General features: G+C 40.1%; 1 protein-coding gene and 1 long non-coding RNA gene across 2 annotated transcripts; one reads left to right on the forward strand and one right to left on the reverse strand.

Annotated features, from left to right (window-relative positions):
• Positions 1-21,211: 21,211 nt before the first annotated feature.
• Mlip (muscular LMNA interacting protein) lies at positions 21,212-147,447 on the reverse strand. Its single transcript, XM_063253822.1, is given in 14 exon segments — positions 21,212-23,725; positions 27,204-27,257; positions 46,141-46,344; positions 65,058-65,189; positions 83,285-83,329; positions 90,641-90,685; positions 100,028-100,090; positions 100,212-100,295; positions 100,375-100,440; positions 109,143-109,214; positions 136,805-137,194; positions 140,359-140,514; positions 147,336-147,398; positions 147,400-147,447. Coding segments are annotated over 14 exon segments (1,419 nt in total). The 5' UTR covers positions 147,433-147,447; the 3' UTR covers positions 21,212-23,713.
• Positions 21,903-32,758, forward strand: LOC106025526 (uncharacterized). Its single transcript, XR_001199113.2, has 3 exons — positions 21,903-21,982; positions 27,155-27,286; positions 28,113-32,758. It is a non-coding gene; the product is annotated as an uncharacterized LOC106025526 (long non-coding RNA).
• Positions 147,448-271,431: the final 123,984 nt, after the last annotated feature.

The raw sequence follows: 271,431 nt of genomic DNA on the forward strand, positions 1-271,431 counted from the left end.
TCGCAGTGACAGGCAATAATCTGTCAGTTTATTTCACCTTTGTGTAACCAAAGGGCTTCCTCGGACAGTTTTCAATTGTATGGGCTCCTACTTTGAGCTTGAGACATCACTTCAAAAGAAACTGTTTTCAAATTTTTAATGATAATTCTTTGGTTTTTCTTTTGCGAGGTTGTAGCTGGCCCCCATATTATCCAAGCAGGGCACTCTGATGTCCTGCTGTATTAGGAGGGAGCTTTAAACTACATGGTGACACTGGAACTGACCTGACAGTAGGTATGATTTGAAAGCAGAGGGTAAAACTGACCAGAATTCCGTTGCTTTCCAAAAATGCTAAAAACAAATCATTACCAGGAAATCAGTGTTCTCAGATCACTCTTTAAATATCATTAGTGTTTAGGAACTGTGCTTCTCATGAGTCATGGTTAATGAATATGATACTTATTTATACCTACTCATTAGCTGTGTTATCTTTCAAAATCTATATCCTTAGTCTAGATCCGTGATGGCAAACATTTTAGAACCCGATACCAAACTGGAACTCAAAACGTGATTTGTCTCAAAGTGCCAAAACTGCAATTAAAGCTGAATACTGAGGTTTTAGTTTAGATAAAACAACTCTATATGAATGTCTTTTGTCTTAAAAGAAACAAAACCATACATGCCATTGGTTTGCCATCACTGCTTTAGATTTTGCTTCAAGTCCTTTATACATATTTTTACCTGAATACTGGCTGTGTTTGCTTCAGTGTTGTTCAGTTGTCTGAAGCTTGATCTTCCTAAAACTAAATTCATGTTTTGTTCCTTCACCTCTTTCTGTCCCGGACCACCTGCCACAGGCACACACATGACTCACACAGCACCAGACTTTCAAAAGCACAGCATGCAAAGCTTACTCTGCTCCCTTGAGGTCCCCTCTGACTGGACAGTGCCTCAGAGCAGCTGTCCTCCAGAGGGGACTCGGCACTCCCAACCATTTGTGTTGGGAGCAACACAGGCCTCCCTGCTTCCTGCAAGAGGAAGGAGAAATGGATAGCACAGTGCAGGTTCTCTGTGCATCACCTCAGAGGTGTCATGCATCATTTCCCTTCATACTTCGTCAGTCAGAGAGGGTACAAGCCATCCTGACTGCAAGCACACGGCCATATGCGCCTTTCCAAGTGGCAGAAAAAAAGAACAGGAAACGGAGCCCACAGCACACTGCCTTTAGCCCAATTCCCTACTTCAAATTCCCATGTCAAAAACAAACTTTGCCCTTGGCTCTCCTCCACCCAACATCTCCTTCATTGGTAAGTGAATACCACGAATTCTAATTTGCTTGTATCTTCTCAACTGATTTATGTTTCTTCATTCCCTCCTCCACTTAAGAAATTCAGACTTTCAAGTCGGGCGTGGTGGCTCACACCTGTAATCCCAGCACTCAGGAGGCTGAGGCAGGAGGATCGTTGTGAGTTTGAGACCAGCCTGGGCTACAAAAGTGAGCTCAAGGCCAGCCTGAACTGCACAGTGAGACCCTGTCTAAAAAAAAAAAGAAATTCAGACTTCCATTATTTCTCTTTTGATGCCTGAAACAAAACTCCTCAAGGGGCTCCTTGCCTACAATATTCATTCTCAAACCAGATATGCACAAAGCAGCCATGGTGAACTTTTAAAGATATAAACATGATTATATTAAATTAACTTGCTGCTAAAAACCCCCTAATAGCTCCATTACTTTAAAAAAAATACCCAAGCCTGTAAACGGACTGAGGAAGCCCAAGTCCCGTGTAATTTACTATGTGATTGCTTCTTGATCTTGTGCAAGTTCATACCTTGCAGTGGATATGGTGATGGTCTCGCAGGGTCCCCTTTTAGCCAAGTCCCTCACTCCTCTGCCTCCTGAAAGCTCCGTATTTGTGTGTTCACAGGAGCTGGAAGCCCAGTCCTGTCTCCCAGGCTGTTCTGGAGTAGTCCTGCTCCTCCTTTCAGTCTAGGACTGAAGTCAAAGTTGGGGAGAAAGTGGAGAGGGCAAGGGAAGGTACAGGGATTTAAGACATGCTGTGTCCGTGCACCAAATACCCACAGTGAATATAAACATATGTCATAAACATGACCTAAAGATGATAATAACAATGATAATGAAAATAGGGAAAGGGGATGGAAGAGGAAGGCGGGTGGGTAGGGGAGGGGATTAAAAAGGAACCAAGATGTGGTATGTACATGGACCTCCTCCCTAGGATGAACATAAACTTCACGTACTGCAAATATGCACTGATAAAATAAAATTTTAAATCACAGTACAGCACAGCCAAGGTGTCTCCCACCAACCCCAGATCAGGCACTGCACATGTGCACTCCTGGCCCTCCTCACTCCCGTGCAGACTCATTCTTCCTGTCAATTAGCAACACGAGGGCCTGAGGAGTGGCGTCCTGGGAATCTTCAGATTCAGAGTGAAGATGCCTTCACAGAGACACCACATACCCAGTAGCCATCGTTAAAGTCTGTGATCCCACTTGTGCAACTCAACCCTGAAGCTCAGCAGACACAGGGCTGTGCTTGCTGGCTGGATGCACCAGAATCTGACTGACGGCTGCTGGGTCACCTCCTCTCTGATCCTGGTCTTTGGTAGACAGAGGATGACTTGGTTTCCTCATGAAACCATCCTGACCACCGGGACACAGCAATACCCTGAGGACAAGCCTCCTTCCCAGAGCCCCTCGGCATCTTTCCCAGGGTACATCTTCTCTCCTCTTCACTACCCCCCTCAGCCGGCAGCTGGCTGTCATGCCCCGCCCTATCATAGCATCTCTCTATGCCTGCCACTTATCACTTGATACCTAAAGAATGTAAAGTAATCCAGCCTTTTATCATGACTTCTTCCAATGCTGCTGAATTCCTAAAAAATTCAAGGAAGTAAGTTTTAAATTTAAGACTATATTTGTAGCTATTTTCTGTACAACGTCTTCTTCCTCCTTTCTAGGGAAAGAAGCCTGAGCCAACAATCACACAATTGAGTATCTGCTGTAAGGAAGATGACTCAATCCCTGAACAGGTGGTAAACACACTATTATTGCTAGAATCAACTTGACTTGTGATATACCTTCTGTATTTCTTCTTCTCGTTCTCCTCCCCTTCTTTCTCCTCCTTTTTCTCCTCCTTTTTCTCCTTCTCCTCCATTTTCGTCAACCATTACCACAAATGTTCCATCAGATCTTAAATTTCTGAAGATAGAAAGTGATATATTTTCTTTTCTGTTACCTGTCTGCCCACTATAAAAATTTCTACGCATAATTTTTAAAATAATTTTACATAGCATGCAACAATATATAAGAAAAAGAATCAGATTTTGGAATTATACATATTACAGGACATTGGCTCCAATTATGGATTGAATTTTTAAGTTAGGCTAGGGCTACATAGCTGTAATGATAAAATAATTGCTAGCATTTGTTAAGCTGTTACACTAAGTAAGGAAATTTAATGAGAACCACATGTGTACTGTCTCTTTTATATTCATAGTATCTTGGAGATTTGACACTGAAGCTCAAGGGGTGCAAATAACTTGCCAAAGTCATAGAGCTGCCAAGTAAGCTAAGTGCACACTAAATGTAATGTAGAATTCATGCTTTTGCTCACAGCCACTTCCTACTTTCTGCATGACAAGGGGAACTTTGGCTTCTCACTGTTGAGCACTCCACGTACACCACAGTTTTCTGAGGTGCTGCAAGGGTTACAGTTTTACACACTCAGGTTGCATGAACTGACCCTAAGTGTCCAGTGCTGAACCTCGTTGGATATGTTCTACTCTAAAGACAGCCAAACTCTTCTTAGGATAGGATTTCACACAAGTTCCCACCAAATGATCCACTTGATTCTGGGACCCACACTCCATACCATGTCTACACTAAGCTAAAGGTGTACTGGAAAGCCCATCTATGAGCATGATTAGAACAGGAACAGACTTCCTGGGAGTCAGGAATGCTGCAGCAAACACATACGCAAGGGACTCCTGGGAGAGAATTCACCATGACTAAGCCCTGAGGTGCTGCCTCTTGGGTCTCCCACCACACCCCACAGCCCGCTGTCAGACTGTGTTTGAATACCACCCACAGTTGGCCAAACTTCCTGGGATTATGTGCAAAAAACCAGCTTGAACTAGTTTGAGCAGAACTGGGAATGCTCATGGAGGGAAGGATGTAGGGTGCACACAGGCAGGGCAGTCAGGGGGCAGAGGCTGGGAGACCACAAAGGCATCAGCACAGCCCTTGACCTCTGCTCCCGTCTGCATTCCTGTATTTTTCTCTCGTTGCAAGCCATATTTCTCAGAATTCAAGCTCAGAGAAATTTTAGTGGCAAAATATAAAGTATAAATAATATGGTAAGTTATACTGATGAAGAAAAAATTATTGGTATCTAAGCCAAGGAAAATAAAGGAAGATCTAGCTAGTGAACCTTACAAGGATGGAGGTCAGCAGTAGGATTCACCTCCTGCGATAGGCTCTGTAGGACACTTGCCCTCACAGATTCCATCGTGTACTCTCTAGGAAGCCGGCATCACAGGGCAGGATGAGGGGATCCTGGCTAACTTGTAGAACTCTAACCGTAGCTCTCTGTTCTGTGGCCTTGGGTTAACACCTCCCTCCTTTTCTGTGCTTGGTGCATATTAACCAGAGAATCTTAGAGTACCAAAGCTAGGAGGATGCTGCTATGTCACTGCATAAAGACTAGGCAAAAGCTTCATTTCATAAATGAGGAAACTGAAGCTCAAGGAAGGACAGTGACAGTGAGAGCAGGGAACAAGTGTCAAGTGTTGGTCAATGAGCCCAGGCAAGACTGGCCCCAGGACTGGGCCAGTGTGGCTTCAGGGGAGGCCGAGGCCAATGCCAGCAGCCAGCATGTCCTGTAGCCATGCGCCTTCCTGTGGTCAGAAGAGATTCTTCCCAGGTCAGCCTCTCAGAGATTAAGACAGGGATCAAAACTGCTCCAAGCATCCAAGTGTTCTCAGACAGAATGAAACAGTCACACTGGTGGTTATTCAATTCTGAGAACTGTTTCATGCTCTTGTTGTAAGGGAAAAAACCCACAGTTACGAAGAAACTTTAAATTCACCAGTGGCGATCTTGGCAACGCAGGGTCACTGCCGTATAATGACTTAGTCTCACGGACTCTTCCTGCGATGAAAACTTAATGCCTCTGTTTATGAAACTTTAATAATGCTATAAAACATCGCGCCATGAGCTCTCTCATGCTGGCACTAATTCAGCCCTCAGTTCCACACTGAATGAGCCTGCATATGCTTTAATTTTGGTTTGAATTGTTTCAAAACCACCAGCCTTCTCTCTTCTCTTCCCTATATTGACTGACTCTGTATAATTAAAATGAGAGAGACAGAGACAGGCAGACAATTGACTTTTGCTTATTGTAAGCTCAGTTCATTTATTCTGTGTTCACTTTGGATGCACATATTTGGATTTAGTTGGGTTTGGCTTGGTTTTTCCAATGGAGGAACTTGAGGCTTAAATATTAGGAAAGCCCACAACATTTTCCATATTCCTAGCAGGTCCCCTCCTGGTCTGTCTCCTCAAAACCTTTACGCCACCATTCGTTCTCTGCTAAAGCCTCCAATCTCCTTGAGTTGGTGAATTGTTATTCTCCTTTGGTCTCCAGGAAACCTCCGTTCTGGGATAAAGCCAGGGCCATCTCCCTGACTGATGCAGGTGGACCTGCTGTCTCAGCAGTGTGAAAGCAGAGTGACCCTGTATGCCACTGCAGCCCAGCTCCTGGCCCAGAACAGATGCTCTTTAATGATGAAAAATTGTGGAATAACTGACTGAACCAATCAATTAATAGACCCAAATGCATTGTCTGCATCACTCCCAAAGGTCACTCTTGTCGGTCAGGGATCAGTTACGATAAAGGGTCCCCACAGCAAGAGAAGGAACCAGTCTAAGTGTTGGCAAAGGTCTAAAGAGCTGGGCAAACGTTGCCATTTGTGCCTCAGTGTTCTCACCAGCAAAATGAAAACAGCAATAATGAATAATGTCATACCATCAGGAAATAACTTAGAGTAAAGTTTCACACTTTGTAGGAAAGCAACTGGCTTGACCTACAATTGGTTATGGTATTGTGGCAGCAGTGTTATTACTTTTACAGATGTGCAATAAACAGTATTTGCAAATACATGCTTCGTGTTCCCTTTTTTCCCAGTTGATTAAATTACTACTGCAGGACTCAAGCACTTAGAAATACCTAGATTAAAAATCTGGGCTTTATGGGCCAACCAGAGCTCCCTCCACGCACCCCCTCCCTGTCACAGCCTCCCCTCTCCTCCAGGGGTAACTGGACTACCACAGGCCTGGCTCCTTGCATCTTTCATGTTCTTATCATGCAAATTTTCATCATTGTCTCTTGTCTTACCTTGTTTTTAAAGCCTATTTTAATCCACAGATTCCTGCACTATCTTTCTTTGGTTTTTGTTTACACAAGACATCTGCTGAAGGCTCAGTTGCTGCCCTGTGCTCTTTGCCACCACAGTATCTCCTCAGCTATTTCCTTACAGAGCAACTCAACTTCAAGGCTTTGCTCTGTCCTCACTGTGATCTGGAATCAGAGCAGGATGCAAAGACTTTATCAGACTCAGATTCATCCTAATCAGGCAGACTCCAGGTATGTGGTATGTGCTTCAACCAGAAGGCATAAAATCCCTAAGGTTTCTACCTTTGATGTTTACAGCCAGCTCTCGTTTCTTGATGTGTTAAATCACTGAGGATCGCAAAGTGGTAATTGTCTATTATTTTCTTTTCATTTATTACCTGGAAGGATTTTTTAAGGAGATGTTTCCTTTAAACTACAATTTAATTAGGCATGTCACAATTCATGTAAAATCAGGATAAAGTTTAGATTCTTATCTTTTATTTATTCAGTTTTCAGGATATTGGATTAGTTTTCTATCACCTGCTGACACTACGAATTCACTTTTTAGTATGGTTATAACTGCCTGGTCTCAAGCCACAGTGGTGCCTTGATTCAGACACTTGATTCTCACCATGCTTCTGGTCTCGGACTGCATTGGACAACAATAAAATAAATCTCCCCATAAGCTCAGCATTGGACCTAACCATTGAATTCGATGCAGTTCTCACCCCATTCGGTTTGCAAACAGACGATGGAAAGAATTGAGTTTCTGAACTGAGGTATCACTGCATTTCAGTTTCGATCTCTATTGAAACTGTAATTATTCCACCTTTGGCCAGCAAGAGCCTCTTCAAGGGTACTCCTGAGTCTTCACATGACTATGGCAGCTTCCTGCTTGTACATTGTCTGCCTTAGAATGAAAATCAGCTATTTGTCTAAGAAACTCTGGTCTCTTTTAATGAGATATAGTAATTAGAAATCATAATCATGTGCTAGACATGCTTACAGAAATCAAGTTAGACATTGGTTTCCAGGCATTCTCAGTGAATGTAGCTGGGACTGGGTATACTTGTGTCAATTTAAACTCAGTACTGCCCACTGTTCAGTTTCCTATATTACATTTACACTGTATTTTATTTCTTTCCAGATTACAGTGCATGGGTCGGGAAAACTGTTAATAATGAGGAAGACCTTTGTTTTCCTTAGGAGAGGACAGAACAGTCTAACAGTAATTAACAACCCCTGTTAGCTTATTTTAGCACCACATCTGTTATTTGTAGAGGGCAACAATGGTTAACATATCAATTAGTAAGATTTTACAATTCTTTACAGAGGAAAGCATTGATTAACATATCAATTAGGTCACTCAGAGGGGGAAAGAAAACATATATGCAGTAAGGCCAACTTACAGGTATTTTGGTGTAATATAAATATAATAAAGCTCTTTTTTCTAGTGTACAACATCATGCATGTGCTTGGTTTTCTTGTGCCTTACATCGTATGCATGTTTCAAAGGTGTAAGAGTCACTTTGTGGGATTTACCAACGTATCCTAGTTACAAATACTTCCCAAAACAGAACTCTTGAGTAACTCAGGGACTTGCTGTATATGTTGAATAAGAGTTAGGAGCGTAGGTGTCCTGACCCTGATCTGAGGAAAAAACCCTATTCCTGAGCTAAGGAGAACAATTTTTTTTCCCTTTTAAAGATTCCATTTAGTATGATATTAGTTTCCTGATTTTCACTAAGAAAATTGGTATATGTATTGCCAAATCAATATTCCATGCAAGAACGAAGAATATGGGCTTTCCTGGTTCATCACCTTGTTGACATGATGCTCCTAGGTCTTTTTAGGAAGTCATAATCCTACTGTTAGATCTCCGTAAACAGACTTCTTGGCCATAGTTGGGCCCCTGTGCCTTGCAGAGCTCATCAATGGCAGTTCCCAGCGCACAGGGACCAGGATGAGCGAGTTTTAATTTTGCCAATATTACAAAAATATTTATGTATTGTGTGAAATAAGAGACACAGGGTTTTGAGAAATTAGCAGAAGGGAAATATGAGTGGCTTATGAATGCTGCCAACATACAGGAAGCCTTCTTTGTAGAGCTCCTGTTTCATAAGCAATTTGAGTCAGCAAAAATTGGTCGGTCAGGAACAGGTGGAGGCCCAGTCTGCTAAGAGTTGGTGAAATAAATAACATAACGTGGCTGGAAGCGTCTACTGAGCAGACCACCATCTTAGCCTGGTGTCTAGACTTGGGAAGCCCCTTACGATGTGTGTGTCTGAGCAGCTCTGAGAATCCAGCTGACCCAGGCAAAGAACCAAAGTCTCATGCTTTATCAGATTCTTGCAGTTCCTTGCCAAGATTTGGAGTGCCCCATTTCAGGGATATTGCAAATACTGGTTCACTCCAGTAATAAAAGGTCATGGTAGACACCTTTGAGGAACATGTTCCAAACTGCAGGGACATCCAGAGCCAGAGCCTGATGATAAAGAGATCTGACAAGAGGATCTGAGTAGTTACGGACAGTCAGAGTGAACTGTCCTGGGGGGAAGAGAGAGAAGAGCACAGAGAGGAAAGAGGTATCAGAGCGCTAATTTGCAACACTAGGGTAGAATGTTTCATCTTAAACATACAGGATAACCATTTGATCGAGGTTACTTGGAATGGATACTAAAACCAAACTGAGAGCTCATAGTTCTCAAGACCATGATCAGGAAAGGATTCCGCATTATTGCAAGGAAGAGGAAGGCCTCTGCTGGGGCAGATGAAAGAGGAAGGAGGTTGATGTCAGAGGCTTGTTATACCAGCTGAAGTGGGTTTTCTCAAGCCCTCACCTTGGGCTTACTGTCCATCACATGCGTGTCCATGAGTCTGTGTTGGAAGTTTACATTATTCTTGCACCAGGATGACAAAATAATGCTTATAATTAGGTGGTAGGGAACTGTACACAGGTTTTCCTATTTGTGTGAGTGTATGAGGTCAGTGTGTGTGTGTGTGTGTGTGTGTGTGTGTGTGTGTGCGTGTGCATGTGCGTGCATGCGTAGGGTATGTACTAGAAGTAAGATGTTTAGCTCAGCAGTGGGACAAATGAACTGGACCAAAGTGAAAGACTGAACTGAGGACCCACCTGTTTCCCTCCTGCGTCCAACCGTCCCAGGACCTTGGCTCTAGGAGGCCGCCACGCCAGAGCGTGGATGAGGAGGCACTGGCCAGGAAGGCCTTCCGAGAAGCTGCATCTGGGCTGGCTCTGAACAGCAAAAGGGAGTTATCTCTGGAGGAGCGATCTGCAGCTCCCTCCCCAGGACTGAGTTTTGCAGAGGTATAAAGCGCACTTCCTCAGTTCAGTTCTGGCCCGAGGCAGTGTGGGTGTCAAATCACAATGCAGCCAACTGCCAGCTTCCATTTTCATCTTTTATTAATTGTACAGATAAATCTCTCATTTAGGAACTAGCCTGGTGTGCCAGGTTTAAGACACCTAAAAAGGTGTCTTGTATAACAGAAACTGGCTTTGGGTTTCAGAGGTGATATGAAGTCCAAGCCTCATACCTTCCTGTCTTTTAAGGAAACTAAAGTGTATAGAATTCTCACACAGCCGATCAATAGAAACCTAGAGGTTTTTGAGAATCTTTTCCAGAAAACAAAATGCTGTCTTCACAAAGTCCATACTGTTAGTATTGCTCCCAGTGTCACTGCCTACTTCTAAGGGAGGAAAGCATAGGTCACCTCCACCAAAGCTTGTTAATTAGTACTGACCCAGCAGCTGACATTCACACTGGGCTCCAGTCTGGAGGAAGCCCTCGCCTACCCCAATAAACTGGCCCTAGAGATAGAGACTTCACACACACACACACACACACACACACACACACACACACACACCCGCACCAGCCTCACGCAGGATAGAAGACTGTGAGACTCAGGGACCCGCCCCCCTGAGAAGTCCACGAGAGGCCGCACAGGCAGAAGGCGCTGGAGAGCAGCTGCTGGGCAGCTCTGTGTCCAGCTGGTTACCCCCAGCTTGGGCAGAATGTCCCAGACCCTGCAATTCTGAAGCAGGCAGACACCACAGAGTTTGTATCTTGTTTTAGGGATTTTGCATTTTGCTTTGTTTTGCATAAAGATTTCCTTTTGTTCAAGTTTTTGTGTTATTTTTACTTTCTATGAAATTAAAAAAATACCTCTGGTTGATTTTTAGTTGAAATATTTGGGTATTATTTTCTGAGAAGACTAGCATACCATTTATTTTATTTATTGTTTTACTTCTTGGCATCCTGTAGAGAGAAATCATTATTTAGGAAGGTCAGTAATTCACTTGGCTGGATAGGAGGAAGATCTGAGAAAGAGATGTTAAAATGCTTGCATAAAAATGAAGAAGCAATCTCTCGATGCAGTGGGACCAAGGAAAATGCAGGAAAGAATCCAAGCCCAAGGACACAACCTGCCATGATGCCTCGCTCCTGTTCAGAGCAGCTAAACGCCAGTGTAAGTGATCTTCATGCAGTAACGTGGTACAGGCCTCTCCTGGCTATTACTCTCATCTCTCCGCTGAAGGAGAGGGCACTAGGGGGAGATGATCAGGTCGAGGAGTCATGACCACGCTGAGAACACCAAAGAATGCAGCAGCAGGAAGCAAAGAAAAACACCAATGTTCCTTTGAAGCTGGGAATTTGGTCTTGAGGAGATTAAGAGCAATCTAAGTCTTCGGGAATTCACGAAATCTTGGCGAAGACACTGGATTTCTCTTATACCCTGAAGCCAGTGCTAACTAGAGGTAGCTTTCTCTATAAGCTAGTGAAGATTGTTTAGTAAGTGTGAGCCAACCACATTAAGCCTTCCTGGTGCTTCCCATGCATTCCCATGTCCAACTATCCCATGCTGTGACGGAGCAGCAGCTTTCAATTTTGGAGCAGGAAGGCACAAGCATGCCCAAGCAGTGTGAGGACAGTGGGCACATAACCCCTAAATCCTGACCTGTGGTGATGGAGCCCCAAGTAACGCCAGGTTTCTCAAAAGAGACTACGTCTGTACTTTGGGAAGTGAGTCCCTTGAAGCAATTTTTGTTAATTTGAGAATTGCTTTAGTAGTATGTTGTCTGTCAAGATGGGTGGGGCTGCAGGGACTTGGTTCCCCAAAAGGAACGCTGGACTCGGACAACCGCAATATGATGTCAAGGCAGGTCAGCCAGCATTTCTGCTCTCAGGGCAGGTGGAGGCTTGAACCATCATTCTGACAAGTTCTGGGCTCAAAGCTACGCAGCCAGCTCTGTGGCGTGATTCCTGCCTGCCTGGCCACCTTAGGAGCTCTCAGCATTGACCTTAGCGAAGGACATGTGCTTTCCAAGGGAGTGTGATCCCCACTATACGGAGCAATAATGAAAACAGAACCTGCGACATAAGACTGGGAACTCAGCAGAAGACATCTTTTCATTTTTCCTCACTTCAGGAAAACAAAACATGTTTTGTGTAAAATGAAGCAGAAATTTAACCAGGCAGGCTAACACATGCTTCTAATCCCAGCACTTAAGAAGCTGAGACAGAAAGATCACAAGTTTAACCTTGCCTGGAAATTTATCGAGACTGTCTCAAAACAAAAAATTAAACCAGGGCTGGGAATCCTGCTCACTGTGAAGCCGCTGGGTACAGTCCCCGGTACAGCTGGCACAGAGTGGGTGGATTTCCAAAGAAAGAGAAGGGAGCTCCCCAGGCTTGCTAAGGGAGCATGTAATAACTGCTAAAAAGTGTATTTCCTGAGCGCTGAGCTTTCCCAGATTCTACTGAATTGCCTAAAGCCTCTGAAACTGACTTAAGAAAATCCAGAGCACAGCCTAGGGCGTAGTCTTCAAAGTGTACCACTTTCTCAAAAACTTTAACTCAAAAGTTTAACACAAGCCTAATGTGTTCATCATAAAAGGACTTAAGATACTAATTTTAATTTCTTCATAATGTACACTGTCTTTACCTAAACTAATGATTAAAAAAAAAACTCAACCTTGACCAAAGAGCACAGCTGTCAAAATCTCTAGAGTCCTTCTTTCCATGAATGTTTAACTCAGTTCAGATTTAAAAACACTTCGAGAGCCTGCTGAGGAGGATTTTCTAGTTCTATCCACATCTTATCCGGACCTTTCGCCCTTGGAAGTTCCTCCACAAAAATGTGCTCTTGCCTCAGTGATTTCTTTCTCCTTTTTAACTGAAGCTTCCACTATTTTTATTTTAGAGATTCTGTTCAGTATTTCTGACTCACAATCTTTAGCCCCCTGGAAAATTTTGTCTGTTTTCTTTTTTTCATGTCATTATTTATGAAGCTCCACTGCCTGCTGTGTAGAATCATTTTTTTAAAAAATTTATCCCAAGAGTTTTTACTGAAGGAAGATCTGGGCTCAGGTGTTTAAGAGATGCTGAGAAATTGCAGTAAATCAATAAATAACAAAACTTTTAGAGAAATATAGTGTGCTCATTGATGAGGGATAAAATAAAGAAATCTGATTTCTATTCAAATAATCGAGAACAATATATTTTCAGACCATCTAAAGAACATAACATTTAAATTTGTAACATACCATAGGAAAAAGTGGAGAGTTCCCACAATGTAATATATATTTTAAACATGTTCTGAAATATTTCCTAATTACTAATTGGTTATTCTAAGGCCTCTGGTGTTCATTTGAGCAAAGCAATCTTTTCTTCTTACAAATCAAGTTAGCCTTTTATACAATTGATTTAATTTCTAATAGATAAAGTTTTCAAATGTGGAAACCCACAGCAATCTGGTCTGTTCCCATTCATAATTGCAGGATTTTTGCTTGCATAGCAAATAAAATTCTGAGAAATACCCTATCTTTTACTTCTTGCACTTTACATCAGACTCTGTAAAGAACAATATTTAATGGAATACTTATTTTTCCCATATTTAAATTTTTCAATAAAATAATGAGTCTCATTAGTCTTGCATCATGAATTTTGTTGTGCTTGTTGTTGTTAAAAAGCTTTATAAAAAGGGAAAGGAGTTCAGAACAATGTAAAGCTTTAAATAACTAGCAGTTTTAAAGTAAGTAGCAGTTGCACTTGAATGAACTCTGATGCATGTTCATTCCATGTGTGTTCCCAGATCTCCTTCCAGTTCTCCACTTCAGTAAGTGGCTTTATGAAGACTTTTTAGTGATTCATTTCCTTTCCTGGTCTCCATCCTTACTCTTATCAGTGTTTTCTCTGGGATCACTTCCTAAATAACATACATACAGTAAATCCTTTTATTAGAGTTGGCTCCCTGCAGAACTCAGACACGCTGTGCAGTATCTGTGTGTTCCATACTAGCTTTTTTTTGCCCACCTCTTGCTGCTGAGAACCATTCTTGTGTTTCAGCCTCAGATCCCTGATTGCTAGGCTCACCAACCCCAGTGCACCTGATTGGCCGTGGTCCCTGTTCTGTGCACAACCAACACTTGCTCCTCCTGTCTTCACGTTCCTATGGCTCTGATTTTGCTGAGATGATTAAAACATGACATTTGGATACAACTTAGTATTCTTTACAAACAACACAGTGGAGGTCAAACGAGACCTTGTTTTATTCATTATTAAAGAATCCTTTAGGCTCATGGGTTTCATCAATACAATGAAGGCAATAACAACTCGACTCATAACTGCAGTGAATTAAAAGGTATAAAAAGCCTTTAAGAATTTGAAATTTTAGGATGAATAGGACCACAAACAATGATCGTATCTTAAGAGTTGTCTCCAGGGCAGTACAAAAGTTAACCAAAATACATGGCGAATGTTTAAATTTAAAAGCATTTGTTATAGTAAAAGATATGTTGCCATTAGTGCTCCTCAAAATACTCCCCATTGTTCTGAACAAATTTACTCCATCGTTCTTGGCACTTTCTGAGCAGTTCTTCAAGGTCTCTTCAGTGTCTTTCCCAGGTGTAATAAAAAATATTGCAGTTCCAGACTGCATTATACTGCAAAGCCATAGTGCTTTTTAAAAACCCATCAAAATACTGGCATAAAAACAGACACGCAGACCAATGAACAGGATAGAGGGTGCAGAAACAACCCCAGGCACACTCAGCCATCTGATCTTTGAAAACAGAGCCAAAAACGTACACTGGAGGAAAGATTGTCTCTTTAACAACCTGATTACATACCATCAAAAGACGGGACCTTAAAGCTGCACATCTTATCCTGTACTAAATTACAATCAAAATGGATCAGAGAGCAAAAATATTAAAATGAAACACTTAATCTGCCAGAAAATAAAATAGATGAAACTCTTGAAGACATAGGCACAGGCAAAAACCTTCTGAACAGAAATCCAACTGCACAAGAAATAGCATCAAAAATCAACAACTGGAACTGTAACAAATTAGAAAGCTTCTACACAGCAAAAGAAGCAACCAGAAGAATAAAGAGACGACCTACAGAATGGGAAATGTATTTTGCTAGCTACTCCTAGAACAGAGGACTAATAGCTAGAAAATATAATGAATTCAAAAAAATTAGACACCTTCCCCCAAATAAAAGACCCAGTCCAAAAGTGGGCAAACAAAATGAATAGACACTTCTCAGAATGGACATTAAGTATATGGAAAAATGATCACCATATCTGCCTATTCAAAAATAAAAAATAAAACAACAAAATAAAACAACACTCAGATTCCATCTTACTCCAGAAACAATGACCATCTGCAAAAAATCAACTAATCATAAATGCTGGTAAGGCTGTAAGGAAACAGGAATTCTTCTACAAAAGTTGGTAGGAGTGTAAACTGGTACAACCACTATGGAAAACAGTATAGAGATTTCTCAACCAACTAAAACTAGAAATTTATTTGATCCAACTATTCCTCTTCTAGGTATCTGAGTTAAAAACATTGTATTAAATGATATACACTCACCCATGTGTGTAGCAGCACAAATCGTAGTAGCTAAATCTCAGAACTGATGACAGATAATGTGTGGTATTTATACACAGCAGAGTACCACTCTGCCACAGAAAAGGGTGGACTTGTGTCCTTTGTAGGAAAATGGATGCACCTTGAGACAGTGTCAACTGAAATAAATCATGCACATATGCTTAAATGTGACATGGCTTCTCTTACATGAGAAATCCAAAATATAAATAAAGATCAAATAATAAACAATAGGAAATAGGAAGATAGATCTTTTACAAAAGGGAAGAGGACCAAGTGATAGAGGCAGGAGAGAGGGAGCAAAAGAGGAAGGAAAAGGGATGTGTTACATAATGTGTGAATTCCTCATGAGGAGTGTAAATATTACATACTGCAAACACATACTGACAAAAACAAACATTTCAAAAGTATGCTGAGTGCTGCAGCCCACTATCATCCAAAGGCTTTGTAAAAGCATTATAGCATGTCCCAGTCATGCCTGGCACCCTCTGGTTTCTGGCTCTTCCCCAAATCAAAATGACCACACAGGGCAAACATCTGCAATTGTTTCAGGATATCGAGGCAGCCAGGAGAGCACAACTGGAGACACTCAGGAGAGAGGACTTGAAGAACTGCTTCAGAAAGTGGCAAGGGAGTGGGTCAAGTGCCTTCAAGGCAAGGGAATATTTTGAAGGGAAGTCATAGTAACACATTTTCACTGTAATACATTTCATAAAATGTAAATATTCACTCTTACCAGATCTTGTATCGCGTACCTAATGTTGCAGTGTTCAGATATTCAAAGGTAGCAAGGGTCTCGAGGACATGAGCCCCGTGCATTTGTGGTGGGAACAAGAATGAGTCACCTCTAGGAGACCCAGAACTCCTGAGATCCGGCCATGGTGGGACTCAGGCAGCTTATTTACCTGTCCTCTTGGTAAGTGCCTGCAGCATGGAGAAGAACCATTACCTGTGAGCCTACTGCCACGTGGGCTGAAAATTAAGCACCCTTCCCCACCTGCCTCCTTCCCCCATAGCTACTAGGGATTGATGTCTCAGCATTTCTTGGGAGGATGACCATATGCAGTATAGCAAATATGGGGGATTTCCTTCTATCTTCTGTTTGAAGGCAAAGGTTGTTTTCACTGTTTTGTTATGTTTCTTTTGCTCTATTCAGTATTCTCAATTGGTTTTATAATGTTCTGTGTTTGGTTTTATTTTGCTATACCTAATTGACTGGATGACTATTGTGAAGTTAAGCAGATATACCATAGTACCTATTACTAGTATCCCAGTATCCTGCTGTGAAATCCCGTACCAATTTCACTGCATTGTCTCGATTGGCTTTGTTCTGTCTTGTGCTGTTGCATTTTTACTACTTTCAAAATTGAAAAAAAAAAAAAGAATAGGTTGCCTGTTCTAGACAGCGGTGGAGGAGGAGTCAATGAAATTAAATACACGCACATTTGAGGAGCAAGAATTTCTAGATATATGTTTCAGAGAAATTCTAACAGAGATTCACACAGGCGTATAAGAACACACACACATAGAGATATGCACCATACCGCTTCATGGATAGGGAGAAAACCTGGTCGCCTGAGGCTGGGATGGAGGGTAGTGAAACGTGAGAAGACTGCAGTGTGAGGAAACAGTGTCCTGGGATGCAATGGGGATGGTGCTTTAAACACACAGCACTGAGTGAGAAACACGCACAATCCATTTATTAGATAAATGTATGTAGACAAAATTAATGCATGTCTTTAAAATAAATATAAGCAAAAGATAAGTATTAAACATATGAGAATATATGTGGACAGCAGGAGAAAGGAGGATAGAAATTCTAATAAAAATAATCATCACGCAACACATATGCACAAGAGGGGCTTTACTCAACATCGGCCATGAGCTGAGAGTGGGATAAACTCGCAAGAATTTGAATGAAGAGTGTGAACCAGTGAATGGATGGGCAGATGATCAGTCTTAGATTACCCGTGTTCCAATTCTGCTTTTGCCCTTTACTAGCATGTTTTAATCACTGGGAAGACTGTTTTGTAAATTAACAAATTTACACTAGGGATGATAGTAGGACCCACCTCACAAAATCACCGGGAAGGTCAAGTTAAATTCACCCACAGCACTTGCTGGGGTGTCTGGCGCAGAACGAAACGAATGCACAATGGATGTTAGAGATCCTTTCTGGTGATGTAAGGGGATTCTCCAAACAATTTAGCAGGTTGGAGGAGACACAGTAGGTGCTTGAAGGAAGAGAAATGACCAGGGAGTCCTGCTGAGGCTCTTTTGCTTCCTAACATCAGTGGAGAAGATGAAGGGTACATTGGTTTTCCAGGTGCCACACGATGGCTGATAATGGAACAGTGCAAAACCCATTCTGGACGATGAAGGAGCCCAGCAGCTCTTCTGACAGATCTCCTGAATGGGATAACTGAGGTGCTGAAACCAGCATATGAGGGAGCCCCAGCTCAGAGCTGGCTCCACAGGGAACCGGGGCCTTATGCAAAGGCAGCAGATTCAAATTCACAGAGACTGATGTACTACCAGGGATCTCTGCTCAGGGCTGCTGTGAGTTCCTCTCCAGAAAGTGTGGTCCCAGATGGGCAGAAGACAGTCACCAGAGGAGACTGAGACTGACTGTTGGGAATGACTATGGGGAGACAACAGGGACGTGGCCAATGCGGCAGGCAACGTTAAGGTCACTGCCCGGGATGTCCCTGCTACATGGCCCATCCCAGCTGTCCAGAAGCCCAAAGTCGCAGAGAAGTAGCCTGTGTCTGCACAACACCAGAGCTGTCCTATTCTCAAGCTTCCCCAGTGCATCCCTAAGGCCTCATGCACACTGACAGCTAGGAGAAACTCTTAAAAAGTAACTTCTTTCTTAGCATGCAAGGGAGACAAGAAATGAAGGCTGATTCCCTTAGCAATATGTGCATTAAATAAAGGCAGTTTTGACAAACACTCACAGCCATTCTCATGTGTACCCACGGATCTTCTTTATTTGGCTGCTGAAGGCAGGGGCACGTTAGTATTGCTGTCAGCGTAACAGAAGGCGTGAAAGGCTTGGACAGTGGAGTGAGAAGCTGTAGGTAAATCTCTCCTGTGCTGGGTTTAGTGGAGTGCTGTAATGCTTTATGCTGCAGGAAACGTTTTTCAGTCCCTTTGTTTCCCTGCAGTTCATAAAAGCAGCACTCATTCCGAAAAAAATAAAAGTTAAATCTACCAAGTGATTAGCACCAGCATTTCAAAAACACTTCAGCAGCCAGCTTTCATGTCTTCTCCAACTTCACTGCTGCAAAATAAGAAAAAACAACAGGTTGATGGAGATGAATCCCCTGAGAAATAAATGAAACTGCAGTTTATACATTCATATGCGGGCATAGTGTCTCATATAAGAAATAGTTTATATCAAGAAAAATTCTTAGTTTTAGCTGCATTTTTGTTTTTTTATTAATAGCAGAATTAAAACCATGATATATTCCTGCATATCCCATTCTGATCTCTTAGGAACTTGCAGAGCAAGTCTGCCCTCCTGCCAAGGGCCATGAGAGTTTGGGGAGACGGGTGCAGTTTTAAACAATATTTCGCATACCACCCACAGCCCTCATCTTTAGCTACACGACTATTGCCTTACCTTTCCTTGAGCAGAGACTACATCATTCCCTGAGATGTAACATCTCAAACAAGGATGGAAAGTGAACGGGAATTGGATTAAATCCCCACATTTGCAAACTGGAACATTCCAAAAGACAGAGACCAAAGAACAGCATGCTTTGTGTCGATGCGTTGATTTTTTTGTTTTGTTTTGTTTTTTGTTTTTCGGCTTTACAATGATGCCATGTGGTAAGGGAGAGATCTTTTATTCTCTATTCTCCTTTATTTCTTTATTCATGTAGTCTCTGTGTGCTCCTATTTGATAGGGTTGGACTGTCTGGAACAGGTAAGGTCAACTTAATGGACTGCAGATGGGTATTTGAAATTATGAAGTCAAACTATTTTTTAAAAGTATCAAAGAAAGCATCAGATTTAAGTTGAGAAGAGAACTTATTTCTAAAACACAGCTCTGATGGAACACTGTCATAGCACACCCTGGAGGAGGAATGGCCCACACTTTTATGGATAGGTGTCAGTCCGTGGCTAATGATGGGATGTTCCAGAATATGAGTGCCTTTTGCATGGGCATCTCTGCCTTCTACTGGGAAAGGTCTTAGAGGAAGATGGGGTGGTCCAGTAGGCCTGTGCCCGGGAGCTGGCTGCACAGGGGAATTGGTCCATCTGCAGGAAGCCAGACAGGAGGAACCCCAAGAGCATCATGGCCATGAGGCAGGGCAGCCTTTGAAACAGGAATGCATTATGCCCAGTTCAGGACAAACGTCCTTAATTTTTAAACCAGGAAGAGGAGATGGAAAAACTGCACTAAAACCAGGACACATCTCCATTCCTGCCCTGACTCGTTCTGGCCACAGAAAATTATCAGTCATGAAGTAAATGAGAGGTCATTATCATCGTTTGGGGATCTCTGCAGTTTTAGAACAAAAAGAGGCAGTAACTGAGTTACATCTCCTGCTTCGCTTTTCTAACCAATAAAAAATACTGTTCGTTTCATTTTCCTGAAAGAACCAACAGATAGTAGTTAACATGACAGCAGACTTCTGGAAATCGTCCTCATTTGGGGAACCCTGAAGGACTCCATGTCTGATGCACTAGCACTGTGCATACACGCAGGTCAGCATCATAGCCTCCAATTCCATTTTATAGGCAGTGAAATCAGCACACAGGACTACAGAGCCTACAATGCTGACGACTAAGCCTGAGTTCATTCAGTGTTTTCTGTCTGTTTTATTGCTTGTGTAGTGATCAGCTGTCTTAGTCACCCAAAGGAGGGCATACTGGATCTAGCTTGAGAGATGCTAAATTCTCTCTGGCCCTCAGACAAACTAAGGCAGGACGTGTGTGAGTGTATACATGGTAGACAGGATTAGCCTGCTAAATAAAATATTGGACTAATGCCCTCTGAGTTCCCTTTAAAAATAGCATTTTTATGGTGTCTGAGTAATTAAATCACACTGAACCTGAGCAAGGAGCCCATCCTCGGCTACCAACGGTGCTGGCAAACTCAGCCCCACTCTCAGCTCTCTCTGGGCCAGTGGGGTGGGTCAAAGTTGTGCTTGGCACCGTGACTGAGCAGCTGGGTAGCGATTATTTATCATGCTATGAGAAGTAAAGTCATCATTTGTACATTTTATGAAGACTTTATTTTCTTTCGTCAATTACAATACAAAAAGAGATACTTTGAAGGAAACAAAGGTAACCATTAACAAAGATGAAGAGCATGAAATAAGTCAACAAGCCCTGATAGTCATCAGGCTCCAGTACTTCAATGCCAACCGAACAAGTCATTTATGTGGGTTTTAAGGAAACACAAATAAGAAAAAACTTAAACACTTAGAAAAGTCACAATTCTGAAGAGTCAAACTCCAAATATCCTTCTTGGTGTTTAGCATTAACTTGGGTTAATAAGTGAGTACATGCCGGTGAAATATTAAGCCAATCACACAAAAAGCATTCTTGATGGGAGTGTGCAGTGTGAACTGGCTTTTCATTCCTGGTTAACAAAATATCAAACATGCAGAGTTTTTACTACCAAAGAAAAACTAAACCATTTACATACATGCTATGTTCTTGCAAACGTCACACCAGATGCCATATACCCACAGCAAAAAGCCATATATATATACATATATATATATATATACATATATATATATATATATATATATATATATAGTACTCCATTGCCCATAGTGCTCCAAATGCCCATCACCTAATGAATGCACAGAGTGCTTTTCATACAATGGAGTAATTATATATATCATACCATTAGCAATGCTTTACTCTGAAAGATTTTAAATGTATTTGTCTCGTGTGTAACTATTAATTTTGATATAAAAACATAGGTCAGGCACTGGAATTTATTGAGTTGATTATGTATAAAATGCTCAGTAGCTAACATGCTGTAAAGGCAGCATGACAGAACTGGAGGTGTGTGACCCCCGGATCGCGCACCATTGCGTCCGGAGTCAGAGCCACCCCTTTGTAGAAGACCTGAGTTTCAAAGAGTTAGTAACTTCCCTCTAACCACTCATTTTCAGTTGAAAAGTCTAGAAATCGTCTTCTGAAGGCTCCAGACAGAGGGCTTGTAAGTCCGTCTATGTCTAATGATTGCTCAGTGTTAGTACTTACTAAATACCAACTCTAACTTGAACCTACTGAGATGAATTTCAAGGAGAAACTGCAATTGTCAGACTCCCATCTAGCCTGTAGTAAACTTGAATTCCCAGAAGAGAAAAATAAGACATGTTTCCTTTTTTCTAGTGGTTGCTTTCAGTCAGAATCTTTCAGTTTCAGGATGAAGTTGAAATGAAGATGAAATGAAGTTCTCTCCTCTTCCTCTCTCTGGGAGACTTGCCATTCTAAGTACTTTATTCCCTTCCTTAAGGGGCAATAAAAACCTTAGAGAACCAGATGGGACCAGGCAGGTGACAGGCTAAAGGAGGAAGCTGGAGCTCAGCCTGTGCAACATAGCAGTTTCACAAGACAGTGTCTCCAGATTTAAAAAGGGGTTGAGGGTGTAGCTCTGCGCAAATGCCCTGGATTCAATCACCAGAAATAAGGACGGAAGGAAGGTAGGAAGGGAAGGAGGGAGGGGGGAGGAAGCTAAGGGGAAGAGGGGGGACAGGAGGGAAGGGGGAAGGGGGGAAGGGGAAGGAGAGAAGAAAACAGGGAGGGCGGAGGAAGGCAGGAAGGCAGGAAGGCAGGAAGGCAGGAAGGCAGGAAGGCAGGAAGGCAGGAAGGAAGGAAGGAAGGAAGGAAAGGGGAAGGGAGGAAGGAAGGGAGGGGAACAGAAGGCAGGGACAGGGGAGTAGAAAAAACTGGATTGGTCCTTTTGTAAAACCCAGGAAAGTCTTTCCCAAGGGCTGTGAACCATCTTCTGGGAGCCTGGCAATCACAAGTTTGAGCACAGTCTAAGCAACTTAGCCACTTAGTGAGACCAAGTTGCAAAACAAAACAAAGAAGCCCACTTAAATGGCTGGGAGTGTAGGTCATTGTGCAGACCCTGATTGCCAGCCCCGTACTGGGGGCCGGAGCTGGGGGCACACCCTTGGAACCTTAACACCTAAAGAACACAGTCTCCCTGTCTCCTCATCCCAAGCAAGGTGAGACCACTAAATCTGGCTGGTACCTAGGTCTAAGTTGTTAAACTACCTCTGGCTCCAAGAACAGGGTTTGTTTTGCTGTGTGTAAAAGTCAAATTATCAGGTGAAGTTGTCCTTTAAGTGGTAAAGCATTTCCTCTTAGTTGAGACTGAACTGAATTATTTTATCATTATATATGTGTACAATGGATCATGTCATTTCGGTTTTGTGGAGAGTGAGTGTTCTTCCTATATTTACAACCCCTTAGATTCTTATAATATACATCACAGTCTGGTTTCCTGCTTAGTGAATTATAAAATGCTTCATATATTAGCTTTTAATGATTATTATTATTTCTGTATTTCTCCAAAACAGGCTAGAGACACAGGACAAGAATAAATGACAGAAAAATCATTTTGATGGTCCATTTTTTGTCAAATCTGGAGCCATCTAGATGCCTGGAAAAAATGGCTATTTCTTGAGTTGCCTGCATTAAGTGGATTTATTTTTGTAAGAAATTTTTCTGGTCCTTTGGTCAGTTGTCTTGTTAAAGTATGTGAACTTTCTTCTAATCATCAGGCAATAATCCAGATTCCAAGTTCTTGCCTGAGATCAAGACTTTGAACTCAGCAACATGATTTACTAAGCCGCTATTCTGAGAAATCATATTTTTTGGAAACTTCCCCAAGAAAATAAAGTGAGTGAGTCTAGTCTTCTTGATAACTGCATCTTCACCTTTGAATTAAACCAGAGTGCGAGGGTGGCTCCCTGAACAAGTTGCTGAGTTTCTCTATGTTCATCTAAAGAATGCAGGAAGAGAAATAGACTTATTTTATAAAAACCTTAGACATAAGCAGAGGTTCTGAAATTCAAAATAAAGTGAATGGGAAAACCTTATATACCACAAAGTGGCAAATAAGTCATAGTCTGGTGGTAATTCACAGTCACCTTCCTGTCTGAATTGTAATCATGATCACCCTTAAATATTTATCAAAATCTGCAAAGATAAGGAGTAAGAAAACCAGAGAACAATCTGCCAGGTATGTGTTTTATCAGCAGCTAGTCGTGTTAATAACAAGTAAATCTGAGAGATCAGAATCAAATGCATCTGATCCTGTTTTTGGAAATTAATTGACCTTCATGTTGAAAAGAATATAGTCCTGGGCTTCAGGCAGCAGGTGATTGGAAGAGGTGTTTGTATCTCACTCTCTACTATGACTTTTAGAACTCAGCCTGTAAAAGAGAAGGATGTTTCAGAGCAGTTGTAGATCAAAGAACCACGTCCATGCTGAACTCACGAGACATGGTACATTGAATCAGAAATCATTGTTATGAATTGCATTTCATTTTTTTCTAAGTAACTCAAGTCAAAAGTAATCTTTCTGAGGCAGGAAATACACTAGTCTTGAGTGGCATTGAATGGTCACCTATTTAGACAGCACTGCATTGGTGTGAACAAGGGAAGTCTAAGAAAGCAACGTTCTTTCAAAATTGCCCAGTGAGCAGACACAGGGGCCAGATCAGTCATTCAGGAGCACATCTATCCACATGAGGCTGCCAGAATTTTTGCATGTGTTGTAAAAATAAAACTAAAGCATTGCTTGGAATGTGCTAAGTCCTGGACAGTTTGCATAAATGCTGTGTGTCAGCCCCGGCTGCTCCCAATCTTTGTGTAGGATGCCAAGGAAAACCAGAAGAGTTAGATTTGTGATTAAAGTGATATCAACAGATTTCTCAAAATTAACATAACACAAGTTAAAGTACATGCTGTGAATTTATGCCACTGGGCAGGAATGCGTGACCCAAATATTTAGCAACTGAAAGTGTTCGCGATAACAAATTTGTGAATGAGCCTCTTGCTCTCCCTTTCTTTCTTTCTTAAAAAACAAAAAGGTTAAACAGCTGACTTTATTGACCCTAAACAGCCAGGGGAAGAAGTATACATTCAGGTGAGCCACACTGAACCTCCTGGGTGTCTTCACAGTCTGCCAAGGCTCCACTAGTGGGGCAAACCCTGAACGAGGTGGGAAATAAAACTGCTCCTTTGAGCTATTTCTTTAAAAATCATGAGAGCTATAAGAGCGATGAGTCACACTAGGTAAACCTAACATCTATTTGTATTTAAGTGGATTGAGTTGATTTTAAAAGCTGATTATCCACAAATCACATCGCTGGATGCAAGAAATGAGACCTTGATAGTAAAGAAGGCAAACTGCTAGAAAATGAAAGAAAAACCAAGGGAGAAATTCTGAGCGCCAGCCGCGGCTCTTCACAGCTCTCCATGTGCACAGCCACTAGGGGGACGATTCAGTCCGCTACATCGTACACCATAAGAGCAGAATCACTCTTCCAGGAAAGGTATCTTTTTCTTGGGTGAAGTTTTGTAGCGTGCATAAGGGGAAAGGATTTGGAACATAAAGGTCAGCATTCTAGTTTGATCGTGTGTCAAAGTGAGTTGCACAAGGTTGTAAATTGCTTCAAAATGTGCCAGTTTTACTAAGAAATAAAACAGAGCATGGCAAAAGAATTTTTAAAAAGCCCTCCTGGAATTTTTTTTTTTTTTTTTTTTTTTTTTTGTAATACTAACAGTTCCTGTCTATCACAAATGTAAACTTTAGCTCCTTTTATCCAGCATTTTTCATATATTCCAGACAGATTGAAAATCATTTTCTGGCAGTATTATCCATTCACTTAATTTTAAGTTTTGTCTACAAGGTTTCAATAATGTGAAAAAAACCTGAATTCTACATCTACCTTATTCTCTCAGGTAAACAAGAAGTTTTTTGTATCTCTTAACATTCAGAAGTTCCTCCATTCAGCATTTATCATCTGAGCTGAAAGGTTTTGTTATTTAAATAACAACCGATTTTCTCTTATTCTGTAAAAGCACTGCTATTGTATAGACATAGCCTACAAACTTAACCGAAATTGTTGTTTAAAATAAACACATTTGATTATTATTTTTATATTCATCTGAAAAGAGGTGTTTTCACAGGTCCAACAAGTGTTCAACCATTTTCTTATTTTGGGATACGTATCTGCCAATTTTTTCCACTTTTATATAACTTGCCAAAGAGGTAGCACGTTTGAGAAAGTGTGAATAGCTTTAATATAGAGTTTAGTACTCAGTAAAAAATCATCATACAGGAAACTTACTACTCTATTAAAAATATTACCATTTTAGTGGATAAATGCATAACATGATACAAAAACAAAATAGATAAAAATAAAGACAAAAACAAAAGAAAATACAGAATTTTTAAACTGCAAATTAAAATAAAAAATAATGTCCTCTTTTTTCCATGTTGGTGCTAGGGATAAACCCAGGGCCTTTGCACTGGGCTATCGTCCAGCCCTTATTATACATTTATTTTGAGACAGGGTCACCCTACGCAGCCCATATTGGTCTCAAACTTTGATACTCCTGCCTCAGTCTCCCAGAGTAGTGAGAATACAGTTCTTCACAAGAACATTTCAAATGCAGTATTTTTACTATTCTGGTTTTACAGATGAGGAAACTGAGGCTAAGGGAAATCTGTCTATGGTGTGAAGTCAGATAGTTAGAAGGAGTTTGCCCCAAATCACAGTCCTAACTGTCTGGAGCTTGGGCATTCAAGGATATCTATCTACTGTAGCTAAGAGTTTTCTGTAAATTTGCCTGTCTAAATGTCTGTGCAAAGGTCATCATATTTAGAAAATTACTGTGAAGATTAAGTACATAATACTATTTCTAACATCTTACAAGTTCTCAATACACCAACAGCTGTACTAATCCCCCACGTGGGAGAACACACAGAGGCAGGAAGTACAGTAGTGCCCAGCGGGGGACTCCTGTGGTTTTTTTAGGGCCACAGTGTGTCTGTGAGTCTACCGTATGTACACACTCAGAATCACTAGTCCTAGCTTTAGGACTTTACATAGACAAAGTGGGTATTAAAGTGCACACATTCACAATATACCTTCATAGTTTAGACTAATGTCACATGGAAAGCCACATTGGTTTCGTATGATGGACACTTCTAAGTGCACAGAAATACGGAAATGAGTTTACAAAGAGTGTATAATCTATCCTCAGTCGTGCAGAATGTGCCTTGAAAAGGAAAAGCCAGGGCTATCTGAATTTTATTATCTCCACTTCTCTTTGCTTTGTGCTTGCTTTGTCTAAATTTGCAGATTCAGTGTTACACATACTTCCTGTGTGACCCCATCTAAGGTGGATGTACGAGCTACCCACTGTGTGTCTAAAGACACGTCCTTCAACCTTCGCTTTTTCCCTTGAATATTCTATTTTGTCTGAATGATGGAGAAGCAGAAAATATTGCTCAGTTGTTCTTTGGATTGTTGAACACAAACTTAGATACTGCAGAGAGTGTTTTTTCTTTGTGTACTATAGCATTCGTGAAGTGAAAAGGAGGCTTTTCAAAAACCCCTGTGCCTGGGGCACATTAGCTGTAATCCCCATCACCCAGGAGGCCAAGGCAGCAGGACAGGATTGAGATCAGACTAGGCAAGTGAGCAAGATTCTGTCATCCAAAATTAAATTTAAAAAAAAAGGACTGGAAACATAGCCTGACACAGATAGAAGGAAAGAAGGGGGAGGGGAGAGGGGACAGGCATAATTTTCTTTTTAACATTAAAAATAAGATTGGCTTATTTCAACAGCCTCACATGGGAATGTGGAACTAGATCTCCAGTTGTATCCAGCATTTACCTCTTTGGAATCAAGAGTTTCATGTTCAGGAATAGCCACCAATGGATGACCCAGCTTCACAGAAAGACGGCCAGATGGATCAGGTCGGAAACGAGGAGAAATAAATATGTAAATTTCATTTAAATAGGTAATTAGATAATGCATAAAGTATATTATTGCAGAGAATAGACGCTACCAACTGTAAATATCAAGATTTAACTGTCCCTAAGACACACAGAGGAGGCTATTTAGGCTACAGTGAGTACTCTAAGCATAAAGTCAGACGCTATCCACATCGTGACATTCTACACTCTCTCGGGGCTTACTGGATAGCATACACCGTCACTAAACATTCATTTAATGAGTGGCCAGACATACCGACAGACTTCACAGACAGTAAACCAAGTTAAATGTATGCTCCTCCTCCACACATTGGCCTCTTACTAAAAAATTCAGAGGAAAACCAGCAAATCCTATGCAGACCCATTGTAAACAGAGCTCCATCTACAGAAGGCATAACATTAGGAATGTAAAGTACAAGCAACCTCACAGATATTAATAATGTCATGCACAGGGACATCATAAATATGCCATCTCACTGCACAATGTTATTATTATAATGTAACTTACAATACAGTGACTGACATCTAATGGGGAGGAGGCTTTTTCTATGTGGGAATTCTGCGTGGGTCTTCTGAGCAATACATGTGCATATAAATCCACCAACAAAAAATGAAGCCATCAATCAGCAGGAAAGAGACAGACCAAGAAACAAAGAGATGGGGAGAGCAATGCTTTATTATGAAATCTTTTCCCCTTTTTCTCTTTGCTCCTACTTTGGGCCAGATTGGTGAGAATATTCTTTATTTCCGCTACTGCCTTGGGAAAATTAGGGCTTCAGAAATGCTAGACCCCATTCTCTTTCAACAGGGTCCTGCACCGGAGCAATTTCAGTGAGGCCAGCAGTTTTGATTGGGCCACAAGAAGACTCCAGCAATGGTCACTTAGGCTCTGGACGGTCCCTCCTGACGTTCCCAGACTTTCTGTAATGGAGCCTGCTTTTATTTAAAGTTACAGCTTCACTGAATCTCAGCTCTCATACTCTGTAAAATCCTCTGTTATCACCGTATCAGGACTCCTTCAGCCAGCTGATACCATTACTTTAAATGGAAGCAGAGTCAACTAGGAACCTAAATAGCACTCCAGGAAGCCCCAGAAAGTGCCCCCTTTCTCCTGTTCACAGTAATCTCCTGAAAACCTAGGCATGGCTTAGGTAGGATCAGACTCTGTACTGCTTTAAATGTCAAACTCAAGTCATGGGTCCCAGACACAGCAGTCTTTAATAGCGAAGTGGCACGGTATTTATCTGAATCATCAGAGTTGGCAGAATCTCACATTTTTATTCTTTTAATTTCTTAATCTTAAAAAGAATTATCCTGCTATTTCTAAATGTCAGTAAAACCCGTAAAAATACTTAACTGGAACTGAATTAGTCACTGAATAATTACATAATGTCTACTTTTATTATTATGTGCCTTCTTTCCAACATAAGTATAAAATGATTTTAAACCATTTATTTAAAATCTTGAATTTCAAAAACTATGTGTTGATTATCCTAATCGACAAAAGAGAGCAGAAAGTGATTGATTTTAACAAATCTTTAAGCTCCCAATTATTCCTATTTGGCTTGGAATGCTTTCTCCTATTTAAGAGCTTTTAACACAGTAGGTTTGACTTTTTGCTACTCTTAAGCTAACTGAAACATGAGAAGAATAAAAGAGGATGGATGAGGATGGAAGGCATGAGGCAGGGGCAGCTGGGGCGCTGCAGGGACAGGGGGAGACCAGCAGGATGGGCAGATGTCAGCCACGGGCCTCAGAGTTGGAGTCTCCAACTGCAAGGAGTCACTGACTCTGATAATGAGCAAGATCAGATTTTCAGTGCAAAAAGCCACTGTGGCTGATGGACAAACTACTGATGGGAAAGTAGAAGAGATTATGTAATTCACAGGGGAGGGTGGAAGGAGGAAAAGAAAGAATGCCTAAGAGAACGCCGTCCAAGGAACAGACCAGACTCACTTTTTGGGGTCATTCTTGCCCTCTGATGCAAGCACAGTAATCAGGAGAGGAAAACCGGGAAGTGCTGGAAAGAAAGTATGTTGAGGACTGGGGGGTTTAGCTCAAGCACCTGCCTGGAAAGTGCAAGGTCACGAGTCTGATCACCGGTACCAAAAAAAGAAAAAAGAAATGATGTTGAATCTGAAATCACTGGGGCATGCTAAATACAGAGGTTTTGCAATGCATTAGGAGTAGAGTTACCAAGTGAAGAGAACAAAGGATGCCGTAAGAAAATCCTGCCACAGTCAGAATAATGGAGAGAATAACAGTAAAACATTACAATCAGTTTTACATAAGCGAATAGCTTGCTACCCAGAGAGGAGGAAAATCCTGAACAGCAAAGAGACACCCACGCCTGTGAACTTGGTGGTGACTACACTGGAGAACAAATTACTATTTTGCACCAAGTAGAAAAAGCCCTGAAAATTAACTGGTTTTCTCATTAGTACACAATCCGTCATACATTGATGAATGGAATAAAAAGTTTAGGAGAACTGAGGTAAAACACATTTTGTTCTCCATGGAAAATCCAGTCTTATATACTGTGTAACAAATGAATTAGACCTTTGCCCAATAATTTCTATTAGATAATCAGCAGGTGGCATTTTAAAAAACCGTTCAGTAGATTTTTATTGTATTGCTGAACACAACAGCCACCAAATTCACACAAAGTCTTGTGAGGTGTTTGTTACCAGGATAGAATTTTCTCATGAATGTTAACTGAAGAGACGCCATCCCCTCCAGCCAGCTGGAGAAAGGAGAATCCCACCACTGATGCAAAGAAAGCACTCGGAGTGTGAAGCCAGTCAAGGCTGAGTGTGTAAGAGACGTGGAATGTAGAGCTCTGGTGTCTGTGAAACACTTCTGCCCTAAAGATGAAGCAGATTTTCTTGACAGCCAATCTGAGAACCTGAGGAAGAGTCGCAGCAAGGTCTAACACTTTAAAATCATCACGGGAACACACATCAGTCAGGGAGCACACGTCAGTCAGGGAGCACCTCTCTAGGATGCTGCTCTGCTCGGCCACATCTGCTGTGAACGCCCTGCACCTCCCACTTCGGTCTCTCCACTTAGAATTCCAACTCCTTGAGTTCCTAACAATCCTAAAAATAGCCATAAAAATCACTGTAGCAATACATGCGTGAAGTACTATGTTGTGCGTAGGTAAGATGGTGTCATGAGGAGCCTGGAAGTTGTTAGAAATCGGATTTATGTGGGTCCCTTTTCTTTAGGTTTCTTCATAGGACCCACACACTCAGCCGAGGAGACATGCACGAGGACTGGAGAGAGAGAGACAGAGAGAGAGAGAGAGAGAGAGAGAGAGAGAGAGAGAGAGAGAGAGAAAATGAAATATTTAGAAAAAGAAAGAGGGTTTCTGACTTGAAAAATTAAAGACGTTTAGAGAAATGTCAAGTTAATAGAGAATTAGGAATTGTTTATTGCACTTTAAAGGAACATTTTAAAGTCTTTTTATATGAGACTTTTTAAGCTTGAAATCCTTCAAGTAGAACAATCACACAAGTGTGTTCTGTTTTATGCTCCTACTTCTTTTGTTTGCAAAAGAACTGAACTCAGTTGGCAGTGTTGAAGCCCCAGCTTCTGCATGCAGGGTCCTATTTCTAGCTTCTCTTGGGCTCCCCAGGTCTTACCGCATGAGGTCTGTGGTCATGTACCTCTGAGAGCAGCCTGCCCCTTTTATAGGAGGCTGGGGGTCTCCATGCTAACAAAGTCCTCACTGCTCCCCCTAGGAGGAAGCCAAAGGTCATCTGTTACCATGCTGAAGTTTATACAGCTGCTTTGCTCTTCTCATTTTGGATAGGAGATTTTATTCCCTGATCTACAACATATCATCATGCACAGGGAAATGCTGAGGCTGTCCTGTGAATTTCAGATTCTAACACTGTAGGAGCAGACAGGGACCCACCTAACTCTGCGCACCTAACACTTTATCTTTGCGTGAACAGATGGAATTGATTGATATGCTTCAGGCATTTACCTGTTCACACCTTGCATTGCTTATACACAAAATGCTGTACTCAGATAAGTCGTGTCGCAGTTGTGTGACTAAACAATTCTTCAGAGGTCTATTTATTATGGTCCTGCTAATGGTCCACACACATGGCCCGATGTGAAGAACACAACTATGAATAGTGTTCCTACCCTTGAAGACCACAATTCTAATGGGTGTGACAGATACTAACCAGTAATCAGGAATATACAGATGCATGCACAAAACAATGTGCTAGGAAATAGACGCACTGAGTGTTATGAGGATTCATCACTGATAGATCTGACCTTGTCTAGCAAGATGAAGGAAAAGCTTTCCAAGAAGCTGAAGTACAAAATGTTAAATTACTCTGGGAAACCTAAGGCAGGAGGATCACAAGCTTTAACCCAGCTTGGGCAAGTTGACATGACCCCTTCTCAAAATCAAAAAAAAAAAAAAAAAAAAGCTGCCTAAGGATGTAGCTCAGGGCAAAGGCTCTGGGTACAATTCTCAGTACCAAAAATGTAAATAAGTAAGTAAATAAATGACCTAGCAAGATGAGGGAGTGTGAAGAGTACTACAAAATCAGTTGCTAAGAAGCAATGATTATGAAGCTGATTGGAAGGTAGGGACAAGATTCTGCAAACATGAGCGGAATCAGGGAGCCAGTATGGTGCATCACCGAAGCCAGGCCAGGGTTCCAGGGTGTTGGCTCCACTTTAGACCCAAAGGCAGAAGCTCTTGAAAGTACTCATTAGATGAACCAACACTGTGACACAGGAGTTTTCTCATTTCCCAGAAAGGCTGCACGCTGCTTGATGACAGGGCTCATTAGAGCCTCTCGCTTATGCATAAACAGAGGCTGGTTGATTTTGCTGCTGAAGGCTCCATGCAGTACCCTGCAATAAAATGTGAGCAGTGGGCTGAGGGTTTTTTTTTTTTTTTTACTGAGACTTATGTATGGCATGCACTACGAGGAAAAATTTGGTTTCACTAACAAACACATGCCACTCCTATCAGAGGGACTTGGCTATGCCTTAAAGGTTTAATCCAGACATCTGAAAAGAGTAGGAAAATATGACTATTTGTGTAAATACTTGTGTAAACATTTATTTTTAGGATGTAAAGGAACCGAATGTATAGATGGTGGTTCCCAGAGGTTTACAAATGTGTCTATCCCATAATTCGTGTGACCCAGAAAGTCACTTTGCACGTCAGCTTCGGTTTCCTGCTCTTTAAACTCCAGGACTGAGCATGTGAGTCCCAGTTCCTCTTCTGCTGTGCCAGCTCACAACTGCTCTGATACTTAAGCAAAAATCTACTGGTTGATAAAGGACACTGGCTCTAAAGAAACACTGTTTCACTTTGGAATCTCCCATTCTGTTCACTGGATGATGAAAATGAATTCCTCGGGGCACATCATCTGACATAGTCTTCATTTCTGCCATTTATTCTTTACATGGACTTTTATAAACATTGTGAAGCTTCACAGCATTCCTTTGTGCAGTCCCTAAGTATTACCACATGCTCATTTGATGACACACAGTGACCGATATTCATCACAACACGTTCTTGTAAGCTCACAGGATGCTCATCGTCCAGTGCAGATCACTAGTGTATTGTACTGGAGTCCAAATTCCTAGGTACCAGCAAGAAAACAAATAACCGTTCTGCTCTGATCTTTGTCACAGATCTGCTGAGATATAACCAAAAATTCGCACATTGGACTATTGTTATTCCTGACTTTTTTTTTTTTTTCTAAGATTGGAGGCCATGTTAGGATTTCTCTGAGCATAGACTACACACTCAAAAACATCATGATGGAATTTCTGGCTGTCTGCTCTGCATTCAGCCTGCTGAAAACAAATACCACCTCACATCAGTTACTCACATTTCTCATCATGAGCTGTGTCTTTCAGAAGGTGAGAACCACCTCCCTGGGGGATTTGTCACACCACTAACTTTTTCCTAGTACACAGAAAAGTTTACGTGATGAAAATGGAACAGAACTTATATTCCAACACCATCTTAGCACTCAAAGTAAGCTGTAGATGCTGAAATTGGGATTGACAGAAAGCACATTTGCGGTTCCCATTTTCTGTGTAAAGCACACTTTGCTGCTTAGTACCAAAGATGGAACATCGTTTGCCATTGTTCTCAGTACCACACTGCTCTAGTGAAATCATAAAATGAATATCTATTTCTCCATGAAAGATCACACTGACAAACGATTTCCTCCCTTCTCTCTCTTCTCTATTTTTATCTTCTACAGAATACAAAGAGTGTTCACATTTTACATTTTATTCCAGTGTTGAGGTAGGATACAAGAAATAATAGACAGGAAGGAGATAAGGAAATTGAGATTTTAAAGTTGTACTATTAAGAAAAACTACAGCTTCAAGACAAGTTTTCTTCTTCTCCCTACTTCTGGAAGCCAACCTAGCTTGTGACCTCCTTCCTTTGGTCCTCACAGAGAACAGTGTTAAACTCCTAGAGGTCCTGGTATAAGAATCTGTGGATTCCTGGGCACTACACCCAAGCCCTTTCCCCGCAAATTGTTCTTTCCTCCAGCCCAGCAAGCAGCTGCATGACCAACCAGGGCGTCTCATCTCCATATAGATCTCAGCTTCAAACAGCACCTGGCACGCGCACCTCTACTTCAGCGAATACACATCCCAGGTCACCTGTCTTCCTCTGCCTCTCCACGTGCTCTGCTGGAGTGCGTTTTGTGCACTCTGTCTTCGCTCAATGAGTCCTTCTCATGTTCCTCCTACTGATGCATCCTGAAAATTCTTTTTCTGTGACAGGAGTCAGCGATCTGCAAACTTACTATAAAAAAGTGGGTTCAGTTCTTATTTCATCCTCGAGGACCACAGACCCAACCCAGCGACCGAGTGATGACAGTAAATCAATGCCTCTGTGTGAAGATTCTGAACTTCATCAGTATTCTTCTGTTCCTGGCTCTGCTTTGTTACCATCCCAGCTCATCTACCCTGGCAGCCAGTCACCCCGAGAGTGAAGGAAATCGCTCCCAGATCCCAGCCCCGTGCCAACAGCTTTGAGCTGCTGCAATTCTAGGATTTGGAAAAGCGTTTAAGAAGAGGGAGAGGTACAAGCATGATAGGATCCAGCGTGGCCCATCGCTCTGCATAGACTGCTCCCAGCCCGCTCTGCTCTCTGCTAGCACCCCCCCCCCAGGGCCACTCAGGGCCGGGCAGGGAGAGGCTGTGTGAAAGGCCAGCAGGCAGAGGAGCTGGGTACTGTGTGTCTACCAATAAAGCTGTTCACTTCAAGGTGCTGTCTATCCCTTAGTATCCTTGCACCCCTTTTCTGCATCTTTATCCCCTCTGTGGATTGCTATGAACTGTACTTCAAAAATATATAAGCTTTTCTTAACACTTTGACCACGTCCTCTATATCTTTCTAGGTGGACACACACCCTCTTTTTCCTGCATACCGTCTTCCTGGCTCTAATGTGCCCTCACCACACTCATTTTTGAGGGATCTCAGACACCTACGATCTCCCTTCTGGAAAAAAAAAAAAATCTGTCTTCTTGTTTTACTTCCTTTTTGCTAGGCTCATGAAATCATAACCAAGGTAGTCCTTTAGTCAAACTCAAACCATACAACAAGTGAAGTAGTTAGTGATTACTGAGAAGCCTGTTTAAAAACTCTCCACTGCCAGGAGATTTCAGCAGTTCCAGATTGCAAGACTTTGGGCAAATGAGGACAAAATGTTCATAGAATTACCATGCTTGTCTAAGATGTCACCTAAACTTTATAAACTATTAAAAAGTCATCCAAAGGTGACACCATCAAATATATTACCAAACATGCAAGGACTCAGAATATTGGACAAATAAAGACTGTCTTTTAAAACTTTCATGCATCAAGCATTTAATTAAGAAGAGAAAGAAATGCAAGAGGATGCTACAAGAAATACAGGAAGAATGAAAAATCACTCTGAGTGTGTTATTGCCAAGATGCAAAACAATACAGATAAAAATAGAAATGAGACACCATGAGAAAGAAAGAAAGAAATTATATGCATAACATGGCAGAAATAAACATTTACACCACGTCAACATGATGGAAGGGGATGGAAGGAAAAAATGTACTTGTCTCATTAAAAGGAGGTCCAGACACTGAAGTGCATACGTGTGAATACAGACTCTAACGTAAGAGCACTCACTATGACAGACTACAACAGAGTAACTTTTAAATCAGTAATAAAAACCACCTATCTCCAATGGGTAACTGAAAAGATAAGTAGTTACGGAAAGCATAAAACAGTGTGACAGAATCTAAGTCATACACCTAAATGACCTGATTAAGAGAAATTTCTCAGAATAAAAAATTCAAGATCAGGGCTGGGAGTGAAGCTCAGGGCCAAAGCGCATGCTTAGAACGCATGGGACCCAGGACCAACTTTCAGCGCATGCGCACGCCCGCACACACGCAAACAAGATGGAAAAGAAGATCAGAACGCGTGCAACCAACAAAAGACACACAAACAAAAGTCACAGGAAGCAAAATACCAGAGGAGGAAAATGATTTATCTCTCTAATACCTATCAAAATAAAACTTAAACAGCAATCCCCTGACTTTAAACTGGAATTCAAGGAAAATATATTTTAAGTCATAAAAAAGAAATTATATACTGAATTTTAAAAATCAATGAATAGAAGATAACACTACCATAACATATATCACTAAAAATATACCCTTAAATTTTAAGATTTTCCAACATTTGACTTCTTGTGCTCTGAGAGCCCAGAGCTCAGAGTCCAATGGGAGCCCCATAAGTGTCTCTTTAAGATACTTATCTTCCGCCCCCTAAACCTCAGAGCAGGTGCCCTTAGAGCAGAAGCCAAGTGGGCATCATTATTTGCTAGAGGCACAGGAAATGTCAGCCCTGCATTTATCAATCATACGAGAATAAGTTTCAAGAAATTCAGCAATCTGAAAGAATTTTATGTTCATATTTCAGTGAAAGGAGGAAAATGGTGGTCACATTGAGAAAGATCACAGCACAGAGAAAGCTTTCACCCTGATATTTCAAAACAAGAGAGCCCCTGGCAGTGCAAATACATTCTAAACTAGGCTTCTGTTGCATGGGCTAAGGAAAAGAAGTAAAAAGTAAACAAATTAAATTAATGAGATAAAGATTAAACTACTTTAAACTGCTGAAGCAAATGTTTTTGTAGGTGGAGAGCTGAACAGTAAGTGGCCTTCTTTCTGATTCAGCCTAATGAAGGCCTTAAAAATAGGAGGGTCATTTTGAAAGGGGTGAGACAGGCTGCTGCCCTCAAAAGTATACAAAATACACTTATTTTAAAGATCCCATCTGCAAAGATAAGAAGCTTGCATGGTGGTCTTCACTGTGGTTCAGGTGTAGTCACCCAAGGCCTCCTCCCACAGAGCATCTCCCCAGGACAAGCACGTCCTCACCTTCCTCCACAAGGCCGGCCGCGGCCCAAGAGGACTGAGAAGGGGTGTGGAAGCAGAGCCCTTCTGCCTCTGTGGACAGCACTGCCATTTATGCCCTGGAGCATCCCTGCTGTGAAGCAAGCCAAGGTTCAAGGCTCACCTGCACCTACCAGCATATTTTCTCTCCACCCGGCCTTCTCAAGTTAGGATTCCCTCCCTCCTTGCCCCTCTGAAGGTGCTCGCTTAAGAACCCATGACACCTAAGCCCTGGCCACCCTCTGTTTCTCAAGGACCTCATCCTAACACCATGCAGCGAAAGGGCAGGCCGCACAGGCATGGGAGAAAGCTGAAGAGCTCCTCTCAGACCTCCATCTGAGTGGCTGAGTGACGCACAAAGTGACAGTGGTTTATTTTTTGTGCCCAGAAAGCCACTGCACACTCAGTGGATCCCAATGACAAGCATGTGATTTTATAAGAGCTCTCAAAAAATCATTTTCTAAAAGTAGACTCCATCTCACTAAACATGCCATCCTGCCTGCCTCCAACTACACTCCTCTTTCCAATTAGCCAATTCTTAGTTTTTACAATGATTTTACTAATGACGTCATAATGAAATATTTTAGCAAGCTGCTACATGTTCAGTGCCACACACAAATGAGTTCTGGGACAGATGATTCTGTCACAAGGACTGTGACAAAAAGAGAAATGTGCATGAGAAATTGTTCTCAGTTTCCTGGAAGAAATTTAAAAGTCAATTGTTTAAATTGAGAACATTTTAATAACAATGACTGCAAATAGAAAACCAGAAACACGCTGGGGCCCTAGTGCCAATCTGCCAGGAAGAAGTCTCTTGTGTTAAAAAGCTTTCTGTCCTTTGGTAGAAAAGGTAACTAAGCAGGGCTACTTCATTTTGTAGAATTGCTTCTGGTAAGATACCTGCAGACAGACAGGCATTCACTTTTTCAATGTTAAAAGTCCAATTAATTTACATTTGCCATTGGAACAGAATGTTCTTAATTCATCCATTCCAAAAACAAATTTGGTATTAGCAAATGTTGCCTGTGTTTTGGTCTCCTGAAAAATCTCAAAACATTAAAAACCCATTTTGAATTTGACAATTTCTTCTAATAATCATAATAGTTACCCAATTCCCATTACCTCCCAAAAGTGCTAGAAAACTTTTAGAACTGAGTAGCAGACAGTTCATCACCATGATGATTAAAAATAAATTACCTCCAGTCACTCACACAGAAAGATTTCTAATTGTTTACAGAGTTAGAACACATCAAACATGATGAATGTAGTACTTAGGAGAATCTGTCTCCGAAATTCAAAATCACCTTTCTCTTTCCAGTTAAGTGGCTCTCTGGGTACATGATGTTCACTTTGTTTTATTTTGCTTTGGTTTTACTTTGAGGTGGAGCCTCTATATCCTGCTATCCTGGGAACTTGGCACTCCTGGGATCAGGTGGTCCTCCTGCCTGCTGCCCAAGTGTGGGGACTAGCATGGGCACCCCAGGAGCTGATACAGTACGTCTGTGCATAGTGTGAAGTCGCCTCTTAGCCAAAAGAATGCTGGTGCCTGGGGTAAAATGGGAAAACCACTGTGGTGTTCATGAGTAACTCAGGCTGCACCTAGAAGTCAAGCTGTGACCTTAGGTAGGTGACTGCATCTTCTACCTGTTTTTTTTTTTGTTTGTTTGTTTGTTTTTTATTTATTTAAGGAGAAAAGAAAAGAAAAAAAAAAACAGTGAAGGGGTACAAGTTATACAGATTTACAGAAGAAAACTCTCTTCCAAAAAAGCAATAAGAACTGTGGGAGCAATGAAACCCAAAATGTGTAATAGTCACTGTACAAAAGAGAGGAAAAGAAAGTGCTCTAAACTATATAACTACATGTATATTTAAGTGTATAAGATAGAAAATGATATCACAGAGTTTTATTGGATCATTGAACAGAACTGTTTGCAGTATCATTGTTGGAATGTCCACTCTACAAGCTTTAATTTTGTGACTTGAACAATTATTTCTAAGATGGCAATATCTACCTGTTTTCTTATCTGCAGAAGCTGGGTGACCTCAGGGCTGGGTAGGTTTGGTGCCGTTTGAGCAGATGGAGCCTCTGCTTCCAGGACAGCTGGCATTGCAGGGACACTGTTTCACTGACACGTGTGAGGCTCTTAAAAATCAGACACTAGCTCTGAAGCTGTTCTGTGGAACTGTACACACATTACCGATGCTTCCTGATCTTCTGATTCTTTATATATGAAAGGAAATAAAACTGCTTTATGATTACTTTGAAATTTAAGATAGTCTCTATAAAGTGAAAAGTTATCTACTTTTTCTAAACATTTGTTTCTTTCTTATAAAATTTCAGAGACTTCTCAACTCACTTCTGGTTTCTTCTCTCAGCTTAGGCAGTGCAGCGTGAGCAGAAGGCAGAGTCCTCTAGCAGCCTGGATTCTCCCTGACTCTACAGGACAGTTCCCGAAGCCAGTGCTCCAACCTCCTCCCCTCACCTGCCTCTTCCTTCAGTCCCCTGCTGGCTATCTCCCCGACACTGTCCTAACTGGAATGCCCAGTCCATCCTCAATCTCTACTTCCATTCAGATGTCAGGTCAAATACTATTTCCTCTTTTAGTCTACTGACCTGAGCTCTGTGTTAATACACACCTTCCTGAACATCTCCTGCATCTTGTCGCAATTCATCAATTTTTTTCTTAATTTCTGTTTTTCTTAAGTAGAAATGAATAGCTGGTAAAGGCCCTTCATGCCGCTAGCCACATGATCACCACTGACAGATCCCCAGTAAATCTTTATTAAATGAATACATAATCTTGCTTTGCTGACTTCTAGTCTACAGGATTCACAGAATTCATGTTGGAATAAAAAAGTTTCAGTGTATGCTCCTCATTTTGCACAAAGAATCAGGCATGAGCTAGGCAAGGTCTCTGTGACCTTGAACTAAATCCTTTTATCTGGTATTTCTTTTATCCTTTTAGAGCTCTGTACAGTTGTTAGCTGATTCTCTCAAAGTGTCACTTTATTTTTAAAGCACACTTATAAAAGATTTTTTACATCTCTAGATCTAAATATTTACAGCTTACATGAGAAAAACAAATTGCTATTTGAAAGTCTGCCCAGCCTTTGAACCACAGGTGAGGGTTAGGTATACTCCAGACCTTTCTCTTCTCCAGATAAGCCAGAATCTCCTTCACCATCTGTTGACTAATCTTTGCTAAAATATCAGAGGAAACCTCAGAAAAGAAATCACTTTCAGAAGAGCTACTAAAATATTTAACTCATGCTGAACAACTTGCCTATAATATTTTAATTCCTGTATTGGATTTCTGCAGATTCCTGGTGTCAATTCTTTGCATACCAGTGCAATGCTAGCAGTAGAGTCTCAGTAATGGTAACAATACAAACTTTATTGTATTTAAAGACAAGAGGAAAAATGGAGAGAAAAGGAAGCGAATGAGGAAGGTCAGTGTTTATGGCATGATTATCTGAGGAGTTTACAGAACACACCCTCAGCCTGGGCAGCACCTTTGCCTGTGCCCACCGTGGGCCTGAACATCCTTCCCATCTGGCCTTCTCCTCTCCCTCCAAACACCAGGAGAGAGACTTCAGAGCATCAGGGCCCAGCCCTGATACGATGTGAAAATAAAGAGTTACCTGTCTACTGCCAGTACCTCCCCTCCTTCCCTAAACAGCACATTGCTCATTAAAAACACACTTTGCTAGTAGGATCCCTCCCTATTCTAATAGACAATGAACCCATGGCTTAGGAGAAGCGGAGTCATGCTTTCTTGTAGGGATAATTAACGAGCTGGCCTGAACGCACCTCCCTCCGCTCTGCTTATTCTGCTCCCACTTTTTCACTGCAGACAGAATATACGCACTCTCCAGCTGTGGTCTCAGGAGCAGCTGCTCGAGGTGATGGCTCCTGATAACCGAGGATGAGATACTGCACAAGCAACGTGCTTCATCTTAGCAAACCCACAACTGCCACACAAAATCCTGCTGTTTCTTACTTTAATGGCTTTCCTATGAACAAGGTATTTTAATTTCTTAAGAAGTAAATCATAATAGAATACAAGAAGTTACTATACTCCTTCAAGGAGAAATGACACTTAATAATTTAAGTAGTATACAGGAAAAACACGTTCTGTGTGGTTCTGTAAGTCTGAATATTCAGTGTCTAGGCATTCAGATCCTACTGCAAATGTTACAGATGCATGCAGACTACTTTGATTGAGAGTGTTCCCAACATTTTGAGACTTATGCTAATTGAAATGCATTACTTCCTGAGCAAATAAATACACTACTTAAGTTATGTTTCCTTTTATTTACTGGTGATGAATATATTGGCATTTTAAATTTTTTTCAAGTAACAAAAAATTTATGGGAAACACGTGATGTTCTAGTACATCTATACACCATGATGTCCAAATGACACAGCAAATGTGTGCCCTCAAATATTTTTTGTTTCTTTATGAAAGAAGGATTAAAAATCCTGTCCTCTAGCTTGTTTACAAATGCACAGGAACTACTGGTACGTACAGTAGCCCCACTCCTTGTGCAATAGAACATCACTTCTTTCTTACCTAAATAAAATTCAGTACCTGTTTCCAGCCTCTCTCTATCCTTCCCTTCCTGGAGGTTTTATGAGAAAAAATCAATTATAAATTATAATCTAGCTGTTATAAACTATACATATATTTCTCCTTTTAAAATTATGTCTCATAATGAATTCCACTTCTTTGCTGAATCAGTAGAGAATTTAAAAGGCAAAAGAGGAAAAGTTTATTATGGGGAAGGAGAGAATTTTCTGTGACGTGAAACCTTTGAGGTCACCCAGTGCACTAAAGTTCTGAGCTTGAAAATTTTGAGTCAAGCAAATAATTTGCATGTTTTTGAAGATCTCAGGTGATTCTGAGAAAATCAGCCCAGTTCGGGTCTTAGAGTGACAGTTCTGAAGCCAAATCGGATGAGAAGAGGAAAAACCCACAGAAAAAGAGAGACTATGTGGTAAGACAGCATTTATTTCGATTAAATTATATGCACAGTAAAGCAGCTTTTGGGAAAAAGTGCAAAAACAAAAGCAATACACATCAAATACTTAGCACAGTCCCTTAGAGGCAGAAAAGAAAACAAGAAATAGGAATTAAAGAGAACACATATGCATAAATCAGAAGCATTAAAGGAATAACTACTGAAAGCGAAATGAAATTTGCAAGAACAGTGTCCACCAGCAAGCATGAGGAACGGTTTCTTCACTCCAGAACCAAAACCCTGGTAATAGAGCAGATGATGAGAAATGCATCAAGCTGAATGCTCCAGTGAAATGCTCATTTTCCTCGAATACATCCTGCATCCCAGAGGATGTGATGTGCTTGGTCTGTTTTGCCATTTTACATATAAAGAAGCTAAAGCAAGTGTCTTTTTCAAATATAGGCATAAAACAATTCATTGATTCAATGAAAGAAATTCAGCAGTGATCTCATTATAAAGAGACTGTGTCGCTGAACTTTACCTTAAATTCCGCTATAGGCAGAGTGACTACAATTACTAATAAAATCAGGACACTTTGGTAATGAAAGGGGACACAATAAATAATTAAAATCATTTCATTTACGAAATACTTATTGATGAGAGAAGTTATGGTGGTACATATAAAATATTTCTTTTCCAAAAAAATTTTTAAAAAGTGTAACTTCTTCATATTTCTACCTATATGCAGGTACAAATTCCTTACAATGAATACAATCATTATGTATGGTAAACATGTACCAATAGAAAAGACTGAAACAATTTTCTTTAAAGAAAACATGTCACTGTGACTCATGCAGGCACACGGCCACCCCGTTTATATGTGAGACCTCAAGGCTTTGCCTTGACCTCCAGCAACAAAGACAGAAGTCAGGGTCTGCAGGTGGGAGCGGAGCTGGACAGGGCTCCAGACGGGATTTCCAGGGACAGAATAGAGGACAACGAACCCAATGGAAGTGCCCAATGGAGAAAGAACAATGGTGTCTGACTCTGAATGGAGGAGGTTTTTCAATAGGCCACTCTGGCATTAAAGACTAAAATACTCAGACTGAGAGTGTGAAGAAAGCTAGGGCTGGCCCTGGCATGAAGACATACAATTGACTTTACTAGCCATGGAAGCCGTAGGGGCTATACATACAAAGAAATCCACTGCACTACGTATCTCATTCATGTAGCCTGGGCAAGACTCTGGATATCACTAATGTTTAGTGGCAAGGCAGGCACAAAGACAATGCATTTTTAGAAAACTAACAGTAAAAGAAAGTGGCTGTACAGCCACATAGTAGGCATCAAGATAATATGCTTTCTGAGACCTGAAGGGGATGATCTCCTTAAGGACAGCTATGAATTTTCTCCTAGGGCTTCAGAGATGCTCTGTGTCTGTAACGATTCCATTTCCACTTAGGAAATTCTGGCCGCCCTCTGCCTGCAGTCCTCATCATCATCCTGACTGCTGCCTCTGTTCTACTCCTCAGAGCTGACTCTGTGCTTTCCTGTCGTTGCTGCTGACACTGGCAGATGAAGCCACAGGCAGCAACCGTGAGAGGTGAGTTGCCGTGTGGGTGCCCTTAGCTGTGTTAACTGAAAGGAAGGAACCGTCTTGGGGAAAAGAAAAGAGGAGCAAAGTGAATTCCACTAAGGAATTATGCTTTAAAGCAGGCTAGAGGAATTGGAGTTTTAAGAAAATGGGTTTACCACAAAAAGATGAGGGAGAAGAAGACAAGAGAAATTGAACAAGGATGGAGGAAAAAAGAATAAAAGTTATGAAGAACATGAAACTATCTATTTACGTGCCTTATAAGTACATTAGTTTTCTCACCTTTGGCCAGAACACTAGCTGAGATGCTCAGTGACATACTAAGGATTCATTCAAAGACTAAGCTTTCTAAAAGAGCTCGATATTCTCACACAGAGGACAGACTCCGATAGGCCTTACTCTAGACACAGCAGATATGTCGTACGTGGTGCTTCACGACATCCCAGGGGAGAGGATAACACGCTGCTGGAGAAGAGGCTGACCCCCATTGAGCAGCAGAGTCAGAAATGTGGATTTCATATTTCTCCATACGCAGAAAACCTCTGAGACCTGCAAGTGCATGAACATCTGAAGCAATTAGAAAGACAGACAAGCAAGAAATAATACAAAGAAAGCAAAAAGGAGTAGTGAAGGGGTTGGAATTGTGTACATGTCCTAGAAGGAGAATCCAGAGATGACTCAGGAGCAAACATCCGGGTGAGTGGAAGAGACAGAAGACTAAGGAAATTCAGCTGAAATTTTGCACAGCAGTGAACAACCAGTACTCAGTGTACAAGCAGTGTACGTAAGTGCAATTTGAATAAAGTGATCAAAGTAAGAATCAAAATGCCTTCAAAAATGGCTAGAGTTTGTTTCCAGAAAAGTGACAGAGATAAGGACTGATGAGCATTTTGAAAGAAGGCAAACTTTGAAATTGCTAGCTTTGCAAGATCATCAAGGAATGGGATGGAACAGGGCTTGTTTTGTTCTGAGATTTTTGCATACTAAGAGGAAGTGCCCAATGAAGAAAGAACAAATGAAGATTCACAACAGCAAAAGGACCACCAGTTCTGGAAGACTTACTAATAATTAGATCTAAGCTTTGTATTGTTTTGGTTGTGTCTCAGGCAACGTTGAGACATGCCCAACACACAGCAGTCCATTTTATTCTCATGACACTCTCATGAGGTAAGGACCATTAAAAGCCCTGCTGTTAAGGGGAGCAGAAGGGCCTTGTTGAGGGTAAACAATGTGCCCGTAACACCATCTGCAAGGGAACCTTAGAAGAATGCGCTGCAGTCAACATAAGATTAAGATCTGTTGCACACCTTCCATAGCCCCACAGGAGGAGGGACTCCAGAGACTGAGAAGTGATGCTCCTTGTGGTTCTACAGGGAAAGGTGCAAAGGTTTAAGTTTGCAGATGAGAGCAATCAGTAAAGCTGTAAGGTCAGTTTGGGGAACAGTGCTAGGGTTTGGAGAAAGGTTAATCTAGATGGCAGATTTGTTTTACATTTGCCTGCAAGTGTCTACTAAAAAAAAATCCTTGATAAATTAATATGTTATTAGTGCAATATCTACAACACAAGGTTTTTAAACATAGATATCAAAATGCATTGTTCCTCGGTCTGAAAAAGCATAAGCTAAATATGAATGAAAGGCTAAGTTTATCCTTGTTCAACAGTTCCAGAAAACAGCAATGAGATATCAAAAGAATGAGTTATTTCATGCAATTGATATCCATAAAATATAATCATAACCCTATCATAGATGATATTTTAGAATAAAAAGGTTGAATTATCAGAATTATTAACTAATAACTAAGTGGATTTCATAAATGTTGTAAGCATTAAATCACAGAGAATTTCAGATAATATAAAACCTTTTTTAAAAAATCATGCTTTCCCTGGAATACTGCCTTTCTTCAAGATCAAGAGTAAGGCACAACTAAGTCATTAAAATATCATTCCCAACTTTGTTAGGGATTAATATTTTTAAATTGATTAATTCAGTTCTGATCATCATAAATAGCGTAAAACATGAAAAGCTAACTCTTTCTTAAGTAATACTGTTCATTTTCCACACCCAAAATTATGCTAAACCAATCAGTTGGTTGATTTAGTTATCACATTCTTAATCTATATTCATACACTGTAGATCTAGCCACCTCCAAAACCCCCACTTATGAATGCATGAGGCTGGTGGTGGGTCTCTAAACATAGTCATAACAAGTATGGACTGCTTGCTCCTAAAAAAAAAAAATATGACTTTGTTCCAAAGCCAACTGTAAACAGTTTTTCAGGAAAATCTTCTTTTCCTACATGTATTCTCAGATGTACTGGATCTGTACATATAAGTATATATGCTACATACTGAACACTTTGCAACTCTTTATCTAACTGCTATATATTATGAGTCAAATGAACACACTTTAAAACAAAATGTTAGTGTTATTTCACAGTACTTACAGTAACCCTAAGTATTTCTCTGCTCATTGACTATCATTGTAAGTACCTATTCATCAAGTCACTGCATTTTAAACAGCTTTTAAGACATTGAACTAAGACTAGAATACAAATTAGTGATGGATTCTTATAAAGTTTTGGGAAAGCTTGGCATGAGGTTAGAACATGAAACAGTGTGAGACAAAACAGGAAACGACTTTAAAAGAAAAAAAAACTCATTATCTCTCAAGGGAATGTTTTAGCGTAGACATTTCATATTTTTAATACACTACATTTTTAATCTTTAAATATTCTTAATCTGCACTTTCTCCAAATTAAAGTTTCAAAAGCTAAGCATAACGAAAGTTCACAGCACAGAGCAATTCCCGTTGCACAGAGAATTCTCTCACCTTGTCACATGCGATGTGGCTAAAGAGGGCGTGAGAGCTCTGCTCGTCATGCAGGGAGGAGGAGGACAAATGACCGAAGGGCCCTGGGCTAAGGCAGTCGGTGTGCGAGATGGTCTGTGGGCGCAGCAGAGACTTAGCAGGAGGATATAGTTTAGTCTGGTATAAAGGATGGAGCGAAACTGGCTTGGGAGGGGCTGTCACGTCCTGGGAAGGAGAAAGGCATAAAGAGTGTGTTAGTGGACCTAGCACACCTTGACTTAGGTCTCTGATAGAGATGTTTCAGGAGTGTTAACTAAGTAAGAAGAAAATTTCTATGGAAATGTCCCTCACAAGACACCCGCCTTCGTAGTGTGTGGTTTGTCTCCTTTAGTGATTCCCATCAGTGACCCACTTTCAGCTTCTTCCAAACAGCAAAAGGAAACACTGGAAAGAATCTTCGGAAAGGAGCTAAGCTTGCAACTCTGGAAAATACCGAGGGAACTTCATAAGGAAGAAAAGAGTCTCTCCAAAGAAACTGGCAGGCATTAGGGATCAGGAAGGAGCGAGCCTAGAAGAATGAATAAGGCCTTTAATTCTAGGCTTGATGTCTTGTAGAGCACCAGAGCAGCAGCCAGCAAAAGAGTTCAACAATACAGAGGAGAGGTTCCCAGCCTGCACTAAAGTGAGACCCTAATACAGAAAGGGGGTGAATATAAAATACTGTGAGGAATAAGAGCTACTAACTGAGACCAGGGACTACATAAATGCAGCATGGAAATCACAACCCTGAGAAGCCGTGAGCCTAGAAAGCAAAATTATGTGAAGAGTCTAAAAACACAAACATTCCAGATCTACTGCTTCAGAATCTACGGTGCTGAGTAAAACTCTTTTTACCAAGCTGTCTGGAGATGCTTGTGCACAATGGAGTTCAAGAAGCTTGGCCTTCACCCTTTACACCAATATTCAGGTCTGCCTTGGAGAGCAGCCTTCTCAGCTTCCTGAGGTTGTGGTTTTCTCCACGATGCCATGCAGAGAACAGGCATTTCCACTGATCAACGAACAGCATATTTGACAAGGACAAACACGAATATTTTATATACTAGGTATGATCCATGGACTTTATCACTAAGCTGAATGATTTCTGTCTCTCTGCCTTACTGCTGAACAGTGCCAGTCTGCACGCCATCACCTGATTAGGGAGCTGAGCATGCAGCATGCCTGGCTTAGCTCCGCTGCAAGCTGGGGTGGGAGAGAGCTCTTTCCTCACCCTCTGGCATGTGGTACATCTGCAGCCAATGGACAGTGTGACTTCAAATAAAGCTATTTGAAGAGCTACGCTCATTATAAGTGTTTTATGAATTGGAACTAATCTAATGTCCAATGCCAAGAGAATGAATCAAATACAGTATATTTATGTAATAGAATATGAGGAAGCTGTCAAGAAATGTTGTTTTTGAAAAAAATACATATATCTATGAAAGGAAAGGGCTTTCTCAGACATAAACACAACTTGTACAGTATTTATGAAGTTTTATGTGCAAAGATAGAAATTCATGGTGATTACTCTAGAAAAAACTCCATAGGACATGAATTTTATGACATGAAGCCTGTTTTACTCATGTTTGTGACCTCAGAGCCAAGCACAAGGCATGAGATAGTAAGTGATTAGCGCATTCATGTTTGAATTTTAAACAAATATGACATTTACTGTAATGTATTCACATGTCTCTGGATCATACGCAATAAAGCAATGTATCTTGCAGTACGTGGGACAGAAATTTAGTATAAAATTATACACATTGATTAAGATGGCGTTCCACTAACACATAATTCAATGCTAACACAGTATAATTAGTATCTTTCAATGTAAGCAATATACTTAAGTCGTTGATTTTCTAAAATTTATGCTGCGTGTGTCTGCTACATCAAAGATGTCCTTTTTATATTTTCAAGTAGCAACAACAACAACAAAAACCTTAAAAACTTGCTTTGAAAACTCTTTGGAAAATTTTAAGATCAAAAATAATACTGCTAGAGGCTTAAAGTTTGTAGAACCAGAATCTTAAAGTCTTATACATTGGAAAGGTAAGCAGCTGGGCCTTATTCCCACTAGTTCCGTTTTCTCTTCAAACATTTCTTTTTACAAATGCAAGTATATATATATATGTATATATATATATATATATATATATATACATATATATATACACACACACTTCATATACACACAAGTGTACATTTTCTATAAAAAGACAGCACCATCTATATAATCCTGTATTTTATTTGTATTTTTTTACAGTTTTGTAGTATTACTTATCAGCAGATGAAAGTATTGATTTACTCCCAAGCCACATTGAGTTATCTTACTAATTTTAGTTACCATTCAGTCTACTGTCTTAGCTCTAGGTATACCACCTAAAATATCAAGTCACCTAACACATTAGTAAGTGTATCTTCTCTCTGCTAACTAATATATTTTTGTTTCTTTTTTGCTGTTGTTTTGATTTGTTTTTTGTCTTCACTTTTGGTCTAATTTCTCTAGTTAATATTTCTAATATTGTTAACCAATAGCCACACTAACAGTCAATTTAAATGGAACACAGGTAATATTTGTCCACTGAAGATGGTAGTTTTAGGTTGAACTATATTGCCATTTTCTCTTATTTCTCAATCACATATTTTATTGTTATTAACACTAATTACATATTTACTCCATATAAAGTGTTTAATATGAAATTAAATAGCAAGCCAAAGACTAAATATCCATTTTAATTGACAGTTGAGGCTGCTCGGGAAAAGGTGGCCTGAGCTTCACTGGTGTGTAGCCAAGCTTCGGTTTCCCTGGAGAGTTCAAGAACTCATCCTTAGGAAGTCAGGAGGCAAAGCTGTGGTGATCCATGGAGAGGACAGGAGACCTGTACGCAGGAGTCAGGCGGGTCGTGCTCTGTCCAATGAGGAGGAAAGTGTTGAACACCGGTGCACAATTCTGTGTTTGTACTTCTAAGTTCACTGTGGCCAGCCCAGCTCTCAGCAGGTCAAATATGCAAACGTGCCTGAGCCACTTTCTCCTTGCTGGGACAAAATATTCCACACCCACAATTTAAAAGAGAAGTTTGTTTAGGCTCAGAGGTTTCATTCCATATTCAGCTGGCTCCAAAGTAGACATGGTGTGGTAGAAGGCCAGATGGCAGGAAGGGTACTCACATCATGGTGCCAGAGAAGCAGAAAGAGAGGAGAGGAGGGGAGGACACACGAGGGGAGGACAGGGGAGGGGAGAGAAAAGTAAGGGAGGGGAGGAGCTCTGGGAGAGAACACACCCCTCAGTTCACATCCCCAGGACCCTCCTCCCACCAGGCCCCCCTCCAAACAGCACGCTGGGCTATGGAGCTAGTTACTGACGATTCCCCTGACAGGTATTGTGACCCCATGTTCTGATCACTTTCCAAAAGCCCTGCCTCTGAAAGCATGAGAGTCTGAGGGGAGGAATCTGGGATCTAACCCTAATGATACTTCTGCAGGATCAGGTGGTGTCAAAGGTTTACTCGGGCTGTTGGCCTGGGAGGGAGAGAAATGTTTTCTCAGAACTTGGACAGGCCAAAGAGAGACAAAGGTTTTGACCATGCTTATTCAAGTATTCCAACGGTGAAAAGATCCTTCAGAGACCACAGTCTCAATGTGTGTCGTCTGTTCTAGCTGGCTTCTAGTGAACACAGAAATCTAAATGCTGCATTAATTTCAGCAGTGTGTGGGCTCTAAAATTTTCAACCCTGCAGAAGCAGAGACTAGAATAGTAGTGGCCAGGGCCTATGAAAAGAATAATGGGTAACACTGCTCGCAGGTGGTGTAGCTGCAGTGACTCCCAGTAAATAAGTTCTGGAGACTTGATACACAGCAATGTTACTATAATTATCATATTCATATGATACATATCATGTATCAATGTTACATATAATTATAATATCAATTATAATTATCAATATGATTCCATCCCCTTAAATTTGATAAGAAGGTGGATTCTTACTATAAACTAATCAAGTTATTAACACTTCAATAAATCTGAAGAAAAACAAAACATTGAAATTTATTTTGCATTTTTCCTGTGCCCAATGATTCACTGAGAAGCAAAATTTTCTACTACAGATTGCAGGGAATTTTTGTGTTTTCTTAGTTTGTTATTAATTTATAAATTTTTGTAATCAGAAAAAAAAATTGGGTGCTCACTGCTATCTTAGCAATTATGGGTTCCCCTTTTGGCCTAATACAGATTTTTTGTGAGAGTCCCACAGATATTAAAAGAGTAGTTGTTTGGTTGGTTGAGGGGGTTCTGTGGGATATAGAGTCCAAAAATATAGTATCAGATTTACTTTAGATGACCTGTTTTCACTTGCTTTTCCATTTTGTCTATCATAAACTGAAAAAACAACAGAAATGTTTTATCAGTTACATATTTTTACTTGCTTATATTCCCGTCTCTTCTGTTCCTGCACTAATGGTGTTCTACTTGGATGTTTTGGCTCTCTAGTGATTATATTTTCCTTATACAAAACATTTGATCCTCTAGCAGTACAAGGGGTCTTACTTGCTTTACTTAAGGAATTTCTGCCTATTAGGAGGGTGAAAACCTTTCCCTGATTTCGGAGCACTTTGTTATTCTCAGCTGATCTCGATACTGCATCAAAACTTTCAGGTTAGAGATTCATTGTGTCTGTCACCCACTCTGGAAGTCTTTTCCCTTTTTTATGTTATTTATTTCCATAGCACATGGATCCTTCCTGGACCAGATGTTCCTCAGCAGGTCCCTGGGGCAAGGAGCCTCTGATCCCCAAGTCTCCAGGGTCTGGGGTACGGGTTGGCTAGCCACTCCTTCCAGTGGAATAATGAGGGTTCCACATAGGAGGAGGTCTGTGTGCAGCTCCCCAGAGGAGCTGGGCTCCGTGAGTGCAGTCTCCTCCCTGGTGTCTAGATAGCCTTGCTCCCCTGCTTTCCATGAAGAAACCAGGCCAGGGCATTTTCTGCCGCCAGCATATACAAAACACCGCCTCGCAAGAAGAAACCACCCAAGGTCTGCATGAACGCAGAGTTGAGGCTTTTGGAAGGTGACAGAACCATGGGCAACATGGTTGACTGGCTGTTACACTCCATCCCCAGCTCCTCCTTCGTCTTACTGTTCCCTGGCCATGGTGAGGCCAGGTCCTCTCCTCCGCCAGACCCTTCCTTCCTCATCCTAGCCTGCCTGGAGCTGGCCAACTATGAGTGCCAAACATGAGCCCAAGTAAACTGCTCCTCCTTTAAACTGCAGGTAATGGAGATTTTGCCTCAGCCAATAGGAAAGTGATCAACACAATACATCAGTCCTTTAATGCTTTGGTTTTTAAAGGAGGAACAGAGGTCATAAAATAGTCTCATAAATTCCTACACTACCTAGAATCTAGCTAGCTGTTAGATAATATAGTTATTTTTGATAAAATGTTTTAAACCACATTTCACTCTTACGATTGTCTTCTTCAATATTAAAATACTTAGAACAAAATTATTTAAAAGTGTGATTTTTAAAAAGCAATTAGGGCCTAGGATTTAGCTCAGTTGACTTAAATGCCTGCCTGGCAAGCATGAGATTGTGAGTTCAATCTCCAGGACCAAAAAATAAAATAAAAAGGAATTAACTATTCTGGTTGATTATAGCCTGCAAAAACTCAAGACAAGAACTTACAAGGCAAATAATATCCTTGTTCATTAGAGAAAAATTAGCCAAGACATACACAGTGAATAAATTAACTTAGCTCTGCTTAATTGACAGAGACATCAGAAAATTAAGCTTGCAGCCATGTCTGATGCATTTACCACCCTAGACAAAGGCCACTCTTTCCTCGGTGGTCAAAGTGAACTGTTGAGCTTCAAAAGCTGTTTTTTGCTGTACCACCAAAGGACACTTTAAGGGAGGACTCGGGTTCCTCCCATTTAAGCCTGCACATCAGAGAGGCTCTTGTTTCCGCCTAGCAGTTCAAAGTGGCCCCCTCTCCTTGCTGCTTGGAAGTTGCTAGCAGGCATCCCCTCCTCACTGCACTGGTGACCCTGGGAGTGCAAGTCACTGCTGCTAAATCAGAGTGCCACTCAGTACCATCCCTGCTGCTCCTGACTCTCTCTCGTCTTCTCCCACCAGTGTAGGTAAAGCCACACTTCTTTGTGGTAACAATTATGTTCACCTTTTGGGGCCAGGGATTTAGCTCCGTGGCATAAGCGCCTGCCTGGCAAGTGTGAGGTCATGAGTTTATTTTGCTAATTGCGACTTAAAATAATTCAAAATGAGACTCACAGCATTTCTACTGCGGTTTCAATTTAAATTAACACCCTGATAATAAAGCCAAGAACAGTTATAATGGATTCTTAAATAATGACCCCTGAATCCAAAGATATGTCAGTATCTTACAAATACTGATCACCAAAAAAACTAGTAAGAGAGTTGTAACTGTCTGCATATTACTAAGGTCAGGATAACATAAATGAAGTCTCTTATTTTTGAACAAATGGCATAATTTCTTGTTTATAAACCCCAATTTTGAAGAACTCGTATGCATTTTTAAGTCAAAGGTATTTAAAGCAACACACATTTACAATCCTGATTTGAACCAAAACTCTGACCCTATGAAGCATGAGAAAAGTCAGCATATGTATAGCTATTTCAAATCCTTTTTACAAGAAAAATATTTTAAGTAATTAAAACATAATTTTCAAGATAGACTAGATAATTTAGTGCTTCTAGTATATGGCTCCAGAGCAGATGGTAAGGACCACAGGAATTGTTTGATGAAGACTCAAGGAAAAGCAAGAAGACCCGTTCCCTAATCACCTGGCAGAACAGGGTCAGAGACCGAGTTCTGTGTCTCTTCGTACATGCTGTTTAATTTCTGTCTTACACTTCTCACCTGCATAGACTTAGGGGAGGGAAGAGGAGCAGTTTAAATTGAACAAGGAAGAAAACTATGAACAGCAGCTTCTAGGTTTTTTCATAATGGAAAGCAAAAGGAGAAAGATAAGGGTCATCAACTGATCACTCTCAGTAGGAAGTCAACCTCTTTCCCCAAAGTTATGGTGATTGTCAGTAAAACGGTAACAGTGGGCTTTTCAAACTGCCCCTTCTCAGTGTCTGGAGTCCTTTCAGAGTGACTGTGAGAAGCTACCTCATCACTGTAGCCAAGATATGGAGCAAGCCCGGGCCCTGGCATGGGTGAATGGATGAGAACACACGGTGTGCAGGCAATGGGATGCTAGACAATCTCGAAGCAGAAAAAGAAATCCTGTCATTCTCAGCAACACAGATGAGCCAGGAGGACATTACTGTGAGTAACTCAGTCAGTTGCTGAAGGATAAACGTGACCTATGGGATCTAAAATAGTCATGGAAATGGGATGTCCAGGGACTGAGATGTGGGGAAGTAGGAAGAAGATGGTCAAAGGGGACACGCTTTCGGGTACGAGGTGACCAAGCTCAGGGGTCTGATATGTTGCAGTAACTGATTAATGCCACTGTGCTGTTTGCTGACAATGTGCTGAAGAGCAGACCTGCAGCGTGCTCACTCTTCATGTGACACAGTGTGACACCAGATGTAGTGAGTATCCCAAGAGTGTCCAGTGTTACACACAGCCAACACATCTTAAATCAGCACCCCACATACCTTAAATACACGCAATTTTGTCAATTATACTTAAAGTTTAAGACTTTGGGAACTTTTCATTGGTTACTTTTTTATTAGTGTCTGTTTGCAATACACAGTAGTGATGCTTGTTTTGGGAAACTGATAATTTTCAGTCCCTTCATCCCGTCTTCCTTACCTCCTGCCTCCTCCTGATCCCTTTCCCTTCTCCAAAATGTCCTCTTAAAAAGCACAAACACATGTTAGCATAGAGGTCAATACGGACTGCAGTAGAAATGGTGAGTGGTTGCATCAGTTTTCTAGGATGAAACTGAAATAAGGCCGGAACAAATTTTCCCCAAATAACACAGAGCCTCTCTTCTTTCTGCCAAATTCCACCATCATGTTCTCTCTTTCTCAGGAGGCAGAGGTGTCAAAGGCTGGGCCCAGCCACCAAGGCAGTGTCCCCTAGTGGATGAGAAAACCTGGGGACCAGGTGTGGCACTGCTCTGCCCAAGGCCTGCAGCGCACACTCACGGAGGAGTGGACCTTGTGGTCCAAGCAGGACCAGGGTGCAGGAAAGGCGGAGCTGCAGGAGGCAGAAACCGAGGTCTAGAACACGTGGAGTCACTAGGAGCCAGGGGATACCGTCTGCCGTGCTGCCTGGGGCGTCATTCAGGCCTACTCCAGACCCTGGCACATGAGAGAGAGGCAGGTGTGACGTGGAGAACAACAGCCCTCCCATCTGTGGTGAGCCCAGAGTCCCATGCACAGCAGAGGTCCCCGGAAAGCCGTCTGTCTCCTCCAGCCCTGCGTCCCTCCGCCTCCCCAGGCAGCTCGGACTCACTGCATGTTGCTGCAGCCAGGTGGGGACTGTGAAATCAGAATTGCAAAGAGGAAAGAAAGACACTTCATTTTGGGGGGGGTTTTCTTTTTTGTTTTGGGGGGATGGGGATGGGGGTTGTGGTTGTAGTTGTTTGTTTGAGTTTCAAAGTAGAGTTTGGGGAACCTATACCAAGGATACTGGTCTGAGAGAAAGATTTTGAGTTTCAAAAATCTACCAGCTAATCAGAGTGCAGATGTGTGAACTGTGCTTGGAGAAGGGCAGGAGTGGAAGGGACAGAGGGAACCAAGTCCAGCCAAGGCTGTGCGTGCGTGTGTGTGTGTGTGTGTGTGTGTGTGTGTGTGTGTGTACACACCTGAGGAATGTCCTGGAGCTCCGCGTGTACACATGTCACACAAGGCTCAGTCCTGGGGCTGGGCTTGTGGTCAGCTGGAGAATGGGATGTGAGAGAAGGTTTATGAAACTAGAAGAAACACCGGATTCACCAGTTGCCTGGGCGCGGTCTCCAACTGAGCACATCAATGAGGAAGATGGGCTGTGGGTCTGCCCAAATGGGGAGCCTCAGAACAGAAAACAGTACAAGGGCGAGGAGACTCTGACGAATGTCATTTTGAGAATAAAAGATTTTGAAAACTGGCTAGATTTTAAAAATATTCAAGATTCTCCGAGCATAAGAACTACTACAAAATGGTAGTTCAGTTCCACTAAAGGGTTAGTATGATCAGCTGCTCAACAGTTCGCTTCCTGGCTGACGGATGCCCACACACAGCTGACCCACAGGGAGGAGGGAGACTCTCCCACACAGACTACACAGCGAAGTGACCCCGTGCTCCTCTGGACCCCAGGTCACCCAGCACTCACTTTAGGAAATGCCTCGCCTTTAGAGCCAGGAACAATCAAGGGTCCCGATGTGACAGCTTGAAGCTGAGTGAGCCCCCACACAAGTCTCACTCGTTCTGACCTGGCTCATCTAAGAGCATCTGTGTATCTGGAATTCACAACTGTGAAATTCTGAGCACACTGTGCACTAAAAGCTATGCTGGACTCTTACAATCACTGCAGAATTTTAAACTTCTTCATAAAGTTAGGTGCATGTAAGGCAAGGATATAGTGTCCGTGGTAAAGGAGTAATTACATTTTAGGAATAATCTTCCAAGTTTCATACGCTAAAGCTTTGCTCTTTGTATCTGTTATCTCACCGGGATTGAAACGAAAAGCCTGAGCCTCTGCAGCTAAGCAGTATTTCTCAGGTGCGGCTTGTCACAGTCTAATGTTGCCGTGAGAGAGACATTTCAAACGTGAAAAAGCCAGGTGCACCACAGGGTTTCTCATGATTATAAAACAAGTAAACCAAAGTCCAAGTTTCTTCAGCACATGAAAAATAAAGACGTAACAGGTCTAAAAACTAGGAATGACCACAAAAGCCTCTTCACTTCCTTGTGAAAAGTGTCTGCATTTCAGTTTTGGGCTGCCTACTTAGGGTTATACTCAGGATATTTATACCAGAAATAGAAAGTCTGTCAATGCGAAAAGACCAAACAAATGTAACTTGAGTAGCAAAAGCCAGGGTCCTTCAAAGTGTGCAGAATATGTAGGTGTTCGTGTGAATTTTAAACAGTCTTTTGCATGCACACACAATAAATTTTAAAAGAAATTGTCTGTTTCCTGAGGGTTTTTAGTTGAATAATAATAATTATTCCAAAGAAACAGTGGCAATGAATGTTATTGCTGATCTCTCAATATAAATAGGATGTGATTAGAAAGTAATACTGAAAGAAAGGAAGAGGTCAAAGAGAAAAACAAGATTTCCTACCCACGTTAGCCCACACTGGGTGTGGGCATGCACGCGCAAACACACACACACACACACACACACACACACACACACACACACGATGGGGGAACCATAAAATACATGGGAATGTGCTTGTGTCATTAGTTTGATCGAACAGTAGACTGAGACTTTGCACCTCTCCAAACCTATGACCCAAGTACCACTTACTTTTCACCACCCTCTTTGTGAATCATTTAAGGACATAAAACATCAAGAAGGGCTCTAGCAGTATTTAAACAAATGAACACAGAGTTTCATGCTATGAGGGCACCTTCACTTCGGTAGCACCTCACACACTCCCCTCTTTTTGCAGAAGATAATAAGCACTAGTTCAAAAGAGGCAAGTGGCAACATGGATTTTAGGAATTCTGGCAGAGTTCCTAAGATTCTTCTGTTACATGACGGGCTTGTAACCTAAGTGATACATAACATAAAAACTCCAGCTGGAGTGAGGTCTGAGCTTCCCTAGTCACAGAAGTACATCCAAGAGATGCTCTACCCGGGGCCCTCGTCCCCAGCTGCCATCTGGGCCCATCACCCTGCGTCCGGGCAGCTTTCTTGTGCATGCATGGCAGGGTCCTCAGCAGCATGTCGTCCCTTGCCAGTGCAGCTCAGCAGGACCCTGCCCCTCTGCCAGGATGAATTGTGCTACCTGAAGCCAAGTCAGCCTCACTGAGAACCAGTGGTCCAGTCCAGCCTCTCCCTTTCACTGCTGGGGTTTGGGTTTCACAAATGTGCTGGCTAAAGCTGGTTAGCATGCAGGCAGGAGCAGAACGCACCCTTCAGAGGGCTTTCCGCAAAAGAAAGGCACCTTTGTTTCCCCTTGGTTCTTCTGCAAATCAGAAAGAAGGTCACTCAGTCCTGCTTATACATGTTTGCACCTGGGAAGCAGGAACTGGACAGACTACAACAGCCGCAGTGGACCTGTCCTTAACCACAGGTAACTCCTGGAAAACTGGGCTTCAGGCAGAGAGCCGCACCTCTGGGCTAAACACACCAAACACAATAACTATCTCATAGGCTTGCTTTCATAGAGCAGATAAAATATCCTGATCCTCCACAGTTTTCCAGGGAGAGATGGCTGACAAGCTTGTTGCTGTTGTTTATTTTCTTACTTACTATAGTTGCCTATTTACAAGAAAAAGTAAGGTTGAAAATAACCTTAAGATTCACAAGGCAAGTTGGTATTTGGATGTCTGAGCTACAGGTGATTAAATCCATTACAGATGCCCATTCTGGGAATTAGAACAGTTTTTCTGAGAACTCTAAGCACCTACTAATCTGCTTATCCCTCTGGCATATCCAGCTATGAACCTACAAACTAACTACAGATCTTCCTTTCCATATAGACTTTGAAACAGAAAAGACTTTGTATCTTTGCTTTTAATACTGATTTCTTTTTTCTACATATTTATTTTATAAATGACCTGTTTGACTAGCTTGATTCCTATTCTTTACAGGCTGAACTTCCATCTTTAGATTTCTAAATAGAACACAAAAGACAGTTTGCTAGTCTGCTATGGTTATGTTTCTCCTATGAATTCTTTGAGTTGCTCTCCTCATTTTTCTTGCCTATATTACCCAGTTTACGTTGCTTTTTTGTATCACTGAAAGGAGAAAGTTTCTAATTCTCTTCTTATAATTCATCTTCACACTGACATGTTCTGAGATACTTGCAGTTCTCTTTCAAGTCCATCTAATCTCACAGGCATTTAAAGATATTTACCAATCTCTCCAGTGATTAGGAAATACGTGTCAAGCATGTCAGTTTTCACACTCACTCTCAAAAGTACCTGCTATTTTATTAGGTCTCCTTCTGAGCATTCCACCCTGGGTGTTCTTCTCATGAGACAAGGAAAATATTTAAGGCAAAAAAACCATAAACCTTTCAGTGACTGCACTGCATGGTGACTTTTTTTTTTTTTTTTTTTTTGTCTTTTTTCATTTTTATCGGTACCAGGGATCGAACTCACGACCGCCTGCTTGCAAGGCAGGTGCTTATGCCGCTGAGCTAAATCCCCAGCCCTGCATGGTGACTTATTAATAACGATGTCCCAAATCGTCCCAAAGCAGCAGAAGAACTGTGTAGAGATGGAAAGAGGAGGGTCACTGTGAACAGGGGCTGGGAGAGGAGCATCAGTTTAGCCCAAATGGGAGAAGCCTGCCCCCAGGACGTGCTCATTACCAGGCGCGGCTCCACTGGCAGAATTTACTCAAAGGCAGAATTTACTCAAAGGTAACGATATGGTTAATCTTACCCTCTGTGAGATGTAAAACAAATGTGTAGGACTGATAATCATATTACGGCGCTTTTGTTCGATCATAGAGCAGAATGGTCTGTAGGGTCACTTTTTTGAATGTCATTCTAAATACTTTAATTCTACAACCTGAACAGCTATTTCGAAGATGACAACTTGTAACCTATCAACCGGCAATTTCTTACCTTTTGTTTATCTGTAATTTTGTATTATTTCTAACCTTTTTTTTTTTAATCTCCATGTATTTTTTTTTTCGTTTCCTTTTCTTTAAATAAAAAAAAAAAAAAAAGAATTTACTCAAAGGGAACGCTTCATTTTCTTACCAGCAAATAAAATTCTTTAGCTTTCTAGCTCTGAATAAAGTTTATTTTAGTTCTTATTTAGTCACTGATTGATTTGGAAGGTGTGATACAGGGGACAGAACCCAGGGTCTTTGCACTCTTATTTTTATTTTGAAGCAGAGTCTCACTAAGTAGCAAAATTGCCCAGGCAGGGTTTAAACTTTCAGTTCTTGTGCCTCAGCCTCCCAGAGTGCTTCCACCCCAGGTGTGCCTCCCAGGATCCCAGGTTGCCTCTCTGTTAAGATTTATACATTGGGTCAATTTGAGAAGTCTAGAGGCTTCACCAAGTGACTCAGCCGCTCTATATCCTAGGGTGCAGAGGACAAGCAATTACTGTTCTAGGATACTGATCATTGTATCAACTTGAGAAGGTCAGAACTTTAAGTGATTAGGCAGGTTTGTAACTAGTTTGTAACAACCTCAGCCTGTGCAAGAGGAGGACACACAGCAAGCAGCCTGCATACAGTAAAAGGCAAATGAGGAGGGGCTGATCGCTGCTTCTTCTGAGTAGTTCCAGTTTTTGCCTTCAGCTCGGACGTCATCTCCTGGCTTCTGGCACAGACCGTTAGGCTTTTGCTTGGCACTCCAGTGTTCATCATAGATTCTTCCATTGCAGTCCTATCAGTCTGATATGGACTTGCACAGGACACTATAGCTAGCTGCAACCCTGGGGTGACCCTTGGATTAGACCCTCCAGCATGCAGACACCCTCTGCACACTTCCTCATCTGAGTCTGGGCTGACCATCGTCAGCCGACCTTGTAATTTCTTATACAGTTGTATGTCTTGTGTTACACCTGTTTCTTTAGTAAACTCTGATTGATACACTCTCCACTCCTTGATTAAAGTGATTTTTACAGAATTGTTTGCTTTCTTTTGAATAATACTTTTAAAATTAAAAACCAAGATGAGATTTGTAACTTCTATTTTAACAAGGCCTTGTTTTGAAACCAGAGTATTCTGCATGAGAGTTTCAAAACACGGCAATGATCAGTCCTCCTGAATAGAGATATGTACGAACATCTCAAGTTAACACTGCGGACAGAGCTGCACAGAACTTTCCAATGTCATCGTTCCCCAGGTGACCGAGATGCTGTCGGGCACTACAAATCCATCAGCTCTTGTTAGGCAATGAATGCTTTGGAAACCGTTATGACAGCCATGGCAAACAGGCTTTCCTTTCTTTTGGTTTGCTATTCCTTACAGAAAGTAAAAGTCTCTAAGATGCTTACATCCTTATAAAGCAGGTAAAAGGGGCAGAGAAAAAAATCTCTCTCAGTAAGGTAGAAAACTACAGCAAGTACAGACTTTGGTGTGTATACTAGGTCAGAAGAAAGTTAGTTTTAAAAAGGAAGAAACAATCATGAACTTTTAAGTATGTAGAAGTGAGTCTATCTAGTTATATCCTTGGGGGGAAAAAAAAGCAAAAACTGTTTCCAAAGAACAATTAAAAACTACAAATAAAGAAGTTAGGGTATTGTGTAGCCTGACGTTATCTGGTACACGAAGTGCATGATCTGTAGAGGAGAAATTATCTATTATCTCTTACATGTGGAAAGACAGAGGGAGAAAGGAAGAGAGAGAAGGAGGGAAGAAGCGAAGAAGGTGGGAAGGGAGGAAAAAACACAAGAATCGCATTACTTGAAAAACAGCATGGTAAGACTTCAAGAGGCCAAATCTGAGCTCAAAACTTTCCAAAGAAATTTGACAGTACAGGAAATCGCCTTTTCTTCTCCTCCCTTAAAACAGTGCAACAAGCCACTAAATGATTTCTAGACCTAACAAGCTTCACTGAAACATTTTACCTGAAATACGTCCCTTAGTAAACGATTAGCAACCATAATATAGGTTTTTGGAATAAGGAATGAACCAACTTGGTTGAAAAATAGCGCTTAAAAAGCCGTGTTTCTGTGGCAGAGTCCTGGGGAGGAAGAAAGAGGCAGCGCCTGCTTTCAGCCATCAAGAAGGTCTGTCATGCTGACACCTGGGCTGGAGGAGGACAGGAGGAGGACAGGAAGCGGAGGGTCAGGACTGAAAACTACTTGATGAATCCTCAGATACAAATAGAAAGTCACTCATATAGCCATCAAGATTGGGGCCAAAGAATTTGACAGGGGAAAGAAGTTAAGTTGGTTGCCTAAGGAAAGAAAATCAGAAAAAACAAAGACTAAAAAGGTCACAGGGAAGGAAATCCCTTATAATTGTCCTTTTTTGTTCTCTGTGAGTGGTGTGGAGGGTGCTCTCTAACTGGTCATTTTAATACAAAACACGTTCTCTGCTGAAACAAACTACAAGGAAAATATAACGTAAGACAATCCAATATGCACTGGAAACCATTATCTCCCAGAAAGTTGAAAAATATAGACAAATATTTCTGGGAAGATTAGAAGAAACAATAGTACTCTTCCTTTAATTCTTTTCAAATTCTTTTTTTACAATCCTCAAAGACTATAAGAAAGTAATAAAATATGCCACATTATGGGTTGAATTATGAATTTATATGGAGACTATTTTACATAATAATTTATATAATTGGAGTTAGCAGTTGCTTTTCTTAAAAGGAAAATCATCTATGAAAAACATCACCTATGTCTAATTAGATACACAAAATGATCAGAAAGTAATAAGGGTATCTTATACCTCAGAAGTAGAATAAACTAAAAATAATTTTGCTCCTTGGTGTTTTCATTGTCAACTGTGAACTGATTTTCTAAAAGCTCTGTGTGTTCTGACTGGGTACCCATTTGTCCAAATAATTATATTAATTATTTTCCAGCTCTGCACTTAGATATGAATAGTGACATTTCTAAGCACATCATGTTTAAAAACCCATATATTGGGGTAAGAGTGTGAAAATGTTTTATAGTAACTCAAAAGGACCATAAATTGGTACCATAATGGGTGGAACATAATTTCAGAAGAGCAAACCCTTCATTCAGAAGGGTTTCTGTTTAAAAAAATTCATCTGCTATAGAATGAGGCTTCCTGGCCTATGCCATTTTGATGTAGAATTTATTAAGTAATAAGTCTCAATTGCTTGATTATGCATTTGGTTTGAACTTTGCTTTTAGTGCTGAGAGGCTGTTTCCAGGTAAATGCTCTGTCCATAATCATTCAAAATGATTCAGCTATCTTTTTCAGACCTACAATAAATATATCTGTCGAGTCTCATCATCTTTAGCATCTGACATTTTGGAACCGAGTTTTGAAATTACATTTTAGGGCAGTAAATCTGCTAGGGAAAATACACTGACTGAACAATGTCGTCAAACATCTTCTGTCATGTGGGAACTGACCCGGCGCACGCAGCTTAGCTCCTGCAGTTCGGCCCAACCGTCTGACTCCAAAATGTTCTATTACAACGGGTGAGTGAGAAGAACCAAGATTGGACCCATTCCATTTACTCTGCAGCAGATGTGTGCCAAGAACACAGCAGCAGCTAGAACTGAACTTGGATATGCTTTCTCTTACTGAGGTTCTGATGCAGTAGCAATGCTGAGATCACAAATTATTATTACTGAACTTATATTTTTAAGTACAACTCGGCATCCATATTTGTGAGCTATCTTTGATATGTTTCCATTGTAGATTCTGGAAATAATTAAATGGGAGCTAGGGTTCAGTGTAAAACTTTGGTTTAAAAAAATGGTAGCTAGACTTCCGTGTAAAATATTTGATACTGATTTATGCAATTTCCTGGCACATGCGGTTTCCTCCCCATGATCTTCCCTTCTAGACAAGGTCAATGAATAAGATTTGAGCCTTTATAATTCTCTTCTAAGTAGTATGTTAGCCATCTTTCAATTCTTCCTGTCTGCAGTCTCCTTATATATCCCACTAAAGTGAGGATACCAACAAATAAGCTGTTTAAAAGAAAATTATTAGTAAGATTCTATCTACAGCCTTCTATCATAATATTAGCAAAACAAGTGATATCTTCAAAAATTATCTAAAATAATTAGGTGTGTGTTGTAACAAAAACAGAGCTTTAAGTCTTCAGAATCAGGAAATACAGTGAAAAGAAATGAAATTATTAGTAAGATTCTATCTACAGCCTTCTATCATAATATTAGCAAAACAAGTGATATCTTCAAAAATTATCTAAAATAATTAGGTGTGTATTGTAACAAAAACAGAGCTTTAAATCTTCAGAATCAGGAAATACAGTGAAAAGAAATGACAATTATTTTTAATGACAAGAATTTCCTGCACATGAAAATGCTATTCATCATTCCACGAGAGAATAAAATATGATAAATTAAAGTAGTCAACTTGATTTTGGAAGAATATTTGCTTGAAATAAACTGTACAAATTTAAAAATATATAAAAGAATTAAATTATTGTAATTTAGATCATATTTTGAGGAATATTAGTTACATGGATAATATATGAAATTTATTTTAACTATTGGCAGTTTTTTTATAACACTGAGTTATTTTTATAAGCTTTTTAAAGTGATCCTATGCTATCTAAAACTCCACAACAAGCTTCTGAAACATTAGTATTGTGCAAGTAACAGATATACCATAAGTGTTTCACTGATAATGAAATATGGCTTGCTAATCAGAATTTTTCTTTCTGTTATTTGTCAATTGATGAAGATTTTATATATATATATATATATATATATACATATATATCTATGTATATATATATATATATATGAGTAAGATGTCTCTAATTTAGTATGAGGACTGTGCTTTGTTCCACGATTGCCTCTAAATGTGTTCTTATCAAAAATCATAGTAGTCTTCCAAAATATATAAAAATGGAAAATATTTTCATCTCCATTTGGATTGATTGGTCGATTGACTGATTTAGAGACAGGTTATGAGTAGGCTCATTTTCAACTCATGAACTCAAGTGATCCTCCTGCCTCGGCTTCTTGAGTACTGGGGCTAAAGGTATGCATCACTATAGTTCATGTCGCCTTCATTTTAAAAATAAAACACACAGCAAGTTGGGAGAACATATTTATAATGAACTTCTTAAAGAACCCCAGGGATTCCAGATCTGTCAAAGTTAATAACAAGATAGTTCAAATTTTCCAGTTTAAATGATTTCAGATCAGAACACTTCATTTTATACATTGAAATCTGAAGAAATGAAACAACCTGCCCAGATTCAAACATAGCAGGTTAAATAGTCCTTATGCTGCACAACTATGAATATAATTCATATTTTCCTGAATGCTGTTAGTTATAATTAAAGTTTTGAAAGGAACACATCACCTTTAATTTCCTTCCAAATCTGTTTCATTGCAGATTATGATATGTGATCATTTTGCATGCCCTGATTTTATTAAGAGATGTTTCTGGATATTACATATTGCTCTCCCGCATACCCTGCACCATGTATGTCTTATATAGCTTGCATGAGTAATAATGCTTCAGATATAAAATGTATAACCCATTCCTATTTCTTGCATTTTAGTAAGATAAAGATGTAAAATTTAATGTCATTTACGAAGTTTTATATTGCATATTGTCATATTTTTCCAGATCTCTTAAAATCCCAAAATACAGCATTTATAAAGGAACACAGAATACATTTTTGTACACCTAGGACATGATGAGAAAGCATTAAAGTGCCTGGAACCCCTACCCCATAAGTGGTTCTGCTCCACCTAGGCAACTGTACCACTAACATGATTCTAAGGACGTTTGTCAACTTGATACACCAAAGCTAAAACCCTTCATGTCTTCCAATGAAAGCAGCATTTTAAAAATGAAGACGTGGTACTTATAGGACTCATACAACTTGTAATATAATAAAAGATTAATAATAGACATTAATGTCAGTCCCCCAAACAATCCTAGATAAGGTAGACATTTTCTAGAAAGAAAAAGAGCATTCAGATCCTTCAAAATATCATCCTGGAATTGTGTAAGAACTTTTATTTCTTATGCCAAAATCATCTTTTTATTGCCAAAGATATTCTAATCAATACACGTTTTCTTGCATATAGTTTATTAACAGAGACATTTACATTTTATACAGTCATTTTTCAAAATATTAGGAATATGCTCACCTGTTCAGAAAAGAGGCCACTGTTATCATCCAGGTATTTACTGAAAGGATTTGGCTCGTAGACTTCTTCTTCCTCTTTCTTCAGTAATATTTTGGATTTTATAGGTACTGGGCGAATTACTCCAGGCTTTGTCTTCATGAATCACAAGTTTGTTTTAAAAAAATAAAGAAACAAGAATATTAATAAAATGAATAAATATGAGCATTCTCGGGTTATTCAAATTTTCTCACAAAAAATGTGCTTTTAAAATTTAAATAAGATTTTACAAATGTATAAAAACACCTGGAAATAAAGTGATTTTAATTGTCATTACAGTGTGAAGTCAATTACAATAATTATTAACTAATTATAACCCATTAGTTGCTTTACATGACAACAGTCAAGTTAGAAAGATGTACCACTGGGTAGGGTTCCGTTGCCAGCACAATAAAATAATTAAATTTATTATCATGACTATCGAAATGCAAAAAACCCTTCATTTATATTGCCAAATTCTTCTGCCCTTGACCTTGCATTGGCCAGGTTTGCTGGCAGGCATCCTGCGCCTGCGGCTTCCCAGCAAATGTGTGCCCCACATCCACAGAGTTGGACCTCAAAAGTTACATCCAAACTACACTGGAGGGACCTGGGTGGCAGCACATAGACTCTCTCTCCCCAGAATGAGATATAGACATGCGGTTCCTTCACAGCTACTTTGGGAGACTGAGATTTAATGTCAACGGCCAGTTGTGAGGCCCTTACTTCAACTTAAAATGCAGGTCTGCAGAGCTCAAGAAGGTCAGAAAGCACATGGGAAAACAGGCTTCCATCTTTCCAGAACTGAACCCCAATACCTGGGCCTTGCTGACTTCCTGTCTTGAGATTCTCTAGGGCTTTCTTTCTCTTATACACTAGATTCCACTTTTTTCCTAACCAAAGTTACTTCTGTAGCTGACAATCAAGAGTTTTAGCTAATACAGCAGCCACTCGAGACTCATAAATTTGTGCCCAAGAGTCTTTAGACAAAAACAAATAAACAAAAAAACTAGTTTGGGACAATTTTAGAATGAGGTTTCACAAACTCCCAAATCTTGTACAATGCCAAAAAATGACTGATAAGTCTCCAAAAACCCACGCCCCCCAAATTCAATACAAAATTGTTGCGTTCTTTCTGTCTACAGGTTTTGCTGTATTCATTCTTCTCAATCCCATTTCCTTTTGGCAAACAGCAATTTAGCTCTTCTCAGTCAATTCCCATGTTCACAAGTTACATCTTCAGGGACCACATTTATCTCACCACTGTATGAAACACTGGGTATATACTGAGTCCTGAGTAAATAAATACTGCTCCACAATACTTTTTTCAATTGATATTTTCTTGATTGTCTTTATGCATATGCCAACAGGGAAAATTGAGAAAAGTCTCTTCCTTCCTCAGACCGAAAAATATCTCCTACTTAAGAAACCTTGATTTCTCTCGAGGAGAAAAATGAGCCAGTAATACCCAGTTAAGCATGAAGTCATCAAATCTACACATACATATATTATGTATATGCATAATATATACATACAGAGAGAGAAAGAGAGAGAGAGAGAGAGAGAGAGAGAGAGAGAGAGAGAGAGATTCCTGCAGTAAATGCAGCTCAAGAATAAAACCTAGGCAATTACTGATTTCCACAGACACCCCGAATAAAGGAAATGTTTGATATCTTGGCCATGATCCTAAGTTGTGAGACTTCCTGTCTCTCTTTTCACTTTGATTATCTGCTTAATTGTTCCCTCTTTCTGCTCCTACTTCTCCATCTTCTCCTTCTCTCTACTCCTCTGTGAAAGCAATACAAATGCATACTCGGTACCTACAGAATACTAAAGCCCACACAGACTTTTGATGACTACAGTAGGTGTCAGAATGCACCACCATCATAGGAAGGATGTAATCGTGGATAAGAAAGAAGAAATCTGACCACCATTGCTTGATAGCAATAGAATAGTGTGAAATCCGACTGCTGCAGAGGTGAACTGTCCGGCCTTGTACCATTAGCAGATGCATCTTCAGCTACACTGGATGCAGCCCTTCACCGAGATCCTGTCTTGTGATCAACACCGCTTGGGGTGAGATCTAAAATAAATCGGTTACCAGGGGGATATCAAGTGCGTTCAGGATCAGAATGGATCACTGATGCTTTGTATTGATTTTCCTGCCAGCACTTTGCTCTTTAGTGGCTCTAAGTTTCCTAGATTTTATACTGTTGGACAATAATTTCGCACTATTTCCTCTACCAGATTTTCTGTTTTTTACTTAGAATCTGTGCCCCATTCTTAGTCTACTGGAAGTCTTCCTCATTCTCCTACCTTTACTCAGTCTTCATGTGGTTATCTCATTATTTAATTGTATCTACTGCCTCCTTTCTTAAGTGTTTATTTCCACCCCTTAACTTGCTGATGGGGTGGTTAGGATTTCAGTCATGGACTTCACCTCTAAGCAAAAAAGGTCTAGATACAGTTTGCCTTTGGCACTGTTGGTGTGTCTCTCCCTGTAACTCTTAGCCACAACCTCTGAACCCAGCTGGCTCTCTGCATCCGTCAAGGCGGAAATCTAACCCCAGTGCTGTACAGACCTCATTCAGCCCTACAAACCACAGTGCCCAGACAACCGCGTTCAAGCAGCTGCTGCACCTGCTCTTGCCATGCCACCCACTTCAAGAACAAACTCAAAACTCTGAGGACCTTTTGCAGACAATGTCACCATCATCCTTCCACAGACCAGATTCTATGTCCTCACTATATGGGATCAAGAAATACACTCAAGGTTTTAGACAGATTCTCATCATTTTCTATAAACTCGGTCAAAGGTTTAAAGTCTATGAAACAGATGTCAGGGTCAAAGTTCTAAGATGTGAAGCCAAGATTTAAATCCTCATCTGAACTTGGCATCAAGCATCTGAGTTTAATTGGTCCTATACCAGAGACAGATACAGAGAGAGAACTTAGAAACATGAAAGAGTTTTAAACACCCACCTATCTATAGCTTTTCTTCTCAATCAATAGCCAAGTATTAGAATTTTTATTTTTATTTTATTTCTTTTATTCACTGCCCCTTTGTTTCCATGGCCAAATACTACATCTTTGATTTTGACCAGGGTTGCTTCTCCAGTGTCATTTAATTTTTACTTTCTCCAGGCTTCCTAAATATTCCTAGAAGAATTCAGAATTCAATTTTTCAGGTCCTGACATATATACATCCACACATCCACTATTCTGCCTCTACATACACAAACACGTGCACACGCAAACCCTGCCCCTGCCTTATTTTAGGACTGTAATTTTCATACCCAGGGCATCAAAATTTACATTATTCATGTCTCTCTGGAGTTGGTTAATGACCCACTCCCAAGAAACAGCATGATATTGTTAGGAGATGAAAATCAAGGTCATATATTTGGTTGTCAAAACGTAGTGCACTGTGAGACCTTGGAAAAGCCATTCAACATCCAAAGGGTTATAATTCTAACCCATGATTATACCCTTTAATAATGGATCATGGTGCATTCATCACTTTTTTCCTGTACCTTCAGGAATCGCACTACCTTGTAAATGGAATTATGATGTATGGCTTATTATATGTATCAAATCCATCATCCAAATATGAGGCTCAAAGAGCAGTTGAGAATCTGCAGAACATACTGCACATATAACCAAGGGGTGCTGGCCTGTGTCAGGCTGTTTAAGATTCCTACCTCACTGCCCTTCTGTTCTTCTCAATACTTGGTTCATCAGCATCAGATGGGCATGCATTCCACATTTCCTAAAGATTAAACTACAACACAAAGTGAACTAGGGGCTCTGTTCAAGCAAGAAGCCGTCTGCTAGCACCTGGTCACACAGCATGCGGTCTGTAAACCAGCAGTATGTAACTGACAGCCTGCTGGAAGCGATGATCTCAAGCCCCGTACTCTTAATGAGCTAGGATCTGCACTTGAACAAATCCTTAGGTGACTCACTTGCACATTAAAAAGTATAGGGCACTAGGCTAAATTCACACTATTATAGTGTACTATTCAGTTAAAGGTACCTTTTTCTCGGTCTACTCTCTATGTGGTTTAGTACTGTCTCCAGGTATAAGGGAAGCTTTAGAATAGAATGTCCTTTACAAATTTCTAGTCTGTATTGTATTTTTGCTCTTGGTCACCTGTTATCTTTGAACTTCAAATAGAAGTTCTTTTGAAGAATTTCTTTAATTTTGGCAAATCTGATTTGCTAAGTCTGGATAGAAAATAGATAAAAAGGAAATTAGATTAATCATTACAGGAGTCTATAAAAGTGAGCAGTGATGAGATTTCCATTGTCCATTACTATCACAACTTAACCAGCCCAAAGTCATTTTTATTTACTTTAATCATTAGCAGGGGTGCACTCATGACAAATAGGCACAAGTGTCACAGGAACTATGTCAGGCAAAGCAGTTCAGTAATTTTCTTTCTAGCCTAAATGGATTTCTTTTAAAATGGACTTACTTTTATAGTTAGTAGAAAGGGCACAGAAAATCAGTAAGAAGATTCTCCAATGCAAAACACCAGTTCACTGTGCTGAACATACGGAGAATTAATTTACACTGAGTGTGAGACATCTGTAAGGTGCACCTTCTTTTTGCAGTTTTGAAGCGCACATCTCTGAGACACTCTGGAGACATTTTGCCAACTGAGAACTAGTCCGTTGCAAAACCTATAGTGTCTACAGGGACAAGCACGAGCTAACTTGAGTCCCCAGGGTGCTCATACCCTAGTTGAGTAAACCACAGGAGAACTACTGGGACAGTCCCACCATATCACTCAGCTCCTAAGTGACGTCACTCAGTTCCAGGACATGCCGTGTCAACTGGATCCTCGAAACTCTCCATCACTCCTATAGTCCGTAACCCTTTCAATGCCTGGAAAGCAATGCCTGCCTGATGCCACATGGACTCATTTCTTCTTTGACCAGTCTCCTGGGGCACAGTCTTACCCCTACTACTGTTCCAGCCACACCCCCCTTCCCACTGTGGCTCCACACTGTGGGGTGCTCTACTCCAGGTACTTGCACTTACTCTTCCCTAGGTTCAGAACTTGTTTCCTCCTTTCTAGGTCTCCTTTTTGCATTTCTTTGCGTTTCTGCCCTAACACCACCTTGTCAGACAGTCCACCACCTCTTTATCTGCTTCTTTTGCAGCGTTACCACCCTCTGGTATCTGTCCACGTGTTTGTTGCCTTGCTCTCTGAGTGAAAAGTGGGGTGGAGCAGACAGGGTCACTTCTGATTCTATAGTTAGTCTTAGGGGAGAAAATGGCCAAGAAGATCCGCTAAGGGCTGAGCGGCTGATGTAGAAGACCACTTATACTGCTCTCCTTGAATGCAGAACAATTAACTCCACATTAGTTAAACAGGACGCTGTCACCATGTACTGATGTGTACAGAGTTGGCTGAGCTGTTTCCTTTTCCCTTCAATGGCTCTATGCGATGTAAACAGGGCTCCTTGAAGCACTGATATGTCATCTTTGCAGCCAGCCAATGGTTTCCTGTTTCCTCACCTTGTGCCTCTCTATAAACAGTGGACCACAGTGGGATGGCAGAGCCACATAGCTCCAGGAATGTCAACTGGGTTCGAGCCTCAACCAAGTCAACTGGGTTCGAGGCTAGGGGACCAGCACACAGTTTCCTGCTGGGACGAGGGAGTGAGGCCTAGGCAAGGAATCCTGCCCCAGGAATTCCTCCCCGGTCTGGGGGAACTCTCTTCATTGCCTGGGGATCTGCCTGCAGGTTCCTGCCAGGACCAGTGAGTTGGGTAGGCACAGAATCCCGCCCCAGTCTAAGGGAACTCTCTTTGTCACATGGGGACCAGCGTGCGATTTCCTGCTGGGCCCAGACAGTCGGGCCTAAACACGGTCTGGGGGAACTCTCTCCCTCACTTGGAACAACACTTGAAGCTCGAAAATATAGGAAAATGACAAAACAAAAGACCAAAATACAACATCAAACATCCAGTCCATCCAAAAAAAGCCTAGGAATAACATGCATAGAAGAAAACACATTCCACATACCTGAAATACTTGAAATAATAGTAACTGAAATAAAGAAGCAACTCTGGGAAACCTTAAAGGAATTCAAACTAGAAATAATCTCTCAGGTAAAAGAAGAAATGATAAAAGAAATGGAGATGCTGAACATATCTAAAAAAGATACAGTTAAAAAATTGGAGGATCTAAACAGAAAGATAGAATTCCTGGATGAACAATATAAGAAACAAACAGAATACATAAAGCAGATGCAAAGAGATATACAGGAAATCATAAAACTCCACTGGAAGTTGTAAAAACCGCCTCAATGAATGTGAAGATAGAATCTCAGACCTTGAAGACAAGATTGCAGCTAGCGAACAGGAAAGGAAAGATCTTTTAAAAATAACACGAAATCAGGAAATAACAATTCAACACCTACAAGACGATGCAAAGCGGAATAACATTAGGTTGATAGGGATAAATGAAAAAGAAGGGGACAACATAAAGGATGTCAAGAGGATATTTAGAGAAGTAATAGCTGAAAATTTCCGAAACACAAGATTAGAAACTGATATCAAGAACAATGAAGCATATAGAACTCCAAATAGCCATAACCAAAATAAATCTACACCCAGACATATAATAATGAACATTCCAGAAATTGAACAAAAGAATAGAATATTAAAAGCTGTCAGAGAGAAAAGACAGATCACCTATAAAGGAAAACCTATCAGAATCACAGCAGACTTCTCAGCACAAACAATAAAGTCAAGAAGAGCATGGAGTGAAGTATTTCAGATCCTAAAGGAAAATGATTTCCAACCTAGGCTGATGTACCCTGCAAAACTGTCCTTCAAAATCAACGGAGAAATAAGATACTTCCATGACAAAGAACAGCTGAAAAACTTCATGATCACCAAGCCAACCCTGCAAAGAATACTGAAAGACAGCCTAGATACATTTAGGAAAAAACCACTAAACAAAGCAAACAATTAAACAGAGCGGAAAGATAAAGATGCAACAGTAAAATGATAACATGTCAACAACAAAACAATATATAACAGTTCTAACCATTAATGTAAATGGTCTCAATGCACCAATTAAAAGAAACAGATTGGCAGAATGGATCAAGAAACAGAATCCAACCATATGCTGCCTACAAGAAACCCATCTAACCCAAAAGGATACTCACAGACTAAAAGTCAAAGGATGGAAAACAATACTTCATGCAACAGGAACCCAAAACAAAGTGGGGGTAGCTATTCTGTGTGCAGATAATCTGAATTTCTTTTTTTTTAAACTTTTTTTTTCTTTTTTATCGGTACCTAGGATCGAACTCACAACTGCCTGCTTGCAAGGCAGGCGCTTATGCTGCTGAGCTAAATCCCCAGCCTGATAATCTGAATTTCAAATCAATAATGATCAGAAGGGATAAAGAAGGACACTACATACTGGTTAGGGGAAAACTTCAAGAGGAAGTGATAACTATCTTAAATATATATGCACCAAACTCCAGAGCACCCTGTTATATAAAACAAGTACTAACAGAAATGAAAAACCAAATTAGCAGTACCACAATTCTAACAGGAGATCTTAACACACCATTGACACCAAGGGACAGATCAACCAGACAAAAAAATCAACAAAGAAATAAAAGAACTGAATCGCACCTGTGAACAAATGGAGTTAATACACATATACAGAGTATATCACCTAACAACAACAGAATACAAATTCTTCTCAGCAGTACATGGGTCATTCTCTAAAATAGACCATATATTAATTCACAGAACATATTTAAATAAATGCAAAAGGGTCGAAATTATCCCTTGCATGCTATCAGACCATAGTGCTATGAAATTAGAAATTAATGATAAAAGATACTGCAAAAATCCCAGAAACACACGGAAACTGAATAACACACTCTTGAATAATCAGTGGGTCACAGAGGAAATTAAAGAAGAAATTAAACAATACCTACAAACAAATGAAAACACAAATACAGCTTACCAGAATCTGTGGGATGCAATGAAATCTGTCCTCAGAGGAAAATTTATTGCACTGAGTTCCCACATTAGGAAAACAGAATGAATTAAATAAATAACCTAATGTTACACCTCAAACATCTAGAAAAAGAAGAGCAAGTCAAGCCCAAAGCCAAAAGAAGAGAAGAAATTATAAAAATCAGAGCAGAAATCAATGCAATAGAAACCAAAAAAAAGAAAAAAAAAAAGAAATCCAAAAAATCAACGAATGAAAGAGCTGGTTCTTTGAAAGAATAAATAAAATCAACAAGCCCCTAGCCAATCTTATTTTTAAAAAAAGGAATAAAAAGCTCAAATTCATGCAATAAGGCGTGAAAGAGGCGAAATTACTACAGACCCTATAGAAATACAGAAGATCATCAACACCTATATTTGAAAAACCTCTACTCTCAAAGGTTTGATAACACAGAGGAAATATACAGATTCCTAGAAGCATATGAAGTACCAAAGCTAGGTCATGAAGATGTAAAACTATAGAGTAACCCAATTTCTATTAATGAAATTGAAAACGTAATTAAATCTTTACCTACAAAGAAGAGCCCAGGCCCAGACAGACTCATTGCAGAATTCTACAAGAAATACAAAAAAGATCTAATGCCAACACTCCTCAAACTCTTCAATGAAATTGAAAGGGAAGCAATCCTTCCTAAATCGTTCCTAGAAGCAAATATTACTCTAATACCAAAACCAGAGAAGGACCCAACTGAAAAAGAGAATTACAGACCAATCTCCCTAATGAACACATATGCAAAAATCCTCAATAAAATATTGGCAAATAGATGCAGCAAATCATCAAGGAGATCCTATACCCCAACCAAGTGGGATTCATCCCAGGCAAGCAGGGAAGGTTCAACATGCGTAAATGAATAAATGTAATCTACCATATCAATAAGGCCAAAAGTAAGAATCACATGATCATTTCTATAGATGCAGAAAAAGCCTTTGATAAGGTCCAACATTCACTCATGATAAGAACCTTACAGAAAATGGAATAGATGGCCTTTACCTCAATATAATTAAGGCCATCTATGACAAACCAACAGCCAATATCATACTAAATGGCCAAAAATTGAAGGCCTTTATGTTAAAATCAGGCACAAGACAAGGATGTCCCTTATCACCACTCCTATTTAATATAGTACTGGAAATACTGGCCAGAGCAATTAGACAAGAGAGAGAAATAAAAGGCATAAAGATAAGAAGTTAAATTATCATTATTTGCAGATGACATGATACTCTATACAGAAGATCCCCAAAACTCAATTGAAAGACTCCTAGATATAATAAATAAATTCAGTAATGTAGTTGGATACAGAATCAATACTCAAAATCAATAGCATCCCTATACACTAACAAGAGAGAAATAAGAGAGGCAACACCCTTCGCACTAGGAACCAAAAAAATGAAATATATTCTCACGAAAGAAGTGAAAGACCTACACAGGGAAAATTATAATACACTGAAAAATGAAATTGAAGATGATCTCAGAAAATGGAAAGACATCCTTTTCTCACGGATAAGAAGAATAAATATTGTGAAAATAGCCATTCTCCCAAAACTGTTATACAGATTCAATGCAATCCCGATAAAAATACCATCAACATACCTCATAGAACTCGAGAAATCACTCCTAAAATTCATCTGGAGCGAGACGAGACCTAGAATAGCAAGGACAGTTCTAAGCAGCAAAGGCAAGGCAGGAGGTATCACAATCCCTGACTTGAAGTTATACTGCAAGGCAACTGTAGTAAAATCAACATGGTACTGGAACCAAAACAGAGCCAAAGATCAGTGGAATCAATTAGAAGATACAACCACAACTACAAATACATTCAACCACCTTATCTTTGATAAAGGGGCCAAACATGTTAACTGGAAAAACGACAGTCTCTTTAATAAATGGTGTTGGAAAAACTGGCTCTCCATATGCCAAAAACTTAAACTAGACCCATGCCTATTATCATGTACTAAAATAAAATCTAAATGGATCAAAGATCTAAATATTAAAACAGAAACACTAAATCTACTGGAAGACAAATTGGGTAAAAACCTTGAAGACATAGGAGTAGGTAAAGATTCATGAACAGGACTCAAACCGCACGGGAAATACTTCCCAAAGTCAATAACTGGGATCACCTCTTATTAAAAAGTTTCTGCACATCAAAAGAAATCTCCAGCATAGTGAAAAGAAAACCCACAAACTGGGAAAAAATCTTAGGGAACTGCCCCTCAGACAAAGGACTTCTGTCTAAAACATATAAAGAATTAAAAAAAAAATCAGACCCCCCCAAATTCAAAGACCCAATCCAAAAATGGGCATCTGAGATGAATAAACAATTTTCAGATGAAGAAATTCAAATGGCAAATAAATACATGAAAAAATGTTCACCATCACTGGTCATTAGAGAAATGCAAATTAAAACCACACTGAGATTTTATCTCACTCCTGAAAGAATGGGCAAGATCAAGAAAACCACCAACAAATGCTGGCGAGGGTGTGGGGGAAAAAGGAACTCTCTTGCACTGTTGGTGGGAGTGTAGACTAGTACAACCATTGTGGAGGTCAGTCTGGAGATTTCTCAAAAAGCTGGGACTGGAAGCCCCATTTGACCCAGCTATTCCACTTCTAGGCATATTTCCAGAAGAATTGAAAGCATCATACCACAGTGATATATGTGCACCCATGTTTATAGCAGCACAATTTGTAATAGCCAGATCTTGGAAAAAACCTAAGTGTCAATCAGCTGAGGAATGGATAAAAAAGTTGTGGTATTTTTATACAACTTTATACAATTTTTATACTACTCAGCTATAAAGAATGATCACATTGAGATATTTATAAATAAATGGACGCAGCTTGAGACCATACTCATAAGTGAAATAAATCAAACTCACATGTATAAATACCAAATAGTTTCCCTAGTGTAAGAAATGATAAGAATACATAAAAGTATGTGGTAATCATGATTCCAAATCATATTGGTTTGAATCCATATAATGTTATCACTCATTAATTGCAATGGTTTTAACCTGGGTTGTTCGATTTTAGTATCAGTGATAGTACAAATAGCTATTTTGAAGAAAACAACACATCACAAAAACTAGTGCTGATTTAATATCATCTTGAAGACACATCAACCTGTTGTACATCTGTTTCCACTGGTTTTAACATGTGGTATCTTTCTATATTTTACTATATGCAATAGTATAAACAAAAATTTTTATAGGCAAAGAGATAATATAGAAACCATTGTTCGTTTTCTGTTAACTGGTTCTAAATACCCTGTAATTTCTTCATTCTGTTGAATAGCTTCAGACTGATTTGATATGCTTGATGCTATAGTATATGAAGTTATATTCAAATAATTCAAGGAAGGAGGCACTATGGTGACTACTATTATGTTAGATTATCTGGGAGTGAAACACAACAATGCTTAAATTGTTTGGCTCTGACATGTGTTGCTCTAATACAATGTCCTCTTTTACCTCAATCCCACCCTTTTTTAAAATTAATCTATTTTTTCTTACATTTTTTTCAATTAAGGAAAAACTAAATTAAAAAATAGCGGGATATATTATAGTAACTTTTTTGTTTTCCTGTTAACCTGATATGATCCCCAGTATTGCTCTTCCCCATCTTGTTCTGTCAGATTTTACTATATTCTATTTTGTTTAATAGTATCAAATTTGAGGGTATAGGCAACCACTTTGAAGGCAATAAGATTCACTAAGATGCCCATTATGGTTTGACTATTATCTTCTTTTGAAATCCTGTAAGGTCTCCAGTGTAGGTTTTATTGGTCTTGTTCTGTACTGTTTTGATCAATTCTATTATACCTTATGATACAGGCAACTTTTTAAAAAAATAGCAAGAGGCACAATGGTAACCATTTTTGATCACCTGATATTCTATTTTGACATCATGTACTATGCCCATCCTTTTGTTCTAACCAACTCTGTTTTGTTTAGCCACGTTAGGTTTTATTCTCTCCAAAAAATAATAAGAATTGTGGGAGTAAAAAAACCCAAAAAGTGTAATTGTTATTTAAAAGAGAGGAAAAGAAGGTGGTCTAAGGGATATAACTACATGTATGTTTGAGTGTGTAGGATGGAAATCCATATTACTGAACTTTTGTTGGATCATTGATCGGCACTGTCTGCAGTCTCATTGTATGAATGTTCACTTTACATGCTTTAATTTTATAATATGGACAACTATTTCAAAGATGACAATATGTAATCTATTAACTAGTGATATCTTACTGTATTTTTTTCCTTGAAATTCTGTATTATTTGTACCCTTTAACTACTTTGTTTATTTTATTTCTTTTTTCCTCTCTTTAAATTAAAAAAAAAAAAAGATAACACGCTCTGCCTTCCCAGGGCACAAAAGTTTACATATCAGAAACTGAAGCAACAGCCTACTAAACGTTCAAATGCTGCCCAATTGAGTTATGTAGAACCAATCGTTCTTTTCTCTGCATATTGTAGAGGTGATTTCTCACCTCCTAGCTAGGCTGGCTCAGATTCACATAATTCCTGCCATTCTCACAGTCGCTCATCCTCCAGCGACTCCTTTCTTCACAAGTTAATTCTGGGTGAGGCTCTGGTCATGGCCTTCGTTCCGTGACCTCACCTGGACTGGACTCCTTGGCTGCCAAAAAACTGTAAATATGTCATAGTGTCTTTATTCTTGCCGTGGGTTACTGGAGGTGGTAGACTGGACTTCACTCACCAGGATTCCAATAATGTTTCCATGGGATACAAACACAAATTTCCCAGACTTCAAAGAGGAACAGAAAAGGGATTGCAATAGCTGGTTTCCAGGAACTAAAAGGCACTATTCCAAACCTACTGCTCATCCATGTTTAGAGTTCATCACACACACACTGCGCCTAACAGGAACTGTAAAAGGACGTTTTTCACCCTGGAGAACTCATAATTCTATGCCAGTAAGTTGGTGCTGCCTGTGGCTAGAGACCAAAACTGCAAATTAGCAGCAGCATTGACCTCATGAATCTTTTCCCATTCTCTAATAACAGCTTCTTAGAGCAACATCTTTCTTAAATTAGCAACTTCAACTAACAGAATCATGTTTTTTAATTGCTTTGACTAGAGCAATAAGCTCTAAGGAGAAGGGGGGAAATAAGATAGTGTCACAGTTTTCAAGACTTTACTGCCTCTCTCTCCATCTTGAAAGATAAGATGTACAAAAAACAGTAAGGAATAAGAAAACAGTGCACAATGAATGTTTTAAGTCTTGCTAGAAATTTCACTAGACCTAGAGTTTGTGAAAGCACTGTAACTATGTCTGCTTTGTCTCCATTCGCCAGTGTTTTTAACTTTCTGTGGCAAAAAGTTTCTACCTGATAAGATCGTAGACAAAACCAATACTGTGTAAGTTATTTAAGTGATTCATGAATCAATTAAGAAACAATTATTGGCCCTCATTGTTTTTTAAAATTAACAGTATAATATACTTGAATGAATTACTTAAAGTTTCTCTTCAAACAAATACTACAAAGCTAATAAAACAAAAACCTACAACTCAGGGTAAAACTCTCAAGACTGATAAAGGACTTGTATTCCATTCACTATCATAGGATTACTGACGTAACATTACCAATCTATGAAGTTTTTTCAAAGTGATTATAAATATCTAAAGACATAATAAGTATGATAGAATTTTGTTAAAAAAAGACACAAAGAAAATTGAAAGAAACAATATATATATAATAAAATTATATCATACATACATATATATATATATGAAAGAGATTGATTATTTGAAAGTATGGGATGTTGACTGTACATGAACCAGACTCTCCAGCAAAGCATCTACTGAACGTTTTTCCAAAAAAGTTTCATAATTACCATCACAGTTATATAAACATAAACATGCACAGGATTTCAGTCATGATAAGCTGTATCTCACAGCTCAAGAATGTATATAAAACACCGAACTTCCAATGATTGGAGAAAACCTAAGGAATGACACAAACCCAAGAAGGTGTGCATGATAAACGCGGTAACTCTTAAGTATATTGTGTCAAGGAAAAACTGGTCCAGGGGAAACCACCTTTGAGCTGGATACAAAAGCTCCCAGGGCAGTGTTGCCAAGCAGCACGCCTGCAGGGCCCTCTGGAGGATGAGTCACACAGGACACATTGCTGGCCCTCAGGAAAGGAGCAAAGGACTGGAGGGCTGTGGGGCCAGTAAATTTACCTTTGGGATTTTCCTCCATAAAGTCATGTGGCTTATTTTCTTAAATTGATTGTTGTCTCCTCTCTAGGCTCAGTATCCCTTCCAGGACAACAAGGAATGTTTTGTAATGACATGAAGTTTAAAAAGCAAACCTAAATGTCATCTAAACCAGGTTCCCTAGTGCTGAGGAATACTAGGGCTTGATTTCCAACTCAAAGCAAAGAAGGCTCACAGCTCTGCACTAACAGTGATAAATAAATTAAAAAAAAAAAAAAAAAAAAAAGCTGTGTGAGGTTTAATCGAGAGCTGGGATTGACCCTGTCCTCAGGCTAGCAGACGCAAGTGTAAAGCCTTTCCCTCTGGCTGATCTGACCCTGTCTCCTTTCTATAAGTAAAGCCACAGTTGGGTTTCCAGTGAAAGTGTTCCTCCCAGAGAGATCCACTCTCCCAACTTCCCTACCAGGCTTTTCTTATTGTCTTGATTACTTTTTTCTCATTGTTGAGACAAAATACCTGACACACGCATGAAGGAAAGGTTTATTTCTTACAGTTTTTTAGAGGTTTCAGTTCATACTCAGCTGGTTCCATGGCAGGACGGCAAGGCTGAGGGGCAGCTGTTCATGGCAGCTGCTGGCAGCAACCCTGACAGAACAAAATAGAGCTAGACATGCCTTCTTTCTGCCATTACACTGTGTGCTGGCTCCACCCCTGGGTGTGAGTGTAACCTCACACTACCAGTCAGAGTGCTAGACAATCACAAATACTAGATTTGGCCAAATCCATGATTACATGAGGCTTGGGGATGCACTGATATAAACCATAACACTTACACTCTCTGACATGTTTAAATTAAATAACACTAGCTGTTTATGGAGAGCCACATGAAATAAGGACAAGCACCCTCACTGATCTCAAATGACCTATGCAACTCCGGGAGCCTGCACAGATAACTGCTCACACCAGGATTCCAAGGTGCGCAGGGCAAGGTCCTCCTGTCCACAGGACCAAGTGGACAACATCACGTGTCTTGAGGTGTGAGCCTCACAACCTCTTTAGGTTGATTGAGCAGTGAACCAGCCTCTACTTTGTAGCTAGGAAGTTCTTTTCCGGTTGTGATCTACCATACGGCAGCTTAATAGAAATTAAGCTTGGTGAATTAGCATAAGGGTTTACAAAATGTTTGTCCAAGCCTAATGCTAAATCATGTGGTATCCAGAGTAAATTATAAATATATATGCAAATCCACATGCACATGTGAACATGTATGTATGTATTTTTTAAGTGTATTTTTTCAACCTAAACCTTGTGCAGGTTGGCAAGCACTCTGCCTAACGTGTACCACTCATGCATACCCCCCCTCCACAATAAAAATATTTAAGAATTAGAGTCATGCATCTTTTGCCTTTCAAATTGGAACTGACACAATTTCAACTAATAAGCAAAAACAAGTGAGCCAAGGTACAAATAAAAAAGCATGAAATGATATACTTTACCTTCAAAAAAAGGAATCACTACATTCTAACATTAAGTTTATGATACCAATTTGTCACATGTACTTCAACTGACCTACAACTTAAATAATTTTTGTATTAACTGTTTTATATAAAATATTATATTAATAGTATTTTGTTTATATATAATTTAACTCATATATTATATATTCCTAATTATTTTGTTTTATATGCTGAACACTCATACCTATTCACACAAATAGTCACAGATACATAGTCATGGAACTACCTACCATGTCACTATATGTATATGTTATAAATACAAACACATATAACTATGTATAATATAGTTTTGTTTTTCAGTGCCATTCCTATTTATTGTTATTGTCCAAACTTAGTTTAATCCTGAAAATGATGGAAAATATTAGAAATCCATCCATAAAATAAAACATGTATAATTCCTTAAATAATTTTGCTTAACAATAGCATTTAATTTTGCACTGAGTTATTTCTACTTTGAGTTACTCTGTTTCCAGAAAGTATTAAAAAAGAGTTACTATCCTAAAGTAGAAATCAAAGTGATTGAATTGAATAATTATGTCAAGCCAAGAAATGTTGGCTTTTAGAGAGACAGACTTGCTTGACAGTAATTCCTTCTCAAACTTGCCTCTATATCTCAAGGAAATTTTGAGATTAAAACTTAATTTAAAACCTGGTTATGAAATGTCTGAAATTCCTTAAAGAAAAGATCTAAGGTAAATGTGAAGAAATTATCATTAAAGTCAAAGCAATGTTTTATATATTTCCCCAAGAGAGCTCACACAGCCAAAAAAGCTTTTTTTACTATATTCACAATGAGCTATTTTTCTATCGCATTTTTAAAAATCATTATATATGTATATGTTCCTTTGTCAATATCTAAAAACCTGTTTTGTATACAACACTGAATAAAATTTCACATTAAAATGTTCAAAAGATTCTTTCCATATCTTACTCTCAATAAGCAAATGCACCCTTATTTAATTTGTTTATTTAGGTACTGGGAATTGAACTCACAACCTCGTGCTTACCAGGCAGACACTGCCACTAAGCTGTGTCATTGGCTGTGCACTATCATTTTAAACATTGAAAGGGCTGTAGTAATAATTCCATGTCTAAAATGGGAAGTGTTCAACTTCATTACGTGTGGCAGGAGTTGTTTCCACGGCAACTCCTTCACTCATCACATTGGTGATCAAGCATAACAGTCCTAGGAGGTTTGGAAACCACCTAATGGGATGTTCTGTTCAATTGGAAACTGAGGCCCAGACCCTCTGCCTGGTGATGCAGCCCAATAGCTGAAGAAGCTGGAAATTCAAACCCATCCCAGGGTGTTTTCAAGATACTTTGCTCTTACCATTCTAACCGACAGACAATGAACACATATGCAAACACACACACACACACACACACACACACACACACACGAACACACACGCAAAAGACATTCTACTCATACACATACTTACACACATACTGCACATGTATAAATATGACCATGTCTGAGTGCTTTGTTTGAATCCAGCTATTTTAAGAAACAAACTATTTTTATGATTTTTCTGTATTACAAATAAAAATATGGTTGTCTTTTTGACAAGACACCAAAAGTTTCCTCAAATGAGGAAAAAGTAGGCATCAATACATGATCTGTTATTTCCATGTCTTGAAATGCAAGAAGTTATAATATTTTAAACAATAAATTTTGAAGATATAAAGAAAATCTTTAACCAGTGATTTTCAGGAAAGTTATTTCTCAGTTTCAATTCACTAATCCCTGTAAGAATAAGAAAAAGAAAACTCTATAAGCAAAAGCAGTCCTCCTACTTAATATCATTCTTATCTGGAAGGAAACAGTCTAGAGTTTGGATCTGTGTTGCCCAGCGCAGCTTCTGTTGAGCTTTGCAGTGTAGCTGCTTAGGCTGAAATTTACCAGCGTGTAGAATACACAGCACATTCAAAGAATTGCTGCTCTTCCCAAAAACATGTAAAACCCAATTATATAGTGCTTGTTGACATGACAACATTTACGTAGCATTAAATAAAATATATTATTGAAATTAATGTTATGATTCTTCTCAATGTGGTTTCTCATGGCCACAAACCAGGAAACTACAGGTGTGCCCTTTCCTTGAACCTTGCTGGGGTCACTCTCATCAGGAAATGACCTTGCTCATCAGGAAATGAATTCCCTTCTCTTACTTTAGGTAACATTTTTCTTCTTCCCCAGCCCAACTTCTGCAAACACTGCCACTTACACACGTTACTAATAAGTAACGTCTCTGTCTGGTTAGTGCGTGTTTGTCAGCCCCAAACCATCACCGGGCAGCTTAGTAAAACATCAGTAGTTTTCTGTTAGACAAGTAAGTGGACAGTCTTAGATGTAGTGAGTTTATTCTCGGTTCATTTTCTGTCAGGCAAAGCTGTCCGGGAAAACGAGGACTTGAGCAGTAGGTCTGTGGCTTGGCGGAAAATACGTACCAGCTGACCTTCGGAGGCTGCAGAGGACACTGATGAGAGATTTGCCTGCAGAGCAGAAACACGGTGTATATTTAGTGAAATTCGTGATTCAGAAAAATAATATTCCTCTATTTTCAAGAATTTGAGATTATTTTATTATTAAAGTCATACATGGCCATTGTAGGATTTTGTAAAATATAACAGAAAAAGAAGGCACCAAGAAATAATTTTTAGTAGTTTGGTGCATTGTCCTATATTTTCCCATGCCCTCAGTCAGCACACATTTAAATATTGCTTTTTTCTTCTCACCTTCTTCATAGAATCATTATGACAACATCTGAAATTTCTGAAATTACATATTTCATTTTTTATGTATTCCAAGTTACTGAAACATAACAAGATTATTGCTATCTATATTTATTTACAACAAACTTTAAAAAAATAGATTTTTTTTCTACGAAGTATCTTTCCATAAAAAGCATGAGAATGTTTTTATGACTTAGGAATGGAAATGATTTGGTCATAATACTGTTTACATGAAAGAGTAGGTTAAATCTGCTTCTCATCATTGGTTCTTATATTTCACGTCTTTCATCAGAATTTTTACAAATGTGAATTTATATGGTAAGTGATCCGCCCTCTTAATAGATTTCCAAGTGTTACACGTAGTACTGTTCCTGGAGGGACGCTGTTGTAACTAGGCACCGAGGACTTTCCCACAGTGCCTAAATGAAAGTGCCAGCTTACTGACTAGAGTCTCCTGGTCTACCAGCGGGCAGTTTCCTGCTTCTAGAGGTAAATACTAGGAGAGTCCTCAAATCTTACTAGGTGGATTTTGTCTGAAATGTTTCATTTTGTCCTGACTCTTGAATAAGAGCTCAAATTGACACGGAATTCTGGGTCAATGGTATCTTTCAGTCTTTTGAAGGTACTATTCTCCTGGCATAAGCTGCTCTTTTGCTGCCACCCGGAATGCCACGGGTGGGTTGCCTGTCTTCATGTGTGGTTAGTACCCAGCATCTTCCTTCATGATAGTTTTAAGCTTTACCACGATGCACCTGAGATGGCTACTGGAAACCAGGGGAGGTGGGCAGAGGGGCCCAAAGGAAAAGGAGAAGACACTGGTCAGCAGGGCACAGTTTCAGCTAAGCTGGAGGGGAGAAGTATAGGGACCTCCTACACTGCATGGTAACAGTAATTAATAAAAATACATCACATGCTTGAAAACTACAGATTTCAGGCCAGGTCTGCTTCCTGTCAAAACCTCTGCCTTCAATGTATGTGTATACTTCTGGATGCTAGAATCTGGATTCGTTTGTACTCCTGGTCTACGTTAGATCTTAATGCGGACATGGATTTTAACATTCCTACACAAAAGGATAATAAACTGATGAATGATGGATATGTTAATTAGCTCCACTGAATCTTTCTATAACTGAATCTTTCTATAATGCTCACACAGAGCAAACACTACATCATAGCCCAGAATTAGGCACAAGTGTCAAATGAAAATCAACAGAAATTAATTTTTAAAAACTGACAGAGCAGTGAAAAGTTACAAACGTCAAAATTTCTAACTTAAAAGAAACTTTGTTAAAGATTTAGGTTATACAGTGACTAAAAGTTAAAGACTAAGGGAAAAGGGAGGATTTGAAACTCACAGAAAAATAAATTACTCCCGGAGAGCAGTGCAGAAGCACACAGAGAGCCCCTCGGGTTTGTGCAGCCCTGCGTGTCCTCACTAAAATGACGGCAGCAGTGCGGAGGCACACGGGGTGTCCCATCCAATCCCCCCTTCTCCCTCACCGAGCAGAACACAGGCCACTGTCTTCCAGCACCCCACCCCCTTCTTCACACACAGGGCCACTTCAGCAAGGCTTCTGAATCATTAAGAAAAGTGATCCATGAGAACTTCTTACTTAAACTGCGTGCAACTTCCCTGTAACTCGGCTAGTTTTATTCTCAGGTGGCGCATCTGGCCCCAGAGTTTACCTGAGGTTCTCCTTTGTGTCGGGGTCACTGTGTCTGAGACACTCCAGCATAGGAACGTTGCTCAGCATAGCAACAAGAAGGAAGTGCAAACCGGCTGAACGGGAGTCTGCGACCTTTATTTTAATATCTGTATATGTAGTGGGAAACGTTCTTAATAAAGTCTGACACATTTTTCAATATATTGTGATATTTTGGAAGCAATATATTTCATTGCAATGACATTTTCCGTCCCTCAAGTTCATTAAAATGAGAGCTTCCTTGTATAGTACCTAATATTTAATAAGCTTGTCTCATTTAGTTCCCTTGCACTGAAAGGTAATTCTTGAAACAGTGTTTTGAAGTAAGATGTTATCAATAGATGGATTCCAATCAACATTTTTTGATGAATTAGTAACAGATCCAAATACTTGGTCTAGTTTCTGATATTATTCTTTATTAAGAAAGCACATGTGATTATGAATTATAGTGGTAGCAGTTAATGAAAATAATAAACATTTACAAAGGCAAGTATAATGCAAAGAAAAAAAATTCCTTCCCAAATCAAACACAGTTAAAATAGAAGGAAATGAAAATTTTAAAAGAAATTGATTCCTTTACAAAGGGAGAAACTGTTTATAAATGAGTGTCCTGAGAAATAACTGCTCATCTATTATTTAGTGAATTATGAGTTCATTTACATGTAATCAAGAGGGTTAAGACTGTGGAAAGAGTAAAACACTATCATTTTAATGTTACTGTGACCACATATTAAATTATTCACCGCAAGTTTAGACTAAAGTTTATCAGGCATTAAGATCTAATGTAGACCACGAGTACAAACGGATCAGATTCTAGCATCCAGAAGTATACACATACATTGAAGGCAGAGGTTTTTAAAGGAAGCAGATCTGGCCTGAAATCTGCTCCTCTCTGATTTCTCAGACTTGTTTTTTCCCTGTGCAAAGCAGGACTTTATAATCGCACCCACCTCACAGGATTGGTGTGTGGTTTAAGTGAGATAATTAAGATTTAGCTGCAAGGTAAGGGTTCAAGACACTATTATTATTGAATTGAACATCTCTAGACAAAGTATATAGCAAGATCCTGACTCAAAAAAACAAATGAAAAGTAAAGAGATGAGTTGAAATCCTATGATAAATCAGTCAGCTCTTCAAGAGTAATTACCACTTACTCCACATATTGTTAACCTAATTCCATTTCTCTCATACTTAGGAGAACCACAATTTAGTAATTTTAAAATAGCTTGCCACTGAATTAGTGTAGGGAATGAAGAAAATCTTGCCTTTAATAAGTTGAAACTCCAGTATGTCTACTGACCTGGCTTATCTTAAAATACACTGTGAACTACACATTCCACAGAGCATTAAAGAAACATCTTCACTGATTTTCTTTAATTTATTCCTCTTTGCTTTCTTTCCTTGAGGCAAACAATCTTTTGCCAAAGGCCTACAAAAAGAACATAATCAGCAATTTCTTGTTTAATTAAACCACTCCAGAAACACTGGCAATCTACAGACACTGAAAATTAACGCCTTGTTTGTTTTACCATCAGCCACTCTCTGCTGAGCGCTCCCCCATTTCTCCGAGTACCTTGCTGTTTACTATTGCACTGCTCACTGTCTACCTCCTCTGTTGGTGTGCGTGCTCCTGACCAGGAACTTCAGCCTGGGCTCACACCTGCCACCCCAGTGGCTCCTCAGTACTGGTACGCGGTAGATACTCGATAAATACGTATTGGATTATGGAACAAAACTGGATAACTGAATAACACAGCTACAGATTCCTAATCCTGATTAGTACCACCAGTAGGATCTGTGCAGACATATGAAACCTTTCCTGCGCCTCGAGACGGGGCAGGCAGTGCTGGTTTGCTAATGCTCTCCTCAAGCACGTCCAACTGCTTCCTTCCTTTTCATTTCAGTCTGCCACTTGCCCAACCTCCTCCGTGTTCCAGGAGCTGGCAGACTGCATGATTTCTGCTTTGAACCAACCTTAAGAATCTCTGCAAAGGTAATGACACTGAGACCAGGCAGTACATACTCAAAAGATGCCTTCTTCCTCCAAAGTTGTAAAGACAGTCAGTGAAAAGTCTACAGACTTTTCAGATTGCATGGGAGAAAGATACTGTGAGAAATTAAGGGAAAACTATTCAACTCATACTAAAGGTGAACAGCAATCCATAACTCAGCTAGTATAAAATTTCTAAAACAAAATTTTAAAATGTCCTTTTCTAAAAATCAGGACAAACTGTGTTTAAGGCAGATGGCTCATATAAGATCAAAACCTATAAAGTATATGTCTATTCTAAAACTTCATTTTTTTCTTCTCAAAATAAATTGTTTGGTTTAAAAGAAATGTATCAGCTAGTATGTAGTAAATGTAACAAATGAATACTTCCAAGTGTGTTGCCTGAGTTGGCACCAAGAAACAGGAGGTGTCATAAACAACAGTCTAAATGTCAAGGAATAAGAGACAATGGGGGGAAAAAGCTTCTCACCCAGAGAGCAAAATTTAATTTAGGTCAAGAATATCATCTGAATCAGAGTTTATCTTGGTTCTAGTCTATGTTGAACTTTGATGATTCAGAGTTCTCTTGGAGTGACTCAAACATTCTCACTAAAGTTCTGAGTTGAAAAGTTAACCTATTTTATTAAGTCTGATAACTGACCGAAAAGAATAATTTGAAACTATCTCCAACTATAGAGATCGAAGACCCCTCCAGGACTATCTCAGTTGCTATCAAATTGAGAGTCCCCAAGGGTAGCAGCAACAGCCCTTCTTAACTTGCTGAAAATCAGGGAAATCAGGCGCTTTGCTAAAAACAGGAGTAAATGAGAAAAGCTGGAGAGACAACAGTGTTCTAGCTGCTCTTCGTGGGTCTGGCCCTCAGATCTATAGGGCATATTAGTCATGAAAAAGTATAGACACATCTTTAAAGAACTTCCTTTTCCTGCACTACTAAAGCATCAAGCAACTCAAATCATGAATCTTCTAGACAGACTGAAAAAACAGGAAGACGAAGGTTTTAACAAAAGCAAAAGGGAAGAACTACTATTTACTGGGCAAGTCCTGCCTTTCAGAACTCTATTAAGGGCTTTTCAGACAGTGACAAACACTAATCTTACATAAACCAAGTGAGAACATTAGCGTCACCCTTTTAAAGTTGAAAAACAAAGGCAAGCAAGGTAGAATCACGATTTCCCCAAGTCACACAGTTATCTGGAAGCACACGGCAGTTTAAACTTGGATCCAGCCTATGAAACCTTTTAAGTATTACTCCAAAGGGCTCCAATAATAATGGCAAACAGCAGTGAAAGCTTCCAAGAAATGCACTGAGCGGTGTTTCTGCCCACATCCTGTAAGCATAACTTCCTGAATGTGATAAAATTTAGTCATTTTACTGTGTTCATTATTTGCCTTAGGAAAATGTAAGTGAAGGCAGACATGTATAAACTGCAATGAAAACATGGCCCAAAATACACACGTAATAATTACTTATGCTGGATGATAATGACAAAAACTACGTACTGAAAAAAAATGTGTAGTTTGAAAGAAATAAGCTACCAATTTGTTTTAGACTGAAAGCTGAACACCTTCTTAGGAAACAATTTTAATTCTAGTAGAATGCGTTTGGACCCTGTATAGACATTGGTTTTTTTTTTTTTTGTTTTGTTTTTTTTTTGTTTTTTTTTTTTTAATTTTATTTAAGGAGAAAAGAAAAAAAAAGCAGGGAAAGGGTGCAAGTTATACAGATTTACAGAAAAAATGAACAGTAGGAAATCACTAGTTAATGGATTACATATTGTCATCTTAGAAATAATTGTTCAAGTCACAAAATTAAAGCTTGTAAAGTGGACATTCCATCAATGATACTGCAAACAGTTCTGTTCATTGATCCAATAAAACTCTGTGATATCATTTTCTATCTTATACACTTAAATATACATGCAGTTATATAGTTTGGAGCACTTTCTTTTCCTCTCTTTTGTACCATGACTATTACACATTTTGGGTTTCATTGCTCCCACGGTTCTTATTACTTTTTTGGAAGAGAGTAAAACCAAATGTGACATAACAGAACAGAATCGGTCAAGTCAAAAGGGTGGACATAATAGATAATGTAAAAACATAATACAAGGTGATCAACAATGGTTACCATAATGCCTCCCGCTATCTCTAATAGAATTGCCTATATCGTTAGTTATAATACAATTGAACAAAACAGTAAAGAATAAAACCGACAAAACCAAAACATTGGAGACATTGTAGGTCTTCAAAAGTAGATAAAAGTCAACAAGAATGGGCGTCATAATGAATCTCATTATCTTCACAGCTGATGCCTAAACTTTCGAACCTGATACTATCCAGCAAAACAGAATAGGGGAACATCAGTTAAAAACCAGATGGTGAGAGTAATACAGGGCTTTAAATCAAGGTAATGAAAAGTCAAAGTGGGTTTGTTAAGGATTAAAAACTTGTGGTCAACTTAACCATGCTGAATGAAATCTGCGTGGTGCTGAGCATAGATGCTCCACCTGAGGAAAGTTGCCTGCATAGAGAAATGGAGAAGGAAAAGCTAGGCACTGTGGGTTTCTCTAAGTGTTGCTGTTTGAGCCACTGGTTCTCCTGGAGGAACTCGCCATGACTACCTTCCCCAGTGTGAGTTTGACCATTGTCATTGGAGGAGCTTGGGATCTTGTCGGTGAGAGTGGCTGTGGTTCGCTTTGAGGGAGCTTTGATTCTTACATCAAACATCACTTCCCGGCTCCAGAGGGGAAGACATGTGCCGTTTAATCTACTGGCTTCCTGGCATGTACTCAACTGTTCGTCGGAGGAGCTGGGGACCTCCATGTTGCTGAGGATGGCAATGGTGCTTTTCAGGGCAGTCCTGGTTCTTATTTTGAATGTGACTTCTCAGCTCCAGTGTAAACTCTCAACCCACCAGCACAGCTCCTTCACCCCACTGGCCTAGACTTTCTAGCTTCTATTGCTGACCTTTGGGCCTTCCCAGCATAGATCCATAAAACAGACTGATGTGAGCCCTTCTTGTGGGCTCTGGACCTGCAGCTGGACTCATGGGAGGCATTGTCATGGGCTCTGGGTTTTTATCTGGACTCATGTGGGACACTGCTGTGGGATCCAGGCCCTTGGCTGAATATCCTGAGTCTTTGATGTTGTGGACAGATTTCCTGCACTTTCTGTGTTTAACACTGGGTGGCCATCATAAAATAAAATTATAAACTCTGTGTCCTGATTCTAATTGTTCCCCTCACAACCCCTGACTACAACAGACCCCTTTCCATTTATAAAAAATCAATAATGGAATGATTGTATAACAGAGTCTATTCCATAAAAGAATAATACATATAATTATAAAGTACTTACGTATTTGGTTTCTCGACCGGCTGCTCTTGGAAGAGTTGGAGGAGTCTGTATGAAAATAGAAGTAATTATGCTTCAAAAAAATCAGCAAATAAAAAGAAGTTCAGCTTCTAGCATAAGTTCATCTTTTTCTTGAGATTTTTCTATCTCCTTTAAGTAAAATTATTTTTCTTTGCAAATTTATCTTTTTATTTTAAAAATCAAAACAGTAAAAAGGGATAGAAATGATACAGAATTTCAAAAAGTAGTAAGAAATTAACACTAATTAATGTATTTCATATTGTTATCTTAGGAGTAGTTCAGGTTACAAGATAAGAAATCAAACAATCAAACAGTGACAGCACAAACCGTTCTTTTTGATAAACAGATAGTATACTTATCTCTCTTGTATACATACACATTTATATGTGTATGCCTACATGCATACAATGTTTGCCTTTCTTCCTTTTCTCCTTTCCCCTATCCCAGTTCTTTCCTTTTGAGCACTTTCTTTCCCTTTCATTATTACAGTATTTATTGTACATTTTGGATCTTATTACTCTTTCAGTTTTTTTTTTACATTAGGGACACAATATGATATTTATAAATGTGAGTTTGATTTATTTCACTTATGAGTCTGGTCTCAAGTTGCCTCCATTTACCTATAAAAGATTATCCTTTTTTATAGCTGAGTGATATTTCATAATATGAAAATACCACATCTTTTTTATCTATCCCTCAGTTGATGGGCATTCGGGTTGTTTCCAAGATTTAGCTATCACAAATTGTGCTGCTATAAATCTGGTATATATGTATTGCTGTGGCATGACATTTTCAATTTTTCTGGGAAAGCACCCAGAAGTAGAATAACTGGATTGAATGAGACTTCCAAGCCTAATTTCTCTGCAAATTATTTTACTAAACCATATCTCTCTGTTTTTCTTTTCATTATTATAACCTAACAGCTTTCTGGTAACTTCCCCTTAGACACCGAGGATGGCAATTTAAGGTTCATAACAGCACTACCATAATTTCTACCATAATTTTTGACTCTTTCAAAATTGATGTACAAATGTCTTCTCTCTCAGTTCTTCGAGTTGCTCAAATCCAGACACTCGCATTCACTCTATTTCAGCCATCACTTCCAACACTATTCCTGGACTTCACTTCACCAATGACGTGGAAAACCGAAACCTCAGTCATTTTCAGCACGCTGGCTCCTAAGTCTCTTCCTCCTGCTCAGTCTGAACCTCTCCAGTTCTCCTGGGTCTGCTGCACTGGGACCTCCGAGCCACTAACCTGCCAAGCTTCACTCTGGCTTTGTTAGGCTTTAGCTAACATATTTCATATTCTTATATTTAATACTATCATTTATTCTGTGTCTCTCTTCTCATGAGAAGTTTACTTGTAAAGCAACAAAAGCAAAACCTCACGATGGGCCTTAACTTGTTTTTGTCCCGCACTTGATCCTCAGAAGCAGAGAAACATTCCTGGGGAAACTCTCTCAAATATACTAATTGATTTTATTTTGAAGCAATGATTTTGAACTTCAAATGTGCATTCAACACCATGCAGGAAGCCCCTGCTTGTTTTCCAACAGAGGCCCAGCTTCCGAGGTGGGACGGCAGTTCCAGCCATCCTCCCGTGCAGCAACTATTTATTGGGCATTTACCGTAGGACGCTCTTCTCCACCCTTGGGAATTAGTAGCAAATGTAACGAAGACATTAGTAATTAACAAACAAGAGAGACAAAGACATTCTACCCTTGTGAAGCTTATATTTTATTAGGAGAAAAACACAACACAATAATAAGTAAATTATAAGTTAGATGGTAGCAGATGCAATGAAAAACAGTCGAAATAATGTGAATCTTAGGGTAATATATTCTTCCAGAGGAAATTTGCTTTGCCTCCTCCAAACACCTTGTGCTTTTCTAGGCCATCCCGATGCTAAGGAGACCTAGAGTGCTGGGTGACTACATTTCAAATAGCTGCATGCAGACAGGAATTAAAAGAGATGAGGGATTTGGCTCTGTGCTAAGAGCATTCTAACAAGAGCAAAGAAACAAAACTTCCTGTGGGGACTACCCTTGAGAACTGTAGACAGGAATTCAAAGCAGTTCTTCCATTCAAAAGGAGAGCAAAATATTGAAAAAATATTTTATTAAAGACGTCAGTGAGCTTGAAGAAGACTGACTATTTACTGGGCAAAATGAAGACAAGACAGGACTCTGAAGAGAGAAGCTAGAAGTTATGGCTCTGGAGATGTTACCCAGCTGTGATGGGCTGCTTGGAAATCTGTTCTTCTGAGTTTTGATGTCTTAAATGCATGGGAAGACAAAAGCGAAAAATCAGAATAGAACCTACCAAAAATATATTGTGGCTTAAAAGTAAGAACGAACCAAAAGATTCCAATTAGTTTTCAGTACGGCCTCAAGTTATCTGAAAATGACTGACTCAAAATATACACTCAAAGTCTTCAATTAAGGCAATGCCTCTTTATAAGGGTTCCCAGTATGTGACATAAGCAAAGAAAAGATTCATGTATCACCTGAGGTCTGGAGTGATTTCTATGAATGAAGTTTCACATGGAATTTGTAGCACACAATCAGATTCCAGTACAAAAAGGAGTAAGACAAAATGCAAATGAGAATGCACAGAAGTAATAAGCAAAACAGAACAAGATGGACAGCCCATAAATTTGCTTTCTCGGAAGCTGACTGAAAAACAATCACACTTAACCATGTTTTGTGGAAGAGGAAAGTTAAGCCATTCTGACCCTGAGCATTAATCCAAGAGAAATAAAAACATATGTCCATCCAAAATCTTATTCACAAATCTTTTTAGCATCTGTATCAATTTAGAACGAACCTGATCTTTCAGGAATTGGTGAGTAGATAAAGAACAGTGTAATAAAAAGGGATGCTCTACTGATACAGGAACCAGCACTGAGTTCAGATGCCTTCTACATAGGACAGACTCAAAGACTACCGACTATATGATTGTTTTTATGTGTTTATTCTTTAAAAGACAAAAATGTAGGGAGAAGAATGCGATGTACTTGGAGTAAAGGAAGGATACACTACCCCTTTACAGCAGAGGCCACGAGTCTTATCTACTGTCAGGCAAAATTTGGGTCACCTAAGTGTCCACATGACAATCATAGATCTATTTGTTTTCATTAAGGGTGTTTCATGAACAGTGCTTAGAGTTTGTCACTATGGCCAGGGTGAAATAGTTGGTGCCCACAACTGGTTTTCTCTGTATAGATTTCATCCAATATCTGGACAGCCTGGAAGTCATAAACAACACTGTGGCCCAATCTCAAACAACCAGGCTCTGGGCCAAAGAGGCTACACCAACAGTCAGCCACGTCAACAGGCTGATTCCACAACAAAGCCACCATCACAGTCACCAGCACAACCCAGCACACAAAACAAACCAACAAACATAGAAACATGAGAAGACAAGGCAGGAAAATGCCCCCAAAAGTCCCAGCTCCCCAGAGCTGTTCCACAGAGCACTAAAGGAAAGGAAATCATAGGCCACACAGCAGAAATAGCTGAAGGGGTACTGGTGTAGGTACACAGCAGCTCTATAAGGTATTTGGCAAATTCAAAGATGTAGCTAAGCACGTAATGATTCTAATGGGAAAAAATGATCAGCAAGTCTAGAGAAGACACTAACAAAATCTAAGGAGCCAAAGAAAGAGATATAAAATAATGAAGGCCAGCATGAAAAAGAAAGGGAGTCCATAAAAAAGCTCCAAACAGAAATCAGGAGTTTAAAGCTACCACCAAAAGTGTGGACAGCAGAAGTGACCAGTGTGAGGACAGAGTATCAAGTCTGCAACACAGGACTGTAGTTAGTGACCATTTATTGAAAGATACCTTAAAAACAACAAGAACACGAAAAATGGGTCTGTTAGCTGTCAGACTGCTCAAAGACATAAGAAAATTGGAATTACTGAACAATCAGAAAACATCTCATGTCTTCGGGGCATGTTTATAAGAAATAATAGCAGAAAACTTTCCAGACATGGAAAAATTTTATCATACACATAAGTGAGACATATAGAATTCCAAATAGCTATGACCAGAAAAAATATTACATACCACATAATTAAAATACCAGAAATCCAACAAAAGAACAGAATTTTAAAAGCTATTATGAAAAAGGAACAAATCATCTATAAAACCCATTGGAATTACAGCAGACTTCTCAATGAAAAACTTTAAGGCAAGGAGAGCTTGGAGCGCAGTGTTTCAGTCCCTAAAGGAAAACAACTTCTAAACCACACTGATACATTTTGTGATACTATATTTCAAAATTGAAAGAGAAATAAGATATTTCCATGAGAAAGAGCACCTAAAGAGATTATGACCACCAAACCAACAGTGCAAAAATTTCTCAAAGATATCCTAGAAAGAGATGGTGGGCCCAGCAATGCCAAAATGTCCAACAGAAAGAATGCACCAGGTGGAGCTAACAGATAAGTAGAATGGAAACAAATCTGCACAATAAGAAAACAATCCATACAGGAAAGGACACAGTCAAGGAATCGTTACTTGCAGACAACATGATTGTCTATTTACAAGATCCAAAAATATTCCACCAAGACTCCTAGAATTAATAACCAAATGCAGCAAAATAGCACAATAAAAAATACACACTCAAAAATCAATAGGATTCCTGTATATTAATAATGAACTCAGAAGGAAACTAAGAAACAGTAGCGTTCATAATAGCAATAAGAAAAGTTAAACACTTAGGAAGTGACCTAAGCAAGGAAGTGAAAGACTTCTACCTTTACAATCACACTGCTCTGGAAAAGGAAATCAAGAAGGACATAAAGAAATCGAGGAGGACATCAGAAAATGGGAAGATGTCCTATTTCTGAATAGGCAGAACCAATATAATCAAAATGGCTGTACTTCCAAAAGTGATACATAGATTTAAATGCAATCTCAATCAAAATACCAAAGCATTTCTTACAGATGATCTGTAGAAAACAATCAAAAATTTATGTGGACTTAGAATACCAAAAGCTGTCATGGGCAACAAAAGCAAAGGCAAGGGCATGGCAATCCCATGCTTCATCAAAACAGCATCTTACTGGCAAAAAAACAGACATGAGGATCAATGAGCAGCACAGAGAAAGCAAAGACTACACCAGGCACCTTCAGCAATCTGGTATGTGACAAAAGGACAAAATGAACTATCAGAAAAATCACTTCATTAATATGTGGGTCTGGAAAAACTGGATATCCACATGCATAAGACAGAATCTAGACCCCCATATCTCACTCACCAGGTACTAAACTGAAATCAAAAGGGATCAAAAACATAAACATTAAAATGGACACACAAGTGGCTGGAAGATAAAATAGGTAAAACTCCTGTAAACATAGGAACAGGCAATGGCTTTCTGAACAGAACCCAATGCCACAAGAAATAATGCTGAGAACCAATCAGTGGGGTCACGTTAAATTAAACAGCCAATCTGTATCAAAAGAAGCCACCAGGAATGAAGCAACCTCCAGACTGGGAAAAAATTTTGCCAGCTATTTTTTGGACACAAACTAATGTCTAAAATATACACAGAACTAACACTATTAGACCTCCAGAAATAAGTAACTCAGTCAAGAAATGGGCAACTGAAATGAACAGTCTCTACTCAGAAAAAAAAGCATAAATGGTCAATAAATATATGAAAAAATGCTGAATACTGCTGACCACTCAAGAAATGCAAATTAAAACTGCACTGAGATAAAAATCTTACTCCAGAAAGAATGGCTACCATCAAGAAATCAAAAATAACAAATGTTGGGGGGGGGGATATAAAACAAGACAACCACTATGAAAGTTAGTGCGGAGATCCTCAAAAAACTAAACTAGAAATTTCGTTGGATCAACCTATTCCCTTTCTAGGTATCTCACTAAAAGAATTAACGTCATCATATTATATGGATATGTGCATACCCATGTTTATAGCAGCGTAACTTGTAACAGTTAATCTTGAAAATGGTGTATATGTCTATCAACAGATTAAAAATGTGGCATTTATACAAAAATGGAGCTCTACCCTGCCATGAAGAAGAACCTGAAGCATTTGTAAGTAAATGGATGCAATTTGAAAACATAATATTAAGTGAAGAGATCAAGAAAAATATCAACATAAAAATTCTGACAAAATTCAAAAGAATACTAAAAATGGCGTATATATACCTAGCTTGACTAAAAAATAAGCAGAAAAGTGAAAAATTCAGAACGTTAAAAGTTTAACAAGCTTTAAAACTGACCGGAAAATAGATCTGAGCATGGTGCGCACATCTACAATCCCAGGTCTGCACGTCACCAGCCCTGAGGCTGGCTCCTGTCCCTGATGGGGTGTGGCTTCAACTCTATCTCTTGTTTACTACAGAGTATGTCCTGTGGTCTGCCTGTCTGCTTGGCTTCCCTGAGCCTCAGAACCCCAGCTGTACAGTAAATAAGTATTTACTACGACTGTCTCTGTTAATCAGTGTTTGTGGATGTCAAGGGAAGTCAGGAGAATAGAGGACCCAAAGAAGGGGATAAATTATTTGCGAACTACACATCTGAAAATGGCCCTTGCCAGAGGTATGAGCAACAGCTTTACAGCAAAAACACACCCGATCTTTTAATAGACATTAATAATGTTTGTAGAAAATATTTTTTAAAAGCAAACCTACAAATGGTAAACAGATATGTGAACAATATTTAGTATAACTAATCGTTAGGGAAGTAAAAACCTCAGAGACCATGCACACCATGACAGCTTTTACCAGAAAGATAAACGACAGGTGCTGGCAGGGTGTGGAGAGGGAGCCTCTACACACTGCGTGTGACACTGTTATTATCGGCAAAGCCACCCCGGGAAACCACCACAGGCACCCTCAAGAGGCTGAAAGGAGTGCTGCCCGGGCTCCAGCACCTCCCTGCTCCTCACTCACAGGGACAGCACCCCTCTGCTTTAGGGTGCTAGAGACCCCTCAACTGTTCATTGCTGTAACTGAATCCTTCAGAGTTTCCTCTTTATATGGTAGCAACTGGTGTGTCCTTTCTGATAAACTATTATTTCTTAACATTGCAAACTGGCTACTGGGCTTCTGGATATGTGTCTGGAATGCTCCAGATGAAAATTATGCTGGGTGTGGTGGCACACTACACCTGTAATTCAGCACTCAGGAGGCTCAGGCGGGAGGACTGCCGTGAGTTCAAGGACTGCCTGCGTTAAAAAGTGAGTTCAAGGCCAGCCTGCATTATAGAGTGAGACCTTGCTCGAAAAACAACAAAAAGAAAGAGGAGGGGGGAAGGAGAGAGAAGAGAGAGAGAGAGAGAGAGAGAGAGAGAGAGAGAGAGAGGAAGAAGAAGAAGAAGAAGAAGAAGAAGAAGAAGAAGAAGAAGAAAGAAGAAGAAGAAGAAGAAGAAGAAGAAGAAGAAGAAGAAGAAGAAGAAGAAAAGAAAAGAAAAGAAAAGAAAAGAAAAGAAAAGAAAAGAAAAGAAAAAGAAAATTAGGGTTGTTCTTCTAAATATGAGTAATTCTGTATATTTAAAACCTACCTCAGGCACAAGTTCTTTTTTTTTTTTTTTTTTTTAAAGAATTTGAAAAAACACCTATACTGGTACCAAGAAGATACAAGGAAATAAATCCAGTCAGTTAAAAAACATCTAGGAATACCACCTAAATAAAACATGCATGCAAAAACACGCCTGCATACACACTGATGGCATTCCTGCTCACAACAGCCAGGATAGAGAGCCACACTGCGTGAATCGTTATATGAATGAAAGGAAACATGGTAGACACATCCTTTGGCCAAAAATCACGAAACTGTTATTTGAGACAATACGCGTGGGGCCAAAGAACATGATGTTAGTGAAGTTAGTCACACGGAAGATCTCTGTCCGAAGCAGAACCTACCCCTGGCGGTTATAGAGCTGGAAGCAGAAACAGTTACCAGAGACTGGGAGAGCCGGGCAGAGGCTCGGGCAGAGCAGGCAGGGAAGCAGCGAAGAGAGAAATCTGCACAAGAAGAAGGGTGGGGCAGGGCAGAGAGGGGTCCCCGGTAACTGTGTGACAGGAAAGAGCAGGGGGATTTAACTAACAATATTACATCATTACATCGTATGGCTCGAAATGGGAAGAAGAGAGGAGCCTGGATATGAATATTATAAAAACAATCAAAGTTCAAAGCAGAACGCACACTAATTACTCTGAGTTGATCGGTAATTCACATGGGATTCAAAACCACATTATACCTCATAAATATGTCTAAAAATCATTTGCAAATTAAGATATAAAATGTAAAACTTTCTACAACTTAGTGGTTTAAATACTGCTTTTGTTAACAACATGCTCATTAAATATTTATTAAATAAACCAATGATATAAATTATTCCCATATTATTTAATTCTAATTATGTTTAATATAAAACAGATTATTTACATATCCAACAAACAAATCAGAAAATACAGTTTAAAATTCATACACCTGTTTTTGACACATCTATATTGTCTCTTAAAAGACCTAAAGCATATACAACAAAACATATTTAAAATATAGAAATTATATCTATTCATGTGTCCTCTCTGCTAAAGTATACTTTTTTAATATTAATGATTGCTTATGAGGTCCCTTTTTTACTACTTGTGAATAGTTGTCTATAATGTTCCAACTGAAAATTGTAATTGCTGTAGTTATAAACAATTCTGTATATTTAAAACTTACTTCAGACACAAAGTTCCATTTTTAAAAGAACATGACAATGTACTTATATTAATTCCAAGAAGAAAAATAAACTAAGGCTGACTCAAAAAGAAAAACAAAAAATTAACTATTTCAATACAAAGAGAACCACATGTTCTTTGAAATTGAATAGTTATAATAAGTAATTGAGAAAACAGTAGAAATGTAAAATTTACCCTAACAAATGAAAATGGCTACACAATATGAAGGAAACAGTTACATCTTTAATTACAATAATTACAAATTGCAGTGGTTAAGCTATGGTTTGAGATGAGGCTAAACCACAAAGTCTACAAGCAGCCGTAAGATATCAACACATAAGTACTCCATCCAGTAGGTTGGCTTTCAAGCTGGTCTGAACTCCATGCACAAATGAGAACTATCTTTCACTTTGCAACCTTTTCTCTACCTACCTACAGTGAAACAAATTGAAACAAATGTTACCAGTTCCTACAAGTTACTTGGAATAGCTACTTGGAATGCTACTCTTTTTTATATCCTGGTTGCTAATATACATACTGTTTACTAACTACTAAATAAACTTCCTGATTTGCTATATTGCCTTGGACCTTGGCTTGCAGCTTTCAAATCATTAGAGTAAAATCTTAAGGTTCAGTAAATGATATTAAATATATACGTACTTTGATTGTTTCAGAACCCAGCAATGTCTGCTTTGGAGACCTTGAAGAAGAATCAGAAGAATGCTGGGGGTAGAGAAGGAAGGAGAAAGAAAAGAAAAGATAGGCCTGAGAGGCATCATACCACACAGAGGGAAATGAAGCGAAAGCCAATGTTTGCATAGCACGTTCTAGTCTAGGGCATTACCATAGACAAGGAATCCTGCAAGACCTTATCAATGGTAGCACAGAGCTCTTCGGTTTGCTGCCTGAGCTGTGCAGGGAAACACAACTGGAAGAATCGAAACCAGGTAGCCAGTTAGCACTGAGTATCTGATTGCAAACCAAACACAGGCGGTCAAAGTCATTACCTCCAGGGGTAGGTCTCGGGAGCTGTCCTGGGAGACATTTTCAGCCTGGGCTGGTGCATCTAGCGCCTAGTGACAAACAAAATAGTCCTCATATGAGACCTCAGTCAAGAACCGGAGGAGGCATTTCAAAGACAAAATCAAATAAAACCTCTGATTTGTGGGATGAGCTATTTTCTAACATTAAGTCGTTTTTGTCTAGTGTCTCCTGTGAAGTCTTCTCAAGCTCAAGAATTGAGGTTCGAGTCTGTGACCAATTCCTCTTTAAGGTGGCAGAAGTGATGTGTCTCTCCTGGTGCAAGGCAGTTCAGAGTGGCCACATCATGTCACGGTCCCCGCTCTCACCCCCAAATGGCAGGATGCAGGACTGAGAGCTAACATGACGGAGTTGCTGTGGGAGGATGGCCACGTGGGACAGCTACTCCAGTCTGCACCGAAGGGTGATGCGGAAGGAAGCAGTGATCCTGCTGAGCTACAGCTGCGGCAGCGTTCGTCCTCTGCAGTAGCTAGTGCTGCTAACATTAGCTGGGTCACTGTGGGAGCTATTTCCTTAGAAATTAGCCTCGGGACTCTTCCACTCTGGTTAAGGCCTAACTTGAGCAACACAAAATTTGCAATACTTCCTACAGCATGTTGGAATCTTACGATCATACAGCTCAATTCACCCTTTTTCATCATCCAATTACCATGTGCATTCCAGGCTACACACAGTCATGTTGTACCTTTCCCCTTCTATGGTTTTTTAAATGACTCTGTATATTTCAAAGACATTTTAATAAAGTAATATTGTGGCCCCTTCCCATGCTCTGCCCTCCTCCCAAGTTCCTAGTTGCCATTACTTCCCTTCAGCCTGGCAAACTTCCTTTAACATGTCCTGCAGTAAGTCTGCTCTCTAGGAATTCTGTTTTCCTTTAGCTGGCCATTTATTTTGTCCTTCTTCTTGAAGGGAGGTAGCACTCTCTGGCATCAGAGGTCGTCCTGCAGTACTCCAGCTCCCTGCTCTGGGGTCGATCTCCTGTGGCTCTGCTTTCTGACTGTCTCTTGACATTTGATTTTTACCAGCTGGACTGGTATAAGCTTGAGCATGGTTATCTTCATATTAAAACTATCTGGGATTTTGCGAGCCTTTTCAAAATACACATTTACTTCTCACTCAATTTGGCTAATATTACCAGCTATAAGTTGTTTCATTCCATCCTCTTCTTCTGAGACGCTGATTACATCTGCCAGAATCCCATGGATCACTGGCACTCAGGTCAGTTATTCAATCTTTTCCCTCTTGTTTTCACCACAAAGTGGTTTTTAACAATCTATCTTCAATTTCACCGACTCTTCTGTGTCTCCAGATTCTCTTAAAGCCAATCCACCACAGGGCTTTTCCTGTTTTCAGTGTTTTATTGTCAGTGACAGAATTTTCATTTCATTCTAAGTTAAAATTTCTAGTTTTGTACCAAGAGTTCCTGTGTTTCAATTCATTATGAACATGCTCTTCTTTATACCTCTGACAGTACAACAGCTTTAAAATTCTTGCCAGGTGACTGGAAACATCTGAAATACCTTAAGATTGATCTCTATGAATCACGTGTTCCACTGAGTATGGTGATATTGTTTTGTTTCTTTAATGCCTAGAAATGACAGGGTAGGGGGTTGAGTGCGATGTTATAAAGACTTTAGATTCTGCTTTGGGGAATGAGTTTTTACTTCATTTTAACGTGCAGAAATTGGCTCTGTCTGGATGGCAGTGGACAGCAGCTGAAACAGCTGTTTATCTGCTTTACCCCCCACTGAGCTCCACCGCAAGCAGGTGGTCAGCAGTCGCCCAGGATGGGCAAGTCCACAAGCCAGCATGTGGGGCTCCTCCACTTCCTGCATTCCCGGGTCACACTCCAGGGCCTGTGCAACCTCACACTCTTTCCTGTGATTCTTCGTCAGTAAGTTTGCAGGTTTCTTATTAAGCTTCAGCTGCTTCACAGCAGGCAGACAAGAGGCTACTCTTTAAAAAAGAAAAGAGAGAAAGGCCAACAAAAACCTGAAGCCAATCCAACGCCATCCTTCCTACAACAATGACTCTACTATAGTCTCTCTCTGCGTGTGGTTACACTTCTGTGCCTTCATCTAGTTCTTAATTATATTTGATCCAGAACATATCAGTTCTCTGAAAAATAAGCTGGTCATGTATGAGCTACTCCTTCACTTGCAGAAACAAAAAACAGAAACTATTTGATTAACTAATTTTAATTTTCAGCATACAAACTCCTTCCCAGAGAGACTCTGTGAATTCAGTTTTCAAGCCCATTAGAGTAAGCGTGTGAAACATACTGATTTTTTTCCTACCTCGAGCTCAGGCTGATATAACACAAAATGTGCTCTGCACTTCGCTTTGCAAATGATTCTTCTTAGCCCCCCGTATTTGAGGGTACAACCCTTAAAAACCCTGGCTTTGTAGGCAGGGACGCAATGTCAGTTCTCTGTCTACTTCAGCACTGAGCCTGTCTCCTCCTGCCTAACAGGTAGAAGTGCTGTACCCACCGTTAGTGAGCTTCCGAACCACCAACCCATCACCACCTAGACAGCCACTCTGAATTTCTGGCTGTTTCCACCCCTCCTCACTTGTGCTGCTGCTACCTGATACAAAGAGCCACTGGAGTTCTCTGAATTGGCTGTGATCATCCGTTCCACACGTTACCCGCTCTCCTCAGATTTCCATTCCCTTGTAGTACTCCTATTCCTCCTGAAGTCCCAATCAGACCCCTCTACCATGTTTCTCCTGGCCCTCCTGGGCAGTGCGGGTTACTCCCTGACTGGGCAACACACCGCCTGCCATGCACCTCAGTGCACTGAGCTTTTTGCTGAAAACATTAACACTAAATAATGAATAAAGATGCCAATGAGAAATACAAGAATTAAAAATAACTTTTATTAGGTTATTTGAATGACTGACCTTCACTCAAAGAACATCAAAATTATCTACTTCAGTCCACTGAACATATAAAGAAAATAGTGTATGTTAAGTAATAATCCTGAAACTTTAAATGGAACAAGTATTCAGTTTTTATTAAAATTCTGTGTGGTGGAATATGGCTTATTTTGAGCTAAATAGACATGGAATTTCCTAGAACTAGCTTTTAGTTGACTGGAAGTTACTGTCAAATGGATCCTCTTGAGTCACTTCACTAACAGCCGTAAGAAGTAGCTTCTTTTTCTGTTATCAAAAAGTTTGGGTTTTTTTAAAGAAAATATTTTAAATTTCCATCTATAATCCATTCTGGCTATGGGATGCTTTTTTGTGACAAGTTAGCTAGTAGTAGTTTGTTAAGTGTTCTTTAGATTTAATCATTGTGGATACAAATCTCTCAAGATATTCTTCAATAAAACATTTTAGGAGGGATAAATTTCCCATCAAATTGTACTACAGCAATTGAGGCATGAGATATTTTTAATCTTATTTTTTAAAGATTCTTAATCCAGATCACTTATCAAAATATTCTCATTGGAGATGTTTATGTTTTACCTACCTTTTGAGACACAAATTTTAGAAAGGGACTTATTAAATCTACTTTGTATAGAAAATGGTCTCTGAATTCTGTACTGATTATAATTAAGTGCTGATCACCATGGAAAAACTTTGCAAATTATATTTTCATCCTTTTAAGAAAATATGCCAATCAACCAATCACAATAGGTGTTCCCACCTAAGGGGAGCGCCTCTGATGGGACTGTATTGTCAATCAAATGTACTGAATCTAAACTGCTCCCTTAGAGAATAGGATTAAGTTCTAAAAATCTGGAGATGGGATGAATTAGTTGTAATTTAAGAGGAGTGAGATGGTAAGCTGCCTCCAAAGAGAGACTGATCTAAAAGGATCAGTAAACTCTTCCTTCTGCCTAGCCTAGCTCCCAAATTCAATTTCAAACATTTCACGCATGAGTTATCATAGTTTAGTAATGATCAAATGTGCCCTCTAAGAGGATTCACGCTAAGCTAAACGCCCCTCTGCTTTGCCATTTGGTACAATGAATTCCCTGAGGATGGCAGACACTTTCTTCAGGAATACAAAACCATTTGTAGAACTAGAGATACTCTCAGAAGAATAACTCTTGCTTTCAGATAATTTATTTGTGGGTTCAGGTCCAAACAGAATCCAGCTTTTAAATCAGGAAAGAAAATCAAGGACATTTGTAGATTTATAAAAGTACAGGTTTTTTTAAGATCTAAGAACCCAGATGTGGTGGCGCATGCCTGTAATTCCAGCACCTGCGAGGCTGTGGCAGGAGGACTGCTTCAAGTTCCAGGCCAGCCTGGACTACACAGTGGGTTCAAGGCCAGCCTGGACTGCAAAGTAAGAGCTTGTCTCAAGAAAAAAAAAAAAAAAAAGTCTAAGAATTTTGCAAAAGATTCTTTTCACATGACTGATTTAAAACTTCCAGAATTTACAAACCCTACCTGATGTTTTCAGGTCCAGAGCTTTGGATGACTAAATGTCTGTTCTACCCCCACAAAAGGAAGTTTTGTGTGTTTACTTTTTCAACTATCACAACTAGTTTCAAACCCATCCCCTCGACGTTGAAAGCAGGGGAACCGTCCGTTTTCTTCGTGTAATTAAGGGTGTCAGGTGGGTGTTTCCAGCGCACCTCCTTCTTCCTGGCTGCTCCACGCTTTCTCAGAGCAACACCATCTCAGGCTCCCTTCAACTGTTGCTCATAACAAGAAAACATCTTCCTCACTCTAACGTAATGAGGGTTTAAACGCACTTGGGCAAGGAGTGAAACGGTGTTGACAGCAGGAGCCAGCGAGCTCTTCCAGGCACTTAGCACCGCACTTTGCCTGCCGGCCGCTGAGCACATCACAGCTGCAGAGAAGCAGAGGCTGCAGCTGGGGTCCACGTGTTCGGCCGATCGCTGTGGGCCCAAGTCTGAAAGGCACGGACTTCCCTCCAGCAGGAGCCTGAGACAGAACTGAGGAGGCTTATTCTACCCAAATAATCCTTTTTATTATTTCTTCAAGGGCCATTTTATTTTCACAACCCCATGAGTAAAAGCTTGCTTTGAGATGCTGGTGGATGAAATACCCAGCCCTGCCTACCCAGCCCCACGCTAAACCGATTCCTCCAATGAACATTTAACTTCAGACCACTGTATTCCTTGAAAGGGTCATGGTAGAGAAAAGAACCCGCACATCCGCAGGAGGAAACGCCACGGGGTGGGTGGGTTAAGAGCCCGGGACACATTCTCACAGCCAAAGCACACTGGGAACACGTCTGTGTGCCTGCACTAATCTAAATTAAGTGCTGCCCCTCTAGAGTAGACAATGTTGAGACATGCAGAGATCAGAGATCTTAAAGTAGTCTTGCCTGAGGACATATGTTTAATCAGACTGGAATAGAGCAACTCATGCTGTAAAAAATCAGACAGACAACTTGGAGTAAACAGATTTGACAACCTACAAGATATATCAGAGCTTTGCTTTCTATTTTTATACCACGGTTTTTACTATATCTTCAAAACAGCTATCCTTTCTACCATGAGGGATCCACCTTTTCACTTAATTAATCTTACAACATTTATTCTGTTGGTATAAAATCATGCATAGAAAACTGGAGTTACTTTAAATGGAAAAAATGATTCTTTCGTGAAAAAATATTAATGACTTGTAAGGCAATAAGAATGCACATCATTTGATGTGACATAAACACTTTTCCCTTGATTGTTTCCTTAAAACAATCACCCAATCAAAAGAGTGAACTATTTACTTGCATTATTAATGTGCACTCTCGGTTTAATTTTAACATTTGCCTCTTGCTGTCAGACTCTGATGAGCAGAAAAATTAACCAATAAAAGAGAGAACATTAACATTCTCTGAAACAGACAGCAGTGTCAGCATTAAGACTAAAAATAAGTCCACATCAGAGTTAATAGGTATACAAACTTCAATATACTCCTGAGTATGCTACAACAGAGTCCAGGGAACCCCAGATCCAAGTGGATCTGATTTCTGCAGAGTCATTTGATTGCTCTAGAGTCCTTAATCCTCACAAGGAAACGAGACAGGATGATTACAGGCAAGAGCTGAGGCTGAAACCCTGAATGTCAACACATTAAAATGTGAGACCTTACATTTATCTTTTCCTATAAAGTCTTAGTTAAGACCTGTGGCAAAAATGCTTCTTGAAATAAATGATCCCGGGGGAAATGACAGAATGTGGAATAAGCTGTAAATTAAAGTTTGGATACAAACAGTGAACTGCAGAGCAGAAGGCCCAACACACCATGGCCTCTGCCAACCAGAGGGCTTCTTTCGATCATAATGAGTTTCATCCAGGGGTGACTAAAGCTGAAACCACACCGGCAATTTAGTGACAGCTTCCCGTTCCACTGTATGCTCTACCGTATTTCAGTTTACAGAAAATCTTGCTTTTGAAAATAGTACTCTTTTCAAAAAGTAATTCTAGATCCTGGTTAATTATACAACATACTATGGAACAAAACGTAGTGTTAAGTATCCAGCATGGGTATAATCTGGCTGGATAATTAACCGTTGAAATATTTAAGATGTAAATTATATATGAGTTCTGTCTTCTAGGCATTCTTCTGTGTGAATCCTGAGTATTATAATGAGACTACAATCTGATCCTGTCTCACAGCTACATTCTGTGTGATATAAAAGGAATCTCAGAAAAGCTTCTGAGAATGGAAATGTTCCAAACTATTGATTTCTCTCCAGTTCAAATTTTGAAGAGGATAGTCTTAATTTTCCCACTCACTTCAGAAATAAACACCTTTAGTTTCAGTGAGTGACACATACCCTGGAAAAGCTTTGTAAAAAAATATGTAAAACTATAGAAAAGATCTGAAGAAGAAAAAACATTATTATATCTTGTTACTTATGAGTAATTCAAATATTTGCAGTCCTGAAACCATTTACCTTGTCCAAAAGACACTTGCTTTCATGAGTGTTTATGCAGTACTCCATTGCCCCCTACCCCTAACATTATTTTAAATTAGGTATCATGGTATTTATAATTTAGTTGCATCAAAATAAAAATAATTTTTCCAAAAAATATTTTATTTAAATGAAAAACAGAAAGCCTGTCTCATATAGACTTATGCTGGTTGAAAATACATCCATATCATCATACACACTTATGAAGTGTGTCTGTGATGGAATTAGAAATCACACCACTGATTCTTCATGTGTAAGGTCTGGAGGATTCGAGCCCCTGAGATCCAGGTCACTGGAAGGGAAGGCAGCTGGTGAGCAAGCTCAGAAGCAACCCTGACTCCCAGCCTGGATCATGGGAGCCTTTTAGGAAGGACTGGCTTTCCAAACAGAAAATTAACCACCTGGAGAAAGGCGCTGCTCCAGGCAGCCATGCACAGGGAGGTGTCCTGAAGCACCAGAGGTGCTGAGCTCCTCTTTGGCTCACTGCTGCTGAGCAGTTCCCTGTGCCCATGAAGGAGGACATTGATGACCAGGCCCAGCGACCTCACAGACAACAGGAGGAGATCTGCAATGTGAGAACACTGCCACCATGAGTCGCTCTGAGGTCCCCACACAGTGAGAGGAGGGACGTGGAGGGTGCCTTTCCACAGTCCCTGACATTCTGTCCCATCTCACCTTTTGACACACTACAAACGGTAGAAACTCAGGACACAATCTAGAGAACACTGCAGATGTCTCTGCAGCCCCATGACCTTCTAGAGCAAGGCATTTAGATCCATAAAGACAGGTTTTAGACCACGGCGATGACTTACAAGTATCATACATAGAGACATACAAGAAGTGTTGTTTATTTACTGCTCACATAGATGTTACTACCAACAGTTTCTACGTTTTAGACAATAGCTAAATCTGGAGGTTTTACTCTCCAGATCGAGCTAAAGAACAAGAATGTAGATTCATAAAAAGTGACAGAAATACCACCTGCTTGGAAAATTTAACCTTTTGACAAATGATAGCATATTTGAAACACTAAGTACAGGAGGTAAGTGGATATAATGCACTAATAGATACCTAGAGTCGATAAATCAGCTAAGAATAATATGCACAGTGTATCATTTCACAGGCTTGCTCATGGATTTCATCTTGATTTTGATATGCACCTTCCTTTGAGCATATGTAATGCACTTATTTAGCAGGAGACTCGTTTAATTCACCTCCTGAAGTAACATCCTATGATTTTATAATTAATGATGCCTAAGACAAAATGTCCTATAGAGCCATGTGAAAGTCACTGGGTCAGAAGACATGATCTCAACCTTCCCTCCTCCTCAGGGAGTAAGAACAGTGCTCGGCAAGAGTGGACTGTGTTTTAATTCACACTAGGATCTGTGACCCACGGTGAAGCTGAGTATCCACATGGTGATGTGGAGTCCATTGTTAGTCATTAAGTCTTGACCAGGCACTTACCAAGATGGCAACTGCCCACACAGCCCATTTCACCCTGACTCTTGATCGCTATGCACAGAGGTGAAAGTTCTTGAGTGTAGCAAATACTTAAAATTCCAAAAGACAGGTACAGAGTCACCCAACTCAGAGTCAAGCTTCCTGCAGGGGGCCAGGCACCTCTAAATTTAGACCTGATCTCTATGATAGATCAATCATATCTCCAATTACATTAATCAAAATGCTTTCATCAAATCACCCTAATAATGTTTTATTTTAGTAAAGGCAGAACTTTAAAAATAAATTTTCCCAAATAAAATCTTAGAAAACACAACATAGCCAAAATTAGAAACGTAAAATTCACTCTGCTTTTGAATCAACACTAACCTTCTGTTCCAAAAGCAATGTGTTTGTAGGGATTGCTGCAAAAACCTTGTAGCTGGACTTGGTCTTGTATTGCTAGAATGGGCAACCAGAAAGCAAGAGTGGAAATGAAAAAGGAGAAGAACACGGCATTGTTTTAGACAGTTCTGCCTAGTTAAAAGCATGTTATCAAATGAAGAAAAGAGTAGTTACGCTGAGCAATTCGTTGCTGACCAAAACAATCAGCTCACCATGTTAATATTTTATTAGTGCAAGAAGCACAGAAATATCACAGTAAAAGATAAGCCTAGAGATCAGAGGCAGTTACATGCTACCTAGTTTCAAAGCTTAAAAACACCCATTTCTACAAAGTTATACATAAATTTCTCATTAACTGTAAACCATCACAGCCAAACCAGTCTACAAATGAAACAGGAGAGAGCTTTTTTTTTTTTTAACTCAATCGTTGAAGGAATATTTCTTTTTCTAGTGCTGATCATGCTACATAGTTTAATTGATCTCTTGGTATATTTTTGCATCATTCATAAAAACAAAGCTCAAAATACATAAGCTTTAGCAGTTTTTTAAGAAGCAGTAAATGCAGTCAATAATTTTAATACAAACTATAAGTAATTTAGCTCCACAATGGAAAAATGAGCACAAGCCCCTGATTTTACATTTATTTTATAACTTTTACGATCCCTTGCATTCTCTAATACAGAGATATTAATAAAGTAAGTAATGAAACTTTCAGAATTTGAAGTAAAACTTGAGAACAGAGTTCCGTTTTAGGAATTATTTGGGGAAAAGATAAGCATAAGAACATTGTAGGAATCAGAATAAAATGCGTAATAGAAGTTTGCAGATTCCTCTTGGTCTCAAACTGATGAACAAGTTCAAGGCTCCCTGTATGTCAGAAGCCCCTGCTTTAGCTCCCTCAGTGGCCACAGGACAACTGGCACAGAATTTCAGGCTGTCTCTATTCCTTGGAAAAGGAATCAAAGGATGTCCCAAAGAAGACAGCATGGTCAAAGAAAATTTAACCTCCAGATTTATGACTGTAGGCCTGACGGGGTGTAGAGGCTGGCACATTCATTCTTCCAAGAAGAAGCTGAAGTAGAAAGAAGTCAAAGCACCAAATCGAGAGGCAGAAACTCCACTTGCACCCAGAAAACGCATTCTCCCTTCTCACTTTTCTTTTTCTCTCTGGCTTTGGTGTTAGACAAACAGCAACCTCAGGCATGAAAGCCAACACGTAACACAGAAAGCCGCCTTAGTTTATCACACAACAGACATGCTCACTTACATACTCCTAAATGTGGTCATATGCACGTACTCACAAATTCACATGCACACACACACACGTGCGCACACGCTTGACAAAACTTGCACAAGACCTCGGAAGCCACACTTTTTTCCCAAGGAATAAATCCTGAGGGCTCCCTATCTTCTGTCTTCTCCCTCCCAAAGGCCTTTCGCCCTCCCAGGAAGCAGCTCTGAGACCTGCAGTCCTCTCTGCTCTTCCAGCCCCTGCTGCCCTCTCCTGCCCGGGGCAATCACAGCACAAAACCTCCGCCTCCTTGCAGCCTGTCTCTGAGATGCCATGGTCTCCAGCAAGAATGTGTTGGGACTAGGATTTTAAATAAAATGCTGCATCTTTATGGGTGAGGAGCTGACTGTATTAGATAAATTACATCCATTGTTCATTTAATTTTACATCAGGAAAAGCAAGACTTTGGACGCTGTCTGCATTCATCTGCATCTCATCAGATTTGCTTCTCATTATACTATCGTGAAGGGATTTTTAAGTTATTTCATGGGCCATTTTGGTTAGGCTTGTCATTTTCATCTCCATTCATGTCACACACTAATAACCCAGAGTGCTTGTTCCTAGGTTCTGCCAATCTGGTAGAGATGAATACAGCCTGTAATCTATTCCAATATACCCAGTTAAAACAATGGATTCATTTAAAATATTTCTTGAGTAGCCACTATAAGACACACACTAGTCCTCTAAGACATGTCTAACTTTCTTTTTCATCTCAATAGTATGGTTACGACCACAAAGGCACTTTTTTGGATCCCCTATCTTTCTTCCGAGTTTTTTAATAATAATGCTGAATCCAAACATGGAAGGTTTTATTCTAATTTAGAACATATTGTTTTCTTTAACATTTCAAGGCTTCACTACTAAAACAAGTATATTAGTTTTCTTCCTTGGTTTAAAATTTTGAATAGTTCTAATCAAGGCGATTTTGCATAACTTGCATTATAGCCTATGGACTACAGTCACCCCTGGATGATCACAGAATGCAAAAGTGACTGGTTTGGAACTGAATCTGGCAAGCAATGCAACTTGTCCTGTAATTGCCCAGTGTGTGATCTACAGGTTCAGCTAAGACTCAGTAACCATTCCTGAGTCACTACACAGTGCCAGGCAGGTTTTAAGCTTAGGATTAAGCTTTAAGTTTGAAAAGAAAATAACATTTTTGTGAAGATGGAGGATTTCAACATGGCTGGATAGAGGAGGAGTCATGAGACTGCGGAAAAACACAATTAGAAACCATGGGAAACTGGAAGAAGAGGAGGGACATACATCCTGACACAAAAAGTCAACTTGAAAGAAGAGGTCTGTACAAACAAAACACACACAGGAATTTAGAGAGGCGAAACAGGAGGGTTAAAGCCCCCGCCCCACTCAGGAACTGCCTTTGGGAGAACCCAGACAGCTGCAGGGTACCAGCAGCACACAGAGTCAAGCCACACAAGGGAGACTCCTGTGGCTCTCATTAGGCATCTGGTATCAGCCCCTGAGCACACCTGAGTCACCACTGGGAGCCTTTATCCCAAGCAAACTGTGTCATTCGTCCGGCACACAGTGTAAGCACTGGCCTGGTCTCAGCCTGGACGCAGCACCCTAGGCTCCCTTGAGCCCATACCGAGCTCTCCCTGCACTGCTCCGATCCCAGACTCAACAGTCCCTGGATAACCTGGATTTATACCGGGAGACCCCACCCTGCAGTGACTGGTGACCGAGCAACTGAAGTGCACGTCGGAGGACACAGCTGCACAGAGCCCAGCTGCAGGAAGGCCACAGTAGGGATGGGCGGGGGCTTGAACTGTGACACAGAACAGTCCACTGCCAGGTTCCCAGAGTGGATGAGGGAAGGACAGAAGACTGCTGACAGCTGGACAGCAGGCCCGGTGGAGTCCAGCTAAGAGGCAGGAGCTGGGTGATCACAGAGTGGGCTCCTGAAGCCGAAAGTCAGCTTTAGCCTGAACCCCACTGGACTGCAGGCTCACAGCAGACCTCTGTGCCCAGCGCTGCTCAGGGGCAGCTGCCACTCAGACTTCAGCACGAACAAGCACGTGCCCTGCCCAGGGCTCTGCTCCTCACCGCAGGCCTGAGGAAGGGGCCATGTGTCTGAAGCAATCGAAAATCTTCCTCTACTATTCCTTGAGTGTACTAATTTTTCATTTTTATTTTTATTGTACCTTTAAAATTCTCTTACTTGTCTTTTTTCCTCCTCCCAATATAGTCCTAAGAGAGGAGAATTCCCCCTGTTCATTTATATCCTCTCCTCCTCTTACCCACATCTCATCCTCTAGCCACTTTTCCCCATGGTTTACTTATTCTCAAGTTTACTTTTCTCTTCTCTCTGCTTATCAATTGTTTCTTGTAAGCTTTTGTTCTAATATTTGTATCACAGACTCTCTCCATTTCCCTGTATCACCACCAATTTTGTACAGCTTCCCTGTTATCCCTTTCTCAATATATAAAACATCTCCTGCAATTGACAGGACCATTTTCCCTCTTCCTATTTCTTTCTTCTCATACCACACAGCAGAAGACTTAAATTTTTTGCCCGTTTTTTCTGTTTCTCGTCTCCTCCCCACTCTGGCATTATTGATCCACCGGCTCTCCGGGCATTAGATAACTGAGGCCATAAAATTACTGTTGAATGATGTTTTTCACCTGTCGGGGAGACACAGCCATTATATTTAGTGTACATTAATGGTGAGTCAAGACCTGAGTTGCTATGATGTTCACACTCTAGCAATGTATTTCTTCTCTAGGCTAAAGACTGGAGACAGGGTGTTGGGGTGTTATTTCTCAACCAGCCCTGATAGGTTCCACTGCAGTGGAGTAGCCTGTTACTGCGAGCAGCTGAGTTGATTTCACAGGAATAAGCCTGACTCAGTGGACAGTGGTGGGCCAGAGGACTTGTCTGCCAAATCCACCTTCACAGCCAGCAAGAGTTCCTAACCCAAGAATTCAGACTGGATCAAACTCTACAACATGCCTGCAACCTGGAAGAGCTCTGAGTCTGAGTTAGCATCAGTACTGTGGTGGGGGACCAGTTTTGGTGGGGTGGGAGCCCTCAGGCTCTCTGGCAAAGAAGTTACTTGAGAATCACATAAGCACTATCTCACTGGAATATCTAATCTGTGTTCCCATCAGACATCCTATTGGTTTAAGTTTGTGCATGTTTCTCAATTTATTTAGTAACATGATTAATTTAGTGGTTTATGTATGACCTTCAATGATCTCACATGCTTATTAGGTTGTTACTCTTGTATATTTGTTTATCCACTGGCTTGGATTTAATAACTGTCTAGGTTCCCCCCATCACTGCAGCTGCTCAAGCACCCAACACAATGCTATGAACATATTTCATTATTCTGTTTCTAAATCCGTCAACTCCTCCTTCCAAGTTGTTAAATTCACAGCTCTTAGTTCCCTCCCCACTGTTCCTGTCCTCTCTAGTGTAACTCTTCGATCCTCCCCATCCTAATCTCTAGCTCCTCTACATCTGACCTATCGTACTGTCTTCCCCATAAACAAGTCCTGATAACCGCGTAGCCTTCCTTAACCACAGAATCCCCTTCTTCTGTATCCCACCATTGCTCCGACAAAATGCCTTCTGAAAACCCTTCAACTCAACTCAGAGTGCTCCAGTAAAAACAGAACCCACACCATCTTTTCTTCTCAGCTACCATTAGTCCTCCCTTCAAATCGCTTCTTTAGTGCCCACCACTCCTGATCCAACCACCTCACGGTCTCCCCACTCCGCCCCACCTCCTACAAGGCAGCTGCAAACTGCCATAGTGCACCTAGAGAACAGACAAATGGGGAAAGAATACCGCAAGGGCTGCCATACAGAAGTATTCTAACACTGAACCTGCAGAAGCATTTCTTCCAGCAAGACATAGAGACACAAAAATCTATAAAAAGTTGTTAGAAGTGATGAAGAAAACAGATGAGTTTAAAGAGAAAATGAAATAAAAGGTCACAGCAGCTACATTCAATATGCCTACGGTGAAATTCAGGGAAACTGGTACAGAATTGAATGAGCTAACCAAAATCATTCAAAATTTGAGTAACTGTTTCAACAAGGCTTTAGAATGCTCAAGAAATGTTAGACAAAAACTTGAAATAAGAACTGTATAAAATTCATACACTGCAGAAATAACCAGTGTGAAGACAAAGTGTGTGAAATTGAGGACAAAATAGTAAATTATGATAAAGAGCCAAAAAGAAAATAAGAGAATATTATCCAGCAGCTTCTAGATGACAACAAGAAAACTAATCTATGGCTAATTGGAGTTACAGAAATGCTAGAAGACGGCACATATGGATTCACTAAAACGTTTATAGAAATCATGGAAGAAAATTGCCCAAACCCAAGAAAAAAATTTAAAGTACAAATAAGTAACACTTATAGAATGAAAAACAATTATGATGAAAGGAGAAGTTGATCAAGGCATATCATTATTAAATTCCCTGATATTCAGCAAAAACAGAATTGTAAAGGCCCGAGGTATGGGGGCATATATGAAAGTAAACTAATTGAAACCACAGCAGACTTCTCAGCACAATTCTTTAAAGCCAGAAGGGCTTGGAATGATGCATTTCTAGCCCCAAAATCAAATACTTCCAACCCAGTTTAAAGAACCCTGCAAAGCAATCTTTCAAATAGATGGAGAAATAAGTTATTTCCATGAAAAAGGATCAGTTTAGAAGATACATGAGTGCAAAACTAGTTTTAGAAAAATATTCAAGAATATTCTTGATGGAAACAATGAACTGTACACACCTATAAACACAGAGGAAATTAGTGAGGTCAAAGGACAGAAAGCAACGAAGCATCAGGGAAAAAAAAACAAAGGATTCTCCTTTGTTTAGGCAACAACAATAAATAACCATTATATCTCAGGAATGTCTCCAATGTTAATGACTCAACTCTCCATCAAAAGACACAGACTGACAGATTGGATCAAAAAACAGAATCTAACAATCTGTTGCAGTCAAAAAAACTCACCTAACCCTGAAAGACATTATAGAGTAAAAATTAAAGGACGGAAAGCAACATGTCACACTCCAGAAGCCAAGAAACATACAGGGATAGCAAATCTACTATCAGACATGGTAAACTTCAAGTAAAAACTGATTAGAATAATATCAAACCATATAATGGGGAATCATGATTATCACATGCTTTTATAAATTTGTATCTTTTCTTACACTAGGGAAACTATTCGGTATTCATACATGTGAGTTTGGTTTATTTCACTTATGAGTATGGTGTCAAGCTGTACCGACTTATAAATATTTCAATGTGATCCTTCTTTATAGCTGAGTAGTACTCCATTGTATAAAAATACCACAACTTTTTACCCATTCCTCAGTTGATGGACACTTAAATTGTTTCTAAGATCTGGCTATTACAAATTGTGTTGCTATAAACATGGGTGCACATATATCACTGTGGTACGATGTTTTCAATTCTTCTGGGAATATGCCTAGAAGTGGAATAGCTGGAACAAATGGGACTTCCAATCCCAGCTTTTTTGAGAAATTTCCAGACTACCTCCACAATGGTTGCACCAGTCTACACTCCCACCAACAGTGTAGGAGAGTTCCTTTTTCCCTACAGCCTCTCTAGCATTTGTTGTTGGTGGTTTTCTTGATCTTGGCCATTCTTTCAGGAGTGAGGTGGAATCTCAGTGTGGTTTTAATTTACATTTCTCTAATGAGTAATGATGACATTCAGGGGTAGGTACATTTCTCTAATGAGTAATGAACAGTTTTTCAAGTATTTATTTGCCATTTGTATTTCTTCATCTGAGAAGTGTGTATTCATCTCAGATGCCCAATTTTGGATTGGATCTTTGAACATTGGGGGTCTGATTTTTTTTAAATTCTTTATATGTTTTAGACAGAAGTCCTTTGTCTGAGGGACAGTTCACTAAGATTTTTTCCCAGTTTGTAGGTTTTCTTTTCACTATGCTGGAGATTTCTTTTGATGTATAGAAACTTTTTAATAAGAGGTAATCCCAGTTATTGATTCTAGGAAGTATTTCCCGTGCAGTTTGAGTCCTATTCATGAATTCTCTACCTACCCCTATGTCTCAAGATTTTTACTCAATTTGTCTTCCAACAGATTTAGTGTTTCTGTTTTAATATTCAGATCTTTGATCCATTTATTTTAATTTAGTACATGGTGATAGGCATGGGTCTAATTTTAGTTGTCGGCATATGGAGAGCCAGTTTTTCCAACACCATTTATTAAAGATACTGTCATTCTTCCAGTGAACATGTTTGTCCCTTTATCAAAGATATAGTGGTTGAGTGTGTTTGTAGTTGTGGTTGTATCTTCTAATCTATTCCATTGATCTTCAGATCTGTTTTTATTCCAGTACCATGTTGATTTTACTATGGTTGCTTTGTAGTATAACTTCAAGTCAGGGATTGTGATGCCTCCTGCTTTGCCTTTGCTGCTTAGAACTGTCTTTGCTATTCTGGGTCTCTTCTCATTCCAGATGAATTTTAGGAGTGATTTCTCAAGATCTATGAGGTATGTTGATGGTATTTTTATTGGGATTGCATTGAATCTGTATAACAGTTTTGGGAGAATGGCCATTTTCACAATATTTATTCTTCCTATCCATGAGCATGGGATGTCTTTCCATTTTCTGAGATTGTCTTCAATTTCTTTTTTCAGAGTATTGTAATTTTCCCTGTATAGGTCTTTCACTTCTTTCATTAGAGTAATTCCTAAATATTTCAATTTTGGGGTTGCTATTGTGAAGGATATGGCTTCTCTTATTTTTCTGTCAGTGATTTTGTTGTTAGTGTATAGGAATGCTATTGATTTTTGAGTATTGATTTTGTATCCAGCTATATTACTGAATTTATTTATTATATCTAAGAGTCTTTCAATGGAGTTTTGGGGGTCTTCTATGTAGAGTATCATGTCATCTGCAAACAATGATAATTTAACTTCTTATCTTATCTTTACCCCTTTTATTTCTCTCTCTTGTCTTATTGCTCTGGCTAGTTATTTCCAGTACTATATTGAATAGGAGTGGTGATAAGGGACAAAGACAATCACTACATACTAGTTAAGGTATAATCCAAGAAGAAATAACATTAATAGATATATAAGCACCAAATACTGGAGCACCTGCATTTATAAAACAAAACCTGCTAAAATTAAAAGATCAAATGAACATTATCATACTAGGGGATTTTAACACTTCACTTTCTCAAAGAGACAGATTAACTAAACAAAAAACTAATAAAGAAATTTCAGAATTGAATCAGATCTTTGAACAGACTTATGTTCTAGATTTAACAGGTATACACAGAGTATTCTACCCCCCAACAACAGAGTATACATTCTTGTCAGCACATAACACTTTTTCCAAACTGGACTGCATCCTAGTCCACCAACCTTGCATAAGTAAAAAAGAACTGAAATCATGCCATGCATGCTATCAGACCACTGTAAAATGAAAATGGAATCCATGGCAGAAGAAATTTTTGAAAAGGCAAAAGCTCCCAGAAAATTAACAAAATATTCCTAAACAAGCAGTAAGTCACAGAAGAAATCAAAGAAAAAATTTTTAATTTTCTGGAAATTAATGACAATGACTACCACTAATGACAATGACTAGAACACTACAAAAGCAGCTCTAAGCTGAAAATTCATCACAACTAATGCACATATTAGGAAAACAGAGAAAGATCAAATAAATAACGTTAGGGGAAATCCTAAGACACTTGATCTAAGAGTGGAATAAAATTGAGACTAAAAGCAGAAACTGTAAAAAAAAAATCAACAAATTGAAGAGCTGGCTCTTTGAAAGAATAAATAAAACATATAAGCCTTTAGCCAAACTCACCAGGAGAAAGAGAGAAAAGACATACATCAAGGCAACTAGAAATAAAAACATGAAATCATAATGGATGCTGTTGGAATCCACAAGATAGTAATTAGTTCAAAATTATATTTCAACAAATTGGCAAATTTTGAAGAAATGGGTAGCTTCCTAAACACAACTAACCAAAGAAGACATAAATATGCTTAACAACCTGATACAAGCAATGAGAGTGATTCAGTAATAAAGAATCTATCAACTAAGAAAAGCCCAAGGCCTGATGGATTCACTGCTGAATTCTACAAACCTTTAGGACACATTATTATCAATACTTATCAAGCTTTGCAAAGAAATTGAAAGCACTGGAGAGCTCCCAAATTCATTTATGGAAGTCAATATCACCCTGATCTTCAAACTGGATAAAGATCCAACTGAAAAGAGAACTACAAACCAATCTCATTAATGAACATACGTGCAAAAATTCTCAACAAGACTTTAGCAAATACAATGTAGCACATTATCAAAAAGATCAGGCATCAGAATCCAGTAGGTTTCATCCCAGAGATGCAAGGGTGGGTCAACACACATAAGTCAATAAAGGTAACGCATCATTTAAACAGAAGCAAGATCAAAGACGACATCATCATATCAACAGACTAGAAAAGGCCTTCAACAAAATCCAACACACCTTTATGATAAAAACCCTGAAGAAAACAGGTATAGAAGGGCCATGCCTGAATGAGATTCAGATTATCTATGACAAACCAATAGCCAACATTATAATAAACAGGGAAAAACTAAAAACACCCTAATTTTAGGAACAAGATAAGCATGTCCACTATCACCTCCTCTATTCAACATAGTACGTGAAACTCTAGCCAGAACAATTAGACATGAGAAAAATATAAAAGAGATACATACACAAAAAGGAAGAACTCAAATTAGCAGTATTTGCTAATGACCTGATACTCTATGGAGGAGTCCCAAAGAATGCCACCAAAACCTGTTAGAAGAAATAAACAACTTCATCAAAGTATCACCAGATGAGACCAACACACAAAACTCATTAGCACTTGCTTACACCAAAAAAGAGTTGGATGAGAAGGATATTATGAAAGCAGAACCATTCACCGTAACTTCAAGAAAAATGAAACGTCTAGGAATGAATCTAACGAAGGAAATGAAAGACCTCTACAAAGAAAACCACATGAAGGAGATTGAAGAGAACATCAGAAGATGAAAAGATTTCCCTATTCCTGGATAGGCAGAGTCAATACTGTCAAAATGGCCATACTGTCCAAAAGCATCATACAGATTCAGTGCAGTCCCAATCAAAATACCAATGGCACACTTTGCAGAGCAAGAGGAAACAGTCCTAAAATTTGTATGGAGCCAGAAGAGATTCAGAATCGCTAAAACAATTCTGGGCAATGAGAGCAAAGCAGGCAGAGCAGTTCTTGATTTCAAGCTATGCTACAAAGCAATAGTGATTAAAAAACAAAACAAAACAAAACAAAAAAAAAAAAAACCAGCATGCTACTGGAACGAAAACAGACCCAAGGATCAACGGAACAGAACTGAGGGCACCCCAACCTTGCCAGACACACTCAACCATCTGATCTTTTACAAAGTGACCAAAAGCATGTGTTGGAGAGAAGATGACCTAGTCAACAAGTGGTGTTGGGAAAACTGTTTATCTGTTTGCAGAAAAATGAAAATGGACCCGCATCGCTCCCCATACACTAAGTTAAAGTCAAAGTGGATCAAAGATCTGAACATTAAAACAGACACAGTAAACCTTCTGGAAGATAAAATACGTAAAACGCTTGAAGCCCCGGGTCTAGGAGAGGATTTTCTAAACAGAACCTCAGTCACACAAGAAACAGCAGTATGAATCAAAGAACAGGATGATAACAGAGTAAAGAGCTTCTGTACAGCAAAAGACACAATCAGTAGAGTGAAGACATAACCTACAGAATGACCAAAATACTTTTCCAGCTACTCCTCAGAGAGAAGACTATTCCTAGAACATTCAAAGAACTCAAAAAATAAAACAACCTTAAATGAAAGACTCAGTTATAAAATGGGCAAGAGAAATGAACAGATACATCACAGAAGAAGAAATACAAATGTCACAGATACATGAAAAAATGTTCAAAATCTCTGGCCATCTTACCCCAGAAAGGATGGCAATCATTAGGGAAAAAAAAAAAAAAAAACCAAAGGCTGATGAGGCTGGAATGCAAAAGGAACCCTTCTTCATTATTGGCGGAATGTAAATTACTAAAATTAGTATGGAAATCAGTATGAAGACTTTGCAAAGAACTGAAATTAGAAATTCTGTATGACCTAGCTATCCTCCTACTAGGTATCATCCCCAAAGAGCTTAAATAATTATGCTACAGTGATGCACACTTACCCAATCTTATAGCAACATGATCTATAACAGCTAAATCCTAGAAACAGCCTGTGTACCCATCAATAGATGACTGGATAAACAAACTGTGGGTCTATATATAATGGAATACTACTACTTCGCTATAAAGAATGGCAAATTTGAGACATTTATAAGAAAATAGATGCACCTGGAAAATACAATGCAGAGTGAAAAAAAACAGACATGCGAGTATAAAAACCATATAGTATACCTCATTGGAGCGAAGCTAACTACAAACAAAGAAAATGATATAGGATGGAAAGGGACAAAAGGATGGGTCTCTTGCAAAAGGGAAGTGACCCAAGGGAACTAGGATGAGAGGTGAGAAAGAGGGGAAGCAGAAATAAGGAAGTATAAAGATGTGCCGTGTACATGAGCCTCATAATCTCAGTTAATGTAAACACTGTGCAGAATAACATGAGCTAAGTAAGACAAACAATACCAACCAGTATGAAAAAGAGGCTAAGGAAATGGGGAGGGGCAGGAAAGGGGAAGCAAAAAAGAAACAACCACTCCCACATGAATATAAACTTCATGAACTGCAAACATGTACTAATAAAAACATAAGAAAATAACAGTTTTGAACATCAACTTGCCAGGGCCAATCTGATTAACAGATGATATTAGCTGCTGCCATATACATGCTGTGAAGATGAATACAGCAGGAATATATCCTGCCCCTCCAGAAAGTTATTTCCCCCACTACCCTAACCACCATGGCTGAAATGCCACCCACCCCAGGATCCAGTGATAAAGACTCATGAAGTCTCCCGGAAGTCTCCTGAGGAACTACATGAGACGCCTTAAGTGTAGGATATTTAGTCTATTCACACTTGCAAGGAAGTGGAAGAATCTCCGATCATAGAAGCAACAGATCCATGACATTGGGGAAAGCCTCCCTTCCACCAAGGTCACCTGCTTCTGGAAGACTTAGGAGCAGAGACGACCCTAACATCACACTTAGGCTTTCCAGTGACCACCCACACTCCTTGAGTCAGACTCCCGTGATTCTGCCCTTGAGATGAAAGTTCAGTCCAGATCCAACCACAGGAGATCGCACGTCCCTAACTTGAGGAATGCTGGCAGAGCTCTATCCACTGATCCTGATAACAGCAGAGGCAGGGCAGGAGATAGAACTGTCAGTAACTACTGCCAACCAGGGCCTGGGGCAGCACAGAAGCAGCTGAGATATCTCCTTCCTCAGGACCCCTTTCTGCCTCTGATTTACCTTTCTTGTGTTTCTGGCATTCTAAAAATACAACATTTCTTTCAATGTATTAGAATAGTTTATCATCCCTATCCAATTGTTAGGTCATTTAGAGGAGAGCTTTTATATTATTTCTCTTTTTATTTTCAACACCTAATAATGAACACAGCAGTGAGCAAATATGTGTTGATTTGAATTCAAGTACTTAATTAAAGGTTACAGCAAAATTCAGAGGACATTAAAAAAAACTTTAATTCTTCATCTTTTGTTCTAGTCCTACACAAACCTGACAAATTAGATTTTCCCTCTCCAAATGTGCTTTGAAGGCATTTCTAACATTTCTGAAATCATCTTCCTTCATAAGGTGAACTATCAGCGTCTAGACCATGGATATCCATGCAAATCCCTTCTTTGAGTTAAATTAAAATGCAAATACTCCCCCAGAATAAAAGAGAAATATTTGCCAATCTTTGAAACCTGACTGAGAGGCATCCCTTGACCAGTTCACAGAGGCTAACTAGAGACCAAGAGAATGGGCCACAGGACGGGTGAGCCCCAAGATGATACCCACAGCTAAAGTGAGATGCCTGTAAAACCAGGAGTCCCCAGAGAGCAAGCAACAGCTTCTGAAGCGGGAGGAATAAAAGACAGGGAGATAAACAGAAAAGGGAAACCAGAAGGCACAGAAGCCTGGCAGCTCGTTGTCACTGCTGATTATCATCTGATGCTACTCCACCTACAAATACAGAATTGTCATCCTCACCTTCACTGCTGTAACTGAAGCAGAGCCACCGTATAGTCCACCTAGGGGACTGCAGAGCCTTCTCAGGCCCCTGCTTCCCCTCAGCCTCCTTGGGCTACTCCTAACACAGCAGACAGGACAATGTCCCTTAGCTCTCAGAAGCCCTTTGCTGGCTTCTTGATTTCCTCAAAGCAAAAAGCAACGACTAAAGAATGGTGTTCAGGACCCCACATGATGGGCCCCCCAGTTATGTCTGTCACTCGTGCCATTACCCCCAGCCTGGCTTCAAATCTATTTTTTGCACCTACTAAGCCCACCAGGGCCTCCGGGCCATTCCTTCACTGTACTCTCTGAGGAGCGCTACCTGCCATCTACCACCCCAACAGCAAGACCGACACCCAGGAACTGTACCAACACCCCTTTGCTACTGTCTCTACTCCACCACACTTTTCTCTCCACCACACTCCACCCTGAACACACAAGATAACCGACTCACTGTGCAGAAGGCTTCTTGCTGACTGTCTCTTCTAGCATGGAACAGGCACTTTCTTGGTGCAGGCATTTTTGTTTTATTTGTTGCAATATCCTTATAGTTTGGATACTCAATAATATTTATTGAATTAATGGTTTCTCTGAATGAGATTAATTATTTCAGCTCATGGAGACACACTTCATACTGCTTACCTCCCAAATTATATGTGGTTCTGCAAAATGGACAGTCACATTTTAACTACTACTCACAAATTTCCAATATAACATAATTGGAATGTTTGATGCCTTAAAAGAAAGAGACCTTAATAAACAGGAGGCCAGCTATGAAGGGTCATGAAATAGCAAACGCGCCCTGCTGATTACCTGAACAAGCTGTGTGTCTTCAGTATCAGGCCTGTCGCTGGAGACCTCAGAGCTCCATGAGATCAATCTTTAGACTATTTCCAGCTAGATTTTGATACAAGCCACCAATTTTCATATGAAATTCCATGATAACTCACCAAAAGAATGTAAATATTTTTATAAACGAAAGCAAAATACACTGGGAACCCATAATTGACGTTGACGATATCAGTCTTTACCAAGGAGGGTGGATTTATCTCAGCCAATGTAGATGTTGATCAGAGAAACCTGATTAACAGTCAAAATGCTCATCTTGTCAACCATCATGACTGGAAAACAAAATAATATTTTAAAACTGCATCTGAGATTCTGTCAAAGAAAAAACACATCAAATATGCTTTACACCTGGATTCAGTTCAGCACACTCTAGCTATTCTATTCTATTTTAATACAAAGGAAAATAGGACTCAGACTTTGCACTGACACCCTTCAAGCATTTGCACTTTAATTTGATGACCGTCTGTGCTCTAGGATCTCTATCCTTTGGGATCTGGGAGTGAGTGAAGCTGGTCTAAATCTGAAGCTTTTTGACTTAAAAAAGGTCCTGTGCATGGGCTGGCACCACACCGGAAGGAGCGAGGCAAAAAACAGCTCCTGAGAGCCTGGAAGCACTTTGATATCACAAAGCTTTTTCTACTTCCCCTCTCATTCCATGAGATAATCTTACCGATTTAAACAAAGCAGTCAAACGCAAAAAAAAAAAAAAAAAAAAAAAAAAAAAAAAAAAAACTAGGTAAAATTTACCTCTCTTGGCATCAATTTTAATGATTTTCATACTCAAGTTATTACTCCTAAGAATCATTTGTTTAAAAAAATGTAGGTTTTTCTGATTTTAATGTGGGGAGAGAACAGAGCAAAAAGCAAGTGAGAAATAAGATGAAAAGAAGCAGTATGTCTGAGAGTAACTATTTTTACAAAAGTTATAAATTTTATCCATAAAAAACTTGCTTTCCATGCAAAGCAATAGATTCACATGCTTTTGTAGGTATACAGTACTCATTAATATTTTCATACCCTAGCATGCATTTCTATAAGTTGAATTTTCCTAATTTGGAAATAAAGAAAAAATAAGGAAAAGTTTAAGACTGAAAATTCCTCAGTATTTGGAGCGGGAAGAAAGCCAGGGGAAAGTAGATCCTCCACGGGCCTTTAATTTCTCAAATCTCTCCTGGGCTCACCCTCTTCCAACTCTGCATCCAAAACAAGGACCAAAGACAAGAGGAGCAGTGACCACAAAGAGAAACACTGAAGAAGATTCTGGCCTGAAGTCATTTTTCACAAAAATAATGATCAAACTAAGTGTACGGCAGCAACGTTTAAAAACGATTTGTAAATACATTTGGAAAACAGTAATTACAAGATGGCAGTTTTTAAAAACACAACAATGAATTTCATAATCACGCGTGTCCTGAAAAGCTATTAGGGTCATTTTTATCTTAAATATACAGAAAGTTTAAAATTCAGAATTGTGAAAAAATTAAATTTTATCTATCTCATTTGCTTTGGAAGTTTAAAAAAGAAGTATTTTAAAAATAGGAGGATTTAATGTCTAAAACTTTTTTTTAATGACATAGGTTTTACACATACATTGAAACTTCTGGTCATTATTCCTCAATGACCAGACAACCCTAGAGTCAGGCTAAGTTGATAATTAATATTAGCTGCTTCTCTGTGCCAGTAAATCATAGTATTAAAGAACATGACTTCAAGAATTAGCAGACTTAAATAACGTCAGATCTGTATCAGACTTGTGACTCAGATAAATTAATAACTGAACTTGTTTCGTGGCATATATGAAGCAGGGATGATACTATGGTTACAAAAGTAAGCCAGGGTTATCCACATCAATTAAATTTTAACTGTTTTGTATTACTGTGAGTGTAGTTCTTAACTCAAGGAAAGAATGCACTGTCTGGACCTTATTATCATCATCACTGTGCAGTAATAGGGTGAATCTTCCTCTTGTCTCCATATGCAATCTTCTGAGGTTATATTCTATACATTCAGTCGGGTTTTTTTTTCTGAAAAACCAACTCTCTTCCTCTTCATTAAGCTAAATCCTAAACATTTCTGACAAGCCTAGCAAATATAATAACTTCCCTTACCATACTTCTTAATAACATTCCTGTTATATTCAACTCAGTCAGTAATCACCTTTTCATAATCTGGATTATAAAATGTTAACTTTGTCTCATACAACAAACCATGGAAATCAATGGAACCACGGTTTCCACAGATTGCAGTGGTATCCATAGATTGGCACTGTATCCATAGATTGGTGTGTATCCATAGATTGGCACTAGTATTCATAGATTACAGTGGTATCCACAGGTTGGTGTGGTATCCAGATTGGTACTGGTATCCATAGATTCACCAACTACGAATTTAAAACACTCGGAAGGAAAAACTGCATCTGTACTGAACATACATGACTTCTTTCTTGCCATTATTGCCTAAACAATACTAGAAGCCAACTATGTACCCTACTTACATTTTATTATTTATTATAAGTACCCTAAAGATGATTAGCATATGACAGGCCGTGAAAATACCACGCCAATTTCTGTAAGAGTCCTGAGCATCTGTGCGTTGGTACCCACGGAGGTCCTGAAACGGACCGGGAGAGATACTTCAACTTGCGTTCTAGCTGCACTGTATACTTAATCACTCTCTACAGCGTCTCCAAACTGTACAGATGTATTTTCTGTTGAATCAAATTTAATTTTTAATATAAATTATCTTACTTTCCTTTTAAAAAAATCACATACACTCCAAAGAAAGTATAGCAGTAGACATACAGTAGCTGTTTAATACACGCTCCTTCAATTGAATTGTATGTAGTACTGCAAGTATCGATTACATGATCATAAAGCTTGCTTCACTGAATCATCAGAAAAGTGCCAGAATTAAATGCACTCCCTCAATGGTACTGCAAACTTCTAAAATCGCACGATTTCAATGGGCAAAACCGAAAGGCCACACCTCCTTCTAACACAGGCGCATTCGTAATGTTATTTTCTTTATAGAACAAGTGCGAAATTCTGGGTGTAAGGTCTGCACCCTGGGTTACTGGCGACTGGTCTGGAAATGGGCCTCCCTACAGCCGTGTTCCTTCCACAGCTGAAAGGAACAAGGTGACCCAGTTTCCAAGGCTGCCCCACGCACGCTCACAGAAACGCCGTCCTCACATCCGTGTTCGACGAACTGCTTCAGAGTAATTAAAACTTTCTTCTCTTAATTCTGTTTCCTTATGCTCATTGTTCATTCTTTCCATAGATGCTAACTGCCAAAAATGTAATGCTTGTAATAAACCAGATGCTTTTCACATATAGTGGAAATTTCTATTCCCTTTTGCCCTGGATGTACATAGCTAAATCTATACTGATTTAGCTGTTAGTATGGGGAGCAATAAAGAAATCAGCCTGGAAGAAGAGGAGAAAATTAATTATACGTGGATGTGGAGAAGAAAAACAATATTTCCAAACTGCCTTGGCCGTATTATGGTCCTAAGTCCATGGTAATATCGGTTAACATTTTTATATTACCCAATCCTACCTATTATCAGCCTGGGCTATTCTGATGGAAAACAGGGTCCCTTTTATTAAGTGGCCAAAAATATGTCCTACTGCCAAATCTCAACTTGCTACCTCTAATTCTGTCAGTGGGCCTGATGTTATAACTCATGCCAGAAAAAACGGTCTTGGGGTCACAGACCCTTGGGAAGTGGGTAATGTCAGGCAGACTATAGTTTATCTCTACATCCAAGTACACCCAGTTCTGGTGGGCCCTCCTATATCCACAGAGCATAACTCTTTCGATTTTTCCTTGGAAAAAAGGTCTCTTCCGAATTTCAAAATAAGCATGCAACGTGCAACATGCAACAAGTACCTTGGGCTTCTTATTTTCGGGGCCCGCTGCCTCGGACAGTGCACTGGGTGCGATCAGGTCCTGGGTTCTTGTTAGAGAAACAAAGGGCGCTCCCCAGGTGGACTTTGTGCTCTCGGATCTCCCCGCTCTCGCTCTCGCAGGCCACGCGGCTAGGCCCTCGCTCAGCTGGGCCGCAGGGCCGGGCGGGCCGGCCGGAGCTGGCGCAGGCGCGGGCGTGGGGACTGGGGCGGGGGCGGGAACGGGGGCGGGGGCGTCCCTGCGGGGCGGGGCCAGCGGGCCAGGGGCGGTGACCCGGGCCGCGGCCTCTCGGGACCGGCCCAGGAGGTTCGCGAGGGCTGGGGACGGACTGAAGCGGTCCTCCTCGGGGCAGGCCGGGGCGGCGGGCGTCGGGGCGCGGCTGTGCGGGGCGCTGCGCTCCAGCGTGGGCGTGGACGAGGCCAGGGAGGCCAGGGAGAGCGCGGGGCAGGACGCGGGCGACGAGGGCCCCTGGTGGCGCGGCCGCGACTTGAGGACGGCGGTGAGCAGCGCCAGGCGGGACGGCCCGGGCCCCGCCGGACGCGCGCCCGAGGGTCTGCGGCTGCCCGCGGAGGACGAGGAGGCCGAGGGGGAGGTGGCCGGGGCGGGCAGCGCCGCGGGGCTCGGGCAGAGGCTGTGCGTGACGATGCGCACGGGCAGGTAGGCGGCGGCGGCCGGGCTGCCGCGGGGGCTGCGCGGGCTGCGAGCGCGCGGGGCCGGGGACGGGGCCGGGGCCTCCGCCCTGCGCGCGCCGAGCTGCTCCTGCGCTGGGCCGCCGGCCGGGTCCGCGCCCACCAGGACGGGCGGCGCTCGCTGGTTAGTTGGAGACACAAAGGAAAGAGCGGTGGTTACGGGCGGGCAGCTGGCGGGCGGGGGACAGAGGATCGCTGGAGGAGAGAGAACAGACAGGTAAGCCGGCATCGCGAAGGCGCAGCCCCGGGCCCTGCCTCGAGCGCGAGTCGTGCTCCGCCCGTCTTCGGGAGCCATCGCTCTGAATTTGCAGACAGACCTGAATAAACTGCGAAATTTTGTACCCTAGACCTCATTTCGGCCCTGGAATACATGAAGGCATTTGGGAAATAATTCATGGACAATATCTAAAACAGTTACCTTCATTTGGAATTGATTTAAATCCTTGGTTGTATAAATTTGAAACTTTATTTTAGAAAATGAATTAGATGTGCGTCCGTGTTAAGACTGTACATCATAATATAATTTACAATCCTGAAAACATTTGACGCACTCTAAATGCTTAAAAACCTAAAACCTCGGACTGTTAACTCCTACATATGGTGTCCAGCATTCAAAAGTTGGAGCGTCCAGCATCAACCTGGGATGATAAATCGGGAGTGAACGCGAAGTCCAAAATAGAGAGGGATTTTCAGATTATTTTCCCTGATTACTTGTCGAATGGACCTTTAACGGTAATGTGTAAAAAACACTGATCAAATAATCAGGACTCTGCTGAAGGAGCAGGCCCTCGTTCCTACGGAGAGAACCGAGGACTTCCCACGTGTCAACCATGTGAACCGAGGCGTTCCACCAACTCACACCAAGCAAAGGCAAGAGGGTGGGGGGCCTCTGATTTTATAAGAGAAGGTAGCTAAAAACCTTTGCAATGGCCTGTTGTTTGTATCCTTGTGCCACATAAAAATCTCCACTTTAAGGCAAGTACTGAAATTGCAAATGATTCTAAAGCCTTTTAAACAGAAGCTTCTCTTCACAGATCCCAATTTAATTCTGTCAATCTGTAAAGGTAACTTGCGTCTGTAATGACTAATTTGAGGACTATTAAAATATTAGTAAATATGAAGACTAGCATGAAAATATACATAAACATACTAATTAAACTGGGCAAAATCTTGATTTATAAATAGAGTAAAAGTTATTTCTTGATTTTGACTTACAACATGTTAAGTTTCCATCAAACCTAAAGATCTTCATGCCACATAGTTTTAAGTTCCAAAAATACGTAAAACTGATAAATATCTTAGATTTTGAGTGAATTTAAACAGAAATATTTTTTTCTATGTACGATAATGTGCAAATTTGCAACACATAATGTTTTACGACATCAACGATTTTGAATACACTGACATAAACCAGAATATCAGAAAAGCAGTGATAATTGAAAATCAAGCTGAATCCAATCAAATTGAGGAAGAAAGCTTAACAGTTGCCTCGCACTTTTGCCTTAGTAACAACTGTTTAGCCAGTGTTTATAGAAATGATTCACCTGCTTAGGGAATATGTTTCAATCCACATATCGCTAACTGGGAAGCAGAATATTTCTGTAACCACAAGAATGACATTTCATGCAGAGTCATGTATCTTTTGTAGTTGCATTGTATTTGATGTTTAGGAAGTCATTCTCTGAGTTAGTAGTGCATTCAGGGCTTTACTGTTGTTACAGCGTTGTTTTGTTTGGGCTTTGCTTTAACCATAAATAAAAAGCCTTCTGTAATTGTTCCCAAACTGATCTCTGCTTACAGAAGGAAGGGAGCTATTTCAGGACTCCACAGACTGTCCACACTTGCTGGCCTTGCCTGCATAGCTGTTTGGTGAGGAACTTCAGTCAATAATACCAATAGCCACAAAAATTCCAACACCTTCTCAGGCATGTTGCTGCTCAATGACTCCAAGACGTGACAAAATAATTGATCAAATCATTAATTACCATAAGTCCATAATTTTGAAGGTCTTATTCAGAGAATAAAGCTAGTTCCCTCCAATTCAAGTCAGTGACTTTAATTACCAGCCATTTTTCTGCATGTAACTCAGAATTTTATCATTTTTAAAATGAAATTATTGAGGAAATTTAACTGCCATTATGTTCTAGGGGACTTTGTCTACTCAAAGCTGCCAAAAGAAAAAGTGGACCCCAGTAGGAGCCTCATGGGCTGTTCAGGGCACCAGGGTAGAAGGGTCGTCACAGTCACCTGAGGAAACCAGTGTTTTCTATGTTAGCTTCGATTCCTACTTCCCTTATTCCGAGGGAAAATGGTGACCTTTCACTTCTTAAACGGCATATATTCTCTCTGTGTTCTTGGAGGTTTCCTTTCCCAGGTTACCCTCAAGACTCATGTAGTCTTCTCCCATAAATACCTAGCAGCAATGGCAGTGGTATGGCAGACAGTAAAAATGCCCACCCTACGTTACTGTTTCCCAAGTAGACGCAGAGCCCTTTCTTTGCTTTGACCCTTAGTACTTGCTCACTGAGGCCGGCTGGCTGCGGAACACTGCTAATATGTAATCGGCTCGTCTGTGGGAAACTGAGAGTCACAGACAGCAGCCGTCACCGACCCCGAGAGAGCCACAGGAAAGGTCAGCTAAGCCCAGCTCCTCCCCATAGGACCACTCAACTCAAAGTAGGACACGGCTCAAATTACTGACCAGCGGATTTTTGACCTCATGGTTGTGTTTAGAAACACTGATGTTTGGCTGGGTTTGTTAAGCAGCAAAAGTTAATCAATAAAAATGTGTACACGCACAACAAAATCTTCTATGATTCTGCATGTCCCACAGTTACAGACCCAAACTATTCTCAGTTAATAGCCACAGTACAATCAACTATTGGTTTCCTTCATTCTTGAGGCCAGTATACACTAAAATAAACCTCCGAAGAGGCACAGACTTGTATAAATGCATTCTTGTGAGTGTGGGCGGAAACTGTGACTTGATTAGAAGTAACAGAACCTGACAACAGGAGATTTTCACATGCAATTAAGCTCCTTAATCAGGTAACTTTAATTAAAGTTACCCTATGTGGGTATGGCCCAATCAAGTGAGCTCTTTGCTGCTCACTCTGAGAAGCAAGCTGCCATGAACTCTAGCTCAAGGAAATGAATTCTGCTGACAATGTGAGGGCCTTCGGAAGGGAAACCAGCCTCCAGAGAGGAAGGAACCTGCCCATACCTGGAGACCTGGACTTCAGCCTGCCTGACACTGATTTACCAAAACCAAGAGTAAATAACTGGTAATTTTTCACAAGACCCTAAATTTGTAGTGATGTTATATAACAAGGAACAACATTCGACTGACTGGACAGTTTTCTTCGGTCTTCCACAGAAACTGTGTCTACAATTATGTTGTAAAAAAAAAAGTACTTAAATCCCTTGTCTTTTCTGATTTCTTTCTAGAATTACTTTTTGCATCTCTCCTTTATTTTAAACAATGTTTTATCTGTAATGTCTACTTCATTACTCTCTCCCAGCTTAGTTCCTACTTTTTTGATGACTCCTTTTCCTTTTCTCCAGCCACTCTCTTCTTCTCTGGTGATGCTTTCTTGCCAGTCCCCACCTTTTGGAATGTGCAGACTGCTGCTGTTCCTTGCTCAGACCCCAGCTCAGACTGCCCTGTGGTCATCCCTCTCCTGCCATGGACACTGGCAGCAGGAGTAGATGGACGGTGGGGAGTACACCGCCTTGGACAATCAATTTAGTCTACCTCCCAAGCAGGGAAAACCTCAAGTCCTAGCATCATCAAGTCAAGAGAGCCTCATCTTCAAGAGCTACCCCATCTCTCCTCTGGAATTACCATTGCAACACATGAACTACCATTTATGCACTTATCACACAAATGCCCCTTTCGCTCTTGGTGAATGGTACATATTAGGCTGCTCAGAAGAACACCAATCCATTACTCAAGGGTCACAGGATCCTGCCAGCATTGTTGCAAAGCCTAGGGCCTCCTAGTGGGCCAGTAAATTTCTCCTAAGCGTGTCCAACCCCATTCATCAGGAGACAAAGATGACAGAAAGAGGCATCCTAAGCAAAAAAGCAGAGTAACAGAAAGATCATGCAAAGGTTGTTCAGATGTATAAAATCTCTTTCTCAGAGATTTTTCCTGATCTGTGAAAAGCTCACAGGTCTCTAACGTTGCCTCCTACTGCCCATGGCTATGTGTGCTCCCTGGGCCCATCTGGAACCTGTCACTCCCCCTTCCCCAGCTGCACGAGATTCGACTCCAGCTCCTCTCCTGTGTCATCAGGCCCTGCTGGCCCTGCTCTGACAGCATCTGCGGACACTTCTGACTGATGATCATGAAAACACAGCTTCACACACCACGTTTCAGGAACTACTGCAGCATTTCTGGACAGTCCCAGCAGTCAGCAGAACGCGGCAAGTGAGTTTATACCATAACTTCCTCCAGGATCTCTAGCTTCTAAGTCACTGAGGCTGAAAGCTGTGTGTGTTTAGTTTTAGTAAGCAAAACAAGAGCAACATCACAGAAGTTCATGCCTTGCCATAGTTCTCTCTCAAAAGCTCACTAGAAGGTTCCTGTAACACTGTATGTTTCATTCCCACAGGAGCCCGAGAAATCTATTCAGTCCTACATCAGTCACTTCACCCACACACAAAGTGTGCATTGGGTCAGACCCTGGGGACAAGGTCTGAATAGATGCACTAATAAAGCTGGGTGAAAGAGACATGTGCAGAGTCTATAATGCCTGATGCTAGGTAAATGGCCTGCGAACAGAAGGAAAGTTTTTCATTCAATGTCCTTACAAGTATTTTCTTCCAATTCCTTTCCCTTAAGTCCGTGAAATTCAAATACAGACTTGTGTCACTTCATGGCAGATTTATAGATTCAGAAATGCACAAGTAGTCAATTTCATGATGCACAAGCATTAGAGAATCTTGTACAAATCAAGACAGCTCCATGCCAGTAAGCATTTTCATCTCAGTGGGACCAGTGCAACATCATGGGCCAAACTTTGTCACAGAGCACATGACTGTATTTAGTAAATATTTGTACTAATGTCCAAATTGTCTAATTTCCTTATTTGGCCCCTATCAGTTCTTCTGATCTTATTTTCCATATCTTCTTCCCAGGTCTTAGATCCAAGCTACAGCTGAACAAATATATAAAGCTGTCCTCCACAGATTCCCAGCATCATACTCTAAGCACATGGCCTGCCCAGCTTCTTAAAGTCATTTGTGGAGCATCTGTCAGGGGCCAGGGGCTGCTCTGGTCACTGGATATACATGACCTCAGTCTTCTCAAAGAAAGTTGGTATCATGGCAAGAAACGCAGAAAGTAAACAGAGGCTGGTGATTTCAGATAACTCGCTGTGAGGAACACAGACAGCAGGTTGCCACTGTTTTCCTGTTTTAGCACCTCCAGTTGCATGACTCCCCTGTCCTCCCTTCCTGTCTGGTTCTCAACTTCACTTCTGTCCCTGTTACTCCACTTAAGTTGTTTCCCCTAAAGTCATCAGATCACCTCCTGATTTTCAGATTTAATGGTTTTGAGCCAGTCCAAGGGAAAAGATATATCAATTGGTTTATATGACCTTGATATTTGCAAAGAACTTTGAATTGAAAGTTCTTTGGATTTTTTTTATTTTTGTCTATCTCCTATCATCTGTGTATCTATCTTGGAAGCAGAGTTTTCACTGCACTTCCCATGGTCCTGCTGCCTCAGCTTCTCTAGTGACTGGAGTCTCAGGCACCCACCACTGCATCTGGTCCCTTAAATAATGAGTACTCATCCTGGGCACTCCAGGAAATTCCCAGAATTTCACATTTTCTGGTTTCCTCTTCATCTTTCTCACTGGGTAGCTCTGTTGTCCTAGGTCCTTTTATTTCTCTGTTTCCTGGCTTGACTCCTATGCCATTTAATTCACACTTTAATGTGATTTAGTCCTTTTAATATAATGTACCTAAACGTGCCACTTCAAGGGTGTATTTGGGACATTTCAATCCATAATATTTGTATTACTGTCTTCAAGAGTACTAATCCTGTAGAGAACAAAGCAGTTAATAAAAATGAATTTAACATAAGCTTTACTTTTAACACTTTGCAATCCAGTAGGGGAAATAAGGCATGTAATCTAAGTAAAGATAGTAATGCTGCAATGAGATAATATAAAATCAAATAATATAAAGCTATCAGAAGTGTATTGAGGGAGTGTTTCTTTTCACTGAGGCAACCAAAGCCAGCTTCATGAAGAAGTGAAAATAGCTCGGCAAGAACTTCAGAGATGAGCAGCTGAAAACCTCTTCTTTCCACACACCTTCTAGAACCCCACTTAGTGCCGAGTCAGCCCACAGTGCTGGGGACAGAAAGGAACAAGAGACCGTCATCAGTCTCAAGCTGTTTTCAATCTGTTTAGAAACAAAAACCATGAAGCTGAGTGAAACAGCAAAGTGAACTGGAATTGCAGTGGAGATGTTTTAAAGCTCCAAAGGAATAAAGATAAAAAGATGGAAGAGGAGTGTGCCTGCTCTTTAAAAAGGACATTCTGTTTTGAGGGCCGAGCCGAGCTGGCGTGGAGTCAGCAGCTGGAAGAGAAATGAGTCTGGCTCCAGGGAGGAAGGGCGCTCCTCACAGATGCTGAGGGTTCTGGATGGGAATGCACCACGCGTGCACCGCAGAGGTCGCTCAGGAGAGCTGAAGCCAGGCACCCAGGATGTGGCAAGGACGTCCAGGCTGGATGTGGAAAGGACGAGGCCAGAGGAGCTGAAGACCCTGTTAAGCAGCCTCCTGCTGTCTAACACACAGTGTAGACAAGTCAGCCCACACTCATCTTTTACCGGGGAGACCACAAAGTCACTTAATTGGCTGTGCTTCTGACTAAAAATTGCTATTGTTAGCATCCAGTGGCTCAGTCATGCTGTGTTGTTGACTTTTTACATTAAATCCCCACTACCACCACATTAAACTTCCCAGGGCAGCTTCTCTGATGCGCTGCTTGTTTCTCCAGGGTACAGGCTCACAGGGAACAGCTACATCTTATTTTATTTCATGATGACAAACCATTCATCTCTCAGATGGGTTATTATGGGAAATAGAAACAGGAACAATGACAGTTCTCAAACACTTCAGCATTCCTCTCTTACTGGTAATCATAATTTTCAGGCATTACTAGTGAATGACATTGAGCTTTGCCTTTTTCTTATTACAAACTGAGATAACATGAACTATAACCTCCCCCTAAATGTGCATTTTGGAAGATGTGTTCCAAAACATATAGTCAGGCTCTAGTCAATTTCTCAGTATTTGACCACACAAAAATAAAATAAATGGCCAGCCTAAGGAAAAAAATAGATCAATTGGGTAAAAGAGTAATGAAAAATTTCAACATTATTTTGTTACAAATATTTTTCATTATATTTGGTAACATACAAATGTCATTTTTCTCAAAGCTATTACATACAACTACTCTCCTCTGACAATGGAAATCTCCACGTGTCTGACTGGGTTATGTCATGATCTTTCCTGAGGCAAGGTGGAAATGTTTCAGCCTATTACAGTTTCTCAAGAAAGTCTTTAATTGTATTATTGTATCTTACTTAATGCCAAGCTAAGATTAATTTCAGACCTAGATGGAGGGTAACAGAGTGAGAGTCTTTTATCACCAAAGGCAACATATGATGCTGCATATTTCTGAAGATACTAAAAATATAGCATCAGGAAGTCAGTGAAAGCTTTAGAAATAAGTGTAGGGCAAACACCAAAAATAAAATGCCTATTTCATAAATCCTACTAACACAGTGAAACCAATTAACCAATAAACACATCCTTAATATTTCTTTGGGATGTTCATTAAAGTTTGGACTGGAGACCCTAAACAGACCTAACAGAACCAGTGCTGGCTCTGTGGCCCAGAAGAACCGCACATCCACTGCGTCCTCTCTAGCCCAATCTGCACTCACTCGAGCCACACCCTGCCAAACCTAAACAGGCATGTACAGCTCACATCCTAACAGAAAGCCAGTGGCAAAACTGTCCTACTTTTTTGTCACAATCCTTTCCTATCAACCCCTTTCTCTCTTGCTACCATGAGATGCCAAGGATCTTTTTCTACTGTGCCTTTGTCTCTTCACCTTTTATTCTTGCTGCTAAACTTTGGGGTGGAATGTTCTCAATTCACAGACATCAGTTCCATTCTGGTAACTTCTGGGACCACCATAATACTTTTGCCTACCATGCAATGTGTCTATCTCTCATAGCCTTTGCTGTTTTCTCTCTAGATTGTGCTTGTGTCTGAAAAAGTACTTCTTGATGCACCCAGCTGACCAGCTCTTCCTCCTTCACTAAGGATTCTTCCAACATCAAAATTCTCTAAGAAATATTTGAAAGGAAGGAGTCCTCAACCTCTGTCTAACCATGTTGCGTTTTCTCTTCAGCCTGTTCACAGTATAATCATGTCATCTTTTCTCTTATCAATTTATCATCAGTATTTATAGTTAGGAATTTTAACACATTTCCCTTTGAGGGTTTTCTGTATCTTGAATGGTAAGGTCTTAAATGGTAAGGTGCTTTGAAATGGTAAGGACAAAAGGATGTGAGGACTTCATTGTACTTTCATGGGACAGCAAGACAAAACCTACCTGTCCATGTCTTTGTTGGGAGGCCATCTCCTGAGGAGCTTCAGTACGTGACATGGTCTTGGGTTCGGGCCCCCATACTTTGGGACGCACCACATCAGGGACCAGACTGGAGGAGATAGCTAGGGACTTGGGCCGGGCCAGTGTGTTGCCTGTGCGCCCTGGTGTCTCCTGATCAGCTTTTCTGCTAGTAACTTCTTCTTCCCCTTCAGAGTCCACAATAAACACATATTCAGCCTTGAAGAGATCACCTTGCTGCATTCCTTGAAGATCGTTTGCTTTAAATATTCCTCCTTGTGAATTCTTTTCACAGACCTGTGATAGACCAGTCAGCGTCCCTTGGACTGTCTCTTGATTGTTCCCACTGTTAAAGGTCACGTCAGTGGATTTAGACTGTGGAAGAAAAGAGATAAAATCATTGACACTGGCTTGATGGATGCTTTTTTCTTAGCATACGCTGAAAATTTCAACATGTTTATAAAATATTTTTAAATGATTTCAAAAATCAGGCTGGCCTACAAGAGAGTGGATTGAAGTTGATGATTTTGTTTCCCTAACCCACTTGTTTGTACTCACCCAAGCACAAGCTACTCAGAGCTCAGAGTCATAATGAGAGAGAAAGAAAGAGAATGTGGATAGAGAAAAGACAGAGAGGGACAGAAAGACAGAGAGACAGAAACAGAAACAGACACAGACAGACAGACAGAGAAAGACACCAAAGGAAAGAGAGACAGACAGAGAGAGAGAGGGAGCTTGACTTTCTGTGAAGTCAATCATGAAACAAATGGGGAAATGAGAATAGGAATTGGTCAAGATGTTGTAGATTGGCATAACTGACGCCATCTTGTGCCCTGTATTTGCCCTAGAAGAGTGAAAAATTGCTCAGGGTTCAAGTCCCATGAGAAAAACAGAATGAGCTGTATCCATAGGAGAAAAATTAACCTGCTCAACAAAGAAGCAGGATACAGGTGTTGACCAAAATTAACGTAAGATTCTAGCTAATTGTTTCCAACAGAATGTCTTTTTGTGGTTCTCTGTTTTAAAAGCTCTGCAGCCCTCTAGTTCAGGGCCACTCAATCTGACTCTGAAACAGGGATCTTTGCAGGTGATCACTGAGCTCAGCTAATAAAATTCCAAGATTTGTCAATTTGGCTGCTTAGATTCCTATATTGATTATGAACCCACTTCAGATGATTTAGTCAGTGGTCAAGGAACCTGTATATACTTTAAGAAACCAGGATAAGGGAAGGAAATTCCATTCAAAGATTCTGAAATAACATAAACTCTCTAAAAGTCTGAAAGGGAAAATAAGAACAAAATGCATAGATACTCAGACAAAACCATCTAAACTAATGAGAAAAAGTTTTGCATAGAACATAAACAGATGTGGAGAATTTTAGTACAGCATATCTTTAACTTTTATTTTACTTTTAATTTGTAATTCTCAATTTTTGCATCTAGTTTTCTGTGAATACATAGGCTTATAATACCAGAACTAAAACAGCTTTATCAAGCTACCGAATTTCTTCTTAAAAAAAAGAAAACAGCCACACCCACTGAGATTGTATCTAAAAATCTCATTATTGATTTCCTGTTTTGATAATGGTTTCCATGGTTACTATTTTTTTTTTCTGGAACTTTTCTATGAGACTAAATTTATTTCAAAATAAAAAGCTAAGCCACTAAATAACTATAGTCAGCTAAATTTATTTCAAAACAAAAATCTAAGCTACTAAATAACTATCGTCAGTCTAAGATATGCTGGCATGTGTGTCTTACGTTGTGTGTATGATGGTTGGGTGAAATCAGACCACAGATACAGCCGCCCCATCTGACTCTGTTCAGCCACTATTGCTGACACAGTCAGGATAAAACGTACACCAACTCTGCTTGGGTTTCCATTGTTCATTTGTCTCTGTTCTTTTACTTTGATTTTTTTTTCCACAGCATTTTCACTACCTCACATTTTGTTATATAGTTTACTTTTTTATTCTTGTTTCTGCCTTCCCCATAACAAGAAACCATTTGAGTAGTTTTTAGTCATTATAGTCCAAGTACCAAAAGCATATCATATATGCAAAGTTGTTTTGTGTGTATGTGTGAATCAGGGGCCACTTAACCTAGTTTAATTTGTTTTTGTTTTTTATTTTGGTTTTCTGAGACAGGGCCTCACTGTGTCATTCAGGCTGGCCTTAAACTCACTATGTAGGCCAGGCTAGCCTTGAACTCATGGTGATCTTCCTGCCTCAGCCTCCCAAGTGTTGGGATTACAGAATTGGGTCATCACACTGGCTCAAATATTGTTCAACTGTTTAAAAATAAGAAAAAAAGTTTTAATCTTTTGCAGATGTGATTGTTCATGTATCATTGTGGTGATCAAATGAGTATTAGCATCTTAGGAAGCTCAGGAGGTTTGCAACTAAGATTGGGTTATCCACCTACAGTCTCACGGTTTCAAAGGGCACAATAAAAAAAAGATGCCATGAATATGCTAATGTGTTTGAGTACTATTTGGAAGGAAATTCCCAGAGCTCTTCATTTAGTAATCAGGGTTTCTCTGAAGTAATGTGGTCTCATTTGTCCTTGAAATAAGATAGCAGCATTACAAACTACATGGTTATAGATACAGTAGTATATTAGTACTTCCTAGCTAGTAACTCAAGTTCTCCTGGTCCCATTTTATCATAAGGATAAATAAAAATATATGAAAAAATACTTTAAAGAAAAAATTTACACTAAATTTTATTGTTCTAACACCAATCATTGTTAGATATTTGTTTGACTTTTACCTCCAGTAATTGCCTAGTTTTATGCAGGCATAATCAGAGTAAATGTAATGAAAGCAGTCATTGAGCCTAATCGGTCATGTAGTACCATACGGTTGATACTTTCCACTGTATTTCATAGTCAGTGTAAGTGTACCCTTGTCATGTCATATACCAGCATATTCTTAATTGATATCAATCCTCAATTTCTAACATAAATCAAGCTCTTTATTTTTCATTAATTACTTTCATACCAAACATTGTTCTGCTTTTGTGCTATTTCCTTGAGATACGTCTCCAAAAACTAGATTACTGAGAGGTTTTGAACAGTTTTATGATTGTGGATAAGAGTTTTCCAACAAATTGACAAATTTGCAAAATTAGCTGCAATGTTTGGTCATGTCAATATTTCTACAGCTGCCCCAACACTGGGCATTACTTTTAAGTATTGCTAGTGCACTACATGTGAAGTTTTTTTATCTAAGAAAAGTTTTATTATCTAAAATATACAGTGGAGGAAAGTGCTAGAAAAGAGAAATTGCCCTGTGAGTAGTAAACAAGAAGATATCCATTCACAAAAGTTGAGACTAATTCATTAGAGACAACTGGAATTTGATAACATTTAGGTTCCTGTTATATAATTTTATAGATATGAGACTTTATTTTTAGTTATCATAGATTTCATAGTGATATCACTTTAAGAACGAGAAATGAACATTGATACAAATTTCTAAGCCATTATTATGGATAACAATATAATTTTAAATAAAAAAGAAATAAAAATAATCCTACCCTATTTACAGTTTCTGGACTCTTATCACCTGGCTCCTCAGGAATTCTAACAAGGTATTTGGAAGTGTTGGCCAACTGAATATGGGCTGGAAGTCTTCCAATGGTAGGGACAAAGCTGAACATCAGCGGTTTGGCTTCAGAATCACCAGAAGAGACCTATGAGACATGTCACAAATTAGACCTTCAGCCTCACTGAAGCTTTACCTTAACTATTCTCTATATAGCATAATATTTATCTCATTTATTTTGATAAATTCCTTATTGTCCTATGATAAAGTATACGGATGCCAAGAAAGCAGGTATAAAAATAGGCACAATGTATCAGACCTTTTTATACCTGCACTCACCAGACAAGCAAGCTACTCCCTGCTGCCAGTGAAGGGAATACACAGCAGATGGCTGGCTGAGCCACTGAGGGTTTACCAGAAGTCTGCAATGTGGTGCGGACATCTCAGACACACCATCTGGTCTGCTTCAAATGTGGCTTTTATCCATTTACCCCCCCCCCAAGTTAGTAGGTCCCATCAGTGACTCATAATCAATAAGCACACAAGAAAATGCCAACATTTATTGTTTTCAAGAAAGTTGGATGGGGCACTGTTTCATATACCTGTAATTCTAGAAGTCTGAGAGACTGAGGCAGGTGGATAGATCTCAAATTTAAGCTTTGCCTGGATAATTAAGCAACTTAAAGAGATCTCAAAAAAAATTTAAAAGGGCTAAAGATATCGCTCAGTACAAAAGTCTTGTGTTCAATCCCTAGTACCACAAAAACAAAAATAGTTAATGTACACATTTAAAAGAGAAAGTATGTCTATCAGAGCACCATGCCTGCTCTTAAGGAGACATCTTCTCTTTCATCTATTTTTAATTCATAAGTAATTTTTATTAAATATTTGCTGTGTGGGAAGCCTTTGGGAGAAAGGGATCTGACAGTGAATAGAGAACTGTTGGTAGACCACTCACAAGAAAAAGAGGGGTGCACACAGAATGCTAAGAGAACAATGAGGAAGTGCTTACCAACCAATGAAGAGCCTTAAAAGGCAAAATCTAACATGCAGTCCAAGTGAAAAGGAGACTAAGGAGATCCTGGATGAGAAATCTATTGAGTGCAAAGAGGGCCAGTAGCTGAGTGGGACACTTCTCAAGCCTAGACTTTGTCCTGCTGATAATCAGCTTAGAATTTTAGACAGATCTGGCTTTTAAAGTCACAAACATAGAGACAACACAAGAATCCAAAGCTATCATTATAAGTTAAATATGAAGTACCCCCACTTCATAATTTACAGCAGTGTTCTGAGGTAGAGCCTAAGGAGATATGTAGATTATGAAAACAAAAGCTGCATTGATGGGTTAAACCATTGATGAGCCCTAGATGACCGAACTGTGAAAAGCGGGGGCTTAGTTGGAGACAGTAAGGCACAGGGGCCTCTTTCTGCACCCCGCTCCTCTCTCTCTTGCTCTTCCTCAGTGTCTCTGCTTCCTGGATACTCTGAGATGAGCAGCCATCCTCTGCCAGGCCCTTCTATCATGCTGTTTCTGCCTTGGACCAGCTGACCATGGACTGAGCCTTCTAAAACCATGAGCCAAAATAAACCTTCTCTCCACTAAGTTGTGCACACGAGGTGTTTTGTCCCAGCCACGGAAAGCTTATTAATACAGCCATAAACTGCAGATCAATCAGAAAGGAGACAGACAACATGGCACTGTAGACCTCTTTTTTCAGGAAGTTTGGATGAAAGTAAAGACAGGTTGAAGTGGAGGAGAGTCAAGGCAGTGCCTTTGTTGGTATTATATTGAAGTACATTTGAACATGTCTGTAGATATACAAGGAAACAACCAGTAGAGAAAGAAAGGGAAGCAAGATCCTAGAGTAAGATGAGAGTTCATTCCTGGCTCAGGGAATGCAGAAATATTAGAGAGAATGATGTGAAGAGACAGGAAACAGTGATCATAGAATTAGAGGACTGAAACAGTGGAGTGTTTTGCAGCCAGAAGCTAGAGACACAACAGTAAGGAAGAGAAAAGGTGAAGGCAGCATGATATTAGAAAAATTACCCTTTGGGATATAATGTTGGTTTTGTAAAAAACATATTATTAGAGTAATATTGATCCAGGAAATAAATCTTCTAGGAAAGAAGAAATGAAAGTTAAGGAAATGAAGGAACAGCGTCTCTTTTGAGACTGGAGAAAAATAACATAAAAATGCTCATGAATGTGGTGGAATGGGGAAAGTGCAAGAGTGAGGTCAGAATGGGAATGACTCGGGGTAATCAACTCTCATTTAAAAAGTCAACCCCTCTAGTCAGGGTAGCACTCCCCTCTGCTACCTCAGTGCTCTCATCAGAGGAAATATCCCAAGCCAAGCGCAGCAAGATGTTCCTCCACTCCCGTAAGCCCGGCCTCCTTTCCCTGCCCAGGACCCCTCAGACCACATATCCTTCCAAGCATGCCCTTTAACCAAGTTTGAATCCATGCTGAGGCAGAACCCAGACTCTGAGTCATTCCTGACCCCCAACAGCTTCCCACATTCTCAGTTTGCTCCCGTCTCACACCCTGCTGCAACTCTCAAAAGCCACTTCACTGTACCTTCTCTGAAACTTAGTCATCCACCATAAAATCTTTCATGTCATTAATGTCTTCTCTAAATCATTCTTCCCACTTTTTAATTCTAACAAAAACACATTTTCTCTGAAGGCCTCTGTTTCTCAAGAAGTTCTCACAGTGGAGGCAAGTTTCCTGCCTATTAGAATGGATATAGGGCAGGTGTCACCCTTGTTCCTGTTTGCTATTTCCAGAATATTCTTGCTACTTCCAGAATATTCTTGCTACTTCCAGAATATTCTTATTTTTCCCCCTACATATCTGAAGCTGCCATGTCCTGTCATCTGCCTGTACCATCCTTCTACCTCCGGGTGTAGTCATCTGCCCGTCCTCATACTGACCCCTTCTTTTCTTGAAGATTTTGTTCTTAGATCAGTATTACTCTCTCTAATACTATGTTTTTACAACACCAAATATTAGATTTCAGATTACTTTTCTAATATTGTTTTGCCTTGCTTACTCTCATATCTCTAGCCTAGCTCATGAGCTGCAAAATCCTCCGTAATTTCAGTTCTTTAATTCTCTTCCCTAAAATCACACCATACTTCCATAGCCCCTTTCATTTCTACTGGCCTACAAAACTCTTTCCCTTTCTTCAAACACCTGAAGTCTTCTTCCCCATTCTTACCCCGAACTGATGACATCGTTTCTCATTTCACTTATATTATTGAAACAATCAGAAAAGATGCTTAACGGTACCCAAAGTTACACCTACTAATCACCTGAATCTACTGCTTTCAATGGTCCCTAATACTGTGCTATGCCTGAGGCCAACCCTCAGTTGAATGCATGTTCTTCACTTAAATCTGTATACTCAACAGGGCCTTATTAAAGACCTGCTAAATGCTAAGCACTCTTTTTTTTTTAATTTTATTTAAAAGGAAAAAGAGAAAAACACAGAACAATAGCTGACCATAATAATGTTTTTGGTTGGATCATTGAACACAACTGTTTGCAGTCTCACTGTTTGAATGTCCACTTTGTATTCTTTGATACTGTGATTTAAGCACTCTTCCAGAGACAGGTGATAAAATGGTGAACACAAATTCCTACGCTCATGGAATTTACATTCTAGTGGAAAGAAACAGGCAGAAACAAATAAGCAAAACATGTAGTATTTTCATAAATGCTATGAAGACTTGATGTAAGGATATTGCAACAATTGATAGGAGGTAAAATGATGGGTTAAACTTGGATTGTTGCATTGGTAAAACCTGCTAAAAATAGAGAAAATAGAATTGGAGGGGAAATATCAGAGACAGTCTAGAGACAAGATGAATTAAAATTTTTTACCTGCATAACTGCAATAAATGGCTACTCACTGAAATGGAGAAAATATCATTTGACATTGGTTTGAGAAAAAAGATTGAGGTCAAATCCGTAATGCTCAATGTGCCTCTAAGTGGAAATGTGAGCAGGAGGTGGGATTAGGAGGGAAGTCTGCACTAAGATTGTCAGGGTTGTTATCCACAGATGGTATTTAAAATCACAGGATTAGATGAGATCACCATGGGGGTACACACAAATAGGGAAATGAGGTCCGTGTTTGCCCTCCGCAGACTCTAACAGCATGTACACACCAGCTGAGGAAGAACCAGAAAGGCAATGTGGAGTCTGAAGGAAGAGGAAGAGCCCACCACATCACAGATAGCAGAGAGGAGAAGCCCTGTCCAGACTAAAGGCCTGGCAGACTCCCAAGGACCCAAACAAGTGAAAGTCCTCGAATATGTAGGGGCGAAGGTTACCTGGCTGTCTGAAGTCTCTGAGCAGCCTACCCCAGCCACAAAGTAAATAAACATAGCACTTATAAAAATTGATGTTCTCAGGTGGCATTTGGCTGACAAGAGGTCGTTGGCTCAGAAAATAGATATGGTACTATAGTGACTGTTTGAGAGAGCATCCTGGGGTTACAGTTTAAAATGAAGTATGGTAATTCTAGAAGATTCTAAAGTATTAGCTTTGAACTTGAGAAGACTAGTTTAGAGGAAGGGCACTGAGCTTGTAAAGGTCAAGGAACTGTTAGGCAAAAGTATACATATGGTTGTGAAAAGGAAAGCCAAACTGGGCTACATGAAGATTGGGCTTCATAAAGAAACTAAGAACATGCTGGAACCTTCTGGACTAAATGTGGAAAGTGGATCAGAAGATTCTCAGGAATAGGTTACATGGGACTCTAGTTATCGATTAGTGAAAATTTTGTGAGCATGAAATAAAACAAAAAGAACTATATATCCTTCTAGTTGTTTTCGCCCAAGTTCTAGAACGCACTAGTGAAATAATTCTGGGCCATTTATTATAAGGCATAACTTTCTGTTCACTAAAATACTGCTTTTTGATAAACAAATATACCTTATAGAAATAATGCATAATCCTTAGGGTATATAAAATGTAAAAACCCTTTTAACCCAACTTTCATTTTTTCAATATTCTTTTTTGGCTGTTAAAGATATTTGTCATTATTTTTCAATAGAGTCACATCACAACTCCCAGGTGGCAGCTTATTAGAAAATAAAAAAATTACTGCTTATTCTGTAGGAAGAAACACTATACTCCTTTTTAGACTTGAGCATCTACTACAGCAATACATACTACTAAGCCTTTCTATCTGTATTTTTTCTAGGGAGATTTTGTTGTAAGATTAAACTCATCAATATCTGGATAGAACAGATAGTGACCAGTGCAAGAAAATCACCAAACAGCATTCAAATAATCCACCTTAGAATTTCATTTGAGCAGAAAATAATGATAATCCTTAAAGTATCAAAAAGAAAGAGATAATACTGTAACTTTGTCCCAGATTCTGTAGGAAGACCCACACTTATCCTCCAACATTATGACTATAGGTATATCCAAATCAAATTTAAATCATTAATATGAAAGATTTCACTCTAAGCATAACATGGTAATGACATGCAAGTAATCAGTATAGAGTCAACTAACTTTACCTTCTAAACCAAAGCACACACAGTGACAAAAATTTGTTTTTCCAAATGCCTTGTACAACTATACAATTCAAACATGTCTTAAATCCCTAAATGTAGACCTCCATGGCTGAAACATTTTATAGCTTTAATTTTATTGAATAAAACAAGAATGAAATAGGAATAAAAACATATTTCAGTGAATAGGATATGCTTTTATCACAATCCTATCAAAGAAATTTCTGAACATAACCACATGTTAAGAATGAAGGCCATAGAATAGAAGTAAAATTATTTCCTTTTACATTATTGGCATGTTTTTCTACTGAACTATCTGTGGTCAGTTCCTCACCAGGATAGGAAAACAATTTCTTACTTTGGTCAAACCAGTATGTCATTATAGAGAGAAGAAAATCTAATAGGACTAAAAGCTTATTCACCTTTCAGGTTACTGTTGGAGAGTAGCAAAATCAGGAATAAATTCCTGTCTGCATATATAACCTCAGAAGACCAACTACAAAAACCAATTATTTGTTATTCCTTTTTAAGCTAATAGTAGAAAAACTAGCATGAGGTTCTTTCTACTGCCTTTACTAAGCGTCTTTTTATCTTACCAAAAATGGAAGATTCGCCTACAAAGAATTTTAGATGGGAAAAGATTTGAAATTATACTAATTATGTAATGCAGCAATCTAACAGAGTCTTATATTAGCCAGTTGACTGCTGAATCAATCCCTTGTTCAGGAAAGAAAATAAAATATTTGCGATTTACTGCCTAATGCATGGCCAACTTCCAATGGAGTTAAACGCTGAATTGTTATGGTGATGAGAAATCATTTTCCACACAGAGCAGAACAGATGCTTTTCATAGCATTGTACTTACTAATTGCCAATTAACACTTTCAGTTGTCAATGCCGTTTAGCCATCTTAGTTTCTCTCACAGAGAAACTATTTTAATAATAGAAATAAGAACCGAACAGATTAAGATATTTCCTGCATATGCCTTGAAATGCTCACGATCTCTGAAACTAGCATTTTCTCTCCAGAGAGCCATATAATTGGAGAAATTGTTCTCTCCAGGGCCATGCAGGCTGAATGCTCCTTTTTAGTCTGTGCACCTTCCTCTCCTGCATTTCACTCAGAGGTCCCATCCTGCCTTCCAGTGTGGCACCCGCACTCACAGATGGCCACTGGTCTCTCATGAAAAGCAGGCATTAGGAAGCCTGTGAGCGTGACCACCACCAGCGTGCCGAGGGCAGTGCTGAGCATTTCCTTTACCCAATGAGCGGTTTTGCCCTCTCTCTAACTGTAGATCGCATTTCATCTCCACACACAGCCAAACTGATCTGCACCCAGGCAGCTCTCACGCGCACCCTCCTGCAGCAGACATGGGAACACGATGCACTGCTTTTAAAAGTTATTGAAAGCATTAAGCAAAGACCTCTTTTTACCTGGGGTGTGGTCTGAACGCTCCCTGTTAGGATGCACGAGTTCATTTGGAAATAATTGTTCCCCGCAGTCACTCAGAAGCCCCTGCTCTGGAAGCATTGATTCATCACATGTGGGAGTGAACAAGCCAATGGCTGAGGTGGGAAGAGAGACTGTTACTGAAACAACACACACACACACACACACACACACACACGCACGCACGCACGCACGCACACACTCACACACACATTCTCACAAGGAAAAAAAAGCAAGTTTAAAAAGAGGTAAAGCAGAATCCTCCCCGAAGCAAGGGATGTTGTCAGCTCCAAAGAGTAGATTTATTTTTGAGCAATTTTCATGTTGGGAGCTCTATGAGAGGTCACACAGACTACTAAAATGGGATCGAAGAAAAAACTGCCATCTAGATGTGTTTATGCTCTTTTCTTTTCACTCATCTATTCCAATTACATATTCTATGAAAGGAAGAGAAAAGTCAGATTGTGCAGCAATGAGAAACTGATTGCAAAGGGGCCCGGCACCTGCTAACCTCAGTGACCAGGTGGCCACACTCACAGGAAGCATTCAGAGGCACAAATGCATGCACACACTGTGTCTAAATAAAGACCTAGAAAACACACAGTGTCACTGCAAAAAATCAATAGCTTCAATTATCAATCCTAGGAGTACAATTTGCAAGCAATGATGTAGGAGGCTCTATAGCAACTGATGCTTTGCTGGTAACAGAATTAACTCTAAAATAAAGCTTGGAGTCAAAGAGTTCTCAGAACAAAATTCCATACCAAGATTCCTGGAAGACAGTGAGAGCCCTAACTGCAGATAAACAAGTCTCAAAATTTCATATGTGAAACATTACAGTCATCATCTTTCAGTATTTCTATTTTCTAGTATTGATGTTTCTCCAAATCAATACTAGGATCTAAATAGTGTTTGTGTTTTATCAGTGAAATGTGGGGTGTTGAAAGGGCTGGGCCAGTGGCGGCGAACCTATGGCACACAAGTGCTCTCTGTTGGCACGTGAGTCATTGTGAGCTAAAACCTCAGTATGCAGATTTAAGTGTAGTGTTGGCACTTTGTGATAAGTGGGCTTTGGGTTGCAGTCTGGGCACCCAGTTTCACCAGCGATGGCTAAGACTGTAGGGAGGAGTGGAAGTTTTGTTGTAGAAAGACCTAGATTATTTCTCTTCACATTTCATTATTACCAAAAGCCTGAGTGTCTGGAAACATCACAAGTAAAGGCATTGTTAAATGGGAGAACATGGCGGATAGATAACAGCAGCTACAGAGGCTCTCTGAGATAGCCAGCTTAGAATCCAGGAATGGTGCGGTGTGAGGAGTCCTAAGCAAGGGGAGACATACCCTGCTGACCCAGGAACAAACTAAGCTGAGAGAAACCAACTGGAAATGCAATCGCAGCGCTTAACCGGAACAGATAAAATCTCAGTGCGGAAGCTGGAACCCGTGCCTCTGGAAGCCATGATTTGAATTTCCTGCTGCCGCTACTGCGTCTGAATCAGAACAGCAGGGAGACACGCGAAAGCTCTGAGAGTGGGAATCGGCGAACGAAGCTGAGAGCGGGACGGGTGGGGAGCCCTGCATCGACCTGTGATGAGTGAGAGGAACAGGGACCCTTCCATAGACTAGGAGGCTACAACAGAGGACATCCTTGGACCGGGCAGACTAGCCAGAACAGGGTGCTACAGTGACTCTAGTCACATATTCCCCTCTCAAGTGGGATTGGTGGAGAGCACTTGGCCTGGGTGATGCCACTGACTAAGACCCAGTAGGCTAACCCAAACCAGGTCCCAGCACCTGGCGGTGCACCCTGGTAGTGAAGCCTTCAATAGGTTGACCTGGAGAGGCGGGCCCAGCAGAGGCTGCCTAGGTCTGTGTCTCCCTAGTACACTGCAGTGGGTGGGAACACCTAGCCAGCGGATTCAAACAAACTGTAACTGACAAAGAAAAAAACTGGGCCTCCTATATACACTTGTATGGAAGGAACAAAAGTATGGGAAGAGGGAACAACAAGAAACGGTCTTCAGTCCCCAATCCTGAGAACACTGATCCAGGAAAGGTAAATGCAAAGGAGAATGAGGACAGAAAACATGCAATATCAGGCACGGCACCAATAGACATAAAGCGATATCTCCGGAGTCTCATAGACGAGTTCAAAAGTGAAGTATTTAATGAAATAAAGCAAGACATAAGTAGAATAGTTAGAGAAATGCTAAGCACTGCCCAAGAAAAAATAGATAGTGGAATGGAAGAACAGAAAAAAAGGGGAGAATTGTTTGATGGAGAAAATAGAGAAAACATAGAATTTGTGAAGCAGGTTCAAAGAGATTTCCAGGAAACTAAAAACTCTATTGAAAGCTGGCATAACACCTTGAAAGAAACTAAGGATAGATTATCTGAACTGGACGGCAGATTTGTAATGTGGGAGCATGAAATGAAAAACTTCTTAAAAATAAGAAAACAAACAGCAATAATACAAAGGCTTGAGGATGATAAGAGGATCTATAACTTAAGAATTAAGAACATAAAAGAAGAAGTAGGGACACAAACAAATGAACTAAAAAAGCTATTCACAGAAATAATCCAGGAGAATTTCCTTAATTTAGCAACAGGTAAAGATACTCAGATGTATGAGGCATACAGGACCCCAGCCACCTACAACCCAAACAGAGCTACACCCAGGCATATAATAATCAAAATTCCAGAAATCCAATATAAGAACAGAATATTAAAAGCCGTCACAGACAAGAAACAGATCACTTACAAGGGAACACCCATCAGAATTACAGCAGACTTCTCGACACAAATCATCAAATCACGAAGAGCGTGGGGGGAAATAATTCAAGCTTTGAAAGATAATAACCTCCAGCCAAGATTGATATATCCTGCACAACTGTCCCTAGAAATTGATGGAAAAACATGGTGCTTCCAGGATAAAGAGGAACTAGGGGAATTTACAACCACCAATTCAACTCTACAGAGAATACTACAGGATATTCTAAAAAAGAAAAATACCAAGATTCCAGAAACAGTGGCAGAGAGACCACAATGAATGAAGCAGAAAGCAAAATGAAGAAGACAAACTGACAACTAATGACAGAAAAAGATCTCAACAAAAATGAGGCAGAGAAGGTTGGATGGTAGGAACAGCTATTTTGGAGAAAACAAGACATCATAATAGCTAGTGCTGATTTAATATCATCTTGTTTTGAAGTCCCATCAAGCTTTTGTTCTTCTGTCTCCATCACTTTTAACAGGTTGTATCTTATTGGATTTTACTATATGTGATAATATAAACAAAAACTTTTATAGACAAGGAGATTATACAGAAACCATTGTTCATTTTCTGTTAGTTGGCTCTAAAAACCCTGTAATACTGTCATTCTCTTGAATGGTTTTACATTGTTTTGATATGTTTGATGCTACAGTATACGAAGTTATACTCAAAGATTTCAGGGAAAGAGACACTAATGGTAACTACTTGTATGTCAGGATATCTGGTGGTGAAACACTATTTTGCTTAAATGGTTATGTTTTGACCTGCACTGTTTTGTTTGTTATGCCCTCTTTTATCTCAATCTCTTTTTTTAAATTATTTACTTTTTTATTCTTATCTTTAAAAAGAGATTAAGAGAAAAATAAATAAAAATAGCAGGATATATTATAGTAACCCACTTTGATTTCCTATTAACTTGATTTGAAACCCTGTATTGCTTTCGCCATCTTGTTTTGACTGATTTTTCTCTATTCTGTTTTGCTTGATAGTACCAAGTTTGAAAGTATAGGAAACAACTGCGAAGATAATAAAATTCATTATGACACCATTCTGGTTGACTATTATCTTCTTTTGAAGTCCTGTAATGTCTCCAATGTTTTGGTTTTATTCTTTACTGTTTTGTTCAATTTTATTATAACTGATGATATAGGCAAATCTTTTTAAGATAGCAGGAGGCTATATGGTAACTGTTGTTGATCACCTTGTATTTTGTTTTTACATTATGTATTATGTCCATCCTTTTGATTTGACTGGCTCTGTTCTGTTATGTCACATTTGATTTTACTCTCTTCAAAACAAGTAATAAGAACTGTGGGAGTAATAAAACCCAAAATGTGTAATCCTCATTGTACAAAAGAGAGGAAAAGAAAGTGCTCTAAAGGATATAACTGCATGTATATTTAAGTGTATAAGATAGATAACCATATTACTGAGTTTTGTTGGATCATTGAACAGGACTGTTTTCTGTCTCACTGTTTGAAAGTCCACTTTATATGCTTTAATTTTGTAACTTGAACAACTGTTTCTAAGATGACAATATGTAACCTATTAGCCAGTGATTTCCTACTATTTCTTCTGAAATTCTGTATAACTTGTACCCTTTTTCTGTTTTTTTTTTCTCCCTAAATAAAATTTAAAAAAATACAGTCTAGTTTCTGAAAAACATAGTCTTAATAATTAAGAGTTAAAACCTCATCTTTTTGATTCTGAGTGTAATATCTTGTATGTTGTACAAATCATGTTGAATGCATTTCTAGATACCAGGACTTTAGGAAACAATGATTGAGATATTTTATTCTAAAATACATACAGTTTCAATTAAAATAGATGCTTTATGCTATTGCCAAATCGATGATTTTATTTTGGGTGCAATAAAGCAATTAAGGAACATAAAAAAAGAAAATAAATATTTCCAAGTCACAAATAAAAAAAGAATTGTTAAGAATAATTCTATAATAAGTGGGAAGAGCTATTCTGAATAACAGTACATCTTGACACAGAAATGGTGTTAAGTGCTGCATTTATCACTAAATGAAGTGGCACCTTCTTCCACGGTATATGTATTTACAAAGACCCAGAAAAGAACATAATACTGTCTTCCTTACAAAGTTTACAATTTAACTGAGAATATAAAAACAGGTATGCGAGTGAAAGACCTACCAGACACATAACCAACTGGGAAATTTGCCTCCAATGCAGTCTGACTGAGGAGATCCTAGATTCTGAATTGTCAACAGACATCATGGTGGAACTCTCTGGCTTCTCTGTGATGTTAACCAGAGCAACTTCAGAGGGCAGGGAGATGACAGCCACCTGCTAGGGAGCAATTTGGGAAGGTGGCATTTGGACTATCCTAAGAAGGATGCATGAATGGGAACCTGTGATGGTGAGTGTGACAAACAGCACCGATTTTAAATAAGGAGGAAAGCTTGAGTGAAGGCTGTTTGAACAGTGGGCACAGTACATAGCAAGGATGACGGAGGAGCACAGGGGTCTGGAACCCAGTCATTGGCTGGCTGTGGGGCTCAGACAACTGGTAAACCCCTCAGAGACTCAGCCCTCTCACACATGACTATGGATACAAATAGTGCTTACTTCAAAGGCTCTTTGGAAGAGTGGCAGATTCAGTGTGGGAAACCTGTCTTCCTCGTGTTGGTACCGTTATTCTTCCATTTGATGCATAACACCAACAAGAGTAAAAGCAATCAGACTGAAAATGCAGGTTAAATTTCCATTTTCAGAGATCTTGAATTAAGATGTTTCAACTTTATCCAGAGAGGAACAGGAAAAAAGGAGCCACACAAACATAAATTCATGTGTTTCTGCAGTACTCTTCATCAGAGGAACCACCACCATCCCCAACCCTAGCGTGTAGCTCTTTCCCTGAGGGACAGTGTCCAGCTCTTTGTCAGTGGCCCACTTTATGCTAATTGGGTTCAAATAACTGTGAGACTTTCTGTGCCTCGTTCTCCTTTTGTCCCCTCTACTCTCTTCTGTCTCTCATTCCCTCCTAAAACATAGAGTAAGGCAAGCTGACACCAATTAAGGAGGAAATAATACTTCAAGCCATATCTTTTACCCTGCACAAATCCTCTCTTCAATCACTTTAAAACATGAAAACCAATTAAAATAAGCCATTATTTTGATATTTTGCTACATTGTTTCTATTTTGGAGGTAACAGTTCTCTAGGAATTTTCTTGTCCTAGTGTTACTAACTGAGGGTTAGAAACAATTTGCTATCATCTTTACTTGATCAGAGCAGTAATGGCATGCATTGTAATAGCGTGCCTCAACCATCTGGTTAGCACCACACATAGCCTCACAGATCACTGTGTTCAGGATAATGTCTCTGGAAACCACCCTCACTTGCATAGGAAGTGATGGTGCCTGGTCATTAAAACAAATCAGTCTTGGATGCTAAAAGGCGTACTACTATGGAGGTTATTCTCCAGTTAAAACCACTTTTCTCTAGATAAAAAGAGTTATCCATGTTCTTTCCAAACTTTCAATGATCCATCTGCCACTACGGAACACAAATGTCTCTGCTGAGTAACCTTCCTCCAAAAGGAAATACAGTGTACTGAAGTTCACAGCAGACAAATACAATCTGAAATTCTCCCTCACATCTGGCATTACTGATGGCTAGAGGGAGCATCCTTTACCTTTCTTGCTAAAACAGATATTCCTGCAGCATCCCTAGCCACAAAACTCTTATTCTTTTTAAAATGCACAATATACAAAAATAGTCTTTCCTCTTGACATGAGAGATTTAAGGAAAAAATAGATGAGTCTACAAAAAGTTTGCTAAGAAAGATGAAGTGCCTAAACAGATTCAGCTTCCAGGGCTCTTCAGACATTCGCCTGTCCATGTTCCACCTTGTGCTTGTAAAAGGAAGCAGTGAAAATCCCACTTATTGGCTTCATTAAACTTGTGTTAGGCTCTCTTCTGCACTCTGCCAAATTAGCTTATAGAGTCCCCTGATAGAGACACCTTCTCAAGTGACACTTAGGGTGGGTGCAGTCACAAGACACTATAAAGTTCTGTGCTGAATGCAGGTCATGTGGGGTCATGGTTTTAAAGTATTCCCAGGTGTATCTTACCTCTAGCTTCTGCATTCTCTGGTCCTATTTCCAATTTTCAACCCTAGAACATTTGTTCTGTTTCTCTCTGGTAGCTTGTCTCTCTAACTCTGGAGATGAGAATCACCAGGAATTTAGACCTCTGTCTCCTGAGTAATGAATAATTCCAAGAATCCCAATCAGGATTATCCCACTTCACCCACACAGAAGTGGGAGCACGAGAGTTAGCCTGAATTCTCATGTCTTCTCAGCAGTGTGTAAGATCCCGTCCTCGTTAGAACTGGGGGTCTGTAATGCTTCTACCCTTGTTGAATTTGCTCTGCTTGAATTTGCTCTTCTCCTTGGGCACAGCCTCCTACTTAAAAACACTAATAGCTCTCCTTAATGAAGGTAAACAAGAAGCTTTAAAGCATTGAACATAATTCGGTGTTCGGAGTGGAAATCTAACTCCTCTATTTAGCATGGTTAGATAGCAGGAAGAAATGACTAAACCTGCACATGGTAGCAGTTGAAAGAAGATCAGAGATGACCAGCAAGAGCCCAACTATCTGGAAGATGTGAGACTGAATCACTGTCTTCGCTGAGTCCCCAGAACTCTGTTTCCTCCTGGTCTGCTTCCTACTTTCTGGATACTTCTCTCTCTGTTTGGTGCCATTGACATCTAAGCCTTGACAAAGAGCTCAGGGGTCACCCTGACCCCCGCCAGTTCCTCGGCTTTCCGTAGTGGGTTCCAAATCTATCTGTTAGCCTGGAACACCCTCCCTGTCCTCACACGAGAAATATACTCAGCTGGACATCTCATGGACTTCTGAAAACTGTCGTGTCCAGAGCTAAATCAGTTGTATTTCTTCCAAAGCTTCTCCCGAGCCTCCCAAGTTCTCCCCACCCCCATGTATCATATATTCCTACTTCTTACTATTTGTATGTAGAAATAGGTAAAGTTGATAGTTCTTGAGAAAGTATCAGTTCATATGGACCGATACTTTCATATCAGTTTTTCTGTTTAGTTTCTCATAATCCCCCATCAATACAGCAATACATCCGGCTGGCTGTCCCTCCCACGTGTTTCCAGGAAGTGAATATATGTCATAATTAATGCCACAGTGGCAAGACCTTTCGTCATCTTGCTTCTGAATCACCACCTCCTGATAGGTCTCGCTTTGTCCACTTCATCTCTTGCAGTGGGCAGTCCGGTGGGTCAGCCATGCCCAGTCCCACTGCAGAACCCTGCCCCTACTGCTGTGACTTCTCAGATGTCACCTCTGGCCATTCCACTTTGTCCAAGCCTGCCCCATTCCTGCGCAGCATCTGTGTAAAGGCTGGCGCTCTCATTCCAAGTGGGATAACTCTGATGCACAATCTCAGTTTCAAAGCTCGTCGTGAGGTCAGTTAGGCCTCAAGACTGCACAGCAGCCCAACTTCTCCCTCTTCCTAATCCTGCCTCCTTCCGGTCTCTCCTGGGTCTCATTGCTAACAACCCTCCCTGATAACCAGCCCGCACTCTGCTCTTTGCATCTGCCTGGCAAGTGCAAGTTCCTGAGTTTGATTCCAGTGCAAAAAAGAAAAAGATTAGAAAACAAAAGAAAAGAAAAAAAAAGAAGAACAAAAAGAAGAGAAGAAAGCATATGAGTTAGAGACCAACAAATGTTCTGTGCAGTCAAAAGAAAAGAAAACAAGACGTGTGTACATTTCAGGTCTGCCAACTGTCAGTCCAGTTGTGCCAACAGCAGTTCACAAACGACACACTCAGCAGCACAGGAGGGTGATGAATGGACTGGCAGCCCGTGTAGTGTTCCCAAAGAAATACTACACAGGTGTGTGTGTGTGGCGAATGGTTGGAGATAAAGCATATCGTTTAATAAAGCACATCATTTAATGGAAATTCTTGTCGATTACACAGTGAATCTCTTCTATGCACACTGGCAGGAAAGCTTAAAACTCTAACATATGATACACTTCATAAAACCTTTTTAACTGGATAGAGTGAAGCCAAAATCATTGGAGGAATCTTGCAATTCTGTGCAGAAAAAGACAGTATATTTATTTTCAATGTGACTTTGATATAATTTGATTTTTAACCTAAAAATAAAAGAGGAAACAATACCATTCTATTTTATGTTCTTGGTATATTTCCATGTAATCTTTTATCATGTTCCTCAGGAAACATTTTGCCTACATTTCCCACTTGAACACTGTGTTCAAAAGTGTCCCTAAGGCGGCTCAGACGTGAAAGGGTTTAACTGACTATTCTAAGAAACTCTAAGCTCTTTGCGTTCAGGCTCTGCTCTCCAAGCGAGCCATGAACCGCCCAGCCCACAGGCCAGCAAGTCATAGAAAGGAGCCCCGATAACCAACATTCTCCCACGTGAGTCACGTCTGGACTTTCAGAAGCGATCACACCTAAATTAACTTCTTCACACCCACACGTTACACCAGTGTGACTAGATAGAAGAGCAAAGCCTTGTATACCAAGAAACTGACCACCACTTACAATGTGTGTTTTACATTTCACCTTTATCTAGAAATTCTTTTCACTTGTACTTTACTGCAATATATAGCTCTTCACAGAATTTGGAAGGCAGATGCTCTGTCAGTTTTATCCCAAGCTGCTTAACTTCGATGGGAAGAATTTTAAAAAGGGAGAGGGAGAGTGCAATACAAGACTAGCTAGGTGTGGTGGTGCAAACCTGTCATCCCAGCACTTGGGAGGCTGAGACAGGAGGGTAGCTGTAAGTCTGAGGACAACCTGGCCCTCAAAGTGAGCTCAAGGCCAGCCGGAACTGCATAGTGAGACCCTATCTCAAAGAGAAAAAAAAAAAAGAAAGAAAGAAAGAAAGAAAGAGCCCTGTAAGGTCTCCAATGTTTTGGTTTTATTCTTTACTGTTTTGTTCAATTTTATTATAACTGATGATATAGGCAATTCTTTTTAAGATAGCAAGAGGCAGTATGGTAACCGTTGTTGATCACCTAGTATTTTGTTTTTACATTATCTATTATGTTCATCCTTTTGATTTGACTGACTCTGTTCTGTTATGTCACATTTGCTTTTACTCTCTTCAAAAAAAAAAAAAAGTAATAAGAACTGTGGGAGTAATAAAACCCAAAATGTGTAATTGTCGTTGTACAAAAGAAAGGAAAAGAAAGTGCTCTAAAGAATATAACTGCATGTATATTTAAGTGTATAAGATAGATAACCATATTACTGAGTTTTGTTGGATCATTGAACAAAACTGTTTCCAGTCTCACTGTGTGAAAGTCCACTTTATATGCTTTAATTTTGTAACTTGAACAACTATTTCTAAGATAACAATATGTAATCTATTAATTAGTGATTTCCTATTGTTTATTTTTCCTGAAATTCTGTACAACTTGTACCCTATTTCTGTTTTTTTTTTTCTTTTTCTCCTTAATAAGAAAAAAGAAAAGTTGACTTAACAAATTGTACCCATAATACAGTGGAAAGCACGTGGGCGTTGGCTCAGTGAACACGGGTGTGGTGGTCACTGCTCTTCACTCACGAGGCGCACACCGCAGCTAACTCTTAACTCTGTGGGCTTTAGTTAGGACCTTAAGATGCTTCAGACAATGGGGCTGCTCCTAAGAGTGATGGGAGACACTGTGTCTATCTTTGGGTTTTTGTTTTGTTTTTTTGGTACCGACGATTGAACTTGTGACCATGTGCTTGCCAGGCAGGTGTTTGTACTGCTGAGCTAAATCCCCACCCAGGAGACACTGCTACTGATTACAGCAGACAGGTATGAAGCGGGATTCTGCAGAGCAAGCTGCAAGGTAATCGGGTCACTTATTGACTGCAGGGACAAAGACATCTCAGTGCTGACTACAGTCGTTAAAAACTCCTGGCACAACATGCAGGTAAGAAGTACGGCAAATACACGTTAAATAAATATTCACTGTTCCCTTCTCCTACGTGGGGAGTAGGTATTTATTGGAGATTAGGACTTCTGAGGCCTTCCTGTGTTACTTTTTCTGTGTTTTATTGGTACATTTTAGGTATATAATGATCACACTCATCACGGAGACTTTGTACCTGTATATGCTGATTTGCTTCTTTCCTCTCTCTTTTTCCCCGCGTCTCCCTGCCCTCCTCCTTTTACAAACAGGAAGACAAATGGGCAGGTGTGCTACTTCTGGGCTTGGGAATTTCTCCCTCATGCTGTTCCCACTTCACCCCTCTGCCCCATTCTGAGCTCTCAGAAATTCAGATTCTGTGCAGATCTCACCAGAGGGACGACTGATGCTGACTCCCAGCAGACCTCGGGAGGCTTCCCCGAGCCCTTGGATTGGGAACAACCTCTGTTCCACTCTTTTCTCGGTGCTGTTCGCATCTGCATAGTATTTGCAGCCCTAAAATCATGTGATTAGATAGCAAGTTCTTCAGTATCTGGATCCTCAGTTAAAACATAAACCCAACAATGGCAGAAAATGTATGTCCTGCTCTCCATGCTGCCTCCAATGCCATTACAGTGCCACCATGTACTAGGGGCTCAATCCGTGTTTCTTAAATAAGTAAGTGATTGTGTGCGTTTAGGCCAAGGGTTCAGAGGACTCGGAGAAGACAGGCAGAATATGCGTTTCAAGAAGTTCAGTGGCAGGGGCTAGGAAGAAGTGAGAGTAATCATTATGCTTTTTTTTCTTTTCTCTGAAAATACAGCACACAGAAATAGCAAGCCACGTCAAAAGTCAAAGTGCTGGCTCCTTCAGAAACAGAGAAGGACCCAGCAGCAAAGGGTGGGACGAGCTCAGTGCAGTGTATAAGCTAAGAAGAGAGAGAATCTCTGTTGTGGATCACTCCAGCTCCCTAGAGAGCCGCGGTCTGCTACCCTGGACCCCCGACCTCCCCAACTCAGGAGCAGGTCTACCTTACTTATGAGATAAACGTGGATTGAGGTATTAGAGAAAGTGTAGAGAACAAGACATAGAAAAAATCGCTGAATGAGGCTAAAGCAATGCTGGTTTTAATACTTTATGTATCTCGTATTTCTCACTAGCCAGCAAGAGAGTCATAATGTCCACTAGACAAGTATTAAAAATGAATCTCAAAAAGTTAAATAACTTGCTTGAGCCAGCTTACAGTGCAATTGGATTTGAACTCAGGTCTGCCAGGCTAGAAGCCAAGTTCATGCTCTTTCATATTGGTTTTTCTCTTTGGCCAGCCTTATCTTAAACACACGCACTTACAGAAAAGTGATAAGAACAGGACACACTGCAATGCAGTGGACACAAGGGCTTTGTCTCTGATGTGATTTCTATGCTGGAGAAATGCACTCTGGTAAACACTTCCCCCAAGCCTCCAGGGTTCACAATACTGCTATTTGCTCTGACTTCTATTTTTCGTAGTTGTTGCTCTCTTAAAGTCTCTAAGTCAGTTCTGGCTATGAAAACAAGGCTTGGTTATTTTGGGACATAACCGCAGGTGAAAATGAGGCACAACCAAAGGGTACAATTATGTTGTCTTTGGTATGAGCGCTAAAGCCACATGATTTTAGATAGGGACAGTTCAAAACAGGCAGAGGGAAAGAAAGCATCGTTGAGTGATTATACATGGTTAGCATAAGTAGTTAGGGACCAAAATGCATCTTCAAAACTATCTCAGGTAGAGCGAGAGCTCAAGCTGATGTTTGATGGACACCACTAATTTAGTAGTTTGGTCAATGAAAGCAGTGGTGTCTAGAAAGAGATCCAGATTCAAACAACAAATCAGTGTACTTTTTTTTTTTTTTTTTTTTGTCTTTTTCATTTTTATCGGTACTGGGGATTGAACTCACAACCGCCTGCTTGCAAGGCAGGTGCTTATGCCGCTGAGCTAAATCCCCAACCCCTAAATCAGTGTACTTTTAACCATTGACTCTGTGCAACTTAAATGCCATGGGCTTTAGTCCTCTTCTTTTATAAAATGGGAATCACAAAGGTGCTCAAATCTCACAGGAGTACACGGGAGAACTGAGTGAGAAGACCCATCAGTCCTGTGACACAGCCTTGCACGTAGTTAAATACCCAATAAATACTTTTAATGCAGCTCATTGGTGCCTTAGATGTACACAATGATCATGTTCACCATAGGGAATTTCTGCCTGTACATGGGATAGTTTGATTCCTCTCTTTTTTCCAATCCCCTCTCCTCCCATCAACTCATCTTCCCCTCCCTATTGACAAAGACTTGTTTACATTTTATTCCTTTTAAAATCACTTTTCCCTCTTCCTTTTCTTTCTTTCCCACTTCCCCACCCTAGTTCTTCTTTGCCTTTAAATAATTTCTTTGCATTTCACAATATCTATTATATATATTGATCCTTATTTACTCTTTAAGTTTCTCACACTAGACACACAATGTGGCGCTTACACCATGAATTCAATTTATTTCACTTAAGAGTGTGGTCTCAAGTTGCATCCATTTACCTAGAAATGCCCTAAATGTATCCTTCTTTATGGCAGAGTAGTACTCCATTGTGTATTTTAAAACCTACATCTTCTTTATCCATTCTTTGGTTTATGGTCTTTACCTCTATCTAATAAAACCATTTATGACAAACCAACAGCCAGCATCATACTAAAGTGTCGAAAACTGAAAGATTTCTCTCTAAAATCAGGAATAAGACAAGGATGTCCACTCTCACCACTCCTATTCAGTATAGTTCTTCAAACTTAGCCAGAGCAACTAGACAAGAGAAAGACATAAAAAGAATAAGGATAGGGAAAGAAAAAGTCAAATTATCATTATTTGCAGATGGCATGATACTCTACATAGAAGACCCCCAAAGCTCCACCAAAAGACTAGTAGAGCAGGGATGTAGCTCAGTGGCACAGCAGCTGCCTGGGGAGTGCAAAATCATGAGTTCGAGTCCAGTAGCAAAAAAAGAATACTAGATTTAATAACCAAATTCAGTAGCATAGCTGGATGCAAAATCAACACTCAAAAATCATAATCTTTCTGTATATGAATAAAAAACTCATTGAGTGCTAAGGAAAATCACACCCTTGACAATATTTTTCTTTCTTTGTAGAATAGATTAAATGTAGAATAGATTCTTTGTAGAATAGATTAATTTTTAATGATAAAACAAACCTAATTAATATGGGTATCACAATATTACTATATTTACATCTATGATTTTTTTTATTTCTTCAATGTTTTTATTCCATAGTAAAACAGATTGCATGCGTCTTGATACTTATCCACCATCATCGCAAAGTCCTCTGATCAACCGCTGCTCCTGCCCACGGCAGCTGAACCTCGATGGCTGCTGGATCAGACTCGTCCCCCATCAGCAGCTGCGCACCCTTGGGAATCGCCCCACGGAGCAGCCAGGGAGCAGCAGGTGCCACCAGGCCTCCAGTCTCAACCCCGTACACCAGCAGGGCCTCCCTGAACAAAGGTGCAGGTCTGCTCTGAGCACCTGGGGGAGCCAGGTGGTCCTCTTCCTGGACACTGCTTCTAACTCAGGGCATCCACCCTGCTGCACTGCCCCCTGGGCACCAGCACCAAGCAGCACCCCTGGAGCTGACCCTGAATCCCTCTCCACCTTGCCCTAGGGCCTGGTGCTCGGCGTCAGTGGACTCTCTGTTCCCGGTTGCTGACTGAATAACTGAACAGAGTACCCCACTGCAGAGAGAGCAGGCAGTGGGCAGCAAGAGTGCTCTGAGTCCAGGGCAAAAGGGCAGCAGAAAGAGGGCACGTTTCCCCCAGCCGCCACTCTGGTCAGTGGGCACGTGGTCACTGGCCCTCTTACTAACTCCCACGGGGACTTCTCTGGCAGAGTCACCTTAGATGTAAGAAACCTTGCTGGTCTAGGCACGGCGACTGTTTCAGAGGTAAGGTTAGGAAGCGATGGGGCAGGTGTCACAAGGAAGACACTGCACTGTCTCCTTGTCGGAGTGTACACTGAATTAACGATGAGGTGTGCAAGAGGAAAATACTTAAGCAAATAAAATAACAAATGATGCAAAGACATTTCATAGCATGAAAAGGAAATTGAAAAAATAACTATCTGACCCCAGAAGTGTTCTTTCTTTTACCCAAATTTGACCACAGACTAAAACAAAAACAATATTAAAATTTACAAGTACTGAGCCCTTAATTTCCATACAGAAGCTAAATTACCTAGCTCTTAGAAGTTTTGTGAAAATTAAAATAATGGCATATTCCCAACACGACCCTACCATGCAAGAAACTCTCCAGATGGTTAGTTATTATCATAGCTGTATGTACAGTGCTGACTTCTAAGGCAGCTAGTGATTTAACATTAAGTATGTGTTTAAAATTAATACACGCTGGTACCATGACCAGCATGTTTAAATTTCATAAAAATATTGTTACTGAATATATTCCAAAATATACTTCTTTAAAAATTTGATATCTCTATTTCCTGGTCAGCTTTTATTATTCACCTTGATTTTCTGCCTTTACATCTCTACACATAATCAAACTCTGTTATGATTTTATTAATTGTTAAGTTCACAGGCAGGCACTCTTTCCTTCAAATCTTCCAATCCTGGCTACCATCAGACTCTAAACAAACACTTTCCAAGAAGTCTTTGATTTCTTTAATATAAAAGTATGATTTTATTCAAAAATAAATCTATCGGGGACCAGGAATACAGCTCAGCAATTGCCTGGCAAGCACAAGGTCTTAAGTTTGATTCCTGGTACCAAAAGAAAAACAATCTATCTTCAGTGTTCTGGTGGAAACCTTCTAAGAAGCACTTTCTAGTCGGAAGCACACAGTAGCATCAATAAATTCAGTTACCTGAGAAGGCTTGGGGGCCCGGAGCGGTCTGCCGTGGACAACCTTGGGATTCCAATATCCTCGCACAGCTATATATATAATTTTTTTTCTCAAATCAGCATGACTGTGTAGGAGATGAGGGAGCCTTTAAACTATGTGCAAATAAGTCTAGAGTTCCAGTGACATTCAGTTGAGCAATATGTAGGCATAAAGGAATTCAAGACATAAAAAAGGCCATTGTTCTAGTGCAAAGTTGCTCAGATGTTTTGCTGTAAAGACGAGAATGTCGCTTTCTTTCCAGACATATTTACAAGCTCCATCGTGTATCATTTCGATTCTCTCGGTAAGATTACAAATAATAATGTAATATATTTTCTTTTGAGATTTTAGACTTCCGTTAAATTCTTTCAAAAAGTATAGTTATCTTTCCTTTAAAAACTGCCATGGGAAATACACAACGAAAGTAATCCTCACTAAATAGGGTTTCTTCCTGTTAGGGAAAAAAAGATAAATGTCATATAAGCAGCATTTCTGATGAAAATGTACCCTAGATTATCTCCTCAAGAAAGATTTGTGAAATTTTCCCATTCACTACTTCAAAAATAATTGCCAGGCCTCTGCAAGGCCTGGCTGGACACTCAGGTCCTCCCTCCTGGCCTGTGCACTGACCCTGGCCCCGCTGCCCGCGTCCTTCCTGCAGCCCCTCAGGCGCAGGTTCAGGGCCACTCCTATGCACGGCGCTCATGTGTAGGAACCACCTGGTGGCTCCGTGGGACGAATGTTCGCGCGACAGAGGGGCATGGGGTACAGGGACAGCGCCCCACATCATCCTGGCCTCCCATGAGATGCGTCCTTAAACCTTCCACACCCTCTTCTCTGTAATTTTTTAGGAATAGTCTGTTGTTCCCTTTAGTTTTCAAGATGCCAGATTCTCCTTATTTACCATTTCGTCTCAGTTATGTCCAACATCTGAAAAAATACGGTAATATATTTAAATTATAATAAAAAATTAAAATGACTATGTTGTTGGATAAGTGGAAGGTTATGTTCTCAACCTCCCTGGGGAAGAGGCAGCACTGTGTGACTAAGCTACACAATAGCAGGTGAAAGTCAAAGGAAGTTTCCCTAACACAGTGCATCTTGCCATTCTTATCTAATCGCCCTTCCTGCAGTGGGGAATTGGGAAGTGATGGCTGGATCCTGAGCAGCTACATTAGCTCCCCACGGCACAGGCTTCACTCTAGGGATGACAGAACTCGAGGAATGAAAAGAAGAACCCAAGTGGTATCAGGACCCACCCTGCTGAACTTTTAGTGTGAGTCTTGGGGTGTTCTCTCTTGTAGACAGGTAAATGGGTCTCAAGTGAATTAACAATAAGTCAAATTTCTAGCTTCATCCCAGCCTGCAGCCTCATTCTAAGTCTGCCCAGCTTTCATCCAGCCTTGCGACATTCATTGCTTCCGTTCACCATGCTTTCTTGTTCTTCCTCCTCATCATCACTACCTAGATCTGCCCAACCAGGAACACGTGGACCAGCATGAGGCCACATGTGATTTTGGAGTTGCTCAACTAACTCGTGGCAGTTGTCCTGCTTCAGCCTCCTGAGTGTTGGGATTGCAGGTTTGGGCCACCATAGCCCCTCTGTCCTCATGTGAACCCGTGGTAGCCTTTCTACTCTGTCCCATCTTACCTGTAGTCCTCACATGGTACTCCCATCTCTTGCATTTGGGGGGAGGGGTGGTACTGGGGATCGAACTCACAACCTTGTGCTTGCCAGGCACTGAACTAAATCCCCGGCCCATCTCTTGCATTATTTATAAAATCATTAATAACCAGGCTTTGCAAGTGGATTTCTCCAGACACAGTGGAGACTGAGCCGAAGCCCAGGTTCCAGATATTTCTGAGGAGTCAACCCAGGTGACGCCAAGGAGGAGGAGAAACAGGACTAGAAGGCAGACTCAACAGAAACTGGGCAAATGCGGCAGGGAGCCCAGGCTTCCCTCATGAATGCACGCTGACTGCCTGGTGTTAGGTCCTGTGCTCCAGCCTGAGCGGCCAGTGAATCTCCCACTGTAGGCTGTCCAGCGGCCTCGGTAAGTCATCTCTCTGCGTGTGAGGGGGACACGCAATGAGGGAGAGGTGGAGGCCACTAGCAACACACCCACAGCTCAACAGGCTAGGTCTACAGTCTGGGGATGCATCCCACACATCTCTTCACAAAATAGCCATTTTAATATTAACCTATAGCTGATGTTGAAAGGTATTTATGCTGTCCGTCATTAAAATTTATTCTAGCTTGAGAGACGTCACCTACGTGAGGTTTGGGAAGTGGGTTCCTTGTGTTCCAAGAAAGTCATTAAAATGTTTCCTTACAAGAGAGAAGCGTTTCCAAACTATTTCCCTTCTGCTTCCTGGAATCAGCATTCACTGTACAGGAGGCTGCAGTTCCTTGCTGTATGGGACGCGCCCTTTCCCCTGAACTCTCTGAGACCTGCCACCTTGCAAGGTGCTGCTGTCCGGCAGGGGCACAGAGTTGCCTGCCTGCCTTGCTGACTGTGGAGAGCCTGTGCCCTCTGGGAAGCGCTTCCAGGCAAGAAGCCTGCATTCAATTTGAGGTCAGAACAGCAAGTCCAGTGCAGAAAGTCTTGGATGAAGCTTCTGCTCCCAGGGCTTCCACTCTTTCCTCCTCTGCTCTCCCACACTAGCTCATGTGGGGGTCTGGAGAGATGATAAAGGTTTGCACAGGTACTTCTCCCCTTTGTTAAGAGACAGCTAGTGACGTAAGGAAGCAGCCAGTGCTTCTGGGACCGCACCCTCCTCCCCACCACAGTCACGCCATCTACCGCCCCCATGCATTCTGGCTGCAGGAGGAGCTGGAATAGGCTTGCAGAGAAAAGGAAACCCAGAACTGAAGGAGGCTCTAAAAACACTAGGCATAAATAGTAAGTAACATCGTCATCATCCTCAAGGTAATAACAGAAAAGAAAACCAACTCTGACTCTCCGTTAAGACCCACTGTGCATGCTCCCTTAAGGAGTAGACTCTGTCCCCATAACAATCAGCAAGATTGAGCAGTCCTAAGGTGAGTCCTCTGGGCAGCCACTCACCCTCCTACAGCTCTATCTCAGCGCTACCCAAAATAGATCTTTATGATAATCGGGCCACTTTCAGAATCGCTGCCATCTGCTCTGTGTACAAAGATAGCGGCTTCCTCCTCGCTGCCTGGAGGGCGGATGTGGGTCCGGACTGGCTCACACTTCTGGAGACGTCTCCACCTCGGTGCCGCCATTTGGAGCTCAGTGCTCTGCGTGTTGGAAGCGTTTCTGTTTAGAGGCTGTTTTTCTCCTCTCTGGGAGCCAGAAGGCCTTGTCAGGAAGTCAACCTTCAAAAGGGACACACTGCTCTGATCCTGTCAGGGTGGTTTAGTTGCTAGGGAAACCACTTTAAAAGGAGGAACAGATCCTATTTGTGAATCTGTAACTGAGAAGAAACAGATGCTAAGTTTTCTGAGTGATTCTAATCCGCTTTAAGACACTTCTGAGGTCCCTGGATCCCAGGAATGTAGCGTACATGTTTCAGGTCACAAACAAAGCAAAATTATTCACCTAATAGGAAATTCTCCTATTGCAACACAAAAATTATGTCTTCTTCTGAGCTTTGTAAATATGAGCAAAAAACAATCACAAAAATCAAGGCACGAGGAAAACATTTTCCCAGGATTCTTGTGGGACCCAGGATAAAGAACAAGACTCACTATGGAATCTACTCAGGTGAAGACCTCTGAAAAACACTGATCACACCACAGGAAAAAGAACTCCCTTATGGATACTCTGCAACATTTTCAAGGGAGTCATCCAAAATGAAATAAAATGCTTATAAAAAGATATGAGGCCTTTTTGTGCAGAAATAGGCAAGAGGAAGTGCTGGATTCCTCTCAAGGCGATGTTCCCATACCTGCCTAGTAGGCCGAAAAGGTTTAGAACTTGACTCTTTCTATCTTATGCCAGGTTTCACCTGTGTACCTGAGAATGAATTTTGATACCGGAAAAAAAAAAAAAAACAGTCAGTAGTGTTAGATATGTGAGCACGATAAGGGGTAGTTTCTACAATAAGAAAATTCAAAACCAGTATTCAGAATTAGACACAGCAGCACAACCCGTAACCCTAACTACTCGGGAGACTGAGGAAGCGGATTGCAAATGTGCAGCCTGACCAGTTCAGCAAGGCTGTATCTCAAATACAGTTTATGGACTGAATTCGTTTCATGATTCTGGGTAAAAGGGCTTGTGCTTGTGTGGGGAAGATGGCCCTGCTCATGTTTGTCATTCCTTATGGAGTTTGCCAACAGAAGCAAAATTCTACCAAATGCTTTTATTCGTGCACTGAACTGTTTGCAGTCAGAGGCATTCATAAGCTGAAGTCTGACCGGGAAATCTTTTAAAAGGATTGGTGATACAGCCCTATGTTCCCCGGGTTCAATCTTCAGTACCATGGAGCAGGGGAAGCTGCCAGGAGCCAAGGAAGTAACATGAAACTGGTATTTTGTGTGCTGTCAGCAGCAGCAGCAGCAGCATGATGTGTTCTTAGCATCACCAACACTGTCTCGGTAACTATGTCATCTTGGTCGCCTCTGCCATGGTGTGATAAAAATAGCTACTCTTCTTTCAATATTTACCACCTGCATGAAACTGTAAGTACTTTATCAGATAATTCTAAGGGGTTGGCAAACTTTGTTCCTAAAGGACCAAATACTAAGTATTTTGTGAACCGTATCATCTCCAACACAACTATTTAGTTCTGCCAATGAATGGCAAAAGCAGCTGGAAAAAATGTGCAAGAAGGTGAGTATGCTTGTGCCTGGTGCCACTTCCAGCCTAGGGTGTCCCTGCGCCAGGAAGAGTGAACAGATGTTTGTGGGGCACAGTCGTCGTGGGTCTTGTTTACCTCCTAAAGTCTATCAGAGCAATCCGAAAATTCTCCCTGGATGAGCCAGAAATCATTCTGTAAGCTCTAAATCCAAAGTGACGTCACCTGAAGTTCCAGGTGTGTTTACAAGGCCTTGTTTTAGTGGCTAAGGAGCTATGTGACCTTAGACAAGCAGACCCCAGGATCTCCACGTGCAAAGCACAGCGGCAAGCAGAGATGGATGCCTCCCAGCCAGGGCGACTCCTGTGCCTTGTATCAAAAGAAAACCATGTGCTAGCTGCTATCCCCAGCCCCGTAGAAGAGGGGGAGTGTGCTGCCAGCAAAGCTGAAGAACACTGATTGTGGTGGTGTGGGTGTCATGAGGGCCTTACTGCTGTGAGCAGCTCTAGTCCAGGACTAGGAGGAAACACTGAGCCAAGTCCAAGTCCATTTGGGAAAGGTACTGATGGCCTGATCTTGTCACCAGCATTCCAGCCTGGCAGCAGTTTGACCTGCACACTGTGGAAACATGCTCACACACACATTCAGTACATGTTTTTACCTTAATTAATAAACTCAACGTTCAGGCTTGTTTCAGATATCGTCAGTGCTTCAGCTATGTTGGTGTGAGAGGATGTAGTGTTTAGTTCTCTTCTTTGTTTTGATTTTTTTTTTTGCTTTGAACACATGCGCTTTTTGTGAGAGGGACAGTCACAGAGTTAGAGGCACGATGTATGCGGTACACAATGGAAACAGGCTGTCCTGAAACCTAGGCCCTAAAGCAAATCTGTCATGCTCCAAACAGAAATGTATGTTCATCTCATTCAGCATTCCACTCAAAGAGAAAGTAAGATTATCCAACGGCCGGGGAATGTAAACTAATCAAGGAACATAAAAATATCAGGTGGCCCCAAATTCAAGCTTAGCTAAGGTGATTCCCAGTGGTGCTGATATCCTGAAAATAGGTCTTTTAGCCCTGAGGAGATGTTACTGCTATGACTGGACTTTTAATAATTAAAGTAATGTAACTTGACCACTTACATAGAGAATTTGTAAATCCACATGTTCTGAATCCTGTGTCAATTTATTAAACTAAAGCTCATGGAGATAACAAGTTTCACTGAAAAGAAATATGTTCATCTTGTACCCTTGTTGTGAGAATACCTTTCTTAAAAATTCACCATAAGTTTATGTCTAAAATGTATACTGCCTCTCCTACTCCCAAATTTCACTAAGCAAAGTTTGACTTCTTTGTTATTGGCCTGAAAAAAAGTTTAGGTTGGGGAAAAGTCTTTTAATTTAAAAAAAATGTTAGATATTATTGAATTTTCACTCGTATAAGAATGAACATGCTTATGAAAAACCGGAGAAAATCCCTCGCAATGGGTCAGGGTCCTCTACTGTGCTGAGGGTCCAACATCTGAAAGCATCTGAAAATATGATATAGTATTTAATATTTTTCTTCATCAGTTCAAAAAGTGACAGCATCATCCATCCTAAACCTGTTTTTATTTTTAAGTAGACACAGTAACAATCACATCACAAATGCAGCCAGGTGGGCCAGGGCTTCTGTTTTTCTCATTGCCACACACACACATGTGAGGGCAGATGGTCACCAAGAGCTTTCAAAGGTATCTTCATTTATCTGAAATGTCTTCACCTCTTTCATTGGATTCACTTTCATTTGCCTTTGTTTTTTTCATATGCTCCCCCTTTCATCAAATAACATGTCTTTAAAAACATTTTCACTTTCTAAAGCCCCCTCTTAGGTTTAGTCATTTAGATATTAGAATGGCCTCATTCTTATTAATAAACAAGCTATGTCATCTTTATGCTATGCTATGGTTTGCGACTGGATGCCCCCCAAAGCCTCAGTCACTCATGGGGGCAGACTTCTAGGGTTCATGATTGACTCATGGTCCAATGTTGGGATTATGGGAGTGAGTGCTACTCCCACCCTAGGGAGCAGTAACCTGCATACAATGTAGGGCAGAGGCTTGGTCTTTCTCTCCTCCCTTTTTTGCTCTTGTTGCTTTTGCTGTCTTCATTGCCATGAATGGCTGCCCCTCTGCTCTGTCACCCTTCCTTGCAGCCAACTGGTTATGAACTGAAACCTCTACAAACTGTGAGCTAAATAAACCTTTCCTTCATTAATTTTGGGTGTTGGGTATTTTGTCTCAGCAATGAAAGAAAAGTAACCAAGACATGCTACATACATTTGAAAGCTCTACTTTTCTGCAGTCTACATACTACTCAGGGCAGATTTTTATAATACCACTTTCCCTTTTTTTCTCACAGCTGCAAGTTGCTTTGAATTTTAGCGTAGGAACATTGGCCACCGGAGACCGCTCCTTTCTCCTGTCTTCCCAAGTATGTTCATTCACTCATTTCTGCTCAATATTGACTCAGAACTTTTGAGGTGCCAGGCATTAGTATAGATCCTGGATACAGACAGTGAAGAAGACACACAAAAACCCTAGATTCATAACATGTCTTTTCAAGAGGGAGATGGACACTAAAAAGGTTCGATTACATCTTAGAAGCCAGGGGTACAAAGAAGATTAGGTAGGACATACCTGACAAAGGAGGTGAGAGATTGAATTTCAGTAGGTTAAAACACATTGGGCAGAGAAGTTCTTCTAGAAGACAGCTTTTAAGAAGTGGCTTGAGGGCCATGAGGAAATAAAGCATACAAGTGTCTAGGTAGGAATCCTCCAGGAAGAGGGAGCAGGGAAAGCCAAGATCCATAAACAGGGAATAATTGGCGTATGGAGGAGCAGGGGCAGAGTGGCTGACGCACATACTCCAAGAAGAGTAAAAGAATGGAACCCTACTGGGATATTTGTAGCAAAATCATAACATTCTCTCACTCCCCAGTAACAATAAACATATCCAGCACCCCCTCCTTGGTTGTTGTATGCCACACCACTCCTGTGAGTCAGGGTTCCGTGTAGAAATGGCTGAGCCCAAGAAGTCAAGTACAAGATGATAATGAAAACTGCAGGAACACAGGACTTAGTGGGGTGAGCAGAGAAAGCACCAGAACTCAATTCTGGACAGGTCGGTTTGGAGAGATTGTTTAGACATCTGGGTGACATGCTGACCGTGGAGCTGGCTATGAGTCTAGAGGTCTCACCAAGAGCCTGGGAGCACTTCCAGCCTTGAGGATAAATGACATCACCTAGCCAGTGAGAGCCTGTGGAAGGAGCACAAACAAACAAATATGCAAAATTGGTAAACATGAGGAGAGGAAAGGCCAAAACAGAGGGAGCATTCAAAGAAAAGAAGCAATTGTTCAAGTTTGCTAAGATTTACTTTCCTGGATCTGAGCTGGGAAGGCTTAGCTTGGTCTTGCATGCACAGGACAGAATGCAGAGGGTCTGGAATCAGCCTAAAATTTCCTCCTTCACAACTCACAAGTGAAAACGGATGTTTTGAATTAGAAGCATTTAAAATAAAGCAAGGTGAGGTTTTATAAACTGATAAAACTGCTATGGGGGAAAAAATAAAACCCTTGAGATGAAGCTAGAACTCTAGGAGAATTAATAAGAAAATGGACAGGAAGAGATGCTTGTGTGAGGATTGCCCCTGGCCCGCAGCTTCTCCTGACACAGGAACTTTTTGAAGGAACAGATCTGCATTGGCAAGTTGAAGACTTCTCACACAACACTGTAGCTGGACTTACACAACTGCTGGCCTCACACTGCTGGCCTTGACCCTTCCATCTCATTGCTTCTTTTGTTTTCCTGCATTCCTAACTGTGTAACTGAGAAACTTGCCATCTCCAGTGTCTCCCATAGGATTTAGACACACCCAGAGATGATGCTGTACTACAACACTGTGATGAACAGCAAGTTAGAAGCTGATATGTAGGCGGTGTTTACTGCTTGCAAAATGTTTATTAAGTGTTTTCTCTTTTAGCCCTAGAATCTCTACAACATAGACGCTACTACCATCCTTATTTAACAATCAGGAAATTGGGAGGATAATTAAGGATTGAATGTGTGCCCTTTACATTGAGGTATATTCCCAGCCTGTCTTCACTAAGCAGTATAATTAATATAACAAGCTAAAACAAAGAGCAAACTAAAAGACAGGCAACGGGCAAGAGGGGGATGGATCTTTTGCAAATAGGAAGAAGATAAAGATATGGGGAGGGGTAGAGAATGGAGGGGAAGGGACGTAAAGGAATTGACATGCTGACTCTCCACTACAAACATAATCATTATGTACTGTGAACATGAGCTAATTAAAAAAATCTTTTAAAAAAGAAAAGAACATGCTAGTTCCATTGTGTGCTACTTAGAGCTCCTCAGCCTTACACGTTTCCCCATTTGCAAAATGAGAAACATACAGAAGTGCAAGACTGAAAACTACACCAAAGGTCAGCTCCTAATTAAAAGAGGCTTCCAATACTAGAGATTGGACCCAGGGCCTTCCCACTGATGCTGCCTCCCCAGACCTTATTTATTTACTTATTTATTTATGTACTTCAAAAGAGTGTCTCACTAAATCACTAAATTTCCGAGACTTGTGAATCTCCTGCCTCAGCCTCCTAGAGTTCTGAGATTCCAGGCACGCACTACCATGCCCAGTTAATATATGGAAATTGGGGAATTTAAAAATGGTTAAAATCACCTCTCCCAACATCATGTACCATGCAAATGACAGCTCTAATATTCATATTTGTCTTTCTGCACCTGCTGCACTGTTTTCTTATCATTGGAGTGCATTTTTGTTTCTTAGAGACAATCCTCTCCGAAGTGGCACTGGACTGGTGCCAGGAGTAGAGCAGACACATAAGTGGCACCTGTCTGGCATGTGCCTCAGCTGTCCATGCAGATGAAAAGTGTCCCATGAATGCAGTACCTCGTAAAAACAACTATCTACAAGATAAACACAGTGCATTTGAAATCAGCTCCATCTATGCCATCGAACTTATGAGTGTGTGTTTACTATAGAATCTGGCTGACATTTCTAGAGTAACTCTTTCAAGTTGACACTCAAGAATCACTTCAAGTCTTGTATGTGTAACTTGTAGATAGAAAATAAATGAAGCAGAGAAAATGTTACAGGAATTTCTGATGCCTACATTTTGGGAGCTTTTGTTCACTATACAGCTGTCCCCTTGAGTCTAAAAACATCTTTATACTATCCAGGATATATTGGGGCACAGTTAAAGCTGGCTACCCCAGGGGGGAGCAAGCCCCAAAACTGTGAAAATAGACTCATCTCCTCTATTTGAAAAATTCAAGAAGAAGGGAAAGAAAAGGCTGAATTTACAAAGTAAAGAGTACTTTTCTCTCCTTGTTAACTGAAATAGAAAAAGGTTCCCAGCTTCTGCATATGTGCCCTTATCTACCTGCTTAAAGGCTTTCAAAAATAATCAAGTCACTCTGGAAGGTGTTGATGGTGGATTAGATAAATCTACTCTCCCTGTCTTCTTTCACTGACATCTAGGTAATATGGTTCTGATCACAAAGCAATGCTCTGCGTAGAAGCTGCAAGGACACTCAGTGCCTATTTATCATCCCATCATCGTAGGTTTGCACAACCAACAGTAATTCAACTTTACACCATGTTTGTATCTTCAGCTATTACTGTGCATAGTTCTTAGTATTAAAGGATACTGTAAGGGAATTTTCATTGGAAAACAAAAAGCAATAATAACACTTCCTAAGTAGAGTTCTAAGTGCTAAACTAGGAAAGAGAAGAGGAAGAGTTAGAGGGAGAGAAAGAGAGAAATTCAAGGACAGACAAAGGGAAGAGCTGGAAATCTATCTTGTAACCACAATGCATAATGAATGCATCAAGAAGTTAAAATTACATTTGAAACCTATTTCAAGATCAGATCATTTAAACCATGATATATTTTTATATTCCCAAGTTCTTTCTTACAATTTACAATTCTTAATTTAACTTATAATCACATTTTTCTTAAAACATCACAGCTTTAAACAGAAATCACTTTAAGTTCATAATGCTCACTCCTGCATATAATTCACTTAAATTATTTCTCATAATTAAAAATTCCAGTGAGTCAATTTTTCCTGGAGCAATTACAATGCTGAGCAAGTAGAGTCCGTAGCTAATTTAACATCTGTTATCTACTACGATCACAAACAGCAACATCCAAAGACATAACTACTGCAACAGGAAACAAGAGACATTGAGAATTGTTGATGTCAAAGGAATTACATGGTGATGACTGCAAGGAACTGAATTAATAAAGCTACAGATCCTGCAGCACATTCCAGTACAGGGTGCCAGCTGCACAACAAACCAGGGCCACATGTCAAACTCGCAGATGTCAAGAAAACAGCAGTTACAGCTGGGTCAGTGTCAGCCACAGGCCTTATTGACAAACACTTGCCTGTGTCAGTCTCTAATATTGATGAGCTGCAAAAAGACAAATCACTGTACGAATTATACCCTCCTTCCTCTCTGCTTCCCTTATTGATTTGGACTGGAAATAGTCATGCAGTTGTTATTTCAATCCCATCTGAGTATTTTGAACTATCCTGAATTAGCAGTGGTCTACAAAATGTCTTTGAACAGAAACAAAAGGAAGCTCTATTTTAAACATTCATAAAAGAGTTTAACTTGACCTGGTTGCAAAATGTCCTCATTAAATATACACACAAAGCACACACACACACATGTGTATGTGAATGTGTAGACACACATGACTTCAGGATGATGGACATGCTTTCATGTTGAAAAACGTTAAGTGAAAAACTGAAATTAACGATAGCTTCTACATTAAATTTAGTGACACTCAAGTTAACTCAAGCAATCTTTTGGAAGTCATCTATCTGTCGGGAATTGAGGAAATAAAAATGAACTACATTTCCCTTCTCACTCATAATCCAATAAGAAAAAGAGATTTAAAAACACATTAACATCACACAATGAGCGAACTGCATTGCTAGGGAAGCATGAAAAATCCTCCATAAATGCACAGATGAGAGACGATATTTCTTATACATAAAATATAAATGATTTACAAGTCAAAAGTATATTTAAACACTGCACATTTCATACTTTAAAACAATAAAAACAAGAAAACTATAATAAGGAGGAAATTCACACTCTCAAATGAAAGATACTCAGTCTTACTAGAAATCAGATAAATGCAAATCAAAACCATAAGGAAATATTACCTCCTACCCACTAAACTGGCAATTCCAAATGCTGGCAAAAATGTGGGGCAACAGATTACATCACGGAGTGCTAAAGGAGGTAAAGGGGAAGATTCTCATTGTTAACAGCACAGCAAAGGTGGCAAGGGGCCCCCTGGCCCAGCATCTCCATTCTAGGTACACACCCAGAGGTGTTCCTCACCTTACGTGGGAAAGCACGTGTATCAGTCCTGATGCTTTGCTTAAGAGGAAAAGAAGAAAATCATCTGAGTATACACCAATAGAAGAATGGATAAATCAATGTAGACATCCATCTCAGGAAAGAACAAAGCAATGAGTTATCTAGAATTACATGTATTGACTTACGTATATCTCAGAAATGTAATATTGCAAAAGAATAACTACTGTGTTCTTATGTATAGTGTATAAAAATTGCAAAAGACACCACATTTAATTTCATGGGTGCTTCCATATGCAGTATTAATGTAAACTGCTCACAAGAACCATAAATACTAAATCTGGCATAGTGAACTCTGAGCAAAGTTGAGGAGAAGAGATGGGGCAGGTACACAAGATGTTTCAATCACTATCAGGAGTTTATCATTCCTTCTGGTCATGTGTCTGAAATAGCTTCAAATGCTAATAAAAAAGCTCAAAAATGTAACAAGAGCCAGGTAAAAGAGCAATTAGTTCTTCTTATAGGTGAATAACACTGAAACTAACTAAAATCAGTAAAATGACATAGGTATTAAAACTCTGCGGACAAGTCAAATTATCTCAAATTTCCTAATAAACATAAAGATGTGAGTCCAAACACTAAACTTCAGCTTCCACTGTGATTTGACTCATTTATTTGTTTGTAACTGTCAGTCCAGAGCACATTTGCCAATATCAAACACTCCACGGGAGGCTCAAATTCCCTGCCACCTGTGTAGACCCGGAGGGGTCTAGCCGGTGAAGGTAGCACCTTCCCTGAGATCTTGTGCCTTCTCAAAACTAAACTGCTTGGCAGCAACTCCCTTTCAAAGCCAAATCTTTTGTGCAGTACTAAGCAGTCCCTGATCACACCAGCGGAATGACAAGGAGAGAGATCTAATCAGTCCATTGCCTCCTCAGTGGAGGAATTTGTCGATGTGTTCATAAGTATCTATTGAGCACCTACCGTGCTCTGGGCACTGTGGTGAAGAATGGAGAGAGATAAAACAGACAAATCTGCTCTTTGCAGGGTGCACCCAGAGAAACCAGTGAATCAACCAGGGTAGCCAGGAGTCATGAATCTGTACCGGATTTCCCTAGGGAAAAGAGGGGGGGAGGAAGGCTGGCATGAACAATGAGTCAAAACAAATATAGAAAGGCTTTGGGCATAAGTCTTGAAGGGCACATTAGGCAGAATCACAAAGTCATGCATCTTAGAGCTGGAACACAGCTCACCAGAAAAAGTTTTCTGATGTCAGAATGAGGGAAGCACGGAAAAGGGAGCATGAAAGAAAGAGAAATAATGTTTTCACCCACAGGAATGGCTGGTGATGAAGGAGGTATGGTCCAAGAGTTGATCTGGCTCAAGTTTAAGAATAGAGACGTACGTGTATGTCCTAGCATGGAAGTGTATGAAGATGACCGCTTCTGATTTTGTAGTCTGCCAGCTCCAGTGTCATGAAATGCAAGATGAAATGATTGTAAAACTAAGAATGTACACATTCAAAGAGTTTAATTAGTGAGGTCTGGTCAGTTACAACATTATCTTCTGTAATGGAGAAGAGGCTTACATGTTTCTGGGATTTTCTTATTAATGTGGAGTTTTTAGAAAATCTGAAGCCAGATGTGGTAACTCACCCCGGCAATCTCAGCACTCTGGGAGGTGAGCAGGAAGATCAAAGACCAAGCACAGTACAACTTAGCAGCTTAGTAGGACCCTGTCTTAAAATGAGACATAAAGAGGGCTGAGGATGCAGCCCAACACAAAGACCCTAGAGGTAATCTTTAGTTGCATAAAAAAAAAAGGACAGAAGGGAGAGGAAGGAGGAAGGAATGAAAGGGGGGGGGCAAGGAGAGAAAGAGAGAAACAAAAGAGGAGAGAGATAGAGAGAGAGGAGGGGAGAGGAGGGGAAGACAAGAAAGGGAAGAAAAGAAACAAGAAAGAAAAAAGTCTAAGACACAAACACAGAGAAAGTCCAGGGCAAAAGAAGAGGTGGAGCAAAGAGTCTACAAGTCTGAATAATAAAGCAGTGAAGATGTTCAGGCTTTCAGTCTGGATGTAGTAGGGGAAGCGAAGGCAGCCAGGGTAAAGGCGTGCCAGAGCTCTAGAATGAGAGCTTGAGGAAACATGACAGTAACTTTGAGATTATAACAGAGTAGTAGACTGTGCTAGCTTTCCATTACTGTGACAAAATGCCTGGGAAAAACAATTTAAAGCTGGAAAGAGTTCTTTTGACCCACTGCTTCAAAAGTTTCCGCCACAGTCACCTGGCTGTGTAGCTCGTAGGCCTATGGCAAAGCAGACGTGGCAGACAGAGACAGAGACAGAGACAGAGACAAAGAGTTTACCACATGGTTGCCTGCTGCTCTCCCTTCTGCTTTCTAGTGGCTTTTGGACAATTCAATGTACACTGGAGACTGGTGTCCTACTTTAGTTTGCTGTCCCATGTAATAATCATCTCCAAAATACTCTCTCACACACACACACACAGAAATAGGCTTTACTAATTGCCTAGATGGTTCTCAGTCCAATCAAGATTAACCATCGCACAGCTAGTGAGAGCCCGGTGAAAAGCCTCCTCCTGCTGTACCACTGAGAAACATGAAGAAGACGCAGAGTCCTCGGTGTTCAGCTCCTGGCTTGTGTTATCCTCAGCTCGTCTTTCCTGACTGCTTCATCTTCAGCTCAACTCCAGGCGAGCTTGCAAAATCAGTGGTCTGAAAACCAGGCAGTGGGATGGCCACATGGCTGAGGATTCCTTAAAGGAACCATGGAGAGCCAGAGGTTGCACTGAACTGATATCACAATTGCTTTCGGCAGTCCTGATAAATATTCTGACAGCCCTAGACTTTGCACAAAGTGGGAGAAGAGAAATGAAGCCATTTACTCAGAAATGAGTGGTAAAGTAACGTCTCAGAAATGAGATGCTTGAGACTATTCAAAACACCAAATACGCTCTATTATATAAATACACATAGACTGGACCAAAAACCCCAAAACCTTCACACTGGCTTCCTCCCAGATATTGAAAGTATGAGACAGTGGTAGTAGTTTTCTTTCTTTTCTTTCTAACTTCCACATAATGCACTATAAAGTTTAGAATCAAACAAACAAAAAAAATCAAATCTATCACTGAAGTAGGGAATAAACTCAAACAGCATTTAAAACTTTTTGTGCTCATCATGAATCAAGAAAAAAAACATCCCACAGTCATATTATCATTCCTGTGCTTGCATTAAAGAGATGCTTTACCTGCTTGTCCCAAACCTCACCCAGTTAACAGCATGACAGAGGAGGTGACCTTCCAACTGGATTTATCCAGTCTACTAGCAGCATTTATAACTTTATACTTAAGTGGTATCCTGTATAAAATCTTTCTTATACAGCATGCTTCAGTACAGGGTGGGTAATGCAGGGCAAACCTCCCTGTCACAAGCTAGCAGGCCCACATCAGACACACAGTGCACCCCACGTGGGCAGGTAGCAAGTGCCCTGCCCTCAAGTGCAAGAAGCCAGGCCCACACAGGATGTGGAGCTCCCTGCCAACACAGAGGCAAGACCACCCACTGGCTCCTCCATGCAGGCTCCACATTTTGCTTCACCTTTGCACACAGCAGCAGAGGTGAGAGCTAACCAGCCTGCTGACCCTGGATGAGGACCAAGTCCAAGGAGAGAACAACCACACATCATACCATGGACACTGGTCTGGGGTGCACAGACAGAGGGGCCGTCCTGCAGAGAGGGCGCCTCAGAAACACACAAGTAAAGAGAAATTGTGACTTGTTGGAGCCTAAGACTGCAGACCTTGGAAAGAAACCACAGGAATTTTTTCATTGACTCAGTCATTTTCTGATTTTTTATTTTTTTAGTACTTTCCTTCATTATGTTTTTGTAGATTTGGAGTAATTCTCCATATTTTTTCCTACTTTAATTTCTTTTCTCTCCCTTTTTCTCTTCATTTTTCAACTTTTTTCTTCCATTTTATATTTCTTTTATTTCCTGTATTTTTTCTCTGCTTATCTTTTTTCTTATTCGTTCTTTCCTGCAACTGTTCTCTAATGTAAGAGATTTCTCATTACTCCTCAAAATATTCTCTCTCATTTTTCTCTCTTACTTCTCATATCTCTTTGATTAGTTTCCTAAACTTGACTTGTTTCATTTTGCAGTTTCCAAACTAATATAACTACTAAGCTTTATGAGTACCTACATAGTTAGTTAACTTTGTACTTTTGCTGTTGAATACTGTTTTATTGTTAGTAAAAGTAAAGTTCCATTTAGTAGGTATTTACTGTAGGTCAATAGTATGTAAATATTTGCTTTGTCTTCGTGTTCAGTAGCCAGGCTGGTGCATTATTGATATCTTATGGTTTGGAAATATTCAGTTGTATATGATGCCATGATTGATACTAATTGTTATAGTCAAGGTGATATAGTTATTGCTATGAATTGTTTTCTTGGGATGCCAATATCTGGATTGACTTGGGGTTATTAACAGTGCTGTGGCCCTTTCCTAGAGAACCAAATATCCTGCCACCTCCCATTGCATGTAAATGGAGGGCCCTCAATCCTGAAATAGAGACAGTGGACAAGAGTAGCCATGTCCAGAGAATATTATTTAAAAATAGACACTAACTAAAGAAGTCTTCTTACTAGAAACAATAAACCCACAAACCTCAACATGAAAATACACGAAAAACAGAAACATCAGAAGACAAGCCAACACAATGCCTCCAAAGTTCCCAACTCTCCCAAAGATGATCCATGGATGATCAAAAGAGGAGAACCCATATTTGAAATGATTATCAGAAGAGGTAACAAAATAGTTACCTTAATAATGCATTTCACAAGCTCACAGAAGATATAAATAGTAACATATTGGGCCAAATAAGCAAAACAATGAAGGATTAATAGAATTAATACAAAGGTAGAATGAGTAGCTAAATAGATGGGAAAGATAGGGTCAGCCATAGGAAAATAAGGCAATGAGAGAGATAAATCAGTATCTACTGGTAGTAACTTTCAGTATAAATGGTCTCAACTCCACAATCAAAAGAATAGCAAAATACATCAACAAACAAAATTCAATGTTATACTTTACAGGAGAAGCACAATTAAACCAAAAAGAAACTTATAGACTAAAAATCAAACATGAGAAATAATATTCCATGCAATGGGAACCTGAAAAAAGTAGTTGTAGCTATCTTATGTTCAGACAAAATGGACTTCAAGCAAAAACTGATCAAAGATGGCAAAGAAGGTCACCACATATTGATGAAGGGACAATTCAACAGGACGAGGTAACAATTATTAGCATATATGCACCAAATAATGGCACACCCAACTATATAACTGGTTATAAAAAACTAGACAAACATAAACACAGTTACACTGGAGGAACTCAGTACCTCACTATCACAAGTGGGAATATCAACTAAGTGAAAAAATCAACAAAGAAATTTAAAAATTGAACAAAGCCTTCAGACAAATGGACTAAATATATAGCTATACAGTGTTCCACTCAACAATAAAATACATGCTCTCAGCAACATATGGAACTTTCTCCAAAACAGACTACCTACTAACCAATAAGGCATGTTTAAATAAATGTAAAAATTTGAAATTGTACTATGCATATTATCAGATTATAATACCATGAAGCTAGAAATCAACAACAACAGAAAACACATAAATAATTCAAATATATGGAATAAGCAATAGGTTACAGAATAAATCAAATAATAAAAAAGACAGTTCCTAGAGCTAAGCCATAATGCCAGTGCAATATACAAACACAGAACACAATGAAAGCAGTCCTAAAAGGGAAGTTTACAGGTTAAATGCTCACAAAAACAAGGTAAACCCAAATAAATAACCTAATCATTGACCTCAACGTCTTAGAAAAACAGGGACCATCAAAACCCAAAGCTAGTACAAGAAAGGAAATTACAAAAAAATCAATAAAATTGAGGCCAAAGATAAACCAATGAATCAGAGAACTGTTTTTTCAAAGCAATAAGCAATAAATAAATAAATAAATAAATAAATAAATAAATAAATAAAACCTGAGCCAATCTAACCAAGAAAGGAGAAAAAAGACCCAAAATAATGCAGATAGAAATGAAAAAGGTGGGCCTGGGATTTGGCTCAGCAGCATAAGTGCCTGTCCAGCAAGCACAAGGTCATGAGTTTGATCCCTGGTTACCCCCCCCCAGAGAAAAAGGTGGGGACAAAAAAGAAATGAAAAAAGTGAAATCACAATGGACACTACAAAAAATCAAAACTGTTATTAACAAGTATTCCATAAACATGTACACCAATAAACTGGAGAATACAGAAAACATAGAAAGATTTCTTGACACTGTGAATTACCAAAACTGAATGAAGAAAATATGAAAACTCTGAAAAATTCAATAACAGCCAATGAAATTGAAACAGAAAAAAAAGTCCTCTACCAAACAAGAAAAACCCACATCTGGATGGGTTCACTGCTGAATTCTATTAAAACTTCAGGAAAGACCCAACATCAATACTGAAGTTCTTCAATAAAATTGAAAAGGGTGGAGTACCTCCAAAATCATTCCTTCATGCTAGTATTACACAGTTTCCAAAACCCAGAGTAGACTCCAACAAAAAAGCAAACTGTAGGACAATCTCTTTAATCGACATAGATTCAAAAATAAACAGATATTGACAGAGAATGCAATGAATCATCAAAAACTTCACACACGATGACCAACTAGGGTTCATCCCAAGGATGCAAGGATGGTTCAGTCTACACAAATCAATACATGTAACACAGCATATAAACATAAGTAAGGGCAAAAATCACATGATAATCTCAATAGGTGTAGACAGAGATGCACAATGTCCTCTCCTGATGAAAACATTGAAGAAAATCAGTATATGATGACTTTATCTCAATCTGACAAAAGTAATTTCTAACAAACCTCCTGCCAATGTCATGTTTAGTGGGTAAAAACTGAAAGCTTTAAAATTGGGAATAAGACAAAGATATCCAGTATCATTTCTGATCAAAATAATAATGAAAGTATTATCAAGAGCAGTAAGACAAAAAAATAAATAAATAAAATGGATATATGTAGGAAAGGAAGAAGTCAAATTCTTATCATTTTCAAATTTCATGATCCTCTACAGAAGATACACAAAAATCCACCAAAAGACCATAGAATCAATAACCAAATCCAGTAATGAAGCAAAATAAAAGAATCATCATACACAACTCATAGCACTCCTGTACACTAATAATGAACTCACTGAGAAAGAAATATGAAAACAATATTATTAATTATGCTCCAAGAAAAATTAAATACTTAGGAATTAACCTAAGGAGATGAAAGAACTCTATAACAAAAACTACAGTATTCTGAAAAAGTAAATCAAAGATTATATCAGAAAATGGAAAGATATCTGCATGGATAAGGAGAAACAATATAGTCACAATTGATGTACAGATTTAACACAATTTCAATTAAACTACCAACACCATTTTTTACAAATCTGGAGAAAACAATCCTAAAATCAACATGGAACCAGAAGCGACCCAGAATAGCAAAAGGAATCCTGAGTGACAAACACTAAGCAAGAAACATCACAATGCCAGGCTTGAAATTATATGACAAAGCAATAGTGATTAAAAACATCAAAGTACTGACACAAAAGCAAACAAGAGGACAAATGTCAGACTATAGGATGCAGAGCAGACATTGTGGCACATGTCTGTAATCCTACTACTCAGGAGGCTGAGGCATAACATTCACCTTAAGATTGAGGCCAGCCAGGGCTACACGGTGAGTTCAAGGTCAGCCTGAACTACATAGCAAGACCCTGTCTCAGAAAAGAAAAGAAAAGAAAAGAAAAGAAAAGAAAAGAAAAGAAAAGAAAAGAATAGAGGTTGCAGAAGTAAGTCTAATAACATTAAACTACTAGATTACTGACAAAGGGGCCAAAAATATACAAGGAAAGACAGCCTCTTCAATAAATGGCATTGGGAAAATTGGCTTCTATATGCAGAAGACTGAACCTAGACTCATATCTCTCGTGATGTACTAAATAAAATCAATATGAATCAAAGAACTAAATATTGAAACAGAAACAATCTGATAGATGATAAAATAGCTAAAACTTGAAGTCATATGTGTAGGCAAGGACATTCTGAATAGAACAAGGTTGCACAGGAAGTACTACTGAGAATTAACACACAGAATCATATGAAATTAAAAAGGTTTTTCACAGCAAAAGAGCCAGTGGAGTGAAAAGATACCCTGAAAAATGTAAAAACATTTCCCAGCTATTCCTCAGTTAGAGGGTTAATATCTAGAATATATAGAGAACTCAGATAATTTTACACCCCTAAGATAAAAGATCCAACAAAAGTGGGCAATCAAAATGAATAGACACAGAAGAGTGTTAATGGACAATAAATACATGAAGAACATTAAATATCACTGGCCATTAAAAAATTTAAAACAAAACTGAAACTTCATCTCATTCCAGAAAAAATGGCCATCACCAAGAAATCAAATAATAACAAATGCCAGCAAGACTGTAGAGGAAAAGGAAATCTTCTCCATTGTTGATGGCAATGTAAACTGGTACAACCACTATGGAAATCAGTATGTAGACTCCTGTGAAAGTGAAACTTGAAATTCTATTCGATGTCGTTATTTTCCTTCTAAGAAACTTCTTGAAAGAGTTTGAGACATGATACTATGATGATACATGCATACCTGTGTTTGTAGCAGTACAATCTGTAATAGCTAAATCTTGGAAATGGTCTATATGTCCATCAAGAGGTGAATAGAAAAAGAAAATATAGTAGAAGAAAAAGTATCAATAGGAAAATGAACTGGAATCATTTTTAGGAAAATGGATGCTCCATAAGACCGTGTCAACTGAAATAAAACACACACAAGATTAAATAATGCATACTTTATTTTATATAAAGAGAAGAATAAAAGATTTTAGGAAGTATGGATATAGATCTCTCTGAAATGGGAGGTGGATCAAGAGCTGAAGGAAGGAGAAAGAAGGGGTGGAAAGAGGGATATAAAAAGTATTAGCAAGCCAGTGGGGCACTGATAGGGGGCAATAGGAGACTAAGGGGGAAAAAAAAGAAACCTGGGGACCCCTGCCTCCATCCAGAGGGCCTTGGTGGACCATCAAGTACACAGGAGATCCCACTCTTCACTTGGAGGACCTTGGCAATCATGCAAGAGCACCAGAGAACCCTCTTTCATCCAGAGGACCATGGTGGGCACATGAGGGCACCACAGACTCCTACCTCCATTGGGAGGAACAAGGGTGAATCTGTAAGATCCCCAGTGACACAGTGGAGTGAAGCCTGGAGTGCACACCTTGGCCAGATGAGCCTGGCAGTGTAGAATAATCTGAAGAACCAGTAATGATATGAGCCAAGGGTTGGTTCACATCAGTACCCTAAGTGAGTCAGTCTGGGAAGAATTTAGAACTCACCCAATTCCTCTACAGGAGGAATTCAAATGGCTGACCACTCCTGTGCACTGTGGGATCCAGTGCCTGGGACCATGTCAGCCACACAGTAGGACTGGCTAAGATGCACACAATGCATAGGCAAGACTAGCAAGACTGAAAGGACCAAAATATTAACTAAGAGGTGAAAATGACACAACAAAAAAGCAAAATGCAATCTCAGACATCTACCCATTCACAACAGGCACAGGAGACATCAACTTAGAAGAACTTGAAAAACATGTACCCGAGTGAAGTAAAGAAGCAAAACCACAGGCTATAGAGGAAATCAGATGAGTAATAATCTCTCAGGAGAAAAAAAATCACAATCACAATGAAGGAATTGCTCAGCATAACTAGGGATGACGAAGATAAAAATAAAGTTGTATAGGAAAATGATGGAAAACTCGAATGAACAATATAGAAAAGAAATAGAATACATGAAACAGATTCAAAGAGAAGTCCAGGAAATTAAAAATTCCATTGAAAGTTGCAAACCTGCTTGAATGAAATGGAAGATATACTTTCAGACCTTGAAGACAGGACCACAGAAAGTGATCACAAAAGAAAAGATCTCTTTAAAATGCCAAGGGGCAATGAAATAACAACTGAACAAAGCCAAGACAGTGCAAAGAAAAACATGCAATTGATCGGTGTCGATGAAAAAAGCAAGAGTCAACAAAAATGATGTTTAAAAAACATTTGCAGAAGTTATAACAGAAAATATATCAAGCATGGGAACAGAAACTGACATACATACCATATAGAACTCCAAACATCCATAAGCAAAAGAAATCCTCACACATACATGTAATAATCAACATCCCAGAAATTCAACACAAAAACAAAATATTAGAAGCTGTTAGAGAAAACAAACAGATCACCTATAAAGGTGATGATATACTTTACATAGAAGAACCAAAAAACTCCATTAAAAGACTACTAGAGGTAATAAACAAATTCAGCAGTGTAGCTAGATACAAAGTCAACACTCAAAAATCACTAGCATTCCTGTAAACAAACAATAAAACTCACTGAGAGAGAAATTATGGAAATATTGCCTTTCACAATAGCATCTAAAAAAAGTAATACTTAGGAATCAACCTAACCAAGAATGTAAAAGGCATATATGCTGAAAACTATACTAGCCTAAGAAAGGAGATTGAAGATGATATTAGAAAATAAAAGGATATTTCTTGCTCTTGGTTAGGAAGAATCTACATGAAAATGGCCATACTCCCAAAACTGTTATACAGATTTAGTGCAGTCCCAATTAAAATATCATTAACATAGCTTACAGATCTAGAGAAAACACACCTAAAATTCATTTGGAAACAGAAGAAACCTAGAATAGCAAAGGCAATTCTGGGCAACAAAGGCAAGGCAGGAGGCATCTCAATTCCTAACTTGAAACCATACTACAAAACTAAAGTGATAAAATCAGCATGGTACTGGCAAAGAAATAGACCTGAAGATCAATGGAACAGATTAGAAAATGCAAATACAACTACAAAGACACTCAGCCAACTTATATTTGACAAAGGGGCTAAACACGTTCACTGGAAGAAGGATAGCCTCTTTAATAAACGGTGTTGGAAAAGCTGGCTTTCCACATGTCAAAGACTGAAACTAGACCCATGTCTACCACCATGCACTAAACTAAAGTCAAAATGAATCAAAGATCTAAATATTAAAACAGAAACACTAAAACTCATGGAAGACAAGGTAAGTAAAAATATTGGAGACATAGGTGTAGGCAGAGAATTCATAAACAAAACACAAACTGCACGGGAAATACGTCAAAGAATAAACAATTGGGATCTCATATTATTTATATTTTTTTGCACTTCAAAAGAAATCACCAACAGAGTGAAAAGAAAACCCACAGAATGGGAAAGAATTTAAGCCAACAACCACTCAGACGAAAGACTTATATCCAGAGCATATAAAGAACTGGAAAGCATCGAGCCCCGCCCCCAAATTCAAAGACCCTGTCGAAAAATGATTACTATGCTGTCTCTTGTTATTTCCCATAGAATTGTCTATATCATCAGGCACAATATAATTGAACACAGCACTACATAGCAATATTAATAAAACACAACATTGGAGACGTTGTAGGACTTCAAAAGCAGTTAATAATCAAACTGGAATGGGTATCTTATTGCATCTTATCATCTTCAGAGTAGTTGTCTCTACTCTTAGACTTGATACTGTCAAGCATACCAAATTCAAATAAAATCAGTCAAGACAAAACAGTGATCTAACAAACCAGATTCAAATAAGATCAGTCATAGTAAGACAGTGTAAGTAATACAGGGCTTCAGTTTAAGTTAATAAGAAATGAAGGAAGTTACCATAGTATTTCCTGCTATTTTGGGGATAGCTGTCTGTGCCCTCAGATCTAGTATGAATAGATAGACTGGAACAGAATAAAATCAAACTAAACAGAGCAATAAGACTAATGTGGCTTTTAAATCCTGATACACTATTAACAATGTCCTCTGCCTTCCTTTTTTAGACAATTCCTCCCCTTTCCCTTTCTCAGGGTGCTTTGTACATTTTGGGTCCCACTAACTTTAGATTAGGGGGGGAACATATTATCTACCTAAGTGATGCTGAACTTTTTTACCCCTGAGCTTGATCTTGAGCTGTATACCTTTACCTACTAAAGCCTCAAGATTTTCCTTCCTTATAGCTGAGTAGTTCTCCACTGTACAAAAGTGTCATGACTTTCCAATCTATTAGCAGCTGCTGGATGAGCTGTCCTTATTTCTCTGGTTCCCTGTCACATAGAGGATAATTTTCTCATCTTTGACTTTTGTTTATTAACCCTCTTTCAGGTTGAGTATATTTTCTATTCAGAGCATCTCAATGGACCCTATCTCCTGATTTACTCTGCCCATGTTGCTTTTTGTTAGTGTATCCAGGCCATCTATATTAGAAATTATACCCAACCTTCTCTGTCTCATCTCTGCTATGCTATTTTTCTGCTATTGACTGTCTACTTTTCTCCTTCATTCCACAGTCTTCCCCACTCATTGAGGCCTCTCTGCCACAGTTGCTGCAATCTTGATATTTTTTTCTCTCTCTCTACAATGTCCTTCAGTATTTTTTGTAGGGTTGAATTGGTGGTCACGAACTCCCACAGTTCCTCTTATCTTGTTTCTCCGTTAATTTTGAGAGAGAGTTTTTCAGGGTACATCAATCTGGGTTGGGGGTTATTTTCTTTTAGGGCTTGGACTACTTCACTCCAAGCTCTTCTTGATTTGATAGTTTGTGTTGAGAAGTCTATTGTGATTTTGATGGGTTTTCCTTTATAGGTTATCTGTTTCTTTTCTTTGAATGCTTTTAATATTCTGTTCTTGTGATGAATTTCTGAGATTTTGATTATTATAGGTCTGGGTGCAGATATGCTTTGGTTGTAGCTGGCTGGAGTTTTGTATGCCTCATATATCTGAATATCATTTCCATTTCCAATACTTGGGAAGTTTTCCTTAATTATTTCTGTGAATAGCCTTTGTATTTCATTTGTGTTTACCCCTGCTTCTTCGCTCAGATGTTTTATTCTTAAGTTATAGATCCTCTTGTCATCTTCTAGCCTTTGTATTCTTACTTCCTGGTTCCTTGTTATTTTTAAGAGATCTTTCCTTTTGTGAACATACATTTTGCAAATCTATCTTCAAGTTTTGAAAGTCTAACTAGTTTCTGTCAAGCAGTTTTGCCAGCTTTCAGTGGAGTTTTTAATTTCCTGGTAATCCCTTTGGATCTGTTTCATGTATTTTAGATTTTGTTTATATTCTTCATCAAAGTTCTCTCCTTTTCCTGGGTTCCTCCACTCTTCCATCTGTGTCAACTTAGGAGATTTTGGTTCTCCAGTTTTCTATTATCTGAGGTGCATGCAGGGATGATGCGGGCTAGCCCCTTTCCTCTGAGCCAGTCAGCTGGCGAGTGCCTTCAGCACGTTAGTCTGTGCTGTGTGGACATCACAGGTTCAGGACAGTTTCATCCCTGGCTATTGGGTCCCAACCCGGGGCGTGACCCAGCCCAAGCAGATCCCACAAGTCATCTCTGGGTCAGGGGCAGCTGACTGACACCACTGCAGTTCCAGGTTCAGGCCTGCCCTGCCCAACTCCAATATGCCCTCCAGCTGACCCCATCAGCTGCAGGACCCAATTCCTAGCACTCACCATGCATTAATGCAGCTCTCCACCTTGGTTCCACTCTCTGTTGTGCTGCATCCTCCCACCAGGGGCCCCAGACTCACCAACTCCTGATTCCAGTGGCCGAGGTTTCAGTGGGACCATGAATCCTCTGATCCAAGGTGCACCCAGCACAGCACAGGACCAGTCCCAGTAAGTGCATCTGGTTCCAGCCTTTCATCCACGTTTTTTCCTTCCTTTTTTTTTTCTTTTCCTTTTGCCTCAGTTTCTTCCTGGGTCATGAGAATCCCTCTCCTTTCATCTGGTCTTCTCCACGGTGTTAAATTCTAGCATCTGAGTTGTTTTTCTCAGAGAGGCTCTCTATCCTGCTAACTATCTCTCCAACTAGTGATTTCTTAGTTTATTTTTTTTGAAATTCTGTATTATTTATACCCTTTTTTCTGTTTTGCTTTTTCCCTAAATAAAAAATGTGATTTTTTAATACAGTGGAGTATTATTCAGTTATAAAATTTGATCAACTCTAGGATTTTATAGGTAAATGAATGCAACTTGAAACCATACTCATAAGTGAAATAAATCAGATCCATATGTGTAAACATCATATTGCCCCCTAAATATAAAAAGTGAAAGAGTAAATGAGACCCAAAATGTACACTACATATTGTGAAAGCAAAAGAGGAAAAAACTGCTCAAAAGGAAAGAACACCTGGGATAGAGGAAAGGAGAAATAAGGAAGAGGAAGACTACATCCATGATAGATCATCATACTACTAATCTCTACTATTCATAATCTCACTAGTTATTCAGCTTGTGATTCATTGTTTGACCATTTTTATGTCTATATCTTATAATCTAAGCAACTACTTTGAAGATAACAATACGCAATATATTAACAGTTATTTGAAAGAATCTTGCCCTAGGCTGGACACTGTAGCCAGTAAAGCCTTGGAGGTGGAACCAAGGGGCTCTATCTTCCCCGCCCCTAGGAATTTACCTGTGGCTCTATCTTCCCCACCCCTAGGAACTTGCCTCTGGCATGAAATGAATACCAGTGGGCTACCTGTGCATCACTAATACCCCTTAGGTGCCACCCCAAACCTAAGCTACATATATGCCCCCACTCCACATGTCTGATGGAGAGATTGCCAGACCCCGGAGAGAAGGCTGGACCCCAGTAGGTTGAGGGGCCTCTCCCCACATTCTTAAAATAAAGGTCATTTATATTTCATACTTCTTTCCAATTCTACCAGATGGTGCCATGTGACTCGGATCGGCAGGCAAGTGACTTCTGGAATTCCCATTCCGAGTCCCTTGCTGATTTACAAACTGGACTGCATCCTGGATTAATTCCTCACTTCTCAACACTTGGGAGCTGCTAAACTTGTCACTGCTGGTTTGCAAACAACACCGATCTAATTCATTTACCACAGGTGTGCAACCCCCGGAGATTACTCGGGCCGCTGGGCCAGACCCATGTGAGTTTTCTCCACCTTCTGTGGATTCGCATGACACTCTCATGTCAAGCCCAAGGCAGAACCTTCCTCTGTGGCTCTGTGGGCCGGGCACCACACTGGAAAACTCACGTCCTTTAGAGCTTTTTAAGCTCTCAAGGGCAGAGCCGTTACTAAAATCCCGGGAACTCATGCCTCTGGTGACTGTACTATCCCCAGGCACCACAGTCCGTTGCCTCACCTGACTGTGACTCCGTGGGCTAGGCTCCACACCAGATTTTATCTTGGGGACCACTTCCTGTCCACCTCCAAAAAACCATACGTATTTGTAGCTTATCACACTGATAACAAGTTTACAAAACTCTATCTTTATGCCTTTGTTTTAGGAATGTGTCCTTCTTCCCCTTTCTTTCTTCCCAATTCCCCTCCCCACGGCCGCGCACCGACCCATTCCTCACCAAGATGGAGGAAGTGTGCCCAAACAGTGTTGGGAGGTACTGCTGCTCTGGGCTCTCACACCGCGCCCCTGCTCTGCATGGGGTCCCTGCTCTATGCCACATGGGGTCCCAGCTTCACGCTGCGCCCTACTCTGCATGCCCCACCATGCACCCTGCGAGCAGTCCCAACTTCACCCTGTGGACCCAGTTCCTGTGCTCCACCCCCACCCTGCCAGAGCAGTTCTGGCTCCACCCCACACGCTGTGCACCCCACGTGCGCCCCACCCACTCTGAGTGCATGTACCATCCCCACCCTGGGTGCTCCACCTACCCTACATGCGTGCCGCCTGAGCACTCCCAGTCCCTGCCCCCAAGCGCAAAGGCAACTCTGACTACAGGCGCGGCTCTGGCTGCCAGTGCAGCAATAGACAATTCATTGTTGCTGATCTGATTGTATATTTGTGCTTTCAAATATAAAATTCAGATTGTTTCTGCTGCCTTTTTCTGCTGTTCCAGCCATGACAAATGTTTTCTTTCAGATCCAGATATACGCTTAGAGATGTTTCACAAATTTCTTTGACATTCAAATGTTAAAATGCTCATGGTTAATAGCCATTTAATGTCTTATGTTAAGCTTAACTGCCTATATTATACTGTACTGTTATCAGTCTTCTAAAAATGCTCATGGTTGATATTATGCTTACTGCCTATATTATACTGTACTGTTACCAATCTTCTACATGTTTAACAACTAAAATTAAGAGATAATTATAAATTCCTTTTGCTGTAAACCACTAGTAATGTTCTGTTAAGCTTACTGCCTATATTATACTATACGTATTATACTGTACTGCTACCAATCTCCTAAATGTTTAACAACTAAAATTAAGAGGTAATTATAAATTCCTTTTCCTGTAAACCACTAGTAATGTTCTATGTTAAGTTTACCACCTATATTATACTGTACTGTTACCAATCTCCTAAATGTTTAATAACTAAAATTAAGAGGTAACTATAAATTCCTTTTGCTAAAAACCACTAGACATTAAATAACACTGTAGCTGATTTCTCTCCTAAATAAAAAGGTAAAAATTAATTAAACAGGCCATCCTCCAAAAATCGGATGGCATTAGACATTTTAACAACATAAAAAGATACTTATATATGACACAAATGACATGTCAGTTCCTAAAATTCCCTGGACCTTGTCCTCCTTATGGGAAGCCATTACTAAAGTCATAAATTCCCTGTTGATTATATGTTTTGACTCCTGCATACTTAATTAAATTCTACAGATACCTTCTACTGTAGACTAGATCCCAAAACAAAAATGCTAAACTTGGCCCTCAAACTCCACAGAACTCCTTAATGTGGCTTTTGGTGTTTTTAACAACAGAGATAACAGTGACGTTTGGAGTTCTGAGACAAGTAAACCAACACAGGGTGGAGCTGTCTGAGCCCCTCACCCCATGGACCATGCCTCAAATGCAGCAGAAGGGTATTGGGCAAGAGAGTGCCCCATCCTGGCATTCCTTTGAGATCTTACCCCAGGGCTATGGGACTGTCGTAGCCACCAGAGAGTTGATAAGCTATCCTAACTTCTGTCCCTCACACGAAATGCCAGTACTGCCAGATTCATCACTGAAAGATCTGCTTAAACTTGCTGCTGAAGACTGATGGGGCTCAGGGCCAATAACAGCCCACTTTAAGGTGTTCATCTCAGAGTTTGAGTCCCACTAAAAGTCTCAGGTAAGACATTCTCTATACTTGTGGATATAGAGGCCATATATAGAGAGTTCTTCCTGAGTTTTCAGGCTGCTATATTAAGTCCTCAGTCTCTATAGGGGGTACTGATGGTCAACCTATGCCTATTTCAGGGCCTATTTCATGCAGGTCTAAGACTGCTTCTTCCCAATCCACCCAGTGGTGCCAAATCTTCCCTCCACCACTCACTCTACAGTCCTAAATCTTAAAAATGCTTTTTATTCCTTTGTGTTTATACAGACTGACCCAGACTCTGAGGTCTCAACAGCTTACACCTGTTATGACTAGTAACCCTCTCTTCAGTGACATATACCCCCCCTTCCTTTCTTATTCATCAGTTTCTCAGACACCACCCTAGACAAAACTGACAGATAAATTTTGTCTTCTCACTTTGTTTATACTTTTTCAGGATACATAAAAGCCTTTCCCACAACCAGGGAAACTGCTAATATACTTACTAAAGTCCTGTTACAGCAAATCATTCCAGGGACCACAACCAGCTTACAGCAACCCAGACCTGGTCTTCTTGGCAACCTCAACAGTGATCAAAGTTGCTAGACTGCCATCCTGGCTTCACATCATTCAGGCTAAGTGGTGCCCTTCCAGCCCTAGACCTAACCATCCTTTTGCCTACTCATCTCCACCTCACCAAGGCGTCACAACCACAACTCTCAGGCTGTCATGTTTTGTTATCCAATTTGGTTCCTAATTTCTTATCCTTTTTTACAGCAAGACTCTCAACAATATTTCCTAAAGACTCCCACATCATACATACCAGAGACAAGTCTTACCTACCTACCTTCTTAACTTTTACCCTTTCAGATGGGGGAATAATCACCTCTCATAACTTCACTCCTCCTAACCCCACATTTATTTTTCAGAATTCTACCTTACCATGGCAATGATTCTACCTCAGCGTAGTCCTGATAACATGACATATCAAAATCAAAGGCACCTTTCCTTTTACCTCACCTGGGTCCTTAAATATGACAGTGCCATGCCTCCTCATAATATTTTGTCTCTTTGTTTTTCCAGTCTAACATATGTGCATTCACCAGTGATAAAGTTTCCCTGGCTAAAATACCTAGCACCAGCTTCTACATGGGCATCAACCATCATCCTGTCTCCCCTAAACCCCAGTACAGCATGCCCTTCCAGCAGGAAGCAGTAAAAGAAAGAAATCTCTGCCCTTTTTTCCTAAAAATCATAAGACGGGAATGAAAGAATCTTGCCCTAGGCTGGACACTGTAGCTGGTAAAGCCTTGGAGGCAGAACCAAGGGGCTCCATCTTCCCCACCCCTAGGAATTTGCCTCTGGTGCAAAATGAATACCAGTGGGCTACCTGTGCATCACTAATGCCCCTTAGGCTCCACCCCAAACCTAAGCTACATGTATGCCCCCACTCCACGTGTCCCACAGAGAGATCGCCAACCCCAGGGAGAGACTGCCGACCCCGGAGACTATGCTGGACCCCAGTGGGTCGGGGGCTCTCTCCCCGCATTCTTAAAATAAAGGTCATTTATGTTTCATACTTCTTTCCCATTCTATCATTGTTAATCTCCTATTATTTTGTTTTGAAATTCTGAATTATCACTTTTATTCTTTTTGCATTTTAAAACTGTAAAAATAGTAGGTAGCATGTGTCATGTACATATACCAACTCCATACAAGGAATGTAAACATGTGCTGAAAACATGAACCAATAAAAATAAATATGCCAAATTATCTGAATTTCAGCTAAACATCAAAAAAGTTTTAATATAATCATTTCCTATCAAATATTTGGAACAAATATTTTAGCATATGCACACTCCAAGTATTTTGTACTTGTAACTCTGAAAAAGCATTTGAAATTCAAATTTCAGTCGGCCTCCTATATTCTTATTTCCTGAATCTAACAATGCCACTTGCATGATTTGTGCTAAGGATCTAACAAGTGCTGGAAAAGCATTTGATATTTTAGAAATCCTAATTATTAGGTGAATATAGAGGAAAGTTAATTGATTATAAATTCATTGCTAAGTTAACCCCATCAGTAGCAGCTGGAAGAATTAAGGGTCTTAGAGGCAGCTACTCTGGTACCACAAGAAACCTTCTGCCTGTCAAGAAAGGTAAATGGAACCGGCTGAAACACTTCTACCAAAATGACAATAGTGTAGGCCTTGTGGGCATACAAACTATCCAGGTCATCATTCTATTTACTGTTAAATTGCAGAGCGAAAATGAGAACAGCCTGGATCACAGCAAAGCAGGTCGGAGCAGAGAAAATTGTTCAGTTAGACCCACATGTAAGGCTATTTTCTCATCAGTGAAGAAACAATCCATAATCCTGAGTAATCGTTTCAATACTTCAGCTAAGTCTGGTGAGAAACATAATTCTGAACCATGTATGATGAAGATGCATGCCTTTGATTGAGCTTTATCATCTGCTTTTTAAACATCTATCTGACTGCAGGTCTTATGAATCGAGTGCCAACACCAGTCTGCACTCTAAGTTTCCACAGCTCTTGGTTCCAGGGCACAGCAGATAAATGGTATGTGTAGATGTGGTCTCTAACTGCTATAGAAGGAATGGTTTAGAAGCCCTTGCCTTTTTAATTTTTTAAGAAAAATAGTGAGTTTTGCATGATTTTCAATCAAGATCGCACCTTATAATTACTATGAATAGTGAATCTCACAGTCTGCTTTTCATAGATTTACAGATAATGGTTTAAATCAAGAAGTCCTAGGGTCCGCGGAGCCACTGTAGCCTGTAGCCTAGTCTGACACTGAATTCTTATGTGAACACAGCTGCACTCCTTTATCCATACCTCATCTTTGGCCACAAAAATAGGTATGTGCAATTGTAGCAAACGAAGCCTGAACTATTGAGCATCTGAATTTACACATAAAAGACTTACAACCTATGCCCTAAATATACACTTGCCAATAATCAAGCCTACTGATGCTCCCAGGGCACTGGCTTGGTTACATCTGATATGAACAAGAGTGGCAGCCTTGTGACTTAGGCTTTGTATAACAGAGGGAGAGAGAGAGAAAGCCTGAAACGCTATCAGTGTCACAATGCCCGGCAAAGTCAGCCTCCTTTTTTAAAATAAACAAATTCCCAATGATCTTTCAACTCAGTGTTTTGATTCTGGTAGAAATAGGAACTAGGAAATAGTTTATACATTGGCTATAAAATCCAATCTGATTGTTTTTTCTTTTTTTTTTTTCTGTATCATTTTTTTAATAACTAAAAGTCTTTTAAAGTCCCATCCTCACTCCTAAATGTCAGTCTGTTTAACTAATCTAGGTCCAGCCTGGAAATGGTGCCAACTTGTCCCCAAGGTCATGTGGAATACTTTCACTTTGGGGATGCAGGAGGCACAGCATTCCAGCTTAGGTCTTGCTGGTGCTCCAGGACCCTATGTAAAATTTTACTCCCTGAAAAAGCTACCCTGAGTCATCTATTGAGAAGCACACCATTTCCTCCAGGGAATCCGGAGATGATTATATATGGATTTACCTGTTTCAGTACATGAGTGTGTTGTGTTGCATTTCTGTTCATTAAACCCCAGGGCCAGTGCTCTAGATATACCTTCCTCCAACACGAGATCCAGTTCCTTTTCCATATCTCAGGCCTAGACTCCTCCCCTGTGCAGACATAGCTGGACAAACAGTGACCATCAGCCTGCTGGGCTCAGACAGAGCCCAGAGGAGTCAGTCTGGTTGGAGCTGGTCCACACACTCTGCACGGTGTTTGCACTTTTGGTTCAGTGTATACTACTCAGACATGGCCTTGGCAAGTTTACTGGAGTTTGTGGTGGGGTTCCAAGATGTCCAAACTCTGGGCCACCTGGGTTTTGAAAACCTTCACTGATTCCAAGAGCTCTGAGTGAAAGAGACCACCCAGGTGGTCACACACAGAGGTGAATACTTCTCAGGCAAGATCAGAGACATATCATTTCTGATTTTAACCAGCGCTGTGCAGGCTAAAACCCAGTGAAATAATTCACCCTAATATTGAACAACCATCTTCAACAGGATCCAGTTTAACTTCCTTAAGCCTTTCGTACCATTTATCAAAAGAATATACGGTTTTGTAATAGTGAGATGTACTCAGAACCCCTCTGTCCAGTGTGGTGTAGATGCAAGTCTTGGGCGGGCATGGCGAGTGACAGTCTGACCTGTCAGGGGTGTAAGGAGATGAGTGGCGAAGCTCTGTAAAGGGAGCAGTTTTGGTGCTGGTCACTTAGTCATAGGGAAAACTAACTTGTTGGTACCAGAAACCAGGAGGCCATTTGGAATAAAAGAGGTAACAGCTCTTTGGGAGCGAAATCTGAGGTGACCTTTCAGCTTGCATCCTGGATAGGCTCACATAAGTCCCACTTAGGGGTAAAAAAAGCACATTCACTTTTTCAACATGTACTGTCTAGAAGCATATATGGTGGAATTACTAACAATAGCCATGAATATTTACAAAGTGATGTATTCTAAGCAGTGTTGGGAGACATTTTCAACATCCACCAGCTGGTAATAGCCTTTTTAATCTTTGCATACTTAGAAGCTGCTTTGAAGAATTGGACCAAATTGCTGAAAGTTCTGGTGTGATTATTAAAATTCAACAAACTGATCACAGATTTCATCTGGATGCAGTAAACAAAAACAAATAAGCATAATTCACCTCAAACAGAAATGCAAGAAAAAGTACATAAGCATTTACCTGACCATCACTCAAGCATTTAGGACTTTTTCATCAAACAAATAAAGTAGCTGCTCTTTTACAGATGAAGAAGCTAGAAAATTTGGAATTAATGTGCAAATGCATGACTTTTGTCCATAATAACTTCTATTCATTGGCTGCTTTCTGTGTGTCAGGTGCTTTGTGTCTAGCTTTTATAATACCTCACAGGCCTGAAGACTCTAATATTTTCCTTCATTTTATAGAGAAAAGACTCAATACCCACCCAAGATAGCAGGGACATATTTGGACTTTGAGGACTGGTATCCCCACAATCCAACTTTTTTCTTTTTGGCACTCCACATTCCCAACTGTGTGAACACTTCACAGTATACCAAAGTCTCCAATGTGTGCACTAACACAGAAGACACTTTCTCTCTCTCTTTTTGTTTTTTTAATCTTTTTGAGACAGGGTCTCACTATGCAGTTTGGGCTGGCCTTGAACTCACTACGTAGCCCAGGCTGGCCTCGAACTCACCATGGTCTGCCTGCCTCAGCCTCTCAAAGGCTGGCATTACAGGTGTGTGCCACCATGCCCTGCCTATTTGTACCACTTGAAACTACAAGTACACTCTGCAACTCTGTCACTCTGCAACTACAAATATCAAAATTATTAATATTTCAAGAAAACAACTAAACTAAGACAGCTGCACTACAATCAAAAGATACTTGTTTTTTAAAGTGAAAACGTGAAAACCAATGGAAAGAAAAGTATATACTATAGCTTTGATTTCATTTTTCCTCAAGAAAAGAAAAGTAACCCTTCTCCATTCACCTCCCAGGGCCAGTCTGAAGGCTGTGATGATTAGTGACAGAACTCTCCCATTTCCATTCAGTTCACACATCTGCAGAGGGTAGGCAGCTTCCAGGGCTGAGCCATGGAGCCACAATGAAATCAATTACATTTTTCTGCCTGTTGCAGTAAGGACATACTGGGAGCCATTTATCAATAGCCCTTTGAAAAAAAGCAGTTTCAAAGTAAAAAATAGCAAACTCAGTTTTTAAAAACCATTGAAAGACATTTCCCAAGAAAGTATGGCTCAGAAGCAAAAGAAATGGTAGGGTAGAAAATTGATCTCACACACCCAAAATAAATTTAGGTTGGCTCAGCACAAATAAAAAATTTGAATTAATAAACAGTAGCCCATTTATTGTCAATTTGTCTGAATCTATTTTAAATGATGATGTTATGCAATTATAACCCTGAAAACTATATATATTTATATATATAGTTTTCAGAATTGCATCTGATTTAGTGTGTCTTTGTAGGGAAATTTAAATCTCACATTTTCATGAAAATCTGCAATTAAATTACATTAAAAAATTACAGAGATTAACAGTAATTTTAGGTCTTTAGAAATGCAAATCTCTGCCTCTATCCCTACATTTGCTAATCAAGACCTCTGGGGAGACAGGAAGTGTGGTGGGAGCCAAGAGTCAGTGTTTTAATACAGCTTCAGGAACTTTGAAAATTCCAAAAAATGTTCTAGGACCTAGTTTAAAAGAAATGATTAAATACATGCATTAACTCAGTGACCTAGTTTAGAAGAAATGATTAAATACATGCATTAAGCCTTATTAAAGGAAAGTCAGTTGTTGTTTTTCAAAGAATATATTAAGTGAATATACTAAAATTCCCAGTCAAATCCACAAAGCCAATAGAACTTGTAAAACTAGCATACTAAAATGCACTCTAGGAAGTGTCCTAATGGAATATCCTACAGAGGCATAACTATGGAAACCGGAATGCTGGTACATGGGAATGCAGGAAGTGTAACAAGTGCACTGGTTACTGCAAAATGTGCCTGCTTTCCATCCGCTTCCAGGGCAGCCCTAGAAGACAGAAGAGTTTGGAAGTGGGGCGAGGTTGCAGGGGTGGATTGCAAGAAGGGCTTCCCTCTGGCAGGACAAAAGAGGGAAGGCTACCCGCTGGCGGTACAGACAACATGGCTGGGGGTGAGGGTGGCAAAAATCTGCAGGAATTTCATGACTGCTAGTTCCTACCAGAAGCCGACAACAGCACCACTAGCTTCTGAGCCAGCAGAGGTAAAAAAGATGGATTGAAAGGCACCTAATTAGATACTATTAGACAGTCATCTAGTGGGCTGGCCACTACTTAGGAAAGACTGAAATTGAAATTTAGTCAATCATCACTTTATAGGCTTCCAAAAAGAAAACAGCATAGGGAAGGAGGACAGAATTACTTCTTATGACACATTCAGACAAGAATCTTAAGTTTCTACTCTGCTTATTACATCACCAAAGATGTCGCAGCAGCATCTAAATGTAATCACAGTGCCCTTCAAGAAACAGAACCCTGGGAAACTCCAGGACACTGTTGCAGACAGGAGCAGGCACCGCCATAGCAGAGTCTTGGTTCCTTTAGACTGCATTTGCCTAACGAAGGTTGGACCAGCCTTATGCTGAAACAGAAAACACAGACACTTAAACCATTAGATCCAGAATTCAGTGAGGAGGCTCTTTTATCCCCAAATGACAAGACATGACTCATGAAATAAAAAAATTTTTTATAAACATATTCGTATGAATGTGGTTAGCTACAAAGAAATTACTTCGGGGATCAGAAGTGCACTTCAGTGGTAGGGCAGTTGCCTAGTACGTGTGGGCCTCACGCTAAATGCATTTATAAATATAAACATAAAAATGTGTTACCATGTCCCCATGGTAACATGGTAGGAGTCTATTTTTCAAAATATGGCTTGACACTTCTGTCCTGAGACTGAAACCCAATTTGTAACTTTAAAAAAACCAAATGGATTTCACTGCCTTAAATTATACTTTATTCCTTTTATACTCTAAACAAGTTAATTCATTATGATTTCTGGTTCTTTCTAAAAATAAAAGCAGCTATTGAAAGGTAATGGTATATGGTGGACTCAGAAGAGTAACCAGGATATAAAGAAAATGAAATTTTTCTCCAGGATATTTCAGAGATTAGCAAATTTTATAAACACAGATTATCTAGTGAAGTTAACAACTTGGACAGAGATATCATCTATGCATGTATGTTCAGCTTGTCCATTAAAATATATACAATTATTATACCAAACCTTGTATATCCTCATAAAAAGAATACCAGGCAGTGCTTGAAATTTCATTATTATAAATTTATAGTTTGTGTAAAACATTTCCTCTTCCTGAAAATCTTTAAGTGTCAATATGTAGGACAGAAGCAATATATTATCACCTACATTTTATAGCAGTAACTCTTAACTCTGTCCAAACCATTCAACTTAATTATGGATAATTGTGGATAAATATGGATAGAATTCAAGGAGTCCATAATGGGGGGAATGTTACATTTTGCTTTCATCGATCAATATGCCTTCAATTTTGAATGTAATAAGTCAACTGGTATAGAATCTAGAAAGTGACTTGGATACTTCCTTTAGTGAGCTTTCTTCTATTACAATGAATGTTGGGTCAACTTATGAAGAGTAAAGGCTTCTTTTAGCTACAATTCTGGAGCTTTCAACCCTTGGTCAGTTGGACCATTGCTTCTGGGCAGGCAGTGAGGCAGCACAAAATGGTGAGGACCACGTGGCAAACCAAAGCCTTCAACTTCTGCGTGACAAGCAAAAGAGGGACAAAAAGAAGAGGCTAGGGTTCCACTGTCCTTTTGAGAGCTAATTCTGAATGATGAAGACCTGATAGGCCCCCATCTCTTCAAATTTCTTCCAGTGCTGCAGGTTGATAGGCTTTTGGGAGCTATTCCAGATCCAAACTACAGCAATACCTATAAAAGTCATTACATTACCAGTGTCGCAGATATAGTATGATTTTCCCTCATCATTAATTTGAGGTAATAATAATTATTGGACTGTCTCTAGACCTTTTTGCTATTTAATGCAGAAATCAAAATCATGTGTTCCTTATCATTGTCTTTAAATACCAGTATCAGCCATACATAGTCTGTAGGGAAAAAAAGGAAAAGTCACCAAGAAGCAAGCCCTCCCTGTGAATCAGCACCGTGCACGAGCCACTGTGAGGACAGTCACGAGCCAGCCCCTTCCAGTGTGGGCTGGAAGTAAGAGGAGCTAAGGCCCCACTGCCACCCCACTGTCCACCATAAGCAACCGGCTAACCTAAAAAAACACAGGCTGTGATGATAGCTCTTGAGGTAAAGTAAAATTTACTGCTTGTAGTATTTAGAGCTTCACTGACTTTGCAGGTCTAAAACCGGTGCTCTGATCATCTATTCAGAGGATAACAATACACAATGTAGCATCTATGGGGGATCTCCTTCTGAAAATGGTGGCCATTGTTAATTATCTTGTTTTGAAGTCCTGTATCATTTTCACTGTTTTGTTTGATTGGGTTTCATCCAGTTTGTTTTGTTTTATTCTATTATATCTGATGGCAAAGACAGCTATTTCAAAGATAACAAGATATATTATGGTAGTCATTTTGGATTTACTGTCTTGTTTTAAAGTCCTTTATTACACTTATTGTTTTATTTTTACTGGTTCTATTTTATTCTATTTTGCTCTGCTTTGTTTTATTTTTACTGTGTCTGAAGGTATCTGCAGCTATTTTGAAGAAAACAAGAGCATTATGGTAACCATTGTTGATTTTGTATTGTTTTGAAGTCCTCTGTCACTTACACTGGTTTGTTTTGATTGGCTTTATTCTATTTTATTTTGCTTGGTTTTATTCTCTTTAAAATAAAAATTTTAGGGGGTGGGGATTTAGCTCAGCAGCATAAGTGCCTAGCTTGCAAGCAGGCAGTCATGAGTTCGATCTCTGGTATCGATAAAAATGAAAAAGACAAAAAAAATAAAAATAAAATAAAAATTTTAAAAATAACAGTATCTATCTTTCAGTATTACTGACTTTCTTTATTCCATATGTTTTATGGTATACTTAGAAAAATAATATATGGAGAAAGACATAGTCCCTCATTCTGCTAAAAGATATGTGGCTGAGAAAAGAGTAGAAATCTCTGCCTTACCTAACAAGCTAATTTGTTATATTTATTTTCTCTTCACTAGAGAAACAAAAGACTACAAGATATCAGTACAGTCATGGAAAGAATCCCTCCAAGTGGAAAGACAAATCTTCCATGAAGCGAATTTGACATGCCTTGCCTTTTCCAGAAATAATCCAACAATGTGTTTTCTATATGCACATTCCATAAGCTGCCAGGTTGGACACTTTTCAGGGTAGAGCTAGCATTTTTCTGAGGACAGACACTAGCAGGGAATCTATGCTTAGAGGAATCTTGGTGAGCATTTACCATTGTCAAGGATACCAGTAATGGTGGATGGGGAAAGAAGGAAATCAAATATCCGTGACTATATCAAGCTGTGCTAGGCCCAGAGCAATACCAAGTCACTGAAGAAAATGAAGGAAAAGTATCCAACATGATAAGTGAGCCATAAAGACTGGCTTAATGGGTAAATTGAGGGTCCAAGTAAATAATAAAGCAGTCATGCATAGGCTTCAGGACTGGTCCATCTGTTAAAGCTTTACACTGAATACAGCAAACAGTTCTTTAGTGCATTTTATCCCCAAAAATGAGACAGAGGGAAAAAACTAAACAAAATGAAGAACTGCTACAATGGATTGTATTACTTACTCTCCAGTCCCTGGGACAAAACCCCTCAAACCCACAGTTTAAGGTGGAGTTTAAATGTGACTCATAGTTTCAGAGGGCTTGGTTTGGAGTCAGCTGCTCCAGGGCAGAAGTGGAGTGTGGAAAGGCCTGAGAAAGGACTCTGCTCACCACAAGGCTGCTAGAAAGCAGAGAAAGAAGAAAGGAGCCAGGGAGAAGAACACAGCCTTCTACATCTCACCTCCAGTCACCTACCTCTTCTGACCCAGCCCCAAATCCCAACAGCACTGTTCATCTATACACTCATCAATGCATGAATCAATGATGACTGCATGGCATTCCTATGAGCCAGCACCTTCCCAAAGCCTGTCTCTGAACACATGAGACTTCTGGAGAGCATTCTATATATAAACACTAACATTGCAGCCTTGACCCTAAACAGCTAATACCCATCCTTTTAGGCAAAATGCAATTAGTTCATCTCAGAGAGGCACCAAAGAGTTAACAGTTCCAGCACTGCCGAAAAGCCAAGTACAAAGTCTCCTCTGAGATTCAAGGCAAGCTCTTAGAAGTAAATGCCTATAAAAATCATAAAGAACTGAAAAGGAGTTTTATAAAGCTCAAGAAGCCTCTTTAGAAATGATATTTAGAGCGCAAGTTTTAAAATTTTTATTCCTAAAGAAAATATAACATCTCCCGTATTTTACAGAATATTATGAGAAACTATTTCTAACATCAAGGAATTTACATACTTTCTTTATTTATGCTACAATTCTTAACCACAATCAAACTCCTGAAACTGCTGTTTCTCAGTGAAAACAGAAAAACATATGATTCAAGCCATCAAATGCTTAATCTCTGAGCTGTAAACTTTCTATTGTAAGAGAAAAGTTTCCTCGAATAACAAGAACTTCTATTTTGAGCTTAGTTGGTGTTTCATAAAAATATAAATTCTTCCAGCCCTTTGGGAATTTGAACCAAGAACACTGCAATTTAGTGACTGAGGAAGAGTCTGTCTCAAAATGAAAAAATGCAAATGGCTGGGAATTTAGTTCAGTGCAAAGGCTCTGGGTTCCATCATCTATCTATCTATCTATCTATCTATCTATCTATCTATCTGTCTGTCTGTCTGTCTATCTATCTGCCTACTGGTCTACCTATTTATCTATCTACCTATCTCTACATATATATTTATTATGTATCACAAACATATATACTAAAAATATTTAATAAATTCACAAGCAAAGGATACGTATCACACACTTATAAAATGCTGGCAAGTAGCAATCTTTGCAAATCCAATGCAACCTCTTACTCTGTAGTGTAGAAACCAGGGCTTAAGTGATTTGCCAAAGGCTGTTATATTAGTTACCTTCCCATCACTGGGGCAAATGCTCAACATCTACAACTTTAAAAGGGAGAGAGTTGTTTTTACTAACAGTCTCGGTGTCTAGCTCCAAGACAGAAGCAGCACAGTAGAAGGAAACAGGAGAGAAGAGCTGCCCAGAGCATGGAGGCAGAGACAGAAGGAACCAGGGACAAAAATACACCCTCTCAAGTCATGCTTCCTAGTGAACCCACCTTCTCTGACCACCTCCTAACAGCACATTCAGCTATGAACTCATCAGTGGGTTACTAAAGTGATGAGCTTTATACCCCATGATCTAATCACCTTCCAAAAGCCCTATTTTGGGGAGATACTTAGATCAAAACTATAATTTCCACATGGGCCCCCAGAAGGCTGATGTCCACCTCACTATGGAAAATGAATTTAGTCTGTATCTAGGAGTCACCAGTCTCAATAGCTTATCATTATTCAAAAGGCCAGTTACCAAGTCTCCTCTGAGACTCAAGGCAAATTCAGCTGTGACCTTTTCTAAAACTCAAGAATAAAATTAAATATTTCCAACACGCAATGACATATGGTAAACATTTGAATTCTATAGGGGGAAATGGGACAAAGAAAACAATCAACCAAAACAAGACTGAAACCCAGCAGGGCAAACATTAAATCCTGTATCTCCATGTCCAGCGTGCTGGGAAGACTGTGGACAGATGTGGACTTCAAAACGCTAGGCCAGTGTAGCTATCACCTTGTTAGTTGGAGCTCACAAGGCCTCTCTCTAGGGCTGACTTTTCTTAGTCCCTGTGCTTTCCGTATGCCAGGCATTTCCAACTCCCTAAGGTCTCCACTGCACCTTAGCCCCTCTCTCATAGTTTCCTAAGAAGCACATCACCTGGCTTTCCAGGCCTTTCTTTGGAATCTTGGTGGAAGCCTCACTGACTTCCCAACTCTTGCATTCTGACTGCCTGAAAACCCAGTACCATGCAAATGGTGCCAACATGTGCCAATAGCTCAAGCACTAGCCAGACCCCCTTGGGCCATGGCCTCAGTAACCTCTGAGTGCTTGGATGGCTAAACATGGGGAAGCCCTTTCCGAGGTCACCCTGATTAAACACAGAACCATAGGGCTGTATTCTCAAAGCAAGTTCTTTCAAGGAACTTACCTTCTTCTATTCTTAAGAGATTTTTGAGAGTTGGACTAAATGAATTTTCATGAGATGAATATGAGCTTTTTGGGAGCCAGACTTTAGTATTATGTTTTAAACATGAATGCTCCCCAAATGTCTCAGGTGTTCAGATGTGAAGTTTTGGGGAAGTGAGTGAAGCATACAGCATTATACTCACCAATGAGTAAAGACTCCAATTCCTGAGATGCACTAGTCAGCTTTCCTGTTGTCTCCATATACTAATTTTTTCAGCAATCATACTCTCCTCCTTTCTGTCCAAGCTGCAAAACTCTCAAGTCTTTTGGATTGATCCTTACATACATTTGGTTGAAAGCAGCCAACACTATCTATGCCACAGTATGAACATAGGGTTGGGTTAAAATGCCCTATTACCAGATTATTCAGTCACCTTTAATATCAACTTCACATTAAACGTTAAGATACAGACAAATTTAGGTAGATTACTTGTTAAATGAAACATGCACGGCCTTTGGTCCAGTTTCCAACTGAGTCCTCATTCCCTTCTGAAACCTAATGAGACTGGCCTTTATTGTTCTAGTCCCAATCAGTATTCTGCTCTTCCAAGCTCCAACCAGTATCACCCATCAAGCTCAGCTTACAGCATTCTATGGCTTCTCTCATGTATGTCTCTAAGTTTTTCCATAAACAGATCACTTCAGAAGGCTTCTGAACAACGTGGATAGGTACGGTCACAGAAGCAACTCTAATTCTCTGGAGCTGACTTTTGGTATTATTCAGCTTTCCTGTCGGGACAAAGCACCAAACACCCACAATTTAGAGGAAGACAGTTTAATTCAACTCATGGTTTCAGAGGATTTAGTCTGTGACTGGCTGGCTGGCTCCAAGGTAAGATCATCAGAGCACAAGGACATGGCAAAGCAAAGATTTTAGTCATGGTTCACAGAGCAGTAAATAGAGCAGGTGAACAGCATTCGAGAAGGAAAGAGACAAAGTCTAAGATTACATCCCCATGGCCCTCCCAGACACACCAGAAAGTGTGACAGTGATGCTGAATTGTCACATGGACACAAAGTAAAAAGGTTTTTCTAAAAAAAATCTTTAGTTAAATACATCTGCTGAGTGAGCTACAAGGAATCACTTTTGAACTTAACTACTTCATATTTTGCCAGGCTTTTTTTTCTAGTAGCTTTCAAAGAATTACATTGACAAAACATTATGATTCCAAAGACATGCATGATGTACTTGGAACTTACTTTCTGGCTCAGTCTACTATATTTGAAGCATAAATATACTTGATTTGAGTCATTTGGGGGAAAGACATATTTCTTAAATTTTAGGTTAATTTGTTTTGAAATTAGAAGTGCTATCTTCATTACTAAGCAATTATAAAATATGAATGTGTATGTATGAATATAGAAATCTATTCTGTTTGCTATCTATAAGTGTCTTAATGAAAAGCATTAACCCATGTATTTACAAAAGAAAATATTTGCTGAAAAGTTTCAAAGTTACCTCATGAAGGAACAAATCTATCTTCTGGTTGTAATAGATAAAATAGAAAAAAGTATACATTAAGTGACCTTGCAACCCTGGGTTACAGACATAAATGTAACAGGCTCTTAGGATACTGGGGAACCCCACTGAACATCCAGTGACTTTCTGGAAGTGTCCCTGCATCAGGGCAACCAACACATTAGCTGTGGTGAGAAGGCCAGCAAGTCTTCTGCAGAAGAGGGTAAGAACATTATCTTGTTCTGTTTTCTAGAATGCTGCTTCCTGGCCCCCATCCCTAATGACGCTCTGCCTACTCTGAGGGTTGACATTTTCCTTCATGATTCCCTAGCAGTGCACCTGGAGGAGGCCACCTGGATTAGACGAAGTTAATCGTAGAGACAGGCAGTGGAGGAAAACGCTAGACCCAGAATTAGACCTGGGTCCAAGTCTGGGCTCTGAGACTTACTAACTGGTTAAGCTGGGCAAGCTACCTAACTTTCTGAGTTTCACATATCAAATAAAAGTACAATTCCCATTTCCTAAACTTGTTATGGGAAACAAGGTTTAAAAAACACATTTAAAGTGTTTAAGACTTCATCTGAAACAAAGTATTCCATTAATGTTTTTACCAAGTTCAATGTTAATATCTAACCTGAGATGAACTAATGAGAATTTTCTTCTGCATTTTTAAACTTGCTGAATAAGTTGTTGAAGCCCATTTTCCTTCAACAGCAAGGTGCTAAAATGCAAATTTTTAATCTCTGTTCCTGGCCTGTTTCTGACCAGGTGGCACCTAGCCTGCAATGGGGGATGAAGAAGCCATCATGAAGAGAAGGGCAGAGGTGGGTGCACAGGAATTAACCGGCACTGCAATCCTGGCTTTAACTATCACAAAAGCCTGTGTGCCCTTTATTAGCTGAGATGTGGATTTTCAGTCTTGGCTTAGATAGTGCACCACTAAATAATGCTTTAGCCTACACAGCATAAAGTTTGCTTCTTCTCATGTATAGCCTCTGCCACTGCATACACACGGGAGAGCTTTTCATTTCCCTGCCTTTTTGCTTTTAGTATTGAAACAGAAGTTACTTCAGGACGTGAGCTCTTTAACCTTGGAGACCCTCAACACGCTTGTTTAGGAAGAGCAGTGAAATTTAACCTTGACTTGGAGAAAGTGATCAAATGCAATTGTGAAATATGAATTGGAATGAGCTGATGATTCCAAGAAGTGAAAGCTATTTCCAAAGAATCTACTGCTACAAGGATTTGTAGATGCTTTTAAAAGTTAATTATGACAACACTAAAAGAAAGAATTAAATAAAGTTGTATTTCTGTACTAACTGTTTTATTTTATTGAACTTGTTGGATGTTTAATTAATACCAAACAATATGTCAAAGTCAATTTCTCTCTTTTTATTAATTTCAGTACATTTGATTAATTCAGCTATAAATACAAACAATACACTAAATTAATCTTAATGTCATGCGAAAGATCAAATGCCAACTCATAAATTTTTAAACTCCTGTCGGGCTTCCCATTCATCTCAACCTCCCACTAGCCCAGAAGAGACTATGCCTTGATAAATAAATACCTTTAGTAAATTACAATGTGTTTGCTATCCATGGAGTGTAAAATTTCATAAAGTCTCTCAAATAGTTTCATGTATCAATGCCACTGATAAAGACAGAAAAGTTTGTGTAGTTAGTTTTGAAAATAAGTCTCATGGACTTATGGTAGAAATAAAAATGAAATTTTCATCCCCTGGATATAACCATATTGATTATTTTGGTTTCAAATAAATGATTATTTTACCAAAGTAATCTTTCTCTACTAACTCCCACATTATTTTTTGGACAAAACCTCACTTTATATTTATCACTACATTAATTTTTGATCATGTCATCTCTCTATTTGACCTGAGGTCTACAAGTGTGCTGAATCCTCCAGCACGCACTCAAGTTCTCTGTCAAAGAAGAGGCGAACTCTAGACAACGTCAGTCATTCAAGTCAGAAATCCATTAGCTACAATTGAAAAGATGATCCAGTAGGTGAAGACCATTAAATCTGCAAAAACTTTGACAGGACCGGAGGAGTAAATAACAGGAAAGGCAGAGTGGCAGACATTGGTGCTCCTAGGGAAAGTTCTGACGTCTTGTGGGAGAAATATTTGGAGATGCACAGATGGGAAGCTCCCAACCCAAACCTGCAGATGCTAAGTTTGACCTTCCTTCAAGATACTAGGCAGGCAATCATCTCCTGTAGAGATTTTCTGACCTCATTTAGAATTGATCATAATGCTCACTTATACAATTCTCCCTCATATTTTTTTTCAAATGCCTTTATGCAGTTGTCTAAGACGTTTATGATTGTTTTTTTCTGGAAAAGAAATAATGAGTTGATGAACATTCATGTAGGATGAAAATCCCTTGATCTGTTTGATGGTTTGTTCAAATATACATCTAAGATCTTTTTCAAAGAATAAGAAAATGTTATAGTTCATTTTTTAAAACTAGAGATGGCTTCAACATAATAAGACCTCAGAATTCTTTATAATTCAGTCTAGTGGCAGCCAAAAATATTTAACAAGCATTTATGGGGTGCTGTTAGCATAGGTCAATTCATTTTAGCAGCAGAATTATGTGATTTGGCATAATTAATTATTCCATCTAGAAGGAATCAAACAAAAACAAAGTTCAAAGTTCATTGTTCATGATGCTTCCAGAGTTAGAGTTGAGAATGATGATCTAAAAAAAATTAATAGCTATGTAATCACTTTAAATATTACCTTCTTTATTTCCTCCTCCCTTGTGTTACAGACCATGAGTTTTATACTGAAAATGGAGAATCTTAAAATGCTGCTTTGCCAGGAGACCAGTTTGTGTTTACTGTGATTGCTGTTATATGTTGGCTGGAGTTCGCTATGGTTGCTGTTGTTGTTGTTTTAGGTTTCTTCATTTGTTTGTTTTGGTTTTTGGTACCAGGAATCAAACTGATGACCCTGTGCTTGGCAGGCAGGCTCTCTGCTGCTGAGCTATATCCTTAGCCCTGGCTGGTTATTCTTAAGCCAGGCCATTAACAGGAAAATTCTAATGTTTGAACAAAAAAATATTAAAAGTCAAAAAAGGAGTAATGAATTAGGAACACTGAATATAGTTATTTAAGGACACTCCCACTAAGCAGCTGCTTGAAAATTCCAGGTTCTCCCAAACCTGAAGTCATAAGTTGCCTTGGTACAGGGGTGACAAACTCTCTTGGGCTTACAATGCTGTCACTTGCTGAAACTGAGTCCCTCAGATTAATGTAAATGAACTCTTGTCTCCGTCTTGGGTGTTGCTAAATCTCCTTTCCTTCCAGATCTTTTAAAATAAAACTGTAAGCTTAACTTGGCTCACACAGAAGGTAACATGTTCATCTTGGAGTTTGAAAAGTTCAAGAAGCTTTGAAGGAGACTTTAAGTCTCAGAATTCTTACATCACACTGTCTTCCTCAATGTGATGGTAACCTAAATATCCAGAGCTGGGCACTGAGGGTGCTGGGAACAAGAGACAGAGGGCAAAACTCCAAGCTGCTGTATTTGACCCATGTGTAGGCAGGGGCTGGTTCCATGAAAACAGTCAAACTTCTAAGGCTCCTTTCCTTGCAGTCAAATCATGCGCCCTCGACTACAGATCCTGGGCGCCTTCTGGTCCACCCAACTCTGAGGACTTACGGGAGCTCCATCCACACAGCAGACAGGCGGGCACAAGTCACCCAGCCTACCTCTCCTCCTCAGCCTCTTACTTTAATTGTTTACTATTTTAAGTCAAACTAATACCTAAAATCTTGAATTAATACCAACAATTTTTAGTTGTTGGAAAATCAGGGCTCTTCTGTAAACCTCAGAAAAGAATGTACCACTTTTTTAGGCAGAGTTAAATGGTTGCCAAGGGAATGTTATTTAGAAGTTCTTGATAAAACAAATTGTGTAATGTAAGCTGTAAATGTCCTCTTAACTCTTTGTACCGATTACATTCAGCAAAGAAATCTGAAGCATACACTGGATTCTCTTAGCACAAATATCTCCCTCTCTTAAGCAATAAAATTTGGAAAACTTTATTACTGTGTAGTGAAGAGTAGCGCACACACACACACACACACACACACAAACACAAACACAAACACAAACACTCGCTATCCCAATTCTGCCTCCTTCCACCCGCCTTATCGAATCATGTCTATTCTTACAAGGTTTAGACTTTTTAGGATATGTCTACTTTTAGCAAATATATTTGCCATAATGATATTTTATCTGATAAAACCAGACAATATAAATTGCTTACTGCCTATTTGCAGTACATCAACACATGAATAAGCAAGAAAATTAGTCATCAGTACAGAGTCAGGTCATGATTGTCAGATGTGCCAGTCATACCATCTTTATCATTACAGAGCATTTCCTTTATATATTATTAAAAAAGAGCAGGCTTCAAATGCAATGTCTTCTCCAGTTAATTTTTTAAGTATGTGTATTTCCAGCACATATACATATACACACACATCATACACACACATCACACAAAGAATATTAGGAATTAAAAGAGAAATAAGTTAATGAGATAAACCTGGGGAAACTGAACAACTTGGGGGGCAGGGGCAGAAGAAGCTCCTAATCTGGCTGTTTAACTTCTAGCCCTGGAAAGTCATTTATTAATGCCACAGATGTTCACTGAGCACATGGTTTGACCTCTATTCAGAGCAGGCATGAAAAATCTGCCTCACAGGTGCCCTTTTTCCTTGTTTTCATTCCCCAGTGACTGTGGGTAATTTCCTCTATTTTTCACTTGAAAAGGCAGCAGAGAGAAAAAGTTAAGTCAGGCTACTGAGGCTCAGAGCAGAACCTTGTGTCTTGGAGAAGGACGCTGCCCGAGTGCTTCCTGTTTCTCACCTTCCTGTCCTTTCCAGCCCCTCCTACTCTCCTGGGGACGCAGCATGAGAGGCCCACTTTCCAGGGAGTGCCTCAGCTCACAGCTGAGTTTGGACGAGGGAGGGCTTAGACTGCTGGAGCAGAGGTATTGGTGAGGTCCGGATGAGTTCTTATGTGACACAGGAGGAGACCTGCCTAGTGTTTAATTTGCAGGCTGTTGGCCAGGCTTCAGTATACACGGTGGTACAGAGAGACACGCAGAAGGACCTTTTACATCCCAACACAGGAATGCGAGGAGCACAGCAGATGAACTGAATTCGAAGCACACATAGGGCATGCTTTGTCAGCACTAGATAACAGAGGTGAGAGATAAGGAGAAAACGAACACTGTTTCATGGATAAGAAGCATATCATGACTAGAGTTAAAAAGGGAGAGTAGCTTGTTTGAGAGAAATAATATAGAAGTGAGGAACACTGCAAAAACCCCACAGAGTTCTAATGCTGAAAATAAATGGTTCTCTGCTTTGGTCCCTTCGCCTTGTCACTCAGAGAGGAAAGGATTAGAATTCAAGTCTCTGTACCTTCTGATCACCAATGTGTCTAATGGAAAACCAGGTCAACTGGAAAAGATTTCAAAATTCTCTAAAGGGAAATGTTTAAAATGTGTAGAGTAAAAATAACTACATTTCAAAGTGAAGATTTTTTTTTTTAAAAGGCAATGGTTTAGAAAAAAGTCTATAACCAGTTCAGGGAAGTAATGGGATTGACACAAATCCCTGGGCAGTCCTGGAGCTGTAGCCCAATTATGACTTCTCAGCTGATGTTTGCTTTACCTGCTCACCCGTTCAGCAACTTTCCTGTTTAACCCTGTGACACTCTGGTCACTTCTTAACCTTTCACAGCTGCATTGTTAATAATATAAAGCAATTTGCATTCCATTTTCCACAAGTTCTTCAGTGTGAACTCCCTGAGAGCATGAACACAGCAATTATATTTGCGTTCAGACACTAATCTTTAATATATAACAATCTTTAATACATAAATGGTAGCCATTTACCCAGTGTTAATGTTCTATCATAATCTGGAATTCTGTGAGTTTGTCAAAGTTTGGAGCATGGTGCCTCACATAGAGCTCTGAGCACCTGGAAAAGTAGTGTTAGTGGTTACACACTTATTTTGCTCATGTTATCCTCAGGGAAGAACATATGCTACTGCATTTGGCATCCCGTGCTACACTGACAAAGAGAAACACCAAAACGATACCCAGGATTTGGAGGCAAATTTGCATTGACAGGCACTGATTGGGATCATTCCCGAAATTTCAGCCCCTGAAGGTACAGGGAGGGAGGTTTTCATGGGATTGCAAAGGGGAGGTACACAGGCAGAGTACCTGGCTGTCTTTGATTGCATCATAGTGACCAACTAAGCATCACTGCTGGTACTAGGAGACAGAAGCAACTGGAACTACAACAGGAACTGATACCTGGGCAACGAAGAAACTGAAGCATACTGGGGGAGGTTCTTTAGAGTGCCGCCATGGGTTTATTCACATTGGTAGAGAAAGAAACAAGCTCACAGCTTATGTGACTGACTGGGGACTCTGGACCTGGTTAAGACAGAGATGTGTCCTCTGCTTGGCTGTCACTTAGCCATCTCCTTTGCTCGCCTCCATTTCCTTCCTGAGCCAGCTATTATTTTACTAATCCAGTGAAATATTCACAAAGCAAGTCGAGTCAGGAAAATTGCAGATTGGTTAACTAAGACTATTAGCAATTGCTTCCACCATGAGGACACACCCCCTCAAAGATCTTGACCCAACTGAAACTTTGTAAACTTTCCACCACAGCCACTATGGTTATGCTGTGAAACACATAGATTTTTAAATACTTTAGCCAAAACCCTAATAAGGTAGGTGTTGTACCTAACCAAGTTCCCCTTGCTCCACTCTCCCTGTTCACCTCTGCCTTCCTCCCAAGGCACTACTGTAAGGACAGCACTGATCCCCAGACATCTGTCTGCCTGGAGTTGTCTCTCACTGAGGCCATGGATCTTCTTTTTCTCCCTTTTCCAATTCTCTTCCTGCTGATTTATTGTACCCAGTTAAGCACCTTTTACTTCCTCACCCCTCTTTTGGCTATAGTGTTACTCTCACAACACTTGATAGTAAAAATATTCACTTCCTGAATCCCATAGTTTTTCATCTGAAGATAGCAAGTACCAGTGGTGTAGATGTATTATCTGAATGACAAGGTGCACAGGAAATATGACAGTGGGGTTCAGCTGAGCATGTGCCCCAGGAGTCACACTGCACAACTCCAGCCCCAACACAGAGCCCCTTGCTTGTGGACAATGAGCACCCTTTGACTTTCTCTTACCCAGCCAGGTGGAGACGGTTAGGAATACTGGAATATTGGTTTTGAACAGTCAAATTATACAACAGGAACATAACTTCTCTACTAAGATTTATATCCCAGTTGAACTTATTACAAAGAGTTATTGTAATAAATATGATTCAGGAAAATGTCTTTTAAGTGTGAAGCGTGTGAAGTGTGTTTAGAATTTTGGCAAGAATGACATATATTTAAGACACAATATTAGCATCTTTAAAAATAGACAATTGTAGCTTTCAGCAGCTCTGAAGATATCTATATGTTTTGGGGAGAATACTTGAAGCCATATAAGATTTCTCCAGAGAGATAGTAATTTAATAGGTCATTTCCATTTCCCAATACTCTCTCTGCACTGTAAAGTGAGTGAAATAGAATTATACAAGAGCATTAAATTTATTATCTAAAGAATCTTTAAACAGTAGTCTACTTCTGTGGACGAAATTCAGGGGGAAATCAATACACATCCAGTAAAAGTAAAATTGATTTCATTTTCAGTCCATCAAGTTTTAAAATAGTTTGGGAACTACCAAGGAAACATCTATGGGAAAAAGTGAAACTAAATGTTGGTTTTTGTGGGCTGACCACATTTTAAGAGTTCCTGCCACTTCATCTTGTTACCACGATGATTCCACTTTAATACAAGCTTGGACTGGAGGTCTAATCCAGTGATGGATCCATTCATAAAAGCAAGGCAGTAAGTGAAGAGGTGCAGACCCGACCTCTCTTCCCTCTAAGCATCTTCAGGTTTTAATTCAGGCCATTCACATTCAGTCAAGTGTTCTCCCTTCTCTCCTGTTATTAGTTTCTCCTCAGTGACAAGTCAAGAGGAAAGATCAGCTGAAATTGGTAGCAGCATCGTGACAGCCTTGTGACAAGGCACATAGGAAGGCCTTCGTTCTGCCGTTACCTCAACTCCAAGGAGTTCTACCACCGCCACAAGCACCAAGACAAACAAAGCAGCATTTTATTAGCTGTCCTGGAATCAGACGCCACAGGGAAAAGCCTTGATTAAAGTGCTGAATTGATCAGGCCTGGAGCATAACCCTTTATCAAAAAAAGAAGCAGAATCAGTACATCTGGATTGAAAGGAATACAGGAAGAGAGGAAAAAAGCAAGCAAGATCCATGGGGAAAGGTCTGTGAATTGTGAATATATCAATTCAGATCCACCTGCCTGCCCTTCCTTCCCTCTCTTTTCTCTCTACCTGAAAACATTCACCTAACCAAGCTGTCAGCTCTAAATGACAGTGAGAAATCCCGTCCAAGCTTGTGTTTAAGCTGAATCATCGTTGTAACAAGATGAAGTGGCAGGAACTCTTAAAATGTGGTGAGCCCGTAAGCAGCTACCCTCAAACATGGACTAACGCTGTTATCATAGCAGTGGGTTGTGACGAACCCAGTGTGTGTGTGTCTGTCTGTCTTTCTGTTTTGCATGGTCTTCCTTGCACCATGCTAAGGAGCAGCACAAAGGCTCTCACCACACGCAGTCTCTCTACTGTGGACTTCTCTGCTCCCAGACCTGTGAGCCACAGTAACATCTGTTGTTTACAGTTTCCCCAGAATTCTGTGGAATTCTGCTGTGGGGTAAGAAGCAAGACTCAGCCATGGCACAGCAGCTCCGCCTTAGCGCTTTGTTTCTTCTGTTTGTTACTAAAGCCATCCAGTTCGACCATAGAAAGAAGCTTCAATCCACGGCAGCAGGGAAGATGAGTCAACGCCCACAGGACTCCCTCCGAATCCCCTTGTACCTTCCTTGGCCTTCCCCAGCTAACTGTGAATGACAGCAGTTGTCTTTGTGTCAGCGTCCAATGTTTTCTTGAGAGTCCCATCTCAATAACGACTTTCAGAAGAGATATCAAGACCAGAGCTTGAGCTTCAAGGAGAACAAGGTGGTTTCAAATCTTAACCACGCTCCTTACCGATCATGTTAAACATCACTTTCTCAAGGGTGATCTTCCTGAGCCTTTTTGGTCTAAATTAAATGACCCTGCACCTTTACACTTCTGTTTTGCAATGCTAATTACAGTTACTTGTTTAACAGCTGCCTTTCCTGTTGTAAATTGCACAAAAGCTTTCGCGGTGGATGGTCCATGTTTGCCTGCCCTCCAGGACCCCAGTGCTGGTCAGACAAAGGCGCATAAAACCTTGTCCCATTGGACTCACTGAGTGCCCAGCTGCAGGCGACCACAGGAGTGACCACGCATGACCAAGCCCAGGGCCTTAGGCCAGAAACATTTCTGTGCTTTTCCACAGTGTCCCTGGTACCTCATAGTCTGGCACCTGCAAAATGCTTAATAACCATTAAAATGAATTTTGGTGCCCAAAATGTTGAATCCTGAGTGTAACAGACTGAATTAAATTTGGGCTTTTTGATTAATTTGCAAGTTAAGTTTTCTACATTTCTTCTCTTTCAACTTCCCTTAATATACACACTCACACACACACACCTCTATAAAGTGCCAATTATTTTGTCTTAATCTTGTGATTCAAAATCATTTGTTTGGTCTGTTACACAGTCTCAGAGCCACGAATTATCCATACAGTGAAAGTTGCAGAAAAAAAAGTGAAGGAATCTATGCAGGTTAACACAATGTGTTGTTACAGACGGACATTCTTCACCTGTTAAGTATTATAGTCATTAATTAATGACACTACTGGACATTCAGTCCCTATTCTTACCTCCCTGCCCCAAACGGTTTGTAAAGACCTCTTATATTAACTCTGTAAAACTGGAGTACTACTTAACTGCATAGATTTCATGCTGTATCTTGGAACCCTTATTTCACTGCATTCAAGAAACAAATTTCAGAGCTGGGCATGGTGGCACATGTCTGTAATTCCAGCCCTTAGGAGGCTGAGGCAGGAGGATCCTCATGTATTTAAGGCTGGGCTGGGCTACATAGTGAGTTCAAGTCCAGCCTGAACTATATAGTGAGACTCAGTCTCCACAAAGTAAATAAATAAATAAATGTAACTAGTTTCAAGCCAACAGTTAAAAAAGAGAAGAAATTCTTGCAGGAAGAGAACAATGTGGGCCAGTCTGTATTCTCGTTTCCTGTGCATGCAGATCCCCCTAACAGAATGCGCAAGTGCAAATATTTCATTAATGTATTATCCATGATGGACAGAAGAAATGTAACAGAATTGCGAGGACCATGTTCTGTTGTGAATTCATTGTGATTTGTATGAAAATCCCAGGACTAGTTTGCCTTCTACCATAGCTGCATCCACTGAACTTAGAAACCTTCAGCGTGGACTCCAGGGCTACGGCTCAGCCTCCCATCTATCCAGGTACAACAGCACAGTGAAGCGTGAAGGTGAAACTTAGTTGTCAACTTCATTGACTGGGGAGCTGCCCAGGGGGTTAGTAAAACACAGTTCTGGGTGTGTCTGAGGAGCACAGAGGCGTGACTACCGGTCTACATCTAGTCCTGGACCCCTTCTGCTCTGCCGCTCTTCCCCTGCTGTTACGGGCTCCACAAAGGTGCCCTCCTCCCACCCCTGCCATGCACGAGGAAGCCAAACTGTACTCAGCTGTTCTGTGTGAGGACCAGGGCTCTGTAAGCGTTAAGTACCCTCTCTGGCCATAATTAGCTCTGCATGCCCTTGGGCACATCATTGCATTGCTTAGTACCTCATTTCTTGATCTAAAACCTTAGCACAGAAATATAAAAACCTTATGCATTATTCTGAGAGAATACAGATAAATCACTTAGAACCATAAACTTTAACGCCTATGCTTTCAGGCAATGTCCTTCTATGTCCTCTGTATTCATTTTCACATTTATAAATCATGTGCAGAAATGACCCTATTATCTCAGAACATCATAAAAATCACAAGAGATACATAAAAATGATTAAGTATATAACACGTTTTATGCAAATACCAGGAGTAAATAAAATTAATATTATGAATTACTAAGAAAATTGTTTCCTTTCTTCCTTCACTTGCAAGGATCTTTAAAATGTCTTCTTCGCTTTTAAGAGAAATGTTTCACCACAAGGAAGCTAGGGATTGTACATCAGTGGAAACAATGGCTGTAGAAATACAGGCACTCTTGCTGCTAAGCTCTAAGCCTCCCTTCCGAGACGAGTTTTAGCATTTTTTTACATATAGAAGACTGGGGCTTTTTCAGTGTCACAGGAAGAACTAAAAACACTACATAAAATACAAAAGCATTTTCCCAGCAGCAGAAGAGGTGCCTGCTGCTGAATCTCTGCCTGCTTTCTTCTGCAAGTGTTCTTTTAGTGCCTCAATTCACAGGCAATCTACGGAGGGGAGTTGCGGGGAGCAGAGCGACCTCCAACAAAGGGCCCAAGAGGCTTCTTCCTGAGAACGGGTAGGGAAGAGAGAGGAGATGAGCTAAAGCCTCTGTGAATCACTCCCCAAGGTCTGCGTGACCTTTCACATTCAAGCTGCAGTACAGACTGTCCTACTTTAGTTCTTCAGTGCAATCTTGCAGTATCTCACACGTGGCCAGCCCAGGGCCAAAACTCAAAGATGCAGAAGGCTTGCTCTAAGGTCAAGAAAGGATTGTCTGTCTGCACAATGGTTGAGACCAAAGCCTGGATTTGGGTCCATAAAGAAGGCTGGGGGTAGTTTACCAACAGGCATGGCAGTGTCCACTGTATGAAGACTCTAACAGAGATGCCCTGGGGTTGGAGGTGTAACTCAATGGTGGGAACACTTGTCTAACATGTATGAAGCCCGGGGTGCAAGCCACAGTATGGCATGAAAATGAAATTTTTCTTATTACAAAAGTGGCATGTGGTTGTTGTAAAAAACAAGTTTGAAAATAATAAATATATGTAAATATGTAAAATACAAAAATCACTTTGTGTCAGGACTAGGAGACAACTCAAGTAACACTGAGCCTTCGATTTTTAAGCCCAATGAGAACGAGGATCTCACCCAGAATGAGAAAGACACATATGATTTCTGCTCTGGGAGCTTATCAGAAATCTCTAGGGTCTTCACTCAAATACTGCCTTCTCAGGCAGTCTCTGATCACCCTTGTTGAAATTTCCTTCCAGTACTCCCCATTTAATCTTTTCATAGTACTGATTTTATGTATATATATACGTAAAATCATATATATGCATATATATATACACATAAATAATTTATTTGTGTATCACATGCATTCAGATAAGTGGCAGGTAACTGATTAACTTATTCCATTTTTTATTTGTTTAATGACTCTCTCCTCTCACTAAAATGTTGAATTACTATGATATTCCCAGAATTTTAGCAATGCCTAAAGCAGTGAAAGCAATTAACAGTTGCTGAGTTAATTAATTAGTAAAGGATTGAATAAAAATACATTGCAATGTATTTTCCCCTAATAATTACAAACCACGTATACAGTAAGTGAAAATTGGGTAAATAGATTATGATTTTCCATAAAATGAAATAGGCATCTTTATGCTTGATAGTATATAAAATAGCCCCTCCATTTTTAACAGTTTAAAGAGTTAAAAAGAATATAATGTTATAATCCAATTTTAGATGTAAAATGTATGTTTATATATATATAGATATATGTTTGTACATCCATATTGATATATAATTCTTGGTATGTATGTGGGATTGTGTCGCATGATGAAGATATACAGAGGGAAAAAGATGTAGTCATGAAACAGTTATATAAATGGATAAAGATACCACAATTTAATAAGCACAGTAAAGCTACATGCGTTCCTTTGGTTTAGGAGCTCTCCGTGAAAGAGTTTTGCCCTAGAATAAATTACAGGACATTATGGTGGTGGAAGGCCAATTGGGGATGTTTACCCTGAGGTCACTTCCTCCTTCCCCATCACAACTTCCTTTTTCCTTTCCCAGCATGCAGGAAGAAAATTCCAATCAGCTCCTTGTGTGTCATCAATGCCCACCCTAAGCACCACCCTGGTCAAAGATTATATATGGAGGCCCTGTAGCTCCACATCCAGGCAGAGGAACATCCAGACCGCTCCCGGTTATGGGCTCCTCTCCACGTCCTTGGAATAAAGGCCACTTTTATGTTCTGCTCCTTTATTGCAGCAAAAAGCTCTAGCACTCTGGTCTTTTAATTAAAGAGTAAAATAAAAGATAAACAATAGGAAGTAGAGAGTTCTTTCTCAAATGCGAAGGAATCAAGAGATGGAGTAAGGAAGGGAAGACACAAGCAGTGAAGATGTGCACGGTGTGTACACCAAGTGCACGCGAGGTATGTGGACACTGGATACTACAGACATGCACTAATTCAAACCAACAAGTCGACAAATAGAAGATGGCTAAGGGAACGCAAAGACACAACTTTCATGGTGTTCACAATGACAGCGAGATCTTACAAGTGAAACACAGGTCTTGACTGCTTGGATCATTTAACCCAGCCCTGAGTATGGATGGAAACTGGAAATCTCATGAAGTGCCGAGGAGTATGTTTCTGCTTTCAGTGCATTCCTCCATGGGACACTGAAGTCTCCAGGAGAGCTATTTTTTTTTTTTTTCTTTTGATCTTCTCTGTCCTTAATAACCAAGGAAAGCAGAGATGCAGAAACAGAATCTGCCACGACATTCTGTTTGTCGTCAGTACAATGTGGCATTTGCAAACCGATCCAGGCTCTTCGGTCCTTTGCAGGGTGTGGCTCAGCTAAGAATAGCTGCAGAACTGAACTCTAAGCTGCCTGCCCGGAAAAATGCTAACCTTTCTGTGTGACTCACCAGGGGCTGTGAATTCTTGTGAGCATGCACAGCAAGGGAAGAGAGGGGGCCTTTTAATACATTGCTATGAGTGCTAAGAACTCCCACCACTTCAGTCTTGTGGGAGAAAAAATCAAACTTATAGATAAGCAACATTCCTTGGCGTCTTTATGAGGGCACATGAGTAAGTCTGATACAGCTCAGATACAAAGTCAGATGGTTCCCTGTTCAGAAAATGCAAACTCTGAATTGAGCTTTGGCTGTAACCAGAAGAACAGGCTTAAATAACAGAACCGAAGTTTAAATAGTCAGGGAGTGCTTCTGTACTCCTCATTTCAAAGGCACTCTGTATCATTTATTATATTAGCCACTGATGCTCTTGCACCAGCCAAAAAGCTCAGAATGCCCAAATGGACCCAGTTCTCAAATACACACTGAAATACCTGGAAATAAAATTAAAATAATAACAAAATGAAAAATCATTTGCTAAGCACCATGAGAAGTCCTTTCCATACATTTCTGATTTAATTTTCCTAATTCCATAACAAAATATTATTCTGACTGAAATGAGGTCTGTTACTGGTTCATAATCACAAAGTAGTCATCATGAGAGCCTTCTGCAATTAGGTGGAATTGCATTTCACAAGCACTTTCCACGTAAATCATGTTGCTTTAACTTTATGAGATTTTGTACAAATGCCTGTTTATTGTAAGTAAAACTATCAATTCACACTTCGTATAGCATTTGCTAGAATGAGAATTAGGAGAAAAGAAAGATAATTTCTCTAAACCATGAAAGAATAATGTTCACTGTTTCCATTTGAGGGCTGTATTTGCTTTGTTCATTTTATTTTACTTTGTTTTATGGTACTGGGAATTAACCCAGAGCTTTCACACTGTGCAACATCCCCATCCTATCTGTTTATCATCTATCTGTCTGTCTGCCTGTCTGTCTATCACCTATTTTAAAACTTTAAGCCACAGTACTGCTAAATTACTCAAGCTGAGTCCAAATTTGTGATCCTCCTGCCTCAGTCTCCCAAGGGCTAGGATTACAGATGTGTGCCACCATGCTCAGCCGCACACGGGATGATCACCGTGAATGTTATACATCTACTCAGATTCAACTAACAATTCCTTAACCCACAGGCCTCCCTCTTAACCATACCACATGGTGCTACATCATACTACGTCCTGACACACCAACCCATACTGTACCATACCACACCCTACCAAACCAACCCATACCATACCACACCAAACCACAGCAGACCATATCACACCAAACCACACCGCAGTGTACCACAAAACACCACGCTATATCATACCTGATATATATCATACCGTAAACACTATACCACACCTTACCATATATTACCATACCTGAAACCACACCACAAAACACCATACTGGGCCATTTCATACCATGCCAGTTCAGAGTCCCCACTGATAACCCCCAAGCATACAGACAGCTATCACCATGCATCTTCTCCACTGCGTTCCACAAGGCTGAGCAAGAGGCCACCACAGACAAGACCAGACGTCAGTGAAAAGAAGAGCCGTCGTGAGATGGATCAGAACCTTGAGTGCGTAACTGTGTCACCTACACTCAGCTTTGCCTGATGTTCATCTACTTTTGATCTTCCCAGTTATATCAACTAATAAATTTCCTTTTATTCAAAGCCATTTGAGTTGGACTTTTGCTACCAGCAAATAGAAATTATAAAATTATTGACATAATGTGAATCTATAGTAAGTGTTCTAAATTTGAGCAGTGCATGTAACTCAATAATTGTTGTTTTAAAATTATAGACTTTTCTGTAAAATAAGAACATACAGATTCTTCTATTCCTGGTCCCTCGTTTTCTGCAGACACTGAGACCAAGGGAGATTGAGTTTCTCACAATCAAGGAGTGATCAGAGCTGTTCTTTATTTACATACGTAAGATCAGAACCTAGATATTCTTTTCCTGTACCTTGTGGCAGTGCATCTTACACCTTTTTTTATTCTAAAGGGAATAAAACAGAACAATAAAATGAAACAAAACAGTGATAAGACAGTAGGAAACCCACAATAAATTACTATATTGCCTACTACTATCCTCTAAATAGTTGCTTAGACTACTGGCCTTAGGCTTGCAAAGTCAATCAAACAATGCAGATGTTAGGTTGTTTCTTTACCTCAGTTGTTATCATCTCAGCCTGTGTTTCTCCAAATTAGCCCACTGCATATGGGAGGAGGACTGGGAGTTCTTCTCTCCCAGCCTACACGCTGGCTGTCTCAGGAGGGTGCTGTGTAACTTCCTGCCTGATTCTCCCCAGTCAGCACACGGGGAACTGCGTGGTACACAGGGGACTGCATAGCTTCCTTCCTGTTTCTTCCTACCCAGCAAGGCCACCCATGGAATTAATCTTGATGCCCAGCACGACTGGATTAAGACATTCCTTGAGATGTGAGTGGACTGTGAAGACACCAGCTTCATCAAACTCAACATTGCCAATGTGTTATTAGTTAAATGGGTGAATTAGGGATGGGTTATTAGGAGGTGCAGTGTTGCTAGAACAAGTAGTTCATAGGGGTACGACTTCGGGGTCTGTATCTCCCTGGCCCATTTTTCTCTGCCACTCCTCATCTGAGCTATGCTTCCCTGCCATTTTATTGCACTACACTCTTCCACCATGATATTTCTGCCTTGGAACCTGGGACTGAATCTTCTGAAACCATCAGCCAGAAATGCACTTCTTCTCCTTTAAGTTTTGGGTGTCAGGCATTTTGTCACAGCAGTGGAAAAGCTAATATACATATCATATTCTGTAAGAAACTCCGTATCAGAATTCATTAAAGTCTAGGAGATAATGCTTATTCTCTTACAGGCAAAAAAGTAAAATTGAAAATTCTGCTTTAAAGCTGAGTTTGCAGATATTTGTGTTGGGATTTTGTACTTTTTTGAAGCAAGATTAAGATAATAATCAGCAAACTCAGTTTTTCTGCACTTTCATTATCATTATCCATTACCTGCCCTTGTGTTGCAATGAAAAAGAAAACAGCTCAATGCTGAAGTGGCTTACTTAAGATATAATTACTAAACAATTCAATTCACAGAATGTAAATTGGTCTCCAGTATCACAGAGCGCAGTGCATCATACTGCAAAGCTGATTGCAGCGTGGCTCCCCCAATGCCTGCATGAGGTGGACTACACTGCATGCAGCAGGGGGACAGCAAGGTGGGGAGACTCATGAGACTCATCTTTGCTGAAGGACGAGGGGAGGCATTCGTACAAAGTGCACCTTGAACTGGCCTTACCAAAGGATTGGATTTCAAAAGTGTGAGATGGGAATGTAGCAAAGAGACATCCCAGATGGCATCCCCAAGCAAGGAAAGGTCAGAGCAGGCTCTGTAAACACACAGCTCAGAGACCCACAGAATTCAAGAGAAAGAAAGGAAAGTGCACAAACACAGTGTCAAGTGAGGACTGTAGGAGATGATCTCACGGTCTTCAATCAGTAGGCTTTCAAAAGTGCCAAAACCTTAGCCAAAATCTTTAAGGGAATAACACAGTGATACTAATGAGACTTGTTAAGATCTCTATAAAAATGCACTCCCCTGAAATGTTTTTAACAATTGGGGAAAAACATATTTCTCTTTTACTGATTTGTACTTCAACATTAAAAACTTTGAATCTGACTATAATGGGGGTCCAGTTAGAACTTTTATATTAAGAAATATAAAAAACAAAAAGCCCAAATCATAAATAATCAAAATGCCAGTGAAAACTGTCAGATAAATTCTAATGTCCAAGCTATAGGACACTATCCAGACCAATTGCATTGCAAAATAATATTTAATACAACAGTAATGATTGAATATGCTGTTACGTGGAAGGGAAAGCCCTAAACACGAGGACCAGAATTAACCCGGTGCATAAAGCAAGATTACCCTTTGAGGCATTAATCATGACAAGGCAGAATATACTGCGGGTGCTCTGAAATGCTTCCCTTTGCTTATTTGTGCCTTAAACCTCTGCTCAGTGCACATGACTCTTGCACAGTAATAACATATTAATGTACCTATGTATGTACTAGACTTAATTCTCTACCTGTGAAAAAATAAATTTAAACTAGATATTAGGCTTCAAATGGAAAAAGGAAAAGAAAATCAACCAATGAATGAATGAATGCATGCTCACTTTTCCTGAAGTAGGAGATCCCATGTGAAAAACCCTCTCTACTTGCCAAGCAACTTAATCAAATTCCTTAATCAAATTTAAATTCTTTTGTTTAATTCTGAGCCAATCTGAAACTGTCATCAACTTTTCAATCACAGTACATGCAATGTTGACCTTTAGCGTAATAAAATATCACACAATGTACTTTTTAAGTAATCAAAGGAAAGGATTACACTCTGATTTCTTTTGGACCTTATCTCACAAGGCTACTACAAAACAATTTAAGGAGTGCTTCACCGATTTCACAAACAATTTACATTACATTATTGTCTTGGTTACTTTTCTCTCATGCTGGAACAAAATACTTGAGGCCCAAAATTAAGGAAGAAAAAGTTTATTTAGCTCACAGTTTGTGGAGGTTTCAGGCCATAATCAGCTGGCTCCAAGGCAGAGAGGCATGACAGGGAAACACTTCATGGTTGCAGAAAAGAGCAAAAGCAACAAGAGCAAAAAGGTGGAGCCACAGAGCAAGACTCTTTCCCCCCTTACTGTATGAAGGCTACCTGCCCCGGGACACTTGTAGTACACCCATCATCCCAGCACTGGGCCATGAATCCATCACAAACCCTAGAAGCCTGCCCCCATGACCTCATGAGGCTTTGTGAGGAACCTAGACACAAACCATAAGTATTATTCACTCTAATTATATAATAAAATATCTCATTTTGTGTAATTTTACCTAATGCAGACAAGGCAAGGCTTGGAGTTAGGGTGAGTGGAGAAATTCAGCAGAGCACTAAAGAGTGTGTGTCACAAGGTCAAAAAGTCCTATACGTGCACAACCTGTGTCTTAATCACACTTTAGCCTTTTATCCTGAGCAGCTGAAGTGGGTCTCCTTTTACTCTCCTTTGCTAACACTTATCTTTGTGGAGACGAGACATGGGCAAAACAGATTCCACCAGCACTAACCCAGGGAGCACTGGGATCCTGCATTTAATAGTGAGCCAGCATTAAGCAACACCAAGATTTATAAACCACACCAGACCACATGCCTCAGGAGTGTGAGCCTTGCATTCTGCTCTTTACAGAGCAATCCGAGTGTGTTGCTCACATCCCAGCTCCAGGGTTGGCCCACAGAGGCAAGCTCTCTGCTGGTCTTGGGTGGTCCCAGGTATTTCATGAGAACCCCGGAGGATGCTAACTCAAAGCCACTTATGCCATTAATGCTTTGTTCTTTAAAAACTATGATGTAATTTGCTGTATAGACTTTCTGGGAAAGTCTAAAGCTCCCCCAGATGACCCAGGGCAGTATCCCCACTTGCTCCTCACCTCTCCCTGTAGGATTCCCCATAGTTTTCTTCAATGAAGAAAACTACTCCCTCCAAAAGGGCACCAACCACTCTCACCATACAGTCATTAAGCACTGGAGACTGCATAGCTAACACAGGTTAGACAAGTTAACAGCAGTCCCTGGGGCTGTGTCCTACATGTGGCAGCAACAGAAAAAATGCCTGAATACCTAGATAAGACTTCAAGGAACGAGAACTTTCTAATGCTGACTCACCCTGTGTGATAATGATTGTATGTGAAGAAACTGATTAAGAATAATTCTGACAGCTTGTAATAGCAAATAATTGTGGACTATAAATAATTTAAAGAATGTCATATTTCAAACCGTGAAATATTACATATGCGCCTTCAGTATGCTTAAAGATTATACAAAATACCATCATAGATCAAGATAAAAGACAAGGTTAGAAAGTACACCCAGGATGATCCCATTTCATCATATAAGTAGCAAATGCTAACATTAGCCATGTAGTCTTAGAGAACTGAGACCATAGGATCTTTTTTAAACTGTATTTTTATATGTTCTGCAATAAAAATGTATGAATTACAGGAAGAAAAAGGTTCCCTAAAACTAAAAATAATAATCCCCCTCTCTGTACCGTAAGAATATCCTTTTTTTAGTAAGCATTTCAATTTCATGTAAATTAGATTATTTGATGTTTGCGGAAAACATTTCAACAAGCTCTGGAGAAGGAGACACATGCTTCTGAAAACACCAGCATGGAGAGGAATGTAGCCTTATGTAGCCTGAGAGACTGGGCTGGTCAGAGGACGAGGATGATAGAAATACCAGCCTCCCCTTAATAAGCTTCCCAGAGTGAGCTCACCCCAGAACAACTGAAAGGCAACTAAAGGCAATGCAAAGCTGGAGGTCTCCGCCAAGTCCACAGTTCCTCCCTCCCTCCACTTCCATGACAGCTCGACCTACATCAAATGCCTGAGGGCTCATGGGGAAATCGAATTCATATTTTTGTCACTAGCTTATTCCTTGAGAAGTGCAAAGCTTTCAAACTTTGGTCTTGCACATTTATAATGAGGGAGGCATTGTTTGAAGTTTGAAGCCAAGTTTAAGATAACTATGTTTAAATAGAACATTCTAAAATAAATTTTTAAAAAACTAAAATTTCCCACATCGGATATCATGACCTATTCCCTGTTATACCCCTTCAATATGAAATTTTACTCTGCTTTTATTTAGTAAATGTTAGAGGCAAGGTAATGCATATTTGCAGTGTGAGAGAAAAAAACTTCTAGGGAACTGTTCCAAGTAAGCATTCTTGATCCTAGAGTTCTTTCCATTTGTCTGCTCTTCCTATTTCTTTCCATGTGACATTAATTTCATTTACTACTGACACCCATGGAAGTCTTTATGGAAGTAAAAATCAAGAAGTGGTTTTAGAATGAAGATTTGTTTCGAGACTGGAGGGCACCATCAATGGATTAGACGTCTTTCCAATATTTGAGAATTAGCAAAAGCTCCCATGTATTTGACCTACCAATGTGCTTCAGCAACAATAGGCAAAGGCCTGTTCACTTGAGATATTTCCTAAACACTGAGTTCTTTAAAAAAATTTTTAAACACCCAGGAGTATTTTTTAAAACAGTAGTGACGGGCACCTCGGCCTGTGCCCAGCCGCGCCTAGCCATCGGTGTGCAGAGGAGGAGCTGCGCGGATCCGGAGCGCCTGCAGAAGCCCCTTCCTTTGTCTGGAGGAGGAGGGATCCCGGGTTCCTGGGGCACCTCGGCCTGTGCCCAGCCGCGCCTAGCCGTCGGTGTGCAGAGGAGGAGCTGCGCGGATCCGGAGCGCCTGCAGAAGCCCCTTCCTTTGTCTGGAGGAGAAGGGATCCCAGGTTCCTGAGGCACCTCGGCCTGTGCCCAGCCGCACATAGCCATCTGCATGCAGAGGAGGAGCTGGGTGGATCTGGAGTGCCCGCAGGAGGCCCTTCCTTTGTCTGGAGGACTGTGGATATCATTGCAAGTAGGGAGGGATCACAGGCTCCTGAGGCACTGCGGTCTGTGGTGAATACCCTAACCCGGCTGCGATCCAAGAGCTGTGGATCTACCAAGGGGCAGGTGGGCGCACAGTGTCCCTGAGGCCCAGCTTGTCTGGAACCGCAGAGTTCTGAACAAGCAGAGGAGGGCCATTGGTTCTGCAGGCCCAATGGCCTGGGGTAGAGTGGTGCCAGAGTCTCAGTAGCTGCAAACATAGAAGGGGATTTTCAACAGATCCTGAGGAGGCTTTCAAATAACACTTGAAACACAGAAATATAGGAAAATGACAAAACGAAAGACCAAATTACAACCTCAAACCTCCAGCCCATCTCAGGAAACCCTAGGAGAAATGTATTTAGAAGAAAATATATCCCATCCTCCTCATATATCAGACACAATAGCTACTGAAGTTGACAAGCAACTCCAGGAAGCTTTAAAGAAATTCAAACTCGAAATAATATCCCAGATAAAAGAAGAAATGATAAAAGAAATGAAAGAGATTCTAAATATATCTAAAGAAAACACAGATAAAAAATTGGAGGAACTAAACAAAAAGATAGAATCCCTAGATGAGCAATATAAGAAACAAACAGAATACATAATGCAGATGCACAGAGATATACAGGAAATAAAAAACTCCACTGAAAGTTGTAAAAACCGCCTTAATGAAAGTGAAGATAGAATTTCAGACCTTGAAGACAGGATTGCAGCTAGTGAACAGGAAAGGAAAGATCTTTTAAAAATAACAAGGAATCAGGAAACAACAATTCAACAACTGCAAGATGATGCAAAGAAGAATAACATAAGAATGATAGGGATTAATGAAAAAGAAGGAGACAACATAAAGGATATCAAGAGGATATTTAGAGAAGCAATAGCTGAAAACTTCCCAAGCATGAGATCAGAAACTGACATCAGGATCAGTGAAGCATATAGAACTCCAAATAGTCATAACCAAAATAAAACTACACCCAGACATATAATAATCACCATCCCAGAAATCCAACACAAGAATAGATTATTAAAAGCTGTCAGAGAGAAAAGACAGATCACTTATAAAGGAAAACCTATCAGAATCACAGCAGACTTCTCATCAAAAACAATAAAGTCAAGAAGAGCATGGAGTGAAGTATTCCAGATCCTAAAGCAAAATGATTTCCAACCTAGACTGATATATCCTGCAAAACTATCATTTAAAATAGATGGTGAAATACGATACTTCAATGACAAAGAACAGCTGAAGAACTTCATGAACACCAAACCGACCCTGCAAAAAATATTGAAAGACAGTTTAGATACACAAAGGAAAAAACCACTAAGCAAAGCAAATAATTAAACAGAACAGAAAGATAAAGATGCAACAGCAGAGAAATAAGAATCCTACAATTAACCAACATTTAACAGTAATAACCATTAATGTAAATGGTCTCAATGCACCAATCAAAAGAAACAGACTAGCAGAATGGATCAAGAAACAAAATCCAACCATATGCTGTTTACAGGAAACCCATCTAACCCAGAAGGATACTCACAGACTGAAAGTCAAAGGATGGAAAACAATTCTTCATGCAGCAGGAATCCAAAAAAAGGCAGGAGTAGCCATTCTGTTTTAGGAAAACGTGAACTTTAAACCAACAATGACCATCAAGGATAAAGAAGGTCACTACATACTCGTAAGGGGAAAACTCCAAGATGAAGAGATAACTATCTTAAATATATACGCACCAAACTCCAGAGCGCCCAGTTATATAAAACAATTATTAACAGAAATGAAAACTCAAATTATCAGTAACACAATTGTAACAGGAGACCTTAATATGCCATTGACACCAAGGGACAGATCGACCAGACAGAAAATGAGTAAAGAAATAACAGAACTGAATCATACCTGTGAACAAATGGGTTTGATAGACATATACAGAATGTTCCACCCAACAACATCAGAATACACATTCTTCTCAGCAGTACATGTATCATTTTCTAAAATAGACCATATATTAGCTCATAGAACATATTTAAACAAGTGCAAAGGAGCTGAAATCATCCCTTGCATGTTATCGGATCACAGCGCTCTGAAATTAGAAATTAATGATAAAAGATACTGCAAAAATCCCACAAACACATGGAAACTGAATAACACACTCTTGAGTAATCAGTGGGTCACAGAAGAAATTAAAGAAGAAATCAAACAATACCTAAAAGAAAATGAAAATGCAGATACAACTTACCGGAATCTGTGGGATGCAATGAAAGCCGTCCTGAGAGGAAAATTTATTGCACTGAGTTCCCACATCAGGAAAACAGAATGAATACAAATAAATAACTTGATGCTACACCTCAAACAGCTAGAAAAAGAAGATCAAGTCAAGCCCAAAGCCAAAAGAAGAGAGGAAATTATAAAAATCAGAGCAGAAGTCAATGCAATAGAGACTAAGAAAACAATCCAAAGGATCAACAAATCAAAGAGTTGGTTCTTTGAAAGAATAAATAAAATCGATAAGCCCCTAGCCAACCTTATTAAAAAAAGGAAAGAAAAAGCTCAAATTCATGCAATAAGAAATGAAAAAGGAGAAGTCACTACAGACCCAATAGAAATACAGAAGATCATCAACACCTATTTCAAAAACCTCTACTCTCAAAAGTTTGATAACACAGAAGAAATAGACAGTTTCTTAGAAGCATATGAAGTGCCAAAGCTAGATCAAGAGGATGTAAAATTGTTGAATAACCCAATCTCGGTTACTGAAATTGAAAATGTAATTAAGTCCTTACCCACCAAGAAGAGCCCAGGCCCAGATGGATTCACTGCAGAATTCTACAAGAAATACAAAGAAGACCTAATGCCGACACTCCTCAAACTATTCAATGAAATTGAAAGGGAAGCAATCCTTCCTAAGTCATTCCTGGAAGCAAATATCACTCTAGTACCAAAACCTGAGAAAGACCCAACTAAAAAGGAGAACTATAGACCGATCTCCCTAATGAACACAGATGCAAAAACCCTCAATAAAATATTGGCAAATAGGATCCAGCAAATCATCAAGAAGATTATACACCATGACCAAGTGGGATTCATCCCAGGAATGCAAGGATGGTTCAACATACGCAAATCAATAAATGTAATCCACCATATCAATAAAGCCAAAAATAAGAATCACATGATCATTTCTATAGATGCAGAAAAAGCCTTCGATAAGATCCAACATTTATTCATGATAAAAACTCTACAGAAAATTGGAATAGATGGTCTTTACCTCAATATAATAAAGGCCATTTATGACAAACCAACAGCCAGCATCATACTAAATTGCCAAAAATTGAAAGCCTTTACTTTAAAATCAGGCACAAGACAAGGATGTCCTTTATCACCACTCCTATTTAATATAGTACTGGAAGTACTAGCCAGAGCAATTAGGCAAGAAAGAGAAATAAAAGGGGTAAAGATAAGAAAAGAAGAAGTTAAGTTGTCATTGTTTGCAGATGACATGATACTCTACATAGAAGACCCCCTAAGCTCCATTGAAAGACTCTTAGATACAATAAATAAATTCAGTAATGTGGCTGGATACAAAATCAATACTCAGAAATCAATAGCATTCCTATACACAAACAACAAAACCACAGAGAGGGAAATAAGGGAAACTGGACTATTCACATTAGCAAGCAAAAAAATGAAATATTTAGGAATTACTCTTACGAAAGAAGTGAAAGACTTATACAGTGAAAACTATAATACACTGAAAAAGGAAATTGAAGATGATCTCAGAAAATGGAAAGACATCCCTTGCTCATGGATAGGAAGAACAAACATTGTGAAGATGGCCATTCTCCCAAAACTCTTATACAGATTCAATGCAATCCCAATAGAAATACCATCAACATACCTTATAGATCTAGAGAAATCACTCCTAAATTTCATCTGGAACCAGAAGAGACCTAGAATCGCAAAAGCAGTTCTAAGCAGCAAAGACAAAGCAGGAGGCATCACAATCCCTGACTTGAAATTATACTACAAAGCAACAGTAATAAAATCAACATGGTATTGGAATCAAAACAGAGCTGAAGATCAATGGAATAGATTAGAAGATACAACCACAACTACAAACACACTCAACCACCTTATCTTTGATAAAGGAGCCAAGCAGGTTCACTGGAAGAACGACAGTCTCTTTAATAAATGGTGCTGGAAAAACTGGCTCTCCATTTGCCGAAAACTAAAGCTAGACCCATGTCTATCACCATGTACTAAATTAAAATCTAAATGGGTCAAAGATCTGAATATTAAAACAGAAACGCTAAATCTATTGGAAGACAAATTGGGTAGAAACCTTGGAGACATAGGAGTAGGTAAAGAATTCATGAATAGGACTCAAACTGCACGGGAAATACTTCCAAGAATCAATAACTGGGACCACTGCTTATTAAAAAGTTTTTGCATGTCAAAAGAAATCTCCAGCATAGTGAAAAGAAAACCCACAAACTGGGAAAAGATTTTAGTGAACTCTCTCTCAGACAAGGGACTCTTGTCTAAAACATATAAAGAATTAAAAAAACTCAGACCTCCAAAATTCAAAGATCCAATCCAAAAATGGGCATCTGAGATGAATATGCAATTCTCAGATGAAGAAATGCAAATGGCAAATAAATACATGAAAAAATGCTCATCATTATTGGTCATTAGAGAAATGCAAATTAAAACCACACTGAGATACCATCTCACTCCTGAAAGAATGGCCAGGATCAAGAAAACCAACAACAACAAATGCTGGAGAGGCTGTGGGGAAAAAGGAACTCTCCTGCACTGTTGGTAGGAGTGTAGACTGGTACAGCCTTTGTGGAGGTCTGTCTGGAGGTTTCTCAAAAAGTTGGGATTGGAAATCCCATTTATTCCAGCTATTCCACTTCTAGGCATATTCCCAGAAGAACTGAAAGCATCATACCACAGGGATATATGTGCACCTATGTTTATAGCAGCACAATTTGTAATCGCCAGATCTTGGAAACAACCCAAGTGTCCATCAACTGAGGAATGGATAAAAAAGTTGTGGTATTTCTATACAATGGAGTATTATTCAGCTATAAAGAAGGATCGCATTGAGATATTTATCAATAAATGGGCGCAGCTTGAGACCATACTCATAAGTGAAATAAATCAATCTCGCATGTATGAATACCGAATAGTTTCCCTAATGTAAGTAATGATTCAAATATATAAAAATATGTGATAATCATGATTCCCCATTATGTGGCCTTGAAGCCTTATAAAATTTTCACTTATTAATTAGAAAGGCTTTATTCTGGGCTTTTTGATATGGAAATATTTGAAGCTATAGTATATGAAGTTTTATCCAAATATTTTAAGGAAAAAGACAGACACTATGGTAACTACTATTCTTTAAAAAAATTATTTAGCTATTTCTTATGTTTATTTTAATTAAGGGAAAAATTTAAAAAATTAGGATATATAGTAGTAACTCTTTTTGATCTCCTATTAACTTGTTTTGAAATCCTGTAATACTCCCAAGATCTTGTTTTGACTGATTAGACTCTGTTCCATTCTGTGCGATAGTAGCAAGTCTGAAGGTATAGGCAACTAATTTGAAGGCAATAAGATTCACAAAGATGCCCATTCTGGTTTGACTATTGTCTCCTTTGGAAGTCCTGTAATGTTCACAATGCCTAAGTTTTACTGGTCTTGTTCTCCACTGTTTTGTCCAACTTTATAATATCTAATGAGATAGACAATTCCTTTTAAGGAAACAAGAGACAATGTTGATAACCATTGTTAATAACCTTGTACTCTGTTCTACATCATGTGCTATGTCCATCCTTGGTTTTGACTTATAGCTTTGTTTTGCCATATTTGACTTTATTCTCCCCCCCCCCAAAAAAGTAATAAGAACTAAGGAGTAATAAAATCCAAAATGTGTAAATTTTGTTGTAAAAAAGAGAGGGAGGGAAAAAAAAAGAGCTCTAACGGATATAACAGCAAGTGTGTTTAGGGATGTTAAATAGCTGACTATATTAATGTTTTTGGATCATTGAACACAGCTGTTTGCAGTCTCTCTGTTTGAATGTCTACTTTGTATTCTTTGATACTGTGATTTGAGCAACTATTTCCAAGATGATAATATGTAATCTATTAACAGGTGATTTCTTACTGTTATGTTTTTTTTTTGTAGTTCTGTATTATGTGTAACCTTACACTGCTTTGTTTTGTTTTGTGTTTTTCTCTTTTTCCTCTTAAATAAAAAATAAAATAAAATAAAAAAAAATAAAACAGTAGTGACAGATCCCACACAGAGCAATCAGACTTCTATAGGAAAAGATGTGGCGCTGAGTCGCACGAGTCATACTAATTCTGGCACGCTCAAAGAGCAATTCGAGAAGGATCCATGGAGGATGTCCGCTTGACATTCTCTTCTCGTTGATCTGAAAGAACTGCGGCAGCTTTTAAAGTTGTAGTGGTTTTTAATTCTCGAAGCAGAAACCAAAGACCAAGCTAGGTGGGATATTTGTCAAATGTAAGAACCTAAATAGTCAGGCAGTTCACTCTGTAGACTGTGACCCTGCAGAGCCCATGGAATGATACCGTGTGTGTTCTTTTGGAAAATCTGAAAAGTTTGACTTTTAAAAAAAAGTTTTATTGGCTTATTTCAAATGACATAAAACCCACCCATTTCAAGTGTACAAATTCAATGATTTTAACATTGACACAACTATCACCTTAAATAAACTTTGGAACATTTTTTCCTTTTAGTAAGGTCCTGCGGGCGCACAGGATTAATCCAACTCCCAGTCCCAAGACTGGCACCCAGCAAAAGTTCGGTTGTGACTCTGCTTGCCAAGAAAGAAATAAGTGCTGCTGTCATCTTTTTGATGAATCTTTATATAAAGTCACAAATGCACAACTCCACACAGATCCAAATCTATGAAGAGACTGTCAGGGTCAGAATCCCATTGCAGGCCGCCCCCCACACTTTGGTATGACAGAGTGCTGTGCTTTGGTTAGGTTCATGTCCCAAGAATTTGTGTTTGGGACTTGGGTTCTCAATGTGCTGGACTTATGGCTTGCAACCCCCTTTGGGGGGGGGGCAGGAGCTGACCGTCAGCTCAGTGCTAGGGTTTAGACTTAGTATGTGCAGTAATTCTGGGTTTAATCCCCAGCACAAAATAAAGTGGTGAGGTCGAGCAAAGTAACCAGGTCTCTGGGGCACTGTGGTAGGAAGGGACCACACGGGCCTCCTGCAGTGAGTTCTTGAGAGAGTGAGTTGTTGTAGAAGAATGAGCCTGGCCCTTTGCCCCTCTGCCTTCCTGCCTAGTCATGCAATCTCTCCCATCGCAGATGCCACCATGATGCCTTCTGCAGTGATGTAAAAACCAGCAGGACCCTCACAGAGGCTGGATGACCAGCCACCCAATTTTGGACCATCTGCTTCAACTATGAGTTAAATAAACTTCTTTTCTTCATGAAACACCCAGTCTCAGATATTCTTCTATAGCAACAGGAAACAGACAGATGTATAGAGATGCTACTTTGCCTCTGGTGCCAGGTTTTCTTCAACCTCATCCATTCCACACACTATTGCAAGGCTAAACTTGATTGTCCTTAAATTTATTGAAGATGAGAGTTTCCCACTACTCAGGCGTAAATCTCCTAAAACTCCTCATCTCTTCGAACCCGGTAACTCCCATCATCAGCAGGCCTTCTGCTCCCCAATCCTGAGAGAAAGTCCAGCCCATCTCTGCAGAGACCTTGCTGCCTGTGCCACTTGTGAGCCAGCTGGTTCTCTTGGCCCAGAGAGCTTAGCACCATGGTGAGTAGTGAACACACTGACACAAAACATGAAAGCCATGGGCTTGTGGCAGTGGCTTTCCTAATAAGGGCTGAGGTTGGGCATGAACTTCTCAAAGTTGAATAAACCCAAACACCAAGAGAGAAATCATATAGATGATACCCTGCATTGCTTCTTCAGATCAGTCCTATTTTTTCAAGACTGATCATTTCAGTGCACTACATCTTATGAGAATTAAAGCTTTAAAAAGTAATTTTTTTAAATTTGTAATATCACTTCTACTTTAAAGCAAATATAGCTATATCAGGAAGTAAAATACAAAATTCACATTCAATTTTTAAGATAAATTTAAGCTGTTTTCTAAATAATTTCAGCTGGAAGAGGTCAGGAGAAGATTATACTGAAGTGTTAGAGAGTGCTCTTTCCACCTTTCTGACATAAGAGGGAGGAGCGTGGGTCTAGGAACCCTGCAAAGCCCTGTGGCGACTAGAGGACCAGGGCATAGTCCCAGCTCCAGGCAGCCATAGCTGCAGCGTCCACTTGCAGAAAATCTCTGTGCCTGAGATTTTGGCCAGTCATTTACACTGAACAGCTATGACCAGATCTAATCTTCCCGGAGGTCCCCGTACCCCTCTAAGTTACACATCTCCCTTCCCATTCGTGGTCACCTTCCCACCTCTCAGCCAGTGACACACAGGGCTTCAGTGGCGGTGGTCTGACCAATGGTTTCTGAATACTATCTTAAAAACACAAGCCACAAAAGTAAAAATAGACAAATAAGAGTGACACAAACTAAAAAGCTTCTACACAAATGAAACAATTAAGTGAACAGAAAATCTGTGAAAGAGAAAGAACTGCAAATTATACAGCTGATAAGGAGTAACTGTCCAAACTCCCCGAGGGTCTCAACTCTGTTAAGAAAGAAAGCAACTCTATTTAAAAGATGAGCAAAAGGCCTGAGCAGACATTTCTACAAACAGACACAAAAAGCACCAACAGATTCACTGAAAGGGTGCTTAGCATCATTAAGCGTTAACCGACTGAGAAATGCAAGTGGAACCCCCAGCAAGATGGGGCTTCTCATGCGTTAGAAAGCACATTATCAAGCAGGACCTGAGCTGCTGCTGAGGGTGTGGGAGCAGGAAAGGCTGAGCCCTACCCACAGGAAAATGAATTGGTACCGTCATTACAAACAGGGTAGAAGGCGTCTAAGAAACAGAAATGGAACTACCAGGCGACCCGGCAACCTCACTTCTGGGTGTACAATCAGTCTGCCGAAGAAATACCTGCATCTCATGCTCATTTCACTGTTTCTCATAATAGCTTATGTATGGATCGATTTATCTGTCGTTACATTAAGTAACACAATTCAGGCACAGAAAGAAAAATGCTGCATGATTTCACTTACGTGCAGAATCTGAAAAGTCGAACTCAGGAACAGAAAGTTTAACAGCCATTGCCGGAGGTGCAGGTACAGAATAGGAAGAACAGGAAGATATGGTTCACGGTTTACAAAGTTTCCATGATACAAGATAATTACCTGCTGAGTATCTGTGCATAGCGTGGGGTGACAACTTCACAGCACTAAATACTTGATATTTGCTCCTCATCCATAAAGGATCAATTTGAGGCATTGGTAGGAAGATGGATGCTCTTTCAACCCTAATGCTAAGTGAAATAAATCAGACACAGCTTAAACACCACATGGCTTCTCCTACATGAGGAACCCAAAATATGTCCTTTTAAGAGCGAAATGCAAGAGGACAGGAAACGAGGAGGTAGACTTTGTGAAGGTATCGAGATGACGGAAGACAAGAGGCAAAGGGAAAAGTGAAGTTAAAAAGTGACAAAGACGTACCACCCCCAAGATGAGCGTATCACAAACATACTCTAATAAAGAAGAAATTAAAAAGAACATTAGCAACAAGAAAGAGATTGCCAAGAGTGTAGGTCTTAGACTTTCTCACCACACATAAAAAAAGCAGTAACTATGTGTTAGCTTGATTGTGGTAATGATTCCACAATATATATTAAAGTGACACATTGAAAATCGTAAATATACACAGTTTAATTTGTCCACACCTCAATAATTCCAAAGCAAGCACTGTGTGTATAGCTACATTAATAACTATTAAAATTTTATTATTTCATCTATACCCCAGGGATTTACCTATTAACGCTGAGATAGATGTGAGATACTATTTTATATCCTTTTTCCTCATATGCCATTGGTAACTTGTCAGTATGACTGGTTTAACCCTAATTCTTAAGGACTTAATTTAGTTAACCAGTCACACACTAACAACCATTCAGGTTATATCCAGTGTTACCATTTAAAAATATTGCTATAAGAGAGGTTTATATACCTCATGTTTCCTGGGGTTCCAGTAACAAATTACCACAAACTTAGTGGCTTAAAGAATTGGAATGAGCGATCTCCGAGTCCTGGGGTGAGAGGCTGGACATCAGGACAGTGAGTCTGTGCCTTTTCCACCTTACTGGGGTTCCAGGTTCCCTGACGCCTTGCAATCTGTCTCCAATTTCCACCTCCATGTCCAAATAGCCTGCTTCCGCCCTGGCTTCTCTACAGCTCTTTGCACAGAAGGCCACTTACCATTACCAATGGAGCCCACCCTCATGTGGGACAATCTCCCTTTAAAATCCTTAACTCCATTACACCCACAATGTAATTTTAAATTTATTTTTCACTCTTTCAGTCGTACTCATATTACATTACCTTTATTCGTTTCAATTTCTTTTCATGGATTTTAAAAAAGCAAAAGAGAACAGTTGATTCTAGAGTAGAACTGAATTATAGCTTCTTAATTTTAACATCATGCTTTAAGTCAATGAGTAAACCATGAGTACCTCCCACATGAGGCCAGCACCCATACCTTTGCTCATTTTAACCAAATTTGCAGCTCAGCGCCATGGCAACGATAATTTTCTAATTGGCTGTTGGCTCCCCAGTGCTCACTTCACTTTATCTTTAAACCTGAGGTACAGCATTGCCCATGAGTGCAACCTGCCAAATGTGCAAGCTGTCACTCATTTTGAAAGACAGGCGAGCTCTGCCCTGGAGAGAAGCCTTGGCCGTTAGTGAACCTCAATATCCTTCATCCATCTTAAATCCAGCATGTTTATTCCCTCCGGAGTTATTCCACTTGTGTTTGTTTGTGTTCAAATGGCATCTCTCAGCATGGTTCTCAGAAGAGAATAATTTAAAGTTCATAAAATGTCATCATCCAGTTCCACTGTCTCTAACAAATTATCCAGGAAACGAAAATGAAAAATCAAACTTAAACCCCTGAAACATTTTACATACTATTTCCTAAAATTACTACAAATGCTAATTTCCAAAGATTTTATATATATTTGCTCATAAGTTATGAATGAAATGCTCACTGTTCAAAAATCCAACAGATATCGATCTTAAGAAATTATTTAAATTGGTTTTGCTGATTTCTTTTTTTATGTGTACTCCACTCCAGTCAGAGAAAAATCTTCTGACGGTAAAGTTTACTTCAATTAATATGACAGATGGCAGTCTCTTGTGGGGACATATTAAAAACCTCTGCCAGTTTTAAACCTAATTTCCTTATGTGAAAAATAAATGGGCATGTGACAAGAATGATAAAATACAAAAAGCTGTCATTTGAACTTTTGCATATAGCAAAAATGGATTTGTGTACTAAACAGGGCAGAGAGGATTTTAAAAGAACTAAAGGAAAATGGCTGTAACATATGCAAAGAGACCACAGATTGATAAACAGAAAATTCAGGAGAGCTTTTAAGAACATCAGAAAGTAGAGAAGAAATGATTGAAAGAGCAGCTTTTGACCTCATTGATCAATAATTATTTTCTAAGGAATCATAATTCCATAAACATAAAGTACCTTAAGAGCCCTGTGAGGAAGGGTGCAACCTCAGGAGAAAAAGACAGTCTTTTAGATGAAATCCGAACCCCACGGAGCCTCCTCTGGTTTCCTTATTTCCTCATTAAATCATGGAGAAAGTGGCCAATCGGTGTAAATAACAGTGTTGGGGTCACAGTGACACAAGCGAGGCTCCCCACAGAGACCATGCCAATGACACCTCCGCAGGACAAAGGCATGACAGCCCCGACTGGGTGTCAGAACCCAAGCACGACTCGGTGTTTGTTATTCAGCGCTGGGTCTTTGTTCCCCCGTGGGAGACCCACGGTCGGTCCTCCCATGCGGAAGACCATCAGTGTCCCCCTCAGCATCACCTTTCACCGTGGCAAGGCAACCGCTGTCTGATGACCTTTGCTTTCTCAACAGCCTGGGGTGGCCTTCCAAATTTACCAGCATTTCCAAAAGGCTAGCAGGCTGCCCCTCCCCATATACTTGTTTGAGGCCAGGACTTCCTGTGCTGCTCAGCCTGGCCTCAAACTCATGAGTTTAAGCAATTCTCCTGCCTCAGCCTCCTCTTTAGAGTGATGATGCCTTTCCCTAAAACCCTAACACAGAACAGTACTGTTTGAAAACAATTTCAGGGCCTCTTTCACAGTATTTGTCTCTGTCTCTCTTTCTCTGACACACAAGCTCATACACACTGTTGTGCACACACATACCACACCTCACAGAAGCACACACTCTCTACTTTTGGTGTCCCACAAATATCTTAAAAAAGAAATCCCTGATTCAGGGCCACTTAATCACATCGGGTTACAGAGCTGCTCCAGGAAAGCCAGGGAAACTGGCAAGATTCCAGACACCAAATACAGGGAATCCATGCTTGGAGCTGTGGGTCTAAGAAACTCCTGCGGTTCTGAGGGTGTAGACAAGAGCCCTGTAGAGAACATGTGTGGAATTATCGACCAAAGAAGATGCAGAGCAGGTCATGGCAGGGAGAAAACAATGCAACCTGTTAGAGATTCTCTTCGGACTGCTCAAACTCCGATTAATCTGTGCATCAACCAAGGACAAAAGCAGGAAATACCACAAACAGCTTCCCTACCCCTGTGGCACCCCGAGGCAATACTGAAGGACCGCTTGTCAAGTCCTGGCACTATCTGCAAGTTCTTAAGGAGTTACATGCCTTTCTCCCGTCCCCAACACGGCAGGGACAAACTATGAATTTCCACTTTGCTGTTACTGAGTACAACATATTCCAGACCCCATCTCCACTGTCATCTCTTCTGAAGTTATTGTGTGAGGCTAAAAATACAGATTTTTACTAAGTCAATAAATTTGAGTCCCCTTCTAACAGCAATTTAGACCACCTTATAGAAGCAAATCAACCACCCAACAGCTCTTCCATTAAAACTTTGGTGACTGACTATAACTACAGGAAAATAACTGTCAAGATTTTTACACACAGAATCTCTCATAATAAGCCTTTGACATAGGTACTGTGGTAATCTTAATCACACAGTCACAGTCTGGTGTTTACAGAAGTCTATAAATTTGCCTAATTGCATAGCTAGGGAGAGGCTAGAGCCTGGGAGTGCTCACGGCCCTCCCTCCAGCCAGCAGGACTCTCCACTGTGCAAATCCCCTCACACCAAGGGCACAGGGCTCAGACTACTCAAACACTTGAGAAAGTAACTAGATTGCTTTTAAATTAACAATCTACTCCTTTAAAGTTATTTTAAATCTTTGCTCAATATTTATTCTATATTGTCCTAATAAACTTGAAACCTGGGGATTCCAATAATATCACATTTTTCTGTTTGCAGATATGTGCTTTGAAAAAAGCTATACTTTTTAATTAGTATAGCTTTGAAAAAAGCTATACTTTTTAGTAAGTATAGTTTTACAAGAGTTATTGTCTCTGGTTAATAAAAAAACAGAAATAGTGTGGATTGGCCTCCTTCTGTAGCTTAAACATGAGATACATAAGTTAAAACTAGGAGGAGACTCAGTTTAGCTAGCTCAATATTTTCCTAGCAATTCTGAGAAGCTGACCAAGGGAGGCTCAGTAATTCGCCCCATGCTGGTGTTCGACCCTGCAGGATTCAATGAAGGATAATGAAAGACCAAAGATAAGGACAGTTCACATCCCCTAGTAACTTCATGATGACATTTGTGATGCTGGTGATGTACACGTTTGAACACAGTATTTCCACACCTTTGAACAAGTAACCAATGTTATACCCAACGGAAAGTTGCAGGAGCTATCTACACTTCTCTTTCTCTCCCTAGATTCTCACTTGACAAGAAAGTCAGTGAATATTTAGGAAACTGGCCTGAGCTTCTCCTCTCTCTTGGCCAAGGGTACTGGTTATACCACTGAGTCTGTAGCTATGAAGCTATGAAGACTGGGATCATTCTTCTACCATAAAATGTAACCAGATGCTATGGACTGAATGTCTGTGTATACACTGAAAACCTTACCCCCAGCGTATACAATGTCTGTGTATACACTGAAATCCTCACCCCCAGTGTACACAGTGCCTGTATATACACTGAAATGCTCACCCCCAGCATATACAGTGTCTGTGTATACACTGAAATCCTCACCCCCACTGTGAGGCCCTTAGAGGGCAGTAGGTCATGAAGCTGATAAGTATGGTGTGCTTGTCCTTCTAGTAGATCATGCTGCGATGTTTGGTCATCCATAACCAAACAAGAAGGAAGAGGAAAGGGAAGAAGAAATACATGCATCTACAATGCAAACTCAAGTCTCTTTCAAAAAGTAATTTAAAAAAAAAAACCCAGCCTCACCTATAAGTGGATATCAGATCTGAACAGACATCTCATAAACGGAGCAAATAAGCACATTAAAAGGTGTTCAATAGTTTTAAATATAAATATCAATGGCATACAGTCAGATACTACTGCACATCCTTTAAAGTAACTAAACTAAACTAAAAAGTAATGGTAACACTAAACATTTGGGGAAATGTAGAGAAACTGGATCTTTCATATGCTGCTAATAAAAACATAAATAATACAGCCACTCTGCTGTATTCAACAATGCCTTTTAAACTAAAATATTAGTTTACTATATGACCCAGGATTGCACTCACAGGCATTTATCACAGAGAAATGAAAATCTATTTTCACAATGAAATGTGAAATGTTCACAGCAGCTGTATTTATAATAGCTAAAAACTGGAAACCAACCCAAGATCCCTCGATGAGTGACCACATAGGCAAACTAATGGGACCACACCACCAGACTTTAACAGCAAAGTTCCTAGAGAGGAAAGGCCAGGGCCCTGCCCCCAGGTGTGGGCTGCAAGGGCTGCGCTAAGTGAAAAGCCAAGCTTCAAGATCATATCCTGCCAAATCCCGTCTATGTGGCACTAGTGACATCAAATAATCCTAACCGCCGATGACACTGCTGATAAAGACAGATGAAGAACAAATTAGTAATCACCTGTTTTAAAGAAATTCTGAATAATTCTCTGATCTGATACACCAGTAGATATCTGAGGGAATGATTTAAAATTAATGGGAGAGAAATAGTGTTAGATATCTTCTTTATTAGGTTTGCAACTAAGGTCAGACAACAATAGTTGGTCAATAAATTAGGTCCCCATAAGAAATCAAACAGACATTCATGATAGGAAATGTAAATCTCTCATGTACCTCTATTCCTAGGAAAATTTCAATGTATCTCCAAAGGTACACTAGTGTTCTAACAGAGAATAAGTAAATTAGCATATGTAGTAGTAGCATTTTATTCCATTTTATGATGGTGAAACATTAGTCTTTCGTTTCAAGAACAGAGAATAAAGCAGATTCCTTAAACTAAGCATCAGCTCTGATGGCTCAGTTATTATATATCAGAATGAGCACAAGGGAAACAGGAAATCGCCAGAGAGCTGTGGCGGGCAGAGGCTTTGGGTCAGCCTGAGAGGGTATGGGTCCCGGTGAGGAGTGAAGAGGAGACCCAGCCTGCCCTCCTCATCACTGCTGTCCTGGACCAGCTGCTCCAAGGCACAGTTCTTTCGGCTGTAAATGGAGCATCCCTGACCTCATAAGTCGGGGTGAAGGTCACAAGTGTCATATGATTTGTGTACCACAGATCATCAGTGATACTGATAATAGCCATTATCAGTATCACTATCATCTAGACAAAATTACTCAGCTTATCCTACATTACTAATCAAGTGAATTTGTCTTTCAATTTTATTATAACATTAGTGTGGTTAAGATTCAGTTTTAAAACTCAATTAAAAATTATTTGTAAGGATGATACTCTAAAATGTTTAGACTACTGAGTTGAAATGTCAATAATTATCCAATTATTAGTGATGAGATATCAATAAAAGCAGAGTAATAAAAATATCATGGCTAGCATGGCAGTACACACCTGTAATCCCAGCATTCGGGAGACAGAGGCAGCAAGAATGCAAGTTCAAAACCAACCGGACTGCATAGTGAGATCTAGACCACCCTTGGCTACTGTACAGAGTAGGAACTAGTCCCAAAAAAGCAACAAAAAGAAGGAAAGTGTCAGCATGCCTGTTGCCTTCAAAATAACCAGTTCATTCCTTCCTATAACTTGAGAGATGTCAACCTAAAAGTGTGCCAGATTTTAAACACGAGGGGAACCAAAATATCATCACTTTTATGTCTCCGATATTTTAAATAAATACCAAATGCACCAAATTCCAGATATCTTCACTGACCCTCTCTAGTTATCCTGCAGAGTGTGACCAGAGGTCATCTCTCTCCGAATTGGAGTTCGGTAGGATGAGGAAAATCTAGCCAGGTATGGCTTTGTAAGCCTAAGACCTAGTGCTTTAGGTCTTAGGCTAAAGCACTAGGTCTTAGTGCTTTAAGAGGCTGTGCTTAGTGCTTTAGGAGGCTGAGGCAGAAGGATCGCAAATGCCACAACCAGTCTGGGCAACTTAGTGCTCTAGTAAGACCCCTCCTCAAAATAAGAAAATAAAAAAGGCTGGAAATGTAGTTCAATAAGAAACCCCTGGCTCAGTCCCTAGAAACCACCCCAAAAATGAATAAGAATTTAAGCAAAATATAAACTCCTTCAAAATAAACATAAAACCCTCAAAAAATAACTTAGGTTTTACTGATTTCACAAGCCATATCACTGATTAGAACTTTCAGAAGTAAAGTATTTCATGGCGACTGGAAATAACCAGTTGTAAAGTCTATTTTGTACTCCTTAATTTTAACAAAAAAATAATATAACCTGCTGTTGGATTCCAATGGGTGATCAATCACCAAAAATAGCATTTAAAAAGTCTCTCTCGCTGTGCTTCACCCACTCTGGGACAGTTTCACAGTGACAAATGTGTGAGGGCTTCCATTCCCCACCTGTCACACTCTGGTGCTGCCACCGCCAACGTCTGCATCTGCAATCCTGCCCCCAGCGTCTCTGCCCCCAGCCAAAGCCGTCCCCTTTTGTTCCCTTTGTCCAGAGCTCTCGCCCACCAGCTGCTGGCACCACACACACCAGCATTTAGTGTCCTTGGTTTTGTGGGAAAGCATTCGTTTTTTACTCTCAGTTATGATCAAAAGGGTCAACCAGGCAGGAAATCTCCCTGCCATGTTCAGGGTCTAGTATTTCCCATGAGCAAAAACACAGTATCTCATCAGTGTCCTTGCTCAGGATGAGTCTTTCGAAGTATCTCCTCATGCCCTGTTGGAAACAGGCCTGCAAAAGTCAAACCCCCAGCTCCCCAGATGTGGCTGAATCAGAAGAGGGATTAGATCTAAGTCCCTGCCAAGAATCAAACTGGATACTGTGCATCCTCACATACGTAGTAATGTTGCCTTTAGCTGGGTCACTAAGATCCTAGCATTTAGCAAATCTTGGGACATGCTGCATAGACCTGTCCAGTGGTTAGGCGCTGATGCTCTGCCCCAGCAGAGGAGCTGAAGAATGACCGCATTCCTTCACGGATCATCTGCACTCGGAAGAAAAAGGAATGCATTGTCCATGTTGATGCCAATGCCTTTCCATGTCCTTATACCATGTAATCACAGATACCATGTAATTCTCCTATTGTGCTCATTATTTTCAGTTTTCTAAATGGCATTACAATAAGCATTATTATAACTAAATATATGTATATTTCCTTGCTTCAGACAAATTCCTAGAATAAAAATATCTGGCCAGGAAGAACATATGGAGTCTAATAGGTGAAACTCAATCTGTATTACACCCCAGAAAAGTGTTCTACCTATAGTCATTGGTTTAAAAAAAAGAGTATATCTTTTTTAGAAAACCTCTTAAGTTTAAAGAAATTAGAATTAGAATGTTTCCTTCCTGGGAGAATATCTTATTTGCAAGAAAAGGAGATACCAGAGGAAGGTAGTAGTCATAAATTAGGAAATTCTGAACAGAACTCTGTAATATTATCATTCATGTCATATAATTATTCTCCACTGAACCTGGGCCACAGTATCTTCAGGAAGAGGCAGAATTTTTTCAACAGTCTTATTTTTGAAACTTCGTCTCTTTACCTAACAGAGATAAAATGAAAATTTAATGAAGTTGTGGAAGGCTACAAGCTCCCCAGTGGACACACAGGAGATGAATGCTTTGGTAGTTCTGCAGACTTAGAGTCTGAGAAAAGGCACCGATGTGTTTGGTGCCTGTTGAAGTCTGCTTCATGATGAATGGTGATTTCTAGGCATCCTTGCATAGTGGAAGGGGTGGAAGGCAAAAACAGAGCAAACTCTGTGTCCTCTCATAGCAAGAAAATGAAAGGAAATGAACCCACAGGTTCATTTGGGGCTTTTTGCAGAGCCCCAATCCACGCAGCATGGCTCCAACCTCACAACGTAGTTACCTCTAAGAGTCCCATCAATCACTACTGGCAACTCTTAAAATTTGAATTTTGGTGAAACCAAACCATAGAACCCTTGATAAAGAATAAGAATATTCCACAAGATTCACTACCTGCTGAAAATAATTTTCAACCCAAATAGAGCTCAAAAGGAAAAGGAAGTCTTAAAAAAAATAAGCCAGGGGGCTCCAGGTTTAAGATAGCTGATAAAAATGGGTATTTCTCTCCTATCTTGACGTTATTACCATGAGCAAAAAGGACTTTGAAACAATAAATCTACAACAAAGAAAGACCCAGAAAGGAAAGAGAATCTATGAAAAAGAACGCTGCAAATTTCTGGAAGATGCAAAGGACAGAGCTGCATGGCCTTGCAGAAGAGGCTGAGCTTCCAGGAAGGAAGCCTCATAAATGGCTTTGGAAATCCGGACGGGCTCTGGAATCAAGGAAGGAGAATCCCCGTGCAGGCTGGGCTGTGGTGAGGGGATGGGGAGAAAGGAGCACCCCGGAAGCCCACAAGCCCAGCTTGCACGTCCTTTCCTGAGCCCACTGCAGAGGAGAACCGGGCAGCCAGGGAGGGCGCAGCGTGAGTGCTTCCCTAAAAGAGCAGAAACAGAGCATAGCAACACATCCAGGACTCCAGGGCTGCAGGCTGAGCTGAGCAGAAAGCACGACAGGGATGGAAACATTTGTGTTTCCACGCTTCTGTCCCAGGATCTGAGAGAGCTGCCCACTGCCTGCGATTAACTCGTTAGTTCACGCTGACATTTCCTTTCTGCAGTCCTTTGCTGCATGCAACATGATATCCCCGGGAAAATTTTGAGAAAACAGTCCCACGGCCTCTCCCATCCTCTTGTAAGGTGAATGCTATCAAGTTTGTATACAGAAGCAAGAGTTGGTCTCTGAATTGCTACACTTGACATCCACAAAGTTAAGAGGTCTGATTTGAAGAACGAGGTGGGCCTGACGTCTTCTTCGGCTGCCTCCCACATCCGGAAACTTCCACTAACTAATGTCCAAAGGACCCTTGAGAAATGTTCAGGTTACAAATAATGAGGACAGACCAGCAATTAAACCACAAGTACCCCTCCCCACTGTTTCATAATCATCTCCTTATTTTTATGAAGACCATGTAGGAAAACAAAGCCCAGCACTCTAATGTAATTCCATCACTAATAAGACACTCTGTCATTCCTTAGGGGCTCATACCTAGGGCACAACAACCCGATATTGCATTGTAATCCCCCCAGTGAAGACCTGGAAAACATTTTGCTGCACGTATAATGTGCTGCAAAGGTCACTAGGAAACACAACTCAGTTCAAGCCTGCAATCCGTCCATCTCCTGTTAGCACCATCACACAGAGCGATACCGAAAGACTCATTCAAACAGTGCATTTCAGACTTACAGTCTCAGCAGACACTGCTTTAATTAGCAGTGGTTTTCAAGGGCCGCCTGGCTTTAAGAGCTTGAGCCATAAGAAATCTGCATGCTTCTCAGTCATATCTCAACCCTCGGCTTCCCTCCACCACCCCGTAGTTCTAGGAGTCACAGCCCTCATTTTTAGAAAAAGAATAAGAAAATGCAAACGTGGCTAGGCTTTAGCTGTTCCCATGTGTCTTTTCCCATGATAAGACTAAAATTAAGTTCGCAAATGGCCTGGGATATCTGTGTCAGAGCGCTGAAGGCAGTGGTGAGAGCTTGGTAAGGAAATGAATACAGAGCTAAATGGCATTTATAACAGGTATTTTTATTCCTAACAAAAGCACTTTTATTCCTTTTTTTATTCCTAACTTTTATTCCTAACAAAAGCACAGCATCTGCCATATTTTATGAGAAAATGTTTCTACACTGCTGTCAAGGCACCGAGATGCTATTTTTGTCGTCTATCCTACAATTCAGTTCCTGAAACTTCATTGTTTCTCGGTGAAAACACATGAAAATATGCAATGTGTTTAATTCCTGACTGGTAAAGTTTCTGCAGTAAAAGTTTGATCTGATAGGAAAGGTCTCTATGTGGTGTTTGACTGGTGTTTCCTAAAAGCATGAACTATTCTAGCACTCTGAGAAACTGAGGCAGGAGGATCATAAGTTCAAGCCCAGGCTGGGCAACTGATTCACGTATCATGACTTAGTCTCAAAAAGGGCCGGTGATGAAGGCCCCAGGTCCAATCTCCAGTGCCACAAAGGGAAAAAAATAAATTAAAATGTTTCTTATTTATTATTTACTTATTTCCAGGTTCCTGTTTGTATGCACAAGCCTTGTTTAGTGGAGAAAATATTTAATACCTGCACAGTCACACATTATAAAATGCCAGCAGATGTAACAGTCTTCACAAATCTAACCAAATCTCTCACTTTGTAGATAAGAAACCAAAGATAAGTGACAGCCAAATGCTACTAGGTTAGAGATCTCCCCATCCCAGGGACAAAACAGCCAGCATTCACAATTTAAAGGAGGGTTTACTTTATTTAGTTCATGTTTCCGGAGGATTCAATTCCTGGTCATTCCTGCTCAATTCCTGGCTTCAAAGCAAAAAGAGCACAGTGAAAGGCACAGTTGAGAAAGGCTGTCCAGCCCACGGCAGCCAGGAAGCACAGGGAAAGGGAGCAAGGGACAAGAGACCCTCTTTCCAGGACAGGCCCCCGTCTAATAGAATATTTAGCTACGAACCCATCAGTGGACTGACCTACTGGTAAGTAGGGGGTTGCCATGATCCAGTAACCACTCCCAGGTGTCAGAGAGTTTGGGGGATACTGTAGACCTAAACAATAATGTGCTAACCCTGGTCCCCAAAAGCTCACCTTCATCTCATTATGCAAAGTGCTCTTGGTATACCTCCAAGAGTTATTGAAGCCTCAAAACTTTTAGCATTTTTTTCAGAAGTCCAAATACGAAGTCTTCCGAGACTCAAGGCAAACTTTTCACTCTGAGCCCCTCTAAAAATCAAAAAGAAAACTAAGTATTTTCAGCACTCAATATCACAGAGTACACAGTTCCTTTCTAAAGGAAAGAACATTGCAATGACGGGATCAGACTAAAACCTGATGGTAAATACTCAGTTTTGTGGCTCCACATCTTGCACACAAGGATGGTTGTGAGCTCCTGAGGACTTGAGCAGCTCTGCCTCTACTGACTCTGCTGGCCTTGAGCACCAAAAGCAAAACCAAAACACCACGTGAATAGTGTCAAGCACAAACAGTGTGGGGCAGGGAGGACAGTGCTGCAGTGGCCTCTGCGTGTCCAGATGGCTGAACTCAGGGATGCATTTCCCTAGATGGCCTAGAATGAGCAGGGTACTTGTCTAGGGCTCTTTTCTCAAAACAACCTCCTTGTGCTCACTCAGAGTGGGACCTGCCCAGTATCTGAGATGCCCTCAAGTCCTCTTTCTATTGTCTAGGAGTAAAATACTGGGCTTTTTCTTTCTACTACTAGAGATTGAACCCGGGACCTCCATACTGAACTACCTGCCCAACCTTTTGTTTGTTTCTTTTTGGTTTTTTGCTTTTTAAAAACAGGTTCCCATTAAGTCACTAAGTTGCACAGTCTGGGTTGGAACTCATAAGCCTCCTGCCTCAGCCTCCTAGAATGCTATGATTACAAGTGTGCACCATTATATCCAGTTCTTGGCTTCTTTTTTAATGCACTAATCTTTTTAATAACCATACTTTCTTTGGCCCCAACTTCATGTTTGCTTCATTTCTGGCCAAATCACAATTATGTTTAATCTTTCAGCTTTGTTGTATTCCTGATTTCACTGTAGCTTCTGCAAAAAGCAACCAGAATTATCCATGTCTTCATCCATACTTGGATTGCCTTGAAATTTCCTCCACCAAATCAATTAGTCTGCTATCTTTACATTCAAGTTCACATGCAGTTTCAGGACCTTACAAAATATAGACACACTGTTTGGCAAAATGAAACACACATGGTCTTTAGGTTAATTTCCAGTATAGTCCTTGTTCCTAGTGGAAATCCGCTAAACCTGGCCATTACTGTCTACATTCCTACCTACATCCTGTTCTTCTAACCTCTGACTAAAGCCATCCATCACACTGTACTTTCAACATCCTAGGGTTTTCAGCCCATCTCTCCAAATCCTTCCAAACTCCCCCCACTAAACTATTCTGAAAGGCTTCTCAACTACTAGATACAGTCACATTTCCACTACTGGGTTAAAACACCCAGCATTCACAACATAATTGACAAGAGGTCTATTTGGCTCAAAATTTCAGAGGCTTCATTCTCTAGCTGGCTGAGTCTAAAGCAGAAAGAACATGGGCGAAGAGGTGCCAGGGGGAGCTGCCCTACTCATGGCAACCAGGAAGCAGAGAGAGGGGAGGAGCGAGGACCATGAATACACCCTTCAGTTCCGCCCACACTGACCACTCCTTCAGACCAAGCCCTACTTTTTAACAGCACACTCAGCTATAAACTCATCAGTGATGGTGCCCCATGAGCCAGTCACCACTTTAAACACTTGAAATGTTCAGGGAACACTTTAGATATAAATCATAACAGCCTCACCAGTACAGCTTTCCCTGGTCTCTTAGGCGCAGCTCCAACATGCTTCTCACTGCGCTAGCTTAGAAGTCCTTATACCCCCGAACCCAACCTGCCCCCCAAGACTCAGGCTATTCGTGTGGATTTTTCTTTTCAAGTCAGTATAAACTCTGAACTCATCCGCATACACTCATTTACCCTCACACATAATTTTTTCCAGTATTCTACCATTGCGTATTCCATATGGAATTACATTTCTGTATTCTTCAATTACACAGATCAGGATTTCAATTCTCACTGCTTAGCATTTCCTTTGGTTCTCATGGTTCACTAATATTTTGACATCTTACCTCCTCCTCCTTTTTCTAATTTAATGCTACACTTTCTTCAAGGTATTTTTAAAAATGTATTTTTTGATCAACAGCCTGTATATAAAAGCAGAAACTTTGAAACCACTGGAAAATAACGCAGGACAAACACTTAAAGCCATCACACAGGGGAAAATTTCCTGAACTCCTATGGGAGGAAGTAATATCAACTATCAACACATGTATGACATCAACTTTAAAAGATTCTGCAGAGCCAAGGAAATGGTTGATAAAGTAAAGAGAAAACTACAGAATGAGCGAAAAATTTTACCAGCCGATAGAGGACTAGCATCTAGACTAAAAAAAGAGGTCAAAAAATTAGCTCCTGAAGAACAATGACCAAATGAACTAAATAGACCCTTTTTAAAACTACAAATGCCCAATAAGTATATGAAAAAAATGTTTAACATTTTTAGCCATTAGACAAGTGTAAATCAAAACAACTCTGAGATTCTTATCAGAGACCTAGCCTAGATCCCCAGTCTCCCAAATGAGTGTACAGTGAAGGCTTAAATAAATAAGACAAGTGGTATGATATTAGGATCCAGGAGGATCAAAACCCTCTAAGAGTCTGAGACTCTGAGGACTAAGACAGGGGATGTCTCTAGGCAGCCTTTATTTATTATTTTTTCAAACAATATAGGAAACTGAACAGACCTTGGGAGTGGTTCAAGGATTTTGCAAGTAACAGACTAGGGGCAAGTATTTTAGGAGATCCTCATGTTGCGTTTCACTACAGGGGTGAAATGCCCTTAGCTACGGTCTTTATTTAGCTAACTGGAGTTGGAGCCAGGTGTCCTCAACCATTATCTTATCTTGTCCCTGGCCATGCAAAAGCCCTGCACATGTGTTCAATTTCCAATTTCAACTGCTCCCAACAGATTCCTTCTTCTTTTTTTAATTTTAAAAAGAATAAAACAAAACAAAACAGATCAGAGTAAAACAACACAAACACAGGACTTTAAGACAATAGGAAATCAAGAATGGATACTATAGTGGCTCTTGTTTTCTTCAAAATAGTTGTCCATACCTTCACACACAGTAAGTTAACACAAAACAAAATAATATAAAAGCAATCAAAACAAAAGAATGAGAGCCTCATGGGTCTTGAAAAGCAGACATTAGAAAATCAGTAATGGCTACCATATGCTCTCTTGTTTTCTTCAAAATAGCTGTCCATATCGTCATGCATATTGAAATCAAATAATTGAAAACAGAATAAAACCAATCAAAACCAAGAATAAAAGCATTATTAGACTTCAAAACAAAATGATAGGAAATCAGCAATGGCTACAGTGATGTCTCATTTACTTCAATGTATCTGTTCATACCATCACACATACTAAAATCAATTCTTGTAAACTCTTTAGGTGAAGTTCTAGATGTATATAAGCCTACATTTACATCTATTCTTTCGATATCAGAAGGAAAAACAAAACAATACACAACAAAGTATAAGGAAAATAAGAAGCAAGAGTCAAATAAATAACTATAACAAAAATCTCAAAACAATAACAACGTAGGCTTTCAAAACAAGATGGTAGGAACATAACTAATTTTGTTGTTTTGCATAGTTATCTTCAAAAGTCTTACTCAAATTACCAGATATAGTCATGCAATTTTGATTTAATCCTACAGACATTAACTGTTTGGTTCCAAGAACTAAGAGAACTAGTAGTACAATCATTTTGGTAATCTTAAGTGTATATATATAGATTTTGAGATTCCTTCTTACAATCATCAAGAATGCAAAAACAATAAATTGCTGGAGAGGATGTGGAAAAAAAGAACCCTTTCTACACTATTAGTGGGAATCTAAGTGAGTACAACCATGAAAATCAGCAAAGAGATTGCTCAAAACACTGAAAATACAAATTCCATTTAATCCAGCTATGTCTGTCCTAGGTATATTCATGAATAAGGTAAAGATTATCATGATATATATAAGACTGCAGTGATAAAGACTATGGTAATATATGCATGCCTACATTTATACCAACAATTTACAATTTGTAAATATCATAGATGCCTGTCAAGAGATGAGTCAATAAAGAAAGTTATATGTGAGTCTTGTCAGCCATAAGGAAGAATGAAATCCTATCATTTGCAAGAAAGTGGATTGAACTTGAAACCATCAGCCCATGTGAAATATAACTTTTACATGAGAAAACTAAGACATAGGTAAATAATATAATAAAGAAGAAATAATAGCTAGAATGTAGACACTTGGAGATGTGGAAGTGATTTGGGGAAGAGAGAAAAGTGGAGAAAGAGGAAAAGAGATTGAAAATGATCAAAGTATGTCACACGCGTGCATCAGTTCCCCAAAGTGAACACCACTGTTCCATACCACAAACACGCTCTGATGAAAGAAAATGAATTTGTCATTGACTCTCTGCAGGGGAGGAAGGGAAGAAGTTAGAGTAATCTTATTTCTTATGCAAAATAGATAAAAGCAAAATGATTCAGCGCTTAATGTTAGTCTGCCAAATTGTGTGCAACTGCAATCTGGGTTAAAACCAGAATGCTCCTGTCATCTATCAGGGACTAGGGACACCTCAGACCCTTGGAGAGCATGGTCTGAATCAGCAAATTCTTCAGTGCCTGGCACAGAAAGATCCATCTGCAGTGCCTTGATTGGCTTCTCAGAATCCTTATTTTCCTTGATAAATGAGGACACATTAACAAGTAATAATACATTTAAAAATTCACAATATCATGACTAAAAATTCCAAAGTGGCTCAGAGCTCAGAAATGCAGAGAATCCTGGCTCTGAAATCTCTCCATTTGTCCTTTGGTTGAGGATGCTTATTAAGAAACTTTCCATAAAGTTGTAGTTATTACGTGTGTTTTGAAAGGGTTTCTGGGTCAAGTTATTACAGAACTGTCACTCTTGGGAGAAAAGAGAAAAATAAATTCAAAACTACCAATGACAAAAGGGCCATGCTGGGAGACAGAGAAAGTGCCTGGAGCATGGGGAGGAACATCCTGAGAGGTGCTAGGGTGCCTGCCACTGCCCACAGAGGTGACCGCACAAGAGCCAAAGAGAAGCACAGTGGCATTCAGGTTTGGGGGCAGAGGGGCTCACGTCCTCCGAGTTAGCGCTCAGGCGCACGAGCAAGGCAGCCAGTTCAGTTCAGCTGAGAATGCAGCAAGAGCTGTTGGTTTATGATGAGTAGCAAAGAAGAGAACGGAGGTCATCAGATAAGCTATGCCAAGAGAGAGGAATGTCGCTATTTTTTGTTTACCTTTATTTTGGTTATCACCAAAACTTAGGAAGAAGCCAGTGACATCACTATGATATTCAGACAACTCTTGCGCCTAACCTTTAGAGATTTACCACTTACATCAAACCAGCTTAAATTTGAAACTTGCTTTACTCTGTGCAGCTACCTGTAAGGAATGGTGTACAGATCAGAAGCAACACTTAGCCGTATGATATAATTTCTAGATATCTCGGAAATATCTGCAGCACAGACTTTTTAGCTTTGTCAGGATTTTATGAATACATAGTACCAATTATCCTAGTGATACATGATTTAAAAGAAAAATAAATCAATATTATGACAAAATAAAACATGATACTGTACAAAAGTATCTTGGCATTGCTCTGACTGCTAAGCCATTCTGGTGAATAATTGTAGACCTGTTATCAGAAGGCTACGTAAGAAACTGAGACAGCAATGGTTTATAGACTTAGGATATCTCAAAAGTACTAAAACTTTCCATTATTTCATAATCTACTTTACAATAATCAAACACAACAATTACCTCAAAGCCTAGGACTCCTCTACTGTGGATGTTTCTAGAATAGCTCTGTCCAGTACCCTGTCTTATTCAGAACAGGTGTTCAGAAACGTGCACTGAGGACATGGCATGGTCTGTGCCTGTAATCCTAACAGTCTGAGAGGCTGAGGCAAAAAGATCACAAGTTTGAGCCCAGCCTGGCAGCTCAGCACATTAGTGAGACCCGGGTCAAAATAAAAATTAAAACTTTTTTCAAAGGCTGAGCTTGTAGTTCAATGTGAAGGACACAATTGCAATTCCAGTACCACCAGAAAAGAAAAAGAAAGGAAAAGAAGAAAAGAAAGAGTGGAGAGGGGGCAGAAGGGGCAGAGCGGAAGTGAGAGGGAAGGAGGGGAGGAGGAGAGATGGGGAAGAGGTGGGTGGGTGCAGAGAGAGGGGTCCCACTGCCCCCCCCAGGACAGTTAGACCTGCGGGCACCAGGGTGTGCATCAGATAATGACATTGGGGGGGCGGGACATTAATATTCTGATTTTTTTTTACCAACACATTTCTTCATAGAAAGCAATTGATTTTATTCATATTAATGGAGTGAAGAATCTAACTATATTTACAGAGTTATGTCACCACCAAATTTTAAAATGCATACTTCTTTGTATTTTCACATTTTGCCCACAGTTATTTCTAACTCTTTTTTCTTTCATTGTGTTCAAAAATAAGTGGGATGAAACCTTTTCAGGAAATTGAGAAGCGTTTGTTACCGTGAAGTCACAAAAAGACTTACATATCATTGGATAACTCTTTCATCTTCAAATTAAAATTCGTTATTTAAAGTATAAACTTTTAGCTCCTTACATCATATATCATCTGTTAAAATTCCAGTCATCCAATGAAATATTTTGTCTTAGAGAATTACTTTGCTTAAAGGAGGTAATACTTTGACCATCAGAATTTGACTTCTTGTAATCCTAGCATTTGGGAGGCCGAGGCAGGAGATTGCTGTGAGTTCCAGGCCAATCTGGACTACAGAGTGAGTTCAAGGCTAGCCTGAACTGCTTGGTGAAACTGTCTCAAAAAAGACAAAAAAATCACTTCTGTCTCGATTTACTCCTACGAAGTTTCAATATAAAATTTTTGAAGTATATACACATCTCACTATTATTATTTTGTGAAATTATTAAACATTCATTGCTTTGAGCTATAAAATTGTCTCAAGACACTTTGTACTAACATAAGAGAAATTGTTAGATATATGCATGAGATGTGTTTGTTCTTACCATCTCTTAGAGAAACCATTATTATGTCAGAATGCCCTCAAGAACATGACCATTTTACTAGATTAATACATGAAAAGTTTCTTTTCATTATGAATTTCAATGGAAGATTAATGTGAGATTCTTCTTGATGCATTTATGTAATAACCTAAAAGAAAAGTAGTCTGGCAAGTAATCAGGACTCTTTGACTTAGTTTTACTTACCAAATCATACTAAATACAAAGGCATGTATTTTTTAGAATATCCAGAAATCCAGATAGAAATGATGCCTATGTGTAGTTCATTGTCTTATGCAGCATCACCCTGGAAATAACACTTGAGCTGAAATAAGTCAGACTATTAATTTATACACTACAGCATCATTTCCTAAACCATGTCCCAAGGAAGTTCCTCAGAAGATTCGCCTCACTGTGCGTCAGCACCCAGCACACAGGGGTGGCGCTGAAGAACTCTGGACTCGCCTGGAGCCCTCAGCAGGTTACACTGCGTTGTCTCCAGAGGGCACGCACCACACTGTGCCTCCCCTACACACTTCCCGGATGCTCTGGACCACAGGGAACAGCCTCTTTCTGTGAAGCTGCTTGATAATCAGCCTTCTAGGAGCACAAAGTAAGAAGTGCACGCTAGGAAAAACAAAATATCCATCCCTATTCTGGTTTTCGTGCCAACACAGACTATTGCAGGAAGAAGCAAACAAATATTCCCACACAGTAGCTTCTTCCAGTCACCTACCCTTTCGTCACAGCTCACAAAAGTTTTTGTGTCATTGGATTTTACAATAAGGATTGACTAAAATATTCACCATGGCTTAACTGTTTATTTTTGAAGAGGTGGGAATGCCCAAGTATATTCTGAGTTTTCATATTCCTGTTTGAAACCTTGGCAAACTATCAATCAATTAATGAGAAATTTCAGTTGGCATTGGTAGCTATATTGAAGACTTTGAGCATCTTTTTGCAGAGAATGTATTGATGGTAGATGTAAAAGGTACAACTTCAGTTGGTCAGCACCCAAGCAAATTTACTTTCAGTAGCCAAATAGCAACAGATTTAGGGTAAAACAAAAGTCAAAACTTTTAAAATAAATATTTATTCACCCAGATTATGTGAGATTTATAGTGACTACCTTATTTCTTTGGAGAGAATAAATTGATGAAGTTTGAAATTCTGTAGGTTATTGATTTCATTTACTACGGATCTTACTTTAAAAATTGGTTTACTTTCAAATAATGCCAAGTAGGCATATTACTTGATTGTGTGATATATAACACTGTTCATAATAAAGTTTCATATGAGAAATACAACTTTAATTTTAAATAATATGCAGATTATAAACCAAAAATGTTATAATGTGCACATCTTTAATTTTTAATGGCAAAATATCCTCTCCTTGTAAAATTCTTGCAAACTTTAATATTATGAAAAACATGCTGAATAATTTTTGAACAATAGTGAGCTCCACAAAAATACATTTAAGCTATTTTGAACAACCTTGCTATTCATACTGTACTACCCTGATATTAACAAACACTACAAGTTTAGGTTTTTACCCACATACACCGCCAGTGTTTAATCAAAAGAATTTTGTTGGAAACTGTTGGGAGCCGCGTCTGTGATAGCTCGCCTTGCGCGGCGGACGTGCGGCCTGTGGTAAAGAGCAAAGCCTGAGGTAGATTACCCCTCCCATCGAATATGTTAGTTTCCTGCTTACTGCGTAAACAACCCGCTCAACAATATAGTCTGCCTGGCAACTGATGATGTTAGCCAATCAGCTTGCCTTGCTTACTTTAACATGATTGGACACTGTACCCGTATATATACCGGTGCCACCCCTGGGCGGAAGAAGAAGCCAGGTAGAAGCCCAGAAGTAAAAGCCCAAAAGGAGCCGCGGAGAGCGGACCGGTAGAGGCTTTGGGGCAGACTGAAGCACAAAAGGAGCCGCGGGGAGCGGACCAGAGGAGGCTTCAGCTGGGAGAACCCAGGGCAGGCTGTACGGAGAAGGAAAATAAAAAGAAAAGGTTGTCCACTACCAGACTTTGTCGTGTGTCCTTCCTGCCGGCCGGGAGCGGACATCGACAGGAAACTTTCTAAAATACATATTTTCCCAACTTTCCCAACATGGTCTTAGTTGAAAGAAAGCTAGCCTTTTGCAGATAGCAGTGTCACCAGAATGCTGTCTCTGCAAGGCCCGTGGATGTGTTGTGTCACCCTTCCCCACCCACTTGATTCCCCAGCCCCATCCTCATGGGCAGCTCCGATGTACCATGCCTTCCAACCCACAGCTCTGCTTTCCTCCAACCCCTTGGAAGGTAACCAGAGGCTGCCTTAGGCATCAGCTGCAGAGTAACATTCAGGAGTTTTTTGAGGGATATTTCCTCTAGGGAGACATTTTTTGCCCTCTCTATAGTTACGTTCAAGGTAGACTTGGGCCTCCGGAATGTCTGACCTTCCAGAAAGTGAGATGTATTACCATCTCTCCTCAAAGAATAAGAGATCATATTCACTCTGCGAGCTTGCCGGGCCCTCTATGTTTATTTGCAAAACTTCCTGTGACAGATTGCAGGGAGCTCGGGTCTAATTTCACACCACAGCAATATACATGTATTTATTTAATCCCCATCTGGATCCAGGGAGATTTTTTGACCCTTTTCACTTAGCTATCTGAATCTTCCTTTTACTTTGAAATGCATTTCAACTTCCTCCATCTTTCTTTATATATATATATATCCAAAGGTCATATATATATATGACCTTTGGGTGTGTACTTTTAGAGTAATTAAAAAGAAATAGTTTGAAACTGAGCTCAGGCTACAAATTTTACACACGTGATAGTTTTTAAATCCTATAAAAGCCTTCAAATTAGGTCTGGTCATTTTCTGTCTTCCAAGTGAGTTAAATGAAATTCAGAAAGGTTAAACAAAATCCCAACGTTCTCCTGTTAGGAGCTGTGGAGAAAGAATTTCCCCCCAGCCCTTTCTGATTTAAAATCTATGGTTAGTTCCACAGGACTCAGTCTTTCATCATGGTCAGAAGCAAAGCAGCTGGGGCAGGGCATGTTTCCATGAGCACCTAGGGAAGCTGTCCACAGTGCAGGTTCAAAACGGATCCTGCATCTTTAAGGTTAGATTGTAACAAAAATAAATTCTTTAAGACCTTGAGATTTTATAGACTTTAAGAGTCTTCAATCTAGTATCAGTCTTTTTCCCTTTTTTTTTTGAAGCTTTAATATCTTCAGCCTCGACTTCAGATATTAGAACAATGCATTGTCACAAGCTACACCTTATTTTAATCAGTGTGGTTTTGCTTTCTGCTGTTTCACTGCTATTTAAATAACTGTGCTCCTGTTCTAATGTGAACTCTGTAGCCATGGGAAACTGCAAACAAATTAGTGACCTATACCCATTAGACGAGCCATGGACAACCCGTTTACCCAGGACATGGTATACTCCACATTTGAGCAGACATAAATGATCATGATTGCTCATTGAGAGTTTATTACTTAGCATCACATAAAGTTACTTTTACAACTTCCATAATAACAGCAAACCAAAAAAAAAACACAAAATTTCTGATGAGTAAATTTTATCCTTATAGTTAAAATACATTAAACTTGCCTCATAAAACATAAAAATGTTCTATAATTTTTTTTTATTCTCCTTGGCCCATTTTCCTGGTATTAACAAATTGTACTTGGAATACTTGCCAAACTTTTTACCAGTAAGTCAATATTCTAGTATTGAGATAATTACCAGAAAGTTTCAAAATAAAAATTCAACCATATCTTTTAACTAAATCAAACTGGCCTGTTGTTTAGTAATGAAATTTCATATAGAATTTTATTACTTTCAAGAAAACTACAAAATTTTAATTTTAAGATTGCTGAGCAGCAAAACATAGAACTAGAGGCTGGCCAGTCCACAAGCCCAGCCTGTGATTGCTGTCTTTTACCTTGGCAGTTACAATACACATCTGTGTATGCTGAAGCTCGCAAGTCTTACCGTCAGTCTCGCCTGTAAATTCTTGTCTAATAAGCTTCCTTTTTCATGCTTTTCAAATTCCATAATGAGAGAGAGAGAGAGAGAGAGAGAGAGAGAGAGAGAGAGAGAGAGAGAGAGAAACAGAGGTTCAGATTCTGCGTAGAAAATAATTTGACACGCTTACATGTTAGATACTGCTGGGCATTCCAACTTGTAGGAGCCAAGGACACTATCAGAAAGCCCTGGCGATAATTTCTGGTTAGCTAGTGTTTCCATTTATAGATGTTCAAACCCCATAAACAGAGCACTCAACAGAAGTCAGGCAAGTGGCTTTACACAATGATAAATGTCACTAAATATAAAAGCAATCTCTTAAATGGGCAAATTATCCAACAGCTTAGCTTCACTGAACCCAGGAAGATCTACTATCAAAGAATTCGTTAATACCTGTTGGAGAAGAAAATGTATTCTAGGATATAGACCTAATAAATCAGTTACTAAAGTTCAGATATGATAGACTTAGCAAAAATAAATCAGCCAGCTCAGCTTTTCTAAACTCTAACCTACAACCTGGTAGTGCAAACATGTATGAGTTACTTTGCAAATAAAAAAATAATGTTGGTTAAAAATAAAGAGCAATTGAATAACAAATTAAAACTACCCAAACACACAGCACACATAGTCAAAGGGTGTTACTGATTTCATTCCATGAAATATCATGCAATAAAAGTGAGGCTTCCCTTCATAAAAAATGAATGTCATTCTTTTGTTCCATGAGGAGCAAAGTATAACACAGGGGATAAAGTTCTTTTTTCCAATGGGACAAATGTTTTCAGAATTTAAAAAAATAGTGTGTGGCTTAAAGAAAATTAATTGTGCAGTTAATTAATCGTCGTTGACTCTGTGCTTTCTGGAAACACTGAGATGTAGTGGCAATAAAAGAATAAATGTGGCACTTCAGAAATTTATTATTATCCACAGAGTAAGCTAAGATGCATGTCTGTGTAGCTTCAACTCTCGGTCTACAGTAAACGTTTTTGACATCTGACTTTGACCCTTACTCAAATTTCTTACCAAATTTTCTTTCACTTCTTAAGAAAATTTTACAGAAAATGTGTCAGGAGACTCTGGCCTTCAGAGTGACCTTAGAGGACTCCATGGCCAGGCAGGGTTGCTCTGGTCCATTCTGTGGCTCAATGAAACAGTTGAGGCATTTGGTGAGAAAGAAACGAATTCCTGCTTCAGGATGGTGAATTCAGAAACTGTGCTTCAGATTTATAGGCCAAGGGGCCTCCCCTGGGGCTCCTCTGAATTCCAGGAAACGAGTGGTATAGTAGCTGGGAAATGAAAGTCTAAGTGTTCATTACCATGGAAGATTCACATGTTCAAAACTAAAGGCAACTGTTGAAAACTTACATGAACGAACTTTCAAAAATCTCCTAAGACGTGCAAATGTGTGCTGTTGCTACACAAGGAAACTGGATTCTTGCTCAGCATGCAAGTTTAATGGTGGCAGAGGAAACCCAGGTACTGTGTTGAGTATCAGTAACAGAAAAGGACCATCCTAGGAATAGCCAGGCCTTTGAAAACTAACAAATGGAAATACAAGATCTGCAGTATAATCCCTCACAGCTAGGAGTGTACCTCAGTGGTAGAGTGCATCCCTAGCAAGCATGAGGCTCAATCCCCAGCACTGCAAAAAAAGAAGAAAAAAATTACAATCCCCAGAATTCAGCCATCAACAAACCCACAATGTAAGCATAGATGAGGATACAGGTACGTGTAGACAGCACAATTCCTGGAACACATCATGTCCCAATTATGGCTTGAAGACTTTCTATATTATTTCAATTAATTCTTAAAACTACCCTAAAAGGTAAAACTATTATTTTCCCTATTATCATGGAATGCATTATATCACCTCCAAAATTCAGATATTGAATCTCTAAGTCCCCAATACTGAGAATATGACTGTATTAGATTAGGTTCTTTAACGAGGTAATCAAGGTTAAACAAGGTCCTTACGAGGGGTCCTACTCCAGTGTGATGCTATTTTCACAAGAAGAGGAGATCAGGACGCCATCCTCTTGTCTTTCGGGAGGAGGATGAGCAGACTCAGCACAGACAGCCATCTACGAGTTGATCGGAAGCTTTGGAACACCTTGATTATGGACTTTTGTCCTCCAGAAGAGTGAAGAGGTAACTTTCTGTTGTTTAAAACCCGCAACCCAAGCCAGGCACGGTGGCGGCCTGTAATCCCAGCACTCTAGGACACTGAGACAGGAGGATCACAAGTTCAAACACAGTCTGGGCAACTTAGCAACGTAGTGAGACCCTGTCTCAATAAAGTATTTTAAAAAGGGGAAGAAGGAGATAGTTTGACTCAGTGAGAAGGCTCTGGGCTGACTCCCCAGGACCATAGAAGTGTATAAATAAGTAAACCACTGCATCTGCAGGATTTGCTGTGGCAGCCTTACAAATGAATACACCAGTTTCAGCCCTGAAACATCAAGATGCAGCCACCCAGAGCCAGTGGTAATGAGCACCCGAGCCCAAGCTGCGCTCTGGCCACTGGTACATAACTTGTGTACCTCTGGACCAACCATTTCGTCTAGACATAGAAGGATAGGCTGACAATCTGCCCCAGCCACTTTAGGCAGTACCACATACTCTGCCAGAGATGTGCTTCACTACGTTTTGATGTCGTTCAAGGACACCAGCTTTTCTTAGGTAAATGGTGCCTGTGCAGGGGTTGGCTCTGATCCTCTTGTTGCCAAACAGAAAAGAAGCTGAGCCCCGCTGGCTTTCCTTCAGTTTGTCCACCACAGAAGCGTGGTCCCTCCTTGACCGAGGTCATTCTTCCTGAAGTTTCCTCCTCTATGACTCTGTCTAAAGTGGCAAACCCGTCCCACCCTACCCACTCACTGGCCGCTTCTTCTTCATCGCCCTTAGCAACTTTGTTGTTAAATTGTTTCTCATTACATTTGAATTTTATTTGCCTCTCCTTATTTGTAATTTGTCTTCTCTGGTAGAGTACAAGCACTAAAGTGTACTTTATTCATGATTTTAAGCACTTAGAACATAGCAATGATAAACAAACACTTTATAAATACAAAGCAGACAGGAGAAAAAAAGTCAAAGATAAAGGAAGGAAGCAAGGAAGGAGGTAAAGGAGAGAGAGGAAAACATTTACTTCACAGATAGAACCATAGTCCTGAAAAACCATGGCACAGAAATTAACAAATAATCTCAAGCCATTTACCGGATACAGGACACATATGTACTGTACATAAAGAACTTGTATTAGAAAACATCTCATTGTGAGATATTTTTCCAAAAAAGACAGATGATCAACAAGTACATGAAAAATGTTTCTTTTTGTAGTAATTAGGGAATATAACTAAAAACTATTAGGTTACAATGCTGGCAATGATTCAGAGCAAATGGAGCCCTGACACACGGCCCTGGGCTTGTACAGTGGTGCAGACGTGACAGAAGGTAGTGGGGACAATTCCTTACAGGTTTATGGAAAGAGAAGTGAAAATGTGCCCACCCCAAACTTTCTACACAAACATTCATGAAGGAATTATGCACAGCAGACAAAAGGTCGGAACAACGCGTCTGTCAAAGGCTGAATGGTGACACGGGTCTTTACACCAGTCCAGGGGAGTATCACTAGTATTAAAAAGAATGAAAAAGTGATTGCACAAACACATGGATGTGCCTGGAAAGCATAATACAGGAATCGCTTACAAGCAATGTTCAGAACGGGCAAATCCATGGAACAGGGCAGGGCAGGAAGACAGGGAAGCAACTGATAATAAGTGCACAGCTTTTTAGGGGTGACAAAAGGATTCTGAAATTAGATAAGTGGGGCTGCACAGGTCTGAGAACACACTGCACACCAGTGGATTTGATGTGCACCTGAAAATAGTAACACCTCTGTGTGTGGGCTACATATCTCAATAAAGGTATTCTTAATTAAAGAGAGAGATCCATAATTTTTTTCCAAGCTAGAAATTCCTTTTTTAGCGAGGAATTCAATGTTCACAATGAGTGTCTCCTAACAGGAAATTAAAAGCTATGCTTCAGGGGCCAAGCAATAATTCCGTTAAAAAGCGAAGCGGACGACCCTTGGCTGGACCTTTCTCACGTGGAGACCTGGCTCCACTGCTCCACGGCAGCTCTGCCTGCTTCTCCAAGATGCAGCTTGTAATCTTGTGCCTACATTAGAAACTAGAGGAAAGTTTGCAGCCATTAAAACTGCTGCTTCATCAAACAGGCCATTTTAGCAGTGATTTCATTCAGTGAACTTTCACCTCTGCCCCAAAAGCGCAAATACTGGAGGCTTCTGCTGCAGCCTCAGTGACAGACACTGACCCCACAGGGTGTAAAGAAGGAAGCGGTCTCAGAACCCAGAGCCCCGACCCAGGTCCTGTCCACTCTGCACTCTGAGGGTAGGCACCTCCTACTAGGCTGGGGCTTTTCCTGAGATGGCCAGCGCTCTCTCATGGGCTCCTCATCACTCACGTGACCCGTTCAGGACGTGGGTGCTATGTGCGTCACTGCACACTCCTGTAGACATGGAGCAAATGCTGCACGTCGTCCCAAGGGTGTCACCTGCACTTCGGCTTCTGCTGTACCCAAAGCCACAGGATGACTTCTCAGAGAACAACGCACACATGAACCACTGACTTTTCACCTTCAGGGGCTGCTTTGCATTCAGTGTTTGGCCTTATGTTTCTATAAGACTCTGTTCTGTTTGGTCTCATTGGGGTGGGGGTGTGCACTGAACAGAGAGATCCAAGCCAGGTGTGACGGCATGTGCCTGTCATCTCAGCACTCTGGAAGGCTGAGGCAGGAGGCTTGGAAGTTCCAGTCCAGACTGGGCAGTTTATTTAGCAAGACCCTGTCTCCAAATAAAAATAAAAAGGCTTGGGATGGAGCTCAGTGTGAAGGCCCTGGGTTCAATTCTTTGTACAAGGAAAACAAAATACAGAGACCCAGAGAATGGTTCCCAGCACCTCCTGGCTGCCTGGCACCCCTACCTGAGTCTATCAGCTCCAGAACTATGAAGCCTTGCAGCACTGCTGACCCTGATCCCTCTCCTGGTCTGGATGTCTATGGCGCAGGGACCTCTCATCATGCGGTGCAGGCCATAGCTGGTGAAAAGGTAGCATCCACAGAGGAACAGACCACTACATAATAAATACGTCTGTAAGTCAGAATTGCCAAGAAATGAAAGCAAACCCCCAAAAAATCTGTCTGTGATAATTACATTAATGATAGCTTGACAAATTTGTATCTTTATAATTACCACTCTTCAGTGAAAAGCCTCTGCTGCTGGAATATGACCTTTTTATTTCCTCTCATATTGTCTTACCCCTTATCTTTGTTCTGGGCCATATATTTATAGGTGACTAGAAAAGACTTCCGGTCTATATGAAGGAGGGGACACACTATTCATACAACCACTTAGAGGTACAGCATCTGTTCGAAATATCAGAAAATATTTTAATCAGATGAGAGCTACCACAATGATACCCTTTTAAAATGTCTGCATCTGAAAAAATAAAACCTTCTACCAAAACATATGGGAAAAAATAAAACATGAGACTTCGAAAATAATACTATCAATGTTGGTCATTTCTAAACAATAATCATTTGGATATGAGACTAAATTCATACCCTTGAGTCTGTAAGACCTAACCACAACCTGTTTAAAATCTAATCACAGCTTGTGTCCTTTCCTCCACTGTGCTCTCTACTTTGCATTTATTATTTTTGAGAAGTCTTCAGTATACTTTGTCCACAGTGGTGCTCACAGAAGTGTTTCTGCTCCCACGCACGCTCAGGATGTATTACAGTTCCTTGAAGACTAGATATGCGCCCCAGCGCACCCACACACATACCTACTATTCCTACTACTGCAGGAATGGGGGCAACAGACCCAGTTAAACCACTAAGACGCCAGGAAAAAAGCCTCAAATAGAATCACAGCACAGGCTTCCAACCTCAAGAACCAACTCTGGATTAAAAGTTTCCTGTGTCCTTCATCAAAGCAGCCACTCGCCCTCCCCTAAGCCCAGCAGCTTAGCTGTTCTCCCGGGGCTGACGAGACAAACCATTGCCCCAGAGTCACAGCGCTGTGCCCTTTGAGACGGCAGCCCCAGCACACACTTTCAGTTTTATCAGTGGAAACTGAACCATGTTCCAGGGCAGGCAGCACTCAGGCAGGAAGAATGCTGACCTCTCAACGGACTTGGAAGGCGCCTGCATGGACAGGAATCCATCAGTGAGGTCACGGGCTGCGTTCCAGGAGCAGCTGACTCTGCCAGTCTTTGGAAAATATTGTTTACTCCATAACTAATACTGGATACCAGCAGAAGAGACAAGGAGAAAATTAAAAAGAGAGAGAGAGGCACCAGCGTCTTCTCCACTGAGACCGTTTCTCAAAAAAAAAAAAAATATATATATATATATATATATCATTGCTGTTTCCTCAAATGACTTCTTTATAAGAATGTCATAGCAATCATGAGGAGTTGGAGTCAAGTGTTGAAAAAGTTTTGCGATATATCTATCTACTTGTCAGAAAATTCTTTATGCTTCAAAAGGACATAAGTGTCGAGTAGTAAACAGCTACTGACAACAGAGGTTCTCTTCTATTTAGAATGAGTCAATTTTTAAAATAGAATTGAAAAGTTCTCCTGAAATGAGATGTCACTTACTCCAGAGGAACAGAGCCAGGATCATCCAATAGATGGCCCAGGACAAGGCCAACAAACTCCTGCCCCAGGCAAGGCCACTGCCTGTGTCCCACCAGCAAGAATGTGCACAGTCTGGGACCTCACGCCCACCAGGCACACTGGCCCAGCCCTGGACGAGGCGACCCACCACAGGCCCTGTGCTACTCGGAGGCCCATTAACCCATGACCCAAATTGGACTCAAAATTTGAAAAACCAGTCATCACCCATATATTTGATTATCTGTGGAAATATGTGTCATGCCAAATTAGCTTGGTCATCCCACAGAATCTACCATTCAATCTGTAGTCCATAATACATTTTAAAAATAAAAATTCCATGCCCACTTATTTGCCATTTAGTGTAATTTACATGACTGCTATCTCCCATGATTTCCCCTAGTGGGGTTCTAGGTTAATAATTTATAAGTCAATGTCTAAGTAATGCTATTTTTTTCAATATATCATTTTATCTTTTTCATACAGTTCAATAATTTGACAATCATGGGCTGGGACGGCATTCATACCCCTGTGCCATCCGCACCCCTGAGCTGGGACCGACAGCTTTCTGGAAATGTGCAGAAATCACTGTAAGAGCTCAGGCGTGAGCAGAACCACACAGGGCAGTGCACCAAGGCAGGCTGCGTGTGCTAGGTGCCACACAGAAGTGTAAATAGTGTGCTTGGAGAACCAGAACAGGAGAAGGCCACCTGCCTAGGGACAGTGGACATGATTTCACAGGAATGCTGGGCTTGAGCTGGGTCCTCTCAGTCCTGGCTCTAAAGGTGGTCTCACAGAGCCGCGCACAGGCACGCATCAGGGCTGCTTCACAGCTCCAGACCGTGGGCACCACACCCACCCAGAGAACCCGAATCTGAAGGCTCTCAGGGGATTCAAAGAGCATTAGAATTTGAGAAGCAATGATTTAGTAAGGAGGAGAGGTCATTTATGACCACAGGATCGCAGTATTTTGTCTGTTTTTTATTTTTCTTGTTATTGGGAAGTTGGGTAATTCCATTTGCCTCTGACCATTGTGGGTTACACTCAGCCTGGTGTGGCCACCCATGTGGCTAACCAACCTCTGTCCCCTAACTCCTGAATGGGCCACACAAAAAATTGCTTACCACCATCCAACCACTAGAAATACTGATGAATGAAAGCATTTGTGGAAGGGGAATCGTTCGTGGTGTAACATTCCCTAAAGTGCAATTACAGGACTATGCCTGGCTCCACCCTGGCGACATTAGGTACAAGCAGGGGAAGCAGCCAGGAAAGAAACACACAGTGCTCACAGCGGAGCATCTAGAGTGGTCTCACAGATAACCAGTTTTCCTCTCCCTACCTCTTCAGCTTTGTATGGATTTAGTTGGTGACAAAACAAAGGTAAGAATTTTACTGTACTGAGAGAATTGTCGCACCTCCTTACTTGCTACAAAAGGTGTGTCAGAAAAGCTCCTGATAAAATGCCTATTTTTCAAAACTCCACCAATCATTATATTTATTAGCAGTTCTATAGTACTGTAATACCGTTCATTGCAGAATTTTTAAAGCACCCCAAAATAATGGTTTTTTAATGTATTTATACCTGACTGCTGATAACAGTAACCAACTGGAAGTTAAAAGCCACACACTGAAAGGCACAAGAATCTCGTGGTGTTCACCAGGCCCCATGAGGGGGTAGATGCAAAAGCTGGAAGTCACTGGGATCAGTTTCCCTCCGGGTTCTGTGAGCCCTTATCTTTTTCCTTTATGGTACATGTGCTTTTCTATGCAGAAAGGGGAAGATTCTCACATCTTCCGTATAAAATCTGCCTGTTCCTCATTCCAAGATGTGCAGACAAACTGCTTAGGTGTCGTCATGAGCCGATCTGCTGTGTGCCGTAGAGGTGAGGAAGACAGGAGGCAGGATGGGGTCTCAAAAGGGCCCCTGGGGACCAGCAGGGCGCCCAGGTGGTAGAAGAAGGGTGGATGGGCATGATCAAGGCACTTTGTAAGCGTGTATGGAGCTATTACTGTGACCCCATTGACAAAATCCCTCTTGCAATTCATGGGTAGGTCATTATATTCGTAATATAAAATAACTTAAATTTTAAAAGGGTCTTTTAATAGAATTGGCAAAAAGAAAACAAAAAAATACAACCAAAAACCATTAAAATTTGATGGATTTTCTTCTGGTCTCTTCTATGACTACATTTAATAATATTTTCCTCTGGGCCTTTTCTACATCTGATGTCTTTATCAACTTTATGCCTTCACATGAGGATTTTTCCTATGACGATCAAATTGTGGGAAACACTTTAACTTGACATGCAAAGCGCCCGCTGGCTAATGGGCCACGTTCCACTGACCATCCCCACAGTGCTGGACAGGAGTGCTAACAGTGTTTCCCACTTAAGACAAATCTGAGGCACCTCCCGTGTACAGGAAAGCTATTTCTCTACCATGAATTTCATTAAAATTGATTTCCCGGTGCTATATTTTACGAGATTAAAGAAAACAATCTCTACGTGAGTTCTTGATGGATTCTGCTGCATTTCTTTCCAAGGGGTTACATAAAGGCACCTCTCGCCTACTTTGCCCAGCACACAGTATGATTGCATCTAAGGACTTCCACAGCAGCCCTGTAGGATGGAAGTAACATTTGCTGACTTTCTGAGGCCTTGCAAAAGCAAACACAGCCTCCCCTGTATGACAGCAGAGGCCCAGCTCTGCAGGCTGCCCGCAGGCCAGGCCAAGCCAGGCTTCCTCACGCGGCCAAGAGCACCCTCACCCCACTGCGCTCCTCCGTGCTCCCTGCTCGGCTACCTACGAACCCTCCCTGAGCAATGCTGGAAACTCATAAATCAAAAGAAACACAGCCCTTGTCACCCAAGTGATGCTACACAGAACATGTGAGGGATGACAGCCCTCGGGCAAGTCCACGCGTGGAGAAGTGGACTTGCTCAGAGGCCTTAGGCACCGAGGGAATCTGGGTGCCAACCTGCACTGTGAGGAGGAGGAGCAGAGGCAGCAGGGCAGGGACATGTCAGCCCCAGACCCGGGCCTGTAGAGCACATGTCTGATCATAACGACCTGGAAAAAGAACCCTAAAAATACATGACCAGTGAATGAGGTGCTGCTCTGGAACCTATTCAAACATATCAAAGTCGCATGCTTAGCTCTTACATTCAGAGAAGAGAAAGAAATCCATACTCCATGGATCTTCACGGTAACTCCCCCCCATGACTATCATTTATTAATATAAATGTTGCTCCCAATTTGAGAAGTTCACTGAGGCACAATTTAGAATTAATAAGCTCAGGCAATAATATATAGTTAATGTGCTGTGCCAAGTTAGGGGTTTAATGTCACCACATAAACTAAGTCTTTGTGATTATCTGAGTACCAGCTGTGCACTGGTCGGGAAGACAAGAGGGATTTTGTTAATTATCATCACCCAGAGGAAAACAATTAGTTGCTTTGCTGGGAGAATAAAAACAAATGTTGATATTTTCATTTCAACCACTGAGGCTGATAAAACTCAAAATTGATCTACCTCTTCGTGAAAATCATAAGCTCATTAATTCAGCAATAACAGATGCATGTTATGCTTCATGTCCACAAATTAGTGGGTACACTGCTCACTGGCTCACTGCCACGTTGTTTTCAGGGAGCACAAAGTCAAGACTAACCACAAGGTAAACTGTGGGACCCAAATACGCTTGAAGAGGCCGCAATCTAGTTTTCTTAACACTTCAGAGCATTTTACGTTCCATTCGTCCTCTGTGCTTTGCCTCAGATTTGGAAAATTAACTTTCCTTTTGTTCCATGGCTTGTAGATGAATCTCAAAACAGCAAGGAGTGCTTGGGTCTCACTGTGGAATGGGTCAGTCAGAACGTCCATCTCCCAAGCTCCACAGGACACGAGGGTTCACAGCCCACTCAGTCTAGGAACACGTGTCTCCATGGACACTGCTATTTGTCTGGAAAAGGATATGTACATGTGAAATACTAAAGACAGGGCGAGATCATCT

The sequence above is a fragment of the Cavia porcellus genome, unplaced genomic scaffold (genome assembly GCF_034190915.1).
Source record: "Cavia porcellus strain 051 isolate PalLab524CR breed Dunkin Hartley unplaced genomic scaffold, mCavPor4.1 scaffold_7, whole genome shotgun sequence".
Taxonomy (NCBI): domain Eukaryota; kingdom Metazoa; phylum Chordata; class Mammalia; order Rodentia; family Caviidae; genus Cavia; species Cavia porcellus.